Genomic DNA, 242,893 nt, shown 5'->3' on the forward strand with positions numbered 1-242,893 from the left:
CATGGTCTGGATGAGAAGACATCTCACTGACTCAGTGGGTGAATCAATGCAGCAGCTCTGGAGTGACCAGCACACCAGCAGAAATGGTGTGAGCAAGCTGTAGGGCAGAATGGCTCAACCAGAGCACGCAGCTTTAAAACAGCACTGCATGCTGCTGGGCTTCAGGTGAGGAGACAGAATTTATTTCAGTAACTACTCGTGTACCAGAAGGCGCCTGACAGCCTGGAGAGGAAGTACAGCCACCTGACCACACAACCTTTCTCCTTCAGCGTAAACATTTGTCAGTCTTTGCTTCTGTTGTGTTCCTGGGGACCTTCTGGGGACCAGAAGTTCCTCTCTCATTAACCTCATTATCTCACCTTACTTCAGCCAGTTAGGCTTTCCTGGCAGGCTTGCAATTTCCCTTGCAAATTTCCCCACAGAAGACAATTTTAATTGCAGTTTTGCTGCAAACAACGTAATTTAGCTGTTTACAGATATTTCCTCATGCTGACTATATTCTACTTGACTTGAAAACTGCTCCTTGCACTGTGATGAGTGTCAACATGTAGCCCATGAGAGTGTGAGGTAGGGGCAGACAGATATGGAGGTGCGTGTCCTCTCTGGCCTCTACAGAAAAGGCTTGTGCATAGACTACTGCATCCTGATATCGCATTGTGTTTATTACATTATACTGTTGATTAAGTTAAGGAGCCCTGTGCAGCAGGGTCGAATTCAACCTATTGAATGTGTTGAACGAAACTGAACGATCAACTTTATGCATGCTCAAAAAAGTGAGTGGCAACTGGGGAACAGAGAAAGATGGAGAACAAATTCCACAAGAGGTGGAATATGAAGCAGAGCAGAACGGGACAGGCAAAAGATGAACTGCAGAGACCAACATGGATAAAGGTTAGCATAAGAAGAAAATAAAGAGAAAAATAGCTGTGATGAAGCATAGTAGGTTCTAGGATACCAGGTACCAATAACAGCCAGACAAGTTCTTGGGCGTCCAAATTTCAAAATACCTTGATTTTTCAAGGATTTGTCTTTAAATCCTGGAAACTTTATTAAAGGTTTGAGAGTCCCAAGTAAGAATATATGTATACACATACATAAGAAATACTGTGGTTGATCTGAGAAAGTACAATATTTATCCTGGTGTAATATAGGCATTATTTATAGTGGGAAGCTTAGTCCCCAAAAATGGAACTTCTGCAGGTTTTGGTGGCTGCAAAATACTTCTAGAATGCATATGTGAAAAATCTGCATGAAATGTTCACAATAAGATTAATATATGTAGTCTGAAGAGAAAGAACAATAGTTATTTTCATAGGTAATTTTTTTCTGTAATAAAATATATAAGTGCTTGGCAAAATGACTAACAAACTTTAAAGCATTGGCAAAAAATGCTGGTTTTAATAAAGATTCAAAAACCACCAGCAACTCACGTAATTCTCCCCATGCACCACTTTTTTTAGACACACTTTTTCACTTAAATTTAAAGTCTTAAAAAAAATCTCAACATATTGCATGTGAAATTTCAGCACAATAGTTAGCTGGTGACATATTATTTTACTTATGGCAACTACAATTGATACAACCAAGGCTCAAAGCAAAGTTTTATGGCTATTTTATAAACTTAGGAACATACTCTGGGAATTTATCATGGAAAAATTGACTCAACCTGTATTTAAGGAATAACTAGGGCAAGTCCTGTGATGGGGTGTAGTCCAAAATGCACACGCTACTTCTGCTGAGTTCGAGGTATGGCTTGGTAATGAGGAGCACTTGGGTGGTATTAGGGAGAGGCAAAATGAGGCTGGTGTGTTTGAGATCCTCTTCTGCGCCCCCCCTGAGGGTGCATGAAATGTCTAAGTACTTAGGGTGATATTCTCATAAGTATTTTGGTGCCCATTTGCCTGTGAAATTAGTAATTCAGATGCTTACATGCCTCTGAAAACATGGTTGTTAGTAGTCAAATTGACAGGATTTAATGTGGAAAAAAAAAATTTAACTCTCATAAAAAGTATGTTGCTTGTTCATCTGATGGCTGCATTTGTCCCCGAAAGATAAGAAAAAGAAGGATAAAAACATTATGTCTTACTGTCTGAAATAATTGGTGATTCCTTTATTTTATAGCAGGATCTTATTAACACTTGATTTTATGGGGAGTCAAGCTCCTAAAGTCTAGCAGTCGTAGGAGGATTTGGGCTTTGTTTTTTTTTTTTAAATGTGTCTCTAATCCTCAGAGCTGCAATGAAAAGTTTAAAAATAGGACTGGAGGATCAAAGATCATACTTGGGATCTTGGAGGATCAAAGGAGAAAAATAAGAATAACCCCACATTGCAGTATTATTAAAGTTATAAATATGCTTAAGGCAGTATCATTGCAGGGGGGAGGCTGATTCATGGATTTTTTTTAGGTTTAGGAGTTTGGTCATACTGCCTTTATGTTACTTCCTGAAACTTATTTTACATTATCCACCATTATTCATATAAATAATCTACAAGAACAAAAGGAATTAATTTAGATTTAAAATACTAAATGTGGAAAATAAATTATAATCTTGTAGGAAACAATTCTGCATAAATAAGGGAATTGATTATATATACGGTAGATTTTATTCCACCTCAAATGTTTGTTAATTTGATAAAGAACAGCCAGGAGATCTGCTTACTTACAATACCTAGTGCTAAAATCCTTCTAAAGAAATTCTACCTTTTTTTTCCTTATTTTTTAACTTTCAAGACCACACTAGCAATGAAAAATGTCATGACAGTTTTTTGATAGACATGTTTATTAGTAATATTCTCACTTCCTGATTCCAGGGGTCAGTCATTCCCATATCCCTTGGCAGCAGCACTGTTGGCAGAAGAGTTTATATAAATGTTGGGGGAAAGCGGGTGTTACAGATCTGCTCCTCTTTTTTGGGAGGACTCCCAGGCTGCCCCAGGCACTGTTTACTGTAGGGGGGAATTCTGCTTCCTCAGTCCATGTGCCGTTCATATCCCTTTCTGATCCGGTGACAATGGTGTCAACCCCTGCGGTCTCATTTCTGGGTCTGTTTCCTTCCATGACATCCTGTAGGAATCTATAGGGCAGTTATATATAACATTAAAGAAGAGGGTTCATATTTTTATTTGATTCTGTATAGTTTTAGAGAAGTGGCTACAGACTTTATACCTGACCTAGCTTTGCATTTGTTAAATTTTGAGACTTCCATAAGGAGGGAAATAAATCTGAATTCTTGTATTTCTTGAAGATAGCCATCGCAATCCTGTATTTTTTCAGAAGATAAGAAGATTTTCGTGGAAAACACTTCCCTTTCTCCCCTCAGTGCTTATAAATCATTGTTTTATAGAATCCCGTAAGATTTGTTGGAGGTAATTATGGTGCAGACTCTGTGAATACATACATGCACAGCTTTGAACCCACTGAAAATTTGTCTTTAGATGATGTGATCAGAGGTCTGTGGCTGTAACAGGCTTGGTCTAATTGTCAAATTCAGACAGTGTAAAATGGTGCAGAGATTGTCAAAGGAAGAAGAGTCACTTCTAAAAGAGAAACTCGTATTTTGATCTAGAATGTATGTTTGTTTCTATGTGTATGAAAACCAGTTGCTGTTTTAAGGCAAAGACATCTCTCTCTCTTTGCTGTCCAAAAATCTCAGCCCTGAAAGCCCGCCTGGCAGCAGGGTGGCATTGGCGTGGTTTTGCTTTGTAGCTGCAACGCAGCGCCCTCCCAAACGCCAGCAACCGGCGCAGCAACAGGTGAAGTGGATTCTGAAAGCTTTTCATTCTCTGATGCTCTGTAACGCCAAAATCGTTTGCCCGCGGGGTGCGATCTGACTCTTTTTGCTGGGCTGAATTTGCATTCGCGTTTGAAGGCTTTTTGGAGGGAGGGAGCAGAAAAACCTATATTCAAGAGTGGTCCGGGGCCCCCCGGGCTTGGGACAAGTGCCCTGGCAGCAAGGGGGAGGGCAGCCTGTGGTTTTGCTCGGCGGGAGTCAGTCTGGCGGGGGCGCCGGGCTGGTCCCCGTGCCCAGCGCCATCCCTCGGGCCGCGGGGCCGTTGCCGCAGCCGGGATGGGCTGTGCAAAGCCGGCTTGCGGAAGGCTGCTGCTGGCCCGGGAGCGCTGCGGGGACGGAGGGGTGGGAAGGGGCTGCCTCCGGGGAAAATAACCCTCCTTTAGGGCACAACCGGGAGGAATCCTAGGGGGAGGGAGGTGAGGAATCAGCCTGTGAGGTCGGGAGGGAAAGGAACCGCGCCGCCTTTGTGCGTTTTTGGCAAGGTGAAACGCAGCCTTTTCGCCCACCCCCGTGCTTCAGCAGCCCGGGGGATGCAGGCACAGCCCCAGCTCCTCTCCCCCCTCGCCAAAGGGGCCGGCAGGGCGGCCCGGGGCGAGCGGCAGCCGGGGGAGGTGGCCGGGCTGCGGCGCGCCCCGCACACGCGGAGAGCTGCGGAGCGAGGGAAAGTTTTGTTGTGCTCGTTTTGCACTTCCTGGCGAGCCGGCCGGGGCTTTCGGCAGCGCCCGGGCACCTCCTCCCTCCCCGGCCGGGCTCCGCGCGGGGCTCCGCCGGACAGCGCTCGCCCGCCGAGCTCTCCGCGGGGCGCGGAGCCGGCCCTCCGCGGAACATCCGCGCTGGCTCCGCGGCCCGACCCGGTCCGGCCCCCCGCGGCCGCCGGTCTGCCAGGAGCCTCGCCTGAGCGCCTTCCCCTTTTCGGGTTTTTGTGGCGTTTGGGTATTTTTTGGGTTGTTTTTTTTTTTTCCTCTCTCTTTCTGGAGGAGTGCGGCAGGGCTGGGCGAGGGGAAGGAAACTTTCTCACCCCCCCAGGATGCTCCGGATATTTTTGAAAGGGCGGAAGAGTGAGAAAGCAAGCAGCGTTTGTAAGGGCATCTCATGCTCTTGAGAAGGTCCCCCCTGACACCTCGCTGCTGGGATTAAAGGCCGGAGCTGGAGAAACTCCTCCCCTTCCCTCTGCTCCTTCCATCCTCCCCCGTCCCTTTGCCCCCCTCCCCCCCCCCCCCCCCCCCCCCCATTTCCTAAGGCCATTTAAAAAAAAAAAAAAAAAAAAGAGAAGAAAAAGAAAATAAGGAGCCTGGAGTAACTGCGGCCGGTGGGACGGTGGGGGGAGGTGGAAGAGGAGCCTCCCTCCCTCTCCAGATCCATCGCCCAGCACCACGCCTGGGTGAAGGGATGGGAAGCACTGCCATGGATAAGAAGAAAGATGCCTCCAGCAGCAGCAGCAGGAAAAGCTCCAGCCAGAAGAAACTCATGTTGCGAGTGCACATCCCCGTAAGTGGCTCCTTGCTCTTCCTCCCCTTCGGCAGCTGGCGTGGCTTGGGCGCTGGGGCATGTTTTTCTCTGACGTGCAGCGCAGAGAAAGGCAGGGAGAGGTGTTTCCTGCCGCTGAGGTCTGGAGTTTGGGGGATGCTGGGCTGGGGTGCAGCCCGTGCAACAGTAAAGTCCTCCACATCTGCGGTGGGTTGGAGCATGGGGAGCTCCCCTGGTTTCTGCCCCCCGTGCAGTGCTGGGAGCTCAGGGTCCAGTGTCCGTGGCACGGAGGAGTGAGGATAACTCTGTCTGCACCACTGCTCCCCAGCCCTGGGCTGTGGGTTTGGTTCAGTATGTCTCAACCAGTTCACACGCAGACTCGCAGTACGGTTTAGCGAAAGGTCTGTTCACCCCCAAGTGCTGGTCTCAACATCCCCAGTTTGGCTCTGGGAACTGTCCGTGCCTTGTGGCTGAATTGGCGTGTTTAATCTGACTCTTCCCTCTCTCAGGACTAATCCACATCTGAATTTCCCAGGGCTGGGGAAGCCAGAGCTCGCTCAGATTTGGACACAAGCGGTCTGTTTATTGCCGAAAGAGCAAGGACAGTTGTATTGCCATGGTGAAGCAGACTAGTGAGCCATGCAGTCTGTTCACTGACTCTGTTTTGTTTTGTATGTTCACACTATAAAGAAACATGCAGGAAACTATAGTATATAGTATATAGTATATAGATACAGAATAACCTCAGACCAAAAGTTTCCATTCCCAGTGAGTACTAAAAGGCTGGCTGGCTCTGTCTTCAGAGTTTACATGCCTTTCAAAACTTTGATTATTTTTCCTTACTATTAGGATGTTCTTGTTATCTATGTAATTACTTAGTTTTTTATTCTCAGTCATGATGTGCTTTTGGTTTCAATGCTTCTGGCAAGAAATGGCAGAGTCCCTGTATTTTTTTCTGTGCAATCTGTTTGGGTTTTTTTAAATCTCATTATATAAAAGTGGGAAACAGTCCTACACGTGTCTCTGCCAGGCCACCAGGGAGCAAAAAGATATTTCTGGTTCTAAGTTTTTCCTTTGTTTTAGGGAAGAATAAGAAGTCAAAGCAAATTTATTAGGTGTCTTGAGTGTGTGGAATAAAATGGAGGAGAAATACATGGCTCTTCTGCAGTTTTCATTTTTCTCTGGAGAGGAATGCAAGCCCAGGAGCCTAAGCCAAACTTCTGGAGCTCTGAGTGCATTCAGTACTAGGAGAAAAGGGTCTGTTTCTGCTAACGTGGGTGTTGCCTATGCATTTGTGACTGGAGTTTTTAGGCAATAATTTTGCTATGTTACCAGTAGTACTTCACAATAGGGATGTAAAATACCAAGAAAATAAAATGTACCACACCAAAGCAGTACTTACCCTGTGCACCTTACTCCTTTCCACCCTGCCTGCTGCATTGTCTCTGCCATCTCTTTCCATACCCCCCCACTCTGACTCAGTCTAGCCAGGAACTTCTGCGCAGCTGGATCTCCACCTCTGCTCCAAGAAGCTGCATTTTCTGCCTGCTGAAGAGCTATAGGTAGTTTGGGAGATGCTGTGGTTGCTGCAGGGTTTTACAGGATCCATCTGGTGCTTTTGAAATACCTTCCGACCACCAGATAACTCTGACCACACCAGTCCTTACAGCAATTTTCCCCATTTTATGGTTGTGAAGCTACAGTGGGAAAAGCGCCTGAGTAACTTGTTCGCACTTAAGCATTGTTGACAGAGGAAGGCTAATGCTTTTTCCTAATTGTCTCCCTAAGCCCATAGACAACCTTTCTTCATGAGTGTTGCCTTAGTCCTGTCTTGGATGGAACATCGTTAGTAGTGGGCCATAATTTTTCATGTTCATTAATCTCTTGGCTTCTTTGCTATGCAGTTTGTCACCTAGGTAGTGGTAGTTATTCAGATACAAGTCTGCAAATGCCTGATATTGCACTGAAGTCGGCATGAGTTTTATTGTTCACCCAGTTGGAAGCAATTCAAGATTTGGTAATGAGATAACACCTTCCATCCCTCCTCTCCATCCCCAAAATATGATCCTTCTGCTCCATTCTGCATCATTCTAGCATTCCTGAAATGGACTGTTGGGCCGAGGATCTTTCAGGTTGTACTCACATTTTTGGTGGTTTTCTGTTATCTGGCAGAGTTTAAATATGACTGTGATATAAGAAAGAACATTTTTCTCATTCTCCTCATTTGACAGTGGAATCTGCATTTGAAAAGATCTATTTAGACTGTTTTTTTTTCTCTTTCATAACGTTTTCTTGGCTGTTGTTTTGAAGCATCATGCCTATTATTTCAGTGGCGCCTGTCAGTGTAGCTGTAGTTGTCAAGGGAGCTTTCACCAGACAGTAATTTTTATTTTGTTCATCCTCTTCTTTGTTTTGCTGTGAGATCATGTTTATTGCTGAGACATGTAATTCTTGCTCATTGAGATCTTCAAATTAGGAACAAGAGAAGGACTAACAAGGTCTGAGTAGGAGGGGAGAGAGGAGTCAATTCTGAAAGAGAAAGCAGTGGGACAGAAAGGTACTGTTGTGATGCAGGCTATCCTAAAACATATTTATTAGTTACGTAGAAATGCTGACTGAAAAAGTAATGACAAATATTGTGCAAAAAAAAGGTGAAGAATGCAAAATATGCTACAATTAGGTTAAAGGATTGTGGAATAATAGGCATGTCTGAAAAGAAAGTTGTATGCTTTTCTTCCCTCTCCCACATATTTTTATTTTTTGGGTTTGCCTGTGACAGTGGGAAAAAATGGATCAATTTAAGAAAGCTGGTTTTGTATCTTGCAACACTCCAGGGCATTTCTCAGGTACATCCTTCTCAAGCAAGAACAAGACATGATACAAAAAATCTGGAAATACTCTATTTTCACCTCTGTCTGTGCTCAATCTCCTTCGGCACAAGTGGGTGGTGCCCAACTCTTGGTTCTGGGAATAGTGGTAGACCACAAAGTTCCCGCCAGTTGGGTTTCCTAGCTGCTCTCAACTTGTTGTTCAGTAGCCAAGAGTAAAGTGGGGGCCACTGTATTCTGTTAGCATGGCAGGGAAGTATTTGCTAAATTGCTGGACCGATTGGACAACTTTTTGTTTTGTTTGTTGTTTTCTTTGCAAATACACAACTGACTAGCAAACTAGTAATTTAAATGGACCATAATGTAATTGCAGGAGCCTTTGTAAAGCAGAGGTCACATCAACCTCCGTCTTTCCCAGCAGCACGTTCTGAAGTCTTGAAATTAGAGATGCCTAAATGGAAATTTCTGGTCCAAATATCTTTGAAAGCTGCTACAGATTTGAATAGAAACCTTTGCTCTCTTGATGCATCACATCTGTAATATGAAGACATTAGCGTTATAAAATTCCTTTTTAAGCCATTAGAAGTTAATGCTTGCACATCGCTTTGAACATTTTAAAAACTCTATTCTAAGATGGGACGCAATTGTCTGCTGAGTAGGAGCTCACAGCAATGAGATCAGTATGTTCTTTTGTCATCTTGCAAAATTGATCTGTTCTAATGTTAATGTTACCATTGTAATCCTGTGTTGCTGCAAAAAAAAAAAAGAGGAGAGATTCTGCTCTTGCTTACTTTGAATTTCATCTGGGATAATTCAGTCAGTGCCAGCAAAGTTATGTTGTATTTGCACTTGCGCAACTGTCTCAAGAGCTTCACCATGGCAAGTGCCAAGCACCTGCTGCTCCCAGCAGGTGGAAGTTGCAGGACCTTGGCATTTCCTTGGATTTTTCCCAAATGCATCACAAGGTGACTTTTTATTCAAAAGAACAAAGAGATTTTTTCATAATAAGGACAAAAATAACAATGGCAAGTGAATATAAAAGCATCTTTCAGTTCAGTAAAGTGGCTGTTGCCTCTGGTACTTCAGCCCTGACAGCAGAGTTGATGCACTAGAAGGATGCTCTTGGAGATCATGATCCTTTATTTTCAATGTCACACAAACAAACATCTCTGCACACTTTCTCCCATTTCTTTGTCAGCCTCTACGATTTTGAACAGACTCCTCAATGTGCAAACTTATTGCTCTTTCCAGGCCTGTTGTTACGTTGGGATGCCAGGCTGAAACATCAGATGGCTTAAGTATTTCTAACCTGATAGATGACAATGATGTTCTGACAGCTAGTGTTGGCTCGGGCTCTGCCCCTCCATCTTGCTTTCCACACTTGCAAAGTCATTAATGGCTGCATGCCTAATAAATCACTGTGAAATGATTTTGTTCTGTCACAGTTTTTGCAGGGTGCTTCTTGTCTCCCGGTAATTGCTGGGTAGGCTGATGAGAACAGCACTTCAGTCTAGGGATCACTTTAGGAAGCTGCAGATGAGGAATAAGCTAGTCAATTCTTTCAAAGGAGATGAGGGAATCAGTTTCCAATGTGATCTAGGAATGAAAAAAATGTTTGTTTTCTTGGGAGAAATGTTTCCCTAAAATTAAATATGAAACTGTTCTCCCCCTTGTTCTCATAGGGCGGACTCTCAGTTGTCCTGAGCCTCTGTGGCCTTGAAGTTTAAATTTGGATTCCTCCCTAAAGGGCTGATATATTAAGGATCTGAAAGGGCAAGAGGTATTTGCTCAGGAGTGTTGAGATTGCACTTTGGATCTATCTGAAGGAAAAAAGAAAGGATTCATGTTTGCAGTCATAATAGCTGCCACTGTAATTAAGGAAGCTCTTAGTCTTTTTGGTTTTAAAGCATAATACAAACTGATCATCAGCTTATTGAAAAGTACTGCTTCTTTAAAACACCACATTTTCTGGTAGGAGATTCTTCTCCTAAATGGTCACATCCGACCTCCTTTATTTTTACCTGTGAGCCTGTGAAGACTGTGGGCTCAGACGAATGTAAATTTCCTTGGAGGGGTAAGTCATGAATGTGGAAGGAACCTCACAGAAGTATGGATGGTGAGACTTTTGGCCTCAGGGAAGGTTACTCACACCGTGCTTGTATTGGGAATTACTGAAACAGAAGAAAATGTCATGCTCCTAGAGGGATCAGGAGCGAAGTGGAAAGTAGTGATCTCCACCTGAGAGGTTCCAGTGCCTGTTCACAGACCTGCAAGGTTCAACTTATGCCCAATTTCACCTGGGCACCACACTGCATTCAAAGGAGCTGCTCAGATGTGACCGAAAGCAGAATTTGACCCTGAAGACAGGATTCAACAATCACTTTGTTGATGATGTATGTACAGTCATGGAAGTAGGTTGGTGTGCCTGTGTGCTGGCTTGGCAGGGCTAATGGGAGTAGAAAGGAGCCAAAACTGTATCCGCGTGGCTGTTGGTAGACCAAATTATGGACATTCATGTTGAGTGAAGTACCACATATGATTTTCATCCCTTTGAAGAAGAGCTGAATTTATATCAAAAGGCATCCCATGCATAGGGAATAATGAAAGAGCAGAGTTGGTTACAAGAGAAATGAAGCATCAAGGAAGACATCAGTAGCAGACAGGAGATGTCACAGAATATGTCTGTCTGGCATAGAAATAGCCCCTTTGTGGGCTACGTTACCCTAGACTGATCATCAGGCTTTGACAATTAGCCTGCTTTCAGGGCCTGATCTGGTTGCAGAGGACTGCTGTCTCAATTTTCTACTATTGTTTGCACTGTAGACACACTGGAGAAAGTGTTATGGCCTAACAAATAGGGAGAGTTATGCATGTCTTCAAAGACAAAAAGAAAAAGCAGCTTGAATGTATCTTGAATGGAGTATGTTTTTTCTCCTGGAAAGGAGAACTTACGTATACACATGAATGTAAGATGCTATCAATAAATATAAAATATTATTGGTGGTTTGGTGATACAGTGCTATGCTACTACTGAACTATTTCTAGTACTAGCAGTGAGTTGAAACAGTGATGTCTATTGATGACAATTTCTGCTGCAGAATGATTTTTGTGTTTTTTCTTTAGGTCGTTGTGGAAACTGGAATAATGCTTCATAACAATGCTTCATAATAATAATGCTTCATAATAATGCTTCAGTTTAGTGTTTGCTTCTGTAATACTCTCTCTCTTAAATTTCTTGTGTATAACGACATATGAAATCTTTAAAGCATGAAAGCATTACTTACACGGTAGAGAACCAAAACATAAGACAGTACTTCAGTTTTTGACATTGAGGATTCATAGAATCGTATATAGCATCCTTTAAATTTTCATATAATTTAGCATGACAGTAAATTACATTATGTAAGCATGACTTAGTGGGATGCACAGCAAATGCATTGCAGTATGTGTTTCATGGTTGTCATTTCTATCACACACTGTGATTGTTCAGACCTTACGGTCATTATTGCAAAGGGTGCCTGTGACCTTCTGCTCCAAAACCAGAACCTATGTCATAAGCTGAAGACTTAATCTATTTCTGCAATCAGGGTGCTAGAGCTATATGCCTTTTTTAAACTGCTGGAGAACACATTCATAGATCTGGAGTTTGATTAGGAGGAAGTACGTGCATTATAAGCATTATCTGCCATGTTATGAAGCCTTTATCATGATTTATTCACAACAGGCATTGTGCAATTTTCAGTCATCTTTTCATGTTAGTAATGGTGCTGGAACAATGAAAATAAGAAAATACTCTGCTTCTGCAAGCTGAAGAAAGAAAAGCTATCATCTGAGTGGTCTGAGTGCTGGCTTACAGCACTACAAAACACAGGATTTTCCCGCTCAGTTGTAGACTTACTAGTGATCTTTTATGAATGACTGAAGTTTGGGTCTGGTTTGTGGAAGCTACGTGCCTGTCGGTTCCTTTAGAAAAGTTTGGAAACATGTTTTCCATAGAATTAGAGAAATCAATACTTGGTGAGCTAGATTAAGGGTAAAATTTGAATCAAAGCATGAAGAAACATTTCAATGAAGACAAGCTCTCCGTAGAAAAGGTATAGCTGTAAGAATGTGATGGACTAAACAGGTGCCATTAGCATTGCCTATAGCCTGTCTAGTGGAAGAAATGGATTGTTACCTACACCACTTATTTTGAATGGGCTCTACATGGAAATTGGGAAAGAAACCTGGAATTATGCACAGAATCCTGAAGTGTATCACGATGACTCTATTTTTGCTACCTAGCCATAATCTTTGACAAGCTTCCACAGATTCAGGACTGTTCTATGCCTTTAAATAGTTGTGCATTTAATACGTTTGCTAAGCCTGTGTTGTCATGTTTTTGGTGATGTGGCCTTTAAAAGGTGTAACTGCTAACAAGTGTTTTTACAGAATCATGGAATAGTTGAGATTGGAAGACACCTCTGGAGGTTGTCTAGTCCAATCCTCCTGCTGACCCTGCAGTCAGCTAGAGCAGGTTGCTCAGGACTGTGTCCCATCAGATTTTGAAGTCCAAGGATGGAGACTGCACAACTTCATTGCTCTGAAGGAATGCATTTGGGCAAGTGAAAGCTCCTTGAGACTAAATATTGTTCAGCCAGTACATAGGCACATTGAATTTAACTCCACAGTTGGTTGGATCTTGTCCCAAAAGCATAGTGTCCATCTGGGGAATGAAATTGGATTTGGCCATATAGTGTAGAGATTTCTGGAAAAAGCATGCTCTGAGGTGGGAGTTGAAACTGCAGGCACAATAGTCCCAACCAGGCTTGTGGAAGAAAGGGACAGTAAGGAAGAGATAAAAAAAGGTGCTTAGTCAGTGTTATCACAATATGTATGGGAGTTTGCCAGCTTCTCAGTAGAGCATTGCATCTTCTGGAATGTGGTTTTCATCATGTGTTGTCATTCCTTTTGCATAAATTAACTAGAGGGGGATTTGCTGTTACTGAGTATTAATCATGGCTTCTGTGTTGGAAGTGTGATCTAAACTAAGAAGCATGAAGAAAGACAGTTCAGGGATAAGAGCACTAATTCATCACCTAGCTGTCTGAATATCATCTGCTGTATTGCCTGAGGTTGGGCAGAGGAGAGTCGTTGATGTAAGCTTAGCATTGCTGATTGGCTGAAGCTTGAGGGCGTCCACAAAGAGTAAACTAAATTTTAAAATATCAGTGTGCCACATTGAAACACTGAAACATCTTATGGGATGTTCTTTCCATCCATGACTGAATGCTGTTGAGCTAGATGTCTATGCATGCATAAGGATACATATGTTAGTAAAGACAAACTCTCTGAAGAATTTAAAGCCTTGATAAATGTTATAGACTGGAGGCAGGTGAGAGGAAACGACGTTGTCCCTGCAGTACTGATATTCAAGTAGATGGTTGGGAGTTTAAGCAATTTGCCCCATATTGTATAGGAGTGTGTTGTATAGTCTCATGAAGTCTTGAGACCTGGTTCATTTATCTTAACAATAAGCCCAACCTTCTTTCTGGGGTATTTACCCCATAAGGATCCATGCACAAGCTCAAGCTAAGTCAGCAGTGATGGAAAGCATTTTTCCTTTTGCTTTTTGAAAATACGTGTGAAGTGAAAAGATTCCAGTCTGATGTCTACAGACAGTCGTGCTGTGTCCTAAAATAACACTGGTAGGACTCTTTTGGCAGTCTGATCAGGAAGACCAAGGATTGAGGATATTAGATAAATTAGAGGAGACTATATTAACTTCCAGCATCAAAAGTGGTACTTCAGTGAGTGTGCCTAATTATCATACCCTCCATGTGGTTCACGTGGTTGTTGAAAGCTGTGAAACGTTAGTCTTTTTTTTCTGAATAGCTGGTGACACATCAGTTGTAGAGTTCTTGAAACAATCTGCAGCCATTTAGCATGTAGTCATCTATAAACTCAAGCAGATGAGGTTTGGGACATCCTAAACAGCACTTTACCCGCCACTTTCAACCTACAGCACTCTCCAAAGAGTTTGCAGGCATCCTGTCTCCATTCCTGCACTCACTGACTTGTCCTTCCAGTTGCTGGAGCTGGGCATTCCCCAATACTGCTGCCAGCTAGTGCAGGAGAGAGAATACCAGCACGGTCTCAACACTATTCTTCTTGGATACTCCTTCCACTAATGCTAGATCAACTTTGCATTTTTATGGGAAAATGGAGAGCTTCTGCCGTCTGAAAAGTTGAGCCAACATTATTCATAAACATAAGATTTATAGCCTGAAATGAATGGGAGGTAGAAGATGTTATTCAGCTGTTCTCTTTGCCCTTTTATTTAGCTAGTTGATGTTACAGGTAAATACTAATTTAATAGACTTTTAGTTGGGTGACGATTAATTATATATTTTCCTTATATTTTTTATGTGTTTGAGAATGACTGTACACGCTCTAAGCTATGCAGAGGCAGGAGGGTACATGCCAGCATGTTTCTTTATAAAGTAATACCAGTAATTCAAAAACTGCAATTACTTCAATTCTTTCTTCTGTATTGTGTACTTAGAGTTCTGGCTCCTTTCACTGTGGCAGACCTATGGAGTCATCATCAGTTGGCATGCAGAAGTTGCTGTTAAATGAACTCTTCTGATTTTCAGCTGTAAAACACTGAAGTCAGTAAAAGAGGAAACAAGCCTTACTTAACCATGTACAGTAGTGGGCTAGTCTCCATTACTCAGTAAGAAAAAAATGTTTTTCACTCAGTACTGGTCAGCTGTCCTGGTGGACCTCAACCAATAGTTACCAAGGCAAAGCAAGCTGCTGTTCACCAGTTGGCTTTGTTAACAGATTATTTGCATCCTCCTATCCCACTGCATCCTCCTATCCCACTGCAATGCTGAATAAAACATGTTGCCTTACTATGCCTTCTTAGTTAGCCAACATGTTTTATTTTCATGGTGTACATTGTCAGATAAAACAAGTGAGTGGTAACTTTGTAAGCCTTGGTAACTCATTCACTTTTGATGTCCATCTGTCTATAATCTGAGATCCAAAAATCCGAGAACAACAGATGACTCAAGTTTACTTGAAATGCCATTCACAAGATTAATCCTTGAGAAAAATAAACAGGTGCTAGTTGTTCAGAGAGATGGGATTTTCAAAAGAATTTAGGCACATTAGGTACTTTTGCAGTATTTGAAGATCCTACTAGTCAACTTGCATCAGGATATCCTTAAATACATTTGAAAATCAAGCTTTACATCTTTCAAGCTTTCAAGATGCCATTCTTCCCCCTCTGCTATTGATACCTGTATTACAGAACACCTACTTTTCCACTCCCAATAACATTCTCTTGCACCTGATAGCTAAAATGGAAAAAAACCCCGCAAAAACCCAAGTAAGAAGCTTGGTTTTTATGGAACAGAGATTGAAAGTAATACTAGGAAGTAATTTGGGAAGAGATAAATAGCAACTGTTCTTTTGATGATAAAGACTGAAACTAATACTGATAGCGCAGCGCAATCTGTTGTGACACACGATAAAGTCTATGTATGACCTGATATTTGCCTGAGAGTGACCAAATATTACATATGATAAAGACTTTAGAAAGAAATTCCTTTTCCGTTCCCTTCAACTTTTCAATGTAACTTGAGAAAAAGCTGCAATCATTTAAAATTTGAGAGGATTTTTTATTTTTATATGACCTGTGTAGACTTTTAAAGTTTTGTGAACTACTGTATAGGCATTTAATGTGTTTAGACTCACTGTGGATAGTTATTTCAAATTTACTTTCAAATATAAATGTTTTAAATGGAAAAATATATTTCACTGCCATAATCTGCATATACTTTTTGTCAGCATGTTTATGAAGCAGAGGTATTTGGGTTTAAAAGTATTCAGAGTTCTGCAAGTCAGTGTCAATATTGCTTTGTGGGCTGCTGCTTGTTGAGGTCACTGGAGAGAGACGAGAGGACACAGGGGAGCGCCTCAGATTGTGAGAATCTGATCAGGTAACCAACTTAGTCTTTGAAATTTCTCTATACACATCAGTTGCAAAACAAGCTTTTAGCCTTGACTGTATTTGGGTTGAAGTAACTGAGGAACATACGTAAAAGCGAAGGCTGGTAATATCAGTGGCAATGATCAGTACATGCACTTTAATGGATAAGAGCTGGAACACACAAGCTGATCATCTGGGGACATATGTCTGGGGATCACCTTCTCTTAGAGGAACAGTAAAATCTAATTTCTCTGGACTTTAGCATCAAAATGAGAGGAAATATTAAATATACACCCTAAGGAAACATCCCTTTTCAGAGAAAATATTTCCAAGAGTTCATTTCCAGAGAGCAATAGGTACCTTTGATTATGTTTTATGGTCTTGAATGTTCTGTGCACTTGACTAGGTTAATTTAAAAAACATGTAAGGACACAAGTGCAGAGCCTGTGGGTGTGAAGGGAAGCTGCCCTGTGTGCAGCTGTTTACAATAAACTGAATACATTTAGTATGTATGTACAAGCTGGCAAATTGCTCATGTTGCAGAGAAATGAACTGTGATGGAAAACGCAATAGATATTTAATTATTGCAGAAAAAAACACATTATGAATATGCTTCTGCCTGATGTTAAAACATGTGGATTTAGTTTCTAGCTGTACTAAGATTATTTTCAATTTCATATCCTGTGTTTTAATGTCACAAAACAAATAGAACAACGAGCTGACTTTGTATCTTGACCTTTAGACTGTTTTTATTTCTGGTGGGGTTTGGGTTTTTTTGGTTTACAAGACAAAGTAATTTAAAGTCCAGTCACCTGGGGTATTGGACTAAGAGATTAACACATATTAATTTGAGTCTTACTGTCCCAGATAGTTGTAACCAGGACGAACTTTCTTCTTCCTTGTCTCTGTCTGCTTCCCTGCATACGGCCGTTGCTGTAGAAGGCCTCCAAGACATGTCATGTCAAATAATGCATGGTCTTCAGAGCTCACTGGGGGAGAGAAAAGTCTGGGAACAATGTGAACAGGCACAGCCAGGCACTTCCACTAATTGTTGATGTGGACGATGGAATACAAAAGCAGAAGGAGGGAGGGGGGAATGGAAATGTGTCTTGGTGTGGAAACGACTGTGTAAAAACAAATATGCCTGGGCTTGCTCATTGGGAATGTACATGTTGCACAGGAGAACTCCCACAACAGGAATCCTCTGCTTTTATCTGCCCCTGCCAGATAATTTTAGAAGGTTTCTTTTTTTATTTACCTCTAGAGGCTTTCTTGGCTGTTTGGGGATGTGGACTTCAGCAACCATGAATTGTAACAGGTAGTGGCAATTTACTGCTGAGCTAGCTCAAAATTATCTGTTAATTTTGCGTTTTAGTTATTTGGTATTGCCTAAATATTGGGAATGGGAAATTTAATTAATTATTAATGTATCATGCTAGTGGCATTTCAAAATATATTCTGCTGAAGTGGAGTTAAATATCTAAGTGACTCTCTTCCGTACTGTGTCCTCTAACCCAAAGCAGGCTGAAGTGCTTTGCAGATCAATTATACAGAATAAATAAAATAGAATAAAATGATGTATTTGGGGTTTTTTATTCATAATGAAACCCAGAATTTCCTCTCAAGAACTGTTGTGCTGCAATATCCACACTGTATTTTGCTTAAACTCTGAAAAAAATCAGGTAAAGACAGTGATGAAGGGATGACCATTTGGTAGGATGAGCCTGAAAATGGAACGTTTCTCCTATAGGATGGGAGCTATATGAAGTTATGAGCAATTGAAAATGAAGTTAGTGAGATTCATAAAGTAAAATTAGTAGATTTATACTTTATTACACAGTGGAACTTTAGCTACACAGGGAAGCTACCAGCCCATGCTGGGATTCATCATCCCCTGGAGATGAAAAGACTCCTTACATCAAGGAAACAGAAAAACAAGTGATACACAGGGCACTTGCATGTTCATCTATGCCTGAAAGATCATCATACTTATGCTGAAAAGTAGATATTTCTGCAGTGAAATGCAACAGCTGCAATTAGTAATCAGCATGATGCAACACAATTGGTAAAAATCCAAATGCTTACTTTATCCATTTACTAAATGAATCGCAAATGTCTAACTGAACCAAGAACTATTATGGAGGCAAGAAGAAAGGGAATAGCCAGCAGAAACACCAATTTGTTGATTATATAATGGACCTATCATTAGTAACTTGATTATGCCAATGCAATTGCTTTTTCTCCAAGACAGATACCTGTTCCTACTAGGGCTCATTGATCTTGAAAAGCACTCTGATTATGCCAGAGTGTGTTTTAAATGGAAAGCGATAATAGAGTTAAGGAAGATGGAAAACTATTTGCTGGTAGAAATATGATTGGTGATAGCATTGCAGGAGAGTGAGAATGCAGAAAGATAGGATGGTTTATCCAAGGAGTTAGATTTATCCCTTTTTAGTTAAAATTATGTAAATTCAGTGCTGTGAAAGTTATCACGAGGACAGCCCTGAAGACTGATCATGGCTCAGAGCACAAATCAAGTTCATCATATAAAATTTCTCACAACAGTCCATTGTGGCGCTTCTATTTTGACAGGCAGGATGGGCCTTCCAGCAATTACCACTGAAGATATTTATCATTGTAGTGTGGAAATCTGACTTCCTGGCACTGGGCTGGGAACTGCATTTCACAGCGATCTCCTAAACATCTTTGCTGACTAAGACTGATTTTGAGCATGTTGCCAAAAGATCTTAGTTTCTCGGTCTTCTTCCCAGTCTTCCAGTTTTCACATCAGATTTCTCTTTATTATGTGTTCCTATTTTTGTAATCCTGCGATTTCCAAAAGCCACTGTAACCTCTACGCAAATAATATTCCCTTAGCAGTATTCCCCAGCCAAAACCACTAGCTGTTATCTCTAGATACAGTTTCTAAAACCCACCACAATCACAAAATACAAAGAGCACAAAAATCAGTCTCACAGATTTCCATGTTGGGTCTTTATGGAAAGGATTTTTAGTTTTGTTTACATCCCTGAGACGTGGGCAAACTTTAGGGATGAATATAATTTTTTTCAGAAATTTTGATGACTTTGGCTGCCCGAGAGGGGGATACTTAATGCTAATGGAACCCACAAGGCTCCTGCTGTTTCATGGAGGATACCCACAATTAGCATTTTAGGGGATTTAAAGAGTATTTTTTTGGCTTAGGTGACCTGTTCAGCGCAGAGCAAGGAGTGGCTGAACCTGCTGGAAGATTTCCAGCTGTATGAGCTGATCACCACTAGATAATCACACTAGGGTGTGATTCTGGTGTTACTTGTCTTAGCGGGAATATTTTCCCTGTCATCACTGAAACCGCTATCACCAGTGGGTTTGGAGCTGGAGGCACTATTTCTGTATGACATTAAAATGTTAAGATTTCGTTATGGCTCTCTGCAGGTTAGAGGGATGGGAGAAGGAACCTCCTAAATCTTGTGTGTGTATAAAGTATAAATGAGCAAAGTATGGTGTACTGATAAATACCTCGTCAATGGATACCAAAATATCAGGGTTTTTTTTTCAATTTTGCAATAATTCAATTTGGGAAACTTCTAAGTTTCTTCTGGATGTTCTGCTGAGAGCTTTTTCTCCTTGCAGACAACTTTTACAGCACTGCTTACCACAAATCTTACCACATTTGACAGGACTGTGCAAAATGCCTGATATAAGAGATCTGCGACGGAGATGGGAGAGTGAAACCAGGGTAGAGTGGTAATATATGGCTAATGCTATGATTCACCCTCTCTGCTATTCTGATTGTGTTACAACTGTAATTCTGTAGCTGTGGTTTCTTCCAGCGGTCTCAACGGGGAGGCAGGTAAGAGGTTGAACTCACTGTGAGCCAGAAAACCTAAAATATCTCTGTGAGTATTGGCAAGGTGCCCAGACCAGAATAAATACGTTCAGCCTTTCTCTTTCACATCCCCCTTGTAGAGACAAAATACAAAAAGGCCAAACAGAATTCTGACAGACCATATTTTTTTTAAATAGAAGCCTGGTAACTATATGAGATCAAGAGACTGTTATAAGGCTAAAAGTCCTGTATTTTATATGGATTTATAACAGTCATTTAAATAAAGTATGCCTTTGTGCACATACTGCGGATTTGTAAATTCAAACTGGTTTATGTATGTTTGCATAATATATGAGGGTTTTTATGTGTAGTACATATACCTGGCTAGATTTTTTTTTGTTGGAATCATCATGGTGATTTAGTTAATGTTGTTTTCTTTTCTGAGCATTGTGTCAGAATTTATCATGATCTATTTAATAGCAAAAAACCACCTTTTATCTGTTCCAATTTGCACACGAGCCCAGTTACGAGGAAAGCTTGACTTTCCTGAGAAACTTCCAGAAGGTTCATTTCCTTCTGGTAATTGATTAAAAATAGGCCTTAAGAAGTTCATATTTTCCTTACTAGGATATTCTGTTACTCAGGCTTTTCAGCACTGCTGTCCATGAATCTGACTGTGTGTCATTTTACAGAACTGCTCAGAAAAGGATCTGTGATACCAAAGGATCTGTGATACTTACCTCCAATGGCTGGAGCTGGAGTTCTTGGTCTGGCACATTGGTTGGGCTGCATAGGAGGTTATAACTGTGGGAAGGAAATTTAATTATATATTCTGGCAATAGCCTTAACATTTTCTTGCTCTTGACTTTTTATAGTTGGGAAATTACATACAAAGCAACTGCGACTGGTGCAACGTATTTATATATTTTATGTATAACAGAGTGAGTACGGATGTTCATCTTGGTTAAGTCTTTTCCAAGTATATGTATTCATTAAGCTCACCATAGAAATTCAGTCAAACATAAACTCAGCTATTGCTGGTAATTCATTAACAGATTCATCTAAAACTTTGTCCAAAGCTTTAGTTTCTGAATCAGGTCATGAATGTCTCATTTCCTCACCAGTCCAAAAATACACAGTCAGTTTGGTGGTTAAAGCCAAGTCTAGCCAGACTGCGAGCAACAGTATAACCTCCTAACCACAAGCTTGCTTTATCTTGGATCCAGCTGTGCTTCTCCTTCCACGTGTCAGGGCTGTAGAGGAAGAGGATATCCTTAAAGTATGAAACATGGCAGTCTTGACCCTAACACCCCAGTGGCTTTGTTCTTGATCTTGAAGGGAGCATGTAGCCCAAACCAAGCGCTTGCTCCACTGACCTTCTGGCAGTTAGTTAGTTGCTTGGCTGGGTACAGAGTATGTGGAGTAAACTCTGGAACTGATACAAACCTTCTCATATGAAAAGCTCTGAAGTGCTTTAGAAGTTATGTTTTGCCATATATGACTGACATAGAGATAGATCTGGGACAGAGAACACTAGGTGTTTCACTGGTTCTTAGCAGTACTAGGAAAATTTATGCAGGTATTCAAGAAAATTACTTCATCTGGAATATAGAATCATAGAATCATAGAATAGTTTGGGTCGGAAGGGACTTTTAAAGGTCATCTAGTCCAACCCCCCTGCCATGGGCAGGGTCATCTTCAACTAGACCAGGTTGCTCAGAGCCCTGTCCAACCTGACCTTGAATGTTTCCAGGGATGGGGCATCTACCACCTCTCTGGGCAACCTGTTCCAGTGTTTCACCACCCTCATTTTAAAAAATTTCTTCCTTATACCTGATAGGGAGGACTTTACCAAAAAATGCAATGTGTGGAACAGAGTTTGGAGTCAAAATTAATTTTCTAAAGGGAAGTGTTGTGACATCTTGAATGGACACAAGTGGTTTACTTCTCTGTCTAGAGAAGAACATGCTTTTGTTCATTCCATGTAAACTCAAGTGCCTCTGTAGCACTTTGCCTGCCTGCACTGGTCCTGTTTTAGAGGGGTTCCTAGTGAACCAAGTAATATCAATGCCCTAATGACTCTGAATCTGAAATGTAAAATATCACCAATCATCAGACTGTGGATTCTCAGGTACATGCAAGATCCTGATATTCCCCAGTCTCATCTTGTTATCCATATGCTGTTCAGTTTATCCTCTGTAGATCGTAGGTCTTATCAGACAAGTGTATGCTCTAATATCAACCTTCTGTGCACTCGAGTTTTCACTTACACCTTAAACATAGGGAGACCTGCTTTATTTGAACTTGCCAAAGAAGTGGACTGTTGGAGGATATTCAGGTTTTTATTGATGGGGTATTTGATCCAAGTATTTGTTCTAAAACTCTCCTCAAAAGAAAGCCTGGTGAGAGAGCCAGCATAACATAATAACCCCAATGTCCTCCTCATCTCCTTTCTTCTGCAAATTTCAAAACGTTTAGGAGAAATGGTTGAGTTAATAATATCCATGTTGCCCTGGAAGTATCATTATTTCTGATTTAAAGCTTGGAAAGCAGAAATATAACAAGTAACTTGCCCAAGTCTGTAGCCAGCTGGAGAGTAGAGCTCAATGGCTCCCTAGTCTTATACGTAAACTGAAAAAAACATCATGCTTAAAGCCAGACTGTGCTAGGTAATTCAGAACTGGCAGATGTCTTGGCCCACTCTACTCCTGATTCTGCACTGACTCTCTGTGGAGCTTTTTATAGGTAAGATCAACAATAATGAGGTTCCCTTTGGCCTCAGGAGTTTACCTGTGATAAGGTCTGTTCCCGGAATCCTGTGTCAGATTTACTGCCTTCAGTTGTGGATGAAGTCAATTTGACCCAGTTGAGGCAGAATCACATAGCACTGTGAGCCTATGGCTCCCCATAAAACATCTCTTCTCTGCCGAGAAGATGGAAATAAGGCTGATGGAAATAAGCCAGTGTTAAATAAGGGGTGGGAAAGTATAGCCTTGCCTTAAACTGAGTACAGCTGCTCTTTTGTTACTCGAGTTGTATGCAAGGGCAAGCAGTGTCTTGGCACGCTTTTGGCTCTATAAAAGCACTGCTGAGGGAGCAACGGAAGTTACTCCCACTATTTTAAAAGACAGGTCACCAGAATCCCAAAGTTACAGCAGCTGATGCCTCTGGAGAGCAGGCTGTTCCCTAAGCCCTGGGGAGAGCTGAGGAAGAGCGTATGCTGTGAAGGACGCCCTCACCGTGGGAACTGTGGTTTGAACCTGGAAAGACGGTGACAAATCAGTTCAGCATTCTCCCAATGAGGGTCTGGTTTTTGTAGATGTGATAAAAGTAGTCTTCCAGGTGGCTGAGACAGGTGAAAGTAGGGACCATGGTGGTGGCTGGTCAAATGCTTGAAACACCAATGCTGTATGTTTCTATGTTCCCCTTCCCGTCCATTTTCAGGAACTTTTTTTTCTTTTCTTTCTCTGTCCTGTTTTACTTGTAATTTCACTTTTAAAGCTTTTCCTTCCTCTTTCTGAGCTTCTCTTTTAAATCTATTAAAAAGAAATTTCTTTCAAATTCACAGAAATAGTGTTTGCTTGCTTGTTTGTTTTTCCAGGCTGTTTAGTAGGTTATGGAGATAATTTCTGCTTGTTGGTTAGTTTACATAGGTAGGATCATCTTGGTTCCCCTTTGGAGTCATTATACAGCTCTTCATCAAATCTTGGGGCATTTGAGACTCTTGTTTAAGCAGATGATACTTTTTATGAGTAGTAGCCCATGTTTGTCATGTATATATGTATATGGATGTGCCTGCATACAACCATATTTCCATGTGTATTTTTGCATATAACTCTTGCAGTAGATTTGAAGTGAGATTTTGAAGAAGGACCAGAAGCATGGCATTAGGGAGCAAGGACTTCTTATGACAAGTTTAGTATGTTTTGATGCAGGTTTAGCAAAAGAAGACAGTTGGCATACTTTGAACACTGAAAGGTGTTCATGTAGCCACATGTTGTGTACCGAATTTGGAAAACAGTTCAGAATTAACCTTTGTGAATCATCCTATATTTTTGTGTTGACCCTCACATTATACATAGAATGACTCTTTTCCAGATGTCCGCAGCCCTTCCTGATTTTCCAATCATTAGACATCTGAACTATTTCTGTTCTGCAGATCTGTCAGCTATTGGATCTCCACAGTCATAGAATCATAGAATCACAGAATCATTAAGGTTGGAAAAGACCTCTAAGATCATCAAGTCCAACCATCAACCCAACACCACCATGCCCACTAAACCATGTCCCTAAGCACCTTATCTACACGTCTTTTAAATACTTCCAGGGATGGTGACTCAACCACTTCCCTGGGCAGCCTGTTCCAAGGCCTGACCACTCTTTCAGTAAAGAAATTTCTCCTAATGTCCAATCTAAACCTCTCTTGGCGCAACTTGAGGCCATTTCCTCTTGTCCTATCGCTTGTTACCTGGGAGAAGAGACCAACACCCACCTCGCTACAACCTCCTGCCAGGTAGTTGTAGAGCGCGATGAGGTCTCCCCTCAGCCTCCTCTTCTCCAGGCTAAACAGTCCCAGTTCCCTCAGTCGGAGCAGAGCTTCTTGAGCCTAGAAAAAAATGCTAGAAATAATTATTATTCCTTTCCCTTCTTGCTCTAGAAGATGCATAAAGCAAGAAGGAGCCTTCTTTAACCTCCCATTTATTTCCATTTCTTGCTCCTGTAGGAAAATCATGTAGGCATACAGGATCCCCATCATATCTTCCCTGTAATAAACTTCATCAGTCTGAAAAGTAGTGATGTTTCTAGTTCTCATTAGAGCTTTTTTCCAGAATTTCACTCTTTTCCCTTCCTAATTTCCAACCTAAATTTATTCACAATCAGTTTCCATTTTCTAATTGCACCCACAAAGTGTCCTTTATCTCTCTTCTCCCTTGTTGGTGTTTATCCACCTTATGTAACTTTGGAGAAGGATCGCGTACACTTTCAGCTGTCAACTGTGAAACTAAGAGAGCCAAGCTCTTTTAGTCATGTCCCACAATAGAGACTCTGTGTTCCTCTCATTGTCAAAATAGTCTTTTGCTACACCTGTTCCCAGCTGAATTAACCTTTCCTGAGCAGATGACCAGAACTGTACACATTATTCCAGATGAGTTTTCACAGTGCTAATATATGTATATGGTATTAAAGCTTTTTATCTGCTCTGGAGGTTTCCTGATGCATGCTCTAATCACACACGTGCTTTATCCATAGCAGCGTTACAATAGTAGCTCCTAGTTAATCTTTCGAGACAGGTACGCTTCAGTTTGTCTCTATCCAGCTGTTGAATGCTCAAGGTTTAGGCAAAATTATAGTCCATAAGTATGTAATTTAGGGATTAAACTAAATTAATTAAATTAAATTTATTAAATTAACCTGATTTCTGTTCCTCTGCTCATTGATATTATCCAGTCTTTCCTGTGAGATATTCTGGTGCTTCTGTTAGGGAGTAAGCGCAGTAGCTTGGTATTATCACCAACATATCTAGCTTAGCTTAAACATATTGAGGTTGTTTACCTAGGTTTCAGTAAACTGTTTCATGGAAAGATTATTGCTTCTCTTTGCACTAGGGACTTGAAATTCTTATTTGTCCTCCATGTTGCCCGGGACGCCAGCAAGAGAGGGCAGAAGAGACGACTCCTTACTCTCAGCTCTGATAGCTGGCACTTGAGTGGCCTAATGTGACAAAGAGAAACAGCAAGAGGATGTACAGGGGGTAACAGAGGGTTTGCTGTGTGCAAACTAAATCTTGGAAGAATTTACTAAGGAACTGGGATCTCTCCCACAGCTGTCTGGCTTATCACTAGGCCAGAATTGGGCAGACTCTCACCGAGATGGCACAAGAGAGACCTGTGTTACCTTATGAGACCCTACCAGATTTCATGGTCTTAGTGACAGGGATAGGTTTTTTTGATTCAATATTGTATTTTTTTAAATTTATTTTTCTAACTTTGCCTTTTTTATCCTCATTTTAGCTAAAACTTAGCTTGAAAAAATGTACGTCTGAGGGGAACATATGCCAAAGTTTGTCAAATTATAGCCCACTAAAATAGGGGTTGTGTTTGCTAAGTGTTTGTGTTGGGTTTGCTATAGGTTGTATAGCCTATAGACCTCTTGTTGCAGAACTATGAGTGAAAATAGAGCAGTTTAGTGCAGGAAGACAAACTAATTTTATGACCAAATTTTTAGGATAGAATTGAACATTTTTACTTAGGGCTACTTCTGTCATCCTTGCAGCAGTAGTAGCTGTCTAGAGCTTTAAATTTACAGTAGAGAGAGTGATTAGGGCAAGCGGATGGGGCAGATGTTTGGTGGTTTGGCTAAAACAAGATGACCTTTGGAGCTAAGCCTGCTTATACTTTGGTCTCCCTCTGTTTAGGGTCACTTGCTTTTGACACTTCTTTTATTGATGGGGTATATAGTTCTTGAGCAATGCTAAGCCCATTTGAAGTAGAAGTTGCTCAGACTCTGCTTCAGGGTCTTCTCCAGCTGGCTTGAGAGGCTGATAATGCTTGGAATAATTTTTAAAGCTTTGTTTCCTTTTTCTTTCTGCTACATTTTATAAACTTTTCTCGTTCCCTGCTTCCCTTATGTGTGTGTATGTATATACACACACATATTTCCCCCCCCTTCTTTTTTGCTACCTGGTCTTTTTGAAGGGTGTGAGCTGTCCTTTTTCAGTGGAGATATTCAAGGGAAATAAAAGGTCCAATACAAGATCCGGGCAAATAATGATTCCTTTCCAGCAGTGCTACTGGCCGAATTGGCTTTCAGCTGCATTGTGTGCTGAAAACTGATGACTTACAATTGGCTAAAGCTGACGGTGGGACTGGAGCAGCTGTGGTGTAGCAGGAGAAACTTGCAGAAACGACTGGTTTTGTTAAAGCTGAAAAAGAATGTCATTTTCCCCCTTCTTGTGGAAGTAGGTGCTCTGAGGGTTTTCTAATGCTGTTAGATACCTCCTAAGAAGCAGCAAGATTTCAAGAATAAAGTTGTTTGCATGTATGTAAACTAATGTAGTGAAATATTTAAGTAATTTATTTAGTAATACTTACGCTTTAGTAAGGATTTTTTTTTCCCCTGTGGATTTAGTGCTTTTGGAAAAGTTGCTGGATTAACAGCCCTGTAGTAGTCCATTTATCCAGGGAGCAGGTACTGCCTACCCCCTGGCCTGGCATTGCCTTTGGCTCACCCGCCAATCTAGACCCCCCCTGAGAGGTTGCTGGTGTCCATTTCATTGTCCGTTCACCCCACCACCATTCTGTGGAGGTCTGAGAAGTTATGCTGTGCTGAAAGCTGTGATAGTTTTATGTTGCAGACTGTGGACCATTTGAAATTCAAATGAGTACAAATTCATCTCGTAACAGTGAAGCTGATTTATGAGGGCACTCTCTGGGAGGGCAGCATGGCATTTGCCCTACCAAGGGAACTGTGTCTCTGTGGCTGGTGATTCCGGAGAGAAACCAGCTGCTGCTCTCTCGACCATTATTCCTGCCAGCACCTCTTTCTGCTCTGCTGCTATTAGGACCAATGTAGTTCTACTAGAGAGGATTTTCTTCCGGGTAGATGTGGTTTTTATGCTACTACCTAGAGTCTTTTCATCTATGCTAGCAATGTTACTGCTGCTTCCCCTGGGGCTGTAGCATGTACCCTGAAATGCGTCAATGTGTTGCCATAAATGCTGAGCGCTTCGTTGTTCCCTTAATCCATGCTGACTCCATCGTTTCTGAGTATTATCAGAAAAGTGCTCACCTTGGTAGCAATTGCGTATGGTCCACTAGGCTTCATGTTCTTGGCTGCGTCATTTCATGAAGTGGCGTTAGAACTGGCTAGATCTTTCCCCCAAAGAGAGGAGAAAACAAAGGGAAAGGAAGAGCGTAAGTGGCTCTTCTTATCAGCAAAAAAGAGGATTTGTTTTCTTGCAGACTAAGCTGCTAATGCTGAATGACATAAAGAGATAAGAGAGCTGCTAAGTCTCCGAGGAGGGTTGTGGGGACAAAGTATGCTCTCCAAGGAGGATACAAAACACAAAACAAAGCAAAACCAACACAGTTATGGAAAGAAAAAATAAGCGCCCCTCCAAGAGGAGGCTTAGCAGAGAAAATGGGCAGCAAGCAGAAAAATTGTGATGTCTACATCAAGGAACCCAGGGCTAATAGAGGCTGGTGAAGATTGTCCTCCAAGTAAAAGAGATAAGATCCATAAGCAATAGAAGAGAAATTTAAAAGGGCAAGGGGCCTAATTTTCCTTACCTTCCTCCAAAATAATTTACTATAGCTGCACTGCTTGGAAGAGTTACTGCATCAGGATGGGTTGTTCCAATATAAACTCCTCTGGATTCCATTGATTAGTAACAAATAAGCTTCCAAGGCCAAAGGTGAAAAATGTCTTCTACTGATGTTGTAATTATTTCCTGAAAGAGAAAGAAGTATATATGAAATACCAGAGAAAGATATCCAAGAAAGAGTGTCTTTGTCAAAGAAAGGTACTTAAGGACCAATAAATGGGTTTGAGTATTTAGCTGGGAAGCCTAAATCACCTTCACAAAAGATTAAAAGCAAGAAAAAAATTTTGCAGTGTGATGAGATTAGGTGAACAGACTGAAATAGAAGTGGCAGAAAATCTGACCTTTGCTCTTGGTTAAGTACCCAATGGATTACCCGTGGAAAGAGAAGCTCCCAGTAAAAGTTGTGATGAGATGCCTTAGTGTACCTGACAAATCTGAGAACTTCATAAGAGTCAAACAGGATGTCCTGAGTATTGTCCAGATCTTTGATGTAGTTATGAGTGGGACATGGTGAAAAGAACTAGTGGAAGAAGCAGGACCAGCTTGCTTTAGGCATTCACCAGGCTTTCTGGAGTTGGTGATGTCTGTTAATAAGCCATTTTACCGTGTTTCTTAACTTTACCTAGCAATAGTGGAAATGGAGATCTGAAACAGCACAGCCATACACAGCCTTGTGTATTTTGGTATTTCCCCCAAATTAAGCTTATTTTAGTGAACTGAAATTTTAGCATTTTGGAGAAATAGAAGTGCCACTGATTCCTGGCATGATCTACCCTTACTTCTTGCCACGGGTTTTGCTATATTTACCATCTGAGCTTCTCGTGTGCTGGACAACACAAAGCAGGGCTGCTTCAAAACAGAACAGTCGACTTGTTATTAGTAGCTTGTTTGTTTGTCCTCAGGCCTATTTATAAAAACAGCCCCAGGCAGGGAATTCTGCCAGCAGCCCAACCGCTACACAATTACAGATCTTTTCTCGGAGCAGTGTGTTCAAGTCTATGCAATAATTCAGCAGCAAACCATAGCCCCTGCTCACATGTGTATGAAAGTAGCCATTTTTGTGTGTGGCACTTTTTTTTTCTTTTTTTTTAAATAAAAACACAGTCTCAAAAAGTATCCATGTTAATGCATATAAAAATACAAAATTTAACTTAATGGGGATCACTGCCAGTTTAGGGAAACCAGGCCCAGTAAGATATGCAGAACTCAAAAGGAAGTCAAAATGGTCAAATAAATATTAATCAGAAACGATACATAGGCTGCAAACTCAGACAAGGAATTCAAGGGACTGGTACTCACAAAGGGCCAGGCTTTCCAGCTCCCTCCGGGTAGGTTTAAGCAAAAAATAAAAGGAAACCCCTCTGTGAGGGAGAAGATTCATCTTATTTTGAAAGGACACAGTAATACCTGGTTTTATCGGTAGTATGATACTTCACAGATTTCAATTCACAAGCGTGATAGACGGTTGATTGGTTTTGCATGGTTAATGTTGCAATGCAGATGAGATGCACTCTTTAATTAGTGGATGTAGAACCATAGGGACCAAATGATAGTCCCTTGGTGGCAACAATAATGCTACAAGTAGAAGGAGGCTTAAACATTTGGATCTCGCTTTTGGTTTTGTTCAGACTGCTGTACAGCGTAGCAAGAGGATTTTCTGAGAATATCATGTTAAACAACAGACAGTAAACAAGTCTAGTAAATCTTATGAAAGATGGGAACGTTCAAGTGAGACTTTTGGGGGAAATCCTCTCCGGTGGAGATTGCAAACTTTTCACAAGACTGCCTCGGCTGGTTCACTTCTCGGTACGAAGTACAGAAGTCATGAACTGGAACATCTCTGCTTGGGGAATGTGTGTTTGTTAACCAGATTGGTTGTATTTCAGGGGTTTGAAATGTTCTTTCTAAACTTGAAATATTTGTCTGGATTTCCTAGATGTGACGCAAGGTTTTGACAGTTTTGCATTTGATTTATAACTTAAGCCTTAAGGAAGACCTAGAATTTGGGATTTAACCCCAAATCACTATGAAATTAATTAGCTCTTTAGATACTGTTTTTTTTTAAACTATTATTTTATTTTTTACTCTATTCTTCCTTGGAAGGAAAATAAAGCAAACCTGCCTGGCTGCTGCCATGGAGAGGTGTGGCAGAGACAATCTATCCCTCAGATAACTTAGACCCGGATTATATAAATACACCCTTGAAGCATTTAATCCCTCAATTGATATCTGAAGATTGAGGCAAAGCCTGAAGTAGCCTAAAAATCAACTGCTGTGCATAAGACAAGAGTTGGAAACTCAGAAACCCTGTCTCCTTTTCCTGTGTACACATATTTCTGGAAAACATGCTCTATTAAAGGTATGACAGGGGCAGAGTCGCTGCATCTCCAGCACTTGCAGCAAATTGGAGGGATATGGCATGTGGATGGAGGAAGCCCACAGCATCATCTTCGTCTCCTCTCATGCATCAGTTGGTAATGTTAATGAGAAACGTCATATTTTAGGATGCTCTGTCCCTGTTCACTCTTCAGGTTAATGAGAAAAGACTAAAGATGTCAAGTTTTGGATATCATGGTTCAAAAATGAAGTCATCCAGTATTAAAAGTGTATATACCTCTTGAACTAGGAGGTGAGGGAGTTGGAAGGAGACCTGTAGAATTTGTACAACCTTTTTTTGTATAATTTGTTTACTTTGTCATGTGCAAGCTAATATATAATATTGGATTAAGGAGCAGTTGCAGATTTTAACTACAAAATGTTAAGTTCTGCAAAGTCAGTGACCTATTGTTTCTTTTTTCTTTTACATTTTTCCTTTTTCTTTGTCTTCATTACAGTTTAAAAATGGGGAGCTGAGCAGAAATGTAGCTCTCAGTTTCAGTTCCTCCTTTTTGCACAGAGCCCTTGTTGGATTGCCCTGATCTCCCTTCCCTACAGATTATTCATTCACTGTTCTTTATAAAAAGGGTTAAGATCTGATGATGTTGAAACCAGCCTCCTGTTTACAATCATTGCAGAACTGTAGTATGGAAATTTCCATCTGCAGCAAGATTAAAAAAAAAAAATCCCTGCTGATTTTGTGAACATTTAAATCCAAATAAAGAAATAGTGGCCTAAATCAAGCATACTAATTCTGATTAGCACATACAGTGTGTTCAGCCAAAGAGGTCTAAGCTAATAGCCCCCCATCCTCTGAAGAAATTAGCTTGCTCTGCTGCTACAGCTGGCAAAAGTTTTTCAGTATCAGCACAGGAACCGCAGTTTCACTTGCAGAGGTACCTAAACGGCTCAACTCTGATAATCTTTATACTGAGGTCTTCTGAAGTGCGGTGCTTCCTTCTTTAGGGAGATATGATCAAGGTAAAAAATTACTGGCTATTGCTAGCAGTAGGTTAATTTTTCCTGTTGTGCTGACATGAATTATTCTTGTTATTTTGCTCTTTCATCTTTGAGCAATGATAAGTACAAGGATGTTGATACTTTTGGAGAGTAGAGTTCGTAGTGCAAGATGTCTGTGATAGATCTAAGTCTACGATTTGATTATTTTGAGAAGGGGGAAAGAAAATCTGTGGATCCTACAGGCCTTTTGAAGAAACTAGGCAGTTGCTTAACCTGTCTAAAAGTAAAAACTGGTGCTGTCTCTATTTCATATGCTGTGTTTTACACATTTCCAGAATTCTAAGGGGTGTAATTTCACACAGAAATTGTGTTGGATTTTCCATGTTCTGAGCATGCACTAATAAAGCACCTATCTCCCTGCAACCACAGCTAATTCTCCTGCTCCTTCCACAGTCCAGCAGTGTAACAATCACGTAGTGTTTGCACTGCACACAGAAATGTACACTGCTTATATTCAAAACACTGAAAACTTTAAAACTTGAAGACTCTGGTATTTTCTATTAACCCCGGAATTTAAATCATTGTTGCTGTGTTAAGTTCCTGACAGTAGCAGATTACAAAAAGCAAACTTTATGACAAAATTCACAGTTGAGGTTTTGGGAAGAGGATCTTCCCGAGTTAATGCTTTTCAGTTGTGTACATGTTAAGGTTTGTCACTGGGCCAGTCTGAGAAGAAGCATTTGATATGTTTGGGAAACTATTGCTGGTCTATGTGCTGCTGAGAGGCAGGAATCAACTGATCCCTTTCTTGTGGGCTGTGTGCGAAGTGCTCGCTTGAGCACTCTTGGACACTGGCTACTGAGCTTGGCAATCTCAGCATCTTCAGGCTGCTCTAAGTGACTGTGTTTTTTCATGAGAGCAAAATTGAGGGTGTTCCACTTCCTCCTATTTGGCTTTTAGGACAAGTTACAGTTAATCTTCTCTTGCCTTTGTAAACCCCAACCCAAAGTTCTGCATAAGCAATAATAATCAAGGTTAATAATTCAACACTATAGTGGTTTGTATTTTCAGAGATCTTTACAAGCATTACACAGTTAACTATCAGAACACTTTTCTTGTAAATGAGCATTATACTAATCTTTTAGCTGGGGAAACCTCTTGCTGAAGTGCAGAGCTGTGTTGGAAGCATGAGTGAAACGACTGGTGGCATTGGGATGAACTCCAGCAATGCCTTTTGCCAAAATAAATTGGGGTGCCTTGTGTTTACCTGGCAGGGAGGAGTATATGATAATGCATAACCTCTATACTTGCTGGGAAGAGGGAGCATCCCCAGACAGCATCCAATGAGGCTGTACCACACATGTTTTTAACTGTGCACTGACAGCTGTGGATGATCTCCTTTTGGAATAGCATGGAAGGTGGTTCCTGGGTCTCTCTCCATTGCTGTGTTGATCACGTGTAGAGGTTTTGGCCTCGTGCTTGCTAGATTGCTGGTGCAGAGCACGCTGGAATAGACAAGCAGGATTTGCCTGGGGGAATGAGGAAACACTGTAGGAATCAGGATCAGAATTTGTTTTTAATCTGACTGCCTTTGGGCTGCTGGTCTCCACGTGTATCATTATCTGTGGCACAAAGAATGATTAATGGCGCTTCCGTGATTGCTCTTAGACTGCTTTTTTCAGTCATAGAGTTGTTCCCCTGCTAGCGTCCTTGTGGGAAAGGTAAGTGGACATTAAAAAGGGGAACATGGATGTCAGAAGTGCGGATGAACTGCTCATGTGAACAGTATTCCCACCTCCATGCTCACCTGAGTCTCACAGGCGCTGTCCTGGTCTCAGGGTGCTTTTCTAAAGGATGCTCTGCAGGCTACTGTGTGTCAAGAGAGCACCCTTGTGCCATTATTGAAAATGGAGCATGGTCTCTCCAGCTTCACTCCAGTGGCAGTGAAATGGGAGGAAGACATCTGAGCTCCTTGCTATTCCTGAAGCCATGGCTTGAACGAACAGAAAAATCTGTTTCACAGCTTCTTTTCCAGACAGTTCCATTGTTTTTGCTTGCATACACAGTCTTCCTAATTTGTATAGAAAGAAAAATCTACAGTGGAAGAGAGAATATCTTAAAAATGAGGCAAAACCCACACATAGCTCTGGGGGAGATCACAAAAAGTTTTCCAGGCTTTATTGTTGCTGAGAGATGCACTCATAAGATACATCTGGGTCTGCATGCATGGGTTTGCATGGTAAAACATGGGCACTTCAGATTAGAGGTGAAATCAAGCCAGTGGGATTTTTGCCAATGATTTTAATCAGAGCCAGAATTTCACCCTAGGTCTATAATCTTGTGTAATCTCCCTTTGAAGTCACATGGGTTTTTAACCAATGTTTTATATAACACCAAAACAATTCACTATCCACCCAATATTGTCTGTTTTCCTGCGTAACCAAAACTGAATGTCCCAAATGTGTTTTTCAAAAACTGAGATGATACTGAATTAAAAATATAATTTTTTGGTTTTTTGCTTTTTTTGAAATATGGGGTGTTTGTAGAGTCACTTTGATGGTGTAGGTATATTTTTCTTTTAAACCCCTGTTTAGTCATAGCTAACCATGCTTTAAGCTTGAGGTTGGGATGAAGATTTATGTAGATCCCTTCCAACCTGAACTATCCTCTGATCTTATGGACCTGTTTTGGATCTTAGAGAAATACCTTTTAGACTCATTTGCTGCTTAAGAAACCGATAGGCTGCTGAAAATACAGTTTGTCTCCTTAAAATTAATATAATTATCAACCATAGTTCCAAGTAAGAATTTCTGAGTTTAGGTTCATATCTCTGCATAATTGGGGCCCTGCAGCCAGGGACTGGCTCTACTGGAACCTGAGGAAATTCCATCTCCAGCTTACATGGACCCAGAATTTCACTCTATCGTCAATGCAATTTCTGGGCTTTTTAAGACTGCAGATGTGTTTTGAGCCTGCTGGGCTAAAAGAGAGAAGGTGAGATGGAAACACCTTCAGTACAATAGTAAAATGCTTCCATGTCAGAGTGAATTAGAGGTGTATCACACAAAAACTTTATTTTTGATAAAACAACTCCTGTGTTGTTTTGAAAGGGGTCATTTCTTTCAGATCATCAACGATTATGAATCTTTGGAGGTTTTCAAGACAAGACTGACTACAGCCCTGTGCAACCTTGTTGGAGTTCACTGTTGACCCTGCTTTCAGCAGGAGGCGGGACTAGAAACTTGGAAGTCCCTTCCACTTTGAATTGTTTTATGATCTTGAATCATGCACAAATCTCCTTGAATAAGCATTAGTAGATCCTTGTCAAACACGGACTATAAGTTATCAGGTGGTGGTACATCAGATAGTCTTTCTAGTGCAGATTGTTTTTAATTTCTGTTCTCATGGAGGACTGAAAGCTGGATTTTTGCTTTACATTTAAATTCCTCATCAGATATTCTACCTGTAAGTAATATATTTGAGGCTTCAGTGCCAGTTACATTCAAAATTAGAGATCACCAGTGGAAGGGATACAACAGGTCAAACACAAGTGCTTGGGATTAATGGAGAAATTACTTATAACATTCCTTGGCCTCTGCAGAAATCAAACTATGTGGGAAGAACAGCCTTTGAGGGATTTATGAATCTCTCTTTGTTGTTGCTTGCTTTAAGGTAAAATCCTGGTTCCTCTTGGTGCTAGGCCCTATGTAGACATACAGTGAAAGAAAAATTTTGCTCTGGTGAGTTTATATTATTTATGGTCAAAGCTGAAGAAGGGCTTCAACAGAAACAAACACAGGAGAAATTACTTACTAAAAGTCAGAAAGTACGTCAGCAACAGAGATGACTCTTAATTCAGTGTCCTGTTGACTTGATGATGCAATCTTCCACGATTTAGGAATTGTAATCTATATCTGGGAAGATTTTATACTCCCCAACAACAGCATCTTGATTCAGGAGTAAAATTGCTGTTGACCTGGACAGGTTTATATACACATATTTTAATTTACAAAGAGTTAAGGAAAACTTTCTGGCTATATTAATTCATCTGTATTGTCAGTTTAACATGTTACCTTTTTCAACCTTATAGGTATACCTTGGTATTTAATCAGCTGGCAGTTCCTGTTTCTTTGTGGCTTCTTCATTTGCGTGATTTTTATCTTAATCATTTTTTAACCTTTACTTTCCTTTCAATTCTCCCCATCTTAACGAAAAAATCTCTGCCTTTACAGATTAGTCAGCTTTGAATGAACTTGCAAGTATCTGACTCAAGCTAAATTTGCTGTAGAGCACATCTTTTTAAAGCTATGGGTTTTCTTTGGTGAGGGTTAACTTTATACTACTTTGAATTGAATGTTCCAGCCTGGGAATTGTTTCAAGTGGCAGATTAAGAGGTTTATGAAGAGGTTTGTCTAAAGTACTTAAGAATGCAGGATTTGCAATAGCAGGTGAAATAATTTGTCAGTTAAGTCTGGTAACCTGCCTCCAGCAGTTGTCAGTCTCTAATGCCGTGGTGAAAATTTGTTCTCTTTTCTCAGCCTCCCTTGTACAATTGGGCTGGTTACTTGTATAATGCATTATAGGATAACTGTGGGAAAACATAAGTTGTGTTTTAAAAGAATAATGAAGCTCTTACACCGCAAATTTGACCTATATTTTAAAATTTTGAATTTGGTACAGAAAGTTTCAGACTGTAAATCTGGTTTTTGTTCTCAGAAAAAATGGGACAGAAAGATTTATCCGGGGCCTGTTCTCTAATTTCTCTGAAGTAACATGTGTTTTTCTATAGAGGTCAGAGCAAAAGAATGAATTAGGCTTGGTGATGTCCCCAAGGACTACTTTAAGACAATAATTGGTAAACAAGTGATGACCAGAATTAGAAATTAGTGGATTGAAATTGTTTGGTGGAAATAAGGCCCCATTTCTAAATGAGAACATGACCATGCTGCTCACTACTACTTTCTGGCATCTGTCATTGGTAACCAGAGAGTTAAAATCTGCATCTGATATTTGGGGAGTTGGGGGCCAAAGGAAGCATGTCCTGCTTTCATGACTGCCAGCCCGCTGTCCTCCACATGTCACCACACTGGGCCTTCCTTGTCATCATCCCGAGGAATGTCTTCATCAGTCTGAGACGGAAAGATGGACATATGTAACATAATCTCTTTGTGTAGCTCCTGAACTCCACCTAAACAGGAAGGTTTGGGTTTTTTTTCCCCATCCCTCTTTTATTTTGCGTTTCCAGAGAGAACGCAGGCTGTAATAAGTCATGTGGCTTTTCTTTTGCATCATGACTGTCAGCACCTGAAGGAAAATCTTAAATTGCCAAGCACTGCTGTAAATTGGACAGGTTGCTGCATGGCTGGTTGGGCATTGTACTGTGCCTGTGTTTCTACAGCTAAAAGCAAAAGGAATAAAGAACTGTGTTGAAATGAAAGCTTTACATTTTTGGGTGCTTTAAATTCTCTTTCCTCACTTCTGCACTCGTAATAAAACACTTTTAAAGGTAGTGTTTACTGCTTTGATACTAATCAGGCCAATGTTTCTGTACCTTGACACTCCAAAACTTGCTTAATTATTAAATGTCAGGGTCATATTCCACCCTACCACTCTCAGCACCTATTTATTATATAAATATTATCACAGCAAGCCCACTATGGTGGAACAGGGCTGTCATCAGAGTTTCCACTTTCATCAGTGTTACCCAGACAGCGTATGAAAAAAAATCCATAAGCAGCAAAGGAAACAAGGACATTGGTGTGACTTGGTGTTACAGTACAGTGACAACCGGTTCACCTCTCCCAACTCCAGTCTTCATCTTCTCATGGGTTATGGAGTTGGTTGCAGAAGGGTTTGTTGGCTGAGGAACGTTAATGAGTCAGGACACTTTTTGCTCTTGAATCTGTGATTGACTTTATGGGCAGTCTTTGTACTGTGTTCTCACTATAAGTGAAATGGAAAGTGCTTGTGTATTTTGCAAGAATGCCGAGATGTAGCGAAAGTGTTTGGTGAACACCTTGGGTGGGATTTTAGCCTGGTTGGAGCATTTTGCAATGTAAACATAGAATAAAAAAAGACCTGATCAGAAAATCTACTTGACCTGTTTGTGAGTTAAACTTAGTACTTTTTCTGGAGCTCTCTTTCCCAAAAATGATCCCTGGGTTTTGCTGAAAGGAAGGTGCAGTTTCTGCCAAAATAATGCCATGTTTCTGGCACCAAAGAATAGGGGATTGTGCAGACAAGAGGACTTGAGAGACAAAAAGGTTGGCACTTCCAGGACCTTGCCCATTCACCGTGGAAGCAGAGGACTGGCTAAAACCCACTGTCCACCAATCTCAGTTAAAGTTCTGAGTGCACAGGGAAAATGGCATTGATGTGGTTGAAGGAACAAACAAGAATGGATATTAGTATCTACATGTTTGTTCATGTGCTTCAGGGGTTATTTTCTATGTTAATTATGTAATTTGTTGAAAACTATAGACTTTGCATAGAATCCTGTTTGTGGAAAGTTGTTCTCTAGCATGAATAATTTGAATACATAAGCACTGAATGAAAGGGAAAAAATGATTACAAATTTTGTGATTGTAAGAGTATGTTGGAGACTATAGCATGTGACAGAGCTATTATCATAGAATCATAGAATAGTTTGGGTCGGAAGGGACTTTTAAAGGTCATCTAGTCCAATCCCCCTTGCCATGGGCAGGGACATGTTCAACTAGATCAGGTTGTTCAGAGCCCCATCCAACCTGACCTTGAATGTTTCCAGGGATGGGGCATCCATCACCTCTCTGGGCAACCTGTGCCAGTGTTTCACCCTCGTTGTAAACAATTTCTTCCTTATATCTAGTCTAAATCTACCCTCTTTTAGTTTAAAACCATTCCCCCTTGTCCTGTTGCAACAGGCCCTGCTAAAAAGTTTGTCCCCATATTTCTTATAAGCCCCCTTTAAGTACTGAAAAGCTGCAATAAGGTCTCCCCGAAGCCTTCTCTTCTCCAGGCTGAACAACCCCAACTCTCTCAGCCTTTCTTCATAGAAGAGGCGTTCCACCTCCCTGATCATTTTTGTGGCCCTCCTTTGGACCAACTCCAACAGGTCCATGTCTTTCTTGTGCTGAGGGCTCCAGAGCTGGACGCATTACTCCAGGTGGTGTCTCACCAGAGCGGAGTAGAGGGGCAGAATCACCTCCCTCGAACTGCTGGCCACGCTTCTTTTGGTGCAGCCCAGGATACAGTTGGCCTTCTGGGCTGCGAATGCACATTGCTGGCTCATGTCCAGCTTTTCATCCACCAGTACCCCCAGGTCCTTCTCGGCAGGGCTGCTCTCAATCCCTTCCTCCCCCAGCCTGGATTGATACTGGGGGTTGCCCCGACCTTGCACTTGGCCTTGTTGAACCTCATGAGGTTCACATGAGCCCAGCTTGGCCAGGTCCCTCTGGATGGCGTACCATCCCTCAGGCATGTCGACCACACCACTCATCTTGGTGTCATCTGCAAACTTGCTGAGGGTGCATTCCATCCCATGGTCTATGTCATTGATGAAGATATTAAACAGTACCAGTCCCAGTATGGACCCCTGAGGGACACCACTCGTCACTGACCTCCATCTGGACATTGAACCGTTGACCACTATCCTCTGGGTGCATCCATCCAATGAATTCCTCACTCACCGGACAATCCACCCATCAAATCCATACCTCTCCAGTTTAGAGGGAAGGATGTTGTAGGGGACCGTGTCAGATGCCTTACAGAGGTCCAGATAGATCTGTAGCCCTTCCCATGTCCACTGATGTAGTTACTCCATCATAGAAGGCCACTAGGTTGTCAGGCAGGACTTGCCCTTGGTGAAGCCATGATGGCTGTCTCAAATCACCTCCCTGTCTTCCATGTGCCTTAGCATAGCTTCCAGGAGGATCTGTTCCATGATCTTCCCAGGCACAGAGGGGAGACTGACTGGCCTGTAGTTCCCTGGGTCTTCCTTTTTTCCCTTTTTAAAAATGGGGGTTATGTTTCCCCTTTGCCAGTCAGCGGGAACTTCACTGGACTGCCACGACTTCTCAAATACGATGGATAGTGGCTTTAGCAACTTCATCCGCCAGTTCCTTCAGGACCCATGATGGATCTCATCAGGTCCCATGGACTTGTGCACCTTCAGGTTCCTTAGATGGTCTCGAACCTGATCTTCTCCTACAGTGGACAGTTCTTCATTCTCCCAGGCCCTGCCTTTGCCTTCTGCAGCTTGGGTGATGAGGCTCGAGCACTTGCCGGTGAATACTGAGGCAAAAAAGTCATTAAGTACTTCTGCCTTCTCTGTATCCTGGGTAACCAGGTCTTCCATTTCATTCCGGAGAGGGCCCACATTTTCCCTAGTCTTCCTTTTATCCCTGACGTACCTATAGAAGCTTTTCTTGTTGCCTTTGACGTCCCTGGCCAGATTTAATTCTACCAGGACTTTAGCTTTCCTAACCTGATCCCTGGCAGCTCGGACAATTTCTCTGTGTTCTTTCCAGGCTACCTGTCCTTGCTTCCACCTTCTGTAGGCTTCCTTTTTGTGTTTGAGTGTGTCCAGGAGCTCCTTGTTCATCCATGCAGGCCTCCTGGCATTTTTGCCTGATTTCCTCTTTGTTGGGATGCATCACTCCTGAGCTTGGAGGAGGTGATCTTTGAATATTAACCAGCTTTCTTGGGCCCCTCTTCCCTCCAGGGCTTTGCCTACCAAGCAGATCCCTGAAGAGGCCAAAGTCTGCTCTCCTGAAGTCCAGGGTAGTGAGGCTGCTGTTCTATTAGAGCCACTTAAGATCAGGACTATTCAAATATATATTTTGCTTTCCATTTGTGATGTGTGGTGAAGGGAGCCAGGTCTAACATTATGAAAACTATATTTAATTCCTGCTGTGCATCATCAGACTGCTCATAATTATATTGTCTGTTGTGGGAGAAAACAATTGAAACTGGAATGGATTCAGCCTTTATGAAATCAAAGCCAAGATCTTAAACCCCATCTCTGTGACACACCTTCTGGAAGCATTGGCTTCCCATTCTGGACCTTAGGAGATCACTCAGTCCAGCCTCTTGCACTAAAGCAGGATAGGTGTAGCTAGACTGGATTGAGGTCATGGACGGCTGATAGGTCACACGGAGCCAGCAGGACTGAAGAAAAGAGGGAACGCCTGCTTAAGCAGCACATGGTGCTCCCACAACCAAGTCTCTCATCCTGGTCCTGCACACAGACAGATGTACAGGTCGAAGAGCTGCCTCTGCTGAATCCAGATGGGAGGAGGAGATGATGCTATGGCCTCCATCATCCAAGACGTCCATTTCCAAGAAAGTGGAGTGTGTGGGACGTTACAAAACTTGGATCCAGACTCCAAAGCTAACAAAATCAGGCCACCTCTAGCTAAGCTGTTTTTGATCGAAGTTCTTACTAATAGGGTATGCCACCTTCCAAAGCAGCAGGTTCTGCAGCATCCCTTGATAGTCTCTTAGACTTTGTCGTCATCTTGACAGGAAATTATCCCTAGTGTCCAACCTAAATCTTACTTCCTGCAAATTAAGTTGATTTATTTTTGTTCTTGGCTTAGTGACCATAGAGACTATTTGACCATTGACATGTTATTTCTTGTCTTCTCTTTCCTAGTCTTGAAACCCCAGTTCTATCAACATATATAGACCATATTTGATAATCCTCCTCTCGTTCTCTGGACTGTTCCATTTTGAGGCACTGTGTTTTGAAGAAACTCTGGACAAACAAGATATACAAGGGGACTCACAAAAGTCTTATGAAGTGGAAAAATTGCATATAATGCTGTCTGACAGCTCTCCTAGTGTACCCATTGTGACATTTGTCCTTTTTCGCAGCAGTTTCGTGTCACTGACTCATCCTCAAGTAGTTATCCCTTTTAGCAGCCGGGCTAATAGCCAGCTGTTCCCCGCTTCATATTTAGGCATTTCCTTCCTCCTTTCTCTAGCACTTTGTAGTTTATAGTGTTTCATTTCATGGATGAGGACCATTTCTCGGTTTGCAGGATCATACTGGTTACTCTTGCTGTCCCTAGGAAAGCTCAGAAACCTCATGCAGTCTAAATTAAATTATTTCATAATTATTATGAAGTATCTTCTCTAATCTGTTATCCAGGTAATAAATAAAAGCGCTGCCTACAACCAGGCCAACAGTAATGCTATGCAGGAGTCTTCCAACCTTAGTGGCAAGCCATCGCTAGTTACTAGTTCCCCTTTTGAGGGCTTTTTGAGAGGGGGCATTCTCACGGTGATTTTTATCTGTACCTTATTTCTCTGATTTGGTTATGAGAATGTCCTGTGTGGCAATGACAGAATTCAAGGCATATTGTATCTGCTGTTTCTTCTTGACTCAGAGGCTGTTTACTGCTTCAGATTAGGTTAGATTAATTTGTGATTTATTCTTAACCTACCCATGTAAGATATTTATCTCATTCTCATCTGGGTAGCTGCAGTAATTCATTGATCCCCCAAAAGAATCCTGAATTATAGAATAGGGTTGTGCCTCCTGCTCTGTAATTCCCTCATTTGGATGATGAAAAGTACCAGTCAGAGAGAAAGAAAACTCCAATGCAGTCATATTTATTTTATATATACATTTTTAATACATATTTTTGGATGCTTTTGTTTACTGCCTGTGTACAAATTGAGAAAAAAGAGTTAAAGATTTCCCCTGCAGTCCTTGGTGGTCACATAGGTGACAGTATGGCTATTATTTGAGTGGGTAGAAAGTGCTTCTCGTGCTGGTGGAGAGCAGAGCGTTATTTCCTTTGGTGACAGGAATGTTTGAGAAGCTTCTATACACAATTTTTTTTCTCTGTGTGTGCTTAAAAATGACAGAGCTTTGTATTATTGCCAATCTAAGACTGTTCCATCATGTAACACGTCATACATCTCTAGAAATATTCACTAATTTATGTACCTTCTGACATCTTACAGCATCTGTGTGTAAACCATGTTTTCTTGACCACCTTTTTTTTTTAATTCTTGTGTAATACATATATGCCATTTATAGGCTTTCACTGGGTCCAGGCAAACAGAGTAAGGGTCTCAAAAAGACAGCTTTGTCTATTGATTTGTGACCTGGAGGGTCTGGGATGTGGAAACAAACCTGGAGAGGGGCTCTGGCGGGTGGTGGGGAGGAGAGCAGCCAGCCTTGTGCTAAGCAGGTAGGCAAAGTGAGGTTTGTGGAGCCAAAATGCCACTGTGTACCCCTTCCCTGGGTTGATTCTAGCTATTTTTGGTAAAAAATCCAAACACAACGCTTGGCTACTAGTTTGAACACTAGTTTAACTGTATATATTTGTGTGTGTGAGATATGAACTGCTGAGCTATCCTGCCTCTAAAACTGGAGTCCTGCTGCTCAAGAAGAAAGTTGCCATTTCCCAAAATCTCCTGGTGCGTTTTTGCCATGTTGAACAAAGAAATAAGGAGCATGTGTACATCTTCATCCCTCGGAGCAGTTCTCTGAATTACTGAGCTTTGCTTATAGTTTTGTTTGAAGTCCTTAATTCTGTAACAGTCCCTAATCCTCACATTTACAATTTTCCAGGTGTGACCATTTTTACTCATAGAGGCAGCCCTGTTAGCAATGCCGAACACAGAATATTTGCATTTCTCTAAGACAAATTGCTGCAGAAAGAAGAATGCAAGTACAAATAAACTTCTTTGGGAAAGCAGCATCAGTGTAGGCAGTAAAGAAGTTGTTGAAGTGGAACAATGAAGTAAACCCGAAGTTGATTGGATTTAAGCCTCTAATCACTTTTCTTTGCATGAGTCTCATATCTGTTGTTAACTTTAATGAGACTTACGTGCCAAGCCTGCAAGAAGAATCGGTCCTTAATTCATCTCGCTGCCTAACTGTTTCATTAGGAAGTATTCCCATGTCCTTCTGTTGAAATTTCGGTTGACAGTGTTGACACAGGAGCAGACCTTGCAATGAGGAATTCGCCTCAGATCTGGTAGCTGCGGTGAGAAACGGTGCCCGGGTAGATCCAGGAGACATGTGTCGACTAGTGCACTAGTGACTAAAGATCAAAAGCTTGTTAGCTCCTGCTCGCTCCCGCAGTGACTCTGGGTAAATTACTTTCTCTGTTTTTCTTTCCTTAATTTCTAAAAAGGAGGATAATTTGTCCTTATCTCCTTGATAGAGCTATTGTGAAGATGAATTAGAACATGTCTGTAGAACTCTCCAGGCGTGAGAAGTTTTATTTGCACGTTATTGTGAACTCCACTCCTTATTAACCCAATCAGCATTTCTCTGAACTTTGATGTTAAACTTTGGCCTACAGATATCTTATGTGATTCCATAAAAATGAATTCCAGGTGAGCAGCTTCACCAAATATTTGCAGTGGCTTAATGAGTATATTTATAGTAACGATCTTATAAACCCAGAATAATTGAAGAACAACGCACAAATCAGTCGCAGCCTGGAAAATCCTGATTTGTGACCACTTTCTGCCTTCATCTTCATAATATTTTTAATTTGTTGCACTTCTTTTTCATGCTAATTTGCCCTGTGTGTTGCAAAAGCTACTTCAGCCTGTTGGCAGCTCAGGAATGGGAGCAGACCTGTCGCTCCTTGGCAGCAGGTGAATGCCTTGTCCCTTGAAGAGCTGTCCAGATTCACGTTTCCCAGGCAGCCGGCAGTTCAGCCAGGCCTTTTTACTGCAGAGCTTTCTGGGGGAAATTCCTAACTTATTTTCAAACTTCTGAATAGCATTTTGGCTTCAGAGTTTCTTTCTGCTCCCAGCACCCTGGGGGTTTGCCTGCTGGGCTGCCTTGCCTATAGAATTTAGACCTTTTGGGCTTGAAGGTGGCATTATTTAGGAACTGCTCAAAAACCTTACAACCATATGGGACAGGCAACAAAGAGAACCAAATTACCATTTTAAGGTGTTGAGGTACTTGAGGAAGGTAGGATGTTTTTCCTGGAATCGTTCTTAGTTGCTATAATTGATATAAATATTTCTTTAGTTTTATGTAATATGCTGCTATTTGTGGTCAAAAATATTCATGGATATCAGTAGGGAAACATGGCCTGTGGAGATTGCTGTTGTTGGCAATATAATGCAGGTTCTTGACTGCTATTAGTATTAATATATGATATTTGTTAACAAAGAGTACTTGAGAGTCATCAGTCATTGGGAGGTCTGCTGTGGGTTGTTTTGGGCTGGTTTGGCTCTTCCGCCAGCAAAGCTTAAAAGCCTTATCATTTGGGATAACATTAAATTGTGTTCTCTAAACTAACCCTGCGCTCTTTCAACTGAAACTACAATTATTGTGAGTTGAGTTGGTGATAGCTCTTTGGCAAAAAAATTTGTTTTATTTTTCACTTATTACAATGCTCTGAGATCTCCTAAGTGAAACATATTGTATTATATATGGACTGTCCATGATGTTTTCTTTTTCCTGTACTCTTGGTACATTCCTACTTAGAAAAATAAAGTAAATTATAAATTTTTCACTTTTTGTAGATCTTACAGGAAATGTCTTCAGTCAATTGTTAGTACAAATCTCAGTTGCTCAACTTCTGGCCAGTAATGATGCCTATAAAGTATTACGTGGGTGCCTGAAGTGTTTCTCTCCGCTTGGATTGTTTTTGTGGATATGGATGATAAGATTGGGGTTTTGTCTTGTTTTTCTCATACACAACTTTACTGGGGTGTTTGGCTTAAACAACCATCAAGAGGCAGGGAAATTCTGAAAGCGTTTCTGTAATAGCTATTGGCACATACATATTGGAGCAAATGATAAATGTGGTCATTTCTGAATGGTTTTGCTCTTTTGGTTTACATCAAAGTAAATGGTGGATGGGGATATGTCTTTGTGAGGACCAATTCAACTGGTTGAGTTAGTTTTTCATCAGGGTATAGAAGGAACACCTAGAATCACTAAGAGATGTCCTAGAACTGCCCTAGCACTCCCTGGAGTCCCCGAGAAGACTGCGAAGGCAGGAGCACTTGGATGCCACCGGGAAGGCCTGACACATGGTTTGCATGGGAGCCACGTAGGGTTTTGTTGTGCTGTTGGCAGGCTCTAACAGGAGGTGAGTCTAGCTTAAGTATGACTCCCTGAGCTTTTTTTGGTCGAGTCAGATGTGCAGACTTCCAGTGTCCTTTCAGCTTTTCTGTAGGTTGGTCTAAGAGATGGACTGGGGACACGTGCTTGTTTGGGAATGCCTCTGTGTGGACTCCCACTGGTATGTTGGGCCAAGTTGCAATTATCTTCAGAGCTTTTCTTTTGACAGACCTGTGTCTGGGGAGCAGCACACTTCAGTTGATTGTGTTCTCCTTTCACAGTCCTCTAGAAGTAGATGTGTAAGTTTGAGGTTTTAGCAGAGGTGGTGACGAGAAAGACCGAGATTAAGCAGGATAATCCTAACTTTCAGCCCCTGAAGGACAAAACACAAAATTTACTTTATAGGCTTGACCTACACTGGAATAACACTGAGACTGAGAAAAGATGTAATCATGTTGGAATATGTGCATTTTAGGATGTGTTTGGGATAAATTGTTTCCTACGTGTGAAACTAGAGTGTGAGCCTAAGAGACAGGGAACTGATATGTAATGAGGATGAAAGTTAACGGCTTTGTATTTTATATGTGTGTTGGTTGGCAGAACAAAATGATGAAAGAACAGAAATAAGAGGGAGCAAAAGAAATGATAATGAGAAACGCAGGCAAATGTGTTATTGCCAAAATTAGCCAGCTGAATTGATAGCAGTGTATCAATAGATTAGCTAAATAAAATGGAGTACTCCCTAAAGTTACACGATTTAGTAAACCGCTGTGCATCATAACCAAATGAAGCCAGTTTACGTACCCACTATTGGTTAAGGCAAGGGTGGCATCACTGATACAATAACTTCCTTTCATATCTGAAAAAAAATCTTGTATGATGCTGCTTAGAGACATCTGCTTTTCCACTGTGGGAAAAAATATGTGCTTGCTAATGGAGTAACCTAGAAGAGAAGACATATTCCCAGCGTAACAATACAATATCTTAAACAATTGAGAAATACTTAAAAAAATATTAAAAAAAAAAAGAAGTTGTGTAATACACCTCTTAAAAGTTTGTAAGAACCATGAGAGATTTATAAGGTTGAAATATGGGAGGGGGGAAAAAAAAAAAGGAGAGAGAGAAGAGAAATCAGAGAAAATTGATTCCTGATTTGGTCTTGGGGTCTTGTGCTTCTCTCTGCTGTTGGCTGTTTTTCTATCTCGTCTTGTTCCTTCAGTGAAAGCAACAAATCAGAAAGTTTTGGTCAGAAGAAATAGCAACAGAATATCAAAATCAGTTGAAATATATTGGATGTTAGGACAGTTTTGGGATGACGCACTAGCATTATCCTAGGAGTATTGTGGGTTTTTTTTCCAGGGGCATCTGTGCATTCCCACTTAGGGGATCTGGCGTGGAGCTGTGAACTTCTTATTAAAATGTTGTATGGTTACAAAATCGGATCTAAAAACCTGAGGTTGCTGAGATGGCTTTTATTTAACCTTTCTGTATATATGATACATATAGCAGAAACCTGTATCTCTTATCTCTTATCTGTGAAGTGACAGACCTGCTTGTTTCTGACACTTCTCTTGTTTTCCATCTCCTATATCTTGCCTCATATTTTCTCTGCTTCCTGCCCATTCCTATAGACGTTCTTCTAGCTGCAGTGCCATTTTTCTATCTCTCTGTATTCTCCTGTTCTCTTGGTTCTATTCATGAGCACTCTTTTTTATGTCTGTCTACACTGTTCTGTTATTTGCTGATCTGTCCCCTTCCCTTGCCCTTACTCTTTGACTCTTATGATATCTCTGTGCCTCTTTTTTACTCCTATGCTTTCCAGTCAGGCTTCATCTTCCTCCTCTTTGCCTGAGATCATCAAGGGGAGCATAGAGAAAAGATCTTTTTGACCTCAATTTCTGTGTCTGGGACTCCCCTGATCACAAGAGATGCAAAGAGCAATTTAGAGGTAAGTCCTGGCTGAGTTCTGTATCCCCAAGTTGGGATATGCAGAGTAAACCAAATGTTACGACATTTTTCTCTTGCAGTTGTCTAATGAGCATGTGTGAGCAATGGTTCTTTCTCATTGAAGATTTTTAGCTTCTCCTTTTCTGAAATGTATGATTTGTTCTAGCTTTGGGTAGATCACTGACATTAAACATCTCAAGTATTTTCCACGGTTAAGGCCAGAGGTGGCAAAAATACAGTTGGATACAGTTTGCGGAACATTTCATCTGCTGCTCTTCTTAAGGACTTCTTCAGCCTAAGTGTGTGGTGTGTCAGATCACGTGAGTGTGGAGAAGATGATGTCGGTGCTCATTGTGAGAGCATGATATGTCTGACCATGTGAAGAAGTGCACAGATACGTGCTGCTTAGTGCGATGGGGTTGCCTATATGTTGGTCACCCGACAGGAGAGGGATTGGGACAGACTGCTGTTTCGTGACTTCACCTCGTGAAGGTCCACATAGCCCATCCCTGCTGAAAAAGATACACAGTCCCCTTGCAGGGGGAAAATTTAAGCTTCTGTTCCCTTTCACGATTAGACTCATAGGCTCTTACGGGTTTTTTTGCCAAAGTAAACTGGTAAGCGATAAATCATCTGCATCTTTTTTCTTTCTTTTTTTTTTTTTTAAGCTAGCTGACAGTTGATTTCCTTCCTCTTTCTCTTTGAAGATCTGAACTCTTCTTTTGTAGTTGTTTGTTGAACTGTTGGCCCAAGGTCTAGTAAAGTTCTCAAACCTTTGCAGCTCTGTGGTTACAGAACGTATTATAAGATCTCAGGAACTGCGAACTCATGCCAGAAAGTAAACAGCTATAACAGCAGTACAAAGAGCAGGGTTTTCTTTATTCTTTTGCTCACAGATTGGTGATTGCCAAATATCTGCATCAGGTTTGGGGCCTGAATTGCTTGGTCTTATGTTTGAGATTTAAAAAAAAAATTGCTCATGGTTAACAAAGTGCGAAACATGTATGTGTTTCCAGTTGTTCTCTTCACTAACCTTTTTGTGGTGCTTTGAGCTTCCTCTTTGGTCTTCACAAGTTACATAAAGAGTTTTCAGTGAGTTTGAATTCCTCAAGCACAAAGAAACAGGAGGCAGAGAAATCAAGCTAGACTGGCCTTGCTCTCAGTGGCAATCTTGCCTTGCTATTGGCTTTCAGAAACCATTTGTTTGACCATATTTGTCTTTAGTGGTTGGGAAAACCAGCTCTGGGGTTGCTTTAGTTGGCAAAGGTACCTATCAGTAGAGAACATGCTGTGTATTATGTATGCATGGTGCTGTTTTATTGACTATTACAAATCAAAGAGGATTTGTATGAATTTCTTTAGATGCTTCTGACTATCCCAGTCCAAATTAATATATAAGGACTTTATATAAGTTTATGTAGGCAAGAAGTGTTGAAAGAGTATTGGTAAGATTACAAAGTCAGCGTCTCAAATGTTAGGAAATGTTTGGATGGAAGTAGCTTGTCCAACTTAAATTCCTTTCTTTTCTACAGATGCATTAAGATGCCCACGTGTAAGCCTGTAATATACCATTGGAGTTGTACTAAGGTACACTGCCAGCCCTTCAGCTCCCTTGTTGGCACATATACTGACATTGGGCTACCAGCTTCTGTCCTCTCTTTGGAGAGGATATGTCAATCACAAAGAAGAATAACATATTTCCTGCAAAAAGATGCCAGGCAAATTGGTGACGTGTTCTCCTGTAGAGTGCATGTCATGTGTAGATGCTGTGGCAGATGTCAGCCCTGTGTCTTGTCCTCTGTTGTCTCAGATGTCAATAGGGATTTCTGTTTGGGCAACTGAATGCCACCCTTCATATCCATTTACTATCCTATGAGTTTAAACCCTAGGTCATGTCTAGACACCTGTGGTGAGACACCTGAGTTTAGGTGTCAATCTTAGTTGACTTCTGCCTATAATGTCAGATGACCCAGTCCTCTATCTTTACTTTCTTCAGGAGGAATCAATTCTGTTTAATTTTTTGGAGGTGGGCAATAGTGAACAGACCCTTCTGCCCGTTCCCAGCAAAGCTGTCTCACTCCCATGCTATGCCTTCAGCCTGTCCCCCACTCTGCACTGTCTCTACCTCATGATTGCTTCTTAATCACAGTTTCCATTCTGTGGGCATCTGAACTCAGTTTCAGTCCCCTTGCCCAGCAAGTGTTAGACTCTGTCCTCTACCTCTCAATCCCTTGCCCCTCTTGTGATATTTCCAGACACCATAGCTGCTTACTAGCTAGTCAGGGCAAATTCTCTCCCATACTCCTTCTCCTCTTTCTTCTTTTGAGCGGGACTCTTAAGAGTCCCACTGCTGCCAGTGCTTGTCCAGTCCCTGTATAAAGTAGCTGAATTTAGGTGCATTTTTGTAAGAACAGAAATGTTTGCCTGATGCAGTCTGCCCTGCCAAATCAAAACACTTTGACCCAAACCAAGGAGGAGCTAGAAATCTCCCTCTAAAATTCACCAGAAGATTGTTTCTTATACAGAAATGACATATTTTCTGCAACATTTTTTAGAAATGGTTTAAGTATTTTGGCTGAAGTTTTCCTAGCCAGTTCCTGTTTGGGGCAGACGCGGCTTCGGAAAAATTCTGCTCTTTCTCATTACAATTTGGCAAGGCTTAAAGGCAACTTAAACCAGGTTGTTAAAATAGGAATTGCCAAATAGTAGATTCAGATGCAATCCCTGCTTTGAGCATGTGGCTGTAGCTGAAGCCATATATCAAGTTTATGACTTTACAACTAGTTTTGTGAGGTATTAGAGCCGCTGACTTGCTGTGCAGCTTTCTGAGTAGCTGACAGAGGAACTGCCTCTTAGTGATTTTTATGAAGTGAAGAAATTTAGTAGTGGGGTAAGATCGCTATGGACTGCTCTGTATTGTCCTGTTACCTCATTTCCTTGATGAAAAAAAAGAGATTAATTTGGCCTAAGAGCTTAGTTTAAGCAGCTGAATGTTTGTGGTTACATCTGGAGGAACAAGCTGATCTGGTGGTTGCTTAGAACAACAAATTGAGTTTCTTAAGATCTGTGTGCAATGGCACTTGTTGCCAGTGAGCATATTGTTGCGGGTGTGTATATGTGTGTGAGAGATGGAAAATTGAAGATACATCTCTGAAGTGCTGTGCTTGCTTTTTGTTCAATGTGGATGACTCAATTTTTTTCTAAGAGGTGCTCATCTGTCAGCATTGGTACTGGCCATCTCCAAAGGTTTCATGCTAGAAGGATCTACAGAACTTTTATTACACCCTATACACAGAGACACACAGCAGTCCCCAGCACATTTCACAGTTTCCAATAGCAAGGCTTAGACTTGACACGAAAACCAAAGCCACCACCATAATGTGCTACAGGAAAGGGGCTGGAGTAATCAAGAGTGCTACCAGCTTTTTACTTTGAAATTTACTTTCCTGGCAGGAAGAATTTGTTAGATAAATTTCCCAGGTGGCCCTGGAAAAGGGACCACACATAAAAAGATGAAAAACAACCAAATAAAGCATTTTCACATTGGGGCAGGAAGGAAGGAAGGAAATCCCTCCTGCCCCAAACTCCTCCATTTGTTTTAACCTTGAGTGTGTGAATCACCTCTTCTCCCAGTGATGCAATATTCAGAAGGAACATAACATTTGTCCTTTCAGTACATGAACCTCAAACTCTAGCACTAAGTTAGATAAACCTATTTATTTTCATAAAATTGAGGTGAGAAAGGGATCCAGGAAGAAGGTTGGCCATATAATAAATTAATGGATGTTGCTGCCGTTCAGTTTTCCCTGGATGGCTCTGAATCACTTGTCTGGGCAAGCCATAGCTTGGAAGACCGCAATTGAAGTTATCACAGACAGATAAGTAAAGGCTAGGAGATTTTGGGGATACTGGCTGGGCTGGCTGTCAGCTGGGATGTAGTCTAGAATCTGACACAATATCTGAATCATCATTGACTGGACTAGATTTTGGATTTGGCCCTGGGGAAGGAAATTCCACCTTGGAAATGCACTGCTAATATCTCTGTGGTGGTAGGAAAAATAACAGACCTCGACATTCCTGTAGGCGGCCATATAGCACCGGACTGTGCTCCTATCAATGTTAGAAGTTGCCCTGGATCACTTTTTGAACAGGATACCTGTTAGGAACAAGTTTGTACAGAAGAAAGGGGAATAGTTATTATTCTTGCCTAAAAATAAGCACAGTATTAAGCTCCATGTTACATTTAAATATAGTCCTAGTCAATGGTCACTTCCTTCCATGACCTTGAAATCTAGCATTTGAAGTGGTGTTTGCCAGGCTGTTATAGGGGTTTACATTTCTTCTCCCAGGTCCTTTTTGCTCCTTTCCTCCTGCCCTAGAGAAAATAAACCAAAATAGCTCTGTATCTACTGATGCTTGAGATGTTGTCACTGTATTACACAAAAATCTGACTTCATACTCTAGCTTCCAAAAGCAATGAAAGATTATGTTGCAAAGTTCAAGTTAGAGATATTTCTCCTATTCCTTTCCCAGAAACAGTGTCTGCTGATAAAATTTCAGTGGAAATCTGTAGTGAGGGTCCTGAGAGAGGTAATCAGGCTCTAACACCAAGGAGTGAATTCTGTAGAGAAAAACCTTGCGTAAAAAAGCTTTAGCTGAGGTGGAAGACAGTTTATTACAAGATGCCTGTGTGCTGTCAGAGTTTTAGCAGGAGATCCCCGAGGACCTCCTGCAACTTGTTAAACATTGTATTTCGGGAGCATTAGAGTGGAAGGCTGAGGGACTGGGAAATTGGTTTTCAAAAGCTGCTTTGCAATCAAAAGAGGTAGTGGTCCTGGAGAAACAAATATCTCAAGCTGTACATGGCTGGGAATGTTTATTCTGTTTCAGGACATTATAACTTGTATATTATGCCACACTCATAATGTTTTCACTTCAAGTGCTAGGAGAGAGCAATCCAGGAGTATTTTGTAGCTGTGATTCCTCCCTTTTTTTTTTCTTCCAAAACAGCTGACATCTTGTGTATTCTTGAAAAAAGTGCTGCTAATAATACATACGTATAGTAATTAACATATTCTTAAGTAAATAAAATTCTCTCTTCAGAATATGTTAATGAACTGTAGGGGAGAATTATCTTTGGCAGGAACACTGCAGAGGTATCCAACAGCAAGGGCAAGGTTGAAAGACTTTCTGGAGTGGTTGGCATAGTCCTCAACCACTAGCTGTTTGTTGATCAAGATCCAAAGGTGCTGTTTGTCACACTTACTCCTGGTGTCCTGGCCAAATGCTTCCTTAGGTTTTTTCATGCTGCCTATTTAATGCCAGGTTATTATTTTTATCTCATAATCACACTAAACGATACTTGTTACTGTATAACATTCTGTAAAAAGGCACTATGTCTGAATAGCATATAGTCTAAAGAAGCAGCAAAGAGCAACCAGGAGGGGAGAAATGAGAGAGGTGAAGAAAAAGATCCCACATACTGAAAAGTTGTGAGAACAACCGTTAATGATTTTTCCTTTTTCATGATAAATACAAATAAAGAAGAGTTGTGGTCATGCTGCCTTGTTCTAAATTGATACTCCTGCATTTTGCAAAAGTGGCTGCACAGCCTGGTGTGGAAAAGTGATTTTTGCTGATAAATCAGTGGAAGCAAATAAGACCTGCCAGACTGAAGCACACTTTTTCCTGTCGTCATGCAGGGTGTCAGCTTAGAGATTGGGACTGGGACCCGTGTCCACCACCAGCTGCCTGCTGTGGTTGGAAAATCTGTATAGACTCATAAATACTAGAAAAGGAAGGAAAAGACATTTTGTAAAACACATAAGAATGTGCTTTAAATTACTGAATGTTGCCCAAGAAACAAGATTTCAGTCTCCAACCTTCAAAACAGATGATCCTGCTGTTTATAGGACTTGTTCCTGTTCAGAAGCTAATCTAGTGCTGACAGCTGGAGGGAAGCGGTTGGGCACTTGCAGGGTGATTTCTGTAAGCTCGGCAATCTTTTAGACATATGTTATCCAACACAGCACTGTAACGTAGTGATTAAAACAGACGCGATATAACAAAGTGGTATTTTGAGGTATGGAAATGGTCTTGCCAGGAGGTTTTCAAGATGTGATTGGACAGAGTGCTAGATAATCTCATCTAGGCTCCCCTTCCCATGAAAGGTTGGACCAGATGATCTTTCGAGGTCCCTTCGAACTTGGGCTATTCTATGATTTGGGGAATGTGGATCAAATTGGTTAATCTTTTAAATTGATATGACATAATTTAGTATTCTGATTGCAGCCTTCAGTATTTTTGCAGCATAATTATAGAGATTGTTTTTGTTAGAAATGATGATAGATATGAAAGTGGGACATCTCTGCTGACTTCCGGTTTTCTTCAGGTCTGGTTCTTCAGCTGTACTGCTTGATTTCACTAAAGTGAGGTGCAGCTGGAAATTAACCTCAGATGTCTACAACCTAACAATGTCAATGAAGATGTTCTTGGTGGGATTTTAATATCGCACACCTTGTAATCACAAATGCTATCCTGGGAGAATTAAAATAAGTGCCAGGAATCTTCAATCAAGCAGGTTGACGGGATTATGTCTGTAGATAATAAGAGGTAGCTGTTGAGTAGTAAATTGAAAATGGTGAAGCCTGAAAGACAGAAGTCCTCGTGAGCAGACAATGAAAGGGCCAGATGACTTCGTAATGTTAGTAGGTTATTTGCCAGTTCACATAAACTGGTAGACATGTCCCAAATTTGGTGCAGTAAATAATAAATGATAGATAAATAATGAACAAGAATGTTGAAAGGGAACTGTGAAAGGAAAAGTCTCAACTAGACAGCCAGGCTATAAAGCCAGTGGATTGGAAATGCTGCTGGTACCCTGCCAGCCTCTGTGCCCCTGCTAATTTGAAAGGTTTTAACGTTGTGTTTTCTTCTTCTTCACACATAGGCTCAGTTCCCCAAGAAGACGCTGACAGAACAATTATTAATAACATCATGTGTCCCTTCCTTAGGTAGGAGGACGGGGTTTGAACTTGGGAGAGGAATTTAGTAACCTTTATTGAATTGAGCCCTGCCAGTGCAATAATAATGCGTTGGGCCAGTTTGCTGAACACGGCAGGTTTGGGGCTTGCGGTGCTGCCCCCAGTGGAGACTGGGGCATTTGGGGCATGTCTGGAAGCCCAGGTGTCTGTGGAAGAGGACTTCAATGTGAGGAATTGAACAAGTGATGTTTCGTTTGTGGAGTGTAGCTGTCGCTGCTATTTTATTTGTGGGTTTAGGCCAATATTGTGTCAAACGTACAAAGTTTAAAAAAAAAAAATTCAATTTTCTTCCAGTTTTATGAAACACTCAAAGTATGTTAAAAAAAAAAATAATTGAACTCTTCTTAAACAAACCTAGCCAAGATTTGATTGAGAGACCTATCAGCCTTCGGGGCTTGCTGGAGTTTATCCAAGTGGTGGCTGGGAATAGAACATGGACACCCTGCCAGACTCAACCACAAAGCCATCTTTCATCACTTAAAATATAGATGTAATAGGGAGTATGGACCATGGGAGGTGGGAAGACCTAAAAATATTCACGTGCAACACTAGCTTTTATATATGTATCTATATATATGTGTATATTTTCAGATAGGTATATATATTCACACACATTATTACTCCTTTTGATCAGGTTCAGGGTATGAGTAAGATGAATCCAGTGACAGTTTACACCCTTTTCTTTGTAGGGTGTAAAGGTTACAGCCTTTAAAAGACTTCCCTTTTAAAATTATTTCATGAACCTTTTAAGTGAAAAAAACCTTTTTTTTATATGTGCCTTAGTGATTGCTTTGTGTGCAATGCTGTCTTACCTTTAAAAACAAAAAACCCAAACCAAAACAAAACCAGAATACTAAAGAAATGGACATAAGCTTTTCTTCTGCAATCATCTTTGTACTTGTATTTGATTTTTTAAATTTTGTTGGTTGTTTATTTGTTGAGTTCTTTAAAATCAAGTTGTGTTCAGTCTTCTTTAGGCAAATTTTGTTTCTAGGATATATTTAAAGTGCTGTTGCCTGTGGTCAGAGACTTCAAGAGCACACTTTTCTTTCCGGTGTGGTAGATTTTTTTAAATTATTATTGACATGGCAAAATTAGGAAGTAAAACCTAAACTCTGTGTGTGCTCTTATTTGGGTTTTTTTTGGTTTATTTTTTGTAAAGAAGTCCCTGTGGTGGAAATCAAACATTTAATCTTAAAATAACTGCACTCTCACCGGGTGCATCCTATGTCCAGAATTGCTATTTGCAAGCTTTTGCCTGTTAAATGAACACTGAACTTTTATCATAAATGGCATCTGTTTCAGAGCTCGTTACCACATGGCTTCCACTGTGCTAGCGGATGCCACAATAAAACAGTGGGGCTTTGCCTCCAAGCATCTTGCATCCTTTTGGGGAGGGAACGTGGCTCTGATGAGAGGTCCCTGAGCTCCATCATCAGCGGAGGGATGCTGGGCACCCCGACCGCCAGCCCTTTCCTGCGTGGCTGCTCTGCTGGCAGCCCCAGCCCATGCTGGAGCATCCTTCCCCAAAAGCTGGGCAACCCACAGGTGGTGTGGCAGCCGATGAAACAGCCTGGCTGTCAGGTAAATGGTTCACCTGTATTCCGAAAATCCCTGCAATCCTGTGTAGTTACAGTCTAAAAGTCTGACTGATTTTTCCAACAGGAACTAGCATAATATTGTGGATGTAACTATTCCTAAAGCGTTGATGCCAGTCTGCAAATATCCATGTTGTTCGTGCCCATTACATTCAGCACCCAACTGCAGCATGTCTCTGTAAATGAAAATGGGTAGATAAACTGTTTTACTTCATTTTCATTAAGCTGACAAATGCATTTATTGCATTCTTTATGGTGAATTTGTGACTCTGTGTCAGGTTTCTGCATCGCAATATACTTATCTAAAAGTATTTATTTTCTGGCAATGCTGACCTACTTTAAATGCTGCAGGGTGCTGTTACCTCCATTTTTTTTCAGCAGCTGGTTGATACCAGCAGAGATCTTTGTACTTCAGCTTCTAAACCTTTGATGACATTTTAACTGCTCATTACTGTATGTAGGCAGCCACTTTATCCTTTTCTAGCTGGACTCTTGCTTCAATTCAGAGTTAATGGTTACTATTTATTGCATACTTTAAACCGTATTGCGTGCAGCAAAGTTGCTACGTGCATGTAGTGCCTTAGAAAACCCAGAATCCCCAACGTGAAGAACATACCGTCCCTAGCCAGGCTGTGCGAAGATGTGAGTATGTGGGTAATTTACCTGTGCCCTGGAGTCACAGGGACAACTTAGATGAAATAACTCAACATCCAGCATGACTGAGCCCTGAGATGGGTGACAAATAGTCATGAGGTTCAAAGAAAATAAAACATGCTGTGCAGCGTGCAAAAGCATCTTAATTCCTGGATAGTTGTGCTGTGATGTTATTGTAGTGGGATGTTTTCTTTTGGGTAAATAATTAGTGCTCTCCAGAGAGCTGCAGATGTGCTGTAGCATTACATGTACTTGGCCACAAACTCTAAGCCAGGCTTAAAATCTTATAGACAGTTCAGATGTGGCTGGTTTTATGTGGAGCTAATTACCATCACCTTTTTCTCCTTGCTGCCTCGTTGTTCCACCCCATTCCCCTGGCTTTTTTGGCACTGACTTCCCCATCCCCACTGCTGCCAGAGTCCCCAAGAGCAGTGCACTTTGCCCAGGGAGGGAAAAAGAAGCAGCCCGAAGGCAGAGGGGTCAAGGAGGCAGAGCTGAGGTATCTTCGTTCATCCATGGTCCCGTTGCCGTGTCCTCACAGAAGTGCTGGTCCTTAGAGGTCCTACTCTGGGACCAGTGAAGCTGGAAAGTGATATTGCAGAGTACATGTTTTCATAGATTCCAATAAAGAGTCTTGGGTATGCACACAGATATGCAAGGATTTTATGCTGAAGCCCGTGGTTGGAGCTCTTACTTTTAACCCACCAGTTCCTACTACCATGTGGTTTTCTCCCATTTCTAGATGCTGCAGTATCATCCTTCTTCTGTTGTCTTGTGGGACTATTTCTGTCCCACAAGTGTGTTTCTCAGCCAAGCCCTTAAGAAGGATGCTAGAAGCAGGGTAAGACCCGTCTCTTGTCTTTCAGGACTTTTAAAATTCAGTGCCTTTGTTAGAGAAGAAAGTGCTGGGCTCTCTGAGCTGGCCCACAGGGTGTAATTCAGGTCATACTGAGTCACGGGTTGCTACCCTTGAGTTTTGCACACTTCTGATTCAAAACCTTCCAGAGCATCGCTGATACCAGTATCACAGCCCCTCTGAATGAACACCTAATCATTTCAATATCATTTGCATTTGGGTATATATGTAAATACAGAGGAGAAAAAAAAAACCTCTACTTTAGTCCTGCTGAAGAACGAGATATATTAATTCGAGCATGCAGCTATCCTGCTTTTGGTGCCGGAGCTAGCCGAGGGATTTCTGGCGCAGCGTGATCCACCTTCATTGCAGAGGCTTGCAGGATGCTTCCTCCCCCAGGAGAGATGGGAACTTATTCACTGGGGTTTGGCATTTCTCACATGGATGGTCTCCTTCTGGTTTGTCAACAGTGAGTCAGGAATCACAGCTATTTGGTTCATTGCTTGGTAGATTATGCTGAAAAATTGCAAAGAAAAAACTGTGACTGTTTGAGATGAATAAAGGAATAAACTGTGGATTTCGGTTTTCATGGGTTGTTTCTCTCCGGTCCTCTCTCTTTCCATTTTGTTCTATCTCCGCCACCCTGATTTCCAGTTTTGCCTGATTTGGGGGGGGTGGACTCCACAGTTCATCCCTACCTCTTATTCTTGGGGTTTAATGCTTTTTTTTCTTGTACTCCCTTTTCCAACCCTTGCAGATCACAGCTGTCCTTTGCCAAACATCAACTCTTGAGAGACTACTTTGGGTACCCTGCTAAGGGCTGGTATAGTTTATGGTGCAGTTCAGGAGTTTTTTCTCCCCTTGGGCTCTGATGGTCTTCCAACCACTGCTGTCGCTTTTCCTGCCCTTCAAGGAGTTGCTTCTCTCACCCAAGCATCTCTCAAGTGCATCGGCTTCTTGGCTGCAGGCTGCTGTGGTGCACGTTTGTATTGCGCGTCACTTTTGGTTGCTGTTCCCTGTGCTCAGTTGGAGCAGGGATAGGGCAACCGTGAATATGATGCCTGCGTTCCTTGTAAAAATATGAAAAATCTTTCTTAATTATGCACTGAACAAATGCCCTGCCCTGCCGTGCAGAGCTCTGGCTCAATGTGTGCTTCAGTAATCACTATATGCTGCCATGTTCCTAAGTGGTATCTTCACAGACAGTAGCTCCATTGATTTCATGACACTGCTAGCTTAGTAAGAACAATGGAAACAGGCCCCATGAAGTAATCTATTTTATATAGTACTTACAAACCACCGGATCTTTGTGGAAAATTATAGAATATAAGTAACACCAACCAATAGCCAGGCATTTTCAGTCTCCTCTGGGAAATTGTGGAAGGTTGCTGTACTGCCAGTTTGAAATTTATGATACTTTAGACTTGTACTTGGACCAAAAAGATGAAATAGAGTTGGTGTTTTGGAACAGCTCGGGGGAATTGTGCAGGAATTGTGTGCAACCGAATCTGAAGCTGATTGAGGGTCTGGCTCTGAATTTTTGCAAACTGGAATCGTTAAACTTTTCAAATGGAAAAACAAGATACAGCTGGTACTGACTCTGTGTCAGTTGGGTAACTAATTTTGTAGTTTTACAATGGTGAAAATGTGATAATCAGGAATCTGCTTTCCTCATAGTTTGGTCTTTGGCCTATAAGTGAGTGTTTGATTCACGGTCAAAGGCACAAGTGGGTTTTGGTGATTTTTCTCCCCCAGTGTTACCGCCTGGTAAAGTGTGAAAATCATACGGTCAGTCCAAATATGTGAGTGATCCAGAAGTGCTCCAAAATGAAATCTTTTTTAAAGACATGTATTTATAAAATGAATAATGACTGCTGAGCTTGAAATGCAAAGAATTAAGAATTTGAAAAAAAATTAAGAAATCTGAAAAACCTATTTGCATGGAAAGTTGGTTATATAAAACATTTTCTAGAAGCTTATAAATTGTCCATAATATATAAGGAAACTGCTAGAATCTTGGACCCCTTTTCACACAGAGTCCTAGAACTTGTCAATAAGGTACAGTTGAAAATAAAATCTAATAACTTTATTTGGGTGATTTCACATGTTGCACTATCTTGTGCAAGATTTTGTACACTAACTCACTGCTACTTTTTGTCACTGAGGCTGCTGCATTTCAGTCCTGAGCCTCAGTATTTCCAATCAGAACATGTGCACTTGAAATCCCAGTTTGAAACAAGGTATTTATTCAGAAATCAGTTTGGTTTTTTCTCAGATCTTCACTAGTCGCCTAGCCAGCCACATCTGAGCACAGGTATTTGATCTAGGAATATTTCAGTCATAAAAGAGGTTTTAACTAATTAATAAAGAATACATAAATATTTACATAAATGTGATTTTGATACCTCAGTCCTGTAGATTCAAGAATAGCTCGGGCTTCTTTGGCAGGACACATCAATATAAATGCAAGTAGTCATTAAATAATGGTAAGAAATAATAACAATAACCCCCCCCTGTCTATTTTTCATCCCAGAAGGGTGAAAGAAAATGGCAAATTATTCAATGTTTTTCATGGATGTCAAAAACTGGACAGAATCCAAAAACTAGTTCAGCAAATATTTATGAAACAGTATCTAAACCATTAACAGTTCTGCTTATCTGAGATGTAGTTGTGCAATCTGTTTCTCCTGCTTCGTACTCCTTATCCAAAGGTGGGGGAGGAAAAGGCATGTTTTCGAGGTAGAATTTGTGCCAAATCACTTTGAGACCAGAACCAGTTTTGAAGATTAATTTTAAAAAAACACCTTAATAGGTCTGGGTGATTCTTGAAAATGGCTACATGAAACTGAGCCCTCTGAGTGATTTGAAAGGGGTGATTTAGGGGTATGGGACATTTTCCTGGCTATTAATACGCCCTTTATTTGATCTGATCTCTAATCAGAATAATCCTTTTAAGTTAGCTCTACATGGAAGCATTTGAGCTGAACCTTGCTTTGCAGTCTGGCTTGTAGGAGAACCTCCTTTATTCCAAGACGAATCCAATCTTCTTTTTTGCCCTCTCTAGGTCAGCCACAGATGCTTTCCTTTCTCCTAGAGCTAAAGTCGGAGAGATGCAAAGGTGTTTTGCTTGCTCCAGATGGTTGACTGGGTTCTCTGGTACCCCTGAAATAGAATTTAAAAGGAAGCTTGTTCATTATTCTAAACTATTTGTATATCCTGCATGCATAAAATATTCATTTAGCTGGGGAAAAGCCTTCTAAACGCTAAATATTTACTCATTTCTGTGTTAAAAAGGGCTGCCACTGAGCTTGTCTTAAAATGGTTCAATTAATAGCTGCCATTTGTGAGTGAACAGTATGGACCATTTTCAGCTTTTTTGCTCCGAAGGGACTTGTTTTATGAGGTGGAAGAGCACTTAGCACGCCGAGGGAAGGGAGGCAGTGGCCATTTCCTAAGACATGCTCCCTGCCTGGCACGCGAGGGGCATCAGCTGGACCTCACCTCTGTTGCTGAAGAAAACATACTGCCTGGCTTCAGTGATATCATTTGATTTAGACAGAATTAAGGGCAGTGTTGGTTGCACCCAGCTGCACAGGCTGCAGGGTCCTGCAATGAATAGGATGTGTAAACTAAGCCCACCTTACTGTAATGATTTAGTGACCAGTAGCCATTAATTAAAGCAAGCCCTCCATGTTAAAGAGTATTTCAATACATTGTCACAAATGTTATTTTGAAACAGCCAAGAAAGGATTGGCAATGCTTCATGGCTCAGGATCTGGCCACCTGTTTCTCCAGAGAGGTGTCAGTTCATTGTACGAGGATTTTGATGCCTTTTGTTAAAATATTGGAAGCTCCAGAGATGATCTTTCTGCCTTCATGTTAGCTTTGTTCTACCAGAGGTGACCTCATCTGTGGCAGCCTTTGATAGCGTCTTGGCCATGGTCTAGGGAGTGATTTCTTTGCCAGTAAAGGACACTGCAAGATTGTTTGGTGGAATAATCGAAGCTGAACATGATTATAAAGAGGGATTTTTCAAATAATTCTTGATGAAGCAGAAAACTCAGATCCCCACCATCCCTCAGCTCCTACTGGGAGAGTTTGCATTGCTCTGCTAGCACTTGCTCACATGATACCCTTTCAAAATCTTTGCTGTTATCTTTATTTTTAATGGTAATGTTATACTTTGTGCTTGGACACTGTGTTTTCCCAGTGAGGTCTTTATAATAAATTACAAAGTCAATTAAGTCTTCCTCTGTTCATGCTGCAGATGGGAAAACTTAAGCCCGGAGAAATAATGTGACTTTGTACAGCTACAAAGTGGACTTGTGGTTAAGTGGGGAATAGGGCTGTTATGGTGCAGCAGATACTCCAGCAGTTGCAAATGCATCTGCTGCTCTGTGCTGCCTTCCCCCGAGTATTCGATACTGATGCAGACACAGCCTCAGTTATCTGAAACTTCTGCTATTGAAAACAGGATCTTTTTTTCTTCTGATCACATTAAAACGTCTGCGGTTATTTGAACTCTCCAACTTCCCTGGTGTACCCACAACATTTAGCTAATGCACCCAATACGGAGCTTCATTACCTGCTTGTACCGTTCATGCGCGTCGCTGGCCCCCGTCAGAGTTAATGTGGCAGGTTGCTGCAGTCATGTAATCGAATCCTGCGATGCCTAAAGCATTTTTGGCAGGGAGCCTGCAGCGAGGGAGAAAACCATCGCCTACCTTCTCCTGCGTTACCTACCGCTCCTGCCATCCTCTCGCAGTGCCGTGATGGGAAGGAGGAACACACCCAGCCCTGGTCCCCATCTGTTGCAGCATCGGTTTCGGTAGCAGAGCCTGAGATGTTTAAATGCGCTTGCCTTTAGGGAAAAGCTTTGAATGCAGTTCTTCAATGGATGTTTCCAGCCAGACTGCAGGATTTTTCAGAGCTGTAAGTCAGAACGGGGCTTGATTGTCTGTGGTTTCTTTGGATTTGATTTTTTTTTTTTTTTAATTTATTTATCTTAGGAGGGGGAATAGGTTTTGCATTCATTTAGGTGGACGCCCGAGTGCACTGCAGGACTCTGCCGAGAGGCAGGCATTCTTCAGGCTGTGTAAGAAATGCATGGTTCTTCGGTATTTTGGTTTTTTCCATCGTGTTTTGTCTCTTTTGTATGCATGGCTGGCACAGGGCTGTTGTCCTGTTTTTAGAGCATTTAATTACAATAGATACTCCAAGGCTGAACAAAATGTTCTTTTATCTAGTTAAGGAATGTAGCTTGGAGGATTTTTTTTCCTTGCATAACTTTTCCTTAGTGTTTTGGAAAGAGAGATTATCTTTTTGGGGGTGTTTATTTAATTTCAGCTTAAAACCATCTGGTCTCTGCATCCTGCAATGCCTGGTTTCTTATACTGCTCATCTCAGAGCAGCCTGAACTGCTGGGCAACTAATTGCCGTGGCTAGTCATTGCAACCCCCAAATCGCAGGTTTTCAGGAACTCCTCTTTTGCTTATTGATTTTAATTTGATATTTGACAAGGTTTGTCAGGATAAAGAGGCGTATGACAGGCTTCGTGCATTCTTCTTGCATTTTTCCCTTTCTGCTACCAGACTTAATGCTGAGCACACACAGTTTGCACTGCAATTAATGGACCTGTGAGATAATGAATGTCCAATAACAATGAGGCTGACTCTTTCCTGGGACCAGACCCAAAGCCTGAAGGGTTTAAAAGTGCTCCTTTAGTGGGGTGATGGGAGGGGTTTGGTGAATAGCAACTGAAATTTATTCTAGTATAAGATGCAGGGTATTTTGCCAGCATCTTGTGTGTTTTGCTTGTCAATCACTGTGTTTTAGCTGCTGTTATAGGCCACAGGAGAGATTAGGGTATCTGCCTTTGGGAAAGAAATTTACCCTCAGCTGTATCCTCTGTATGGGCTGAAGAGTTGGAAGTCTAGGAGAGGCTGGAAAGCAGAGGCTGCACTGATTTTGAGCAGCCCTGGGAGGTGAGAGAAACCTGAAGTTGCCAAAATTGGGAGTCTGGGGGGCAGGAGCATCTGTTGGAAGAGGGAACAACGGGCAGGAGGCTGAAACGGATCCTGCTGACATGGGGCCAACCGTTGATCCAAAGGGAGGCAGCGGGGAACCCAGCAAAAGAGGACTCTGTTGCACTTCAATTTAGTCCATTTCTATTATTGGGAGTGGAATAAAAATATATTTACTTTGAAAAATGCTACAGGTTGAAATAAACACAAAAAACCACCCCCCCAAAACCCACCCCATCAGTCAGTACTAGGATGTCTGACACTCATCAAGAAGAAATTAGGAGAATTAAAAGCAATGTTGTTGCAAACCTTTGAAGGCAAAGGTTGTTGGAAATCACCTGGAGCCAGAGTTTTCCTCAGGCAGCAAACAGCCGCTGGTTTTCCATCAGGAGGAGAAAATCCCTGTGTCATTTCACGTTCGGCCACCCAAGTAGGTCCAGTGACAAGCTAATTTGGAGCCAAGAAATACTTAATCATCTTAAATTTTAAAAAAAATGGCAGTTAAAAAACTATAAGAGCTTGTTATCATGTCTGTATACAGACATTATATGATTATATATGTTTGCCATATTCTCCTATATGTTTTATATGTGTGTAGAAAAAATGATGCTCTGTGAGATTAGCTCTAGCACATCTACATCTGGGAGGACATAGTCACCAGTGAAGTATGTTTCTGTTTCTCACTGCAGGTGCTAATGCTTTTGCTTTTAGAACTGACATATATTTTGATAAACTTATCCTCTTGCTCTGATGTAAAAGACACTTTTCTAATAGGTATTTAATGACGTCTAGTGCCTGATGGCAGTTCTAAATCCAATTTCCATTCCTAATAGAGCTCAAAATAAATGTTAATAAAACTTGGATTTAAATGCATGCTAATAGTTGTACAGCTATTCAATACGTACAGATAGAAATCAACGTTCTTGATGAGAAAAAAAGAGCCAGTGTTTTTTTAGGGCCATATTACTTGCATGAACTTAATTTTTGGTAGTGAGGAAAAAAATGGGTATTTTTCTATGAAAATAAAAATAGAAAGCAAAGCAAGAATAAAAAATGTTATTATGAATCAAAATTTCCTGCTTGTGGATTTAATTCACCTTGAGGAAAAAAAAAATTGGTTTGGTTGTCTTTTGCTTAGTTTTGTTTCCTGCTTGGGTGCTTGTTTGTTTTGTGGGAGGTTTTTGGTGACACTCCTTGGCAGGGCAGGTGTCTGTACCGGGGTGAACCACAGGCAGAGGCTCTCCCTGTGCCTTAGTTTGGTAATTCCAGTGTGAGCTTTATCTTTTTGTGACAAATGGGTTTGGATTGTCTGCCACATGGCTTGGAGCAACAGCCAGTTATAAAATGGCCTCTCCCGCGCCAGGCTCGTACTCTCCCCATCTGTCACCATGTCCAGGGTGTCCTGCTAACTTGGAAATGTTTCCCACACTCTCCGAGCAGGATCAAATGCTTCTTGACACATTTTGATGCACAAACTGCCAGCCAAATCAAATGCAGATTTGCCTGTTTCAGCTCACCAGTGTCTGCTGGGTTTCAAAACCATTGCATAGGGCAGAAATGACTTTTGGCAACATGTATATGTAGATATCGAGCTTTAGTTTTCCATTGGATTTACCTGAATGTGTGTTTGCTTATCTTTTCTCCACAGCCTGTTCAGGTAAGTCCATTGTAATTGTGATGCTTAAATGGGCACATGAAGAATAAGATGGTTAAAATCAGAAGACTCTTACTAAAGGAGCCAGAACTGAATATGGCTCATTCGTAAGGTTTTTTTCCCTGCACTGGATCTAAACTAGGAACAATTTCTGGAAAAAAAATAGTAGATACCAATGAAAGCCATAGTCCTTGAAAGAAGCCTGCAGTTTATTTGGGAAAATATCTGCCTTAAAATTTTAGCGTTCCATGTACAGTAATTAGAAAAAAACTCAGTGTGTGTTATTTCTGTCCTTCCCTTTCCATATGGGGATTATTTCCAAACTGGACCCACTGCGAAAACTTATTTTCAGTGATGGCTATTTCAAGTGAGAGTGAGTAATCCCTTTGTTGTGTTCTTCCATTTGTCTCATTGTTCACAAGATTTTCCAGATGGGTAAATATTTTATCCATCTTTCTTGCAGAGATGGTCATTGGTGTGTTCTAACACCTTTTTCTGAGCAGAGCTGTGATGCTTTTTGAAGCACATCCCTTGAGAGAGCCTTAACAAGTGGCCAGGGCTTGGTGTGAGGAGGCCTGGAAGTGCGAGATATACTATCCCTTGGACTTCTCCCTTAGATCATACCAATGCTCTTAACAAACATGCTTTTTGCAGAGCCTGTTTTCTTAAAATTTAAATTCTAGTTGTTTCAGTTGGACACAGCAGCTCCTTCATTTTCACTCCAATGGGCACCTACCCTGTCAAAGAGTTAACCCTCTTTGCTACACAGCAGCCAAAGCTGTGTAAAGAAAATGTACATTTTAGTAATACTTAGAAATGCCAACAGATCTTAGGACCTCATTGTGCTACCCATTGTATGGATGCTTATAGTGTGTCTAGATTGCAAGCAAAGATGTGATTGAAGTTGGGCTTAAATTAGCCTGGCTGAGTCCTGACAGTTGTACAACGGTGGGAGCGAGGAGCTCAAAGTGAGCTAAATTGCTGGAGTATTTACTCAGCCTCCCATGGGGATTTTGCAGCTTACACTAACCCGTGTGTTGTCATGGCTACACTTTTATCGGTGCTGTGTGGAGCTGGGTGAAAGCAAGCTGGTGTAAACCACGCTTGCGATTGCCGTGTAGATACGCCTGTAGTAAGATGCAATCCCTTGTCTGGATAGCTTGCTTTCTAAGCAGAGGAAAAAAAAGGAAAATAAGTGATTTTATTCCCACTTTATACGTTGTAAAGAGGGAAAGGTAAGAGGCAGGGTTCATTTATCCTGTGTTGGATGATGCAAAGTTTAAGCAAGTTGTCTAGCCTTTCCCGTACCAGGGGAAGGGGAGCGCAATGCCCATTGGAGATGCTGGCTTTTCCCTGCTCTTTAGGCTGGACAAAAAGTGTGGGGTAGATGACTAGGTGTTTTGGATGGCTGAAGTTAGGTGACAGATTTCCCATCCTTGATGCCTTCCCAGAGGTAAACCAGAAAGCCAGAGCAGGCAATGAAAGTCTCATCACTTAAGTCCATCCGTGAAGCTATTCTGGACTGGATGTGCAGTTTGTAAAGCAGTTTGAATCCCCATAGAATGAAAGATGTAAGGTAATTTATTAGTATTGCACGGCACCGCTAACTGGAAAAAATAATAATGGTACCAAATCTCAGCATCTCTCAGCTCAAAGCCAAGGGTAGGACCTGAAGGACATACAAGCTGGATTTAGGGCAGAGTGCTGTACTATGAATGTGGTAATGTTTTCTAGATTATCTCTGAGAATTTGAGCTTTCTTCTGTCCTTGAGGGTTTTTTATGTTGCCAGCTTCAGCAGCTTTAAATAAGGAGTTCAGAGGATGAACAATGAAGACATTCATTCTTTTGGAAAAAGAAAAAAAATAGTTTAGCCTATGAAATAAAGCAGATTGTATATATTAGTCTCTTTTTACATGTGGTGCTAAAACTGTAAGAAAAGCTATAGCAAAGTCACTGTAAACTTTGTAGACATGAAATTGTTCTCTGCTGCTGCAGTGTGACGTAGGAAAATGCGGCAGGAAAGCATCAAGAGGGGAATCTTTCCTTGTCGTGGGCTCCATGTGGTGTCCCCTTTGACCTCCCATTCAGGTCTTCAGCACACCAAGCACAGAGCCATCCTGTTCTTCCTTTCCTTGCCTAATTTCCTTTTTGCTTCTGCTTTTTTTTTCTTTCTCTTTTAGTTGAGGGACTGCTTGATCAGAGCCAGTCCCTCACTTGCCTGGCTTTCCAGCTATAAGCTTTCTTCTAATTGTTAAGATTATTCACGGTTATTAACTGACAAGAATGTAAAGAGGAGGCAACAGGCAGCTGTCTTCCTAAATGCAGTGAACTGGAAAAAATAGTTGCAGTTCAAGTATTTATGGCAGAGATTTTCTGCCTGGTGTGAATGTCACCTTTTCTAGTCATATATATGCAAGGGAGAACCCTGCAAGTCCTTCTCAGATAAGGCCATCAGCTGGAGGTTTTCAGTTCTGATTTTATTTTGGTTTACTCTTCCTTGAGGAAATGGTTTTCAAAGAGATTTGGCCTATAGGGAGTGGGGAAAAACATAAAAAAATGCGAAACATAGTGACTTTTAAAGCAGCTGAAGTGTAGAGATGATTTAGAAAGCCTCATGATGATCCTTGCTTTGAATCCCCTTCAGATTGTCCCCATGCTGCAGCGTCTCAAGTGTTTTCATTACGTTATGGCAAAATCATCTTTTGTTTCCTGCGGTTCTGCTGTTTCACTGTGGCTGAAATTATGTTTTATAGCAAATGCGTGCTTTTCTCTGCAAATACGTTGGGATCCTGTGTCTTGTTTATGTAAGACAACCATATAAGTATTGGAAAGCAATTCTGTTGGCACTGAGCATGTGCCATCTGAAGGGTAACATTTCCAGTCTCCTGCAGTCCTTCCCTATAGTTGTGTCTCTTTGTTGTTTCTTAATTCCCTCATCACTCATCTGACCACATTTTCCAGGTCTGAGGTATGTTATCTTCTGCTTTCACTTTGTGTCTCTTATCTTTGAGTGCTTCTTGGAGGAAATGTCTCACCAGAGAAAGGTTGTCTTCGGCTGAACACTCAGGAATAGCACTTAATAATGCGTTTGTGTGTGGATTGTGGTGTCACAGGGAATATTGAGAATTTTGTTTTCTTCCCTGACTTGCTTTCTCTGCTGTTCTCTCACTTTCTCTCTCTTTTTTTTTAAAACGACATTTTGTTATTTACGCGTTTGCTAGGTTGTCCATCTGCTGTTGTAATAAACATGCTGCCAGTCACCGCGCTGTGTGGTTCATGGTGTGAAGAAGATGACAAACCAGGCTGTCGTGTGCATGGGGATCGTATTCAGGCTTTGTCAGAGAGCCCCTAGTGATGGTCTGGGATTTACTGATGAGGTGGAGAGCAGTACCTTCATCACAGCATTTCCATACAGCCCTGCGCTCTCTGGACATTGTAGACATTATGGGGCTCCAGGCAGAACTGATTGCATCCCACCCCAGGCTATCTGTGGTCAGCTCACCTGCAAAGGCTGAATCACCAAGAAGATACGGTGTTTCCTGGCAGGAGAGCACGAGGCTTGAAAGAAAACTTCATTTTTTCCACGAACAGTGGAGGAATGTGTTCTAGTGATTTAAGTCTGAGATTGAGAACAAAACAAAAAACAGTCTGCAGTCTCTTGGCAGTTTTTGTTGATGAACCTTGTCTACAGCCTCAGAAGAAAAAAGGTGAATTCGCTGTAGACTGCTGGAGATTAATGCCTGTCAGGATCAGTCAAGAGGTTTGGAAATAAAGAAGGATGTGCTGGAGGCTGACAGTATCCCATGATCAGGATAACTTGGGAAGAACAGCTTGGAAGACAGCTGTTTTCAGGGAAATATCAAGGACTTACTGGTTTCATGGCTCTCTTTATCCCCTTCCCCTAGAAATTATCAGTTTTAGCGGCTCTTTCAGACCAAGTGGTGGCAATCCAAGCCAGGCAACCCACCGGTGAGAACAGGGGAGAAGTGGCTTCAGTAGCTCTTTAGTACTTTGCCTGTTTGTTGTTGCAGCTGAAAGAAATGCCTTTAAACTACATGTAGGATGTTTTTCTTACGCAAAGTTTTTGTATGCAAGTTTTTGGATAAAGGACATTGAATAATCACCAGATGGATGGCAATTTTCACGTCTGGGGGTGGTCTGGGTTAGATTTCAACCAGCCGTAATCCTCTAACTTTTTAGATTATGTCTCTTGGGACTGAATATTTCCCATTTCTTCCAGGCACATCATTTAGGGTGGTTTACCCTCTGTTACTTCAAATTTGATGCTGTGTCTACCTTGACATCGAAGTGCGCACAGCTGGTCCTGCACAGTCACCCGGGTGACTGGCATCTTCATGCTGCGGACAAAATAAAGTCTCTATATCTCATTTCTACCATCTCAAACTCTCCAGACCCACTCAACTGTTCTTTTTTAATACGAATAGCCTTAAAAGTAATAGCAAACAAATAAATTGTGAAGTACGAAGCTGGCTTGCACAAATCTAACCAGCTTTGTACATCTGTTACTGCCCACTCCCACTGAGTCATACCGAGACTTAGTCACCAGCATCCTCAGTCTCACAGTACGACTTACATATCTGTCTCCAAAACACATGCTGCAGTCTAGATGGCATGGGGGAGGGAGAAAAGCAAAGCAATGAGCAACCTACTCCTAAAGGAATAAAGCAATGTAGCAAGTCTTATTATACTATACTATAACTAGTTTATCAAAACAACAAAAACAAAAGGACAGAAATTCCTGTGTATGTCAGTTTTGAATCTTTCCTTGTCCAATAATTGAATGATTTGATATAAATCCTCAAAGGCTTCTAGATAGGATTGTTCTCAAAAAAAGAAATTTTTCTATTAAATCAGAGCTACCAAGCTATGCCCTCTATTCCACAGAGTTCAAACTTTGGATTCTGCTCACAGGCTATTAGCATGTGTAGGGTATTTGCTATTCAGAGCTTTATATAGGCTTGTAATAGGTACAAATCCAAGGTTGATCTAAAAAAAAATCTGCTGGTGTGCAGACTGAGCTGAAAGAAACCATTCATGGCTAATGTTAATAAAAATCCCAACTTTCTTTGTCCTTGGTAGGATAGTTGAAGTGCTCATAGCTCAGTAACGTTAGCAGAGGAGGAGACCCCGAGAGCCCTGTTAAGGTGTGATGCTGAGGAGTGCAGCTTTTAGCAATTTTTTGTGAGATCGGGGCTCTTGTCAGCACTCAGCTTAATTTCTCTGTATCTTGTTTTCTCTGTTTATTTTATTAAAGGAGCTGTCTCCCCATACTGAAAAACTGTCTTAGTAAAGTGTCACCTCCTGCTTGAATTATGTTGTAAAAAGCAACTGTAATGTCTGGCAGGCATTTCACATCCTTAAATTTGGTGCAATCCTAGCACATATGTAGACCTTAGTGAAGCAGAAAAATAATGTCTCATAGGTGACACCATCAGTAGTCAGGACTGCGTGATGCTACCTACGCTAGGACTCTGAAGTTGCTTATAGCTGAGAAATCCAGCCTTTCAGCAGAGATGGGCCATGGGGCTGCCGTGAAGCCATTCTGACCTGATTTACCTCTGAAACATTGCCAAAGAATTGACCAAGTTCATGGGTCATGGACCCATCACCATGGGCACAGGACTTCACCCGACTGTGGTGTTCATGGCCATGTCTTGCATCTGAAGGGACAGTTGCAAAGGATGGTAGCAGGGAGCTGTTTGTGAAATATTCTTTTGATACCCAGCCCTGAAATTTTGAACCACTGTTGAGTGGGGCCATAAAAAGGTCCTACTTCCACCCAAAATACCTTGGAAATTCGTCTCTGACCTGTCAATCACAGCATGCCTCAGGGTGCCTTGCTGGCTCCTTGGCTTCAGCCATTGCCGAGAAGCTTTATCAGCCTGGCTGCCAAAGTAGCCTTGAAACAAAACAATAATAAAAAAAGAATCCTGTTTATTCTATGTTGTTTACTGGATTCAAGGCTTTAGTGGTCTGTTATTTAAGCTTGCAGCCTCCGCAACAGAATTGCTGGAAGCCCTCTTCTGACACCAAGGTCTCCAACTGCAGCAGCGTCCAGACCAGCGTGTCTGGGCAAGCCTTTTTGGCAGGAATCCTCCCCAGTAAGGAAAGGAACAGTGAAACTGGCTGGAAAAGGTGAAAAATGGCTTGGCTAACCAGATCTTGCTCCTGTTGCTATTTGGCTATGCTATGCCAGCCAATATGTTTGCTTTCTGTATCCTAAAATGTGGTTTTCCTTCCTATTCTCCAAAACAGTTCTGAGAAAAGGTTCTTTGTTTCCCCAGGATATCAAAGAACAAAAAAATTATTCTTCCTTCTTTTCACATTATCCCAAGTATTCTCATATAAGGGCTGTCAAAGGAAAAAGAGCTGGAATTAGGAAGGATCACCCTCTAGATGTAGGGGTAACCCAGACAAGAATCACCTTAGAGTTAGTCTCGCCTTTGGAAGAGAAATTAATGTGAAGAATCTGTAACCTTCCAGATATCTGTTTTCCCCCCAGAGGAAATAGGGAAGTGGTAGAGAAGGTAAGTGCGCTTGCAGGCAGAATTATCCTGACTTATACCCTGCAAAAACTAAAGCAGCAGACAAGCCTGTTATAAACAATAAAGTCAATTTAGTTGCTTTTTTAGATCTGTTAACCTCCTGTGCTATCAATAAGAAAAGTCCTGGAAAATCGCCTGTTCAGTAGGTGTTGTGGGACATTGCCCTCCCCAGGAGGGAGCCTGGCTGGTAGCAGGAGCACCGAGCCATGGCTCTGCTGTGTCACAACTCTGCTGTCCTCCGGAAAAAGCTTTGATATCCCTGGGGCCGTATTCTTCAGCGAATATAACAGGAGCTGCCATAACAACCTCTTGTAAATAAAAGTGGATTGAAAACAAAATAAATCTGAAGCGGCTTTGTGGCTGTAAAGTAAATCTAAACTGCTCAAGAGGTCATTTTTTCTAATTGGGGATGGCAGGAGTGATGCCTGGCTGTCAGATGGCACTGGGCGATGTGAAGGACTGACTGAGGAACAGAAGCTTGGCAGGAAAGCTAACAAAATTTTACAAAACAGACTGCATACTCTTAATTCCAGGATAGGAGCACTAGGAGCTGCAGTCTCTGTTGGCCTTTGTTCCTTACAGCAATGGTCATAGACTGTGGCCTCTACAGAAGTTGTCTCTCTGAGGATATAATGCGGGACTGATGGATACAGGGAGTGATGCCTTTTGTTCTTCAGCCAGGGCTCTGCAGTCTCAAATGAGAAGCACTCTTCCTTGTACCAACCTGTCACTGTACGCCTTTGGCAGAAGTTTCTAAAATGTCTCTCCAGAAGCATGTGTGTGTTCCAGGGCACTTATAAGTACAGTAAAGCAGAGCTGGAGAGCAAGAAAGCTGTCTAAGAACGGTTTCAATCCCAAGTTAACGGCAGAGCGATCCTTCAATGTGTATCAGCTGGCATAAGATCAGAGCAGTCAGATATGTGATAAGGGCTAGGGCTGCATCATTGGCTTGTCAAGAGTACTATGGTGTTTTGCAACACTTTTGGAGTAGTTTTGGGTTTGTGTTTTTTTTTTCTCAAGAGTTACTGTATCATCAACTGTGTTGTCACATGTGTTTCTGGATGAAGAGCAACACAAGAAAGAAATAGATATCTAGTCTGTATTCTGCAAAGATACATGCAAAGAGAAAATAAACATCTAATATTTCCTTGCTTAACCAACAGGTTGGAATTGAGAGAGCAGTATTTGCAGCCTGGCATTTGATGTATGTATTTTTTCCTTCTGTAAATGGATGCCTTCGCATATAGAATCCTGTGGAGAAGATTACAAACTTTATCACAGGTCTAAAAGTACAATTACTATCCTGTTTTAAATGTTCTCCAGCACTGTATTAACAAAGAAAGGTGTCATGCTGTCCAGAGAGGTATAGCTCCAGTTATTTCTGCTTACAAGTAGGGATCTCCTGGTTTCCGTGTAAAGACAGATGAAGTTAGCATACCTCCATGATATCTGAGAGTTACAAATTAGAACAGAGTCATCAGCTGGGTTTCATGATACTTTTAGACTTTAGAATTTAACATATACCTGTTTTTAAGGTTGGAGTTGTAACTGGGAACTGAAATTTAGCTCCTAGAAAAACGGTTGTACCTACCTAGCCCCTTCTGGTTTTGGAGGTTTCTGCTCAAAAAAAGAAGTTATGGTTTCACTCCTAGCTGTTTTTTGACCCTGATTACTAGATATGTGTCCCTTTAAACCCAGTGTCTTCCATCCAGTCTCCAGCCTTCCTAAACAGCAGTTTTTCTCCCTGTGGATTACAACAAATAGTTATATAGGGACACTAATATTTGGAGCTCAAAAGAAGTTATTTCCTTGATTCATTCCATGGAAAATGACTTAGCACACATCAGATTCCAGCTTCTTCACTACCGAAGATGGGTAGAGGAAAATATTGGTAAATCCTTTGGCTAAAATAGAGTAAACACGAGGGGATATGTTTTCGTGTAACTTTCCATTAGGCTCCTAAACTTGTTCACAGACATTCCTCACTTAAGTCTTGCAGTAACATACAAAGTAGGAATAATAATAATAATAATCCAATTATTGACAATGTTTATAAATGCCATTTATGGCTGAATAATTTTTATATGGAATATGTAAGTCATTCTGGTCTTAACTAATTGTAAGAATAAGCAAATTAATACAGAAGCTTTTCTTTAGGGTCCTGCGGTGCCTGGTTCAGCCTCCATCAAATCTTGATAACAGTGGAAATCTAAACCAAACAAATTTGCCTCTTCTTTTGATTTTGAGATGTTTCCTTATGTTTTTATTTGCAGACGAAGGTGATGTGAAACACAGACGTCAAAGCGTGGTGATGAGGGTGACATTATATAGTTGGGCTGGTGCTTTGTAGTTTGGGCCTTTGTAGATAGTTCCCATTGAATTTGCATAGATAGAGCCAGGAGCATACTAATTTGTCATGAATACTTTGGTTTGTGGCCTAATGATTTGGGGCCAGCTTGGCCAAGCCTGGCTGCTGCTGCTTTTTTTTTTTCTTTCCAACTTGGCGTGAATTACTCCCATGTGCTTCAGTTCCAGTAATTCAATATTTTGTTCCTTATTTTTGTTGTTTGTTATGTAACCAGAATATTTTCAAACACTTGTAAGGATTATGCTTGAGTTATACACATTTTTGAGCATATTTTGGATTTAGTATGATTATACAATGTGATGTGATTAGACCTGTGGCTGCTCTGAATTCTGAAGGCAAGCAAGCCTTGCAGACTTCCCAGCCGGTGCTAATTTTTAATTAAGCTCTATTTAATCTCAAATTAGGTTTATGTGAAACATTTATTTATGTTTTGAACTATTTTAAATGGGATGCAGATGTGGTGGTAGAGAAGCACTGAATCATTACATGGAAAGGGTGATGCCTTGCATCTGGGAGGTTCTGCGTTGGGGAGGTATTCCTGACATCAAGATTTGGGATCCAAGACTCAGTTCTTCAGCACACGGCATTAGGCAACCCCATGCTTTTGGTCACAGAATTATTCATTATCTACTTTTCTGATCAAACAGATGCTAAACTTGACACTAACATAATTTCCTTATGCGTGTAGAAAGGAGCTGTAAAAAACCCCGTGGCTGGAACACAAAGTAGCATAAACAGAACAGACGGCAGGAGGTAGAATATAATTGCAGTTTGTTTTTGTTAGTTAAAGATGAGCATGTGTGCTTTTCTTATGGCTTTATTGTCTTTAGTCATGCAGAATTGGGTGCTTCTCTCCGATCTGTGCAAGTGAATTGGTTATTTCCTCCCCGAGCACCGTGTCGCAGTTTTCCCCCTCTTTGTTATATGTGTTACGTATTTTTCAGAACGTCGACATATTCTCATTCAGGTTTTGTTTATTGCCATAAATACTCTTTAAACTAAGATTATACACCCCACTAATGGCAAGATAGGCCATTTGCTGAGCAAGTGGCTATATTTAAACTGTAATTGCCTATGAAATTTTCTGTGGGATTTGAGTACCTCCCCTTGAAAGTTTTAGCACAGGACTTTTGACTTTGGCTGTCCAGGCGCTTTTTCATGGTGATGTAGTGCAAGTGCTGCTAAGGGCTCCCTATTCACTTATTACTTACATCTGCCGTTGAGTTCACAGCCAAGGAGAATGATCAGAGCCTGTGTTATTGCTTACCAGCAATCGCTATGGGTAAAGCAGTGGGAACTTCGGAAATAAAACCATGGGCTACAATCATGCTCTGATGGAAGGAAGAAGATATTAATACAGGACATCAATTTTTCTTCTCTGTCCCAGCAGGATCTCAGCTCATTTGCCATGCCATTCTTGGACGGTGATGTGGAGAGCACAGACAAAAATGCTTCTCGCAAGGTAGGAGAAAGCTTCACCTTCGCTGTAGTGGTTGAGTCCCTTGGTGGTAAACACAATTTATTAGGCTTAAAAAAGCCCAGGGTTTTAATCTTTCCTGCCATACCATTAACCTGTTGAGAGTGATGCACTAAGGCAAATATAGTGACTTTTGCAGACCTTACTGTGACGGTGCTTCTGCAGTATAACCTGTAAACGATGCTAACCTCCGATGGTATTGCTTTAAATACTGCAGATGTTGTGTCTAACGCTGTGTAATTCAATGAAGTGATATTGCATAACTGTATTCTCGGGAATATAGTTAGCTAACAAAATTTGTGGTGTTACTACAGAAATAGAGTGCCCAAATGTGGCTGTCGGTATGTTTTCCTGGAATTGCCTCCTGATGGTTGCTCTCTGGCTACAGAGGTTTTAACTGTTCAATGTTCTTGATCTGTCTGTCCTTGGCACTGGCAAAATGAGCTGCTTTCATTTGCTGAAGCCGTAGCGAGTCTTCCTGCAAACAAGGTGGAAAGGTTCCTCCTTGATGTGGGATGAACTCAAGGTTATCCTTCTGGAGGCATTGCGATGATTTGTTTTTCTGATGGCCTGCTATTAAATTAAACCAATACATTCACAGAGTTTGCTTGCTTTGAAATGATCAGGTGAGCATATTCAATGGATGACATTAGGGATGGTTATATAGCGCCTACACAGTCTTCAAAGCCATAAAAATTGTGGGTGGGATCTGTCATCTTCAGGTCCCGGCCTCATCATTTTCACAAAGCATTGAAGTACAAACTGGTCTGCTAAATGTAGGCCTCCTACCAGCCAAGTTACAGGCTTGGTGAAAAGACATAGATGCTCCTCTGAACAGTAGGTAACTCCAAAAGCTGATCTATAGCTACACAGCGGAGCAGTTTGACTTGTGACAATATTTACAAGGCTATGGACCTCTGTGAAGATTAAACCTGCTACAAGCCATTTGTCAAAGAGTCTGCAGTTACAGTTCAAGGCAGATGAAGCAATAAATATCTCCTTAGTGAAGCTAATCTGCATCTAGAACAATAATAACTTAGCTCTGTTGACAGCATGAGTTTCTACTCCTTTGCACCTCACAGGAAAGGGCAGTTGTTTAAAAAAATTCTGCAATCCATCAGTGACTAAATATGTTTATAACATTGGCCTTGTTCTTTTCTGCATTGGACCTTTTAAGACTGACGTAGGAGTCACTGACGCAGAGGAACTCTTGTAGATGCCAGGGAAGATAAAATATACAGTGTTACCAAAAGGTGCTTGTTTGGTGGGTTTGAATAAAGTGAACAATGTGATGTTTTTGGAGAGGGTTGACATGCTGGAAGAAGGCAGAGGTTTCTAGCCAAAACTTGATTTTTTCATTTATCACCTCCTTTTCCCAAAGAAAGGTGAGAAAGCTGCATGAATCTCAGTCCTGAAGAAAAAAATACACAAAAGCTAATCTCGCTCATGTAGTATTATATGATATCAGTTAATGACTTCCACTTTACCATTTATGAAGCCCTTGTTTTTCCTCTTTCTGGTCTTGGGACTCTCTTTTGATGAGTACTTGTCTTGGGGACAACTGGAAGAACATATCAGTAGTTGCCTCTTTTTGCAACTTCAGCAAATGCTGCGTTTTTTTCCCCAGACTTGAGTCAAGTTCTGCTTATGGAAGTGCAATTAACTTTGGAATAACCATGCAACGGGGGCTTAACATCTGAAATTGCTTTTTTTAACTGACTTTTTTGATTGAGTGTATAAGACCCAGAGTTTTTTCTAACATCATACTTGGAGCTCTGTTCAACACGTGCAACAAAGTGGTAAGAAACCACTGGCTGTGCCCAACTTCTGATAAGAGAGAGATCAACTAGCAGAATCCATTGCCACACATCTCATCCTAAATATCGTTTTCCTCAATGTGAAGGGTGGGATCTTTGCTGCTAGTGAACTATGCCTAGCATCAGACTGCAGTATTTTATTTAATTCTAAATAAACATTTGCCAGTCCCTGCTGATGCTACATAAAGAAGTTCCCAAGTTGCTGTTCACTTTCAAGTGAGATTTTTTTTTTTGTTCAAGTTTGAAATCATGGTGTGATGTGTAACTTCTGTATATTAAAAGTCAGTATTTCATCAGTAGTGTGGCTTTTCGATTCACCAGTCATATTGGAGATTGGCAATTCATCACGGATGTCTCTCTTCCTGCACTTAACTCTTCTGTCACCTGGGCTATAGATCAAGGTAGAGAAGGTTCACAACCTGTCTTTCCAATCTACCATTAATTTAATTCTCTTGTTCTTTGTGAAAGGCTTTTAGAAACGGAATTAACATTTTTCACATAGATTCTCAGCACTTTACCATGCAAGTGTCTCTCAATCTCAACAATCTTCATTACACAGCAAGGAAACTCAAGTGCAGAATTTTTTGTTCAGGTTCACATAGGAATTTTTTGGCAGTGGTGGGAATGTGACACACATTTCCTGAAGTTTAGCCTTAATTATTTCTCATTAACATGGTTACTATTATAAATGATGTATTCTTCTTTCCTTTACGACTGATGGCAGGAAGGGTATAGGGATAGTTTTCACCTTCCTCTGCTGAAGGTGGAGAATATAATATTCTGAAGACTTGCACAGAATTTTTTGGCATGATGTGATGGAGAAATAGATGGATAGCTCTTGTGCCTGTGGCAGGTATTTTGGCCCTTCTTATTGCCTGACAAAGTGCCATAATACTTGTACTGGTAGCTTTGTCTAAAACAACTGGTATTGCTCTTTGCCCCATGCTCAAAGCTAGGACTCTCCAGAAATGGCTTGAATCCTTCTTGCAGAGAGACCTTAGAGGATCATTAAATACAGCAGTGTAGACAAGGATAACCAGGAGCTGAGACGCAATTAGATTTACTGGATTTCCTCGGTCTGGGAAAAGACAGTGGAAGAGGGGCAGTTTAGAGGCCTGGAAAATCATGAATGATGTGGAGCGTCATTCAGAAAATAATTCTGGTAGAGTGTGGCAGGGCAGCAGTCAGGGATGAGTGCCCCTCTGCACTCAAATGGCTCTATCAGTTTTAGAGATCTTAGCACCTTGAATGCTTGTAGATCCTTTGTCTAAAATGTAGGTTAAAGGATAAGGTGTGGAAATTATAGGAAAGCGATAGCCATTGCTTTCAGCTGAAAGCCCAGGATTGTGAATGATCAGAGAGAAGAAAATGACACAAGAAGAAAAATTGTCCATTGGGAGGCAGCTAGCAAATTATAGATGGAGGAGGGAAGAGGAGGAAGAAGAGAAGCTTGAAGAATAATATTGATCTATTCCTTTATGGAAATAATAGAATTGTCATAAAAATATAGAAGAAAGCTTGGAAAAGAAGGGTGCATTAACAGTTCTTTTCTCTATATGGGGAAAAAGCTGCTGAGATGTTTATCTTGGATGATAATGGTGACTGTCATATTAATGACTGAAGTGTATTTAAAGCAGAAGATGCTAAAGCTAGACATTTTAAAATTAAATCCAAACAATAAAATAAAGGGTGTCTGATAAAACACCCTTGAATGAATTGACACAGCTTTCTCTGACTAGTGCTGATTTTGAATAAATCTTAGAGCAGAGATGAAGTTCCAAAAGACTGCAAAAAAAGCAATTACTGTGTTAATATTTACAATGTTTGCAATTAGGATAATTTACAGGTTTGTCAGTCTAACATTAGTCCTGGGCAAAACAATGAAATATCTAATCTTGGATAGTTAATGATGCTATTATAATAGACTCATTTGGATTGGAAATAATAGTAAACAGTTCTTACTGATCAAATGTGGGGTTTTAAATGAATTATAAATTTGGTTGGAAAATGTCATAGTGTTGGTGTCATGTATATAAAGAAGTAGGCCAAGACATTTTGATTTAAGAAACTGGAATGATACTGAATAAACATGGAGCCTATTAAATGATAGGCTGATAAAATAAATTGAGACTCATCAGTGGAAAATTTTGTTTCTAGGCAGACAAAACATTCTGTTGCTATACTATATCATACTTTATCAGTGACTTGAAAGAAATATGGACTCATTACTGATACAATTTGTGTTTCATACAAAAGTGGAGGAAGAGAGTGGTAAATTCTGAGCAGGAAACTCTCCAATGCAGAATGACCTGAATCACCTAAAACACATTTTGCAAACAAACAACCCATTTCAGTTTGGCCAAATTGTGATCGGTTACGCCTAGGAGCAAATAATGCAGACTTTATTTTTGGGAAGTCTTTCACAAAGCTTTGATTATATTTTGAGAGTAGCTGTAGATAATCAGCTGTGCATGGATTCTGAATGTGACATGATGGTTAATGGATTAGTTTGGTTTTTGGATGTATGAACAAAGGAATAGGGTGAAAAGTAGAGGTTTTGTTATGACTGTGTTTGGCACTGACTCGCCGTTCTGCTACCAGTAATGTAGGAAAGTGTTGATGAACTAGGATCAGAAAACATCTGAGGAGTGACTCCAATATTGAAGGACTTCAAGGATGGCTTTGTCCTGCTTCTGGTCCCAGCATTGTTTTTGTTTTGTCCAGTGACTCAGGGAACTGCATGAGCAACCCCTGGAAGAGGGAGGAGAAGTGAAAAAATGCCATTTTTAGCCCCCCCTTCACTGGATAATAAATCTCCTTTTGATTTATTTTTTCCCAGTCTTTTTATTATCCATTTCTTTATGAGGAGTGAACTGGCCTCAGCAAGGAGGATGGGGAGCGTGTCCTGGATGGTGCCACAGCCTTGGTATGGGGCACCTGCAGTGGATGCAGTGAGCCTCAGGGCAAGGACACATGTGCCAGCCACTGCACTGCCATGTGCGTGGCTCCTTCCCATCCGTTGCTTTAAAATAAATGCAGTTAAGGTAGTAGACCAGGAGCCAGCCCTGCTTTCACCTTTCCTCAAGCCTGCTTCTGCCTTTGAGCAGCCCTGCTCGCTGCTGGAAACCTAACCCCAGCTGTCCATACAGCCATGCAGGGCTCTCAGAGCCTGCCAGAGCAGCCAGCCGCATCCCATTATATTTTAATTTGGGGAAGTGTCATTGTACTTTAGTTTCGGGAAGTGACATCTCTGATCCCGTAAAATATGTTGTCATCTCAATTGTTACTGCTCATGCAGAACCAAGGGAACTAATGGTGGTGAATGTGACCACACGGTGCCTGGAAGAGTAAGTCCTTCATTACCTTTCAGTCTAATGAAGTCAGCTCTTGTTTTTACGTGAGCTCTTTTATTCCAGCAGAATGAGAGAATCATCCAATTAACTTTATCAAAGGGCTTTTTTATTGGGATTCAGTGGAAGGGCAGGAAACAAGTGCAGATGTCTTATTTGGTGTATCGTCTCTAATTGTGTTTACTGTCCCTGTCAAGGATGGTGGGAGGCGATTCCTTTTCTGTTACTCACCTTTCAAAAAATTTTTAAGTGAAGAGGCAAAATAAAGGTCAAATAACTCACTGTTGTAAAAGCAGACAGAACTCAAATGCTCCATAAATGTCCTAACTATTCAGAGTTGGGTGAAAAAAGGAACGGAGCTCAGGAGCATTTAATAACTTTCACTTAAATTCAGAAGCATTTGAAAGGCTCTTTAGCTTAAGCCCATTTGTATTCCAGACAGATTATTTTTTCAGACTGTTCTGAAAAATGAATCTAAATTCACCAGAAACTGAACCAGAGCCAGAGATTTTTCAGGGAGGGCATCCTCTGGGGAAGGCTGTCTGCCCAAGAAGGGACCTGTTGCTGGAGGATCCTGACCGGGGAGCAGGGGCGATGGCTGCGAAGTGGTGCTGTGACAGGGACACAGGCAGTGCCTGGGTTTCCCCGGCGCCGACACAGCCTCTGCCTGTTCGTGGCCAGGGTCTTCTCAGCACAGCTTGTTCATTTTTCTGGCCACCTCGCTTTGGCAGGACACTTCTCTTCCCTGCAGTTAAGTGGTCCTTAAATTCTAGGTTGGGAGCAGAAATGGCTTCTTTGAGAGGACTGTATTTGGTAAAATGGAGGGATCAGATTTTCAATACAAACCATGGGAAAGAAAATGACAACGTTGGGAAAATTTCTGCCTGTGAGTGAGAAGAGGCAGGACTGAGATGGATGGTGTGTGGACAACGAGAAACTAGTTTGTGGTGAAGTATGAATAGTTTGGTCTCTTAGCACATTGCGTTGGGGATTATCATATGATAGTGATTAAATGTAGTGCACTTCAATCCTTCTTGTGAAATAAGATCAAGAATTGCGAGTCAGGTAAGAAAACAGTTGAAGGAAAAGATGGCAGGGTGGTATTGAAAGGACGACTGTTGGGTAGAGGGACAGAACTGGTGGGGTTTCCCCAAGCTCAGTCCTTGGACTGATCTTTGCTAGTAAGGCTTCTATTTAGAAGCATAGTAACCAAATAGAAGCATAGTAACCAAATTTGTTGATGATGAAAGAGGGGGTTTTTGTCATAGGAAAGGACCTTATACAAGAAGACCTGGATGACCTTCAGGATGGATAATTCTTAACAGCACAACATACAAGGTTGTTCACTTGGGATATGTCAACAATATCAGTAAATAAAAGAGGTTCTTTTGGTCCAGAGATGAAGGGCTTGGGCACAGTCCTTTTGCAGAGCCAAACTCTTGCACCCACTAGAGCAGGGTGACCATGTGCAACCTAGGATTGTCCCTGGCTTGTGCTTTCCCTGAGCCCAGGTGGCACCTGGAGATTAGGAAGAGTGAAAGATTCCCACATCCAGGCGAAGTGACAGGGGCAGCTTTCAGGATGCTATTTCTTGCATTGATATATTCCACAGAGCTGCCCAGCTCAGGTCAAGTGCCAAGCTATCACTTTACATTTCATTCAAAAAATTGAAAGTAAGTCTGCTTGATGCCAAGCACTGTAAGACATGCCTGGTTTTGTTGCTTTATTTTCAACAGCGGCCAGTTCTGGATGTATTTTAGGAGCCTGCCTAAGATAATTTGGTGTATACAACAGAGCAAAGTGTCTCCCTGGTCCCCAGCTGAGGATCCTTTTGTGCTCTGAAGCATGAAAACTGATAGCAGCATCAGTAAGCATTTCTTACAGCATTTTAGGATATATTTACTCAGTGCTAGGCAAGGTAACCGGTTTAGCCTTGAACAAGCGGAGTCAGTTGCTAGAAACAGCACATCTGATGTAGCATGGGTTCTGCTTGTTGCAGAGGTTAACCTCACCGGGGAGCACATTGCTGTAGACTGAGGGTAGGGTTGCACTGGAACTATTACCGAGCTGCTAATTTAGCCCTATTCCCACTGCACTGTTCTCTGCAGACGGATGGTCAGGAGCTGACATTTCTCTCCAACATAACCAGTGTTAAGGTTTAAGGAGTCCAAGGTTAGGCACAGAGCTCAAAGATCCCATACATGCTCTGCACAAAGCCAACATAGGGAATGTTTTGTTTTCTTTTTTTTTAATTACATGGACAGACTTCATACTTAAAGAAAATTTTCAATTTGTTTGATTAGACCTTATTTATGCATTGATTTGTATTGTACTTGCATTGTGTCTTTGGATTCCTTATCTCCAAAAGGCCAATTGTCCAGTCAGGGTCAAATGAGCCATATCACCATGTGCATTTATTAGATGTGTTTCATATTTCTGCCCATTCTCACTTTACTGCTTTTCCTGGACTAATACAAACTGATGTACAAAGGTTATTAATGTGAGAAACCAGGATGCAATACTTTTTTGTTGCTACAGTTCAGCTGGGAGAATAGTTACCTTTCCAAAACACATGTGGGAGTTTTTGTGCCCACCTGCATGCCGTAGCTTCAGGAAATAAGTCCAAAAAGCATGAAGAACAGGCTGATGATCCATCTAGCTGTGTAACCTGCCTCCAGCACCACTGCCGGAGGCATCACTCCGAGTCTGCATAGGATGGTGGGGTTTATTCCACAGCAGAGATTCTTCTGCATTCCCAGCTGAAGCATGAAAATTAACATTGCCTTGTGACGTTTATATACGCTGTGATAACTGTTGTTGCTGATGATTTTACTCACAGAAGCACCTAATCATCTTTTAAAATTCACAATCCATTAGCCTCAAATAATATTCAAAGAAAGCAATCCTGTTGTAATTCACAAAGCAAAATCACAGGTATTTATCCACCTTGATGGTGGGTGTAACCTGTGTATAATTAACGTGTGGAGCTGGGGAAGAATTTGGTGTAGTAATTTCCTTTAATTTAGTAGCATGCACATGTGTATTTAGCAGCATGCCCCTGGTGCTCTGACAATTAACTAATTCATCTGCCTGGCACGATGGAGAGAGAGCAACTGGTTGTGATTGCAATAAATAAAAATATCCCACTGCTTCTGCTCAGAATTTGAGAACAATTTGCTTTCGTGTCTGACTTGTGCATACAAGAGAATACTGACATTATTTGACATTGTTGCTTGACATTTTACATTTCTAGAATTGCTTTAGAGTGTGATGATACCATAGTCTTTTAAAAATGTCTCCTATCAGTGTGTCATTATAACCAACCAACCATGCGAAAAAGATAACATGAAATATTAAGGGTGGGACCAGAATGACGTCCTTCTAGCTTTACAAATGTCATGGCTTGTCACTTTAGGAAAAATTATAATGAAATTACCATCCTGGAAACAGTCCTAAATTACAGTAGTAGTGGCAGATTTGTATTATGATTAAAATGAACTTGAAAATATTCTTACTCCCCACTTACAGGCAGTAGCTTTGGCAACAGACCTCTTTAAATCACGATGCAAAAGGAGGTGCCGTTGCACTACTTGATTGTTTCCTGGACTATGTAGTTGTGAAGAGAACAACATATAAGTAGTCTCAGATGATTTACAGATGATATTTTAGTAAAGTTAATGAGCTTTTATGAAAAAGCTACCACTTTGGGACTATTTACCCATGACAAAAGTGCTATTTGTTTATTAATTTACTTATAGCGTGGTGGTTATTCCAGGTCTCAGTCAAGGGATTGTGCCCTATTATTCTTGATAAATACTCACCGGGAGACAGTCTGTGTGCCAGAGGACTTAGAGTGGGAATAAAGGAGAATCAGTCCTTATGGCAGAATAGATGTGTAATACAAAATGAGTTTTCAAGATTGCACACAGAATCTGTGGCAGAGCTGAGAGGCAAACCTGAGGCTCAGACCACTGCATTAAGCTTGAAACACTTTTTTTTCTTCTCTGATGGATACTGTCAGAGTGTTTGGTACCCAGTGCTTCAGCTAGAATTGATTTATCTTTTCCAAAAACTTCCCCTTGAGGGCAACTGCTCCTCTAATTCTTCTGCAAAAGGACAAGTATATTTTTGAGATATTTTTGTCCATGCTGTCAAAAATAAGTGTGCAGGTACAAAAAGCAATTGTGCGACCTGCCAGACATCTCTGTGCTGTGCAGAGGAGCGCAGTGCAGAATTCATCAGCTCTGCAGGGCTTTGCCATGCTGGCGCATCTCCATGCCCCTCCTAGTGACCCACGCTAGTTGTGTCCATCTCCCAGACGATGTGCCACTTGCCTTTTAGGTTCGAAACCTTCCCAAATGGGAGACCACGCTGTCTGCAGGCCCTTCTGCAATTCCCATGGAGCAGGACCCATTCCAGCTCTGTCCCATCCCAAGTGGAAAGAGGAGCTGGTCCAAAGTGCATGTGCAGGAGACAGAAAGGATTACAAGAAGTGGGATCCAGTGTTACAAAGGGAACAGCTATTTGGCCATCATGCTGCTCATACATATTTCTACAAGTGTTTTGGAGCTGTGGCTAAATATTATTTTGAAAAGGGAGTTAATTGCATATGTGTTTTAAACTCAGCTGACCATTTTTAGCTGGATTCATATACACAAGCCCTTCACTGACCCAAAGGAGGGCATACGTACCTATGAGGCTTTCATTCATCTCTTCTTTCATCTAAGTCATCCTAATAAAAGATGCTATTTTTCCCTACAATGACTCCCATGGTAACAACGCCCATACCTAACTAGGCTGACACACGTCGGGTGGCATCTTCACAGGTAGAAGTTGCTGTCTGCTCCATACCTCCTGGTTTGTGTTGCGTAATTGGGAAGAGAGGAGCAGGCGTGCAACGGGCTTGAAACTCAGCGGCACACCGTGCCCGTGGGCACACACGCCGTGGCCTTTGCTTACGTGTTCCCTGGAGACCTGAAACTCACCGCTGCCTTTGCCAGGAACAGAGCCTTTCATTCATGAGAAATGCCCCCAGCTAAAAAAGCAGCCTCATACCCACAGAAGTACTTTGTGCATCCAGAAGGAAATAAACTCTACGTATAGCCCAGGCACAGGCAAACTCCACAGAGGTTTTGGGTCAGCTTCTGTTAATTGTATGTGGGAAGAATTTAATCTTTGCTCCCTTTTTTTGTTTGTTTTTCTGGATTTTTATCCCCCCTCGCTGGGCAAGCCTGCACAGTGCAGTGCTGTGTTGTGCACAGATATTCATGCTAACTGGAAAGCCAGCACAGGTCCCAAAAGAAATACAGCTGTTAGAAAGGTCACACCCAAGCTCAGGGACGGGTTAATTAGCAGGAACGTCATCACTTTAAAATGGTTCCTCTATTTTTGGGACTGGAATTGCAATCCCACAGTCGTGGCTGTGGCCGGTGTCATAGAGACCTGTCAGGTGCTTCGGAACTTCTGCACTGTGCTGTGTCGCATTGTGCGATGGAGATTTAAGTACTGTAGATGGGTGCTTAAATTTGGGAGGAAGACTTCGGGGTTTTCTTAATGGCGATCATTCATTGCCTTAAATAAATTAATTGCCAGACTTCCTTCAGGTGTCCGGGGAAGGAAAAGGGATGTGTGGCAAATAAAAGCAGTAAAGAAAATCCTGCATTATATATGTGAAAATAAAATGTATGCACACATGTTGAAATTTTTTGTGAAATTCAGGGCGTCTTTAAGAGCAAGGGGCAGCATGGAGCCCAGAGAGGTGGCACATACGCATCTGCGTGTCAGTGCAGGCAGGCGCTGGGGAAGGTGAGGTCGGGCTAATCCATCACCCGATTAAACAGGAGTTAACTGTGTTGAGACAAGTTCAGAGATCCTGATGGCCCGAGCTGAACTGAAATAATGGTAATTTTTCTTTTTTCTTCCTTTTTCTCTCCTCCTTAGGTGGAAGAAAGCTACTCTGCCGGCAGTCCTTCAAAAGGCCTTTTCTCAAAAGGGCTCCAGAACCGACCTTCCAGCCCCGTTTCTGCCCCTGTGAGATCCAAACATAGCCCCGGCTCACCCAAAACAGTGTTCCCCTTCCCCTACCAGGAGTCTCCCCCACGCTCCCCACGCCGAATGAGCTTCAGTGGGATCTTCAGGTCCTCCTCCAAAGAGTCCTCCCCCAATTCTAACCCGTCTACCTCTCCTGGGGGCATCAAGTTTTTCTCCAGATCAAGAAAAAGTAAGAAATTGCTCATGTTATTTCAGGAAGATACACAGTACCTCTGGGCTTGGCCCATTCTTTACCTGCGGTAGTGAAGTAAGTGCAGATGAGGCATGTGCTAATTGTTCGTTATTGCTTTCACTGACCATGTGTTTTGGGTTTCTGACATGCTGGCCATTAGGGTGACCTCTGCAGAGCCATGGACACCTACGCAGGCCTGAAGAGGGAAATCATGCTTCAAATCTTTGCTTAGAAATCCCGCATCCATGTTAGTGGGAGTTTTCTGGGTGATTTCACCGAGGCTGGTTGGACATCAGTGCCGGGGCTGGAGAACAGCTGGAGGAGTTTGTGGGGTTGGTGGCGGAGATGGGCACAGAAAGGACATCATCTCGGGAGCTAAGGGAGACTCACTTCTGTAGACTCCATAGAGAATTTCAGCTGTTTTTTAATGGATATTTCTTTGCCCTATTGTAGGGGGGAAAAGAGAGCTCTACTGGATAGAAGTAGGTATGTGTTTCCAATCAAATGACCATTAAGGGAATGTTTGAACTCTTCTGCCAGAATATGAAAGGCATCGTAGATCTCCATGGTTCAGAGCACTTGCCTGCTTTGTATCAGGCACAAATTTTACCCCTTCAGCAGCCCGTGGGCTAACACACCACAAGGACTCAGAAATGAGCAGGATTGAGAAAAGACTTCGATTTTAAAACTTTCTTGCTGAGTAAAGGCTCCCAGTGCTGGTCTACAAACCCAGCCTGGTCTACCCAAGGGGTTAGTGGCTGTAGGAAGGGGACAGAGTTCTAGGGTAAAGAGAGGAATAGTATCTTGCCACTGGGGGTAGTGGATTGTCAGACCATAGCGAGTTTTCCTTCTGTGAACAGAAGAAATCATAGAATCATAGAATCAGTTTTCCTTCTGTGAACAGAAGAAATAACTCAATGATAAATTGTTGTCATATCTTCTGTGACAACATAGGTACAGAATTAGTGGTATGTATACCTACGTTTGGCTATATGTTTCCTGCAATGTATTGATAGCTTTCAGTGACTTTTAAATAGTATAGAGGGACCTTCTTGTTTTTCTTCATCGGAATTTCCCTTAAAAACATTGGTTTTAATCAGAACAAGTAATTTCATAGTGACTTTTGTGCACAAGAACACAGCTATACAAACCCATATAGGTTTTTTCTTTACGTTTATCAGAAGTTCTGCTGCAGCTTAATTGAAATGGCATCTTTTCCAGTTCTTGCCTCTCTCTAAAACACCTTCAGGAGATTGAAAGTAGGAGAGTCAGTGTTTCTGAAGGACTCCAAGCATCAATTCTATTCAAGGACATTTGTTCTTCTCTGCTTAAAGTTCTAGTTTTTATGCTCCCTTCTTTTTCAAGTTCATTTAAGCTGTTTTTGCTAGCCCACATAGGTTTAAATATTGCATAGGCAATATGCTGCTGATTGAGTACGCAGAAAAGGGCTTGCTGCTGCATGAATAACAGCAATATACACTGCATAGCAAAGCCATCTTGTGAATTTTTAAGCAAGTTATCCAAGCAAATAGCACTGTTTAAGTCCTAGCTAGATGCAACAGCATATTAAATAAAGGAATCCTCCAGTAGTCAGCAATATCCTTTTGATAAGGTCACATCACTGTCACAGGAACAGGCTTGGAATGGGGCCATGCTGTTTCTGAGCTAACAGAAGATACCATGACCCTGCTGCTCCAGAGAGGGTTGCAGGAATTGCACGGGGCTTGGGTGTTCATGGTCTTTTGTTTTTAAGGCAGGAGGGACAGCCTCTTGGAAAGGGCGTGATGATTAAAATTGGTGTTTAAATTGATAACTCTTCCCATTCTGCAGCTTTTTGCGAAACAGAAGATTTCTTACCACGTGGTTTCACATCGTTTAGCTCTCTTACAGAGAGACTAATGCAGATGCATATCCTTCACTACCACGTTAAAGTAGATTTTATTCAGAATGTGCTAAACAGGGGTCGGTAATGAATTACACTCTTAGGGTTTACTATATTTAATTACATTTTATTGAATTGTATTTAACAGAACCTTTTCAGGACTTCAGGAAATGTATGAGTTAGCATTTCTGTTGTATTATGTAGTTTTTCACATGCAAAACTTTTACATTCTGCTACTTTGCAAATAAAGAATAACCCTAAGTATTACAAAACACTAAGTTTATTGGTTACATCCCACTCAAAACAAAGTCTCTGTGGCTTGAACAGCATTTCCTGAGTGACAAGACTTCTCAGAGACTCCTCAGACCAGCTGTCTCAGACCCTTGCACAGATGCTGCGCTGAAGAGCTCTGAGAAGAGCTCTGAGAAGAGCTAAACCAGCATGTGGCTCCACGTTTCTGAAGGTGCATAAATGCTTCACTGCTCAAAATTGTCACAGCCTACGTGATTAAAATCCCATTTTCTTAAGCAGCTTGGGATAACTGTGTTAAAAGTGAATGGGACTTAGGTTGCTTTATCAGTTCTGAAACTGTGAGTGCATTGAAATCAGATGGACTTGCTGTGCTTCCCTGCCTTTATAGCCCTGCTGGTGCTGGGTTAATAGTATTAAAATGAAAATTAACCGTGTGCTGGGCTACACTAGGAGGAGCATCAGCAGCATGACGAGGGAGATGATCTTCCCCCTCTGCTCAGCACTGGTGATACACATCTGCAGGTCTGGGTCCAGTTCTGGGCTCCCCAGTACAAGAGAGACAGGGATGTACTGGTTCAGTAAAGGGCCACTGCATTGGTCAGGGGCTGGGGCATGTGGTGTAGGGGGAAGAAGAAGGAGGAGAAGACCTTTTTTGCTGTCTTCAGTTACCAAACGGGGTTACGGAGAAGGCAGTGCTGGGCATCTCAGGGATGCCCAGCGAAAGGGCAGGAGGCAGCGAGGGAAATTCCAGGCAGGTGTAAGAAAAATGTTCTTGATAGCGTTGACATGGCATCAGGGTGGGGGCCCAGGGAGACTGTGAAATTGTTACCCTGGCAGATTTTAATAAGTCGACTGGACAAGGCTCTGAGCACCCCAATTTAAAGTTGAAGCCCTGCTTTGAGCAGGGGTTGGACCAGAAACCTCCAGAGGTCCCTCTCAGCCTCGCCTGTTCTGGGAAACTCTGCACTGGAGCCTTTCCTTCGGATTTATAGCAAATCTGTATTTTATCCAGGCAATTTGCAATTAAAAAAAAAGCACCAGGTAAGAGTTCACAGGAGTTTGGGGGTTTTTTGTCTCCCACTTTATCTGAAATGAGTCCATGCTGTACTCCTTTCCCTATCATCATGGAGCAGTATGAGGGGGAAGTATATGCCGTCTTTGTTTTAAATAACATACCCCGTCTTCCCTTCACTTCCTCCTCCCACGCATTGTTCAAAACACAGGCTAACCTGTTACTCTGCATATTCCTTGTTTTTCTTGGAAGCAACTTCTTCCTAGCTTGTTTTCATTTTAAAGGCTATGTGTGGTATTCACAGCGCTTTCTTTCCCATGTAGTTGCTCTTTTCCCAGCTAAGTTATTTTGCCTTTTGAATATATGCAGTTTAGGAGGGGTATTAATGGTTAGGGTAGGACGATATTAAAACAGAAAGTGATTTGCAGATGTGAGGCTTAAAACATTTTCCACTTAAGGCTGGGAGTTTAAAGCTTTTGCTCATCTTTAATATTGTATCACTTGTTTTGGCAATAGCCAAAAGCTTGTCTTTGTGTCTTTTCCCTTTGGTTACCCCAGTTCAGCATCTGGTCATAACCCCACAGCTCTGATCTGACAAAAGATTTGCCTTGAGAGGAAAAATACCTTCCCACAACGTATAATTGGCTGCCAGCCACTTCAGGTATTTTGTAAGTACAGCTTCGAAACAGTACACTGCTGGTTGGGGCTTCACGTCCAGCATTCCACCTTTGAAAAGGCAACAAATCCACCTCAGGCCCCTCCTGGCAGAGGCTCTACGGGGACTTTTTTTGGGTGAAGTGTGTGCTTGGCCATTGGTGCAGCCCCTTTGGTTTGGGAAGTTCACTGCAGAAAAGTCCAAGACAGCAATTTGCGTGTTGTGTTTCTATACAAGTGCTTTGAAATTTAATTCTCGGCTTTTAAATTTCTTTTTTGTCTGAGAATTTCTTTACAACAGCACTGTTAGACCGATAATTGAAAACTGAATATGGACTTGGGATGAATTAAGCTTAGCTTTGAGGTGGTGCAGATGACTTGCTAATGCTGCTCCCCCACACTATGAAGCTTGGTAGATGTAGTCCCACTCAGCGCTGCCCACCTTGCACCTCCCAAAGCCAGGCACCTTCTGCAAGCGGAGTCTTGGGTGTATGAGATGTGGAGCTCAGTACGTGGTTTTACCCATCAGCATGGGCACATGAGCAGCCGTGGAACATTGAGCAATTACATTTTAATTATTTGTAGACGACTGGATACAAAAACGTGACCTGTAGCTAGTGGGAGGCTTCTATAGAGCTGACACTGATTTCTTAGATGTTTTTCAGGGACAACAGGAACAACGGATGAGTGAAGAGGTGCAAGTTGAAGTTTGAGGTGCTGTGAAAAGAGACTTCAAAATTGGTGTTGTGGAACTGCTTCCCAGTTTGTCTTAGGTTTGCTCAAAACTGCATGAACTGCTCTCGTGAGGAACAACTTGGGACATGGTGCTCTAAGATGTTATTGCGTCTTGGCTGTGATGGGAGTGCATTTCTTTTGTGTACAAGTTTACGTGAGCAGGTATAATGCTAAGAGAAAGAAAAAGTGGCACAAATTTACTCTCAGTAAAGCAAACTGAGGTGATTCCAAAGTAAATGCAGGAGGATGACCTGCACTGGGGGAAAACACAATTCGGATTACACTTTTCCATGGTCTTGCATGAGCTCTCCCTTCAGAGACAATACAGGTACAAATAAGTGAGGAGACCTTTATTTTACTGAGTGGAAACTAGGGAGCTACCCCTGCAGATAGGCTAAAATCAAGTACCCCTGAATATTTTATTAAAAGTACATGGTTGTATGGAATTTAAGTCGTTAAAATGTAGCTTTTTCCGTGGGGCTGAATGCCCTGTTTGGAGGACAGCAGGGCATTTTCCTGTCCTGCTTCCCCTTCCAAAAACAGTTCAAGTAACAGCCATAGACATGACACATAGATGGTGCTGCCAGTTTTAACAGCAAAGGAAATCAGTTAAAAGGTTTCCATTGACCTAAAACTTTGGATGGGATCAAAAGATAAATTTAGCTCAGAATTAAAGGTTGTTTACAGAACTTTGAATTGAAAATTAGGCAGTTTTCAAACACCTTGAAGCTGGTGGTCAGATTTGAATCATAGTGAATTTGCACTATATTTGAGGAAGGAAATGTTTTTCAATGTGAGGTTTTAATTTTCTGCCTTCTCTTAGTAATTTTTCTCCTTCTGAAATTCAGTACTATGTGGTGCCTAAAATAATCCATAAGGAGGGCTCCTGGTGCTCCAGTAATAAAGGACCAGATAGTATTCTTTTCAGAAGACTGCGAGATGCAATACAGAAAGGTTGTCATGTATTTTATTCATTCGAATAATTAATTTTCTTGGAGAACATCTTGTGGTTAGACTATGCCCTCTATAAGAAAAGCTTATGACTGTACTAGTTTTTACCCATAGATGGAGCAAGTACCTCTCATTTCCAATGCCTCAGGGAAGAAATGGGGAATATCCTGCAGGGTTTCATGTTGCCACGTTCAGCTCTGCTCCCTTGAAGGCCTCCTGACTGTGGCTGTTCTGTGCTAAAGGTTTTCTTCAAGCTTTAAACTGAAATTAATTCCCCCCCAAGATTTTCCTCCATATTGCTGATATTTAGGAAACAACTTGCAGCGAAGTGGGGTTTAGTCCAAGACAGGCTGCTGTGGAGGGTCGGCAGCTGGGTGAAGGCATTTCATGTACCGTTGGCTCAAGCTGTTTCCCACCATTACTCTTTAGGAATACCTTCCCGCGATACTCGGTGCATGCAATGGGATTTCCTCGCTTGTGCCAGCTGCTGGAGTCTGTATTTGGATTTTTCTTTGCTAAATCGATAAATTCGTCCTATATTCTTGGACCCTGCCAGCCTTTGGACCACAACTGTAGAGAACCATCAGTTATAACCTGCATTGGGATGCTGGATAGCTGAGGCCACTATCATCTTCAGTTTTTCATCTGTGTTCACAGTTTCCCTGCCTTCTGAAGGGGCAGGAGGCTGGGATGCTGGAGGGAAAGGCCGTGGGGCAGCTTTGATTTCTGGCTGTGACAACCCTCACCATGCAGGACGAGGGGAGCAGGTTGTGGAAGGATGAAGCTGCTCAGTCCAGGTTCACCTTGGGTGGGTGGTGTAGGCTCTTCCACCGTTATCCCATAAAACCTAGGAAAGGAGCAGAGCCATTTGTCTTGCTTTATTTTCCAGTACTGCTGTGCAAAAACATATAATCAAAATTTTTCAAGCTTGCTTTGCCCACAGAGGCAGACAGGGGGACCGACACTGTTCATTTCAGTCTCGTCTACACTAGAAAAATGACTTTTTGCAGACAACATGTGTCAGCACAGCTGCAGCCGGGCTGGAACCACACACAGCTTTGCATGGCCAAAGATGAGCCGCTTCAGCACTGTTTCTTCTGCCATTTACTGACATCTGCTGTCAGCAGCAGATGATTTTTCTGGTTAAAATGTGCCCATGGTGATTGGTTTTAGTTTATTTGGAGATATCTTTCAATGTGCTTCCCATTAGTTTCCCTTGGCCAGTGTTATCTGCATAGGTAAAATACATCTACTATGCTTTTATATTCTTTACTGCTCTTTCTATGCAAGAAGGATTTTTCAGACTGTCTTCAAATTGCTAATGATTTAGATACAATGATGTAAAAAAAAAGGGAAGTTTTTCAGTCTCCAACTTTCATCTGTAAGGTATGGGACATACCTGTGACCAGACTGATTCCCATCTTCTATCTCTTTCCTGGGATTTAGACTATGGAACATGCTATAAATGATCAGACTTTTAAATAACAACCAAGTTATTATTTCTTGCTATGTATAGGCAAGACTTTAGTGCATGCAGTGGAAATAGAAACTACAGTTTGAACATCTCCAAAGGTTGATGAACCCTGGTGGCCTTTCATTGCTTGTCCCCTTCGTGTCCTTTGATGAGAGGTCTGCAGGGCAGTGCTCATGTGTAGGTGACTTTTTCCCCCACAGGTAGTAATGTAAGCAACAGTAAAGCTAAAGAGAGTTTTGAAGTCTCAAGCTGTCTAATCACAGGAAACCGTTTGGAAATAAGTTGGGGAAATAAGTTTTTGTGGTTGTGGGTTTTTTTTTTTTAACCTGTATGTAGTTTAAAAATCCAGGAATACATGTAGGAGCAGATTTTAAAACATATTTAGGTGTCTATTTTGCATTTAGATCAATCATTTCAGAATTTGGTCCTTAAGCAAGTATTTGGTTATAAGTGCGGGAGAAATCCTGTTTATTTTAGTAGGTTTGTTCACACTTTTAATGTTAAGTGCGTTGCTTTATCTGAATCTTAGTGAATACTTGTCATGATCCTGTTGAAATGTGTTCTGCATCTGAGCAGAATCTTTTGATATGTGGTTAGTGTCTGAAGTATTATTAATCACTTCAGGTATCAGATGCAAGCTTTACAGATATCATGGGTTCTCAGCTTCTTAGATAAAGTTGATGGAAAATGCCTCAAAAATGGGCTGAATAAACGTGATAAATGTTGACTCAGTCAGATTTCTGATCTAGAAAAATATGGAATGAAAGAACCTCATCACAAGACAGAAAAATGCATGGTTTGGGGAATACAGTATGTGTGTAGTAGAGTAAGTAAACTACAGTTAAATCCCAGGCTCAGTCCAGCAGCCTGTAGCTCTTATGTAGCCCTTGTCAGGTCAGTGTGAGTTTTGACTGAGCTTGAACTGAATGACAACATTGATTTCAAAAAGAAAATAAAACCATAATAATGATGGTAAATCGCTACGCATTGTGAGAGTCAACAGGGCAAGGTATTGATCACTCTCATGTCTCAGTTTATGGGCTTTGTGGAAACGAGCCTTTGCTTTATGCAGCCTTTGGGGCTGTGAAAGCATCTCGAAGGAGAGCCTCGATGATAACCGGTGATTAGACTGAAAGAGTTTTAAAGACTTCACATGGACTCTGCTACTTGCCTGCGTGGATGACTAGGTTTGTTCCCTGGTTTCACTTGTGTATTTTGTTTTCCCATTGACCGTAAAGCCAACTGAAGATAACTGAGACCTCTTTTGGGCTGCAAGGCTGTGAACCGTGGGTGGATGGGGAGGGACTCAGGAGCCAGCAAGGCTCCTTAGTGGGTTGAGCAGAGCACTGGGCACCTCCAAGCAAGGCAGGGGGGCTCTGCAGGTGCTTTTTCTGGGAGACCTCATGTGCGCCTAATTATCGCCACATCTGGTAGTGACTGAATAATCTGGGGAGACGAGATAGGACTTTTCTTTGTGTAATGCCTTCAGAGGCCCTCCAAGTCTCCTGTACTAGCCCAGTAGCATGAGAAGGGCCTTTCACATTTGATATTGGCTAGGAACTGGCAGTGATTTGGTAACGTGCTCTTGGCAGAGGTGATGGCGGCAACATTAGTACAGAAAGAAGCACGACTTAGCAGGCTGAGAGCTCTGGACACACAGTTCAACTTCTGTTACAGTAAATGCCATTTTTATTTTTTCTATGAACTTCCAGGGAAGATGTTTCTCTCCTATTTCTAGTAGTCCATTTGTATGGGAAGGAGGCATGGGCAGACACCGCAGTCTCACAGCTGAGCTGGTATAAACCATCACATGAGCTCCCAGCATCTGCTTCAACACAGCGTCGCTTCCAGCAGTCACTGGCAGAGCCGTGAATTGGGCAACATCCATTTTCATTCGGTCAGGGGTTGGAGCACCTTACAGCAACTTATGATCATTCAACTGTGGAGTCGTTATTGGCCCATTTGGTGTACACAGCAAATTTAAATGCAGGTCGGTTGTTACTGAGACAAGGGAATGTGGAAAAGCACAGAAGATCTCTTCTAGAAGCTCATGTTTCTTTGGCCAAAGCAGAGAGGAACAGAGATGCCACTTTTTAAAATTAATTGGTTTAGGATTTTCTAGCCTAGTGAGTTAACTGATTTGGAAAGAAGATAGGCAAGGTCTTCTACTCATGTCGGAAAATGTGTCTTGGATCTAATTTTTGGACATTGACCTATGAACAGTTCTCAACCATCAGAACCTTTAAAGAAATTTGTTTGAATAATGTATCCTTGATGGGATAATACATGTATCAGGAGCCAGTAACTGTTATTGCAGGGCTTTGATAATCCAGCAAAACTTCTGACGAGCATCCCTGGCACAGTGTGGAACATAATGAAGGATGAAACCTTGCAGAGGACCCAATTCAAGTTCATAAAAGCATTTTACTAGTCACAGGCACACACATGCATATTAGCTGGAGGTCCTGCTCCCCAAAATTTGCACCAGTTTTGGATTTGCATGATGGGGGTTGTAAAATGCTCAGAAGCCCTGTCTGTGCTTTGCCAGCCAGCGTATGAAATGGTTTGTGCTGCTAAGTGGGTGTGTGTGGATGCTCTACAAATTAAAGTGCAAAGGATGAGGCAGTGAGATGAGGATTCACAGTGGGTACAGTGTGAAGTTGTGATAAGTAAAAATGTGGTAGTGAATGTAATTTTGAGAGTAATGTCCTGAAGAGCGACCTTTAACAGGCTGCCCAGGGAAGTGGTTGAGTCACCATCCCTGGAAGTATTTAAAAGACGTGTAGATGAGGCACTTAGGGACATGGTGTAGTGGGCATGGTGGTGTTGGGTTGACAGTTGGACTCGATGATCTTAGAGCTCTTTTCCAACCTTAATGACTCTATGATTCTATGACTCTGATTCTTTCTGAAGGGAAGATTTTAGTCTGTATGGTCACACTACGAGCAATAATCTGTAACTGGTATTCTGCCCAGGTTGTTTCTCTCTGGTCCACTTTCTGGATGTTAGAATTTGTTATCCAGCTAAACAACTGAACCAGTGCATCTACAGAGCATTGCTGGAAAGGTCCAAATGTCAGCAACTAACTGATTTATGACAATGCTAAAACCACTGAGCCAGCAGTGAGCTAACAAAGGTCCCTGTGCCTGGGATCTCTAGGATGGATCAATAGACTAACTGCCCTCCCCTCCCTCCAGGGCTGGCTGGTTCTAGCATGGGGCACTAAGTGTTTAATGAAATCTAAATAGAATTTTTCTTATTTTAGTTTAAAAAGAAAAAATAATGTGTTGTTGATTGTAGTTCTTTGTAGTTTGCTTCTTGCAGCATCTCCTGCTGCTCACGGCTCTCAGAGCCCGAAATATAAGTGCAGCTTTGAAAGCCCCGCGTAGGTGTGTGACACGGGACTGCGGTGACAAGTGCGTGTGGGTAGCTACGCCAGACAGTGCCGCACTGTGAGAGCCCAAACTGCATCTCCCTGGGAGTTCCTATACGACTGTGAAACATAGGTGCCCTCCTGTGGGCATCCTGCTGCTCCTCCTTGCTGTACGGAGAGGCTAGGATTGCCTTGCCTGCCTGGAGATGCATTGGTTTAGGTTTTGAGCAGGATGCTAAGGACCATTTATTATGCTTCCTTTTTTTTTTTGCTTCTAAACCCATTCAAACAGCGTGGGCCGAAAGCATCCCTCCCTCCGACATGTGTAGCAGCAATAATTTCAGCAGTTGTTCAGGAAACCCACTTCTCCTCTCCTCGTCCCAGGAGGCTTTGCCGTTGCCCTCAGGTCAGGATATGGCCCTCAATATCAAGACAGACATTTAATTGTGTTGACAAATGCACGGACCCTAACGCAATTCATTCCTGCTGGGGAAGGCATCCGAAGGTAAGCCATTAATCATATATTCTTCAACAAACACCATTATTTGGGAATCCTGAGCATTTTGTTTCAGGGTCACTGTGAATGTACCTGCTTCATCCCCTGCCTGAGCTAGGCAGAAGGTTTGGTGTCAGATTTGTTTGCTTAACCTCAGTATTAGGTTTCCATAACTTTTCATGTTCACAATCTTTTCATGGAGCTGTTTAATGGTGAGTGAACTGTGCTTGGCAACCTGTAACTCCAACAGGACGATGCTGTTTGCAGTTATGCGGTTGCTCCAATTCCTCTCGCATGCCGACGTGCCCCTGTAGTGCCGAGCAGCCAGAGGCCAAAACTGGCTTTAATCCATGCAAAATAAAAAATCCACATCTAAACGCTACGAAGGACAAGACTTTCTGGAGAGGAGGTGAAAGAATTGCACATGAACTAATTCTGAATACCGAAACGAGAGCAGCTACACATGGCAAATAGTGCCCGTGTTATTTATTCTGTGTTTACCATCTATATTAAAAGCCTGTCTCCTTCGTGTTTCATAAAATCATAGAATGATTTAGGTTGGAACGGACCTTTAAAGGTCATCTAGTCCAACTCCCCTGCAATGAGACATCTTCAACTAGGTCAGGTTGCTCGAAGCCCCATCCAACCTGACCTTGAATGTTTCCAGGGATGGAGCATCTACAACCTCTCTGGGCAACCTGTAAAAAGTAGAGTTTGCTAGAGAAGTGTTAAGCTTGGCCATGTTAGGTGCACCTTGAAGGATTTCTGAAAGACAAGAAGCATGAACAGCGGCTGAAACATATAGCCAGGTAATAAAAATGGGGTTTTGGCACAGGAGTCCTCAGCAGCGGGGCTTGATTGCAATGTAGCACTGGCCTAAACTTGTTTGGCAGAGCAAACCTCAAAAATGAATCGACGTGAACGTTTAGATGAGCAGTTAGCTGAATTTTTTCATCTTGTAGAAGAAAGTCTTGCTCCTTCCAGTGAAGCTAATTAAAATGTGGCTTCTACCCATGCAAAGATCAAATTCTGCTACATTATGTGTATTTAAACACATCTCATTTACTACATCTGACTTTCTCAGAGTGACACAGGGGAAGATTTGACCATTGGGCTCTGAACACAATGGAACAATTTCCAGACTTGGGTACCTGAAGTTAATAGCATAAATTCTTGCTGAGACACATAAGCCAGTTGACTTGGGGAAAAAAAAAGGAGCTTCTTAACTAAAAAAAAAAATTAAAAAAAAAAAAAGAGAAGAAAAAAGGAACTATTTTGGCTAATTTCAGCAATATTTGCTAGTCACCCCTATGAAGGTGGTGAGCAATAAGGAATAGTTTACTGCATGGGCATCTGAGTGTTGGATTTTGTCCTTCAAAGCCAGAGAAAAGCCCTTACTTCCGATTCAATCAAAGGCACTCTCATTGACAAAAGCCTAATTATGACCCTTCCCTCCTTAAAAACGTAAATAGTAAGTAATGAGGATTATCACCGATCTGACATCTTGTATGTTCACTGGCGTTTGTGGAAAGCTGTTAAGCAAATGTTGGGGATTAGCGCAAACCAGTTTGTACAGCTGTCTACATTTTGTTGAATCAGAAGCCCAGCCTGCAGAAAAATATGTGGATTATCAGCAAATTCTTAATAGTGGTAAGGGAAGACAGGCAGGGATAGATGTTTTGAATTTAGAGAAATGGTCAAAGCCATGGCTATGGGGTAACTGATATGGACTCCATTGCAGTAGTTAGGAACATTTTTCTTTTTCTCTGGTTGTCTTTGCTGTAGAAACAAAGACCAAGAAAGAAACTGAGATTTAGCATTTTTCTTGAGTACATTAATGTATTTAATTAATAGCCATCGCTTTGGTATTCCTTTGTGATGGGCCATAATTCCTTCAATTTTGCTTAACAGAAGTGGATTTATGTGCTCATATTATCCAGACCATTGGGGCAAAGACTCTGTAAAAATCATCAGAGTATGAAAATGCAAAAAAAATTACCATGTCTTATTTCTGCGTGTTATGTGGAGCATCTCCATGTGACATAGTAGCACATATCCATGCAGTCAGATAAACCCTGAAAGACAAGATCCCCCTGGATTTGGGGTGATGGTAGTGGGGTGGGGTGGAGCTTCTGTGCAAGGGAGATGTCATCAGGGCTGTTTCTGTCCCTGGCCCCATGGTGATGTTTCACTTTTTCCTTTAACCACAGAATTTAGGGGTGATGAAGGGAGGTGAAATCTCAGATTTTTTTTTCAGGGGATAAGCCCTGCTGAGGACTCAAGGATGGTGGCTGCTCCGGGATTGTCTCCAGCCTTGGAGGATGGTGCTGGAGGAGCATGTGGCCATCACAGAGGGTGAAATTCAGAGTGAGGCACCTTGTTACATGTGGCTGTGTCAGGGGCTGGAGGAGATCTGGGTGGCTGCAGCCACCTCAGTGACCCAGGAGAGTTTGTGCCACAACTTAGAGGAGGGGAGGAGTGAAAATCCTTGGGAAACTGGTCTTAGGTCAGCTCTTTCTCCAACTGCAGTTTCTTGGCATGGGTTTTGTTAAGGTATGTCACTGCAATTAAGTCGCATTAAAGTCAAACAAGCTGATGATGAGCGCTGGTCAGAAGTCACACTGCTGTTAAACTGACCCATCATTTTGGGATGAGCTTTGAGGCAGAGTGGCTGGAGCTTGGTTTGGAGTAGCCAGAAGCCACCGTGGCAATCACAGGAAGCCCCCATAGCCTCTCCATCTGGAGAGAGTGAATGTTGTTGGTGGAGGATCTTACAAAGCAGACAGCTGTGCTGCGGAATGGGAAACTTAAATCCACTGCGTGCAGCTGCTTCCCTGGGGAGCCCTGCTACAAACCGAGGGAGCAGGAATGCTGACACGAACCTGCACCGGCTGTGCCGCACCTTTAGCCATAGTTTGGCTCTAGTTTAGACGAGAGAGCCAAGAGAGCGTCCAGGTGCCGTAGGCTGGGGGTCTCGCCTGTGCTTGGAAAAATTACTTGGAGAGCGTGATCCTCAGGATTCACACCATCATTTTCACTCTTTTATTGCATTTTGTATTTAAGAAGAGGTGTGCAGTTGGGAAGAGGTGAGTTTTTCTTGTGCACTTGTGCATGTTCAGTGTGAGCATCCTGGCACTGCCTCCACGCACCAGCTTTTGCATCTTCAAACCATCCAAGTGCTCTTACAGTTCCCAGCCACAAGAGGCTTGGGGAAGGCAACAGCAAAAGGCATCGCCACTTTTCTTTCCACTGCATATTGCTTTGTCCATTCCAGTTTTAAAGCTGAAAAGAAGAGACATGGTATTTTTAAGGGCTTGTTTCTGTATCAAGCTTTCCATCTGTGTTTTGGCAACATCAATAGTTTTTCCATGTAAATTTTTTACCAGTCGTTAAATTGCAGGATTGGGAGTGCTACGACAGAAAGGTGTCTTCTTCCCACAGAGCTGTTGAAGCTGGCACAGTGTCTAAAGTCTTATGTCTGCTACTGCTGCAATGAGAGGGGAAACAGAATTACGCTGCATAGATGAACCTCACATGTTCACTGCTTTGTGGTTGGCATCAGTTGGAAGGAGTTACGAGGTTGTGGTACATCTTTGTCCTGGTTTTGGTTGGGATAGAGTTAAATTTCTTCCTAGTGCTGTGTTTTGGATTTAGTATAAGAATGTTGATTTAATGTTAAACCACAACAATGTCCTTGTTGCATTCAAGCTTTATTTACTCTCTTGAAGTGATGCTGTCATGATATCATGATGTCAAGATGTTTAGTGTTACAATACGTGGATTTTTTTGGAGGAGCAATTGCAAGGAGCAGGAGAGTATGCCCTTTGCTTCAACGTGGCTAAACCAAGTCATTCCCCAGGGCAGAAGGGCTCTGCGGGAATGGAGCACTGACATTTGGGATGGGATTGTGGAAAGAGAGTTGGCTGCTTGCGTATTCAAAGCCTGTGACATTAAGTAAATAAAACAAGTGGCACTAAAGAAGGTCTCCGAACAGCACGTCATTTCCTTTGGAAAATAACCCTTGAGGGTGCTGAACGCTGCTGCGGAGCACCGGGATAACTGTGCATCATTCCTCACTTAGGAACCACGTAAGAGTCCAGACTGGAAAAATGATCTGTAATGGATTTTTTAATTCTCTGTCATCTAGCTGCCAGGAAGAGGAGTTTTGTGCTGTATTTTGTATATTCACTTTGGTCCTGTTTCTGTTTCTGCCTGAAGCTCTCTCTCAAGTCCTTCCAAATTCTTTACCATAAAAGATAATAAAAAACTACAGCACTTCACTAACAGGCATCCAGAACTGTTTCTTCAAACACTAAGGCACAAGTCAGATTGGGAGCAGGACAGCAGTAAGGGGAAAGACTGGGGAAAATTTGCTTCCCTTCGGAGTAGCTGGATTTTTGCCATCAGTGACAACCTGGAATCTACCCACTGTAACGAAAAATTAGCAGGTACTTAATAATGCTCTTTTTTTCCCAAGACTCCATGGATACCCACCACTAATGATTTACTGTAAGCACTCCATGAAAAGCAATGTTAAATCTTGGTGCCTTCTGCTTTGGAGTCACGGAGAGATGGCTGAGCGAACCTCGGCAGTGGCAAATGCAAAGCATAAAATACTGTCATTGGGCCACGATAAGGAAGGAGCCAAGTCTTAATCACATAAACAGATTCTCATTTACTTTCCCCCTGCTATTTTATAAAGTGCTTATATATCTGAAAAGATTAACCTTGGAAAAAGAAGGCTAGAAAAATATTTTTACAGCTTATTTATGGCTTTACTACGGTCAAGGAATTAGTTTGCATTTTACAAAGCCAAGAAGTGGGGGAGGAGAGAGGAGGAGGGATCTGAATAAGGAGAGGTATTTGCACAGCTCTCAGAATATTAAAGAAAAACTAAAATCTCGAGGAGTTACCGCTGTCAAATGCAGACACGCAGGCAAATCCTAGACTGGAGCGGACTCAGTATCCAGGCAACGTCAACATTTTTTGTTAAGCTACTGCCAGCGCCACTGACAGCTTTTGCTACTTTATGGTCACACTAAAAAAAGAAAATCCCTGACATCACTGAAGTTCTTAGAAATTAATTTCTCATCCGTCCAGCAGATGCGAGGCTCAGCAACACGCAGCACATGCACATCTTGCAAAAATTCAGAGGGAAAAAATCTTTGATGAGTTCATGGCTGGGAAGGTGTGTGGTTCCTTGTTTCTCTCTAAACCTGGCACTTCGTTCCCCCCAAAGTTTCTTATCCTCTCCCTTGGACACAGATACTTAACTGTGCATTAGGGAATGGATCACATTTGATTAAGCCATTTATAAGCAACTTCCGCTGCTGCACTATAGATTACAGGATTAGAGGAGCCCTTTGCTATGCTAAGAAAGCCTCCACCTCTTCTTTCCTAGTTCTTTTTGCATGGTGCAAAAGCCAAGTGGCTAAATGAGGTTAGGGACTTCATTAATATGCTAATAATGTTAATAGATGAAGGGAAAAAGCCCTTGCATTTGCAGTCTTACAGGGGTAAAGTGGGACAGGTGGGCGCAGAATACATACAGCCCAATCGGCTCAGCAGCACGAGGCTGTAGGGACTGTGGTGCAGGGTAGGTAAAGAAAGAACACCAGTTTGCTGTGTCCACTTACTGAAATGCAAGTATTTTTGCGCTGGAAGTGAAGCTGAAACTTTTCTTGGAGCTGAGAAGTTAAAACTGTGTTGACGAGCCAGCCTTGTTCTTTGCTGTGGACCAACGCAGGGAGCACTGAGCATTCCCCAGGCACAGCTGCACATTTTGTGCTCTTGGAGCAAAAGCAAAACTGTCTTTCACCTTGGGAAGCGCCTTGTGATGGCAACCAAGAAAAGGTTGGTAAGACACACAGAGCTTCCCAATCATTAAGGTCAAGTAACGCAAAAACCCAGTAAAACTTGTTGCTAAACATGCAGATGTTTAGCTCGCTGCTCGCTAAGTAGCTATGCACATTAGGAGGAGATGCAGGGGGAGCTGCTAAATTGCGGAAAGTCTTTTGGACTCTGCTGGTGCCCCTTGCCTTCCCTCCCACGCCTTATTTGTGCGGGCTGTGATGTGGCAGGATTGTGTGGCAAGGAGGGTAAAGGCTGGGGCAGGAGCATCCCCCTCCGCTCGCAGCTCATCCAGAGCTTCATGTGTGACCCTGAGCAGATCTTCTCCAGGTTTTGGTGAAGTTTCATTAATTACTGTAGTTTAAGAGTGTGAATTTTGCAGCAGGTGACTGTAAATAGGGAGGGATGAAGGGTACAGGAGGAATTTGAAGGGACTGATTTAGGCTGGTGATGCTGAGGGCTGTGACTCAAAATAAAGACCAGCAGCACCTTCCTTGTCAATGCTGGAGCTCATGTTACATCTTTTCATATGTGCAGGAAAAAAAAAACACTCAGAAACTAATACAAAGACTTCTTGAGAAGCTCAGTTTTGCTGGCAATGAGCTTGATTTTTGCTACTGAGGCTGGTGGGAGTTTGGTCTCCCAGGCTGGGGGTTGATGCTCTCCACCCTGCGCTTGCATTGCCCCACCCCGAGCAATTCCTGGAGACACGGGTATTTTGCTGTTTGCCTTTGAACACATAGGCTTGTAATGGATGTAGGCAGCAAATAAACAGGAAGGAAAGCTAGAAACCTGTGGTCACCATAAATATCTACTTCATCTGCTGTAGGTCTTTGTTTTCTTTTAAGATTTTTAATTATCTTTCTCGTTAATAGGGGTAAAAAAGGGATTGGTCTAAGCATGAGACTCTTGCAGTGCAGTAAGACACAGTATCTGAAGACGGCTTTTCATGTGAAGCTCTTGCAGAGGTGATGTCCGTTATCCGTGGTCATGCAGTGGCCCCGTAGCAGAGCTGAGAATAAAACCAGTGTCTCTAAACTCCTTACTTAGCCCCATTTCAGTGTTCCTTCCTCCCCTCCTCTGCCCTATTGGTATTTTATTATGACTGGAAACAACCTACCTGGTTTACAGGAATATGTAGCTTAGAGCAATAATTTCTGTTCGTGTCTATTAGCACAGAGGTTTTAATATTTTTTACTGCAGTGACACACTTGCAAATAAGATGACTGTCAGACTTGCCAGGCCTTATTGCTAGCTGCCAAGGTGATGACGGAGTATTTTTTTTCCATAAATATGTATTATGTAATAATAACAAAAGCATTCAGTCTGTAACACTGGTGGGTTTTTGCAGGCTGTTTTAGGCAACCTTGACTCCGAGAGCCAGAATTGCACCAGGCCGCACTAGGGAAATCTCACAGGACTGTGTTAGAAACGTGCCCCTGAAAACACAGATACCCAAGTGAAGGGCTAAGATGCAGGATGCTTTTGGGGCAGACCAAGAAATTCAAGAGTTGGGCTTTGTGCTGCTGGATATATCCAGAGCTCTGTAACCATAACACTGAGTTTCTGCTTTGATTCTTGATATGGAATTTAAATTGATTAATGATATTAGAGCTACTTGGTAGAGTGCTTTCTACTTTAAGCACTGAAGCCACTGCAAGATGATGACCTTTGACAAGATTTCACAATCTGATGGCACTGTACGACAAGTTCTGGTCATCTGTGATACTAGTTTAGATCATTTTCAAATGACTTTGCAAGGTACAAATAGTAGTGTGATTGGCCCAATGCATTGCTAAGATAAGTCAGCACTAAAAGCGATTTCACGGTTCCAGAAGTCTCTCCTCAATTTGAGGCTTGATGTGTTTTGAGGAAGTGAACAGGGAAGGATGCTGGCTGCAAATTAAGTGTCAGCCTGAGAACTGTGTCGAGCTGGGATGTGCCTGAGCACTGGTACCTGCCCTCTAATTCACGAGGGCATCCTAAAACCTAAATAACCACGGAAGTGTTGTGCACGGAGTTACTGTGATGTTGCCTCTGCCCCACTCTGTCTCTGGCTTTCAGGCAGTCCCCCCAAGGACACAGTTGACAGCCTTTTCAGTCTCTTCCTTTATCATTAGCTGTTGTGAAAAGGTTTCAGACTAGTTTTTCTCCTGCTTGGTATTGTTTGTGCAGACTGGTAGGGTTGGCTTTTCCAGGAATATTCTTTTACTGCCTTGTAGCTCCCAGGTTTCCAGCCCTTCTGTCATCTAGGCATGAAGACTCAAAAAGCTTTCTCCAGTTCATGTCTGCGTTGGTCCCAGCCAACTCACAGAGATTTTTCACACAATCCTATATATACCAAGTCTGAACTTTACAGTGCTTGGTGTTTTCACTTGCACAGTGAATGAATAGGGAACTTTTTACCACCCAAGCTGTCCTACACGGTCCCTTCATTCACTCCCATCATAGTGGGCTCCCACAGCCGCAGCAGCTTCCCAGCTGGATGCCATGGATGTGTCAGATGCTTTTTTCCAAGTTACCTGTCTGCCAGTTACATGAATTGGTAGAATTGTCAAGAAGTGGGGAATATTGGTACCTGCATGGTTTCTAGTTCATCGTACACATTAAAACAATGCCAGTTTTCCCTTACATGTTCACTGTCTCGGTCTTCGTCCCTTCTGTATCCCAGCAGATTGCTAAGGTACCTCTGTTACCATCTCAGTAAGCTGCAGGGTCTGTATTTCTCACTGTTCTTTCGTCCCTCTTAAAAAGTCAGTGAAGTTTCTTTTGCTAACAAAATTGCTATGTTTGATCTGGGTGCAAAAAATCTAAAACAAAAACAAAAACAAAAAACCAACTTGGAAAGAGAAACCAGAAAGATTTTGAATTATTTCTCTTCCAAACCTCATGTATGTGGTAACGAATCCTTCCTCCTCTATACTCCCATCTGCTCTGGCAGATCTTCTGTAATCTGGGCAACTAATTCTAGTAATCTCTTTGGAGCTGGGGCATGTGAGACAGCCACCTCATGCACAAGGTGGATAATGCAGTGTGAACAATATGTCGTGCGCTTGCAAAGGAAGGAGCAGAGCTGTTGAGTCCAACAGATCTCTGTCTTGTTCTGTTCCTCACCGGCCTCATGCCAGCCTGCTGCACGGGGACCTTTGGAAAGTCACTTTTCCCCGTGCAAGGAAACTACAAACCATGGTGCTTGCCTCCCTTCTGCTGAAGATGAAAAGGTGCTGTATGAGATCTGGCTGGTGGTTGTTCCCAAGGTGTTTATCTTGGGAAGTTAACAGAGCTGGTTTGCCAGTTGTTCAATTATTATGACGTTAAAGTATGCAATGTACTTGGGTTTGTTCCTTTGCTTACAACTAACAATGCTTCAGAATCATTGATTCATAGGAAAAGTAAGGGTAGAAAATGAAGGTAGATCTTGGGGTTTTTTTTGTGCAGGTTTTTTTTTTTTTTAAATCCCTTGTATTGTTTCTTAACCACCAGATGAAGGTCTACTGTATTTGTTAGGGGTGACTTGAACAAATAGAATGAGGAAGCTGGCTGCAATGCAAAGAGGCTGTGCAGGGGGTTGGATTTCAGTGCAGTCCCTGTTTGCGCTTGGTGGATTCCTCCCTTTCTATTATAATCCTCTTGCTGGAACAATCCCGCTTGTAATGACAATGCAGTGTTGGGTGATCCTTTAGGAATTTCCCCTCTTGGCATTATGCCTGTGTTTAGTTCATCAGATTGAGATCCAGTCCTGTGCGATGTCCTTAGTCATTCATGTAAACATACTGTCGGTGGCTATATAATAAGTAGTTAAAGCCCTTCCTATGGATACCCCAGCTAGTCATTGCCATTTTGTGAGCTTTGAGTTTGAGTTCAATGAACAATTCAGCTCACTGCTGATCTAATGCTACAAGACCCTGCTTTCACTGTCAACAAAACAACGTTTGCAATAGTTCACGGAAAATGTCCATTCTGTGTAAACACCTGCATTAGATACCCCTATAGGTAACCTGAACGTACGCCTCGGGCTCTCCTGCACCATCATAGGAGCTAAGAGCAGGAGAAGCACACGTATGCAAACTCCTTCGTCCTTGAGCTTTGGCAGACTTGAGGTTAGGAGTTCACGGGGAATGATTCATTCTTCTGGAAGTTGCTACTCTCTTGCAGCTGAACCAAATGAGGTGTCTCTTTCATCACTGAAGAACTGCGTCGGTGAAGTTGCTCGAGCCAGGAATGAGAAAGACTTCTCAAGCGTTAGCTAAGCATTTAGCTTTTCAAGGTGTGGTTCAATTTTCTCTTCAGTCAGCATTTTTGCGTTGTCTTACATGTCTAATAGGATGCTGCTGACCACTGTTTCTAATTTTCTGTGTATAATATATAGCACATATGTCTTTATTATATCCACTGTGGCATAGGAATGGGTCGTTTGTGGGATGACTGTCAACCCCAAAATTACACTGTTGGCATTTTTTATTGTAGGGAACACTTAAGATTATTTTCAACCAAAAATAACAGATAATAATAATACCTGTCAGGAGAAGAGTCTCTTTGTCATCTTATTTTGTATGTAAGAAATTTCTTGGCTTTCGCTGTCAGATGCATCTGCTCATTGTGGGGAGCAGAGGGATACAGAACTTGAAATTACTTTGAAATCTCATCATCCCATCTAGATTTTAGGAGGGCATTGCTTCCAGCGTGCATGTTGGTCAATAAAGTTGTATTTTATGATAACCGTGCCAGTGTGAATGTTAAAGCTGCAGTAAATGTGTGTGAAGCTGTTTTACTGCTAATGCTCTTACTAGCTTCTGAATTGCAAATGTGGTGGCTATGCTGTGCAACGAAGGGATGCAGGCTGGGTTTGTGTAGGGTTGACATCCGAGGATGGCTGAGGATTGGTGCAAACCGTTGCTAATTCAGTGAGTTTTCATCATCTCCCCAAATAAATCTCCTAAGGCAGAATCGGTGGAGAACTATATTTCTGTGGAGTCGTGGTGCTCTGATCCCTAGTCTCTTGTATTTTGGGGTGTTCACTATGGGACAGTGATATGAATTTCACTCTTCAGGTACTGGCCATCCCTAAGGTATCACTTTCTTGGAGTAATTTCTGGCTTTATTAATTTGCCGTCATTCAGTTTGCAACCCATTCAGTGCTGGTTGAAAGACTTTTTCTTTAATTTAAACTGAAGGGTATATTTTGTTCAGCCCTACAATGCCCATTACAACTGTAACATCATTTAATCTGTTCCAATCCTGCATGAGAAGTGAGGAAGCGGGAAAGAAAGAAGAACAAGAAGGAGATGAAAAAGAGATTTGTGATGTTTCAGTGAAGCCTATATCCTTCTCAAGGTTTTGTGGATGGATATGGTTGAAAGACTTGATAGAAGCAAGAAGAAAGAGAAGCAAGAAGAGATGAGAAAAGCACAAGTGGAAAAATACTTCTAAGGAACTTTATTGCCTCTGCTATTTTTTTGTAAAAGTTACTGCTGAGATGTTTTCCTCTAGCTGAGAATTTATTAAATTTTAGGAGTTGTGTTGTCACACCAGACATCCTGTACTTGCTGGATCAAATAGTGTTTTGCTGTTTTGAGCACAGCCAGATTGCGGCGTATATAAGAACAGCTCCATTTTTCACGTTATGAACTGAAATTGCTAAAGAAGTGAATGCTGGAAACATATGCACCACAGCTTATTAGTAGGATGTGGGGAAATGATAAAATAATCATTTGGATAGGATCATAGTCATCAGTCCCAGCTTATCGGTCTTTTGGGGTAGGTGCTCTGAGCTTGAAATACAGTGTTTTTCTTACTAGAAATCACCAATATGCCAACACTACGATCACCATTACTCCTATTCCTGCTGGTTCATATTATAAGCTCTGGAAAGGTAGGATAGAAAAACATCACAAAGACGCCAGGATGTAATTTATAAGTAATTTACCAAGAGTTCTGGGGAATCCAGTGTGCACCTTTGGGACTGCTAAAAAGAAGTAAAATTAAACTTTCAGATTTTTCAAAACCAATTTAGTGCCAGCCTGACAGCTTCAGAGATTGAAATCTTTCTTAATGCACAGTGAAAGCAGCATGAAGTAGTATTAAAAAAGGGGATAAAGACAAAAACTCATTACAGTGAAACACTTGGTTATGATTATGGCAAGTAATTGAGCCCAGCTTGGAGTCATAAACTTGCAGTTCTTTTATGGGGTGTGAGCTGGACTTGAACCAGATGGAGAAAGTGGTAGTTTGTATTTCCCTTTGAAAATGCAGGCTGCATGCTCTGTTCAACCACCCTACAAATGGTGTTTGGGTAAAACAGGCTTTTTGTTATTGTGCGTTGCATCACTTGTAGTCTTGAGCGGGTTTTTTTTACAGCAAAGATCTCTTTTACGTATTTGTTTGCATGTTATTTTGAAATATTTTCCAAGTTTGCTATTTGTATGAAATACAGTTGCAGTTACAAACAGTCTGGCATTGTGAGGCTTGTAAGCATGTCCGGGCACCACTGACAGTGATAAAAAATGTTTCATTTTGCTAACATTAGTCTGTAGAATTAAGAAGAGAAGTTTAGAAAAATTCCAATTTAGGGAAATTTTTAAGGAGAACAAGGCAGAGAAAAGTGATCCATGTAAAAATGCAAACATGATTCATGCTTTACCCTTCTAAGAGTGAATCTGAACTTTGTTTCTTCCAGGAATGACAAAAACAGAGGGAATTTTGAACAAGGAAATTCTCAGCAAGAGGAAAAGGAAATACTTGGTTTTGCTGATTTGCAGTCAGAAGCAAGTCGAAGCGTTAATTGTCACTAAGGGGATACGTATTTTTTTTAGCCTTCCTGTTTTGTGCTAAATAAGATCTTAAATTACAAGGAGGAAAGTATTGGTTTTTCCATTTTCACACCAGAATAAACCCTGATAGGACTAACTGGTCCCCATTGTCTGCCCTGCACTGCTGCTGCATTTGTGTATCAGGTTAAAGCTCCTATTAAAAAGGCAAGTGAGAAAATGGTTCAAAATGGCAGCATATAAAGTATTTTCACCACAGCACAGAATTTACACCTCCGTGAGATGGATGAATCAGTTTGTGTTTCAAAACTCTGGCAGCTGGGTCAGCCACCCCGTGCTGGCTGCACTCAGTCGGTGCAGTGGCATTTTCCATATTTCCTATCTGGAGACCAAATCTGAACACTCAACCCCCAATTCTACCTTGTAGAGCAAATCTTCACGTTGCATCCAGAGAAGGGAAGATTTTTGTTATGTTTGTGCCTGAAGAGCCATGTTAAATCACTGGGAGGAGGTAAAAAAGCTGCTTTTATTCTGAGAGATGAAGAACTGAAAAGCAAGAAGCATCGAGAAGAGGGAGCCCGGCCATGGATGGGGCTTTTTGGGGTTCGATTGGAGATGACTCCTGCCAGGAGACTCCTGTCCTTATGTGGCCTGTGAATTAGTGAAAAATATAGCAGAAGGAGTTTATCTTTTCTACTTTGTGTGCTCCAGCCTCCCTTTTAAAAAAAAAAAACAGATGGTTTAAGGGGATGGAGGGCTGGGATGAGCAGGGGAGGACATTGCTGGGTGGGTTGGGCACACAGGCGGCTGATGGGATAAAAGCAAAAATTGGTGTAAGGGAGATTTCCAGGAGATGTGGGTCTTTTTTTTAGCTCTAGAGCCTTTATTAGGCTCTTTTTTGGACTTGATGCTAGGTCATCAGAGTAAAACTGTCAGAGAAACAGATGACTTGGGGCCAGAGGGTGGTGGGGCTGGAGGCAGGTTTGGTGAGTTGTCAGCGCAGAGGCTGCTCTAAGGCCATGAAATGGCTCAGGTCCAGCCAGCTTAGCAGATACAGCGGGACTAGGGGAGCATTTCACACACATACACGAGTGTTTGTTTGCTCCTCCCCCCCCAAATAATTTAATTAAGCTGCCCAATGCTTGGTACGTCTCAGAGTGAGCCCGTGTATGGTTTCTGGAAGGGGACGGTGTTACCCTTATGCAGCTCAAGAAACATAATATGCTATAACTTTATTTGGGAGACTTTAAAGTAGCTTGACAAGAGTCCATTTCATGGTTGTTTGGAAGGGATTTGTGTTTTCAATCTCCAGAACATAGCTGGCCCCAAAGGAACTCTTTGAAGCCCAGCTTTTTATTATTAGTTTTATAAGATACTTCCACTGGAATCATTAAGAAGATGTAGTATCTGGTGTAAATGTGCTAGTATCTGTTAGACCATTATCTGTGGGAGACAAAATGATCATACTCAAAGCACTTAGTGCTTTTTTTAACAAATTGCTGTGAAAGTCAGTTGTTAAACAGCGTTGTTTCATTTTCTGGTAGCTCTGTGCAGAAACATTAGGGTCTTGCTGCTTTCCTTAATAAGGGGAAATGAGCCCTCCTGGTGCAATGGCCCTTCTTGAAAAGGTCATCAGCGACTATTTATCCTTGGCCTCTATCAAAAAGGGGGCTGTTCCCATGCTGAAGCAATACCAATTCTTATCTCATTAAAAAGGGATTTAAATTTTTTGGTTTCTGATGACATTAAGTCATTCTCAGCAGTCCTTTGGCCACTGAAGAATGAGGAGTGCTTTTCTAAGGAGGGGAAACTTGAGGTCCAGATTGCAGTAGTGTTTTACACAGCACTTCTTGTGTCTTTGACCAAATAAAGACTGAAAAGGGAACTGGATAATTGTCTTCAAATATGTCAAGGGCTGCTCTGGAGCAGAAGGGAACAATCTGTTCTCCATGTGCGTGGTGAATAAGACAAGAAGCAGTAGGCTTAAATTGCAGCAAGGAAGATTTAGTTTTATTACTGGGGAGCTGGTTTTCAAGTGGGAAGGACTGTGAAGGTCATCGCTCTCATGGAAGTAGGTTGAGAGCTGGCCCATGAAATGTGCTTGTGGGGAGAGCCAGAGCTTGTCCCACTATGGCTACTCTCTCAGTCGCGGTGGCATGAGCATGACAGAATGAAGGGAATGGACAGTGAAGATGAAGCTTGCAGAGGGAAATGTGGTGGTCACCCAAGGCCAGATGGGGTGTGAAGAGCTTGACACTTCCTACAGCTACATTAAAACAAATATTTCAGTAACACTGACACTTTCCCCTGCCAATCCCTCAACATTTCTCATTGCTCCACCTGCTTCTCCTCTGCACTGGGTGAGCAGTGAGCCTCAAGGGAGGGGCTGGAGAAGGGGCTTTCTAAAAGCACTGTGCTGACAGGCTATTCTATGCAAAGGATTGTTATTTGGTGAAAAGCACTGGGATCTTCATTTGCAGAGCTGAAACAGGGCCACAAAGATGGGGGTAAAAGAAAGTAGGAGGACAAGACATGAGGGGAAAGGCTGGGAACAGCCTTAAATTAATTTTTGTGGTTCCTCACTTGGATATCAGTGAGAGTCTTGTCTGGAAGGTAATTAAGTATTTTATTAGTAATTTGATTATTTTGGTCGCTAGGTGGAAGAACAAAGGTGCCTTCTGTACTGTCTTCTTCCAAATTCTCCATAGGGTAGACTGAGGGAAGTCCCTGGTAACTGAGGATGGCAGAGGAACTTGCTGTCATCTCTGCACCTTCTCTTGGGGTCCCTGAAGTCCTGGGACATCCTTGCATTGATGCCTTGGAGACAGCCAGCTTTCTGAAAGACCAGAGCTTGTAAGGAATTTGTGTTGATAAAGGTCTTTTCTGCAGTATTCATGGCTGGTTTTTCTTTTCCTTTCTAACAATGTTAAGTCCCAGGAGCAATCATGGGCACAAAGAAAAAGGCATGCTTCTTTGTAGAGGAAAAAGGTGGTATGACCTTTAATCCCTCCTAGGAATTAAAAAGATAAGACTCTCAATTACTCATATAGGGTTTGACTTTTGAAAGGTCTGAGCCTCAAGTTCCAGTGATGTCCAGAGGAAAGGCTGGTGCTCTGTGACTTTAAAAAAAGCTTTTGATTTAACAGAACATTTACTGTAATCTTAGGAAGGTTGGCTACGATAGTTCGACCATCCCTTGGTTCGTGCTTGCACCCCTTTCCAGCTGCTCAAGACCTAGCCCACGCTGATCAACCCTTTCCTAAAATAAACAACTCCAAATGTACAGACTCAGAGCCTAACATAATACACCCCGGCTGGTCGGGATGAGCAACAGCCCTGTGAATGTTTGTCTCATTGAAAAGAGCACGAGGTGGATTTCAATTGTGTTACAAACAGCTGTCCCGGTGCCTTTTGCTTTGCAGACAGCAAATTTGAATGGAGCAATCTATGCAGAGCATATAGATATGTGTAGCACGGGGAGGGCACGTGCCTAGAGAAAGTCCAGCCCATCGCTCTGGCTATGGTTTCCAGAAAGTATCAGCCTTCTTTTTATGAATTGGCAGAAGCTCGTTCCCATTAATCCATTAGTCATTAGTAGCGAAGGGCCGGGTGTTTCGGAGCTCATCGACAGGCAGCTGGACTATGCTGTCGCTGCGAAGACCCAGCACACATGAATCAAAATAGGTGGGTGATGTCATGTCACGGTGCGAGAGTGCCCGGGACGCTCGCTGCCAGGAATTGTCTGTCCAGGGGTGGTTTCCTTTTACAGCCTTTTTAGAGAGTCATCATGCCGAGCTGCACATGACAATTCCCTTCAAGAGGGCTTGTGGTTCCTTTGCATAGTTAGTATTTTTCAAACGAGGGAGCTTATCAGGCAGTTCCTGAATTTTTCCGCATGAGCTGATCCGCTGGGAAACATTGCTTCGGTCTCCGAGGCTTCTGACGGCTGACGGATAAGAGCTCCGTGGCTGCAAGCTGGGCAGACTTTGAACTTCTCCCTGTGTCCACAGATACTTGCAGGCGAGTTACTGTACGCTGGAATTAAGACTGGAAGCGCCTGGCGTGCGAGGTTTGGCAGCCTGCTGCAGAGCGACTCTCCACGAAGACCACAACCAAGCGTCTTGGAGCTGAACTGCCGGCGAGCTGGACTTTTTCTGCAGCCACACAGTCTTTCTGGAGCTTTATTTTCTCAGACCTGGGCATTTGGTGTAAGCGACACCTTGCCTTGCCCCTCGTGCTGCTTTTTTTCTTCAATCCTGGGCATGACCGACAGCTGCTGCCGCGCGAGCGCATGTTGCAGCTCATGAAGCGTTTTGGTAGCTTTAGAGGGAGCAAGAAGAGAAAGGAGCAGTGCAAAAGCTCGGAGAGACACCGGTCCGATCCTCGTGGCCTGTTCGGTAGGCACCCTCTGCGTTACCCATCTGAAAAGGAGGGACATTGGTCTTTGGGAGAGGGCAATGAATGGGGGATAGTGAATAATTGAGCAATGATTTTGCGCTTGCCAATTTTGTTGACTGAATCATGCAGTTGTTGCCTGAGGTTATTTATATGTTGGTTTGCATCGGAGATGAACATCTGAGCTGACACCTGTAACACACATCAGATATAACCTTTAGGAAAAGAGTGATGGTACAGGAAGCTTTACAATAAACGCTATGAAATACATTCAAAAGGGGCTGTTGACTAATGTTACTTTAACTAAAGAATAGTAACTAAATGCTAAGCTAGGGCTAACACTGTATGTTGAAAGATGAATTTTAAGTAGAGAAAAATTGCATATCAATCTGATAAGTAATGCATTTTAAAACTTATCTCTCTGATACTGCAGTTGCCAATATAGTTGTGTTTGAGTTGCAATTAGGGACCGTTCTCCATTAATCAAAAGCTTTTTCTGGTCAGTGAGTGTTAACTCTAGTACAGATGCTGAGTTGTGTGTGTTGGAGAGTCTGTGTATCATGTATAGGGATCAGCTGGCCAGGAGACATGGGGTATTCCAACAGGATCTGGATATATTTCTTAAGAATAGTGAAGAAATTTAATATTTAATGCATTTCCTGTATGGACTAATGATAGCTGTTTTACAACTCTGTGGTTCCCCGAGGACCATGAGTGCTGCCGAGAGATTCTGTCCTGTGACTAAGAGGTTTAAAACTGGTGTTACACTGAATCAGCTGGATGAGGCACAGTTTAGAGAGGCTGATTCGTAAAACCGGTAGGCCAGGCTCTTTTTTACGCTGTTAGTCAGGAGTCACTGTGTTAAATCCAGCAGAATGATGAAGGTCTGAGTTGTGTTGGACCATATGGATGGTGCAGAGAGATGCATACAGATTTAGTGATGGGGAATTGCTATTGATGGATGGGTGACTGCCCAGAAAGTTTGTTTTTCTATTATTCAATGTTTTGCAATTTATTTAGTGGTCAGTTGTGTTGTTTTTAAGGTGTCCTTCTTGCAAATGGTTCTCCTTTTGTTCCTGTTTGGTATGGATAAGTGTTTTTAAATCTAAGGTACTGTGCCTTGTTCTGCATTCCCCTAAACCCTTCTGAGGGTTTCTGCTGGAGTGGTAGTGTAAGGTCAAGGTGATGTAAATGAGATATGACCCAGGTCTTTGGAGTTTCACAGTGTCAGCAAGATGCACAAAGACAGGTAACAGAGTTTATGCAAGAAGAGGGGAAAATTTAGATTACAGATTGCCCACATGTAAAATTTATTCCCAAATTTCTAATTAAAACCCCTAAATTCTCACCTAGCCAGGAACACATGTGCGATTTGTTGATTAAGTGATTAATGGCACTTTGAGCCATTAATTCACCCTCTTCTTGTGGTTTCATCAATGAGATGGGAATAGCCAACATCTGCAAAAGGATTCGCTGCTGGAAGCACCAAACGTAAGTGTTGCAAGTCTGCTTCCTCAGAGTCTTACTCTAAACCCTGTCCTTATCTTCCTCCACGGAGAGAATAATTTGTGCTGCACCAAGAGTGCTGGCTGTATGAACTGTAATGTTTGTGACAGAGCTATAAAAAAAAGTTGAAAGTGTAATGCCAGAAATGCCAAAAAATGTGCTCCTCCTTATCCTCATTCCCATTAATCCAGCCCTGTAGCCCGCTCCAGGGGTACACGGCGAACATTGGGCAGGGTTTTCTGCACAGTATTTATTCTACAGAACTTGCAGATGCCATTCTTGTAAGAGCGTGACCAGGTCAGGCTCCCTCCATCGCATTTCCACCATGAACAGAGAACTACCAAGTCACAAGAGTGGGAAAAAGCAAACGGGATGTGTCTGGGTTATTGCCTTCCTCAGATGCTCTGCCACGGGGGTTGCCTTTGCCATCCCAGTGGAGTCTGGATTCCTTTCGGGAAACAGGTTAACACACTTGCAAATGCTTTTTTTTCCCCCAAATGGCCTTAATTATTTCCAGGGAAATGTCAAAACAAAAGCTTTGCATTATTTTCTAGATTTAATCTGTATCTCGTAACTATTAGGCCTTAGTAAACACTTTCTGAGCAGCTCTCAAGGGAACCACCAGCGCTCAGCAGGTTTTATGATCAGTATTAGTGGCGTGCAGGAGCGTTGGTAGTAACCAGACTTGGTGGCTCATCAGGTTCAGTCACACATTGGTGCATCCCATTTAGTTGCCGTCTACCATCAGGGATGAGAAATGAATGACAGCAATCCAACGTGGGCTTTCCCACGCCGCTCTCCCAGGGCGGCCGTGCTGCCACTGCAGCCTCCCTGTTGCTGAATGAGCTTGGATTGTATTCAGAAAAGGGGTGGGAAGGGAAAGAAGAGGAAAAAATCCCCTGATGCCCTGGAAAGGGGTGCTCTGTCACCTGCACCAGTTGAATCTGGAATTTCTGATTTTTCTTGGCCATCTCTGTAAGTGTTTTAAGGAAGAGTCCTCCGGTCGTTGTAAATAGGATTGGGCCAGCGCAGCTTCTCATCTTCCCAGGGGCAGATACCATCAGGCTACTCCAACTAAAGTTATCAAGTAGTACATTCTTCTGTGTATCAATTGAGCTAAATGCCGTCCTTCCTCTGCACCGATGAAGAGGTTTGCATCCTGATAGAGAAGTGGAGGGTGGGATTGCCAAGGTCAAGCACCTCTGTAATTCCCTGTTTTTGAAGCCTTATAGTTCTTTTATGCCAAGTGAGCAGCAAGAGGAGACCTGAATATGGCCAAACAGAAGCAGAGAGCACACAGAGAGGGGAAGGAGAAAAGCATGAATGAGCACCAGCAGCAAACGAGAGCAGGGAGAGCTGTGGGGCAAAGGCAGAGCCCGCAGCTTTGCTCCGGGAGAGGAACAGCCAACAGACAGACCTCAAAGCTTGAGCTGTATACCAAACAGCAGGGAAGCTGATTTATGCAATATGATTTTGGCAGGGCTGAGGACTGGGATTACCCAAAATTTCTCCAACTTCTGGATCACCACCGCAGAGTTTCCTCCTTCCTATTGCAGTTGCCGCTTGCCTGTGCAGGGCTGCTGGCAGCTTCTCCGCCTGCCAGCTCTTGCTGCGGCCCGGTGTGTTGTAAATAGATAGGCTCTGTGGCATTTCTGAAGGGGACAACTTTTTGGCCTCAGCGAGGCTAATTGCTCTGCCATTTAAAGGACACCATCTATTCCGTGAAGGACTGAATGACACATGCAAAAGGTATAATGTTAAAAGTGTTTCTTCCCTACCCGAGCCAGGAGTGCCCAGCAAAGGAACCGCTCTGCAGCACATGTGGCTGCCGTGACCCCCGGCGCTGCCTTGTGCCCAGGCATTTAGCCTCAAACCGCTCATTTTGGAAGCTTTTAGCTGCGTGGAAATGCCCAGGAGCTTCTCGTTGCCCATGCTGCTCCTCTTGGGATTTGTTGCCATCGATTTTAATCAGCAGGGGCCAAAGCTGAGCCCTGAAAATCCAGGTCCAAGGGACTACTAGCAAACTTCAGTGCTGCCCCTTAGCCCCTGACCTGTCCCACCTCAATAACACTCTGGAGGACAGTTTTCCTGTCAGTTGTTATAATTAGGTGCAAATTAGGACTAAATTAGGAGTGAGCCTGCTGAATGACTCAGACCCCAATACATACACGTGCAAACATGCTTCATCCCTGCCATGTAAACGAATCAGGCCGTCCCAATGTGAAGGGCAGGGGCTTGTCCCGGAGTCACTCCATAACTTGCTGTAGCCACGCTGGTGGCCCTTAGTGCATCTGTTTTATCTTGTGTCCCTGCTAACTGCCGTGGGATGGAGGGAGGCTCTAGAGCAGATCTGGGAGATACCGTATTTTAGAGTATCTTTAAATACTCAACCCAAAGGGAAATGCCTTCCCCTCTCCGTCAAAAACTCAAGGGGCTTCTTCCATCGCTTGCCATGGTCCTTCCCAGACCCCTGGAATTGGGGTGAGTGTGGATCGTGTGTCAAGAGGATAAATCATACTCCTTCTTCCTGACAGCAGAGATGTAGTGACTGCATCAGTGATCACCACGTGGAGTTAACGTGCCATAGGATGCAACCAGCTCAGACAGCAGTCCATGGGCAAGGACTTACACCAAACCAAAGAGCAGGCAGTTCACAACCTCGCCAAGCGCAAATGGAAACCCAGGGGATGCTTCAGCCTGGCTCACGTCACTGTTTATCAGCACAAGCCGGGTTGCAGATAGTTGCACTGAGAACAGGGACAGACAATGTGTGGGAGGAGGACAGAGAAGAGATTGCAAAAGGAGACAGGACTTGATCTCCTGCTCCTCCAGCCTGGAGAGCTGCAGCTTATCTGGCGCTTCACCCCAAAGTGGGTGATGCTGCTTGTGGGAGGACCAGAGCGGAGATATTTATTTTTCTCATTCTGGTGGGATGTTTCTGTTACGAGGCAGTGGGGGAGAAGCCACAGTGAAAAAATTTCTGGAGAAATAAATGAGAGTGAGGGGGTCGCTGCATGTTCCAGCGGCTGCCATGAACTGAAAGAGCGAAATCCCGTTGCTCCTGAAAAGCAGCTTAAAACCACCAGCATCAGAGTCTGGGCATGAGAAACTGAGACCGCTTTGATTTGTTAATGATTTTCTCTACTGGTTTTCATGCTCACTTGAGCTGACAGTGATTTTAGAAAATGGCTGATCAGTACCGATTAATCTTGTACTACAGAGAGCTCCGAGACCTGGAAGCTGTGAAATTTCTATGGTTGGTTGTCAGGAAGGAGAAAAGTGGTGACGAGCCTGACAAAATGTTTGAGACTTTTTATTTTGCCATTTTCTGCTTCCTTATAGTCACTGTGCTGGTGCTTTCTAGCACATTCCAACTTTGTACGCAGCTTTGAAGCATTCTGAATGGGGGGAAAAGGACTGTGCCCATGAAGCAATAGAATCAGCAAGGTATTTTCAAGCAGGTAATGGTAAATTCAGATAGTAATAAACCCCAGAAAACCTCCACTGATCTGGTGGAAACTGAGATGGAGGTATATTGAGCAGAGTGCTTTGCCCTGGACTCTTCCCTTGCTCCCTCCCTGATGCAGAGCCCAGCAGCATCCTTCCTCTGCCGCCCTTTCCAGGCTTAAAGAAGATGTAGACTCTTTGCTCTCACACTGAGTTGTCCGAGAATGCAAATTCTCCAAGTAATTTATTTTCAGAGAGAGTTATTTTTGTCTGAAGGGCAGGTTATACAGGTGAAAATACAGTATGTTCTCTTGAGGCACAAATTTACAGATCGGTGCTGCAAATGAATCTGCCCACCGCCACTTCTTCCCAGTCCTGCTCCAGGCAGCTCTGTGCATTTTGTTGCAAAGTTTGATCAAAAATACTAAAATTACTATAAATGACTGAATTACATGCTGTTGTCAACAACGTGGTGGGTGAGACCAGCAGGGCCAGCCTCCCTTTTGGCAGGCTATCGCACAAACTGTACAGGTTTTCAGCAGGGAGGGCTCCCACCTGGGAGGAGTCCATGTGGTTACGGTCATTGGTGGTGCTTGTGGGTGCAGGTATTTGTCCCCCAGGCACAGCAGCATCATAGACACTTCAGTTTTTTACTGTCTTAAGGATACTTTAATTCTGCTGCTATTCAAATAGTGTCATTTGGAACAGTAGGATGAATGTTATTCCTAAAAGACAGAGAGAAATTAAAAGCAAATCTTGGGATTGAATCTAGGTAAAGCTGTGAAATGCAAGTATGAGGAGGGGTTCGTTGAGGTGGAAAAGAAGAAACTGAGACAGAAGGAAGCCGGGCATAGACTGCGAGTGAAAGCGGATGCAGACACTGCCTGTTTCTGAAAGCAGATGATATTTATGTATTATCAGGATTTCCTTCTTCCATCCTTCACTTCTGTTACCTTCAGGTACCAGGTCACTTTTAATATGTATATAAGGCTGGTATCTCGGTTACCTTGTGACATAATCAACTATCATCTGATTCATTTTTGAGGTGAAAAGAAAATAGTGTAGATAAGACTTTCATACATGACATCTCAGCTTAAAGAATGCAGCCTGCAGTGTCTTCATGCTGAATGCTGGAAGGTCACAACCTACGTGCCAAAAATCAATGGAATTACTGATTTCCATGCATGATCAAAATTGCACTCTCATCCTTATTGCACCAGGTTTTTTTTCCTCCTTCTTTCACTTGTACTTTTCAAGGGCTCTGACTTTCAGAAGAGTATCTGTATGAGAAGCTGTTATCCTAGTCTGACTTTCTACTTGATTTGAATGTGCTAAGCTAGACCACAATTTATTTATACTCCCATGCATCTATATTACAAATGCTGTTGCCAGGTTTTAAAAGCAAATTTCAAGCCCAGATCTGTTTTCATAGCCCTAAAATTCCACTTGACAGTAGCATTTAGGTAGGTGGGTACTTTTGTTTAATTAGAAATCAATGTTTTGGACTATTGACTCCTTGCTTAAAGTTTCAGTGAATTGCCCAAGAGTGCAATTTCAAAGATGTTGTTAAGGCAGTTTGTTTGTCAGGTTTATTGGATCAGCAAATCCCAGGAATTACCAGGATTCAGCTGTTTTCTACTTTCACCTTTATTCTTGTCCAACCTGAAAGCAGTTCAAGGACTCAAAAGGGCTTGGTGCGGTGGGATTTAACGCCTCAAAATTGTTTTAGCCATTTATTGTCATTACAGAGTCGTACTGAAACACGAAGGCTTGGGTCTCGAGAGATGAAGGGCTGCTCTGTAAGATATCATTGTGCGGCTGGCAGGCTTGGCTTAGAGGCCTGAATTCTCCATGCCGGAAAGGTCACGCAGCCTCACTTGGTTTAAGGACGGAGCCCAGCGCTGCATTGCGCACTTGCACTGTGGCGTTCCTGTCCTGTCCTTTTTCTGCTCCTCCTTTGATAAAGTTGGGGTGATTCAGCTGGAGGAGGGATGATAGGATTAGCTGAGATTAATTACGAGCATCCTGTTGTTTCCTCAGAATTTTTTCCAGGCGTCGGAAAACAGCTGCTTCCCAGTGCTGTGTTCTCCGTGGGGTAACAAGGACCCTTTTGACGCGCTCAGAGCTACAGTCACCGGATTGTTGAACAGATCCTGCCCATCTGGCCCTGCGGTTTTGTTTCAGTCAGTGCAAGAATTACGATAGTGTACGCAGGATTCTTGCGACAATCCTGCCCTTCCTGGCGGACGATGCTTCTGGAGAGGAACAGATGATTTGTGACATCTCCACTGCTTGTTTGTAGTATAATTAGAGATAATAAAGAAAAACAGGGCAAGAAATCAATTTAAGAAATACAGATGAGGGAGAAATGAGATGGAAAGTCAACTGGAGACATGAGGGAGACAAAAAGTTTGCAACGGAGAGGTTCTTGCTGCAATAGTGGCAACAAAAATCAGGTGGGTGTTCAGGGGTGAGGATTGTACCCGCCTCCTTGAGAGAAGGACTGAGTTGAAAGGATGAGAAGCTGGAATAATGTTGACATTTCCCAAGGGACATACCTGAATTCAGGGGTGGTCAACACCCAGGGATCAGTATGGGGACTGGTAATGTTCATTAGTGACATGGATGGTGGGTGAGATGAGCCCATGCAGCAGTACACGCTGGGCACTGATGACTGACTCCCAGTGAGAAGGACTTGGGGGGTGTGGTAGGTATCGTCTGGGAAATGATCCAAAAATGTGCTGTCATTAGCAATAGGGAGAACCACATACTGGGCTACGTTCGGAGGAACGGAGCAATCCAGTCAAGGGAGGTTATTATACCCCTCCACCTGGTGCTGGTGGGGCTGCACCTGGCATAGAGTGTCCTATTTCTCGTCCCCCAGTCAGAAAAATGCTGCGGAACTGGAGAGGCTTTCCCTGGAGGACTACCAAGATTTTTTGGGTCTTAGAGCAGATGTTTTGGGATCTGTGAGGAGAGGGTGAGGAAACTGGGCTTTTTTTGTCCAGCAGGGAGAAGGCTAAGGGGCAATCTAATAGCAGCCTGCAACTACCTAAAGGGCAGTTTCAAAGGCAATAGAGCAAAACTCTACTTAGTGGTGGCAGATGGTAAAAGAAGGAATAAAAGAGAAGAGTTTGTGGCTGAGAAGGGTCAGCAAAAACTCCCTCAAGAGGGTGGTGCAGCACTGACACAGGTAACCTAGAGAGGTTGTGGCCTCTCCATCCTTGGAGGTTTTCAAGACTCAGCTAGCCAAAGCCATGGCTGACCTGGTCTCGGTTGATACCAGACCTGCTTTGAGTGGGAGATTGGAGAAGCAGCCTCCAGACATCTCTTCCAACCAACATTTCTGTGATGCTCAGCTGTTCAGTTGCAAGGAAAGCTGAAGTTGCAAATATCCTGACAGTGCATCTTTTCTCACCCAATTCTCAACATTCGCTCTTGTTTTGATAAATTTTCAAGAACAGAGTGACTTCCTAGGTAGAGGCAGCGAGGGCTGCTTGTACAGCCCATTTGTATCAGCAGACCAGCAGAAGGAGACTTCTGCAAAGCCCAACACCAACACCGACTCATTTATTGGGCCAACAAAGGCAGCAAGATGTGTGTTTCCTACAAAAGGTACCCAGGCTGCCTTCTGACCATTTCATATACATTAAGCATGACCTTAAGAGTCCTGGGCAGTTATTAATGCCTCCCCGAGCTGAGCAGTGTCTGGGCACCCCCGGCCGCTGCCCCACTTTGGGTGGTGTTCATTTACCAGCCGGAGGAATTGCAGTGGGACTTGGTTTGTATCAGCTATCTGTCACTATAGCAACTCCTCACTTAACCAGTCCCTGCTCTAAAAATAGATCACCTTGATCTCCAGGAAAGAAAACCAAAGGAAATCAAAAGGGGCAGTGACAGCGAAAGCTGTAGAGTCAGCTGTTGACTGAAGGCTGGAGCATTTGAAACCTCTTATAAATAATCTATCATGTAAAACAAATATTTGAGGGGAATCTATTTAATCCAGAAACCCCACCGTGTCAGTGGGTTTGAAGCTTTAGCAAAGGGCAGGCATTACTTTTTATCAGAGGGATGTGTTTGCAGTTATCACCCAGCACACAGGGGATGCTGAAAACCGTGTGGGATGTTGCTTAGATTGGTTAAGACGTGTAAGGGATCTTATCTTCTGAGTAAGCAGATCTGCAGCTCTGTCATTAGACCTGACAGCCCTCTATGCTCTTGTACGTAAGTTATCAAAATCCCTACTCATTAATGAAATTGTTACTGGTACCTGCAGAAATCTGTGAGGGACCCAAACCTGAAAAAAGCTGAATGCTGTTAGCGAAGTCGCCGCTATCTCACCTTGAAGTTAATGGGAGCTGAGTGTTTCGGCACCTGATAGGGACAGGGTCCTCTGTAAGGGAAGTGCAAATGATACTTGATCTTGTTTTTCCTCCAAACCCAGCTAGTGCTTAAATCTGAAGGGAATGGAATAAATCCTTCTGAAGTTAGGGCAGTAGGTGTGAAGGCAAAATAGCAACAAGATGAAAAGCTTGTTAAAGAGCTACTGAATTAACTGAAAATGCCTTTGATGAGAAGAGAACTGAATTTGCATGAAGGTAGCTCATATATCACAGGCAGTATGTATCATGCTCAGGAAGGGGTTAAATTAGCTTCCAGAGATGGCTGGAATTAGCATCACATTTTCAGCATTATCAGTCAGCAAGAGTTTGCTCTTGATAAAAGGCCAGATTATTTTAATGACCTTTTTGGGCTGACAATTTGCAGACATAGCTGGTATTGAAATGTGTAGGTACTTAACTGCCCCTGCCCTGTATATTCTGATTCTTATTTTTATTTAGTATTATGAATTATATTGTTTATGTTTAGTTCATCTTCCTAGAACTAAGATAAGCAGCTTTCAATGGTGACATGCACCGTCTCAGGAGAATACCTGTGCAGAGGGGGAGGGTGGGAGATACTGCTGACCCCCAACTCCCACCGTCCTTTTCAAGCTTAAAGCATATTATTACAAGTCAAAAAAAAGTAGAATTAGTTCTTTTTACATTTTTTTACCTCACTTGAGATCCACTGCTCTTACACCATCTGGGGATCTGACCCATTTTCTTCACCTCTTCACTGGGTGCTCTTTTTAATCAGCTTTGGAGATATGAAGGAACTGCACTGCAAAGTAGTTAGAAATCCTAAGTGTATTCCCAAACAGCAGGCATGGAGGTGTGGAAATAGAAACATAGTTTTTCTAAAGAGAAGAAAATCATTCTTCATTGAAAAGTGATGCAAAGCCCGTAAGTCTACCCCAGGCATGACTCTGACCTTCTGTCACTGCATTTTAGGGAGCAAGAGCTTCATCACTGTGCATGTTTGGCTGGCTGTCGCTAACACAGAGCCATTAATGAGAAGGAGATGGGAGCAAATGAACCTTGGTCACTGTACGTGCTCATTCAAAGACTTGTGCATTCATAGTCAGCTGAGTCTACTGGAGGTGTTAGTTACCATTACTGGAGTGATAGCACTATATACACCAAAAGGCAAAAATTCCCCCAAATTGCAGGAGTTATTGCCAGTAAATGCCCTGTTTAGTGCTTTTACTCCCAGCTTCAGCCTGGCAGCAGATTTGGCATGGAAACAAAATTTGCTGTAGGAATGAGTAGCGTTCCCGGTACTAGTATTCTCCCCATAAGATATTTTCATGACAGTAACTGATTTTTACCTCACTTAGCTGGCAAGACGGTTAGAAGTGCTTCTGTCTCTAAAGAAGACTGCTGCTTCCACTGTGCTGTGGTAAAAATCTCCTCCTTACCCCAGAGCAAGTGACAACTTTCTATTGCTGTCAGATTTGGGTTTGTTTTCTTCCTTCCTAAAAGGATACCAGAGTTTTCTTTTCTATCAGCCAGGTCCTTCTTTAAAACTTTATGGAGATCCTTCCTGGCAGCGGTAATAGGAAAACTAGAGACTATGTGAAGTCTATTTGAACTTAAAACTGAAAGGTTGTAAAACAAGGGTCTTATTGTAAATCATTACAGATTTTTCCCAAAATAAACACCCGTACGATACAGAGCACAAAGTGAAGCAGCAAGTTCCCGACAAGAAATCCCAACAGCGTAAACTAACCTTGAGACGTAGGAGACTAATACAGAAGAATTGTAATACTCAAGATTGACAAAACTAATCCTAACTGAGGAGACTTGTAGAGAAATGATTATGTTATGGGAGCGAGACGCCAGCTGAAATGAAAGCCAACTACAAAAAACATGAGTGAGCAGCGCTCTGTAAAATTTAATTATAACACTGTCTGGGAGATCGAGAGATGCTGCTTCTCTGTTGGAGGGAGCTGGTGGCTGGTCAAGACCTGGAATGATATTCTTGGTGCTTGCTCTCAGCTGAAAATTAGAGCTATGAGGCTACGTACATGGAGGGTAAAGTCAGCTTAAACTATAAAATAATTAGACTGAAGAAATCCTAATAGCAGAGGTTTTTTTCTCGGTGCAGGGATGGGGAATAGCATGTGTCTCATTGCAGCTGAACAGCTGCCAAGGTAGCTTCACGGCACTGCCTCAACCCTGGGTGACAACAGAGAGATGAGCGTGCCTCCTCTGCAGTCCCTGCTGTGCAAAATAACTCCACAGAAACCAGCTTTAAATTAGCTAATAGCTAATAGCTAATTCAAAGGAGAATAGCTTCCTAACTGCCCTGTAATGGAGTTCGTAATTTACCTTGCTTCCCAGGCAAGTTTTGCAGCTGTGCTGACACGGCTTATCCAAGTGTTGTGTTTAAAGGTGGCTTGGATACATCTTCTCTGCATTGCAGGCAGTGCAGTCCCACCTTGCTTTTTCCTACCCACCTTCTTTCCTGATAGGAGTCAGGAATCCACCAGGTTTGATCCTGTCACTGGTGTTGCAACATCTGGTAACCATAAACAGGCCACGTAGGTTTGGACTTGACTCTTCACGCTTCTGAAAACAGCAGCCCGAGCCCCCCTGTTCTAGATACCAAAATAAACACAAAAAGGAGGATTTGACCTCAAAAAGCATTAAATACTCACTGACAGTTGGTGCTTCTGAAAATCAAATTTAATGCCTGATGTCTTTTCACATCTTGTTTTAATGCCTTGTCACAGACCCTTGACTATTTGGACTTGAGCACCAGCACATACTGACGCACTTTGGTGGCTGAGATGTTTTGGTTAATAACATGGGTAGCTCCTTGTCATTGTTTTATTCGCTCAGTTGTAGATCTGGGAGTATCTTTAAAAGATGAGTGCCATTAGTATCATTTTACAAATGGTAAAGTTTAGGCTATAGAAAATTAAGAGTTCTATCATAATCATAGTGTGGATGGCACTAGGATAAAGGCACCTTCTGCTGAGGTGTGATGTTACATTACTATTTTCACTGGTTTGAAATTCATTTTCAGTTAGAGGTACTAGGTCAGGCCAATTACCCATCCAGATCAGTCTCTTTTTGTGCCGGTTGCCAGTAACACAGGTACAGGGAGGAGCATAAGAAGAGGACAAGAATGTGAGGATGTTTCCCATCACACTCTCCCAGCCTCCAGCACTTTGTGGCTCACGTCCTGAGCTAAAGCTGGTGTTTGGTAGACCTTGATGAGTTTTTCTTCCATGATCTCGTCCAATTGCATTTTAAAACCAAACCTCTAGCACCTAAAACAGCACCTGTTCTGCTGTTTAAGAACGTGATATATCAGAAGTATTTCCTTGTATTTGTTTTGAGCCTCCAACCTGCTACTTTCATCTGATGCTTCCTTGCCTGTTCGCCATCTCCATCCCACGTCTGATTTTACAGACCTCTGTCATATCCTTTCCCTGCAGTCATATTTTCCTAAGCTGAAGAGTTACTCCGTACCTTTGATCAATCTTACCAGCCTTTTCTGCATCTTTTCTAGTTTTATTGAATCTTCTTTGAGGTTGGTCGGTAGAAACCCATGGTCATCTATTGCAGTGCATAGCCTGGACTCAGTCTGCGCCTCTGTATTATGAAGCTGCCTTTGAGCACAGCCCGTAAGTGACCAGTTAGACAGGACAAGGCCACTACTGATGCCACCCTGGGGCCTGACCAGTATAGCTCACTCCAAGAGAAGGCTACTTTTATTCTGCAACCCATCCACTTACCTATGTGGACTGTCCGCTCATAGCCAGGCCCTTCTGGCATGTAACCAGAAGGCGTCTCTTGGCCACGCAAGTGGCTGCTTACCTGAAAAGAAGCATGCTTGGCCTTTGTGGTGTAGTTTTCTCCTACACTGACTGCAAGGAATGGGTACATTGGCAAGGTGGAACATGTATATAAGGGGAAAAACATTTTTTGACCCACTGAAAGGATTAGGAAGGTGGTTTTGTAAGAGCTGTAATAAGGATAGTCGAGAATAGTTCACTGTCTAACAGATGGGAAAATGGTAAACCTGAAAAATATTATAATGTGATTTATCTGTCTGGAAGATTTAACTCAATAGCTGGAAATTTTTTTGCTAAGAAAGGGCAGAGATCAAACTATGACGACAAATTCAACTATGCACACAAGAGCCTATAGTAAAATAATTCTCTGAAAAGTGGAGTTGTGTATTTATTATTTCCTTGGCTTGTGCCTAACTATCTAATCAGTCTTTGTACATGTCAGCAGCACATCCATAATAAGAAAGTGCTGTGTGGATTGTGTGAACTGGAATTAGAGATGCGATAATCAGCCAAACCGTTGGAGATAATGTAAAGGCTGCATGGCATTTGCATTCCTCTAGCCGAGGAAAAAAACCTTATATGTGCAAATGAGTTGTTGGGATTTTTTTCCTTCCTGATATGTTATAACCATGGGCAAATTGCTCTCAGAGCAGCGCTTTCCCGACAGCATGCCAGTTCGCACTGGGGTGCCTCCATGCCTGGTTAGACCTGCTCCAGTATGGTGGTGACAGCTGTGCTATATTCAGTTAGTATGTGAGGCGATGTGGCAGATAGAGGCATATAGATGTATATAAGCCATGGAAAAAATCGCTGATGTATAGGTAGGCCCACAGTTTTATGCTGAAGAGACCACAATTGGGATTAGAAAACCTATTTTCCCATCTGTACAATTTTGATAATATTGATCAATCCCATCGAGATGTTGTGAAAGTAACTAATAACTACAGAGGGAGCCTCACTTTGTGATCCTCATACTGCCTCAATGTCCTAAATTGTTATCGATTCCTCATGTAAGCAATCTGCCTGTCGCCCAGTTGTTCTTCTGGCCAGCCGTAGGGTGTTCTGTCTAAATCCTCCTTGACTCTTACCGTCTCATATTCTGGTTAGCATCACAGTTATCAAGGTATAAGGAGAGACTGAAAGCAAAAGGCTGATGTTGCAGAGGGAAGGTGTGAAGTGCCGAGCAGATAAAAGCAAGGTTAGAAGTGATGAGTAGGACAAGTTCAGCAAAGTCTGATCCTAAATTTAATTGCAGCCCCATATGGCTACCGTGCCTTTCCTGCCTGGAGGAGGAGAAAGGCATGGGTAAGCCACTGGGGTGTTGTGGTTCAGTCCCCGTGTTCAGCCCCTGCCCACACCCAGTGTCCCTTCTTGCTGTGGCAAGAAAATGAGGCAGAAATAGGTGTGACTTGAAATGTAGAGCTTGTTCACTTTAAAGGTTTTTGTGACAAGAGCTGTCCTGACATACACCCTAGGGCAGACAGAGCTCATCAAAACTATTCTTTAATATATACAGGTGTAAGCCGTTCCTGGAAAATAATTATCTATATTTGTAAAATGATACTGCTCTATACATAAAGAGCTTTGTCCTCCCAAAAGCTGTTAATCAGCTAAATTGAGCTGGCAGAAGTTCTGCCTGTTTTAATGTTTCAGATACATAAAAGTTAGATTAAGTGCCAGCTCACCTGCAATGGAGCAGACTTCTGTCCCGTGTTGGGTTACACAACCCAAGACATAGACCCTCCTGCCGTGAAAAGCTGGATGTTTAAGTTCTCAGGACTACAACTTGAGAGGGGGAGACGGAAAAAAAATCCTATATTCAGGTGTAAAGGCATATGGGACAGGTCTGTATCCCTTTTTCGGTTTCTAAAATTCAGGGTTATTATCCCAGACCAAACCCGTGCACTGCTTAGACCGTAATAAATGCTGTGTTTAAGTGGCAGGTGTCAGAGCTCGTCCCAGCTCAAGTGGCATCTTGAGGAGCAGGAAATACGAAGGGAGCTTCAACGCCTGCAATTTAGGAGACAGTTTGAAGAGCACATAGTTAAGACACAAGAACACACTGTTCGCTGATGGATTGGAAACAGGAACTCACATGGAAGTCTTGGATTTATTCCATTATCTAGCGGCAAAAGGAACGTTTCAGGACAAGAAGATGCGGAGGAAGCTGATTATGTTCTTTGCAATAATATTCTTCATCAAAGACACCAGGGAGATGCCTTCTTGTTAAACAGAAATAATGAGATGACAAATGTAGTAATACACTGAAAAAGTAACAAATCTCAGTTTTATGTTGCTTACTCAGGCATCGTGAAGGATGTAAGAACAAAATAGCTGAATCGTATTCAAATGCAGTATTTTGCTGGAAAGTGATATGATGATGCAGACAGATTCCCTCCTTGCCCTCAGTCTTCTAGACCTCTTTTCAACCTTGAGAAAAGCCTTGACAAAAGAAATCTGACTGATGCAATTTTAAAACTCCTTTTGAGAGGCTGTTCAGGAAAATGAGTTGTTACAAGAAGAGGAATTATTGTAGCAGATGAAAATCCGAGTTGTCTTCACTGCACCGGTAGCTTGAGTTTCACCCTAGCTGACTCCTACTCGCACACAGGAGTTTCTGACTTAGATTAAGAGATGCTTTAAAGCTGAGCTGCTTGGCTCAGCGGGGGGTGGGTTGCTGCTGACATTCAAACTGTAGCAGGGAGGGTGCAGCTAAATCCCAGGGGGCTGCTGCTGCCACCTCATGAAGGCCACCCCTACTTCAGCAGCCACCGCTGCTCTCTCACAGAAACATGCCTCCAGGACGGCAAGCGTTAGCAGAAAGCCCACCTGCCCCTTGTGATTTCACGGCAGTCGCCCATCTTTGATAGATGGGTGCACTGGTTTTTGCGTATTTCACAGTTAAAGGGACAACTTGGAGTCTAGATACTGGGGACAGAAAAGCTGGTTCTGGTTCTGTAATGGTTTCAAATCTTCCAGGTGTTTTTCAGGGGGATGTTTCCCACTTTAAAGCTCTTTCTCTTTCTGAGTCCACACAAGCAAAGGGGAAAACCAGCAGGATTATACTCGGGAAATGGTAAGAAAGTCCAGAATAAGCAAATTATTTCTCTATGCTAGCTTCTGGTTGTGTCAGAAGGGAGAGGGGTGAGTAAAAGCAAGCAGAGAAATTCAGGCAGAATGGGATTTTTGTGGGTACTGTAGCCCTTTAAATGTGAGATTATATTTTGTGTTTGAGAAAACCAAACGGACACATGGAATAATCCTTAATTTCACAATGACAGCAGATATTGCTGAACACACAGAGAGGAAACCAGCACATTTTTAATTCGCTTAGGTGGCCCACTTGGAGGAAATCTGATGGACTGTGTGAGTGTGTCTGCCCCTGACACGGTGTGATTACATACAGCCACCTTGCAGGTGTACAGAGTAGGCTTTGATTTAGTTAAACCAGGTAACCCTGTGGCAGGGAGCTGTCAGCCAGCCACCTGCATAAATACCCCAAGGTGTTGGCAGGCTTGGTGGCTGTATGGTTGCAGTTTCACATCTCTTGGTTGTGGTACAGACATGTTCTTTATTGCAGTCAGCATGTTGTTTGCCCAGATTTTTTTCTGTTATGAGGTTTAAAAGGATGCTCGAGAAAGTATACTGCTGAATTTCAGATGACTGGGATTGCCATATCAGATCGGGGTGTTAATGCCTATACTGCTTAGAACGAGAGAGAGGGGAAATGAAGATTTGAGATTTTGTTCCTTGATCAGAGCTTGCTGAGTGATCTTGCATAAATCAGATAAAAATATTCCCATTCAGGTGCTTGCAATTCACTTCCTAAAGCCCTGCGGAGATGCCAGAACAATTTGCAGTGGTACAGGGTGTCCTCAGCAACCTGTGGATTCAGTGGGTGCTCAGTGCCTTAGCTAAGGCACTGGGGCAATTATTTAAAATAATACTACAGATTTGGGTATCAGGTCCAATTTTACAGTTCCATCCTTAACCTCTCTGTTTACCCAGCTGGCAAAACCTGTGGAAGTCAGAGCTCCCTACTGCGAGGCTGCGTTTGGTAAGAGCGCTAAATCTGGTGGGAGAGCCTCATTTTGCGAGAATCTCACTAAATTCGCCCTTGCCACCAATCTTCCCTAATTTAATTTATCTAAGCTATCACCATCTGATGCACATTAATATAGGATGATGATTTGAAGATTCATTGATCTGAGATGAATGTGAAAGGCTGGTGAATGCACTGTAAGGCTTTTGGAAAAGGAGTCGGTATTTGCTCTGCCATGTAAATCTTTGCTGCGTCCCCAGTGAGTTTCGGATCATCCTGCAGTTCTGGGAATAAGTCTGGAAACGCAGCGTCCTCCGCCGTAGGTATTTCCTTAGGTGGGGGCAGCTGCGCTGGAGCTTATGACTTTATTTTACCAATGCAGTAAAGGCAGGGAGAGGCAGGACGCACAGCCGAGTCCAAAAGTCAAAGGCATGCTGACGCTTTCAGAAAGGAGGTGTTGGTAGCACGAGTAGTAATGCAATGTGTCACCAAACAAAAAAAAACAAGAACAGGTTTTCTCCCCCACAAAACAGGTTTCTGAGACTTTTCTGAAAAGGAGGAGGAAATGTCAGACTCTCAGAACTGGAAAGAAGGGAGCAGAAACTTTTGAAAATTGGGGGTTTTTTTTCTTTCTATTTCCCTGTGTTTCATCCTAATGATTTAATGGGCTGTGGAAGGTACATGGGTGAGTTCTCATCATCTAATCCACCCATAAAAATCTTAACTGGTCCTGTCAGTGCTCGTTAGCTGACATACAGCTTCCTTCACTTCAGCCTTTCATCTCCTGATAGAAGAGGTTTCCAGGTGGGGCCTCCGGGTTGGTTTCCTCCTTCAGCACATGCCGAGCGTGACTCTTCCAAAAGCTGTGGAATGGTCTGGGTCCAGAGACAATGTGGATCAAGCTCATGTGATGCTTGAGCACCAGTGGGAACCTAAATACATGAGCTATGGATCACAAACTTGTAAACTTTCAAGCTGCTATGGTTTTATTTTGTATATAAAATATATGCGATTAAGCTTTCCTGTTGTCATATAATTTAAACCCAAATAATATGCCAGATTAAGCACAGTATCTTAGAAGTGTTCAAGAAATGGTGCTTTATCTGGTAACACACACTAGTCTAAAGCAATGTGGCTGTACACAAGTTACTGGTGATAAAGCAGGTATACACCATCTAATGATATCACTCATTGTGCTTTTCAGTGAGTTATCCTGTATCCATGTGTTATTAATGCTGTAAGTAAATGTAGGTTTTCATTGTATTAAAAATCACAGCAGAATTTCTGGGCTTGGCTTTTCAAACACTGAAAATGCTTCCTTATGTGAATAACTCACCGAGGGACTATTCGTAGCAATAACTCCTTCTGCCAGCTCTGAGGATTTCTAGTTTATTTTGCATAAACCTTGCCATACAGACAGGACAGGGAGCAAAGTGTCTGTCCTACTGACATTACAGAAATCAACTTTTTATAGGGGATAATACTGAAATATGGGCGTGGGAGCAGATGAGTCAGAGGTGGCAATCAGCAGAGGGACTTCAGGGCAGAAATGTACGGCTGTTTCTTGCTCCAGAATCACATTTGTCTGGGATTGCTATTACACTTTTTTTCCCACAGAAGATATAACAGGAGCTGAATTTACTTCCTCGCTTGCAAGGCATCAAGCCGTACTTTTCCTCCTACATTTCCACTGTTTAAAACTAGCAGAGTTACTTTAACCTTCTTTTTTTTCAACCCTTGTTAAAAACACAGGGTTTGTCAGTCTGGCAGGCTGGGTTTCAGCATTTTGTATGGCTGTATGTTAAATTCTTGGTAATATTTGGAGTATTCGAGCCTGGCAGTTATCTGTAGATGTCTGACAAACACTAGCTTGTCTTCAACTGCTCTCACAAGCAGCTTTGCTTGATTTCCATGAGGGTTTTTTTGGCAGCCACTTGGATCTAAGAATACATTATCAGTCTCTGTCCAGATCCCCATAACGTGTAAACCAGGCTTGCACCCAGGCTATCTGGAGAGAGCAAACAGGAGAACCCCCTCTGCGGGCTGTGGAGCAGCAGAGATGATCCAGGGCCGTGGTGAGCGTTTCGGCGGCTGTGGCTGTCTTTGCCCCTTCGTGAGAGCATCTGTGGCGGCTCAGGTCACCTAGCCCACCAGCATGGACCCAATGCGTCCGTAAAGTTGATGGAAGGAAAAAAAGATTTGCTGAGGCTAAGCTGCTCGTCTGTCCCAGGGGCACGAGCACCCAAGGCTCTTGCTGGGGAAGGGGAAGGTTTGATCTCATCCCTCTGGCCCTCAGCCATGCTCTGGCAGGTTTAGCCCATCTCTGCCGTTGTCCTCGCTGCTGCGGAGGGCACCGATGTCCCTTGCAGAGCCTCTCTGTGGCCTGCCCTCCCCAAACTGCGTTTGCTTGGTTTTAGGGAGACTTTTTGCTGCCGTGTCTCGCGGGTTTGGCCTGAAAGTATGTGCTGGCAAGAAAGTATGTGCTAAATCCTCAGTGTAGAGCAAGAAATGTAAAAATCAGAGGTTTAACCTCAGGGTGCTTCACCTGGGCTTGCTCTAAGCCCAGGTGTCTTTGCTATTGAATGGCATAATATTTATCCCACTACAGCAAGGCTGCCAAGCTACGCGGATTATTCTTTGACATGTTTGGAGAGGCACACCTACCAGGCATCATGTTTGCCCACATTTGAAATAATCTTGATCTAAACAAGAGGGATTACAACATCCAGTTTTCAGTCTCAGGCTGCAGGAGTGATTTCAATTAATTAAATGTCACTGAGACAAGTTTGGGAATTGTGTGAGCATGTAAAATCAAATATAAAGGAATCATGGAAAGGCATCGCAACGCGGCTGTGAAATGAGTCGGGTGCCTTCACAGCCCCATTCTGTTATGCATTTGGTGGTAAGGATTTAGAGCAGTGCCGTTATATGTAGTGGCAATCAATTAGATCGATATTGTACGAATTTAAAAGTATTTCCACTGTTTATAGGATTCCTTTTGCTGATTTCTTACGGAGCTGGATTCCATAGTCCTCCCACTAATGCACACAAATACTCTTTGTACTGGGACTGTAATTGTGTCTTCTCGTTTTCCACTTTATTGGTGTGTAAATGCTTTTATTTCCACAGGTGATGGTTTTTTTTTTTTTTAAATATCATAGGCATTAGATCTGCCTTTCTACTTCAATTTCTCTAATACCCCTTACTGGACATCAGAAAGAATGATTTCGGTTTTTTCTTTTTCTTGGACATGGCTTTATATTAAAGTCTCCAAAATTAACTCAGTTAACACAGTATAGTTTTATTCACAGGACATCTGAAAGGTGTCCACCCTGGGTTGTTACATGTAATGGTTGCAAATCTGGCCTCTAAAAAGCTAATTTATGATGGGCTTTTTTCCCTAATTTGCTTATGTCCGTGTGTACACATGTACAAATACACACAGGTACAGGCAGCTGGAAGTCAGCCTGTAGGTCTGCTAATTAATCAAATGTCACAGCCAAATGAAAATACTATCCCTGGCCATAACCTAGGTAACAACACACATTGCTATAGAAACCTAATGCATGCATGGAAAAGACCAACTATACTTAAGGAAGGGAAAAAAACCCAACCCTGAATACAGTATTTTAAGTTCTTTTTAATTTTAAAATATTGGGGAGTAAAAGTGGGAAAGACTGTGCAACTCAGATCCGAACAACTTTCTTTAGGAGTTACTCTGAGGCAAGGACTGCATGAGCAGACGCATAGAATAAGTTGCTAACTTATTTGGAGTCTAGGTAAGCTTCACTAGAAATCTCTATTGAATTTTATTGGGAATTAGATCAAGGCTTTTGCTTGTGAGTGAAATGAGAGAAGGAATCAATCACAAACCATTTCCCCTCTCCTAAAGTACACAGCTTTGCTTATGAACAGCAATGATTAAACATTAGCCTATTGCCACTTGTTCCATCGGTTTTGAAGACGTGGAGCACATGTTTCAGTGTTGCTAAGACGATGTAATAGTCTATTTTACATTTCCCCAGTATTTTTTGTGTAAAATTCAAGAGGCTTCATATACATTCATAGTATCACATGACAAGTCATAAATCACCGCTGTGTGTTAGGTAAGAAGTGTCCCTAGGATTCACAGAAAGGGAAGGAATCAGAGGAATCAGCTTGTTTGCTTGAGGAGCGGGTATCCTCTTTAATTTCACTCCTTTTTATCATCTATACCATTATTTCAATTAAACATTTTACAGGTGTTTGTGATCATTGATTTTTGTGATCGTAACTCATAAATACTTACTGGTTTTATGATCATATTATGTACAATGTAAGTCTTGCTTTGTAAATAGGTACAAATCAGGAGTAAGTTGAGATATTTCTTTTTCATATGCGTGTTTAAATGAGAAAAGAAATCAAAAGCAATTTATGAATCAGAATTGCCAAGTCTAAGTTTATTGCAACTAATTGAATACATAGTCTCTAATGTCTCTGGCTTCTGGAATCATGTTACTTTATAAAAGCTTTCATTTTCTTTCTTTAAAAAAAAGGAAAAGAAAAAAGAAAAGCTTTTTTTTTTTCTTCCTCGGAATTTTATAGTCCCTTCTGGGTGCAGAGAAATATTGGGAAGACTTAATGCCTCAAAAAAGAAAATGCAGATAGGAACCCTGACATTTATAGGTTTAAATACCGTGACACTGTGAGGGTTTAGCTGGTGATTTTTTCTGGCATTTGAAACCAGTATTACTGATGAATACAATATGTACATATAAATGTTGTGTTCATTACATTAGGACCATATGCATTAAAATAGCTATGTAGTTGCAATGTAATTTTGCTTGTTCAATCCTGGGACATATCAATGGAAAATTAAGCACCTAAATCAGAAGTTAGCTTCATTATCAGAGCTGCATTACATTGACTTCACATGCATAGCTTGAGGCATGGTACTTTGAAAATATTGGCTCTTGTTCTTGGTTGTGCAACATTCAAGCAAGGTAGCTGAACCGCATGTGATGCCAATAAATGAATGAGTTAAAATTGGATCGGCTTGTAAAACATCTACGCCTAATCCAGTGTTTTGGTAGCTCTCCTGTGGCCATATCAAGGCCACTTATAATAACACAGCTATTGAAATGCTGGGTTATATTTACATTCTAGATGAGGAACAGCTTGTTGGTGTTGCTATACCGTACTCAGAGTGAGAGGTGCAGCGTTTGTGCCAGCGGATCTGAACATACCCTGAGCAAAACAAGCTATTTGGGAGCAAGGTCAGCTTGGCCACTCTGTGGCGTTAGGGCCAGCAGAAGCTACAGAACTTGGAAACAATGGTCTTCCCTTCTACGTTAGTAGATCCACACAGCCTAAGAATCTAAGCCCAGATTAGTTGCATTGGCTTATTAATGTATAAATGGCCCCCTGTGAATCCCAGAGGGAATTTTTTTGGAGAAGTGTTGAACAAGGGCAGCAGCTCAGTTTGGAAATCACAGGAAAACCCAGCCTCATCTTAAGCAGAATGGCTGGGGAGATTTTTAGGCCTCCTCACAGAAGTGGAGATGGACCCCAGCATCCCCAGCCAGAAAGGATAAGGTCTACGTTAGACAAGGCATAAAAATCCCCTGGGGGTAGGACTGGAGCAGAGGGAAATGAAAATAGCGTACGTGTTTTATTTTTGAAATGTGTATGTTTTACAGATGCTAGTGTAAGGAAGAAGGTTTCATGACATTTCGATAAAAGTCAGACCAACTGTTTCTGTCTGCAGTGCAGACCTGTGCGCTGCAGCGTCGCGCTCATGTAGGAGAACTGGGAAGCCAGGTTGCTGCTTGGAGTAAGGGGGGATCAAATGAGAATCTGTTTCATTATCCAAGTGGGATGAAATTTATAAAAGATGGAAAGCAGATCAGATTTGAAAGCTCCCTAAAGTGAGAAAGCTTGTCTTTAGGGAAAAAAAACCAAACCCAAACAAACAAAGCCGTGATTAGCCACATTACAGACTGGAGACGTCCTGTGTGCTACCATCATGATAAGCATGTGCTTTTCCCATGAATTTCTGTGCTACATTCTGTTTTACATGTTATCTGCAAGTTGGCCTCTCATGAAGCAAAATATTTGAGCAGGAGTCATCTCCATGGTGTTAGAGGGGTCCGATTAGCAACCGAAGTGCAAACAGGGGCAGCTGAGTCCACGGCAAAGGTTGACCCCAGCAGCCTGCCAGGAAGGGGCAGCTTCGCATTCCAGCTCAGCGCGGTGGGAACTCGGCCAGCCCTGGCTGCCCAGGAAAAGTCATGAATTAATGCATGTCTCTGCCGAGGAACAGGGATGTGCTGACGGCAGTGCTGGGGCCTCTCGGAAAAGGAAAGTAATGGATTAGTTTGTGCTTCTGCCCCTGATTTGAAGAGCAACTTTTAACCATTGGGAGCATATAAATCACGGTTTAATAAGCCGAGATGTGTAGGTTGTTATTTTGGTCTACATCTTATTGCAGATAATGCTCTACATATTTGATGTAAATGATACAATGGGTCTGAATCCAAAAGCGAGTGTGTAGCTCAAGGGATAAATTGCATTGGTGTTCTCAGGGGAATGAGAGATGCTGCTCTCATTAAGTCTAATGGAAGTTAATTTCTGCAAAGCCCCATATACTCTACTGCTGAAGTCTTGCCTTTGTTGGGTTTTGTTTTACATTATTAATTAACCATACTGCTGCTTCCAAGCACTTGAGACCCCTTTGAAGTTGCAGTTTGATCAATTGATATTCAGTGTGCTACAGGTATAAACACCTTATTGCATTAAACTGATTCTTTAAGTAGTTCTGTGGCCAGAGAAATTACCTCGGAAGAACTTCTCATGAGAACTTCTCAGTGCTGCATCATGACTCCATGTTGCTTTAGCAAGGCCTCCACCACCAAATGTTGGCTTTGGTCTTTAAAAATGCCTGTTGTTCTGAGCAAATGTATTATCATTTTTAAGAGATAAAATATGCATTGCCACATGTTTTAAGGCAGTTGTATTGGCGAATAACTTTCTTTCTCTCCACAAAACAAGAAAACTGCAGCCTGGAAGGGATCTATGTAGTGGTTCATAATCTGCTGCAGAACAGCTCTATCCTGAGGTTTCTGGCTATTTTTCCTGCAAAATGCTCAGTAGTTTGGGATGTTATAGCTGGTCCATGGTACTATTGCAGAGCTGGATGGACATATTTGTATTTGATGCCGATTCTCCTGGGATCTGCAGAAATCTGGCTCTGTGCTTTGAGCCATCTGACCTTCCTGTGCTTTGGCAAGGCCAGCTCACGCGTCGGTGATGCTACCAGTTGCAGGGAGGGCGATGGTGAGAGCACGCTGTGCTCCTGCATCCTCCTCCCCAGCAAATCATGGGAGCAGAAGCACCGTGAGTGTGGGGACGCTCCCGGCAGAGGAGGGGAGGGAGGAGGTTTGGTAGAGTCCTGTAATCCGCAGGGGGATATAGGAGGACGTAGCAAAGTCAGCGTTTTCAGCACAAATCGGCCCTGTAATCTTCATGAGGGAATGAAATCCCCCCAAGGACAGCACCTGGCTCCCAGCAAGGTCCCGGTCTCTGCTACTGATGTCGTCAAAGACGCTTGTTTTCTGCCAATGCAATTGCCTGATTATTTCCAAACTTAGACCTGATTTTGGGTCCTGTTCATTGGGTGCTGGAGGAGGGATCGACAGACGAGGAGGAGGGTTGGGGAAGAGAAGAACTGCGTGGAGTGCTGCTCCGGAAAGAGGGGGAAGAGTAAAGAAAAGCCTGCGAGCAGCAGGAAAGGGGACCCTCGCCCTCCTCAGCATCATTGCTCAGTAAAGAGGAAGGAAAGCCTTCTGCGGAGCCAGAGAAAGCCCTTGGCTAAAGATTTTAAATCTGCCTGAAAGGTCTCTGGGAGAGCCCAGAGCTATGTAAAAGAGGGATGAAGTGGCTGTGGATGATGTGAATACTGAGGCATTTCCTCCGCTTCATATATATTGTTGGCAGATAGTTTCCTTGTATTCAGCACACATTTCTCCTGTCTTGGTTCAATTTAATTTAGGTAAATCCCCAGTGTCAGCCAAACCAAATGGCTCCAAGCGCGAGAGAGGAAAGCCAACAGCTCCTTAGGGAAGGGGAGGAGGAGAGGAAGGAGATCGAGGGAAAAGACTGAGCCAGTTTTCCTTGATCACGTTATGGCACGTGACCGGGAATCACAGGGTCCCCGGTTGCGTGTCCCCCCATCTACAGCAGCCGTCCACATGTCTGTCACACTCTGACACTGGATCTGCAGCAACTGTTGCTTCAGCTGGCTGCTGGCATGTATTTATCATCAGCGGTGTTGAAAACAGAGCCAGAGCAAAATGTCATTAAAATTCCAGCTCTAGACATCAACAAGAGAAAAATGGAAAAGGTTTTGTCAATGTGAATGAAAACAATGTGAAATATATATTTTTAAGCACAAGTTGGGGATATTTTCTTTTGGATTTTGATTGATTTCAGGTGACAGATCAAAGGAATTAAACAAAATATAGTTACTAATGTGTTCTGTTTTTCCTGCACGTATTTATTTCTACCCATTTCTTGCACGCTGCCGTAGTACTTAGGTGTGCAATGGCCGGGAGCACTTCCACCACTGGTAAGACACGGGGCATGGGGAAGCAAGGTCATTGATTAGCGTTGTGGTGTCTCAGCAATGACAAAGTTACATAATTACGTCAGGGATCCTTTTTCTAATTGCATATTGCTGAGGGACTAGCACAGATTGTGCCTTGTTTACCTTGGCCATTTTAGTGGCTAAGCTCACTCTGGTTGATATCTTTTTTGTTTCTGTAGCACTCACCTCCTCCTGCGGCCAGCTGTGCCCAAGCCCCCTATCCAGGTCTGATTATTTTTTTTCACACTAAATAGTTTTGATTCGCTGTCAGAGCCCTTTAATTTCATTGCGGCTTTGTTTACCGAGATGAAGCAATGCACTCAGAGCACAGAGTAACACAAATAGTCGTAATTTTGGTGAAACTGCCCTCCCAGCTCCTGAGCGCTCAACCTTCCTGCTCTGCCTGCTCGGTACCAGTGGTACCAGCACACCCAGCTCCCGTCTTGTCTTGGTTTTAAACCTACTACCACTCTTGCTGCTATCACAGTTGAATGGAAGTCAGTGCCTTCTCCAAAAACTGTGTTTGTGGTCTTAACCCTGTAAAGTTTCAAGTCTGTGCCAGGAAGTTGCTTTCACCCAAACTCCAGGACTTTGTGGGGTGGCAGAACCTGGCACAATCAGTGCTTGGAATAGGGCTGAGCGCTCCTTTTGCATCATTGGGATGGACAGGGTTAAGGCAAACGCTGTCAGAGATCCCACACTTGGCTCCACATAGTGTGAATACCTTGGACATAAGCTCTGCAAGGCTAGTGGCCAGCCACGTGATGGTCCGGAGGTCTCAGCTGGCCTGGGCTGGTGTTCAGCTTGTACCAACTGTGGTCCAACACCGATACAGCTGAGTTGTTCCAAGCTGGATCCCATTCAAGTTCAACAGAACTTCAGGGTGATGCTTAATGTTCAATCCTGCATCAAGAAAAAAGTGTCAGCTAAATACCAGCTACCTCCCACAAAACAGGGATTGAATTGCTTTTACAGTGGTGAAACTTTGGCAGAGTATATCTGTTTAATCAATGCAATAGTTTAAAAAAAAAAAAAAAGAGGAAAAAAAGGCTTCTCGGGGCCACAGCTTTACAGTGTGGTGGAACGAGTGGTGCAAATGAACTGCTGAAGCCCCCTGATGTGACAACAGCATATAAGGATAAATCTTAGGGAAACATTTGGAGAGCCATAAGCATTATTCAGTGGTATCCTGTCCTCTCTTGAAAGGAGAACATTGCAGAACTTCCTGATGTTCTTTGCAGTCAATCTGTAAGCTCTTGGTTGGTAGGAGTTAAGGATCATATGTTCATGCTGTCTCTGCAGTGTCATCTTCTATTTTTCTGGAGGTGTCAGGAACATAATCAGCTGTCAGAAAAAATAGAGGCTCAGGAAAGCAAAGGATGTGGTTTTCTTGGCAAGTAGAGTCTCCTCATCTTATGTCCTCTGAACCCGGACTGGAAGGACTAGGACCAGTCCTCTTTCTCAACTGTTTTTTGCAAGACCTGGCTCAGCTAATGAGCTTATCTAGATGGCTCTTTAAAACCAGCTGGTCTTTCACCATCTGACTGATTCTTTTGTGTTCAGCAGCAGATGACTCTCAGCATCAAATACAGTTTCGCCAACGTTCAGTAAACTGGGGTAATATATAGCAGAAGTGCCTGAAAACTTGTCGTGCTTCGAGGAACAGGTTGCAGCACTGCCTTGCTTTAACAACTGAAAACAACCAGCTTTCCAGTGCAATTGTCACTTGTTACAAGGAGAAAACAGCTCATCATTTATTTCCAGAAATGAGGTCAAAATAGTGCAGCTGGGGAGGGAAGTGACCGGCACAGCGGGTTGGTAATGAGATACAAAGCCTTTCCCTGCTAGGTTAAATCCAGCTTCAGTCAGTAGTGACTGAAATCTTTTATCATTTGACAGTTGCTCACAGTGGCCTTTGCAGTGTTGGCTTTGCTCCGTGACATCTGAGTCAGTACTTGCATAACCAGCACCCTGCCCGGCTGCCTGGGCATCCCACGGACCTGCACAGGGGCCCGGGGCAGGTCAGCAGGGAAGCACCCGCTCCTCTTGCCGAGATCACACTTGTCCTGTGAAGAGGCCTCCTGCTCTTCAGAAGGTTTTAGGTTGAACGTACTTTCTTCCTGCTTTGAAGCCCTGAACGCTGTCCGTTTCCAGCTGTGTCGGTGGACAGGGCGGTGGGATGGAGGTTGCAGTAATCATCTACTCTGAGTTGAAGAGCAGCGTTAGAGCAGGCTGTTGCAGCAGCCTCACCAATTGCTCGATCTGGTCCTGGCTGGTGGAGCCATCCCTTCCCCAGGAGGTCTGGTCCTGCCCTCAGGTTCCCTCCTTGCAGCCTCCTCTGAAGCTCCTCTCCATGTCTGTCCCGGTGTGCACAGATTCTTGGGGAGTTAAATAAATAAATAAAATAAATAAAATTTGCCCTTAAATAAAAGGGCATAGGTGCCTTCTGTACATTTCCTTTCCTTTACCATTATAGAATTACAGATGACAATAGGGCAGACGGTCAGATCACTGCCCACAGGTTGTTCTCTAATGCAGATCTTCTTCTAGTAATGGATGTAGCTTTCTTACTGATCTATCCAGGGAAGGAAATACTGAGATCAGATAACTAAGCCCATGCTTTTCTTCTCTGGCATGTTAGCGAGGCGGAATTGTTTCTGCTTTTCCCCCTCGTAGTATGTAACGTTGATATCACAGACTTTGTCTGCATCTCTTATGTCTGAGCTTTCAGATACTGCCTTGTCCTAGTCAGAGAGGCAGCAAACTTGGCGGAAGGGTCTCTGCAAACGTACCTGCTTGGAGATGCACTGAGCTTTTGCCTGATGCAATGGAAGCACCAAGCACTCTGTTTGCCTTATGTCATTTTTATGGCTGCTGGATTTGCCTAGCTTCTGTAGTTTAAAGTGTGCTAGTCCTCTGGGTTTGTCACTTAGCTGTCTCGTACTGAACAGACGTGGCTCAGCCTTCCTGAGTCTGAGGACTGAAGCGATGGCTGTGAAATCCCTACCCTGCTTTAGAGTATTAACTTGAGGGTGAAATGAGGATCGTTGGAGTGTCAGTGTGAACTGCCAGTCCACAGCTGATGCTGGTGTGAAGGAATGGGACCAAAGTCTCTGGGGACTTAGGGAAACACCTGCAAAAGGATGAGAACTGGGGTGATGGGGGGGAAAGGCAGAATGAAAGGGGAAAGGTAGATCTGCTTAAATAGATCAGTTTTCCTGAGTGAGGGAATCTCTGGCACGAAGGTGTCCCCTGCTCCAAAGAGTCTGCTGTTCAGGTACTCACTCTCAACGTGCTGAGTCCTTTTGGCTCCTACTGTTTTCATACGCTTTCTAGCAGGATGACAGCTCTGAGGAGTAAAGCAAGCCAGGAATGTGACTGCTGTCATGTGCTGGAGGCATGCTGTAATAGTGACCTGGGATGGGCTGTGGGGTGAAGCTGGGGTTGGATGACAAGGGAGGGGAAGGATTTCCTGGAGAGGAAAATTGCCTGGCGAGCCCTTTGGAAAAATGTAAGCGTGCTCTGCTGAAGGGCACTTGCTCTCCTTTCTGCCAGAAGCTTGCAGCACCACAGAGCTGTTGAGAGGAGGTATCAGCTGCAACCTGTTGTGCAGCCAAGCAAAGGAAGCCACCCTGTGGCATGTTTCTGGGGGCTGGTCTTGCAGGTGCTCTGGTGAGTGGACAAGTGGATGAGGAAGGTTTAAATCAGCCTGCAAACAGAAGGTGAAATAACAAGAACAAAGGAAATGTGTGAGGAATTCCTCTAAGTTATTCGAATAGCATCAGTCTCTAGCGGACCTGAAGTGCAGCGTTTAACATTTTAGCAGGAAGCGTAGAGAGGAGAGGAGATGCTTGATCTGCAGAAGGAGGAGGTAGATCAGGAGTCAAGAAAGCATATGTGGATGGGAAGGCACGGGCCAACCTTGTGTCATGTAGTTGATACAGAAATATCAGAAATGTGTGTCAATATAAACACATGGCAATAGAGGTATAAAATTGGACCATGTGTGGTTGATCCAATGCAATGGAGATCGCTGAAGTTTAGTCCCCTCCCATGAGTTTGAGTTTTACTCATGGGCAGGTAAGAAGAATAAGATGATGGAGTTTAAGGGAACCTCCAAAATGACAGGATCGTTAAATATCCCAGGGTGAGTGAGTGTTCATTTCATGTGACTGACATTTATCCAGGTATGTGTGTAAAGTTCCCTTTAGGCTTTAGTTAACTAAGTAAGGATTCATTTCTGGATGAACTCTTTCTTTAAGTAGGATGGGCCCAAGTGCTCACGGCTCTGTTGAGCATACAGCATGCTTGCTAAGCATGTTTGACGTGCACAGTTGTGGCAACACCAGCATCTAAAACTTTGTAGACATACCTTTCAGTGTCCCTCGGATAGCCTCTTGGGGTACCTCCTGGCTCCATGCTGAAGTTTTAATGTACAGATGTGATATCGCTGCTCTTCAGCCTCATTTCATTGCTGGGTATCATGACAGTACTTACTTCATTGGTAAGAGTGTGGAGAGTCACAGCAAGAGGTCAGGGCTTAATTTAATTTTAAGCTTACCCAGCTTCTGTGCTGGGAGAAAAAAATAAGATGGTAACTGATTCATCATATAAGGGAAGCATGGACTTGCCAGTGGTAGATAAGTACATCCCAATTCGGGGCATATTTTAAGTCTTTCAGTATAGTTGTGGTTTTGGCACATGGCTGTGGAGCTGCCCCTCCTCTTTTTTCTCTCTTGTGCCCTCAGCCAGATCCTAGATGGACAACTGTGTTCACAGCAATTGTTAGAAGAACCTGGGCTGTAGTTTTCTGCACGCTTCACGTGGTTTAAACCAGCAATGCCACTGTACAAAGTGATTCTGCTTTCTTCCTGGCCCCTTTCTCGCTGCCCTCATACTTGTGCCAGGACGAGTGTTTGTCCTGCATTGGGAAACTGAAGGACAGAGATCTGAGGTTACTTGTAATCTACGTCACTTCAAGATCTAATTGTGAAAGGCAGAAGAAAGCCAGTGTTGTGTGGATCATTTCATGGCAAGGAGAGGGTTAGTCTCTGAGCAGGCTAGTGTCTAGAGAAAGCAGCCGTTTACTGCACTAATGTTCAGCTAAAAGCATGATCCAGTACCAATGAAGGCAATGGAAATTATACTGCCAAGTGGCAGAAGGAGCAGGAGCAGGCCCATAGCAATTTATTTTCAATCAAACAAGAGCCATGAAGTCATTAGTTATTTCTTCAGAAGGCTTTGGTAGGTGTGCTAGAGAGCACTGTGCCATCTCTGCTGTGCCATATGTGCACAAAAAGATTAATTCCCAGGTTAGCAAGATAGGAATTATGATGAGACAGAAGTCTGAGTCAGACACAGTGGGGAGAGGCAAATGCCACAGGCTGAAGCAGTGCTTGGACTCCCGTTGAATTTTGAAAAGAGCTAGAATGAGGGAGATCTTTTGTTCTTTTAATAAGAGAAGAACAGAGCGTTTGAAAAACATTAATTTCAGAAGCAAAGAAATTGCAAATTATGGCTTCATTCTCTAGCTACAGCTTTCCTGAGGATTTGGAGTACTTTGCAGATATTTAATTAGTCTCACCTCAGTGCCCTTGTAAGCATTGCAGAAAATAAACAAAAGTAAACTGTGCTGTGAGACTTGCAATCCAGCTGTTACGCTGATGCCTTTACTAGCACCTCTAGAGCCATTTTATTAATCGTAAGAGTAGGAAACTGAGGCTAGTATAAGCTGATGAATTAAATAGAGAGCAGGTCCCAGGACCTGAGTCCTGAAGACTCTGCTCCAATAGCCTTATAACCTGCTACTCCGAACCTCAGAAAGTGGCACAGTCTAAACGCTTGCCTTCTTGCTGCGCGGTCGTGGCCGTGTGCAGCATTACAGTATGCATTCCCCTGGCGCCCGCCCTGGCGCTTTCATGCATACGCTGTAAATGGATATCCTAGTGGTCTTTATGCGCATTAATATTCTGTCTCTCGGTTACACAGAGAGTAGATGTGCTCTGCAGATGAAATCACCCACAGTGATTTCAGTGGGGTTCTGCAGGCTCAGATTTAGACTGTTCTTTTCATTAATTTGGATCTCTAATGACATATTTGTAAAATGTTTGGGGTTTTTCTCAGTTTCCACAGGGTGTTCCTCTGCTTTAGCATGTTACAGAAATAAGGTACACAGTTAAGGCATTGATTTAGAGCAAGCGAGCTAGGAAAATCTTTCCTTCAATTCCCTCATTTTTTCAATTTATGTTGGAAGAGCATATCATAAATTATAGGAGAAGCAACAACTTACCCTGTTCTGCAACTACCCCAAGCAGCCGCTTTTAAAAAGCTGACATTTAGTGCAGTGATTAAGTATGAAATCCATTAAGTGTGAAATTAAGCATCAGAACAAGCAAGTAATTACTTCCAAACTTGTCTTTATATGTTGTGCATGCAACATTCACCCTCCCACCTTTCCCCCCTTAATTTTCCTCCTCTTTTCCTTCGCCTGTCAAAATGTAAACCCTTCAGGTCGGGGCCTGTGTAATCTTTTTTGTTTGTGAAGCACGTTGCACCCAGTGGGTGCTACCAAAAGCAAAACACGAACAATGATGATGGTAACTGTGGTTTGGAAGCTTCCTGTGCAAAACCAGGGAGAGGGTGGCGGGGCAGAAAGCAGTTGGAGCAGCCCTAGCAGGGGACAGGGTGATGGAGAGGCGGACAGTGCAGGCCACTGAAGTGTCACCAAAGACGGGCAGTTTGCATTTAGCTCAGCTTGGCTCAAAACAGCAAAGAAAGCCTAGATAGGACAACGGAGGTTAATGTGGAAAGAGCTGTTAAATGTTAGCTTTAGCAGCCAGACGTCTTTACTAAAATAGAAAACAAAAGTTATTTCATTAAAGCTTCTGAACACAAAGTACTCTGTGAAAGTTTAAATGCCAGGTGGTGCGTTAGGTAAATAAAGTAGTCCTGCTGTAGGCATTGTTTCTCACAGCAGCCGGCTATAACCAGCACATAGTACAAGTGACCATGTGAATCTCTGCCATGTGATGTAGTGCTATGCCTGGCTAACGTGCTGATACGGGGCTGGGAAGTCAGAGTTGAAGTCTTTCAGCAGTTATCAGTATGTTGATAAGGGCCTACTGTTGCACGTGGCTTATTTGCATGGATTGGCTTATGCTCATTAGTCATCTGGTTTGGATCAGAAAAAGAAACTCTGGGTTTGCACAGATGTCGTGTCTTTGCAGCGCAGTTTGAATGAAGAGGAGTGACTGATTTTCATTTTAGTGACTTTTTAGATTGGTATCATAGTACTGCACAGTTAGCTTTTGTTATAACCCAGCAGTTACCCCCAGGCAGCGGTCGCAGAATGTCATATCCCATTATCAGCAGTCCTGGGTTTGCGTACAGCAGGAGCCATTTGGAAGGTGGCACTCTTAAATTCCTCTGCTCTGCTGTCAGCGGCAGGATTGGAAAGTTAGCCAGGTGATTCAGAAAGTGAAAAGCTGGTATTTGCAAGCGTCTTGACCCCATGCTCTGTGGGTGATGGATGCACAGGAGGATAAAGCATTCCTTGCTCAAGTGTGTTCTCATAGAGATGCACGTCCAAACCTCCTCCTTCTGCTTCTTGTGGTTCAACAGGGTGTTTCCCCATCGTGCTGTTACCTGCTGAGGATCACTGTTAATACTTTACTCCTATCACTGGCACTTGTGCTGGCAAGGTACTGAGTTTCTGACAGTGCGTGCTGGCCACAGCCACGTGGTGTCTGGTAAACTCTTGGTGCTGAGTCTCTCAATATAATTACCATGCTGAGCTAATTGCTCCTGCCTGGCTCAGGCACTCTACTCAGTGGCTACCTCAACCATTACCAGGACCTCTTCATCTATCACCTGTCAGGCTGTGGAATATGCAGTGGAATATGCATTTGGCTGTCTCAAAAAAACAAGACCAAAAAAAGCCATTCTTTTGCCAGCATGCTCATGGGTGATCTCTGTTTCTTTGCTATGAATTATTTGCCCATGGTATTCTCTCCATTATTTGCAAGGCAAAGGAGAAGGAGTGGCAGAAAATTGGGAGCTAGAAGCCAGGCTGGAACCTTCCTGCCAACGAGAACTAGAAAAATCCCATTGGGAGGGATGCTCTACACTAGGATTTCTGGTCTCTGCTTGCTGTGTTTGGATCCCATGTATTTGTTGCTTTAAAAGCAACAAATTCATAATTGTATACATCTCTGGATCCTATATACTACTTCCTGCGGCCTGCCTATAGCCCTAAAAGCCCAAGTTCACAGCCCTTGACAGCCATCTCTCTCCTGACAATCAAGGCCCCAGTCAACTCACATACTCTGATAGAAATTTGTCTGCTGAATAAAAGAAAAATGCAAGTCGGTTGAAAACAGGGAATGCAAAACTGAAAGTGATGAGACTCATCTAGTTGTAGAGAATAACTATTAAGAAATAAGTGTGAAAACACAGGCACACTGTGGGGGTTTCCATCTCAAAAAGGTGCTAAGCTTGGGAGAAGGAGAGGGTAGAAACCACCTGCAAGGGTGCTTACGCAGTGGGAGCAGGGGAGCTCTGCAGGGTAGATCGCCTGTGGCTGGGAGCATGTCAGACTGATCCAGGCTGACAGTGCTGAGGTGACGACTGCTTTGGTAACATATCCAGAACCTCGCAGTGCACTCTGAAAAGACAAAACAACAGAAAACCGAAACCTCCCAAGGCCTGCAAAGCCCCCTTTATCCGAGACTAGTGGTGTAGCCTGCTTGCAGTTCCCAGATGGTAGGTATTTGAAAAGCTGCTCTAAGGAAATGAAATACTATTTCAGTTACGTTCTGTAAGCCATGCTGACATAACGTGTCAATTCTTTCCAGATTTGTCAAGTGCATTTAACAAATGTCAGATAACCAATGTACAATTCTAGGCAAGGTGGAAGATCCTCATCAGCAGTGCAGGAGAAATCTGCAGTAAAGCCTTTAAAGCATACAGCCTTGGGAAGGTGTTTCTCCTGATAAGTCTTTCCTCATAAAGGGGCCTTGAGATCTTCAGAAAGAAGAACAATTCTCAAAACTTTACTAATTAAACTCTTCAGCTCCCTGTTTTTCTCAGTTTTATGAGGAAAAGGTGTTACATTGCAGATTCCACAGATACAAGTGTTGTTTAGGCACGTAAATAGACCACAAGCAGAGGAGAATGGGGGCTGAGGGGCTGAATCCTGAAAACTGATATGGCTTTGTCTAAGGTTTTACAAAGTGAAATAGCTTCTGAAGCAAAAGTTGGTGCTTTCAGGTTTAGGTATTTCTGTGGCTGAGACCACTTAAGGAGTGCTTTCCTTTACTATGTTTGAACTAATATAAATAAATTAGATTTTTTACTGCAAAAATACGTATTTCCCTGTGAAACTTTTCAGACAGCATATGATATTTTAATGACTTAAAGGGTATATTTTACTCCTCCTTTGATTAATAAAAAAATCTGAAATCATGTTTCAGAAACAAGTAAGCTTCCCATTGAATGGTGTACCAGCTACATGAAAAGTCATGGAGTTGTTTCAATAAGACTGAAACAAACGTGCTTACTAATGCAGCTAGGATAGACGCTGCTCAGCCGGAACCAGGGAGCTTAGATGAAGGACTGGAAGGCCTGGCCATTATAGGAGTGATGCACTGTTGATCACAGATACAGGCTATATGGTTCAACAGTAGAAGCTGTAGTTCTTGTAGGGTGGGAGGCATCCTGAATTGGTGCGTAAGTGAAAATGCTAGATACAGCAGGAAATTTCCTGGGCAGTATCTGTCATATTTTTTGCTACAATAACTCTTAAGATTACTTTTCAGGCTTAACGACTTTTTTTTTTTTTAAACTAACAGATATTTTACAACATTTAGTGTCAATATCACCAATACTATTTGAATAGAAACAGCCAGTAGCCATTTACCTGCTTACGGATTCATAGTTTTACCGCCATTAAGTGGCATTAAACTTCATTTCACATAATTTGCATCAATTTGCTTATGTGTCAAAATTAACATGGTATTGTGTCTGAAGAGTGAATCAGCTTAATGAACAGCCTGCTCAACTCAGATTCACTTGTGCTGCTAACTACTTAAAATTCAGCAGCCACAGCCTGCCGCCTTCTCTGTTTCACTGCCAGCTGAAGAATGGAAATGAAGGGACAGTGTTGTCCTGGGAAGGAATCAGACAGAAAGTGTCACATGGAGCCACTGCAAATGGAAATTCCTTTTGGTTTTTTTTCTGAGAAGTTTCAGACTAAATGGTAAATTAATATATCCCTATATATAAACTTGGAAAATTATTTTAGCAACAGCTTTATATGTTAGCAATGGCATTATCTGCTTGATTATGTACAGGATGAGAGAATACTGAAGCGTGATTCCTAGGAAGAGGTAAACTGCAAAAGCGATTTATTTTTCATGGCCAGTAACTCTCACCAGTTTTAGCAACTTCATCTTAGGTGCACGAATACAAAAGTAAGGTTTGAGAGCAGGCTGCTGGCTATATCCTTTGGGCCCTCAACAGGGGAGGTGACTCTATTACGAACCACCCGAAGCCACCCTTTTGTACAGGAGCATTAGCACATCCCTGAAATCCCAGCATCATTTGTGGGCAGGTGGCTCCAAAGGTTCATGGGGGCAGGGGCTGTTTTCCTTTCTGGAAAAGGATTGATATAAAAGGGAGGCTTTGGCAGGAATCACTGGGCTGTGAGCATCCTTCCTCCCAGAAACCACCAGATGCATCCTGCCAGGTCAGGCATGAAATGCAGGTGACAGAACTAATTGTGGGTGTCACCCGGGGAATGTAGGAACTGGAGGAGGGCAGCCACCCTTCTTCCCTTGGGAGCAGGCGAATGACAACGTAGCGCTTTATCCTTTCCTGTTATGTATCAGTGGAGGGCTGGTTTGGATCAGACGCCCAAGTAGGCGGGTGGAGAACTTAATGCCGTGCAAAATAAGGGCTTTATTTAAAAGAAATAGTTGCAAATACCTAGAGAAACAAGTGAAGGTAGCAACATTATTTTTGTATGTTTGTGACCAACTAGATACCAGCTAGTGTTGCGTGCTAACTTAGGCCAAAGTTGTGGGCTCAGCTGTTACAGCAGTACTTTCTCGGGGTCCTTGCATCCAACCTCTGATGTGCGGCTAGATCCCAGCTGAAGTTGCTCAAATACAGGCACAGAATTGAATGCTGGGCCATCACTGCGTGCCATCAGAGACAACACTGTCCCAGGGAGAAGGCAACTGGAGATAGCCCCGTTTTGCTCAGAATTAAGACTAGTGCTATTTAGTTCTGTTAGGATCTCACATACATATTCTGAGTAAAGTTATACTATAAAACGAAAATTGTTTCTTTACATCAATGCAATTTTGCACCACGTATTTATATATTCTTATGAATATTCTTATTCATATTATGCAAATGTTAGGACTCATGATTCATCAATATGGAGGCCATAAAGCCATGGTGCAGCGGGGTAGCTATGACTTAGTCGCCATCACGGAAACATGGTGGGATGAGTCGCACGACTGGAGTGCTGCAATGGATGGCTATAAGCTCTTCAGAAGGGACAGGCGAGGAAGGAGAGGCGGTGGGGTAGCCCTGTGTGTTAGGGAGTGCTTTGACTGTCTAGAGCTCGATGGTAGTGATGACGAGGTCGAGTGCTTGTGGGTAAGGATGAGGGGGAAGGCCAACAAGGCAGATATCCTGCTGGGAGTCTGTTATAGACCACCTAGCCAGGATGAGGAGGCAGACGAAATATTCTACAAGAGGCTGGCAGAAGTCTCCCAGTCGCTAGCCCTTGTTCTCGTGGGGGACTTCAACTTTCCGGATGTCTGCTGGAAATACCACACGGCAGAGAGGAAACAGTCGAGGAGGTTCCTGGAGTGTGTGGAAGAGAACTTCCTGACGCAGCTGGTAAGCAAGCCCACTAGGGGAGGTGCCTCGCTTGACCTGCTGTTCACGAACAGAGAAGGACTGGTGGGACATGTGGTGGTCAGAGGCCGGCTTGGGCTTAGCGACCATGAAATGGTAGAATTCTCGATACTTGGTGAAGTAAGGAGGGGGGCCAGCAAAACCGCTACCATGGACTTCCGGAGGGCGGACTTTGGCCTGCTCAGGACACTGGTCGAGAGGGTCCCTTGGGAGACAGTCCTGAAGGGCAAAGGGGTCCAGGAAGGCTGGATGTTCTTCAAGAAGGAAGTCTTAAAGGCGCAGGAGCGGGCTGTCCCCATGTGCCATAAGAAGAACGGGCGGGGAAGGCGACCGGCCTGGCTGAACGGGGAGCTCTGGCTGGGAGTCAGGAAAAAAAGGAGAGTTTACCACCTTTGGAAGAAGGGGCAGGCAACTCAAGAAGAGTACAGGGATCTCGTTAGGTCGTGCAGAGAGGAAATTAGAAAGGCAAAAGCCCAGCTAGAACTCAACCTGGCCACTGTCGTGAGAGACAACAAAAAATGCTTTTACAAGTATATTAATGACAAAAGGAGAGTCAAGGAGAATCTCCATCCTCTGTTGGATGGGGGGGGGAACGTTGCCACCGAGGACGAGGATAAGGCTGAGGTACTCGATGCCTTCTTTGCCTCAGTCTTTAATAGTCAGAGCAGTTATCCTCAGGGTACTCAGCCCCCTGAGCTGGAAGACAGGGACGGCGAGCAGGATAAACCCCCCATAATCCAAGAGGAAGAAGTTAACGACCTGCTACCCCACCTGGATGCTCACAAGTCTATGGGGCCAGATGGGATCCACCCGAGGGTACTGAGGGAGCTGGCGGAGGAGCTTGCCGAGCCGCTCTCCATCATTTACCAGCAGTCCTGGTTAACGGGGGAGGTCCCGGACGACTGGAGGCTCGCCAATGTGACTCCCATCTACAAGAAGGGCCAGAAGGAGGATCCGGGGAACTGCAGGCTGGTCAGCCTGACCTCGATGCCGAGGAAGATTATGGAGCGGTTTGTTTTGAGGGCGCTCACAAGCCATGTCTGGGACAACCGGGGGATCAGGCCCAGCCAGCACGGGTTCATGGAAGGCAGGTCCTGTTTGACCAACCTGATCTCCTTCTATGACCAGGTGACCTGCCTCGTGGATGAAGCAGTGGATGTGGTCTACCTGGACTTCAGTAAAGCCTTTGACACTGTCTCCCACGGCATTCTCCTAGAGAAGCTGGTGGCTCACGGCTTAGACAGGTGCACTCTTCGCTGGGTAAAGAACTGGCTGGACGGCCGAGCCCAGAGAGTTGTGGTGAACGGAGTTAAATCCAGTTGGCGGCCGGTCACGAGCGGTGTTCCCCAGGGCTCAGTACTGGGGCTGGTCCTGTTCAATATCTTTATCAACGATCTGGACGAGGGGATCGAGTGCTCCCTCAGTAAGTTTGCAGAGGACACCAAGCTGGGCAGGAGTGTTGATCTGCTGGAGGGTAGGAAGGCTCTGCAGAGGGACCTGGACAGGCTGGATCGATGGGCCGAGGCCAACTGTATGAGGTTCAACAAGGCCAAGTGCCGGGTCCTGCACTTGGGTCACAACACCCCCAGGGAACGCTACAGGCTTGGGGAAGAGTGGCTGGAAAGCTGCCCAGAGGAAAAGGACCTGGGGGTGCTGGCTGACAGCCGGCTGAACATGAGCCGGCAGTGTGCCCAGGTGGCCAAGAAGGCCAACGGCATCCTGGCCTGTATCAGAAATAGTGTGGCCAGCAGGAGCAGGGAGGTGATGGTGCCCCTGCACTTGGCACTGGTGAGGCCGCACCTCGAATCCTGTGTTCAGTTCTGGGCCCCTCACTACAAGAAGGACATGGAGGTGCTGGAGCATGTCCAGAGGAGGGCAGCGAAGCTGGTGAAGGGCCTGGAGCACAAGTCTGATGAGGAGCGGCTGAGGGAACTGGGGTTGTTTAGTCTGGAGAAGAGGAGGCTGAGGGGAGACCTCATCGTGCTCTACAACTACCTGAAAGGAGGTTGTAGCGAGGTGGGGGTTGGTCTCTTCTCCCAAGTAACAAGCGATAGGACGAGAGGAAATGGCCTCAAGTTGCACCAAGGGAGGTTTAGATTGGACATTAGGAGAAATTTCTTCACTGAAAGAGTGGTCAGGCCTTGGAACAGGCTGCCCAGGGAAGTGGTGGAGTCACCATCCCTGGAAGTATTTAAAAGACGTGTAGATGAGGCACTTAGGGACATGGTGTAGTGGGCATGGTGGTGTTGGGTTGATGGTTGGACTCGATGATCTTAGAGCTCTTTTCCAACCTTAATGATTCTATGATTCTATGATAAGTTATCCTCTTTTTTTGCTCTTGTTTTGCCCCCAGAAAGGAAATGTCAGGATGAATCAGAACAAAGCAAAACTCTTGGACTGTTTTAAAACCAGACAGGGACGATCAATAGAAAACACAGGACAAATCTTGTGTTAGCCAGTGACACAGTAACTGATCTGCTAGATTTTTTCTCTCTCTCTTTTTTTTTTTTTTTGTGTCTAAAATTCTTGTTTTATGTTATGGAAAAATAAAGAGCTATTTAGTTTCTTAACATGAAAATACCAGATTTCATTACGCATTTCATTTCTGATGAAAGAAACATTAGCATAAGAGACAATTACTTGCCATATCAGTTCATCTTGTTACCAGAACCAGTAGAGTTTGCTGCCAATCTCAAAGATTGTTTCTTCTCCAAAATCCTACGTACATACTGATTTTTTTCAGCTTTGTTATAGAAGACTCTAGAATTGTTGGCTAGTTTTCACTGCTTAATTGTTTTATGTGTACTTTCTCCAAAATGAACTGTTTTCAGCCATGACATACAGCTGGATCTTGTCTCATCAAAGGACTTCTTTTGTAGTAGAACAGGGCAGCTACTGCACATACATACAACTATATATTTGCACCAATGTTGTCTGTTTAGATGGCAGTCCAACAGGATTAAAGTTAATACCAAGTTCTGTTACTCCTGAACTGATTTTGGTCTGGGAATATATTACAGATTTTCATTCTTTTATGTGGCAGGCTTTTATAAAATCCTTTGTAGGGTTTAGGATGTTGAGCTGTATTACAGCAGCCAAAAGTCTTTTGTTTTAATAATCATAAAAATATTTAACATTTCCTATGGGATTATTCCTTCAGTCTCAGTATTGTACAAATGTAAATAACATAGATACCACAATAATGCTATGAGGTAGGCTTTTAAATACCAAAGATTGAAAAGCTTAATTACATAATTTAATCGAATACCTTGCAAAATAATTATGCTTTTCCCTCCACCTCTGTGCGGAAACTGAGTCACAGAAAAACTGAATCTCAAATGTATTAGGGTGTGCCTCATGGTGAGTACTTTATGTTTTAAGTGCCTAGTTAAAACAGACAGTTCTAAGGCTCAGAGTGCTCCCAGTAAAGTTGCTGGAGTCACAGATGCTCTTCATCCATAAAAACTCACGCCAAGTGTCCGAGGCTGGCATCCAAAAGGAGATTCACCACCAGTGAATGTTCTTATAAAATGGAAACCAAGCTGTCCGTCCTGGCTGTGCTGTTACACATCTATAATGAGGTGGCAATAGTTTTCATAGGATGTAAGAGATGTTACTTCCTTGGTCTCCTTTGATCCACATCTTCCTGTGTCCTGTAGATGTCCTCTACACTTGGCAGGCCAGCCTTGTTAGGACGGTGAATATGTGGTTTCCTTATGTTTGGTAATAGCTCTTTTGGCAGAGCTTGTTAATACTGGAAATGGCTTTTGTAGACTTGTTGAATACATTAGTGCACAATGAACACATCCCAGCACAGCAGCAAGACTTTAAGATCTAATGGTGTTTTTCTCCCTTTTAGTGGTTTTACATTTGCATCAATTACAGCTACCATCCACCTCAAACCCCAGTCTGAGCACTCAGGAAACATTTGTATATCCATAAAAACACAGAAGATAAGAGCATCTTGCCCAGAACTGTTTATCTAAATTTGTCTGTAAGCAAAAACTGAACAGGCAAGCTAGGTGTACTTTTAATCCTTCAGGATGTGGAACACTCTCCAGTCCCACTGAAATCAGCAGAAGTTGAGAACATTCAAAATACCAGGGTTATTCTTCCTGCCTCACCCCGTGGCATGTCACATTAGCCGAGATTTATATCTGCCTACAACACCCAGTCTTCACTGGATCTGTGGTTATTGCTGCTTGATTGGCAGAGCTACAGGTCTCTATGAAATGAAATGGAAGTCCTTGGAGGGCAGCTGCAATTTTGGAAGAGGACTGAAGAGAGGGACTGAGTAGGGGGTCCTTTCTGATTCCAGCAAAGCTAAAATTGTTCAGTGAGCGTTAGAATTTTCTTTGAAAGAAATAAATACTTTACACTGTGCCACTAAACCCACTACAAATAAACCACATTAGAGCCTAATTATTTTGCAGGTTTCTGGATGAGTGATTCTATTATATCAAAGTTAAGTCTCTTCATATGTAAAAGCCATCAATAAAGGTTGTTTTCAATGAAGAATGATAGCTAAAAACCGTTACCTAAATTTCTCATTAATTCCTTTAATCATAATATATGGTAACTCTTCCCCAGATATGTTAGGAGTAATAGTTTCTTCAAGTAATAGATCCCTCCCTGAGTTGTTGGATTTCTAGTCTTTTGAGTCTAGCATCTTAGTTATTACTGAGTTTTATTCTTACTTTCCATTAATACAAAGTTTTCTTTGAAAATGCTGTCTGTGAGGTAAAATGTGACACTGAGAGGTAATGAGTATAAAGTGAGTTGTACTAATGCACTTTACGCCAGGTTGAAAGGAAGGACCAGTGGAGGCTGCGTGTACAACAATGCAAAGCTTTTGAATGGAAAAAATCTCTGGTGGAGCCTTGAAAGCTCACACCGAGAAGATGAGCTAGACTTATCATGAAGATACATTATCATGTTCTCAAACACTTGTTTGAATGGCTTCGGATTTTATGCTTATTAAATGTGATCTTATCTGCTCCCTTTCGATGGACTTGAGTCCCCTCTGGACGAACTGATCATCTGCACAAATCTCTGGAAGTACAAGAAGTGAAGCAAATTCAGAGATCATGTAGCCCACTTAAAAATATGTAGCTCTGTTCAGCCGCATAGTTTTTATGCATTTAAGCCTGTCCTGATTTATGCTGGCATAAGAGCATTATCCTTTGTTTGCTGACGTACATATAGATATAACAAGAAACACAGATGTTGTAACTTGAATTTTCTAATTGGTTGTGGATGTCTGCTGGTTCTTAAATGGATAATAAATATAGCTTAAATGATCTGTTTGATCACAATTCAGAACTGCCCTAAGAACATAACCAAAAATACAGCTGGGGTAGATACACATGTCAAATAAAAACAGGATGCTCACAAGAGAAATGATCTGCTGCTGATACTGATTTTCAGCAAAAGATATGAATAATCTTTCTCCTCAAAGGCTGCTGAGAACAATTCTAATTTGTATAAAGGCATTGCCAAGAGCCTTATAGAAAGCAGACTGAAGTTCATGGGAAATATGCCCTGTTTCTTTCTGCCTCTGCTCCTAATTTTATTCTAACTGCTGGCTGAGATACTGTTTAATGAAAAGAAGAAAAAGCAACCACTAAAGCTCTTGAGCCACGAGATAGAGGTAATCCTGAGACTCACAGGAGTATTAAAATTGTAACAATAAAGTAATACCTGTGCTGAGGATCATTTTAGAAATAAGCAATTAGACAACCCGAACCTCCAGCACTCCATCTTGCCAGTACGCCTCCCCGTAAATGGATCAGACAGTTCAACCAGTTGAATGATTAAAAGAGTTTTAACAGCAAGGAGGAGCAATTCCCTTTCGTAAACGAGGAGGTGAGATACATACTATTAGTCTGGGGAAATGTGATGAAAACATACAGGTTCATTGTAAAGCTGAGATTTCTGTCTGCTTTTCTTCTGAACTGATCTTCGGTAATTATTCTTGTTTACAGCCTCCGGCCTCTCCTCTTCTCCATCTACCCCAACACAAGCGACCAAGCAGCCCACGTTTCCTCTTGAATCCTATAAGCATGAGCCTGAGAGACTAGAAACACGGATTCACTGTTCTTCACCTCCAGACACAGGGCAGAGATTTTCTTTGCCTCCATCTCAAAGTGCAGCCAAGCCTCCTATCATGACTCCAGCTCCCTGTGCTACCTCAAAACCAGTAAGTAAAGCATGTGTCCAGTTTTCCACTGGGAAATGTACAGGGTTGTGTGTTAACTGTTTCTTGTATTACAACCAATGGGCTAGAGCATGTGTGTCCATACTGTGGAACAGAACGAGAACAATTTCGTGGGCCTTTTACTTCAGACTTGTCGCAGCTTCTCCCAGTATTCAGCTGACAAGGCACTAGGAATCCAAAGGTGGTAGCTCCCCTTCTGATTTACCCAAATAGCAACTAATTTTTGCACTGTTCTCAAGTGAGTTTTGCAGTGGCTACGGATCCCAGCATATATTGCTGAGAGAAGGATAAAATTTTATTTAGGATTGTCTTTATCTCCCTTAGGAAGAGCTGATGAAAGAGCTATCAGCCAAGGAGAGCATATCAAAAAGAAATTCACAGTACGAGGTGCAGGGGGTTTGAGTTGCTGCTGCCTCTGGAGTCTGAGATGACTGGGACAGCCGGTGACTCATGGCAATACTTGCTATCATGCCTCCCGCCCCAGCTCAGAGAGTAGAGGAAGAAGGGCAGAACGACCAGGGTATTTACCCAGCCCCCCACGTAGTAGAGGTGTCTTCATAAAAGTGGTTTCTTCAGCTCCTGGGAATGCATGAACTCAGCGGTTCTGGGAATACATGAATTCCAGCCTCTGATATTCTCCACCGCAACATCCGCACTGCATGCTGTTGTGCCTCCTCCCCTCTCCCTTGGCCAGCCTGAGCCTCAGAGGCATCGCTGCTCTTCTCTTTTTGTGCTCCTCTGCCTTTTTGCTCCTTCTTTCTTTTTCATGTTAATTCCTTCGCAATAACTTTATCTTTCTGTTCACCGTTCACCTGCCTCATGGAACTAGCAGACTGTGAGCTGTCACCAGAGTTAACTACCCTGCATCTGTCTTTCCCAGCTTTTCTTCTTTTTTTTTTCCCCTCAAAATATAAAATCTTTGACATATTCTGTATCTAGAAATCTAGAACTGTAAAGGACATAAAGGTTCATGAGGTCTGCTTCCCTGTTGAACAACTACAAGTTCTGTTTCGTTCCAGTCCTTAGTGATTTATTTAAAAGCAGGAAGTTTCCTCCCACTCGCCCATGGGAAAGCTGTTCCAGGATCTGAATACGCTAACACAGCAATCCCCAAACCTTTTTGCTTTTGTGTTAGGTACCTCCACAGTACAGCAGCAGTTGTTAGGCTGAAAGTGTTTAGGTACTGGATCAGTGTTCACATACTACTTTCACGTTGTTCACACACATCCAGTAAAACACATGCCCTGTTTTGGGGCCCCCTTCTCTAACAGTTAGGAAGTCTCTGATTTTTAACCTATTTTTTTTCATGGACAGGCTATGACCATTTGCTCTTATAATTAATAGCCATTTTCATTCATTGTTTGTTACATCCTGTTGTACCTGTAACCAACCTTTGTTTTTCTAGATTAAGCAAGCCAAACTCTCCCTGCAAAATACAGACTTTCTGTTCTGCTGCTGTGCAAAAATAAATAACTAAAGTATTAAATAAAATAAATCCTACATTTATAGTTAGGGAGCTCCAGCAGTAACTTTTCTCTGGCCAACTCACTGCCTTTCCATGTAAGTAGTAGTCTTAGGATACATAAATTATGAAACTCAAAGGCTTGCAGGACACAAAAATATTTTTGGTAGGTTTCAGTCAATTAGTCCTATTATTTGCATATGAATGTGTTTATCTCTGTTATGCAGCTACAGAGGAGTCTTTTGTACCTGTTAGAATAGAAATGAGGAAACAACATAATCTTAGCACATTCCACCGACCGAAAGACTGAAAAGTTTGTTTTGTTTTTAATTACTTGCTGATTCAGACAATATGAAGTTGAGTAGAAGATGCCAGAATAAAGAAACAGAATTCTCAGCAAGTATTTATCAACTGTTGTGGTTGCATATATGTACAAGGAGAGCCTGGATGGAAACTCAATATGTTGGACTCAATTATCTCCTGTTCAGAAGATACAGAAATACATATATATATATATATATATATAAAAAAATATACATAGGATGTATAGCGCCTGATTATCTTTGTTTTGTACCCTCTGTACTCATTTATATCTGAGAACAGCGAGCGTGCAGGGCTGCCAGTGAATCATTAGGTTTTTTGGTTTACTTGGGAACAAATGTCAGCAGCTACAGATCTGTGAGGAACAAAGCCCTGGATGTTTAATTTTCAGCAGAGACCAGAGAAAGAGATTTGCCATGCTTTTCTAGTAGGAGAAACTGTTAGAGGAGAGAAAGGCTAAGTTTCTGCAGAAGGGCATGAATCTGAAGCTGAGAGGTGTTCACTCAGGACTGTTGTGTCTTTCGATCCCTGTAAGTTATTTACCTAGCATTCCTTTACAAATATGACTGCAGTAGACCAACATTCTTGATTTGAGTACTGTATCTCAAACATTTAATTTATTCTGAGCTGTGTGTAAATAAATACATGCTTTCACAATGCACATGCCATAAACAAATCTGTAAAAGGCAAACTCAATTTTTTGTTTACTTAGATCACCATTTCTTGGCATAACAATTCCAATTATCTTAAAAACACACTATAAATTGTATGATAAATGGTTTCATAGTGGCCATGCTGTTAGATGATCAGTTTAATGACAGGGAAGCTTCAATGTTGACACCTGAAACGAGAATTTGACTCTTATCTATAAGGCTCTGTCAACTTAAATCTCATTTACTTATTACATTGTTTAACTAGTGATGATAATGTGTGAGATTCCAGAACTATTATAAATCATTCATGATTGTTATATATATATTGCAGTAGCAGAGGAACCCTTGGACCAGGCCTGGAATTATCGTTTAAAAAAACCACAGAACAGCAGATAACTATAGGAAGGTGCAGTATCAGGACTTGGAACTAATCTTAGCCCATTTTTATAATTAACTGCATTTGAAGCTGATTGTGTACTTGTTTTTTATATGTCTGAGACTGTGGCACAGAGTGGTTAAATCTGTCCAGTAAGAGAGAAGGCATGGAGGAAAGAATAAAAATATTTATTTCCTAGCAGAGGTAATCAAAACCTTTCATGTTTTAGTAGCACTTAGAACAGTGTATATCTTGATGTGATTTTTTAAGCCTTAGATTCTGGTGAGGTGAATAAAAAGTGGGAGACAGTTCCTGACAGAGGGAGATCTTCCTTCAGCGAGTATCATCTCAACACAGTATACAAACCTAAGCAATTAACCTCATGCTAAATGGATGTCTGTGGTAATCACTAAGGTCTGGATTTATCCCGCCTAACTTTAGAAACCTATCTGAGCTGCTTAAGTTGGGAGTGTAGTAGCTCTAGTTGTCTCTATATCCCACAGAGAGGCATTTGCAGTGGATGAATCAGATCTTCAGTGGGCTGAACAGCCTTTTGCACTGATTATAAAGGGAGTGACTCCGGGTGTTGCATTTCTAACTGAGGCACTTCTCTTAGATGCCCAAAGCTAGATGTGATGAGGCTGTGACACACCATTGCAGCAGCTCTTACAGGCTTTCCTCTGGGTGTGTAGGTGTTCCTAGAGGTTGAGTTAGAAGGTTATAATGAGCAATTCAGCTGATAAAAGATCAAAGTTGTACCAAAAGATTACTGTACGCTGCATTAAATGGGGAGGGAGCAATTTGATTTTTCACAGTACAGTTCATGACTCTGTACTTTGGCCTTGTGTTATTTGGACTGTGTAACGTTCAGGCAGTAAGTGGTAAATGATAACTCTTCTCTAATGTGACATTACTAACCATGAAAGGAATGTAGAGAGGTTGCAAATTCAATAACGAACATGTTTGCCCCGTTTCTGCTTTGCCCGTATTTTAAAGTGGAATGCAGTATGTTGAGCTTAATGTGGTTGTATCCTTTTCATTTCATCCTTTCTTCTTCCACTGATGCATAAGAGACTGTGAAAATAGCAGTATTCCCTGTCTCCTGCAAACACAAGCATTTTTGTAGTACATCATTTTCTGGCCTTTACGGGTTTCCCCTTTCCAGGCATGAGAAGAGTCCAGGCCAGAGAAAGAAGATGCTAGTTCCAAACTGAGCAGTTGCCTTTGAGTTCTCTTATGGTGAAAAACAGGGTTGGGGCTTCCTCTGCTCAGAAGAAGTGACAAAGGCAGAACATGCTTACAAAGCTTCTGAGCCGAGTAATTTCCCAGAACGTTCTTAAAAAGAGGGCATCTCAGCGAGAAGGTTGTCTGAGACTTCTCTAAGCTTGTGTGAGCAAGCCCTGTTAAAACTGCAGATACAGCTCGCAGGAGGGATTGAAAGAGTCTGGTCTGTATCCATTTTACACAGTCCTTGCTGCTCCAGCATATGGAAGAGGAGAGATGTAACGTACAGCTGGGACTCTCTTCCAGTCCTAGATACCGAGAGGGAAACAAGATTGTTTCTGCAGCTACCTGTGTGTTAAACAGTAGCACTTCCCTGCAAGGCTATTCATGATGTTTCTTAGCCAAAATGTAGTAAACTCAAAAACAGGGTTGTTAACTTGTTCAGCGAGAAAGGCTATTACATCACACCCTGCTGCTGGCAAGGAGCCTGGGAACCAGAATATGTGCAGCAGGTCCTTCAGTTTGGCTCCCTCCAAAAAGCCATGCCACCTATCAGAGCTCCATAATCTAGCTGGCTGATTAAAGAGATTTAAATCTGATGAAGAGAACAGAAAAGTGTTCTTTGATTCTGATGTTGTCTTAAAAAAAAAAAAAAAAAAAAGCACAGGCTGGGAAAAAAGGAATCCAGTCTGCAAATGTACAAGAACTCCCTATTTCAGCATTCATGTGGTTTAAGGCAATATATTACAGTGCCAAGACATTACTGTGATTCAGCTTTGATTTACACCACAGTAAACTGATCACAGAAATTAGAGCCAGAAAGGCTGTCATTTACCAGTGAAGAAAGCTCTTGCAGTATTGTTGTGTCCAGACTAGTTTTAAGTGCCTTAATACCAGCCTTTCTTCTGGGAGATGATCCTGTTCTCTAATAGATCCTATGGGCTGTAACAAGCCATCGTTGTCTAAACGTTTCTCTCTGTGGGAACTGTTGCTGTCCACGTGAAAGTGTGTTTAATTTAAAAATGGTATATATTTGTCCAACGGTTGGCATGTAACTAGTTAGTTGCAAACGTAGTAAATGAATAGCTTTTTGATGAACTACATAACGATTAGATACCATATTAATGGAAAAATGTCTTGAGCCCACCCGATTTGATTTCAGTCTCCTTTGACAGAGCATCATGGTGGCTCTACTGAATTGAATGTAGGTCCACAGGAGAATTATTTAATATGGTTGGAAAGTCCATAGTGAGATTCAGTGGGACATAAAGAATAAATGAACCAGTAAACTCACTTGGAACTGAACATTACAAAAACAGAAAGCTTCAGTTATACCACACTACTCCTTTTTAATTACAGCTCCCATTTTATTAATATTCTGTTCTCTCACTTCACCTTCTCCCTATTAGGCTTATCTTTTGTATCACATTTGGTATTCTCCTCCCCTCTTAGTATTTAAAATATGCAACAAACATCTTACTAGCCATTTTCTATTGGTTAATTTGCTTTTTTTTAAAGCTACTTGTTTGGTTTAGAAGAAAAAATGTTCAGTTACAAAACACTGGTTTCCTAATGTATTTGTATTCTGATTGCAGTGTTCAGATTCATGGCAATCAATCTTAGGATGCAGAGAAATTTTATTGCATAAAGATGCCCTAAGGAAATGTGTGTCTGTGTCAGCTTGTGGCTTTTTCTGCAGCCACAGAGATAATTTAATCACCTATCTATGGATTCAGTCAGTGGAGAACTTATTTTAATGGCATAAAGTCCTACAATTCCTGTTCCTCCTAGTCCTAGATTAGAAGGAGAAAGGCTAGGTGGAAAGGATGAATAGCCAGAATGCTGAGTCCAATCAATTCCCAGCTGCTTTGACAGCTCTCATAAGGCTATAAGTAGCTAAGGCAATTAAAACTAGAGCATCTATGAGTCTTTTTTAAGATACACATTGGTACCAAAATCATGACCCCTGCATCCTGAAGACAGTTAGTGGCTTAAAGCTAAGTTACTTTTATCACCCTAAGTCCTGCACTATGCATGGTATAAAAAGGCTAAACCTAAGGATCTGGCCTCATGTGTCTATATAAATAGATATCTTTTGAATAAGTAACATGACGTAAGAGGGTGCTTTAAGATTGACAGCCTGGTTTTACCAATTGAACTGATTTCTCATGGCACAGTTTAATTCTGCATTTTAGACTTCTTAATTTAATAAGCATCCCGTTATTTTGCTAGAAGACCGGAACTTCCCGTAAGAGAAGCTCTATTAGCGATTAGAAGCCGGATACATACTCTCTGATTTAATGTAAAGCTGCAGCTTAATATAGGATCGCTGACAGTTTCTTACTAGCTATATCTGGGCAATTTTGGAACACAAGAATTATTTACCATCGAGGCTGTTTATTCACAAAACAGTAGGGATTATAGACCAAAGACTTCCCATGAGAATGGAGGAGAGATGCACACTTTTGAACCTGTTCTGTTGCACCATGCATATTTTCCCTCTAGGGAAAATACAGCTAAGAATAAGCAAAAAATGCTTATGGAGGGGAACTCTATGAATTTCTCACCATCTTCATCTCTTTTAGCCCGGTTTTGTCTATATTGTATTTTTAGATACACTGTCTTTAATGGCCAACAGAGCTTTAAAGAATGTGAAAAGCTGGTTGATCCCAAAAGAACGTGGACTACATAAAGCAGTGATATTCCTTTCTCACTTCCTCACAACATTCCCCAGTCCCTTCCTCTGACTGGATGAAATAAACTGTTGAAATTGGGAGAAATACGGGGGATATCACAAACAACACTCACTTCTGTACAGCTTCTTTCCCCCAGCTTTCATATTTTATAGTGTCACTACCTGCTTGTGCATGAGGAGAGCAATACAGCTCTTTAAAAATACAGCTTGTGTCTGTGTTTTTTTCTTTTAAGATTACAATCAAGCAAGTCTGGCCATTTGAAAGTCAGCTGCATGGGCTGCTGACTCAGAAGAGGACTAGATACCATCTTGGCAGCAGTTTGGAAAAATGTTTCCATTGTGCTGGTGAAATGAATGCAAAATATTTATTCTTTGAGCTTGTTCACAACAGCATTCTCAGCTGGAACTGAGGGTGGGGCCATGTGGAAGACATTTGTAGGAAGACAATAATGATTTGTACAGTGCCTAAGGTACGCATAATCTTATTTTATGATTAACAAAGGACAAGGCTCCTACCATATGGGGCATATTAGCTGAAGTGTAAACCAGTGAAGTAATCAACGAAGAATAAAAAAGAAGAGGTAATGGAGGCAGAAGTCAGCAAAAGAAGGGGAGGGGGCAGAATTCAAGGGGGGAGGTTTTAATTTAGTCTTTTTGCATGTTTAAGGTTACAGTAAATTGCCAGTGATAAGGTTAATACCTTAGACTTTTGAATTTTTTATCCATCATACTTTTTCACTTACAACTGCACAAGCCAGGGCATCTGCAGTATGTAGAAAGTCTTCTTCCTTGTACCTCAGAACAAAAAATTACTAATTGCCATTTTGTGGTATATGAGCACATATGATTCAAGCAGAAGAATAAACACGATTCTTGCCCTGAGGACCTTATTGTCCAAGAGCCTGATCTAGCAAAACAGGCCAGGCAAATTCTAAAACCGTAAGAAAGCATTGGCTTAAACAGGATTGTTCCTAAGCTCTACTTCCAGTATACGCTTGCAGAATGTATTTTAAGTGTAGCCATAACATCGCTAGCAATGACAGAAGGCATTGAAGAAAGGTAACCTGAAGGTTACAGCACTGAGTTTGGTTGAGGTTGCTATGTATTTATGTTGCTGAATCTCAGGTGCTGTTTTGTTTTGGTTAATGTCAATGTGATGATGGCCTTGATCCAGGAAAGCACTTAAATGTGTGGTTAATTTTAAGTATGTTGGTAGTCCTGCTGGAGTCAACAGTACTAGAGCACTTAAAGCTATGTGCATGCCTAGTCACTTTGCTGGATCAGGGTCTTTGTACAATTTTTATTGGCTATGAAAATCCTTACAAATGACTAGCACAAGTACTGAAGATGAGAAAGGAAGCTGATGGACAGACAGAGGATGGAAAAAAAAGTTGGGGAGAATATTAAAGGCTCAGAAAAGACTAAGTGGAGGAAAGAGCTTGGGAATCGGAGGAGAAGAGAGCTCCTGGTGACAACAGAAAATAGGTGATCACTGAGTGGCAGGGAGAACAGCAGCTGCAAGATTGCTATCTTCCTGCTGTTGTGTGTTTGGCCTTTCAAGCTTTGGGTGTTGGGATGGTATTTACTTGGAAACATTCGTGATGTGTACTGCCTCAGGATCCAGCTCCTTACATAAATGGAAACAGCTATTGATGAAGAAATGGCTTATGAAAGACGACGACAGGTTCCTCTCCAGCACCTCACTTGAGCATGCTGATGATGACTGCACAAGAGTACATCCCAACAGACCTGTTGCACGCAGGGACAGGAATCAGCCAAAGCTGATTTCTTAGGGAGCACTGCGAGGAATAGTTTTCACAGAGAGTGCACAACTTTCTTTCCTGGAATATGTCTTCAGAAAAAGGCAGCAAGATGCCACCGAGCATGGCTATGGTACAAAAGGACATAATACAAACCGGTCACCAAGTAGTTTCTTCCATCATTCAGGATTTTACAGGTATGGAGGTTACTTTTTGAAGAAAAGGATGCTTTCCTCAACCTTCCTTCTTCTCCTCATGGCCTCAAGCATTTTGCTGTTGCGGTTTTAGAGAAGAAATCTTGGAACTCAAAGAGCATTTCAGTTGCAGAGTTTTTAAGGAAAACAAGAGTTTAGAAAGGAGAAAAATATAGTGCCAGGGCATGCTTTAGAGATCAGAGAGAGCTGGCTGCAACCATTTGCCCTATCAGAGATCACTTGTGCAACTCTAAGTCACTTGGTCTCCCAGTGCCTCAGTTTCCCATTTATTAAAAAAATGGGGTAACGCTTCTCTAAGTCAAAGAAATGTTATGATGATAAATACAGAAAAAAGTTCTACAGAACTCAGATATTTCTAGAACAGGAGCTGCAAGTGGCTTAAGATAAGTTAACCATAGATAGCATGTGTTATATTTTAATTTACAGTTGCAGACTGCAAGCATGTATAGGAAGCTATCATGTTTTCAGAGCACATCAAAATTTACACAGAAGATCACTGTAAAGTAGGCTGCTCTTCTGAGTTCTATGTTTATTTTAGAGCTTCCTTTAAAACAGTTCAGGCATTCTCAAGGACTGATATTTTTCAAAGAATTATCAGAGGACATACTGTCCTGTACATTATATAAGGATTAGTATATATACACACATGCCCAAAACTTGATGTTGTGCACTGTAATGTAGACTTGCTCATTTTTACTTGTTTTTACCATAACTAGCCATGAAATGACTTTAAAACCATGAATCAATGTAATGTCTACCTAAGCCTATTAACAACCTTAAATAAATACTTACTGTTTTTCTAGAGATCCATAGCCAGGCATCTATTCCGAACTCAGTGTGCCTTTCCCAAGAGCTTAAAATATCATCAAAACAAACTAAAAATGAATATAACAACCCCTGAAATGTCAAAGCCAAATCAGCTCCCCTTCTTGCAGGAATGTCCCATACTGTCCCTCACAAGGCGTTACTTGGGCATCTCCTGAGAACAACCCAGCTGAAACTGCAACACTTAACCCAAATGGCCAAGGTTAGAGAGTGCTCTTGTGGTTGCCCAGCCAGCAGCACTTTCCCTCCTGCACTGCCTCACTCCTCCGTGAGCACTTTCACTGGCTCCTTCTCTGGCAGACAGCACAGGACACAGGTAGTCTCCCTGATACAAAGGTCCAAAGCTCTGAGAACTCTTTATCTCAAAAGATGACATTCTTTGTCTCAAAAGATGATTAACTTTGAGATATATGACCATTTTGGCAGAAACAACCACTTTAATCTCAAACTAATGACTGCATTTTTTAATTTAATATTAAACTGCTTTTTTTTTCATTTAAGTTAAACTGACACTGGATTTCCAGTCTGCTACTTAAGTGTGCTTCAGAAGCAAAGAGGCATCTCCATAAGGCTTATACACAATTTAATGTACAGTAAATAGAATTTAATCCTGACTCTACTGAAATCAGTGCCAATTTTCCTATTTACTTCAGAAAGGCTAGATTTTCTTATGACTCAATATATTACCTTACCTTGTAATGACAATTTAAACAGTCTGCTTTCATACCATTGTTAACTGGGAGGTACCACTCCATGTTAATACGGAAGTCTTCTCAAACAGGCTGTTGAATATTGAATGCAATGTTTTATTTCCATATTCTGAGAGCTTTGAGATAAGCTACAACAAAAAACCCTAAGGAAGCACGTCAAGAAATAATTTCAGCTCTTTGTGGACATTTAACTACAGACTGAATCTGTATCTAAGCTTATGTGCTTGTGAACCCAGTGTTTGCCATATCCACACTATAAGCATCCACTGCCCATGAATACACTTTTGTATCTGCATCTCCACGAGCTCTGCAGTAACATGAGCATGGCGGCAGGCTTGCTGGAGGTGTATACCTGGTCCTTGGCGTGGAACTAATTTGAATTTTTTTCAATTCAGCTTCCTGGAATACAGGGAAAAGCCTTACCAGTATTTCCATGTCTCTTTATGATATTGTTTGTAGTCACAAAACATTTAGCTCAGACTTGATATGCTTCCTGCTTAGCACAGTCCTTGCTTCAGTCCTTCCAGGCGGTGTCAAACCATAGAACCAGTACAGAGGACAATGTGGTTTCACTTGTAGTGTACCTGAAATGATGGAAGTATATAGTTAAGAGGCTGTCAAAAGGGAAAGCATGCATGACAGAAGGAAGATATCCATTGCATGTTGCTGTCATTGCAGATTTCTTTTGTGCCTAACAATAAAAAAGAAGCAGTGCACAAAAATTAGGCCTGGAGTGATCAGCAGCAGACCTGGAAGTAATTGAGGAAGAGGGTTAGGTTCCTCAAGCTACACAGATTCAGTGCCATCTGAAAACCAGCTTTTTGTCAAAAATTAATTTATTTGGAGATTACAGGTCAACCATAGGCTGTGTGTTGAAGGACATTTACTAATATATTGGTCTGTTTATTAATATATTGGTATGTCTATGCATAATAGTAGCTACTCTGAGATAACAGACTTCACAAGCTTTAGTGGGGCCACTGATGGCACTCATGCCTAGAGTTTGTCAGCTGTGGGGTGGGCTTGAAATCTAACGCAACACAGCCCCTTAGTGCTATGAGGTAGTCCTTCTCAGGTGTTTAATGTCCTCTTAGAACTGCACTGAAAAATACTTCATTATCTTTGCCTGCCTCTTTGAGATAGCTTTCAAATACTCCTTCTGGAATCCTATTGAGTATTGAGAAGCCCAGTCATGATAAGCTCTGCAGAAAGTGGCCACCTATAGCACAGCTCATTTGCTCCACATTTAGCCTGCAGTTACCTGCTTCTTAGTGCAGCTCGAGCCACAGAGTGAATTATTTGTTCAGTCCAGGTCTACATAAATTTCTTGAAGAAGTTTTGTATAGATTGTGGGTGATTCAGCTCCGAGCTGAAGGTTGTCTCTATTTTTCAGTAAACCATCCTTGTAACTCTGACCTGCATCATCCTGCTAACGTCTAGGTTCAATAGATCTACTTCCAGCCTTTCAAAACTGATGATGATCATGAAAATTACATTTTAACGGTAGGCTATTAAGTTACTAGAATTTTGCAGTTTACTCAAGCCTGAAGTGTGGCATCAGTTAACTTCAGGCTTTGTTAGGGAAAAGGTGTTTCTTTTTAAGTTTAAAAAATATCATCACTGAAAGCTGGTGTAATGCTTGCACAGTGAAGTCACTATCCATGACCAACGCTTTGAAATATAACACTAAGATGAAGAAAGTGAAATGGTGTATAGTAAATGTGTTTATTTAAATCAGATTTGGCCCTGAGTATTTTTTTATTTGTTATTCTCAGTGGCCTCTGTTCTGCAGATTACTCATCAGTACTCTGGCCTCAATCCAGCTAAAGTACTTAAGTAAGTGCTTAACCTTAACTAACAGAAATAATCCTGTATTCAATGCCAGTGAATGAGACCCATGGAAATGTGGGCTCACGCTTACTCTTCTTTTCCATTCACTTCAAATTAGTGCATGCTTACCTGTTTTTACCATTAGTATTATCTTAATCTGTCCTTTGGAGTTTTTTTAAATGTATGTTTGTCACAACAAAATATCTACTGTGATCATGCTTATTACCTGATTACTGCAGCTTTCTCCACCGATAATTTCCCCTTGCCCTCAACCATGCCCCTCAGTGTGATAAAAGGTAGGTCCTATTACAAAGAGACTAAGGAGCACTCAAGCATATGTGTGAAAACAGCTAAAGTATATCTTTTCGAGCATATACGATAACAAACATTTAAGACGAACACTTAAAAACTCCGGAATAGATTAAAACAGTAAGTGGCATCCCTGTGTTTGCAGAATGAGGTAGCACGCTGTAACATCAGTATTCTTAACAAAGTCAGGTTAGTTCCTCACAAGTACTTAACATTTTTGAACTCCTGTGTTCAAAAGGACAGAATTTAAATTGTTAGGTTGTTTGTTTAATAATGTGTCACGCTGATAATACTGATTCGGGCTCCACGTATATTCTACATGAGTAATCTGAGGAATGAATATTGGCCACAAAAGCTTATGTAGAGAATGCTTTTGATATTCTTGACTCAAAACTCTGCCTTATCTGAGTTGCAGAGTAATACAGGATCAGACACACAGCTAGAGATTAGAGGTTATGTAAACAAATCCTGCCTCTTCTCCACTTCTGCCTCGACTTCCCTGGAAGAATTTAGCAGGTGATCTAGACTATACCTTGGTCTTTTACTTCCTTTGAAGTTTGTTTTTTAGAAGCGCTTAACTCTTCTGTCACTGGTACCATTTTTTTTCTCAAAGTGAGGTGCTGCAGGACACTGTGTATAAAATAAGTTCTTTGTTTCTGGTGTTAGAGCAAAGGAAGTTTTGTAAATCTATCCTGTTTCTCAATTAAGTCAGTGACAGAACTCACTGGGATTAAACTGCAAGTTCATTTCCATACAGAAATATTTAGGAAGGGCTCTCCACCAAAAATGTGAAATCACTCTGCACATTCAGTTCACATGTCTTCAGGGTAAACAGATTTCAATACTCAGTACTGTAATCGCAGTGAAGATTTAGTAGAAATGCAAGGTGTCCATTTCATCATTTTTCCTAGCGCTGAATGCACTCCTATATTCCTTTTTTTTTTTTTTTTAGGATTTGGCTAAATTTGATTGTTGTTGTATTTATGTTATCCATTTAACCTACTAAAGATCCCCAACTGTGACTGCTTATCACTAATAATTAACTCTGTAAAGTAATTAATATTATAGCTACTGTTATGTGGGAGGATACCTGCAGTGGGAGGCTAGTTACTAGTTCTAAAATGTAAAAGCAATATATAGTTGATCTGTATTCCATGTCAAAAGACTCCTGCTTAGGACCACTGGGCAATTCGTATTCTGATGATATTGGGCTGAAGAAAAAAAATCCTTTCAGGGTTATAGTTCTTATCCAATGGCAAACTCCGTTTGAGCTGTTTTAAAATGAAACCATTAGAGCCACCTTTAAACTCACCATACAGTATTAGAAAGATACATAGAATATATACCCTTGCTTCATCACTTTCATACCTGCTGCAGGACAGTTGTGTCTCTAATTCATTGAGGGTCTTACAGATTAGTGACAGAGCACCGAACTGACACCAGTAGGGATCCGGTGGAGAACATACAATGTCAATACAGAGTACATTTTCTATGCCAGGTTTTGTTATGGAATTTGGTTACTGTGTTCTAAACAAATTGTAATCTCTGAGTTGTCACCACCTTCATTTATACATGCTACACACTGACATGATTATAGCATCTAATATTTCAAAAGCCTTTTAAGACTAGAGCAAATTTTATTGCATTCCTTCCAGGTACAGGAAGAAAAAACTTGAATCCAGTATTTTGTATGAGACATCCCCTTCCTTACTAGTTTGTTTGGTGCTGGAACAGATTCCTTAGAATAAATGGTAGAAACTACAATTCCTGCACAGCTGCTCTGTTCACTCCGAGATTTTCGAGGTAAGGAGGACTTTGTATCAGAACCAGGCCCAGAGCTCTTCACTGGGACTGACCATGTTCTCTAACCACCTAACAGACTCTTGGACTGCCATCCCAGCCTTTTCACCAAGCAGTTAGCATTTTTAAATACAGAAGGGATGGGATCCTAATCTGAGCCTCACTGATTCTAGTGTTCTCAGCTGTTGTAAACCACTGGTATCAGTTATACTCAAGCAGAAAACAAGTAGGAGTTTAATTTACAGTTTAACCAGCAGATGAAACCTTTTTTCCTGATAACTTCTGTCTTTTTCCACTTCATGAACTAAATGAAGCCAAAAATAAGCAGCAAGTGTTTTAAATTAATTTTGCTCAAACAGATTGCAACAGAATAAGCGTATCTATGACATATATTTGGAAAAATTCTAAGTTGTTCATTGACAGCTCATCAGGAGAAGAGCTGTTAACTACTTGAGTTGTATAGAACTGTAATTGTAGTAAGGAGCACTAGCAAATGGTGGGAAAATTACCATTTGTAGTTTACTCTTGCATTCAAAATGGGTTTGCCTTGATTTGCATTTAGATGGGAATTCCTTCTTGTTGCTCTTCAATCCATTAGGTTTTATAAGGTAAGTAGCTTTTTTTTTTTCTTCTGAAGTACTTCGAAGGGCATTCAGTTTTACTGCTGCATTATGAGCTGTGCAGGTGGCACTCCTAGCATATCAGTATTGTGTCACTGCCTTCATTGATCAGAATGAAAGGAGGAGTAGGAAAGTCAGGAAAAGCTTTGATCAAGGCAGCTTTGAATTTACCTGGAAATGCTTATTTCTAAATAAAGCACAGGTAATGGTTTTTGTTGCAATGCTTGAATAAGTCTGTTCCATGCAGACTTCTGATTTGCACCCGCATTTCTTTTTTTAGGTTGTTCTTTCTATTCCTACCCGGTCATCAAAGACTAATACGTAATCTTTATTATTACTCAAACAGTATTTGCTTTAGAATTTTTCTAATTTAGAATTAAGGCTACTTGTTTGGGGGGGCAAAGCAAATTTACATTTGTATTAGATTGTTAGTAAACTGGCTTTTGTACAAAACATACATATAAAGACTTCTCATTGAATCCTCATACTAAGACTAAATATATTTTTCTAAAGATTGGGCAAAAATAGAAACAAAAGAAAATGAGTCTGGAAAGGACATTAAAAATTAATTTCCCCCCACAGCACAATCAATTATATGTAAATAATTCCCCCAAAATTTTTTTTTTAACCTGTTGCTTAAAAACTCCCGTGACAGAGATTTTACAGTTTTTTTCAGCAAAGTGTGCTGGTGCTTCACTATTGTTACGTTCAGAAAGTTCTCCCCAAAGTCCAGCCTAAGACTTCCTGGCTAAAGGCTAAGTAGATAACTCCTTATCCCATGGTCCCAGAAGATAGTTTATCACTTTCCTTCTTGCAAAAACACATTATATTTGGAGGCTGTTATTACATTTTCCTTCAGTCCTTTTTTTTTCTTTCTAGACTAAGGGAGGTTTTCAAGTCCTTCTTTATGGGTCATGTTTTCTGAACTTCTAGATCATTGTTGTTGCTTTTCTTTGGACTCTCTTGGTTCATTCTCGAGTTCAGTGCCCAAAACTGAATGCAGGATCCTAGCTGGCATCTAACCAGGGAATGTGTAGAACAGATTCTCAGTGTCTTACCTATGACACATTTGTAGACAGTGTGATTTTTTTCCCAAGAATCTGATATTGTTGTCTGACATTTAGTTTCATTCTCAGGTCTTTTCCTTGCATGACTGCTGCAAGCCAATCCTTTCCCATTTTATTTTTGCATTTGATTATTGTGTAACGTGCTCTACTTATTCATGTCAAAATGCATCCTGTTTTTGAAAACATTGCAGCAATTCTCAAGATTATTTTAAGTTCTAAGGCTATCCCTAAAAGAGCAGCATCTCTTAGCATTGAGTCATTTGAAAATGCGATCAGGTTATTCATTATTCATTATTCCTGCATCAAGTCATCAGTGAAAAAACTGAATGATAGAACTGAATGATAGAACACAGACCTCTGTGGAACCCTCTCTTAAACCCTTCCAGTTAGATAAAGAAATCTTACTACCTTTCTTGTGAATATTGTTGTGACCTTTAGCAGTCGTTTCATCTAGACCATCTGGCTTGCTACATGAGTGTCATGCAAGATAGTGTCAAAAGTCCTGTTAACTCATGTTGCATCTGCTTACCACAAGACTTCTAGCCTGTTATTAAAGTGACTGAGATTGGCTTCGCATTGTTTATACATGTTGGCTGACGATCTTTCTTTCCTCCAACTACTTAAAATGGGTGTATTTGTTCTCTTATCCATCTTGGAATCAAAGTTACACTGACTAGTTTATAGTTTCTTGGCTCTCTCCCCCCACCTTCCGTTACAGATAGCTATGCTCAGCAGAAGGAACCTGATCAAATGGAGATGTAGAGATCTAGTCAGTACAGTGACTGGAGTCCAGCATGCTTTTATTCCAAGTAGTTGTCTAAAATAGGCCCTGTGAATGATGTCCTAGAAATGTTTGTTTCTCCACTGACTGCAAAAGTAGTGGGCTAGGGTAACCCGTTCAATGTGAAAAGCTACACAGTAGGTGTCTAAGCTCAAGCGAGTTGAATTTCGTTTAAAGCATTTTGATATAGCTGGTCTGATGACTGCCACTGATAGATCCCTATCCCAATGGATGCATTCCTGCTAATTCAGGGAGGCAAGATGGCAGGAAACTACATCAAAAATAATCTTCTGCGGATGTTAATTGCTGTTGACATCCCTGAACCAACCCTACAATTTAAATACTTAGCGTGTTCTTATGAAAATAATGGGATTCCTTCAATAGGATATAGGACTAAAAGGACTCCTAGATTATCAGATAGGTTTTAACGTGTTCATTATAAGTGCAGATATAATTTGGACTGATTTTACTTCTACAGAGTATTAGTAACTCCCTGTACTCTAGAAAGCTAAAGAAAACAGGCAGGGACAAAGTAAACAGTTACCTATTAAAATTTACGTTCTAGTCTTCCCAGAAGTCCTAAAGCCTCTTTTGTTTACATCACCTTTTTATGACTTTTGCTGTTGTATCAACCTTGAGTTGTTTTACTTTGCTTCTACAAAGATTGCTGGCAGTGCTGTATTAAGCCTCTGTATTAGCATTACGTCGTAGGTCCATGTTTTTTGGCATAAGTAATGCCCCTGTAAAAACCGAATTGAAACCTAGCAAAGAAAAAAATGTGTTCAGGCAGTTTTGGTTTTGCCTATATTTCTCTTCTAAACTTTTATATATAAAATTTATTTTGCTTAGCAGTATTCAGTATACGAACCATATACGGTCTTGTCACATTGGGTATCTCAAACAGTTAAAACAGGTTACCTGACATGCTCTGATAGCAAATATTTAAACTATAATCTAGACAAATCCCTTGGTTATATTTAATAGAAAACTCCTGTGGCAGTAGAATAAATAATCACAATAAACAGATATTGAAATGTTTTAATATATAATATCATCTTGGGGGGAATTATAGGTCCTTTGAAAGACAGATCTTTTCCCTATCTTTAACCAGTTATCCTTTTGTAACATGACATGCAGAGTTTGTAGAGAAAAGCAATACCTAAGACCATTGAAAATATCTGCTAATTTATCTAACGCTAGTAGATAGTAGTTCACAAAGAACACAACGGTGTTTTTACCACTGATTTAAGCAGACTTAAGAGTGAGTTGTTTCCAGAAAGTGTGGTCCCACTGTCACTCCTGCCCTTGGCACTCCTTGTGCCAGTGCTAGCTGGTACAACTGCGCAGTGAGTTGGATGAGGAACTGATTTGGATAAAAACCAATCTTTTCTTTTGGTCCGTTTGGTTTTCAGCTGCATCAGTTTCCTGTTCTGACTCACTGTGTTGCCTACAAGCCAAAAGGAGCTAGAATGCAAAGCGGGGAGCAAAATGAACACCATGATCAGCAGCTTGTTCCAAAATTGGTTTAAACAAATTGTGAGACTGCAGGCAGAGTGAGGGATGGGAGTTTCAGCCTTTACTTCTCAATTTCCTTTGGGTTTTTTTTGAGCAGTATGGATGTTACAAGATAGCTATAATGTTTCCATTACAAATCTCTGTTATGTATTAAATTACTGCCTTTATATCATCTTGAGTTTCTCATAGTACTCTTGGTCTGGATGTAGATTCTGTCACTGCAAAACCGTGATCTTGCAGTAAGCTCTGAGGTTCACAGTGCAGTGTAGTTCATTGCATGAAATAATAGGCTTAACAGACTTCTTATAAACATATCCGTGTTTTGTAACAGGTGAAATGCAATGCAACTTTGAAGATTCAGTGTCACTTCCAGCTACAACCAACCTCAGAGTTGTATGTCCTCATGGCTGGTGCTTACTAGATAAGTATGGGGAATAAATACTTGTTGTTTTTAAAAAAAAAAAACAAAATCATGACAGTTATTTCCAATCAGATATGTCATCTTATTCTTCTCTTCTTTTGGTTAGCAAAAGAGGTTAAAAACTCGTATCAATATCGAGATACATGATAATGAAGATAAATTATTTAGAGCTTTTAAAGCTAGCTCCCAGACATAATTAAAAGCTTCCAAAGCATTTTAATTAGTAGGCTGAAAATATTATAAATTAATATGAACTGCTTTGGTATCTTCTGTGGCTGGTCAGTTAAGAGTATTTATTGAAATCCTAGAAGTCTTTTAAAAATACGACTAGGAATGAAATATTTTAGGATTTTCTTTCCAAAGGATCTTTACAGTAAAGAAGAACTGGATATTGTTAACTTCCTCGTCTACCCTTAAAAGTGTCCCTAGACAGAGGCAGCTTGGGAAAAAGAAGCTGTCACCAACAGTTAGCTTCCTGGCTTGAAACTTCTCTGAACTTGAGAAATGACAAACAGCTTTCTGTTTTCCCATAATTTTTGGCTCTCTCCTCCCATCACAGCTTTAATTCTTATTATCTTTCATACTTTCCTATGTTCTATGCACATTACTGTGCTATCCTAGATCTATTCAACCTTCCCTCCTTGAAGGACTTGCTGAACTTTTGAAGCTTGAGCCTCTCCTTAGGGACCAACAGATTTTAAATGGCTTCTGTAACTCCTTCAGAGCACCATGCATGCATGTCTGCCCACAAGATCTGTTGCCATTGCCAAAGAAATAATCTGTTTATCCACCTCTACAGCATCCATGTCCGAACTGGTCCTGCTGGGCTTCCTAAACAGTCAGTGAGGACCTGTTCATTATAGTTAAGGAAGCCTAGCTATAGCTTATCCCATCTCACTGTCTAAATAAATCTAAATGATAAATCTATTTCAAATATTTCCTTATTTCCATTGATTCTGCTATAGTGTGGCTTACAAGCCCAGATGCAGACTTGTAAAGCTGGGTGCAATAAATCCCGTTCTTGGTAAACAGAAGCCTCCCATGGTGTAAACTCCATCCTTCAGACACTGGTAACAGCAAGTGGTTTGGGCTGTCAGCATTATGTGCTCAGGTGCTCGAGGGCAAGCTCAGGGTGTTACGCCCTCTCACACCCAGCGCTGTTGAGAACAGCTCTGAAATACCAGTCTGTAGTGACAGCAATGGTGGGGCAGTCAATTCTTTTTTTTTTTTTTTTTTTTGGTTCTTCAACAGTGATTTTTAAAGTAGGATCATCTAATCTGATCTGCTGCACAATGTAAACTAGAATTTCAGTCACTAATCCCTGGATCAAGTCCCCGCTAACTTCTGGCTGAGCTGAAGCCCGTTACGAGGAGGGCGCTCAGCCGCAAGGCCGCCTCCCTCCTCCTCAGGAGACTGCTCCGAGGGTTAGCGACCAGCTTTGATAGAGCCGCGCGACTTACACGGAAGACGCCGACATTCGGGCTAATCTTGAATTGTAACTTCTCGACCGTTTTAAATGGAAACGAGCGCGTCTGTTCCCAAAGCGGGTACCCCGGGATGGCGGCTCGGCCCAGTCCGGGAGCTCCCTGTCACACACCGGGGAAACCCCCTTCAACACCCACCCCTCTCCGTCCCCCCCCGGGAGGGCAGTGGAACTGTCGGTTTCCCCGCCGCTGCCTTGCAGGTGAACGCGCGGGACCATACCAACCTCGTCTCGCGGGGGGAGCGGAGGACTTTCCTCCCCTCCGCCTTCCTCTTGCACCGGTCTAGTGCAAAGCAGCCAGCTGAACAGCCGAGCCTGAAGAGCGGGCTGCGAAAGGCGCTTGGCCTGGCAGAGCTCCTAGGGCAGAAAACCTCTCCCTCCTCCCCCTCCTCCCTTTTGCGCGCGGAAGTGGTAGTTACCTTCCCCTCCCGCTGCCTACCAACGGGCTTGACTGCAGCAAAATGGAACGTACCAATCCCTCCACCGGAGGGGGGGGGCGGGGGAGAGGCGGCGGCGAGGTGTGGCGGGACGCGCTGTCCTGCGAAAGGGCGTCCGGCCCCCCGTGCGCCTAAGGCCCGCCAACGCCTGCTCCCTCCGTGCAGGAGAGAGGCGGCGCCTCCGGGAGGCACGGCCGCGGGGAGCCCGGGGGCCGTAGGGTTAATGGGCTGGGCGCAGCCGCCGCGAGAGGGGGGAGGAAGGGCGAGTCCCGGTTCCTCCCCCCTCAGTGTGTGCGGTGTGTGTGTGAGAGGCAGCGCACATCGAGCCGTGCGTGTGTGGGAGGCCGAGGGGCAGCCGCCGCCGTCGCCCGGCCTCAGCGCCGTCCCGCCTTCCCTCCCCTCAGCGCTCGGCGGGAACAGCGCCAGCCGCCCCCTCAGCGCCGCCACTCCTCCTCCTCCGCCGCGCCGGGCTGTTCCGATGCCGCCGCGGGGCCGGTGAGTCCGCGCCTGGATGCTCATCTCCTTCTCCTTCTTCCCTCCCGCAGGCGGCGGCGGCGGCAGCGGCTCCGGCTCCCTCTCAGCTCCCGGCCGCCTCCGAAGGGATGCTGGAGAAACTAGAGCTCGAAGATGAAGGTAAAAATTCAAGGAAGGGGGGGCCCGGGGGCGGGTCGGTGGACACCCGCACACCCAGCGGGGTCAGGGCAGAGGGAAGGGAGCGGGGTATCCCTTCCCGAGGAGCACGCCCCGGCGAGGAGCCCGCCCCGGGGAGGGGGCTGCGCCGTGCCCGGGCCGGCCGCTGTGCCGCCGCCTGCGCCGGCCGTGTCCTTGCAGGGCGGGTCGCGACCTTCCCCCCCCGGCCCGGTCCCTCTGCGGTCCTTTTGTCCCGGCGGCTGCAGCCCGGGCTGTGGCTGCAGCCCGGCTCGCACGCCGCCTCGTAGCCGTCGGCAGCACATGCCTGCGTCTCCCGGGCCGCGGCCGCTTCGGCGGTGCGGGCTTTTAATCTGCAGTTCCAGTCAGCCAGGGTCCCTGGGACTGGAGGGAAGACAACCTTCATGGCATCCCCTCCTCCTCCCTTTGAAACGCTTATTCTCCTCGAATACGTCTGCGATACCAAATATAGACTGAGAGCGAGGTGCGAGCATTTTCAACTAAAGCTTCTACTCCTTATGGATATGCATACATCTGTTTAAAGCGGACAGCTGTAAACTAGATTTTCCTTATGTGGCTGCTCTCTTACGTTGTTCTTAGCTGTCCTATAAAGAGCTGCAGTTTTAACAGTGTGTGCTGTTCTTGATAGGGGAACTCCTGGCAAGTTTTTGTATCTTGCAAGCACTAAACTGTGCTGTGGAGAAGCATGAATGTTTTTTCTCGAACTTGCACAAAGCATTCGTTTACCTCTGAAAGATCCGTATTGAATATCTTGAGCTTTCATTTTCAGAAGGGATTAGATTAGTGGATGCAAATGTGGACGCATAGCTAATCTCTATGCTCAGTATTCTAAAGTGGCTAAGACTTCATGGGATGTGGGTTTTTTGTAGTTGGTAACTGCTATTGTAAAATGTAGGACAAATATTTAAGGAAAACTTTGAAAATAGTAGGCTGAGTCATTCTGTGAAAAATATCTAAGCCGGTATGCTAATAAGCCAGCTTCTTGGTTACTAGCATGCTTTCCACAGTTGTGGGACTGGTCCGAAAAAGTAACACCTTTTATTTTAAGCTTTCTGTGTGTGAGAAAAGGAAGCTCTTAACAATTGGATTTTTTAAGCTTTTTTTTTAGGAGTCCAGACAGAGTTTGAATTGCAATGAAATACTTGCGTCTTTGTGAATCCTGAGCATGATTAAATACGAATATTTGGTGCAAGGGTTTTGTTGCTAACTTGTAGCTTTTTTTCCTCACAATGTTTAACTATTTTTAGTTAGGCCTTCATTTCATACTTACGAAGAGTTAGAAAGTTACCGACTTACATATTTCTTTTTACGTAAAGCTTGTTACTGCTAGATAGGAGATCCTAAAACCTGCTGAATCACTAATAGTTAAGCCATTTTAAAAGCTATTTTAAACACCTTATAAATTTAGGTATCTGAAAAGGGTGTTTAGGTTAAAAAAAAAAACACCCTCAGTTTTGAGACTCCTTTGCAATTTTAACAGTGTAACGTAGTGTTATTTGGAGTCAATTGATTAGGCTAAATATGTGTATGAGTCTTCTAAAACACTGCAATAAGATAGTTCTTCAGAATGTTTGGTAATTTTTTTTGATTTTTTTTTTTTTTCCTGGTTTTCAAGCTTCTGTTTCACTTTGTCTCTCAATTAATTTAGCTTTAAAACTAAGGCTTTGTCTGTGAGTACTCAAGCTGGGTGGGTGAGAGCAGTTCAGGGATCTGTCAAAAGATAAGGCCTAATAGCAAACCTGTGACCAGTTTAAAGTAGTATGTGAATTTTGAAAGGAAGCAGTTGCCTTACTAGCCTTTCAGACTTAATGAAAACCTAGTTTTATGCCTAATTTTAAAGCCGAGTGGAAGGGATGTAGAATGCTGTATTCAGAAGAGTAAGATGTAAGTAAAATTAAGAGTGTGACTGTTAGGCCAAAACTTACTGTCCAGAATGCTTCTATATGAGGTGGCCTATAGAAGGAGAATCATAGAAAATTGAGATGCAGATGGGAATGCAGCAGCTTAGTTGCAGTACGTGTTTTACGACCTAAATTTTTGCACTAGTTGCTGTAGTTGTATTTGTGCTAATATTGGGGGTGGGGGAGTAAAATGGCATCTGATGGTGTTCATTTTTTTTGTTGGATGGCAAGTAGTAAGTGCTCAGAAGCTGAGAAACTTCTTTGAAATCTTGGTAAGATTTCATTAAGTGGCTGTAGCCACACTGTAACTGATGATCTTTTGTCAAACTTAGTCTCTCCACTGATACCTAAAACTGTGAATTAAATGAGAAATTCAAAACTTGTTTTGAAACTGCTTTTCTGACTGCCTCTACTTTTGAGTATTTCTTCTTGCTAGCTTTCCAGTTTCTGTGTCCGTCAACAGTTGCTAACTATCTTGTGTATCAAATTGTGCTGCCGTTTTGAAACAGAGAGCTTAATAAAAAGAGCTGAAAAATGAGGCTCAATGTGTGCACTGAATGCCATCCAATAAGCTGAAATGGATTTTTGTTTGTCATTCTCAAAGGTTACACAAATGAGAATTTGAAAGCACAGGAGGCATTAATTTAATTTGGATTCTAATTAAGGGGGTTAAATTGAAAAAATGGTACTAGAAAGATTTATAGTCTAAGTAGTACCATAATGAAATATGCAGAGTCTAGCCTGATGATGTGATTTCTAAATAAAATGGTACTGTCAACTGAAGGGCAATTTCTTTTCATTATTTGCATTATATACAAAGAATGTCTATAAACTAATTTGTACATAATTAGTGTGGACAGTATTAGACATGATGTTATTGTCGCAGAAAGAAGTGCTGGTCATTTTTTTTCGTTTAAAACATCCTTACTTCATATAGCTGGCTGGATTCTGTAGGATCAGTGCAACTTCTTCTCCGTTGGTCACTAGTTCTGTCTAGCATTGGCTTAATAATACTGCTGGTGTGATGTCTAAGAACAAATCTTAGTGAGATGCTGTTAGACAGCGTCAGCTGCACTACAGCTGAAATAGGATGGGCTGTAGGCTGATTATGTGCACAGAGGAGAAGGACTGGATAGGCCAGTGGATATTTATTTCGTTTAAGACTCCCTAAAGGACCTTTTTTTCTAACAGCAATCAGAGCAGGAAAGTAAAAACTCTTATGCAAGAAGTCCAGAATCTCTTTTTAACTGAAGGATGCTCTAGAGTAGAATATTCTGAATTCATCCTGCTCAATATTCCTTGGATGGGAATGGCCTACCTACGTCTCCTCAAAAAGTGTGAAAGCTACCCGTTGATGGGTGTGGAGTTTCTCATTGTAGCCTGAAATAGATTTGTGCTGAGAGACCTCTCATGAATGTATAAATGATCAAAAAATGGTTGTCTTCATACATATTGTGGGTTTGCTTGTTCAGCTCTAGCGTTTGTGCAATCACGTTTCTATATTAAGGTTGTTTTTACTTTTGATCAATGTCAGGAGTAGTTCTGGGTTTTATTTTATGGAGGATATGATGAGCTTGGAAAAGAAAAAGGAGAAATTATTCTGAAGATCTAATATGAAAAAGGGCTTTAGTTAACGATTTACACTTACTACCTTTAATTTGTTAAGCTGGAATTCCAGAAATGGTTGCGTTCCAACAGCTACCTGTGCTATGAGAGGAGAAACTGGATTAGACTAGCAAATGAGTAGCAAACATATGCCTGTCAATTGTATTGATTTAATTGGTATAGTTTTAGCATGTTATTTTGGAAACTAGTTTTGTTGCAAATGTTGGCTTTCATCCATGTTAGTCTCTTCCATTTGCTCAGCTTGAGTAATAAAGTAGGAGCTACTGAAAGCAGAATTAACTATTTTCTGTAGCATCTGCTAACTCAGGGAGACTTTCCAAGGTATTTTATGCAGACAGAGTTAAGTTAATTGCAGGGTTCTCCTGTATCTGTGCTTAATTCCTAGTATGGAAAAAAAGAATTCTGAAAAGTGCATACAGCAATTGTAGCATCAGCGTCATGGGACTGATGCGCTCACTCTTGAATGCTCTGCTTCTCTGGATTGTTGCACAAAGCAGCATTTAGACAGTTATTTGCTAAACAGTTTGCATTGGAGTGGAATCTCTCCTAGTAATGCTCTGGCCTTCATCTCACTCTTCCTTTATCATCCACCTCTTCTGTCACGTGCTCATTTCTGGCTGTCTCCTGAAATGGACTTTCACCAGTAATTGCATCTCCTCTTAACTAATTGTTGTGTCTGGGGTCATTCCTTCCCTGCTCTGCAGATTTTCTTATTGTTTCTTATTAAAAGCAGTTTCTTATTGAGCTCTTCCTGTCTGCCAGCCTCCCGCTGTCAAGTGAATATCTGAATCAAGGTATGAAATCAGATGTCACTTTGGGGCTAAAAATAGTTAAAAGAAGCTTGTAATAGAATGCATGTTAATGTGCATACTAGATTTTGTTTAATTCTTAAGACTGAAGGATCAAGTGCTCAGGTTAGGAGATAATAAAGTTAAGGCATTCTTTTGCAACTGTAATTAATTTCTAATAAACATTCATTATGTGATTGTTAAAGCTGATGCTCTCTGGAGTACAGAAACGGCATTTTGCCCACAAGATGTGCTTTGAGATATCAGGGTACATGGTGATAGTGATAGGGGATGTTTTACAAGAACTTTTCCATGGCAGATTAGAATCCTAAGTGGACATAGCAAGAACTTATTAAGCAGAGATGATAGTTGGTATTAATGGAATTCATATGGTTTTAGAGTTTGGGATTATTTTCTCTTCCTGCTTTAGAGTTACTTTGTGGTGTGATGTAAGAGGCACAATAGCAGATTTTTTTAAAAATCTTATTCTTAGTGCCTTTCGTCCTGGCTATCTGATCTGAAGTAATACTGAACACTTGCATCTGAAACTACAGAAAACTGCTTATTCCGCTGAATTTACTCAGCTTATGTTTTTCTGTCATTTTGCAACAACGAATATCAACAGGATGATGGGCTTTCCTGTGATGTACTTTCCAGAGTTGTTAAAGAGTAACATATCCGCAGTATTCAAATGTTCGGCTTTATTAGTTTATGCAAGAAATTATGATCAAGTGCCTAGCTGTCCTAGGCAACCTCATGTCCTTTGTCTGCTAGTTTGCTATATAGTAACATCATAGTGTTGTTTGTCGTGTGTCCGTGTCCCCCCACCCCCCGAAATTTCCATCTTCAAAGTTGAAAGATGAAAATTATGTATAAAATGATAGGTAATTAAAAGTATAAAACTTTAATTGAGCAGTGCAAAAGAAGCTATTGGGAGTTTTGTTGTCTTAGTTGAAAACTGTTCCTGCAATCCACGCATGGGTCTTTACCTTGTGCAAGTATTGCACATGGTTCTTCTTGTCAGCCCAGTGCTCACTATCTCCAAGCAGTCCTAACTGTTTTCATGCTCCTACGTAAGATATTACTCTTTTATTCTTAACGTGGTATTTAGTCTTACAATGAAGAAAGCCCTACTCTGTCTTGACTAGGAAATAACCAGTTCATAGCAGCTAAAGCATGCAGTCTTTCTCAGGAAACAAAACTTTTTAAACCTAAGCAATCTGGGAAGTGATGTTTTAATACAGCAAAAGATACAGCCCTGTTACACAGGGCGTGCTCAAAAACTGTGTGCTTTGGGTCTTGGGGGATGCAGGAGCTTCTTGATGATGGAAAAGCTTTCATAAAATTTTAATGTGGTCAAAACATTTATTTTCCCTAACTTGTTCTTGGAAACGGTGAAACCATTCTGGCTGAGACATCCTAGAAAAAAACTATGGAAAAATGCCTACTATGGCAATGAGTCCATGTAATTGCTTTGGCAAAGCTGCAAGCAACTGAAAACAGTTTTACAGGAAGTGTTGGGGCTGATTGTGTCCAGTTAGTGTTGCACCTATATGATTTGCAAACATTATCTTCCAAGTGAAAGCCATTATTGGCCAGCAGCTATCTGTGAGGAGTATTAAGAAAACCTGGTATTCTCCTACACTTGAAAGACATTACTTCTTCAGGTGGATGTTAGTATCTGGTGTCCAATGTGAAGTACTGTTTTACAATAACCTTTACTAGCTACTCTTGCTAGTGCTATCACTTTCATCTGCATTAGATGAGGGACAATGTCAACTCTGCTAATAACTTCCATGGAGAACTTCCTTGATCCAGAAGCTGTTTGGTTTGATAGTAGGCTATCACGGTTGGTAAACAACTGCTTGATATAACAACAAAGGCTTTGGACAATGTCATCTCAACTTCCAAGTGTCCCAAGAACCCCCTGATTTAGAGGTATTGAGTTTACAGCATTGCGTGCTTGAGTAATGATAGATGTGGAAGATATGACAATATCAGTGTTGCCTTATAGATGACTACAAGATGCTGTTACTTGCCTGTGACTGCTTTGCTGAGCATTACCAGGATTTAGTAGGGTGACTATAGAGTCCTTTCTTCAAGAAACTTCATAGGTGGTGGTCTGCAATGTTCTATCTGATATACCTCTCCAATGCCATGGGTATACGTGGAGGACAGTATAGCTGAAACAATATTATTGTCTTGGTAGTTTGATAATCTCAACTGTTAAATTTGGCTGTTGTGGTCAAGTCATTGCTCTTGGAAAACTTAGTGCCATGCGGCATGACTGAGTACTAAACGAAGGTGACTTGCTTTAAACTGAAGTAATGCCAATGTGACAAGAATGATAGTGGAATATTTGCATAAGTTGGCTCAATCTAGCTGTTGCTAAACAATTGTAAGAAATGTTTTTGCTTACTAATCATCTGCAACAGATATGACTGTCCTTTAAGATAGGACTTTTTTTAATGTGTACTGTGTTTTTGATAACTCGAGGGTGGGTGATCACAGGGCTTTGTCTGTGGAGCCTTTCTTTAAGTCGGATCACTTACATCAGCGCTGCTTTTTGTTAAGTGCTACCCAAAGAGCAAGCTCCTAAGCTGTCTGCAGTTACTTCATTAATTCAAATATTTTGACTTCCAGAACTTACAACTATACTAGCATTGCGTGGGTTTGGGGGGAAGTAGGTAAATCCGAAACATCTTAAGCAATGTAGCATTTCCAACATAAGTACAGGAGTTGATGGTACTGTTTTTCATAACAGTTCTTGCATCTTGAAACAAAATGTACCTCTCCACACTGAGGCTGTTTGCCTTTGGACGCATGTTGTGTTGGGCTTTACTGTAGCTCTTCTCTGTGTAGAGAAGACTGACAAGAGGAAAATCTGGGAGTTTAGGAGAAAATTCTTCTATGGAAGGGTTGCACCAATGGCTAGGATTAACATACAGCCACAGCAGCTTAATACAAATATAAGCAGAACTATGTTAAAGCAAAGTTGAATTTGACTTTTAGGTGTCCAGCTTGGCATCTAGACAGAGCTTTGGAAAGCTTAAATAACCCTATCCTTCTAAGAGTGAATCACATCTAAGCGGTTTTTGAATGTGATGTGGACAGTTTTCAAATACTATTTGAATAAATCTAACTTGTTTTTAGATTCTTTCCTCCTCTGCGGAATTGTATATGGATTTTGCTGCTTTATGTGAACCAGTTTGGTGAATCTGCCAATTTTGACTGTGGCAGAAGTTAAATGGCACTCCTACATTTTGTCTAAAAGCAGTTTTCATATGCTGTAGACCAGTGGTTTTATTTGTGATGTGAATTTTTTTTTTGCCTTTTTTTTAGGGTGTTTTTTTAAGCTTTTTTTTTTTTCACAATATCATTTTGCTTTTCTCTGTGTGTTGTGACTGAGTATTTAATTCTGACACTGGGCATTTTAAGAAACAGAATCAAACTTTTTTTTTCTACCAGCCCCTTACACTGTGGTATTCTTTCCTGCTGCTTAGTTTGTTTGATGAATTTCTACTGACGCAAAGACACAGAGGAAGAAGATACCTGAGGTGCTGGAGAAAAGAGCAAACTGGGATAGGCATAGAAGAGGGCCGTTCATAAGACCAGGAATATAGAACTTGCATTAAAGGAGGAAACTGAAAAGCTTTGCTCATTTAGCTCAGTAAAAGGACAGCCAAGACGGGATGTGATAACACTGTATGTATGAAAACATCCTGAAAGGAGTGGGAAGGGGGTCAACACCAAGGAGGAAAATTAACTGAAGAACAACATTGGCGCAAGAACAAATGAATATAAGCTCTTCCTGTATAAGCTTTGAAATAGTACTCTAACTTCCAACATAGTTACTATAGGAGTGAATTTGTAGGATAGACTTCTAATGCTTCGAACCACTTCAGGATGGAGCAGGATCACTCAGTGAAGGGATTGTGTGGTTGCCTTTAATAGAAGACTCTGAATGCCATGGTGCAGAAGGTGAATGCTTTGCTCTGCTTTGCTCTACGCAAGCAGTTGCATGTATCTCTCCTGCCATAGTCTTGCTTGAACTCCCTAGTATTTTTGAGTCAGTTCCTTTAAAACAAAACAAAAAAACAAACAACACCCCACCCCCAAAAAAACCCCAAATCAAACAAACAAAAAAAACCCCAACCCCCAAACAAAAAAAAAACAACACAACAATGGTGCTCTGTATGGACATCATACGAGTTCAGAGGAAGGTCAGCTTTGGGTGAAGTTGCAGTTTATCTGTGGTATAGAGAATGCATCAATAGAACTTCTAAACTAGGTTCCAGAAAACTGTACCCGAATGTACTGTATTGAATGTGTGTTGGATCTCACCTACTTTAATTAGGAAACTGCTAATTCTTTTTCTGTATAGCTTCAAGCTACCTCTGCCATTAGGTAAATCTCTTAAGTGGTATATTGAAACAGAACGCTTCATAATCTATTGAAGTGTGCATACAGATTCATAAATTCTCATAAGAAATAGCAATAATAGCTATTTAGAAAATGTTGGCATGCATAGGGAGGGAAAGAGAAGAAATGTGTAAGGAGAGACTAGAGAGAAATGAAAATGTAAATACTGAATTATTAAAAGCTTCAAGTTAAGATATTGTAAGTAGTCATTCAAGATTTGAGACCAACAGTTTATTAGACCTGACAAAACTGTTTCACCAGCAAAACATAGTCCATAAGACTTAAGCCTAAAAATTTATTTCTTCCTTAAAGCATTATAGAAATGATGCTTTGAGTTTAGATTGTTAGTCTTCAGTGGAAGACCTCTTAAAGATCAGATACTTGCCCTGTTCAGTAAGGATACGACTTGTGGCTTGTGAAAATGCTGTGTACTTGTTCTGAAAATGCTTGTCTTGTGAATAATACTTGGTTAAGCCACTTGTTTAGGTTTGATCTTAAACTAATTCCTGAAAGACTTAAATGGCTATCTCTTTTCTGAAGTGTGGGCAAACTGTCTATGTAGTAGGACTTATGCTTGCTTTAAAGAAATAGCAAAAGTTCAAATTGTTTACCAATTTTCCAGTATAGATACTAAGGATACAGGCTGGTTTATTCTTTCATTAATCGCATATCTTAAACCTTCCTTGAATTCAACTCTCCAGTGTATGGTTGCGGATATTAATATTCAGAGGCTTAATACCATTTTTAGTTTCTCGTGTTTTGTGGCCTGCGTCTCGCAATCTTGAAGAGCATGCCTGCATTCCAGACAGGCGACATCTTAAATTAGATCTTTGGGATGCTTAGGGAAAAATCATAGTGCTTATTGTTAAGGGAAGATCTTGAACATGTTTTAGAAAATTCTTCAGGTCAACTTATTCTTTGTTGTGGTGAAAGTCTTAGAAGCATTATTAGGTTGCAGGCTGAAGTTGCTACCTTTATTCACAAAACCACTGTGATGTAGCTTTCCTCAAAGTACAAATCTTTGACCAAAAGTTGATTTAAGTGATAGTGGGCTGTTTCAAAAGTATTCAGTTGGACTTCTGATACTGTTTACCAGTTAGTCCCTAAACAAGGCAGCTATTGCTTGTAAACAAATAAGTTTCTCTGCCTGCCTGGGCAAGAAACTTCCCAGTTACTATGATTAGCTCTGGAATGTGAACTTTCTTAAGCTGCTCATCACTTTTTTTGTCTGCCTCAAATCTCACATAATCATTTGCTTATCCACACTGCCAGTGGAGAGCTACAGTAAAAAAGAAGTGTTAACTTCTCAGCCCATTTACCAGGACTTGCTGACTCCAAAAATGAGGAACAAAATTCAGTGCAGGATTTTGAAGTGTGCTATGAATACAGGGAAGATTAAAACACAATCTGAATCTTTCATTGTTTCAGGCAACTATTTGTATTAGTTTTCTCTTACAAGTCTTAGCTACTACTGAAATTTGAAGAAATTGAGATATTTATCCTCAAAACCAGAAAAGTAGATCTTTTGAAGTATTCTCAGGAACTAACGACCTTTTTTGTTCTTCACTAAAGCAGGATGTGCTTATGCAGTTGCGGACACTTGTCTCATTCCATGTTTAGGACCTTTAAGGAAGGAGACTGTACAGTGTCCTAAGGTTGCTTTGTTCTGTCTAACCAGCTTCTGGAATGCGTTAATAGCTCTCTAACAGCTGAGGTGTGGTTTTTTTTTTTGTTTGCTTGTTATTTCGTTTAAGCAAACTGTTCCTTTTCTTCCCTACTTCTGCTATAGCAAATCAAATTAATAACAGGGTAGTTCTTTTTCAGTAGTAGTGATACTTAGTCATTCCCCTAATTTGCACTCATCCAACTGAGTGTTCCTTTCAGGTTCTGGTATTCTCTGAAAGATCATATTAACTCCAAACCACTTATGAATTCAGTTTGAAGATGTCGTGAGGTTTAAAGTCTTGTAACCATTTCTAGCTCTTACTCTTTGAAGCATGTTCTATTCCTGTTTTGAAGACCACGAAGGAGAATGCTGAATAAAATGAAGCCCTGATCCTCTGAGACTCTCTTGCAATGTTTTCCCTGTGAAATACCAAGCTACTGGTAAAAGCTCTTCCAGAGTGAATTGTAGAAAACTAAAGATGTGTAGCATGAACTTGCAGGCCATTATGCACCAGCTGATTCACATAAGATGGACATTGCAAATGTTTCAACTTTGAGAAGAGTTTGAACTGGAGTTCGTATCTTCTTAAAAACACACAGTTGTCATCCAGTCTTGCAAACCCACTGGAAAAAAAAAAGACATCTTACTAGTTTTGCTGCAGCTGGGATTGCTTGTTATGCAGCTACCTTGTGGTGATTCTACCGTATCTTCCACATGTTGTAGTATCCAAGCTTGCTTTGAAATCAGTGTCTCAAGTGTACTGTGATTTTTTTTTTTATTATTATTTATTTTGTCTGCCCTCTTTTTTTCATCCAGTTCATCATTTTATCCTGAGTAAAAACTGATTAGACTGAACTGTTCTTGACACAACCATATTGGCTTGCTTTGCTTTTGATGAGCTTCTTTTGTAGGTGCTTACAAATACACTGGTTTTAATAACTTGCTTCGGTACATACCTAAGAATTCTGCCTGGTTTTGAATTTGTTTGGCTCTCCTTTTGACAGGTACTATATCTTCTCCTTCATGAACTTGCGGAGTTCAGGATTGTTTTTTTTTTAACTAGGGTGACTTCTGTTTACACACGTAATAACCTGCTGTCTCTGCATCAGGCAACTCCTTGTGAGAAGGGGAGAAAACATCTCAATTACCTTAATGATCTAAAGTTGCACAAACTCTAGAATTCAAAAGGCATACTAAAACTTGTGCAAAAAAAAGATGTAAATGCAAGCAATCCTGAATGTTATGTTTGAAAGTGTCTTAAGTAATTAGGAATATAATTCTTGAACTGAAATGTTTTAAGATGTGTTGTGGTTTCTTTTAGTTTGTCATTATTATTAGAAATTATTAACCTTTTTCTGAAGACTGGAGCAACAAGACAGTGTGCACTTACTTCTGTATTCATTTTTATTTACCTGTTAATGTACCTATTCTCCCCTCTTATTTTATGTACCTTTAGACCCTCTTCCTATTTGTAGGATAAGATACAGTTAGCAGGGCAGAGCTTACTTACTCTAATGTTGTCCCTGTGTGTTCACACTTCTTTTTAAAATCCTATTCTTCCTGTCACATCATGTATTCATGCTGTAATATGTAATTGAATTAATCTTGGATCACTGAAGAAGCTTCTGATACTGATCTCTAGATACACTTCCTATCACTTCTTTGTATCAGAGTATCTTACATCTGTAAACTTACTATGATCTTTCTTTAGCTGCCAGTTCATGCATTCCTTTAGATCAGGGTGGGAAATGTTCAATCTGCAACATCCCTATCGTATAGCCTGTGGCTGCATGAATAATGCTACTGTGTAACTTTAATGTGTGGTCTGCCAGGATATTTTAAAGCTCTTTGCAGCTTTCAGAAAGAAAGAAAAATCTTGTCTCTGTCACTACATCCTCTCTTTTTGGTTCCTTGCATTTGAAATCCTTTCAACTTGTGATGGAATAATCAACTCCTATCACTGTCATCATATTACTTCCTATATATTAGACTTTAAACCTGTTTGTTTTTTTCCCCTCTAAAACTGGAGGTAGACCTTTGCTAGCCTCGGTTGCCATCTCTGCAACAAAGTTGTGCCGAGCATGTTCTAAAAACTTAATGATGACTTATCTCCTGCCACTTAAAGTAGGCATCCTTGTAATTATCTCTTCCCACTTTTTCCATCTTTTTTTACCACTCAGTCTTATCCTGTGACTGATTACATGGGTGGTTATTTTGATGTTTTTTTTTTTTCCTGAGAAAAGTTTCCTCTTGAATAAACAGAAATCAAATGATACAGTACAACGTCCCTTCTTTTTTCTGTGCTTGTTCTTCTTAAACTGTGTTAGTATTCTCCTACGAAGTCTGACATTGATTCAGCTTCTGGTGTCTTGTGGACAAGAATCCACTGTTTTTAGTGTTCTTGTCTCTTTAGCAGACAGCTCAGCAGACTGAAAAGTCATGCCTGTAATTGCATTATTCTGTGACAAAATTGCAGTTCCCATGCTTTTCACAGGATATACCATGTACGTTTTAATTTGTCTGTGTATCATTCAAACCTATCTAAGAATCTAACAAATTAGTCACGTTTCTCTTATAGAAGGTAGGCTGAAGTAAAGCTGTTGCTCGTGATCACAGCAACATACTGTACACAGCGTAGTACTGGGTTCCTTTTCAGAATCTGTTCCTGTCTGTCCCTTAGCTGAGGAGTGCTGATAAAATCCTACCTGAACATTTGATTCCTGGAACGTTGTTCTTGAAACCCCACTTCTTCATTTAGATGTCTCCATTTCCCTTAAAAGTCATGTTTTGAGCACTGTGGGTGAGCTTGTAGAGACATCTGTGGAATAGTTTGTGGTTCTTACTATGTAGTGTCACTGTTGCTCTTGGAGTGGATTAACTATATCCATTCTGGATGTTTTTTCAGACCTATTAGAGATGTTGTGTTAATGATTTACACTGGAACTACTACCATCTCCTGCATTGTGGAAGTTGTGGGAGAGGTTATCGAGGATATTAAAGAACTCATTCAGTAAGTTCAGACTGGGGGTGAAAAGAAACTTTATAGCCAGTTTTGGTGACAACTTTCAGATAAAAATGCAGGCAAAAGAACAAATTACAAGGTTAATGACGTCTTTTACCTATTGTATACTCTGCCAAGGGTTATCTGTAACAGTAGGGAGAGAAGGTAACTTGCACTGGCTTATTTAAGTGATTAGTCACCCTGGTGTCTTCTGGCACCATTTGACATAGCTAAGCTGATCTAATGGCTAGCTGCCACAGCAAGGATGGTGTCCTTGTACTGTATAACTTCTAGTGTAAGGAAAGGGCACGAATAATCTGTTTGCCACATGGCTAGATATGGGAGCTGAATAGACCTCAGACTGGCACTATCAGGAAGCCGATAACTTGTGACAAATTCAGCTTTTCCAGCCAACTTGTGGAACAGTTTTGTATATATCCAGAAGCAGTGTGAGGGAGGGAATGGAACCACACAGCAAGTAAAAAGGGATCAGCAGCTGCTGCTACTATGCTGTGCTGCTGCTTACGCTGCCATGGAGCCACATCTTTAGACCTGGCCTTTGAAAAGGTAGAGTTATTCTGTGTTTGCTTCTTGTAAAACTTCTCTTTTAAATTGCACCTTAAGCCAGATGTGCATAAACAGCTCTCCCAATTCCTGTTTTCACTGTGATGATATATGTTTGTCAAAGTTGTTTTTTTTATTTCTACGTTAACAAAAGACTTAATTATTTTACTTGATTAACTGATGTAAGAGAGAATAGTATAGAGTGCTTTTGTTGGTATTACACCTCTTCTAGTAAAGTTTATCAGTATAATTATACCAATAAACTTCACCTAATGTATTGCTGTTGGATCAGTTTTGTAGTAAACATTGGGATGAAAAATATGTTTTGTCTCTAACATTTTAATTCTTTAGCACCTGAAACGTGATATTCAACATATTACTTGACTTTTTAAAAATAAGAGTGTGATTGGGAGTAATGTGAAATGCAGATATGTATGTGTGCAGCAACTGAAAAGAAATTGTTTTTTTTTTTTCCAGTAACTGGGTTATTTAGTACATGTGAGAATATCACAAAAGTACATTTCTACTCCCTTCCGCATTTCCTTTTATCCACCATCTGAACTGGCTGAGGGGAGGTGGTTATGCTAATAGTAGTCAAGCTGAAGAGTCTAGCATTGGGTGCTGGGAGTGCTTAGCTCCTGCTGCTGTAAGAAAACTCTAAGCATTTAAAGTTGCACGGGTTCCCAGACTGATTCTGATTAAAAATCATGGGAGATGGTAGAATTATTGTGTATATATGTGGTTTCTGTCTTCCTTTAAGTTGTTCACCTAGCTAGACAGTTAGCTGAGTATATTTTTTACCTACTCTTATTGGCTGTTTTTTCCCTGCTTTTTAAAGGGCTTTTAAAATTTGGCAGTTAACTTCATAGTAAGCTTAGAAATGTCAGTTATACAAACAGTTGTTTAAGTCCATAAGAAGGGTTCTTTGTGTTCTTCAAATGTTTGAGAATTACTAGAGCTACCAGCTCTCAATCTAACCATGAGGAGCAGGGGTGCTACAGAGAGCTGCAGCAGCATGATTGTGGTCTGTGGTGGAATTAACTCTTTAAAGCAGATGAGAGAAAACAGTTTCTGTGGAACCCTGTGTCTTCCTTTCAAACACTCCTGGAACCACAGACTAAACTTGAAATGTGAGTGGATACCAGTGCAGAAATTCAAGGAGCGTAATATAGCTGTAATATAAAATATAATAGGAAAGGTCATGACTTTGTATTGTTGAAATTAGGAAGCACGCATGGTCCAGGATCTCGATGTTGGGCCACTCCAGTATGAATATAGCACAAATACAGTCTGTGGTTTGCAGTAAACACTTCTGAGGAACTTTCTGTAGGTTTTTATGTCGCAGTATTTGGAAGCTTTTCAATACGTGTTGACCGTATGTGTTACTGCATGTTCCCGTTCTTCATCTGCAGGCACTTCTTTTTTTCTCTTCTTTTTCTTCTTTTGAAGGCCTTGAAATTCTGAGGGGAACGCTACAGTAGGAAGGTGCCCTGCATGAGTAGAACTGAAGGTATCTGTTGAGTAGATCTGAGGAAATGGCTTCAGTAATGCTGCAGAAGTTTCCCTTTCATTTATATGGAGTATTCAGATGATAGTTCTACCTTAGAGCTCTCTAAATAGACAGTTATACTTAGTACCAAGTCCCGCTGCAATCTCTGAGTCAGTATCGCTGAATAGTTAATATGTTAAAAAAAAAAAAATCTGTGATGTTTTTGTAAATAATATTTACTGCCTGAAATAAAAAGTTAAAGCATGTCTCATGTTACAGTGAAGGGTGGGAGAAAGGAAGGGAGTAAAAATCATTTGGTCTTAAGCGAATAAGATTGGGGAGTAGAGTGGCAGAAATACAAATAGATTGATCTTCCACTCTTTAAAGGATCTCTACCTGTAGGAATAAAGTGCTGATGCAAAGAGAGAATTTACTCTGTAAAAGGCTGTGTGACGAGGCTCTCAAATTCAGGTGTTAAACTGTCAAAAAATCTTGTAACCTTTCAGGTGACTTCTGTTTATGCTCTATTAAAAATTGCAAAAAACAGCACTGGGGATTTGGATTTTTTTGCCGTCAACTATGACTTGGGGAGAGGGGGTGCACATGGAGAATGTTCACTTGCAAAACAACTTTCAGATGAATCTTCAAGAAATAAGCTTTCATGAGTGAACACCCACATGGAAATACACATACAACTACTTATTAGTGGACTCTTCTCCTCCCCTGATCCTGCTCTAGATTAAGATGCCTCCTGCTGGGAATCTGCTCTGCCTGTGAGCCAACTAACTTCCAGATCATGAGCCTGTCGAAAGCTGAGGTTTGTCTGGAGGCAGTGTTCTAAGTCTTGGTCTAGACCTAAGCTAAGGTCCAGCAAATGTACTCCATAAGGCTTATCTGCACCTGCCTTTGCCATGCCAGGGCAATTGTAATCATCTAGTGCCTTTCCATCTTCTCACTCCTCACAAGAGTTGTTGCAGAAGCAGTATGAGAAAGGCATCCATCTGACTAAGGGAGAAGGAATACAAGTGACAGGAATGTCAAGGACAGACGCTGCTTAGCACAGTTGTGACTCCAGTTCAGCTTCCGAGGAGGAGGACTCGCTTAGGAAGTCCCTGATCTAAGAAGTTGGGCTGTAGCATGTAGTCGTTCTCCTCTGTGGCCCATCAGTGTGACACAGCTTAGGACATCTTAAGCATTAAATTAGTGTAACTGAGGCTTCTGCAAATGAGGCTTCTTATGCAAATCTAATTTTGGATACCTCAGTCACTTCCTCAAGCAGGAGCAGAGATTTCATGTCACCTCTTGTTCATGTAGTACACCATTATCATATCAACATCTGACTATGTTACTGACTTTATGGTGAAGGAATGGCCAGTATATACTCATAGCTCCTGCATGTTGGGTAGGTGATCTCCTATGCAGATCAGAGATGACATGCAGAGACTAAGAGAGATTTTAAGTCAAGCTGAAAGGCATCTGTTCATGTCCATCCAAAGGGAGTACTGCTTTGCAGGTACTGGATAAGACTGCAGAACCTTAATAGTAGCCAGAAAGGATGAGCATTTATTGGAAAAACAAGTAAGACTGAAATTAGAAAATAAATAAGTAACAAAGTAGAAATACCTTAATGGAGATTAGGGTGTTTGTTTTTGATTATTTGTATTTGCAGCACAGTGGTGGTTGGATACAACCAAAAGCAGTAAGTTTGTCCTCTGGAAGGTGAGAGGAACTGTAAAGACAACTATGCCCTGTCCACTTGTGCTGTGCAGGGAAGACAGGTATGAGTGCACCCCTGTGCCAAACCTTTCAGCTTGAGAGACCTTTTCTCCTTTGAGCAGCTGTATATACATAATGCACGTACAATACCTGTACAAAGAATTATGCTACAGCATCTGTTTAGTAATCCTAAGTTGCTGAAGGTGTTAGGTCTTAAATATATTTTCCAACAGACACTTGATGAAGTCATGTAGGACATATGAGTTAAATCAGTGCTGCTTATGTTTTGCATGTTTAGTTAGTAACTAATAAAGTGGTGCATTATACTTATTTATAGTATAAGGATCTTCTGTAGAAATAAACCTCAGTTCCAGCTAGACAATTGGATCCTTGTTCAGATCCTGCTAGAGTTTCTTAGCTATTTATATGGGTGTTAAACAGTGCTCACAGATAGTTATCTCATGCTTCTGAATATTTTTAATTGTAACTTTCCAGTGTCAGTTTGGGAAGCAGCCTCTTCTGAGTTGGAAGACAACATAGGGTGAGATAGTACCTAAGCAATCCCATGCACCCTAATGGGTGAGGATTGTTGAGGTCCAGTTGAAATTGTGTTTGGAGAGTGGGAGTGTGCGGTGAGAGGAGGGTTTATAGGCACATCTTCACTGTGCCAGTCAATACAGAGTTCTTAACTGTGGCTGCCATTAACAGCCTTACCTGATTAAATCTGGCAACATGTCCTGCTTCATAGTTACCGCGCTTGCTATTGTGATACATTGCATTTGCATAACTGTGTTGAGCAATGATGTGCTCTGCTAAGAGTGTAAGTTTTTTTCAGCCAAAAATAGTTGGTTGTCTTGTAGTTTATCAACTATTTGAGGTGTTTCTATGCTTGTTTCTACCCATAGTATGCTTAATTGTACATAAAGTCACGTTGTTAAAGCTACAAACTCGATAGGAAGTACAGATTCAGAATTAGAATAGTAACTTCCCTGGGTACGTAGGCTTGTAGTAGTTTCTGGGTACTTGGTGAAGGTTTTGGAGAACCTTTGTTTCAGTCAGCATGGGGAATAGACTGTGTCTGCAGGTGATTCAGAACTGTTGGACCACTGTCTTGGTTGCTGCAGCAATTGGAATGTATCTAATGAAAGAATGTCGTGGTTTAACCCGGCAGGCAGCCAAGCACCACAGAGCCGCTCGCTCATTCGCCCCCGCCCCCCTCAGTGGGACAGGGAGAGAATTGGAAGGGTAAGAGTGAGAAAACTCGTGGGTTGGAATAAACACACTTTAATAGAACAGAAAAGGAAGGGAAAAAAATAATAACAATAATAATCATGATAGATATACAAAATGAGTGTACTCGCTGAGCAATGCCCAAAAAACAGTGATCGCTACTTCCTGGACACGCCTACCATTCATATACTGAGCATGATGTCACATGGTATGGAATACCCCATTGGCCAGCTGTCCTGGCTATGGTCCCTCCCAGCCTCTTGTGCACGGGAAGCTGAAAAGTCCTTGACTAGTAGGATACTTAGCAACAACTGAAAACATCAGTGTGTTATCAACATTCTTCTCATACTAAATCCAAAACACAGCACTACGAAGAAATTTAACTCTATCCCAGCCAAAACCAGGACAAAGAGGCAGGGGACTAAAATTGGAAGAAACTAGTTTTGTCCTGTCCTGTAGGCTGACTGTTGTAGCTTTTGTAGTGCTGGGGAAAGACTTGACAGTGCAGTGTTTCTCTAATGGTTACTGATCATCCAGTAGCCAGTCTTAGTTACTAGTGATTTGACTTACCATTTCAAGTGCAGTTCTCATTGTGTACTGTCCCATGGGAAAAGTTGAGGTTAAAGTAAATAAGGACTCTGATACTGCACGGAGGGACTGCATTTATGGTTGCAGAAGCAACCTTAATTTCCTAAAGACCAGAGTTCTTGGTATGTCATTTAAATGTTCTTATAGTACTGTTTTTAATGCTTAGTGTCTTGTCCCCTCCCCGCTTTTAGTTTGTGTATTTAAAAAAACAACAACAAAACAATACCAAAAACCACACAAAAAAACCCCAACAACTCACAGGGTCATTAAATTAATTTTGTACAGACAGTAGCTGTTTATGCTATTGCAGAACTTAGAGGATGATAAGATGTTAGTATATTATGGAGTTATATAAAGGTTCCTCTGTCCCAAACTACCCTTTTTAACCTCTTCTATACATGCCCTTGATAAGTCAGTACCAGTTCCCCTTTGGGATCATCTCATAAAAGTTGCTTCCCACCAGCATTGTCCAAGTCCATCTGCGTGGTCCTTTCTCTATCAGTTTACTCATGTGGTTTCCTATTCTCTTATCAATTTTTCCTGGCTCCTGCCATTTTCACTTCTGGTCCTGACCTTTATAGGAACATAAATCCAACAAGTTATTTTCTTTTTTTCTTCTGCTTCCTCCCAGTTGGACTCTCCCTTCTGCACTCTATGGAACTTCTATTTCACGTTGCTTGTGTTTCAGTGGGGGAAAAGGCTTTTTTTTTTTTTTTTTTTAGAGAGTAATGAGTGTTGGAGATGAAGGACTTGCTTAGCACATAAAAGAGACTGCCTGTGTCCTAGAGTAGCCACTTGCAGGGGAGGTCCAACTTTGATTCTGTACAACTGAACTAAAGAAGCTGTGCTGAGCCACTCTCTGGAAGTGACAAATAATTTGTCCAGTGCTAGATGATGGATTTTGAGCAAATCTAGCAAATGAGGATTTTGAGTGTTTTAGCTTCCTAGTATGAAGTTCTTCAAAGATCAGCAGGTATTTCAAGGGTTTTTTCCGTTTGTTTTCTTTTTTCTCCACTCTTCAAAAGTTTAACATATGACCAAGTTTCTGTGCATTATTACAGGGTCTAAAGGGTGCATGTCTGATGGAGGGGTTAACCTTGACCAAGTTCTAGGTACCTGCTGTAAAGAATGGAGGGCCAAACTGCTTTAAAAAAAAAAAAGTTAACATACCTGAGCAGATCTGAAGAATGTATGCATATGCATCTAAACTCTGACAAATGCAAAGTAAATTTAGGTTAATATGGACTGGATTGCATGTCCTTGCTACAGACATGCCACACTAAAACCATTCTAGCCAAGTGGATCCTGTTTTTGTGAATAAAATGTTGGATTCGTGATGCTGTATATGAAGTAGCCTGAAGAGAATGGAACTGATTATATTACTTGCCTGCTGCCTCTTTAGAAAATACGAAATTACTATGTGAAAAGTAGACTGGACAGAGATGAGATTGGAAAAATATTAATTTAAGGAGCTTGAATTAGTCAAACCTGACACTACTTAAGTTTCAAACTGGCTTCCTCTGTACATAGCTAGAGTTCAGATGCATATTCCAATAGTTTGCTGTTAAAAAACCAGGATTTTTTAAATATAACTCTTCAGTATGGAAGTCCTTTCTCATCAAGGAAGAACAATGCATTTTGTCTTTGTTCTATCTAATTTGAAAGGAAAGATGAGTCTGAAATGCAAAGTGCAAAACTATGACTGTCTGTCCAGATCTGAAAGTGTGAGTTTGAGTATTGCTTTAGGGTTGTCCTTTTGCAGTGATGTTCAGTTGATTTGGCATGTTTTTTACTTTTTTTTAAGGTTACTTAAATAAAACAATATAATGTTTTTACTTACAGCACTTGAAGAATCGGAAAGTGACATTTATGTGCGATTCATGAGGTCACACAAGTGTTACGACATTGTTCCAACGAGCTCTAAGCTTGTTGTTTTCGACACTACGCTACAAGTGAGTATTCTCCTTTCAGTCTGCCTTTGCTTGCAGCTCATTTTTTTAAATGAGTGTTTCCTGACTGTTAAATGAAATTCGATCTCTTGAAGAGAAATTCTCCCATAATGCTGTGCTTTGACCATACAAAACCATATTGTTTCAACTGTATCTTTCATGTTATACTAGAGGAGGAGCTGGGGGAAGACTTCCTAGCAGAACAGAGAGGATATAATTTGTTTTGCAGTTGGAATCACTATCTAAAAGACTTTCAGACGAGCCCAAACTTATATTGGCTTCTTCATGGCTATCAGAATTTACATAAAGACATTTTATGTAAAGATCCCTGTGCAATAGCTAAAGAGTATCCAGGTGTTTTGACCTGTTCCCGCTATATTGGTAAGACAATTTAGGACTAAAACGGATAGCTTAATTATGCAAATTATTACATTCTCCAGAAAATTTTTGTTTTCAGTTTCTCATTTTGCTTTTAATCAGTAAATCATCTGCTAGACTCTTGGCTCTGTCTGAAGAGTTTGTTTGCCAAAAGAAGGCATTAGCTGCCTGCTATAGAAACAGACTAATCTGTTCTGCAGCGTGGTAGAAAGCTGTGGCTTTCTTTTTGTTTCCTGGATTTTGCAATGGGCGTTTTTTGGCTTGCTTTGGTTTTTGTTTGTTTCGGTGTGTTTTTCCTTTTAAAGATGCTCCAATTCTGGCTTAACTAAGCCCATTAAGTAATTTTGGTCTGGAATGTACTGCTCAGTTAGACACCAGCTTTCCACAGTCAGAGGCAACCACGTAATAGATACTTAGTCCCAAAGTGTTCACAGAACTATCTTGCGTATCAGATAATCGTATATAATGCTAGATTGAGTGCTATGATCTAAAAGGTGGAAAGCCTGCATTGCACAACAAGGCAAAGTAATGGGGTGGATCCAAGAGCACTGCACACGTATTAGTCTATTTGTACAATGACCTACAGCATCCTTCTTGAGTTCTGCAGCATGGCTAAAAGTACTGGAGCTTCAGTTACTGCTCAGTGCAAAAAAAGCAACTTTGTAACTTCAGCACTGGATTTCTTCAATTATCCAGGAGTCTCGCTGCTCAGGGCATTTCCTTCATCTCTTGACTCAATTTAGACTGAGCACGCTGAGGCTTCAGTATGTTGCCTCTGATACCTTGACGGAGTCCTTCAAGGTAAGTATCCTATCCAGTACTGGTATTATGTTAAAACTTGAGCAGGGCTGTAATTAAGATTCTGCCCGTGTGCCAAAGGACCTCCTGCTGCTAACTGATCTGGTGGCCAAGAAGGCAACACTGGATGTGACAGTTGGTCTCCAGTGTCTCATGTCAGATTATCTCCTCCTTTACCCAGAAAGCCAGACTTCTACTGAAAACTTTTTATCCTTAAGCATCTTGGTATCAATTGAACAGTCACTTTTATTTCCCTAGGGTTCTTCCATATGTTTTATTGGACACTGGTTTTTGTAGTGAAAAGACACCTGATCTGTGATCAGAGATGGGAAAGGTAGCCTGTAGTCTTAAAGGAAGAGCTTTCAAGCACACAGACATCAATCCTACAGAGTTTAAATGTTCACATTGTTGATTTTCTTTGTATATTCCACTTCTTGACTGTTGTGATACAGTCTTTCAACTGCATCTGCTCTTGCATTTCACCAGTCACATAGACTTCGATTGTGCAAGCACTGTAAGCTCTAATGAAGAGTATCTGTTACATTTAGATAAAATACTAATGAATACTTTTTGCCACATTCCTTTTCAGATATTTTTTTCTCTGTCTCTCAGAAGCTTGCTTCTTTGGGAGGTTGATTGTATTGACTTTTTCACCGTCTCGGGGCGGGGGGAAAGTTCTGCAGTTTTTCTTTTCTTCTGCCCAAAAGAGAGAATGACTGTCAACTCTGGACTAAAGAATTCGGACTCCTTTGACCTGAAAGGTCAAATTTGGGATAGTAGTGTTTACTGTCACTCTTTCAGCTCTTCTCAAAGACTGTTAGCTTCCTTTTGGTTCCAGGGGATATTTATTCTCATAAACTGAGATAATCTGTTGGCATGACCCACAACCTGTTGAGTTCTCAGCTGTCGGTGGTCACCTGGGTCAAAGGCTTAAGCTCGGTCACTGTTGCAATTGGAAAGATGAGTCTTCTTTATTCCATGAACCAGTTAATCTTGGGGCCATTGGGGCAGGTCTCCCATTCCTTTTGGATTCTCCAGATCTCCTGATGAATTACATAAAATCATGCCAGATACCGGTTTTCATTGCTGATCTGTGTTGCGATAATGCTATCAATGTAAAGAAGTTAGAGTTTCATCTCCAGTTGGTGAGCCAGTGTGAGGTAATACTTGGAGAAGCAGAGTGTGAGTGAATGAACTTTGTGAATTTTCACCATAAAGGGAAATGGGTAACTTAATGGTAATGGAAAAACTTTCATCAACACGCCACCAAAACCCCTGTCTTATTTGGGATCCCAAATGATAGTCATGGGTTACAACTGGAGAAGAGCAACGCATGCCTTGGTCTATGATCATGGGGTCATATTCTCAGGCTGCTTCTCCAGGTATTTGAAAGCAGTGGTGGTAGAAGAGGAGTCTGTAGTTATTCATTCAAACTTTAGCATATGACAGATGTGAACCATATCTTGAACCTGGATTGCTGGTGAGGAGCTTTTTTCCTCCAGATTGCATTTTGCACCGTTACATTTAATCCCAGTTGCATTACTTGTAATTTATAAAGTCATAATATTATTGTAAAGCAGTAGTCCTCTTCCAGCATTGGAACTGTCTTCCAACTTTGCAGGTTTTGCAAAACTAGTAAATTACAGGCTTGCTTAAGAAAACATTAAACAAGTTGATCTGAATGCTCATCCTGCGCTACACTGGTAGGACGTCTTCTAAATACTTCTCTTCAGTATTTCCCATTGTAGTTCTTTACCTAGCACCTTATTAACATGTATTAATGTTCCACTGTCAGTATCTTCAGTATAAAACACATTATATTTCTTCAGCTTGATCAGTGTGGCTGGTGCACATACATGTGTCTGGAATATAAAAATAGAATAGCTTTTTTTTTAAACAGCTAAATAAGTACATGGTGGAGAATGTACCTAATAAGCGTAGTCAAACAAAAACTTTTAAAATGTTCTTTGTGTTTTAATTTTTAATATATACATTACTTATTTTCCAGTACCTCAGGACTTTGTATCAGTTCTTATTTTGAAAATGTAGTATGCAGCTTTGAAATATTCAGTGTCCATGAATCCTCTTAAGCTGCAAGGATTTTGCAGATATTTGTCTTTCGTGGATCTGTTTCACCCCTACCCAAATCAATGTTTCTCCTAATTTAAAAAACAAACAAAGCCCAGAAGGCCAACCATATCCTGGGCTGCACCAAAAGTAGCATGGCCAGCAGGTCAAGGGAGGTGATTCTGTCCCTCTGCTCTGCTCTGGTGAGACCCCACCTGCAGTGCTGCGTCCAGCTCTGGAGCCCTCAGCACAAGAAAGACACGGACCTGTTGGAGCGGGTCCAGAGGAGGGCCACGAAAATGATCAGGGGGGTGGAACATCTCTCCTATGAGGAAAGGCTGAGATAGTTGGGGTTTTCAGCCTGGAGAAAAGAAGGCTTCGGAGAGACCTTATTGCAGCCTTTCAGTACTTAAAGGGGGCTTATAAGAAAGGTGAGGACAGACTTTTTAGCAGGGCCTGTTGCAACAGGACAAGGGGGAATGGTTTTAAACTAAAAGAGGGTAGATTTAGACTAGATATAAGGAAGAAATTGTTTACAACGAGGGTGGTGAAACACTGGAACAGGTTGCCCAGAGAGGTGGTAGATGCCCCATCCCTGGAAACATTCAGGGTTGGACAGGGCTCTGAGCAACCTGATCTAGTTGAAGATGTCCCTGCCCACAGCAGGGGAGTTGGACTAGATGACCTTTAAAGGTCCCTTCCAATCCAAACTATTCTATGATTCTATAAAAAAGCCTGGTGCCTTGAAAAAGTTCTCCAGAGATTTGAATTCAGGTTTTTCATAATGCTAGAGTTAAACCAGAATATATAAGGGCTCACTTTTTGCCTCCCTTTAGTATAAGCTAGTAGCAATCAATGGAAGAAGATGAAAAAATGGAGCTGTTTTATGTTTTAATGGCATTCTTTGAAAGATTCTGCTGTTGGATTTTTATTTGACTACAGTATCGCATCTCCCTCTGCTGGTCAGGAATCACATATCACAAGTTTCTACGCTGGAAAATTATTCGTGAGATACTGTGGAAAGTATTCTAAAACTGTTGTTAGCTGTGGGAAAACCAGAGATGTTAACTTATATAATGTGGCACAAGCCATACCGCTGAAGCAACATCTATTCATAAAAGTAAGTGTTTAGTCTCAAAGTCTTTGAGGGATTTAGTGTAAAGATTTGTAAGGAATCTTGTTTTAACCCTGAATAAGAGAGGAGATTGTAAGGTGCCGTTACATTGGAAACAGAAAGAAGGCCTTAAATAGCAGAAATAGTAGCTAATAAAGAGCAGGAATGGGCTGACAGTCTCTTCAGTCCTGCATGTTTGTCAGTCAGAAGGCATGGGGGCCTCTCGATTCCAGCAACTACCAAACATCTTGCTTCTTCTAGTACTAGCACACCAGACTGTTCTTGCGTGTCAAGAATACACCTGTGCAACTGGCACCTACACTTGGCTGTTGTGAAAGCAGTGGTATATCTCATGCAGTTCCGTTAGGTGTCAGATCATATGGTAAGGGAGAACTGTGCTGTGCTTCAGCTCGAGAATGTGTCACTTGGCACAGACTTGAGCAACATATATACTAAATAAATAAAATGTACTGAGCCAACGTCTGTTTACCTGCCTGAGGCCAACTGGCACAGCTCAGTTTGCCTTAGTATAGTTTAGCTTATATTTCCCCCAAAACAGAGTAACTGCATCTAGTCTGCCTACCTGAAATGGTCCCTAGCCTGAGAAGTAGCAGATATGGTCTGAGAGAGTGCTAGCTGGCACAGTTCTCTTGATTTAGACTGGCAGTGGACTGTTCTTTCACCCTTTTAGCTTAGTAATACAGATGTAGCCTGTAAGTATTTGCTCCTCATAAAGATTTATAGAATCATATTGAACTCCAGCGCTGTGGCTTTCCCCTGCCTGTGACCCACAAATACTCCTTGTTCGTGACAAGCTCCAGCCTTTTGCTTTTCCCAGAGAAGATCCTATCTTTGCTTGACGCACATTAAGGAAACTTTTTAAAATCTGATTTGAGCAGGAGTCAAGAGAGGGAGAGTCAAGAGAAGGGAGTCAAGAGACAATTAGATGTTATGAGCTATCCTGTGAAGTTTGGAATTTTGACTCTGTGGATGGTGGGGAAACTAGGCAAGTTGCAACAGTGTGCAGCTCACAGTGGATAAACTGTCTATAATCTCTTGCACATCTCCCAAGATGCAAACAATAGGAGAACAAACACTTCACAGCCCCTTTGAGGGGGTTAGGAGGGTTGTCCCCTGAAGGGCTACTCTGTGAATGAGCATTCACTTATTGTTGTTCTTCATTCTAATTATTCAATAAATGGATTTAGATTATCTTTATAATAGACTCCAGGAAAACACTAAGCTGAATGCAGATTTACTGGTTACCACCTAGCGTCTTCAGCACAGTATTTGAGTACTCTACACGTGTTAATGCATTTAATGTGGCAGTGATTTGGGGAAATAAGGTAACATCCAGATCTGCCTTTACTTTCTGTTTGTTGGTTTTAACTTGTGTCACTGTATGTACCTGATACAGCAATCTGATCTTTTCTTTTCCTTTGAAACTGATATTAATGCTTTGCAGGAAGACAGGAATTTTAGAAATTTCTGTATCAAATTCAAATGTCAACAAAATATAGCACTTTGCTCACATTCTATCAGTCAGATTACTTTTCTCTAGTAGTACTCACATCATCTACTAATGTGATTTCACTATTTTCCTTGTTACTGCATACGTTTGACTTTGTGATATTTTCTTTAGAGACCAATGCATTTCCCCCCCCATCCTGAACTCTGTTTGAATTTTTAAAGGAAATGGCTCTTACCTAACTTACAGTAGTCGCTGAAGCTTAGCTCTATAAGCTTACTTAAGGCCAGATTTTTGTCTGGCCTTCAAGCAAATATATTACTTAATTTGTTTTGACTTTGCCCATTCTACATAAAGATGAGAAGGATTAGCTTATTTTGTAGCGCAGAGCAATTAACCCTCCAAGAGGAATGTAAAAGGTAAGACAGGGACTTCCCTGCTCCATATCAAGCAGCAATCTGCAGTCCCAAGAATGATATGTTAGCAAATGTAGTGGATGTGTCTTGTGAAGTTTGTATAAGCTCTTGTGGGGTGAAAAGCTCTATCTAACCTCTGGCTAAATGATATTCTTAACTGCTAAAAGTAAATTAATGTTTTAATACTAAAACATATGTAGCTTTTGCTCACCATGACATTGAAGCTCTTTTTAAAGTATTTGTCCAGTACTTCTTCATAAACTAATAAAAATAATGTTTATGTGGAAACAGTCATCAAAATGAGCTTTCAGAATCCTAAAGACTCTTTCCTTTTATATCCTGAAGAAATCTTGGACAATTTTGTGACTTGAAGGTTAGATTATTTAAGCTTTCTGTGTAATGACATTATCTAAGTTGGTAATGGACCAGATGTTGTTATCACTAAAGTAGGCTTTTGTCAGTAACTGTCACACGCTAGTAAGAGCTCAAATACCTTTTTTTTCTACCACATAACTAGAAAAATACTTGGAACAGTCTTCTGGAAACTTCTTTAGTGGTTTAACAAGCTGGAAGTAAATATAACTTCTGCAGAGCATGCAATGGATTCCACATTAGAAGAGTGGAAGAGGATTTGTATTTCTCTTCCTTGTACTGACTCTATTCAGTAAATGGATTTATTATTCTTGTTCCCTCCAGGTCATTCTTGACTGGGGTGTTGCCTCTCTCCAAGGTAATGAGATTCTTCCAGGAAGAATGCTGTAGAATCTTTTGCTTCCAGAAACACACAGCAGACTCTGGGTCTGCTGTCGCAACAGAATTCTCACAGCTTTACAAAAGGATTGACTGTCTGTTCCTTAATTGGCTTTGACGTTTTTCCTCGTCGAAGTTGCTAAATTTAAACTAATATACTGTCTGCATTTCTGAGGAGTTTGAACACCCCTCCTTGCTTACCCGTTCCACGGAACTGTACGAGAATAATGTAATTTAGCTTGTAACTGGCATGTGGGCTGAGGCAGTTGAGCAGGCCACATAAAAGCTCCCTTCGTTGAGATCAGGCTGGAATCAGTAGTGTAATATGGGAAAACTCTTAGTTTTTTTAGAGCTGCTCCTGTTGCTTGTACACAACAAGCATAGGAGCTTAATTCCTGCAGCTCTCAAAACCAATAGGAAGCATTCATTCCTGGATCTTGGAGGAAGATAATATGAGTTCATTGTACCAAGTAAGCAGAGATTTTTTGGCCTACACAGGGTGTAGGTAAGGTGTTTGTGCTTGGCTGAGTGAAAGCCATGCATCAGTCTTCTTGCCTTCCCCACCCCACCACCTCTTTTTCTGGTAAGATCTTAATCTGTGAAATAATTTCTGTACCCTTCCCAATGCAGCTGGTCCCAGTGGCTCTGCCTACGAGGCTTACCTAATGTCTTGCTCTTAGCCCACTGTGGCATGAAATCTAGCAGCAGAAATTCTGGCTTGAAGTGATTCTCCCTCCCAAAAACAGAGCTGTGCTTTTTTTTTTTTTTTTTTAAACTAGAATGCTTAGGCAGCAGGTGGAAGTAAATATCAGCAGAGTACCTTACTGGGATGGAATAACAGAGTTGACTGTAATCATGGACTAGCGGCTATCTAGAAGAGGTCCTGATTAAATCAGCACGTGTGGTGATTAGAGGGAGGAGGAGAGCCCTTAATTGCCAGCTACAATATGTGCATATTGACATAGAGTATCAGTTAAGGTCTCGGTTTGGTGTCTTCAGTTGGATTGGTATGTTTTCATGTGGATGTGGTGGGAGGAAGATTTCTGCATGTGGACATAGTACCTGCTCTCTGGGGAAAAATCTAGAACATGTGCCTGCATACTTTAACTTGAGGATAAGACACTACCTATTGTTTCTGGGGTTTGGCTTGGGTATTACTCCATCAGCTCTTAAATTTTACTAAACACTCTATGGCCGTTAGTAGTACATCATCTACCAGGAGTGTTCCCTTTCCATCTCCTGTGAATGGAGAAGAGAACTGAATTTTGATCTGGGTTCACCTAAGCTTTCCAAAATTCACATGAGCTAGAGGAGCTGTTTGTGGATATTTGTTGGTTGGGGTTTTTCAGATGTTAAAGCAAATGTAGCCACTCAGTTAATAACAGGTTTGTCCAATTTTTCTCTACTTTACTTGAGGGTGTGATAAGGTAAAGGAGGAAATTCTTCTCTTCAAGACCTGCTTGGCTCTCGCCCTAGGCAAAAGTCTTTATTGCTAAGTCCTTAAGTAGCCTTTTTCTTTTTTTTTTTAAAGGCATAGTCCTTTAAGAGGAAATGCTTCTACCAAATTCATAGACCAAAGAAGAAAATAATTGGAAAATAAATTTGAATGCAACAGTAGACATGCTGAGATGGTTGGTTGCAGTCTTGCATACTGGTTTAGTCCCTCCAGACAAGCCTATTTATGAAAACACTGAACTATATATATGCACTACAAAAGAGGTTTTTAACTTTTCAAAATAGCTGCTTTACAGGACTGTAGTTTTCTGTAACTTAAAAAGATGTCTGGATTGGAAATTACAGCTTTATTTGAAGAAAAAAAAAATGGAATTGCAAGTTTAATGTTTCATATCCTTCCCAACGTTTTGTTGGCCACTTTTTGGGAAACAAAGACAAAGCAATTAATGATCCCCTAAAAAAGAAAGCGATTCCTGTCAGAACTTTAACTGTTTCCTGATAGTAGGTGTCGTCCCTAGATTACAAGTTAGGAGAAGTGTTTTTCAATTTCCTCTTGACTGTTTGAAAAGCTGATGTGGAGATTCTCTGGAAAATTGGTCCACCACCCTGAAATTTCTTTGCTTCAGATCTTCCGTTTGAGAAGAACTACCTTCTCCTCAATTGAAGGTGTTCAAATGTCATTGCCATCTGGGTGTGAATTGCTCCAAAGCACTGCTTTTGTATTATCAAGGTGATGATCATGGGATCTGGGGATGAATGCTGGAGTCCTTGATTCCAGTTTAGTTCACAAAAATTTTCAGGCCATAGAAATAAATTCTTTGAAGATGATGCTGACAGTGTGGAAGAGGAGAGTTGCCCAAAGAGCTGGCAAAGTTGTATTTTCAACTTAGTATTGTGGTTTTTCTGTGTTCCCAAATACTGTATCACAAGGCACTATTCAGGTGAAAGTTGGGTGGTTAGCCTTCTCCATTGGACTGTATTGCATTACCTGGGATCCAGAGACTTTCAGTAGACGCTGAGAGTGAATAAGGGAGAAAAAGACAAGTGAGTGCCTTCAGTCATTGTTGAAGAGTATTTTTCAGATAAGAAAAGATTATAACTTGCTGGACCTGCGAGTGGGCTTGCACCCTATTTGACACTGTGTTAGTATTACTCAAGTAGTTAGTTACCTTGTTTTGCCTCTTCACTGGATGTTGTCAAAAAAGTACACAAAAACAGTGATGAATTCCTTGTATGAAATCTGCCTTACAGCCTCTGATACAGAAGCAGCACTACCTGAAATCCTAGTGATGTGTGGGAGTAGCAGGGGAGACGTGTTGTAAATCTGTCTTATTGCAGCTAGATCATCAGGCTTGCCTCTCCCTCGTACGCTGTAGTTGGGACTCTTCATTTTTTTTTCCTCTCTTGGAGATCTGCCAGGATTTGGGCAGCAGGAGAACTTGCCATGCTACTTAAAGAAGTATAGTCCTTTTTATGTTGGGCTAGAAACTGTTGCCCCATTCCTCATGTTTTCACATCAAAAGCATTTGAAAATCAGTCAGCTCATAAACACATTTAGGCCAAGGGAATAAAGTGTAGGTTGCCCAGTTTTTATGCAGTACAAAGGTTGCAGCACAGGCCTGATGGTTTTCCTGTTACAACAAAGACCAGTTGTACTACTCTTGGTCTTCTTACTTGGTAAGAACTATTGAAATGCAAGTGTTTAGCCTCTAAGAGAGAAGTCTCGGGGTAACTATTTTTTGTGCCTTCTTACTCTTAACAGTGAGAACAAAGACTGTATTCGAGAGTGACTTTGTCATATTTGCTAATATTGTGAAGATATATATGCTGTTATCCCTTGAAAATGGAAACCTTTTTCCCTTTTACCAGGGACCCATTGCGAAGGCACTCCATGCCTTGCTGTTTCATACTTAGAGCATGTGAGTATATGGGTTTGAGTTTAATCTTCTACGGCACTTCTTCACCTGTTCTTATCCAATTTGCTAAAACTGAATGCCTTCCTTTTGCAAATTTCTTTCAACTACATACCAAACTTTGTATTTTGTTATGCTAGGAAGGGTTATTGTTTCTCAGTGATTGTCTGAAAGATTTGGTTTTGATACTGGGGTCCACATGTGAATTTTCTGAGGCATGTGTTCCCTCAAAGTTTTGTGGCCCTTAAAAATCATCATGAGACAAGACTGGGAATTTATCAACTTATCCAGTGAAAATGATGATGAATGCTCTAGCTTACCTTTGAGCATCCATCCATCAGGAATCAGAGATGATGAAAGTGTCAAGGATCAACTGGATCTGATACTGCTTTTATGGGAGCTCTGTGCCAAAAAATAAAAGAAGGAGCTTCTTCCTTTCTATTCTGATCTGATAAAATAGACATTTCTTGAGGTTACATTAGGGGCTTCTCAGGCAAGTAAAGCTAATGCCCTGGCGTTGGTTTATGCAGTGAAAGATGAGTCAAGAGAGGTACACATTTATCATCTTATCATCTTGCCCTTGGATGGCAGCCATACCACGGAAGTTCTGGCAGATTTTTTAACACTGTCCACGCTACTAGTCTTTTGCATCATCCTCTTGCTTGGTACTGGCCTACCTGAAGGTGTTCCATACTATGTTTCTTACTTCTGTTACCTTCCAGCTTTTCCAAGTTAACTTTGGCATTGAGACAGTGGTGCTGAGTTGTGCATCTTTCAGCAGAGTAGCGTTCTCTACTCTACTCAGCACTGACTCTTTGGCACCAGGAACTGTGATTGCAACAGCAGCAATCACCCTCCTTACCTTATGGGACAGCCCTGGAAGACAAGTTTGAAACCCACTGGACACTTATGCATGTAATTACAGTTTTCATAACATAGTATTAGGTAAAACAAGATAAAAGTGTGTGTGTGTACACACGCTGAATTTTTGGAAACAAGCTCATCCTCAGTTTTCCTTTCAGATGCTTCCCCCATTCACAGATGTTTGCTTGAGAGAGCATTTCTGCAAGGGCTTGTAAGATTACTGGTCTGATATATCATAATGAGGAATGTCCCTTTCACTATTTCCTGTCAGTGAGGAAGAACTTTTTCTGTACTCTGGTGAAATCTTCTGTCTGCTACCACTGTTTCTGGAGTCACTGCCCGGTAATAAAGATATTTTGGAGCTGACTAACCATAAGGGACAAGGTTTTCCAAATATTCTACTACCTGAAAAACAGCACTTCCTATGTATGGGTCTACCTCAATCTTTCTTGGTAATGACTGTTATATTGTAAGAGGCTATGTCCTCCTTAAGACTTGCAGTGGAAATATTTGAATGGTCTGCAGAAGAGATGACCTCCAGAAGTCCTGTCTAACCTAAATTAGTCTGTTCTTTTATTCAGCATATTCACAGTCTGTGTAATGAGTTCCTGTAGTAAGAAAAGCTTGTTCCTGTTCTGCTCACTGTAGTGTAATAGCACCCATTGTTGAGGTGATCTATGATACATGGAGGATTTCAGTTGCTGTGTTCCTTTGCTATAATATGACCCTTCTACTTAAGGGGCAGAATGTTGGAGAAGACAAGTAGTCACATAAAGTGGGATTCCTCATCTAATTGTAGATGTCTAGACATCTTATAGTCAGTGAGGGGGGAAATGGCATCTGTGGGATACAACTTAATCTCTGTCTAAGGCTGGTGAGTCATGCCACAGAAATGACTGTTTCCCCCAGTTGGCTACAAAGAGATGCGGTGAATATGCAAGGTCAGCATATATACCAGAACAACCTCTAAATTTGGGCAGATAAATTCCATTTTTAATGGTTCATAGTGTTTGTTAGGACCACTACATGGTTAATAAGAACAAAAGTGCTTTGTTTAAAGAATGTTTGTACATGGTGTTGAAAAACAACAATCTATGGGATCTGGCTGACGAACAATGGTTTTGTGAAGGTCAGGCCAGTCCAACACTCAAGATCAGAGAAAGAGCAACGCTGGTGGAGTCGAGCATTAACAACACTGTTGGAGGTCCAAAGATGGGACATGGTAGAGATCTTCAAAGGCTACAAACTATACACAATCTGAAAGGAAGGTCCTTGTGGGTATTTTCTGCATGAACATCACTGAAACATCTAAATGTGTTGGATGGAAGCCCAGCTCCACACCCCAGTGCTTTGGCTGGCCACCAAGCAGTACTTTGGGCAACTGAAATTGGTAAACCACAGAAACTAAAGGGAAATGTGAGTGGATGAGTGTATGTTTGTGCTTGCAAGCAGTTTTAGCAAGTAAGAATGAAGTTGGTTTTTTGCTTTGTAGTTGCCTTACTTAAATAAGAGACAAGTATTGACATTAAGCGCTAATGGCATTTTTATTTTATTTAAAAGGTAACTGTATAACACTTTCTACTATAAAACTGAAGAAAACAATAGGAATGTCACTTAAGCTGTGGTCTAGGAGGACAGCCCAGAGGGATGAGTTTAAGTATTTCTTTACTAAATTTTGGTGATTTATTACATCAAACATTTAATATCCTAATGCCCAAGCTGAACTCATTGTCTTTTATGAAGGATTTAAGTCTGAGCTATCTCAGCAGCTGTATCTGTTCAGCAGCCCTCAGTTTTTCCAAAATCTGTCTTTTAAAGCTAGACAAGATGGCATCTAACTGAAGATTCTGGGAGACAAATAACTTGAAAATAAATCTAACAATATTAGGTCAAGAACTGATCCTTTGAGGAAACTTTCTTTTCCTTCTGGATTGTCTACAAGCTCAGCTTCTTGCTTAGTACATCTTTGCAATTGTCTCTCTTGAAGTATCATTCCTGAATCTAAAATAATACCTCAATTTTACCATCTCGCCCATCTGAACATTGTGCTAGGTGGTGTTCTCTGCTGCTACTGTGTCTGAGAAAGAAGTAGTAGCAAGAATTTGGAGGTTGCCTGAAGTTCTGTAGTTGGCTCTCCACATCTTTTCTGCTGTCAGCATGCTTCTTTTCCAGGTTATCAATTACAGAGTTTGTAAACTTGCTTGAGGAGTTTTGTTGCATGATCATTATGTGCAAGAAAGCTATTTTCCCCCTGGCTTTAATAGATTAGCTGTTACTTTTTTGCTCTGATACAGCTTGAACACCTTACTCTTGCGGAAGACTTGGGACATAAGTTGACAGTGACCATTAACTCGCTTGATAGCTATTATTATTATGAAAAGATATCAAAGCTGAAGGCTCTCAGTTTCAGGCAGTTTGAGTGTACTTTCCTCTTTTTTGATGAAGAATGGTTAAAACTTATTTGGCCCCCAGGTGGAGTTAGGCTGTGTGAACTCACTTCTGTCTCATATCTGCTCCCCAAATAGCTCACGGCTGTTAGCTTTTGCTGTATTAACTGTAAGTGTGATACAGTGTGATGCTGTTATGTGGGAACACTTCATGTGTCCGCCTGGAGGGTTTCTTTGTGGTTTCAGTCTTCCTTATGAGTTAGTATTCTCCTGTGGTGGATTTCATAGAATAGTTTGGGTCGGAAAGGACCTTTAAAGGTCATCTAGCCCAATGCCCCTGCAATGAGCAGAGACATCTTCAACTAGATCAGGTTGCTCAGAGCCCTGTCCAACTTGACCTTGAATGTTTCCAGGGATGGGGCATCTACAACCTCTCTGGGCTACCTGTTCCAGTGTTTCACTGCCCTCATAGTAAACAATTTCTTCCTTATATCTAGTCTAAATCTACCCTCTTTAGTTTAAAACCTTTTTAGTTTAAAACCATTTTTAGTTTAAAACCATTCCCCCTTGTCCTGTTGCAACAGGCCCTGCTAAAAAGTGTGTCCCCATCTTTCTTATAAGCCCCCATTAAGTACTGAAAGGCTGCAATAAGGTCTCCCTGAAGCCCTCTCTTCTCCAGGCTGAACAACCCCAACTCTCTCAGCCTGTCTTCATAGGAGAGGCGTTCCACCCCCGATCATTTTCGTGGCCCTCCTCTGAACCCGCTCCAACAGGTCCATGTCTTTCTTGTGCTGAGGGCTCCAGAGCTGGATGCAGCACTGCAGGGAGGGGTCTCACCAGAGCGGAGCAGAGGGGCAGAATCACCTCCCTTGACCTGCTGGCCATGCTGCTTTTGGTGCAGCCCAGGATACGGTTGGCCTTCTGGACTGCGAGCGCACATTGCCGGCTCATGTCCAGCTTTTCATCTACCAGTACCCCCAAGTCCTTCTCGGCAGAGCCACTCTCAATCCCTTCCTCCCCCAGCCTGTATTGATACCAGGGGTTGCCCCGACCCAGGTGCAGGACCTTGCACTTGGCTGTGTTGACCCTCATGAGGTTCACACAGGCCCACTTCTCTAGAGCTTGGCCAGGTTCCTCTGGATGGCATCCTGTCCCTCAGGCGTGTCGACTGCACCACTCATCTTGGTGTCATCTGCAAACTTGCTGAGGGTGCATTCCATCCCACGGTCTATGTCATTGATGAAGATATTAAACAGTACTGGTCCCAATACGGACCCCTGAGGGACATCACTCGTCACCAATCTCCATCTGGGCATTGAGCCGTTGACCACTATCCTCTGGATGCAACCATCCAACCAATTCCTCACCCACCGGACAGTCCACCCATCAAACCCATGCCTCTCCAGTTTAGAGAGAAGGATGTTCTGGGGGACCATGTCAAATGCCTTACAGCGGTCCAGATAGACGACATCAGTAGCCCTTCCCATGTCCACTGATGTAGTCACTCCATCATAGAAGGCCACTAGGTTGGTCAGGCAGGACTTGCCCTTGGTGAAGCCATGCTGACTGTCTCGAATCACCTCCCTGTCCTCTGTGTGCCTTAGCATAGCTTCCAGGAGGATCTGTTCCATGATCTTCCCAGGCACAGAGGGGAGACTGACTGGCCTGTAGTTCCCCGGGTCTTCCTTTTTTCCCTTTTTAAAGGGAAAACTCTCTTTTAAAAATGGGGGTTATGTTTCCCCTTTGCCAGTCAGTGGGAACTTCACTGGACTGCCACGACTTCTCAAATACGACGGATAGTGGCTTTAGCAACTTCATCCGCCAGTTCCCTCAGGACCCGCAGTTGGATCTCAGCGGGTCCCATGGACTTGTGCACCTTCAGGTTCCTTAGATGGTCTCGAACCTGATCTTCTTCTACGGTGGACAGTTCTTCATTCTCCCAGTCCCTGCCTTTGCCTTCTGCAGCTTGGGCGATGAGGCTTGAGCACTTGCCGGTGAAGACTGAGGCAAAAAAGTCATTGAGTACCTCCACCTTCTCTGTATCCCGGGTAACCAGATCTCCCGTTTCCCTTGGGAGAGGGCCCACATTTTCCCTAGTCTTCTTTTTATCCCTGACGTACCCATAGAAGCTTTTCTTGTTGCCGTTTATGTCCCTGGCCAGATTTAATTCTACCAGGGCTTTAGCTTTCCTAACCTGATCCCTGGCCACTTGGACAATTTCTCTGTATTCCTCCCAGGCTACCTGTAATGGTAATGTTGGTAATTTGGTTACGTTTGTTTTACCTGACGACTCCTTGTGTCAGTGAGGTGGCTGAATACCTCTGGGACCTTTCTATTTAACCATTTTCTAGATAAATACCACGTGGTGTGTATCTTAGTCTTATTTGTGGTCCTGGGTATTTTTTTCTCCATATGGCTTCTTCAGTTTTAATGCAGTTTAGGGGTGATGGTTGTTAAGCAGATCATTATTCCTGTTCATTGATGATATGGCAGAAGCATCTGTAAAATCAGGAGGCAGCTTTGAGAACTGTTATCTGCTGAGGTCAGGAGAGTAGATTTGCTTCTCATGGTCAGAAAGAAAGCAGTTGGGCTGCATAGAGGTCACAAGAAATACAGATTGCTTTCAGAAGTCTAATCTTAAAGATTGGAGGTCACGTACAGTAGGATAACCAGGTATTTGAAGCACTCATGGCAAATCACGGACGTGTAGACAGAGGTGATGTGTTCTGGTGCAGGGTAGAAGTCTTACTGACTTCTAGAAATTTAAACTGCTACATTATAACACTTAGTAGAGTCTTAATGGAGGTTCTGTCAAATATCATATGACACTGGCCATCGTATGGATGGCTTTGCAAACTTTTCCAAGAAGGTTGTAGCTAACAATGGCAGACTTTTTTTTTTCTTCCCTACCTACATTTTTGTTTGCTCCTACTTTTTTGCATGCTGATTCCATTGACTCTGAAGCCCTTTTATTCCTGACTCTGTTGTGGAGAGGAGCTCCTTGGCACATAATTTAGACACTGTAATCGTGGTCTGTTCAGATTGCAATTGTCAAGCAATTGCTACTTCTATGATATTTGGACCGAGGACCAGTTTCATGGATGTAAAGATATACATTGGTTATGTCCTAGTTTTGTGCCAGGTCAAGACCTGGACAAGAACTTCTGTATTGTGTTTTCCGTGTGAAGACTATTTAGGGGTGTGAGCAGGACAGGAATGATAACATGCTCAAGCATATCATCAGGAGATCAAGAGTTTGAGGTGCACTAGAGCCTGATTGCTTCATGCTTCAGAGAACTAGTGTTCACAGGGAAATTTCTTTTCTTTTGAGAATGATACTATAACCTTATAACCTCTGATTCAGAAATTGGGGAGAGTTAATTCATTAAAAAATGAAACATTTCTTTAGCAGCGAAACAGGCTAGCTAGTCCTTTTAACTTTCAGTCATATTTAAAATAATCAAACAATCCCTTTTAATTTGTATAAATCATGAGTCTAAAAACTGGAGAGGAAACAAGACTTTTGTTTCAGTTTTTTTTTTTTTTTTGTAATACAACTGTTGCTATAGTGGTAGCACAATCTTCAAATGTTAAGCTATATCCGTAAAGTGGACACTTGTGATAATTATTTTTATTACAGATTTATTCAATGTCATGATTTGGGGGGATATAACTTTTATGGATAATATCAAACGGGAATAAATTTGAGGTTAGCAAGCATACCTTTTCAGCTGTATCAGCTTACTTCTTCACCAGAGGCTTTCACATAGAATATTCACATAATAAAACAAAAACAGATCTGGTTTTGCTAAGCTTTTTTCTAAGCTTTTTAACTATTCTAGAAGTACAAGACTTAAGGTTTTTGTTTGGTGTGCGTGTTTTTTGTTCTGTTTTGAATACCAGCTACCTGTTTATACTGCTTTTTTTTCCTAGTAACTGGGGAGACCCTTCTGTTGGTGTCTGGTATGCTAAATTAAGAGCAGACATTTTTTTAGTTGTTCATTCTTTTTGCAGGTAAAGAAAGCCTTTTTTGCCTTGGTGGCAAATGGTGTGAGAGCAGCTCCACTGTGGGAGAGTAAAAAACAGAGTTTTGTAGGTAAGTAGTTCTAACATTATTCAGGATTACTTGAATTTCTGGGGTGCTTTACTGTTGCAGAAGGTTGTCTGGGGCTAGCCATGGTCTAGCATCCTAGAAATACACTGGCGAAGAGGGTTTATTTTCCTTCCTTGTGAGGAGTGAAATGTTACCGGCTTTCATAGTGTTGTTCTGCTTTGGGAATCATGATGATTCTTTTAGGTCCTGACCTTCTGAAATTTGGTTTCTAATATGTGCATTTCACTATGTATTTAAAAATAAAGGTAATGGGCACAAAAAGAATTTGAAAATAGGAACTATAAAAAGAAGAATTTCATGTTACAGTATCCTAATATACATGCAATACGAGCATGTCTTTTTCTGCACATTTTCAGTAAGGTGCACTTGAGAAATCCTTAAATACCAGAACTGATGTTGAATGCTACAGATATGTCCCATATTGGGAGAAAAACATTAGCTCTATGTATTGCTTTTTTAAAAGTCATGTAATTAATTGCCACAACAATAATCTTCCAAAGTTAGGTCTCTGTTGCAGTTAGAAAACAGGGTCATAGTGGCAGTTACAAATAATATTAAATATGCTGCTTGTGACCTGGAATATAGATTGAGGATTCTTGGAAATGAATGGTAGAAATGAATTGTAAAGCATTTGTAAAAATATTTTAAATCCAAGGGGGGAGGAGCAGTAGTTTCATGCAATACATCATAGGAATGCTGTGTATCTTTTATATTTAATTTCATTTTCTGTCTATAACTAAGCTGTAGTGATTTAAAGCTGACCTCTGAATTAATTTTTCCCTTCCCCATTTCTTAGTTTCTTCAGTTTAGATGTAAGAGTAGTAAACAGTGGAGCAATTACATCTCAAATTTAGACCTTGAAAGCTCAAAAAAGATTAAGTTTTCAGGTAACTAAACTAATCATCAATATTGTATTACGTAGTTTGGTGTTAGTGGTTGAAATGTATATACTATGGGTGTACTATATCTTTTGTTTAAAAAAAAAAGTCACATTTCAATACAGACATTGAGGATTACTGTGGAAATGATTGAATGAAGTTCTTTAATAAGCAATATTCAAGAAAATGGATTATACTGTTCCTTCATTTGAGTCTAACTTGGCAAGTACATAATGAGAATGTGTCTTATTTGAAAAGAAAATGAAAGGCAAGGAGAGGTCTCCAATCTTTAAAGATGTTCTAACCCTCCTCTTTTCTTCCCATGCTTTTGGGGGTGGATGCAGTCTGGATTCAAGGTTTTCTTTGGGTCAGACTGAAAGAGGAGGAAAAGTACATACATTATAATTTTGAATATTAATTCAGATGTGTGGTTTTATTCTGAAGTGTTGTATCAATGTGAAGGTGAATATACATAGTTTCAGAATTCCACTGTTGATTAGTCCAATACAAATAGTATGTTACATGGATTTAATGTTTATTAAGTTATATATTGTGAATATAAATAGAGAAAATAACTGAAAGTTCTATATGTTAAGTATATATCTGAAGAACTTTTTTTTATATATCGCTTGTTACAGGAATGTTAACAATTACAGATTTCATTAACATACTGCATAGATACTATAAGTCTCCAATGGTAAGTATGATGTTAAGCTATACTTTTATCATTTGCCATACAGTACAGAAACTGAGATATCAAACCCGAAAGATTGATGATGATGATGAGTATTATTATCTAAGTCTTTGGAAGCTTAGATATGTCATGGGTATACTCACTGTGGGTTTTTTTCTGAAAGAGAAAATGGCTTTGTGAGCAAGGTAATAGAATGGTATCTGGATACTTGGGTTCAGTTCCCAGCTTTAGCCACGAAGGTCCTATGAGCTTGGGCAGGTAATGTAATCTGTCTTCTTCAGTTATACATGTATAAACATGAGGAATTTCCTTAATGAGTACTACCACTTATTATGTTTTGTGGGGTGCTTACCATAATGACAGCCTTCGTTTTGGATACGAGGTTCTACTTACTGTTGCAACTGATGACTAATGCATTTGGGATGAAGGACCTGGCTTAAAATACTTAATAAAAACTGCATATGATATAAAAAGTATGAGGGAAAATACTTGATTATTGATCACTGTATTTATTTGTGTTCAGGTTGTTTCAAAGCATATATTTCAATAATAATCAGAGCTCTATATAAATGATAAATATCAACCAAGAAGCATTTTGGGGGGGATGCTTTAAAGTCCCATGAAAAAGTTCATTGTATTTAAAAAGCAAGTATGTAGCTATGCATGGTTAACATGTTTAACATGTTTATATCATCATCTTTGTCTCATAACTATGATAGAGCTATTCTGAAAGGAATATGCGGAATTAAACAGAAGACTAGCTTACAGAGGCTTGGATGCATTAAAAGGTTACTCTGTTCTTGGAGTGATGGTGTAGAATAAACAAGTTAAACTAGTTAAACATATGCAAATATTTTAGTTACATGGCTGAATTGCATAATCAGTTGGAGATCTGTTGACTTCAATTAACTGTAACTTAAAATTCCCATTGGCAGTCAGTTAATGAAATTCTCTTGCTTGCATGTTCATACAAAGATTTACATCCCTTTCTTGTTCCTGTCAAATTACAATTCCCCCTCTACCAATTAAAACATACATACTATGTTTTATTAGCTAAAAAATCAAGAACAGTTGGATGAAGCAGACATCTGATGTATTAGGCTTCTCAAAGCTCATGTTAATTTTTTAAAATTCATAGTGAAATTCTTGTCGGATGCCAATAGTGCGGTGTACTGTCCTTTCTTCCTGTTAAAGAATTATTTTTTTTTTCCCCCTGGGGATTTACAAGGGGTGGGGGAAGAAGCAAATGAAAAGTGTCTGCACACTAGTAACTTCCTTAAAATGGTTTCCATATTGTAATGACCCTCAACCCCAATACTACCAATTTTTCCATGTAACTTTACCTAAAGTCACTGTGTAACTGTTGTCACTCCTATTTACATTGTCTAACATCCTATTCCATAGGTTGTGTTTAAAATGGCAGCAGTAAGGAGGAATAGCTGAGAAGTGACAACATTTGATTTAAGTGATTGATGCAGTCTTCTATTAAAAAAAAAAAAAAAAGTAATTTTCCATGAGGGAATGCTCTAATCTTAATAGGTAAAATTATGCTGAAAATATTTAGTCACTCTTTCTAAATACATCACATCACATACAGTATGAAGCATGTTGCTGTTCATGTACGAGATAGTATCTTTAAATGATTGATGAGGAACATTCAGGTAGTCTCTCCCTATATTGTGGTCAAAGAACTAGGTTTAGCCTCATCTTGTCGGCATGTAAAGCGGTCTCCTGTTCTTCTGATCGCTTCAGTAGATCTTCTGAACTGCACTCCACTGTCTCTTAACTGCCTTTTTAGTCAAGTGCCCTAAAAGATGATTTAACTTATGTAGGAATCTTTTATGTCATCTAGAAATGGTATATTTGAGTAGTCCAATTATAGTATATTAATCTAACATTCCCTTATACTCTTCAAAGGATGCTAATTCCAGAAAGTAATCTAAGTGTAGTCTCCTTTAGCTCAAAGATAAATGTAGTAGGCTTTGTGGAGACTTTTACCCTTCACCTGTAAACCTTTCAGCTTCAGCAGTGTTCGCAGAGGTACCTGACAGAGAAGAGCTGTGTGAGGGGTGACAGGCAACTTTGGCCTAGGCTATAGCGAGTGCAATTGCTATTACAAGTGGCTAGCTTGCAGCTTGATACCTTTAGAGAAAGGTAGGTTTCGCATCTGAAACATTTTTAGAAAACCATCAGCAAGATGGAAGGAGCTGCTGTAGGGAGGTTATGCAATCTTTTGACAAAGAACTTTGTGAAATAGCTGCTGAACAGCAGGAAGTTGGTGATGTGACCGTGTCTTTTTTGGTTTTGTTTTGGTTTAAACTTCAAAGACTGGACTCTTGAGAGTGGTTTGATGTTCTTGCTGATCTGATCTGAGGATAAGCTGCCACCAAAAGGTGCAGACTTGCCACATCCTTTGTCCAGTATCATTTGCCTGTCCTTTTTGTAAGCCAGTTAAGGAAGCTAAACCAGCAGAAAGCTAACATTTTTTTGCCTGCTTGGTTCCCAGGACCAGCTGAACACAGGTCAGATGAGGAACATTGCTGGCACAGGAGAAATGCTGAGAGCATGCATGGCTTAGATGCAGCGTCTGAAAACATTTGAAGAATATAACATCAGTAAAAGATTAAACTTAGGTGGGGGGGAATACGATGTTGGTTCTTCTGATTGAACTGAGCACTAAACCAAGTGCTCTTGCTTGTTTGTAATCAAGTAACAGTAAAATTCATCTCTGTTAGCATTAAGAAGTCAAGTGATCAGGGTAAGCTTTTTACTGGTTTGGGTTCTGCGAGGAATCGTCAGAGGGTTTACTCTGGCATGATTGTTTTAAGGTGAGATAAATTACTGAGGAAATGCCTTTGAGTCTAGAAGAGATCTAGACTACAAACCTAGGCAAGTAAAAAGATCTTTCCTGTCCTCCGAAATGACAGGTCCAGTATGGTATTCTGCACTGAGCAGGATTGCACCCTTTCTTCTTGTTGTTGCCAAGAAATGTTATTCTGGACTGTTCTTACTCTGTTAGATTGCCTGCAATGAAATGTAAGGAAATTATTCACATATTTATAATATTGTTAATGATTTTGGGTTTAAAATTAATACTTCAAGCTAAATTTTCCATCTACCCATTGTAGGTTCAGATTTATGAATTGGAGGAGCACAAGATAGAAACCTGGAGGGGTAAGGATATTTACTACTTGGTTAATAATTTGAAATATTCTAATGTTTTTCAGTGTAGTGGATTTTTAATTAATCATAGACTTAGCTTGTCTCTCTCCTCATACTTTTTAATGAAAGCAGGAGTAGTAAAAGCTTGCCCATTTGCTCCTGCTGCTTATTTTTCTACCTGAAACAGTGCGTGGACTAGAGTGATCTGGGTTATATACTACTTCGCCACTTGTTCATGATCAGTACCATCTCGCTCTTTAAGAAAGAAAAAAAAGAAACTGGAGTAAGGCGGCAGGTACGGCTGTAGAGTTGATGAGTATATGTGGAGTGGAAATGTATCTGAGCCAGGACGCAGAATGAATAAATGACACTATGTATCGAGTGAACTGATGGATGAGCAACAAGCTATGCCTGAGGGAATTGCGTGATGGGAGGAGAAAGACATAGAACATGCCAGGTGTAAACACAAGTGCTGAATGGAGGGAGGAAGCTTTATGTAAAAAAAAAGACTATATGCCATGAAATAATATATAGAAGTACTCCATGCAGCAGACCCTCTCAGAAAAGGAACTGGTAAAGAATTATTTGCTGTTGTTGCAGTGACCCCTGGTGGTAGTCAGTTTAGTCCCGCTTTTAGAACTTCTGTCTTTTTAAATGTCAATATAAAGGAAGGTGCGTAAGTGGTAGAATATTTAAAGTATATATTGCGCTCTCTCTTCCGCTTAATTTTGTACGAATTAATTCATAAAATGCTTTCATAAAAAAGCTAATGTTTTCATATAAGTTGGTAATGGTCTGTTAATTTTCTATACACAGAGCTTTATTTACAAGAGACATTTAAACCTTTAGTGAACATCTCCCCAGATGCAAGGTAGGATTTTGCTTTTCAGTCTGTTTAACTTGAAATAAACTAACTCAATCTCAACACTGAATTTAAGACTTCTTTCTATAATAAGAAACAATTTATATTGTAAGCTAGAGTACAATAATGAAGGACTCTTTTAATACAATCAAGAAGGCATGGGAGTTTTTTGTTGTGAATGAGGACTTTTTTTAATTATCCAAAGAAGAGAAATTTTAGTTTAACTTTTGTCTTTTATCAGTGTAATTGTTCTGGTAAATAAACTAGACATGGATCAAAATTAATTGCCAAAAAAATATGCAAAAAAGGCAACATGATGACCCTTCAAGCTAGCCTGCAAGTCATGTTCGTTTCATGAAAATCAAAAGCTGTACAGAGCCTTTCAGCTGTCTTGTTCTCAGCAATCATAGTAATTGAAAACTTACAGTACTTTTTAACGCAAGTAACTTTCCTTCACTAAATGAAAGACAGTATCTGTGTGTTTCGTTCTGCTCTACTACTAGGTTGTGTTCCTTAAAATATAAATGACTGTCCTTTTCTTCTTGATGGAATTTGAAAGAAATAGTTTTTAAACTGCCATTATACCTTATTTACCAAAGGTAACTTGAGAGAAAGCTTTAGTTGATCACTTAACAACTTGCGTACTACTTAATCACTGAATTAGAGAGTGAAGCTCTGATTCTTGCTTTCAGTTTGTAGCATGGGATTGCTTATGCCCTATCAAAGGAAACTGGTGAAGGGAACTCTAGGGATTACCTCAATAGAATTGCCTCTAAGTCATGAATGCGTCATTCAATTAAGTCATAAGGAAGGTATTTTGAATGATAGCTAGTTGCAAAGAATATCGTTAAGATAACAAAATAGTGTAATTGTTTTCAGTCAAAGTGCAGCAAGAGAAGTACTGCAATAAAGAAGATGGAGTAGGACATGTATAAAAGGATACAGCAAGTCAGCTTAAGACCTGATCCAGAAATGGACTTGGGTTCTGTGACAATCAGACTGCAGCACTTAGAAGTAGTTACATGCTTACTCCAGGAGTGGAATCTACAGTGTGATGGTGGGAATCTTGACTCCATGTCCAAATGGGGATAGTTCATCCCTGTAGAGGACTCAGAACATATAGTTTACGTATGGGAAGAAGCCTACTCCAGCAAGTAGGCATTTGTCAAAGTTTTACTAACTTTATTACTTACTAATTTATTGCAGTTGGTGGTCAGCTGTTTTATCATAGTCTTACTAGGACCAAGGGAGAAAAAAAAGTGTTACTTGCAAGAAGAGCAGACTTGCGTAGGTTGGAGTATTGCTAAATCATAGTCTGCAGTGTCTGGAGGAATGTTTGAGATCTCCTGAGAATAACTTTTTGCCAATCCCCAATGATAATACAGTGAAATTATTAGATAATTCTTTTGGCTTAGTTGCATATATGCACTTATCATAAAAATGCTCTTCCTAGAAAATGTTACAGAAGTTTGGGATTGAGATGCATTAAGTGCAAGAACACTTGTTTTTCACTGTCTGTCTGTCTCTGAACAGAAATAAGCATTCTGAGTGCAAGGATACTGTGAGCAGAGCACTCTTTGGAAAAACAATTTACACTTGTGAAGAAATATTTCTGCTATACTTTCTACCACAAAAAGTCACTTTCCATGATATTTTCTTACTGGTTTTAGATGTTCATGACCATATTGTTGATATGTTTTACCAGCTGCAAAAGTTAATTTGAAATCCCTTAACTTCTGTTTTCTATAACATTAAAGATAATGCAAATAATTACTCATCGTATGTACTTCATGGGGGTTTGTAAATATGTGAATATATCACTTGACATTACTCATTGTCAGCTAGAATTCATTAAAAAAAAAATTGTTTTTCCCCTTAGCCTTTTTGATGCTGTATATTCATTGATCAAAAACAAAATCCACAGATTGCCAGTTATAGATCCCGTCAGTGGAAATGCACTTTATATACTTACCCATAAAAGAATCCTCAAGTTCCTCCAGCTTTTTGTAAGTATTTAAAGTTATGCTTTGCTTAACTGATTTTCCACCCCCCTCCCAGTAGACATCTTGAAGTAATTTAAGTCTTAGTACAGAAACTTCTTGATAAACTTTCATATTCATTGTGTCTGTGCATATCTTTTTTTGATAACGGAGAAATTAAAGCTTGATGTAGGACGTGTCCATTACCTTTACTTTGTTTTAGTCAAAGAAACCTAAACACCAAGGACTTGTCTTGGCTATTTTGAGTAATTTGCTGTCCTTTCTGGAAGATCTACTCAGCTTCAGAAGCTTGTTTACATGAATAGAAAAATGAGTTGTCTACCAGAGACGAGATTATCATTACTCACTGTAGCTTATATCAGTCACAGGAATAAATAGGAGGCCAAACAGAGCAACAAGAGTTCAAAAAAAGCATTCAGTGTATAGTATGTTTTGCTGTCTTCTCTCTTCAGTTTCGGTGGGAATGACATAACTTAGGATCAAAAGCTTTTAGTGATGGGTTACTACAAAAATAAATGAGAAAAAAACTTAGTTACATAGTCTTAATTTAGAGCTCCTTTGAACAGAAGTAGTGCTTCTAGATTTGAGCTTGTTTTGGCTTTACGTTAATCTAGTAGCAGATTACTGTAATGATCTGTAACAATCATGTGGAGTCCATAAATCATAGAATCATAGCATCGTTAAGGTTGGAAAAGACCTATAAGATCATCGAGTCCAACCGTCAACCCAACACCACCATGCCCACTACACCATGTCCCTAAGGGCCTCATCTACACGTCTTTTAAATACTTCCAGGGATGGTGACTCAACCACTTCCCTGGAAGCCTGTTCCAAGGCCTGATCACTCTTTCAGTAAAGAAATTTCTCCTAATGTCCAATCTAAACCTCCCTTGGTGCAACTTGAGGCCATTTCCTCTCGTCCTATCGCTTGTTACTTGGGAGGAGACCAACCCCCACCTCGCTACAACCTCCTTTCAGGTAGTTGTAGAGCGCGATGAGGTCTCCCCTCAGCCTCCTCTTCTCCAGACTAAACAGTCCCAGCTCCCTCAGCCGCTCCTCATCAGACTTGTGCTCCAGGCCCTTCACCAGCTTCGTTGCCCTCCTCTGGACACGCTCCAGCACCTCCACCCCCCCTTCTTGCAGTGAGGGGCCCAAAACTGAACACAGGATTCGAGGTGCGGCCTCACCAGTGCCGAGTACAGGGGCACGATCACCTCCCTGCTCCTGCTGGCCACACTATTTCTGATACAGAATGATGAGTGAATACAGATTTCCTAATATATATACCAATCATATGGAAATATGGTAGGTGTAGAAAACTGCACTGTAAATACATACATTCATTCTGACTTTCCTAGATGTCAGAGATGCCAAAGCCTGCCTTTATGAAGAAGAATCTGGATGAACTTGGAATAGGAACTTACCACAACATTGCCTTCATACATCCAGACACTCCTATCATTAAAGCCTTGAATATATTTGTAGAGAGAAGGATATCGGCATTACCTGTTGTGGATGAGTCAGGTGCGTGTTGGGTCTTCTGTAAACAAAAGTGTGGTAAGATAAATGGTGCTGAACCCTGGATTGATGTTGGGGCGGGGGGAAGAGGAAAAAGAATTTAAAAATTTTCCAAAAAGGGGAGAGAGGGAGCAAGGGAATATAAAGAAATATTTATGCAAGATGTAGGCTGATAGGCTTGGAAGAACTTCATGGTTTGGTGGGTTGTTTGGGTTTTTTTCCATCTTTCCTTCTTGACCTGTCTGTTTTCTTTCTGTATAATTGTAAGATAACAAATGAAAGCAGGAAGCAAGAAAACTAATGTTGTATTTTAAGCACTTTATTAACTTTTCTTTTTCTTTTTAGGAAAAGTTGTAGATATTTATTCCAAATTTGATGTAATAGTAAGTATCTCTCTTTAAATCTATTAAATATTTTATATGCAGTAAGCATTTGCAAATTAATTTGTTAATTTGTCAGTTTTGGCTATTTTGTTTCTTAGGCTTTAGTTAACAAACTGAATAAAACAGATTCAATTCACCCTGCACAGCATCTTTTATTATTATTTTTTATTTAAGCTATCCTTAGTAATACTACTTGCACATAGGCATCTACTGCTCTGGATGTTACCCAAAATTAGATCTGGCTGTACTATTACAAAAAGAGGGCATAGACTTTTTATGTTTGTTTCTATTTTTGAGATTGGACTTTCTTTTCCCAGCTGCTGCCATTCCACAGTCTGTTTTCAAAGAGAATGCAGATTTCTTCATGCAGTCTGGATACTTTGTACGACTTGACCTTCTCAGTGAATTAAAACTACTTGGCCCATTCTTTTGTGTGAGTCTCTGACTCCAGAGTATTGCATCTGTATTCCTTCTGGTTTAGATCTAATTCAGGCCACTGTTTCTGGTTTTCCCTCCGGAGTGCAACAGCGTAGTCAGATTCATGCCATGATTTGCCAACCTTGGAGAGCAAGAGCTCTTCTATTCTTGTGATCTTCAGAAGATTTGCCAACCTTGGAGAGCAAGGGCTCTTCTATTCTTGTGATCTTCAGAAACTTGAAAAATATATTCAGGTTTTTTTATCCCTGTCCCCTCCCAGCTGTATGCACCTGCCTTCTAATTGGAACTTCTCATAGCTACATTATTTTTTAGAGATTTAAGTGCCCAAGTTGCTTATTCCATCAGCCTGCTAGTGCTAATGAAGAATCCAGATGTCTGAAACGCTGCATAGAATGCTTTCAGAAATATGGAGAACAGTCCCAAATGGAAATACTTTAAGCTTATAAATATCTCTGGCTGCAAACAGTGCTCTTAATATTGAAAATTTTGTAATGTCACTGTTCTTGCTTGTCTTTTCTAGGCATTTGTCTTTTTGTTCTTTGGGATTCTCTACTGTGTAAGATCCTGTTCTGCCATAAAGGCTGGTCAGGGAATAGGTAGTAGCTGTAGTGAGAGTGATACAACATATCAAAGACAATGAAATTTCACAGTTGGTGGGTTCAGTGTTTCAATTTATTTTGTAACTGCGTTAGACTTTGAGGCAGGACATGTTTCCTTTACTACCCATTCTTTTTCAGAAAGACACCAAAAGGAAGAGAGTTCCTTATGTTTTTCACTCCTTTTCTCACTTTAAGTGATGGGGCAACAAAAATTATAGGATTTTTAGAGATGATGGATCATTTCTTTAGAAAAATTATGTATTGGGATCGGAAAAAAAAAAAAAGGCCACAAGGCTTTAGGATATAATTGTTTGCTCCCAGCTAGTAATATGGGAAGGAGTTAGAGCATCTATTGATTGAGAGTTTCCTCACATATGCTAATTTGCTTATGAAATGGGGGGAAAAAGATATTTTGTTCTTGATGGTATGGCATCCTCGAACATCTTCTAGGTTTGGATGTGAAAGTACTCTTTAATGTCTTTGCAATAAAGCAGTTTGAAGATATGTAATACTTCATTTGCTGTGCCTGCTAGCTTCTATTCTTATAATCACCTCTGAGGCTTCTAGTTTTTCATCAGTCTGCTTCAACCTGATCTTCAAGCTTTAAAAGAAGAAAAAATATGATCTGAGATGTATAATCTGATCTTCCAATAAACATAGAATTTGCAGGATTCAACTGATGATTTTTAAATTTAAACCATGTGGCTAATATGCTTAGTTAAACCAGTGTTTTAAGCTATGCCTGTATATACAGCTGGCTAAGTTGATAGACTTCTTTCATTTTAATACAGTTCTGAATTCATTTTCAGGTTCTTGATGGGAGAAACCTGGGAATGGTGTGATGGTATAGAAATAGCTTTATATTACACTAGTTATTGCAGGTAGGGTGACTTCAGTTTGCGGAGGCTTTTTGTGTTCTCCTAATGTCCTTCATTAGGAATTAGTTAAATGAGTTAACTAAAACTGCTTGTATCTTCATGATCATCTCAAGCCTATCTTGTCACGTTCAGTGTAATTCAATCCAAAAACTTGACCAATCACAGTATATTCTAGCCAAAAATTAATCTCATTTTATTGCTTGGTCCAGTGTTTTCATTTTAAAGGTCTGTCTTTGTTTGTCCTTCAGTGCTTCAGTACACAAAATCAGTAGGCCAGGATGTGCCACCACTATCAAAATATTGCTATGGTCTCACCGACAAAGAAAGCTTTTGCTGGTCTGGATAAAGTCCTGTTGCCACAAGCATGGTCCTGTTCTTAAAATGAAAGTTGAGAATGTCAGCTTTCAAACTCTTTTAATCTTCTTTCTTTTAGTGGTGGTGATGGATTTTCATTTATATTATTTTTATAGTACTTATTAAAATATGTACACCCACCCACCCCCACCCACCCCACACACACGTTGTCAAATGGCAATGCCAGCACAGTCCAGGAGAGGGAGTTGGAGCCCACAAATAAAGAAAATCTTATTCGTTCTCTACTTAAATCTCCACTAAGATCTACTTCATGGGTGGTGTTCAGAGCAGTTGGTGTCCTCCCCTATGCTATGAAAAACGAACAACAAAAAATTTTATATTCTTAAAGTATATTCTGTGTATTCTAAAATCTGTAGAACTTCATCTTTACATTTCCTACTCATGGCAAAAGCAGGATGAGTGACATCAAGCCAAATATCAGATAGCAAAGTAAGAAGATTTTCATTGGCCTAATGCACATCACAAAACAGTTTTATCAATTAACCCAGTCTGTCATATGGTGTTTAACACAATTGCATGCTTGACTGTTCCCAAAAACTGAAGCTGAAGAGCATCTGCTTTGTTTAATATGTGACTTGGAATAGACTCGATTTACACCAGAAACTTGTACTTACTTGATGCTAAAATATTTACTTTATTGAGTACTTTATTACTAAGTACCGAGATGTGTTATGTGCCTTGGTTTTGTTTGGTTTTTTTTTCCCCAGAATCTTGCTGCTGAAAAAACATATAATAACCTAGATATCACGGTGACGCAAGCCCTACAGCACCGTTCTCAGTATTTTGAAGGTGTTGTAAAGTGTAGTATGCTGGAAACACTGGAGACCATTGTGGATAGAATAGTGAAGGCTGAGGTGAGTTTGCATTTTATTTTTCCCTTTACTGTAAGTTAAAAGTTGTATTACCAAACTAATAAATAGTAGAAATTTATCCTTTCTAAATTATTTTTGACTACTTGGTGGAAAGTATTTTTTTCATAACTGCATCTGTTGGGTATCAGTTTGCTTTATAGACTTAGATTATAGATGCTTATAGGGATGTGCAAAATCTTGTACAGTACATCTGTAATAATACTCTGTTTTTTGCATTTCTGTTTTATGGCATTAACGGAACTGAATGCGAAGCTTCTTTGAAAGAATCAAGTTTCTTTCAAGCCTGCCACAAGTTTTGCAGACAAATAATTCTTTAAACTCCAGCTTATAACTAGGTTGATTGGCATATTGTTCAGGAAATGTAATGGGTACAATTAGTTAATGCATACTGAGTCCTGCACTGCTCTCATATAAATACTGTGAAACAGGGCTAGAAAATAAATTATTGTGAAGAAGCCTTCACTAACTGCTCTTGTAAATTATTTATCTGTGTGCTTTCCATTCTTTTGGTGCTGTTTATCTTGTTTGTTAGTACTGGGAACTTTGTTATACACGGAGGTGAATGAGTATGTAGGTCTTCCTCCCCTATTATGCCTCTCTGCAGAAGAAAATCAGTATTACCAGTTTCAGTTGTCTCCGAGGTGTGATAAACTCCATTTAGATGCTTTAACTTCTTCATTTACAAGATTTTTTTTTTTTTTTCATCTTCAGGGCTGTAACCATGCATATACTTGATATGAATAAAACTTCCACTTTGTTAATAACCCCTTAGAACCTCCATTAGGCAATTTTTACTTGTAACTTTCTGCATTTGCTTGAGCTTCTTCCTGAAATTGAATAATTTTAGCATTGCTGATATACAGATTTCAAATTTGGATAATTTTATTACTATCTTAAGAAGCTTCAGGTATTTGGGTTTTAAGAACAACTCCTACCCTTTGGTTCAGTCTAAACATAGGGAGATTATATGTAAAAATGAGTCAGTCAATACTACAAGCTATTTTTAGCTGCCAGACGACTGCTTGATGTTACTGGAAATGAAACAAATGAAACAATTACATTGTCCATTTTTCTTGAATTCATTACACTGAGAGAAGAATAAAATGATTAAATATGTGCATATACAAAAACTAATAACCCCATCTAAAATATCTCCAACATAGTTCCATTAAAAAGAAAACTCAACAATATTTTTCTCTCTTCTCCCCCCTCTTTTTCTTTCCTCCCTGTGTCAGGTGGGTATGACTGTTCAAATAATTCAGAGCTCCTCTTTTCTTGTATCTAACTAGCAACGAAGTGGTTGACCTCAACCATAAATTAACATATCTATTAAATCAAGACTGATGCAGCTTTCTTGCTATCACCTCTGTAAGAAGATGAGAAAAATTCTTTTCACTTTCTTCACCATTATATCTGATTATTTGAATTTAAAATAACGAAGAGAGAGAATTCACTTAGGTAAAAAGTAAACATGTAGTAGACTCTCAACTTTTGACAAAGACCCTTTTTAGGATCGCTTATTTATGAGCTGTGATGTTTAGGTTATACAACTCTATGCCCACTTGCAGTGGACTCTGGTGCCAGGACTGACATTAGGGCACTCTCCTGGTTCTGCAGTGGTCTTTCACTGCTGTAGCCTGCTCTGGCCGATGAGCCTCAGGATATAGGAGTATCTGCCTGCTTTCCCCACAGTTAGGATAAAAGTTTTGTAGTATAAAACGTTTCCTAGGATAGATTTGTAATGATAAAATCATTATTTAAAAATAGTCTTACTGTTGATAAATCTTTCTTCCAAGTTGTGTCCTTGTGTTTATTAACTCTACAGTGAGTTTGCACAGATAAGTTGAATCTTTTTTTCTGTCTTCATGCAAAATGAGGATTTTAAATCCAATCTGGCACTCAGTTTCAGTTGTGTAGCCCTACGAGAAAAACTAGGTTAAAACCAACTTGGACATGTCAAGATACAAGTTTTAGTGCTGTGCCTCGCTCTGTTGAGAAAGTATCTTTCGGAAGGAAGCCTCATTTTATTACTGTGTCTTATTTTTTGAGATCGCAGTCCTGAATTGTGCAGAGCCTGTAAGTTGGGGAAAAGTGTTTTATGAGAGTGCCACTTTTTGAGAGCAAAAGTATTTTAAGGACCTAGATCTTGGCTTAGCTGTCACTTCAAATCTGATTTTGTTGCCATGTCAGATAGCTGTATGCTTTTTAAACATGCACTAGTTTTCATTTATGTAGGGTAAGCTCGTTTGTACTGCTGTGTGAGATTGGTATTGCTAACATTTTGACCCATTCTTTTTTTTTTCTACCTGTCTTCATACTGCATTACTTCAAGATTTTTTTGTTTTGTTTTGTTTTTCTTTGCTTTAGCTTTTATTTTAAATCAGGCAAATATCTCAAAATATTTTCCCTGCTTGCAGGTTCATCGTTTGGTGGTGGTGAATGAAGCAGATAGCATTGTGGGTATCATCTCCCTTTCTGACATTCTACAAGCTTTGGTACTCACACCAGCAGGTATGGATGTTGCCTTCTGAGCTTTGCCATAAGTCATTTGGTAGTGTGTACACCCTGCTGGTTTTAATTTATTTGACAATGACAAACTTTTGATTTTCAACTTTTGTAACTGTTCGATCATAGTTCTTAAATACACTTTTCATTTCTCTTCAGGAAAAAGCTGACAAAATATTAACTGTCAGTCTTTTGTTCAGAGGAATGCGTGCAAAAGCTTCATGAATGTCATTGCTGTCCATATATCGTTTTAGGAAAAAAGGTCTTGATTAATGTTTTAACAGGAAAGACAGGATTAAGTTGAATGTTGCATGTATAGACAACATCTACAACAGGGCGCCTTCCCCACCTTCCTGAATTTCTGTACTCGGGCCAAGTGCTCCTAGTGTGGAGGCAGCTGTGCTTTCCACTAGCTCTGCAAAACCACCTCCTCGGAGCCCTGCAGTTGTCCAGCTATGCTGTGGGTTTTGGTTGGCGTAACTATGTCAGAGACGTCACCCCAGGCCACCAGAATTATTCCAGTAAAAATCTCTAGTGTATTACTAAACATGATCAGGTTCCTTGTAACAAGAGTATCCAACAATAGGTTTATTTCTGCTACTTTTATGTTGGTTGGTTGGGAGGGAGGGGGGCATTGGGTTTTTTTGGTGGTGGTTTTTTTTTTTGTTTGGTTTTGGTGGTTTTGTTTTGTTTTTTAAGTTTTGCCCAAGTTACTAACCTGCTTTATGTTCTTCATTGTAACTTTACTTTGACCACATAAATGACTTCAGTGTCACAACAACTAAAGCAAAGCGCTCTTTTGGCTTTGTGAGGAAGACAAAAAATGTCTTGAGGATTACAATTTTGCCTCAAAAAAAATCAGACTAAGCAAATGGAGCTGGATAAGTCCTTCAAAAAAGAAAGTCTAAATGTGAGCTTAACTGGGATCTCTTGCTTGCGCTGATAGATAATATGATAATGTAAAAGTCTTTCTCCTCTGTAGATTTTAAAAACAACAATGTATTTTTTTAAAATAGTAAGATTTCTCCTCTGAAAAGAAGCAATCAGTGGTACTGCTGGAGGTATTATGTCAGTGCATCTGGTTCTTTTTAATGACCTGGAAGAGCAAGTAACCCAGCCTTCTGTGAAAGGCATGGATGAGTATGAGAAATCAGCCCAAAGGCCTGGGTCAAATGGGCTCATTGCCTAGAAAGAGAATGGAGGAGTATATGTCCTTCCTAAGAGGGAGATGTAAAGACAGGCAGATGGTGCCTCTCCAGGCAGAGGAGGTAGTTTCGCCCACGACTGGAGGGTAGAAGGATCCAAGGAGGGTAGATCTTACTGTTAATGGAGCAAAGTTTAGACAGAAAAGGTGAATCTGGATACTGACGAACCAAGAGCTTTGTTATATTGGAATTACATGGATACTTAAGTTGCTGTGAACTGATAAAACAGTGCCCTGTAATTAAAAAGGGCAGTTCCTGCTCCCGTACGCTGGGCCATGTGCTTCTGGCGTTTAGTGTGTGGCAGCACCCACGCTCATGAGATCCCTCTGTGAGCTGCTTTAACTCACTGATCTAGCAGGAAACTGAGCCAGCAAAAAAGCTGCAGAGTTTTGTCAGTTTGGCGCACTAAACTGGCTCAAAGAAGAGTCTAGTACTAAGTACAGGGGTTAGAGCAACAGAGGGGGCAGGATTATGCCACTGGAAGAGATGAGGTGGGGGAAGGCATTTTTTTAGGAGCAGTTAGGTGTTAGATTGCAGTTCCACAGGCAACTGCCCAATTTTAGATTGGGATTTGTTTCATGAAGTGAGGATGTCTGCAATGTAGATCTAGTTTGTAGAGTCCGGAGTGTGATTTACCTCTTAAAGTGGATGCATAAGAATGACCAGATAAATCATGCCCTAAAAGTATCCATTTCTGTTCACAGACTAGAAAGGAAAATTTATTGACTGGCGGGAATTAAGACCAGCCTACAGTAGGGGAAAAAGTATCAGTTGTGATGAGAAAACTGGATGTGTTTAACGAATTTTTCAGTGTTTTATTATATATTACAAGTAGTAACTCCAGGTTGCTGGCGAGAGATTCTTGTTCTCTAGAGTTGGATGCTGAAGCCAAACTCACCATAGGGTTCAGTCGTGGCCCAGCATGTGGCTAGTTTGAGTACTTGGAGAAGAGGCAAAATGCTATACAGTCCTGCCGAACAGGTCTCTCAGATCCCTACTGTAGGCAAAATCTGCTTCTGAGCCAGGAAAAATGGGTCCATCAACACAGTGTAGTTAAACTGAGTTCTTATATAGTTTATTCTCAAGTAGGACTTCATTTTTTGAGGTTATTATGATGATTAAGCTTGGCTTCTAAGCTGATGGACAGGTTTGGGATGTGGCTTTTTGGTTGGGTTTTTTGAAAATAAATTTTTTTGCTGGGGAGAATCTTCAAAGCCACTTTCAGTAACTTCCCAGAAGAGTTACTGAAACTACCTTGCCAATGAAGTTAGAAGCAATTAATGGTCTCAAGGCCTTCCTCACTCTGTTCACTTTAGTATTTAGAAATCCTGCAGCGTATTCTTTATAAATGGTATCCGGTACTAAGATTCTGATAATGTGGTCAGACAAAGTTGCAGCATTCAGAATGAGCCGTGCTTTTCCAGAAGCCAAGTACTATGTGCATAAGGAAATCACGCATGCTTTCCTCTTTTGTTAACAGGTGCCAAACAAAAGGAGAATGAAAGTGAATGACGGCTGTGAATGTATACACGTTTGTAGGAGAACTTGAACAAAGTTTCTGGGTCAAGTTTGTCTCAAGAACAGTGACTGCAATAGAACAGAGCAGGATTGTTGAGAATGTGTATTGGGACTTAGTGATGGATGATGAGTCTATTCCCCCCAGTGATGTCACAAAAAAAGCAGCATGACAAAAGCTTATGTTAAAATGTAGGCTTGTATTTCAAAATGTCTTCAAAACATTTGCTGGAAGACTTCACATGATGTCCTTCATTAAAATGCACTGTATTCTGAAACTTTTTCATTTTGTATTTGACAGAAGTCACTGGTCAGCAATGAATATATGTGACATAAGGCAAGTGTATGGCATATTCATATCATAGTGCCTTATGTCAAAATACAGCAATATGTCATCACTGTTGCCCATCACTGTCAAAGGAAGTATTGTGCTAAACGAGACACTGTATTTGAATGTGAAAGTCTTTAAACCTAAAACCAAATCAGTTTCAGTTCTCATTAGATTTGTCATAAAAGCTGTAATTTGAATATCGGTAGACTTCTTTAAAACTTCAATGACAGTTTTGTGTTAAATGTTGCATTCTGAACTGAGATGTAAACCAAGACTGATTTTAAAACAGCTTTATTTATTTTTACTTTCATGACAATTTTTTACACATCTTTTGGTGGATAGCTAAAATTTCACCATATCCATTAATAAACTGTTGATTGTTATACAAACAAGTGGTAGATTTTCTCATTATTTAAAACTTTGGAGTTGCAGAAGCGAGTGACCAGTCCATATGACTTGAGCTGAAGATTTCAGAAGCATGGATTGGAAGTGCTCTGTACTGCAATACACAGGCACCATGGAAGAAATGAGGTGCCAGAGAAGAGTATTTTCTTCTGTATTAAAGTGTAAAACGATGTTTGTACAACAAAGCCAAAACTTTTTATTGTATATGATTTGTACAGAAGTGGAGGAGTGAGGAAAGCTGTGGGGTCTTTACTAATGTTAAATGTACTGTAAAGTTTGAAGATGAGACTTTTATAATTGTAGATTCTTGTAGATGGAAGAAATTAAACCCTACAACATCAGTTTGGTTTTAGCGGTTCTTTAGCCAAGTTCTTTTGCATGTATAAATGTACGTGCATTTTGATTAGAGTAATCTAGGTATAGAAGCGTTCTTATTTTCCTTTGACTTTAAAGGCAGCTTATGCTAATGGAATAATGCAGGCAGTACTTTTTACTGTGTTTCCAGCCTGAATACTGTGCTGGAATAATGGCAGTAAATTGATCCGTTATTTTTCCATTTATAAACATTGAAGTAAAAGGTTAACAATTTTCAGTTTGCTTATAAAATGTAAGGTTTTTAATAGTAATGAAAACTCTTTCTTCAGAACTTTTCCATTTTCTGTAAGAATTTAAATTTTGAACTGTATGTGTGAAAATTTTCTTCTTACTGACATCTTTCATGTGTAAAAATATTCTTGTAGTACATAATGGAAACTGTTCTCTTAGACTTCATCTCACTTTCTTACTCTGTGAAAAGCATTGTCAAGTCTTCTCCAGCACCTTTTCTGACTAGGTAAATATTGACTCTGTTCCCTGCAATTCCGGATGGTTTTGAATTAAAATACCTGTTTTGGCCTAACAAGTGATCTTAGGGTCTGGTGCTGATTGCTGCCATCAGAGAGAACATCAGCACAGCTCTGATTATCTTTGTTGGGTAGATGTAGTGATAGAAACTAAAAACAGTGGCTCTCCTTCTTTGTGGGGTGTGTGGAGGGGATAATCTGTGGTAGGTGAGGGCTTTATATTAAGGATAAGTGGTCAGCAGTACTACCTGCAAATGCCACCCAAGCTGCATAGATGCAGCTTGGTGAAAGCCCAGATATTGCTCCAGCACCTGCAGTGTAGCCCCCTCCTCTGGGAGGGGAGATGCCAGGGAGTTGCCTAAATGCATCGCTGGGTCTCTCTCTACCTATGAATAGTCTGCACGAGCATGTTCTTCAGCCCTGTATTCAGGGTATTGTTTGAAGATAAGGGTTGAACCACCAATAGGTACTTTTTTATATACTTTATTTTTTAGCATAAAGTCTTTTGGCCCTGTTCCATGCAGACAGCTTTGGGCCTGTCTGCATAAATTAATATGCAGAAAGCCAGAATGAATTTGCAGTTTTCGAACAACCATGTACAGACTTCCTATTTTAACATTATTACAAGTGCTGTTCACGTGTTGTGGACACAGGACTAGCAAAATTATGGGAAGCAGCCTGCTCAGTGATACAAAACTGTATTTAGAGCATTTCCACCCTTACTTTCTGGAATTCAGTCCCGAATTTTGAATTTGTGAGTAGAATCACAGTGTAACTCCACAAGCATGAATAAACAGCAGTGCTATCTAAAAGGCGCTCTGCTTGTACTGGTACAAGTATCAGTGCTGATGCAGTAAACAAGACTAAAGAAATGTCATTTTTAATACAGATCAGTTTACTACAGAGCTAGAAAAAAAATGCTTGTTCCAGCAAAAGAGAAGGAGAGGAATAAGTAAATGAGGGTAGAGAAAGGAGGGGTGACTCAGCAGCAGTGCTGCATGTACCAGATTAAAGTGACGGTGTAACTAAAGCTTTGATCTAGGACTCTTCAAGTGGCTCGTGAGAGGCCTCAGCCACAGAAAAGAATGAATAAAATGTCATTAGACTCAAGTTCTTGCTCATTTATGATTCTGTGATTTTTGCCTCTGGACAGGCAGCAAGCAGTACCTATAGATCTGAGACCACAGCTCCAGGTGCTCCCTTTCTTTCCTCAGGCAGGGCCGTGCTGCAAATGGAGATGGCAGTAAGCTTCCCCAGTGACTCTGCTGAAAGCCTGTTCAATAGCGTAGATGATTTTCCGTCCTGAGGATGTGAAACGCTGTACAAATGGATTCTATTTTAACCGGCAGGACTGTAAAACACGTGATTGATTTCTGTGCTTCCTTGTGCATTTCCTTGCCCAGCAAGAGATGCCTGTGAAAGATAATTGTTCCAAAGTGCTTCTTGGTCTTGGAAGGGAGCAGATTAGGTTTGTTTTTTTACCTACTCTGGATATTTTTAACTGTTTAGGTGTAAGAAAATGTTTCTTACTAGACTTCAGCCCTCAATATTTTGCAGTATGTAGAGATGCTGTGAACTGACTTAGGAAAATTATCCACTGCTGACATTGATCACTTGACTGATGAAAACATTTTCCTGTTTTACTTCTGGAATCCTTTCGGTTAAAAGGTCTGAGATCTTTAAGCGCCCACAGACAGTATTTGCTGTTCACTAGGAACTGAACTGCAATTGTTGCGTATCCGAGGCCTATTCATCTTCTTTTACTAAGGAGTATTATTCTGCTGGGAATGTTTGGGTAATGCAGAAAGAACCAGCCTCACTTTCCGAGGCCTGAGCTCTTGTCCTCAGAGCAGACAAGGAATCTGACTGAAGCGGTTCCAAGACTACGCATTGCTTTGGGAACACTCCCTGCCATCTTTGGAGAGAGCATAAGGTAAGTTGGAGTCTTTCAGTTTTGGTCCAACTAGAAATGAAGCCACATGTGCTTAATCCTGTCACACAGCAGGCTGTTTAACTGGTCGTACTGAGCTCTCCAGTCAGTTTTAGGAGTAACCAGTAGTTACTTGTAGAAACTTCAAAAGTTTCTACAAACTTTCACCCCTTATGCTCCCATATTGAACACTTATTAGGGGTAATTTCCAGAGGAAAATGTAATTCTGAATAATTTAATACTACCCTTGTATGCACATAATGCATTTATGCAAAAAGAATGTTCTGCAGACACTGCTCTTTACCCTTAACTTCAGGTCTTAATTTAAAAGCGGTTTTGAAAGTCATTTTCTTAGTCCCCATTTGCTTTATGATGATTGCAGTCAGACCTGTTCCCGCTGAAGTGAATGGGAACAGGAGGTGACCTGTGCTCATACATCAAACTCATTCCTTTAGTAAAAAAGTATCTATAGAGTGCGTCCCTGCCAGCTGCATACCGGGACCTGTATGGCATTAGCCTGTGATGTCAATAGCCCCTGTGTACTGAACTGGTTCCTTAATTTGCTTCTACTAACATTTTGCCAGTGATTCTATCTGAATATTGGAAAATAACGATCATTGTGAAAATGCAGGAGGGAGTAGGAACAGCATACTTTGTAACCTCTGTGGGCAGCAAGGACTGTGCTGTACATGTGGAAGGGTGCCCAATGCAAACACTGGACTCGCTGCAAAAAACTGCTCGGGAAGGTCCTGATTTGCCAAAGGGCAGAGCAGGTAATTATATTGGTAATTGCTGTTGCAGGAAATTGAATGTACAAGTCAGAGTTGTTCTGCATTTGGAATCTGAGTAGCAGTGTGTTCGTGGGTTTGTATGTACTGTATTATCATAAAAATACTTGACTGTTGAGTTACTTTTACTACATGAAATTCATCGTGGTTTTTCCTCCATCATAGAAAAGCAGATGTAGGCAACAAAAGAAAGACGTGTTCCATTTTTGCAGCCTCCCTCAACGTCTGTTCCTGATCTCACTGCATACACATACTCCATTGGTGCTTGCAGTTATCCCTTTTGGTATTTTCTCCTTCAGAACCTAGGCCATACCTGAAGTGTTGCATTCGTTGACCGTGTCTGTGATTAACTCATTTACAATAAAATTAATGTAATTTATCATCTGAACTGACACGAAGGCTACATTTGATTTGAAGGAGTATCTGGTGAAACGAGATATACGCAGCCAGTCCATAGGTGCATGGTGTACGTCACTTGTCCCAAAGTTCTCCGAACTCCTTTGTAGCCACAGCACAACTTGCAAACACTGTAGAAACGAAGAAGCTGGAGTAGGACCAGGGGCTGCACAGGCAAAGCCCTAATCCCTAATGTTACTGCTGCTACGGGACGCTGCACTGTGACAACCTGAACATCACACTTAGATTGCTAGAGAGGGAATTTCAGCCGAAGGGCCGCTTGGTGACCATGTGAAGCTGTTCAGCCCTAAACATGTAAGCAGTAGGAGCCCAAATAAAGCACAATGCCCTGATTAGACATGTATGACATCGGCTTCAATGACATAGGCTTCACAGCCAAAGGTGCGCTCACCCTCTGCGCCCGAGCACTCCAGGAAGCGTTCCAGATTAACCTGGGCAGGAGAAGTGCAGTGACAGCCTTGTCACATCCAGATCCTCCCACCTCTGCTTAATCTGCTACCGCTTGAGTGGCAGCATCCCAGAGTGCCCTCAAAGGCCACTCAGCACTGTCACCAAGTCCTAGAGCGTGGAGAAATAACAAAGTTCCCCGAAAGCGCTGTATTTGCCTGTATTTTTAGTGTCCCTAGTCAAGACAGAACAAAATACTTGTGTGATCCTGATGGAATACGGATTATTAGCCAATTCCTTCCAAAGAACCAGTGGAAGAAAAGAAAGTCGTGGGGTTTTCTGCAAGTTTAAAAAACACCCGTGCCCAGGAAGGATGAGTTCTTTGTTCCTGCTGCAACGCAGGCTGAGCAAGCATGGAGTGCGTCCTAAGGTGGGACAACTCTATCGCAATTAGAAGCAGTAAATAAAGCAGCTGAAGGGGGGGGGGAGGCAGAAACCCTGCAGCAGTGAGCTCTCCTAAATGAGTGGAGAGCAAACAAGTGCAAGTTAACAGAAACAAGATAAATAAATACACAAGTGTGCAAAAGGTGAGTGGGATAAGAAAAAGAAAGTAAGGGAAAAGACCTGATAAAGAAAAGTGGGGTGTCAAGGAGGGAGCAAAACCAGAAACTCTCAGAAATCAAAAAATATTGGTGCTTACCACTCCCTGCTCTGAGTTGTGAAAAAACCTGAACGTATTTTCTGAAAATGTGGATTGGGTTTCAGCAGAGTGCAAAGCACGGTGCCTAACTAAAACACGCCGAGTAGTAAGAACTGTAAGGATAAGGAAGTTGAAAGCGTAACAACCACAAACTTCACCTATGTTTCCAAATCCATTTATGTCACTGGAAGGTAATTCTCGTCTCAGTCCTCTGGCTCAGAAAAGAGCTCAAATTTTGGACCGTGCCATGGTTCCAGGGGGAGCGGCTGCAAAGATGACAGCACAGCTGCAGAGCTGCTCAAGGGATAGTCCTGCAGGACTACGGCTACAGCAATCCTCGTGTCTTTTAAAACACCAGACTCATGTCTTGTTTAAAAAAGACTTGCATCTTTTAAAACATGCAAGGCAAAAAGGAA

The 242,893-nt window shown here is 41.5% G+C and overlaps 1 protein-coding gene and 1 long non-coding RNA gene across 4 annotated transcripts; one reads left to right on the forward strand and one right to left on the reverse strand.

Moving 5' to 3' along the window:
• The first annotated feature begins 4,183 nt into the window (after positions 1 to 4,183).
• On the forward strand, positions 4,184 to 237,798 carry PRKAG2 (protein kinase AMP-activated non-catalytic subunit gamma 2). Its single transcript, XM_075144229.1, has 16 exons — positions 4,184 to 5,279; positions 75,688 to 75,759; positions 86,882 to 87,161; positions 158,724 to 158,938; positions 180,006 to 180,093; positions 200,963 to 201,072; positions 218,694 to 218,775; positions 220,310 to 220,368; positions 223,494 to 223,539; positions 224,344 to 224,398; positions 226,269 to 226,395; positions 227,748 to 227,913; positions 228,253 to 228,290; positions 231,288 to 231,434; positions 233,870 to 233,963; positions 236,643 to 237,798. Exons 1-16 carry the CDS (start codon positions 5,181 to 5,183, stop codon positions 236,672 to 236,674), a joined length of 1,710 nt encoding a protein of 569 aa, XP_075000330.1. The 5' UTR covers positions 4,184 to 5,180; the 3' UTR covers positions 236,675 to 237,798.
• LOC142079642 (uncharacterized) lies at positions 161,601 to 179,945 on the reverse strand. 3 transcript variants are annotated; one of them, XR_012672739.1, is made up of 4 exons: positions 179,443 to 179,945; positions 169,621 to 169,781; positions 169,180 to 169,269; positions 161,601 to 162,466 (listed from the first exon to the last, which is right to left on the reverse strand). It is a non-coding gene; the product is annotated as an uncharacterized LOC142079642 (long non-coding RNA). The 3 variants fall into 3 exon arrangements; XR_012672737.1 differs by lacking the exon at positions 169,180 to 169,269 and having other exon boundaries at positions 161,601 to 163,300; XR_012672738.1 differs by lacking the exons at positions 169,180 to 169,269; positions 179,443 to 179,945 and adding an exon at positions 179,249 to 179,395 and having other exon boundaries at positions 161,601 to 163,300.
• Positions 237,799 to 242,893: the final 5,095 nt, after the last annotated feature.

Source organism: Calonectris borealis, chromosome 2 (assembly GCF_964195595.1).
Source record: "Calonectris borealis chromosome 2, bCalBor7.hap1.2, whole genome shotgun sequence".
Taxonomy (NCBI): Eukaryota; Metazoa; Chordata; class Aves; order Procellariiformes; family Procellariidae; genus Calonectris; species Calonectris borealis.

What these genes read in the sequence shown, in the direction of transcription:
- PRKAG2 (XM_075144229.1), top strand. Translation starts at nt 5,181, where the DNA reads ATGGGAAGCACTGCCATGGATAAGAAGAAAGATGCCTCCAGCAGCAGC. An exon ending in ATTCCAAATTTGATGTAATA is followed by an intron (nt 228,291 to 231,287) that starts GTAAGTATCTCT and finishes TTTTTTCCCCAG; the next exon opens with AATCTTGCTGCTGAAAAAAC. An exon ending in TTTGGTACTCACACCAGCAG is followed by an intron (nt 233,964 to 236,642) that starts GTATGGATGTTG and finishes TTTTGTTAACAG; the next exon opens with GTGCCAAACAAAAGGAGAAT.